General features: G+C 36.1%; 1 pseudogene; it reads right to left on the bottom strand.

Annotated features, from left to right (window-relative positions):
• Nucleotides 1–126,555: 126,555 nt before the first annotated feature.
• LOC137777392 (serine/threonine-protein kinase 35 pseudogene) lies at nucleotides 126,556–250,205 on the bottom strand (annotated as a pseudogene).
• Nucleotides 250,206–288,358: the final 38,153 nt, after the last annotated feature.

Below are 288,358 nucleotides of genomic sequence, written 5' to 3'. Positions count from 1 at the left end.
TATTGTAAGCTCTGTGAGGGTAAATATACTTTCACTTTTTATACTTTATGTGGCAACTAACACAACGCAGATACATCCGGTAAATTTCTCCTGAACTGCATTTTGTAACATAAATGTGGTTGTGTTCTTTGGGGAGAAATCTCTACGCAAATAAAAGCACTTTTATAAATACTTAGTACCTGTTTTCAATGTGAATGTCAGGCACTTCTTGTACTCCTTGATAATTGCAGGATGAAAGCAGACAACATAATCTTTGTTTTTTCTTCCTTTCTTTCTCTTACTGGGATTAAACACCAAATTCAATTTATAGAGAAGGCTTAATTTATTTTTAAACTCTTGTACCTATATCCATTCATTCAAAATATAGAATACAGGAAGCAACTGTTTTAATCACAGTAGCAAATAAATCAATGATGAAACATGGCTCAAGGTGAATTCCTAACTGTAGGTTTTTTTCTAAAATAAAAAAAGTATATCATGCTTCAACTAGAATGGTTTACCCACAGGTAAAAAAAGTATTGAATACATTATTTGAGAAAACTCACAAATAGGAGTATATATATTTCAAATTATTTAAAACTTCACAGGTAAATCTTTTCACTTCACGCTTCAAAAAATTTCTTTAAAAAATTCTTTAAAATTCTAGTATTTCCATAATTATGGATGAAAGTATGAGGCAGTACAGAAAATACAGAAAAACAACCACGCTTAATCAACTTTCAGTATTACCTAGGATCAGCTGAGATATCGGTGACAGGAATAAAAAGAAAGAAAATCTCTATTCTCCTGGATCAAAGTGGCTACTATATACTCATGGTAATAGTATTAATAATCTCAGGGACTTCCCTGGCAGTCCAGTGGTTAAGACTCAGGGCTTCACTGCAGGGGGCCCAAGGTCCACCCCTGGTCAGGGAAGTAAGATCCCACATGCCATGCAGTGTGGCCAAAAGTAAATAAATAAATAAATAAATAAATAATATTTAAAAAATAATAATATTCTCAAGTGACTGGGCATAAACCAATCTCCCAGTCGTCTTTTGGAAAATCACAAAACCTGTTTCTCAAACCTCTGTTACTATCCACACTCTCTTGCTTTTCTGACAATGCCAGAGTGTTAGAAGAGTTAAAGGAAACAACATTCTTTGTAACATGAGTTCTGAGTAATGGAAAAAACAACAAAACACTTTGTCTAATTCCTTAGCTAAATTTAATAAATTGGAAGGCAGTCTTTATTCGCCTGAGGGATGCTCCAGTTTTACTTGTTGCTGTTTGGTTATAACTTTGATTGTAATTAAAATTTAGGTATGTCATCTTCAATTTAAATAACCAGAGATGGGTGTTGTTTCAAGATTACCAGGCTTTTGCCTCCTCAGCCATTAGTAATTAGGCATATTCAATTGGTTATTATTCTTTGTATATTCCCTTTGAGTATATATTGACGGGTGCTATTCAGAGGACAATCACTTTCCCCTTGGTCTTAGGAATCTGTGAATCAACCCAATTAGAAAGCTGGTTAGTGTGTGAAATGAGTTTGACAGATTTGATCCAAGGAGCTATAAATTCTGCCATTTTCTTCACAGAATCAATATTGTTTTCTATACACTTGTCTCTAGTGGTCGTGGTGGGGCTATTAAAATGAGGCTTCACGTGGGACTTCTTAAAGTCTCAGAGAGTTAGAGAGTACAAGGTCCCAGTTCGTAAGAAAATTATTCCCAGAGAGGGCTTCCCTGGTGGCGCAGTGGTTAAGAATCCACCTGCCAATGCAGGGGACACAGGTTCGATCCCTGGTCCGGGAAGATCCCACATGCCGCAGAGCAACTAAGCCCATGCGCAACAACTACTGAGCCTGCGCTCCAGAGCCTGCGAGTCACAACTACTGAAGCCCACGTGCCACAACTACTGAAGCCCGTGCACCTAGAGCCTGTGCTCCCAAACAAGAGAAGCCATCGCAATGAGAGGTCCACGTACCACAACTAAGAGTAGCCTCCGCTCGCCACAACTAGAGAAAGCCTGCGCCCAGCAATGAAGACCCAATGCAGCCATAAATCAATCAATCTATCAAAAAGAAGTTAATTCTTAAAAAAAAAAAAAAAAAATTATTCCCAGAGAGAAAATAGATATTATTCCCCACATAAGAACCAAAGAGATGTTTCAAAACCTTAATTATACAATATTTATTCCCTTCATCTAATTTTTCATCAATTCCTATCATATTTAGAAAGAAACTGAAATACTAATCCTTTGTAAAAAACTTGAATCTACATTATCTGCTCCCTGGCTCTTTTTCTGACTTCATTTCCTACCCACTCTTCACCTTTCAAACTCAGTTTTAGCCACATTGGCTTTCTTGATAATCCTTGAATAAAATAAGTACAGTCCAGGCTTTGCAGGTTTTGCTTACTCTTTCTGATATCACATATTCTCTGCTACCATATCACCTCATATATTCTCATGGCTGGCTTCTGAAGGACCTGCTCTATGGAAAGTATCATCACTAACAACAACAACAAACAGCAAAATATTTCCTGTCAACATAGCCCACCTTGGAAGCAATCCTTGACTTGGGCTTGTGCATCCTCAAATGGCCTTCCTGAATACATACCATATCATCTAATGTAGTCCTATTTTTTCTTTGTCTTCTTACTCTGTCTTTTTCTTTTTAACAGTTATCTCTACCAATTACAAATAATAACACACACATTATTTATTTTAGGTGACCTGTCCTAGTATGGCACTTGAACATAGACACTTTCCAATGGATTTGTAATATAATTAAGAAATAAATCTTTGTAATTTTAAGACATTGAGGTTTTGGTCCTGTTTGTTACCAGTACATACCACGACCATCTCAACTTGATCAGGTTCAATTTTATTTTATTCTATATGGAACATTAATGGTTACAATTATTAAAAGGTGCATCTTTGCAGTGTCAGTTCTGAAGTAAACCCAGTCATCACATTTGTTTGCGTTTGGATGTATAATCTCCTCTGACCCTTATCTATCCCTAGAAGGTAATGATCCTCCCTGCAGTAGATGACAACACAGAAGTTAACATAGCTTGAACTTTTACTGAGGTTATCGTATAAGGAAGGAGTAGAACAAGGATGAAACAAAATTGAGATTGAGATCCAAACACTGTGCTCTTACGATTACATTATAATCTGTCAAACTTAAGTGTCTGAAGGGTTAGTAAAATGTTGTAAAGTATTGTTAGTAAAATGTTGTAAAATTAGTATGATGGAGTGGGCAAAACTTACTTGGTATGGATTTCACCTTGACATTGTGTCTTTAAGGCAGCATAATGTAGTCACACACAACTACCAATGAGTGTGCACTGTGAGGCTTCTCAATGCTTTTCACAGCAATTATTCTGTACTCGAATTGCTTGCTCTTGTCTATGTTTCTGAATTTATCCTTATTATAATATTTTTGGATCCACTTCTCATTTTCTACCCTGTTCCTTATCTAAACACTGCACTATATTTAAGTTGGATTTCCACAGGTTAACGCTGCTTTCCTGGGAAGACTCAGTTCAAACAAGTTGATTAGCTCCTTATGCAAAATTGTATAAAATAAATAAATAAAAATTCCCACTAACACCAACAGTACTAACTCAGGAAATATTTCTTGTCAAAGACATCCCGTGTGGAACCAATCTTGTGTCAGTCTTTTGCTGTAGGACCAGGCCTACAGCATGAAGCTGGGAGGTAAAAGTATGACCTACACCTCCCAATTCCTTAGAAAATTAGTTTTTAATTGACGCTCTGCTTTTTTTTCCCATAGCTAAAACGTGCTGTCACCACCAGCTATGTCAGTAGATTAAAATGTCTTCAATAGAATGACTTTCAAGAAAGTTGTAAGGCTGATGCTGAACATGGGCAAAATATAAGCTTGCATGAGAGGTAGGATCTGACAACATCTTTCCTCACCAACTTATCACTCACATTTAAAATCTTTTGAGGATAAATCATTATCTTTTCAGAAAGAGAGGAAGAAGAGATAAGCAGGAGTTCATTTATTTCTTTCAAGATTTTTAGCAACAAAGTTACCAGTGAACAGAGTGTTAGGGTATGTATGACTGCACTGGTGAGTTGTAATCAGAGAGGTCAGGGCTTTAGTAACTTTGTGGTTCCAGAAAAAATACTAAATTGTGACCTTCAGGAAGCAGCAATCAAGAGAGAGAAAAAATGTTAAGTGGCTGAAGAGACAGAATTTACATAATAGTTTCGATTATATAGCACCTTTTTGGACTATAAGACTGAAAATTCACAGCCAAATCATCTACCTTTATAGTAAACAATAACAGATATTAAATGACTACAGCTGGAGAAAAAGAGCTTAAATAAATCATGATCCTTAAATGATATATGTTTGAAAGGGTATTAATTATAAATCATATATATATATATATATATATATATATATACACACACACACATATATATATATATATACAATAGATTGAACATGATAGGGTATAACATGTTAAGGAATTTGAAAAAAAAAATACCTCAAGAAAGAGCAGGGTCAATTTAAAAAAAAAAAGAAAAGAAATAGGCTAGAAAGAAAACTTGATAAGGCAGCTGCATTTAATCAAGTACTAGAAAAGTAGATAGGGCTGTGATGTTCAGTCTTATTTGTCAGCCTGGCTGGTCTATTGTACTAGGTTTCCAGGGCTGCTGTAACAAAGTAATATAAGTGGTGTGGTTTAAAACAACATAGATGTATTATCTCACAGTTCTGGAAGTTAAATATTGAAAATCAAGGTGTCAGCAAATTCTTGATCCCTCTGAAACCTGAATTGGAAGATCTTTCATTGCCTCTTGCAGCTTCTGGTAGCCCCAGGCACTTCTTGGCTTGTGGCAACAAGCATAAATCTAATCACTGTCTCCTTCACATGGCAAACTTTATGTCTCTGTGTACCTCTACCTCTGTGTCCAAATTTCCCTCTTCTTATAAGGATAAGAGTCATATTGGATTTAGGGCCCACCCTAACCCATTATAATTTTATTGTAAATTGATGACATCTGTAAAGACCCTATTTCCAAATAAGGTCACATTCATAGATTCTGAGAGGAATTCAATTTTGGAGAGAGGCGAGCATATTTAAGAATGCTAGAGTACCCAGTGATCGGGTCAAATACTAATCTAGGTATTACATGAAGGTGCTTTGTAGATGGTTAACATTTACAATCAGAGGTTTTTCAGTAAAGAAGATTACCTTCCATATTGTATTGGTGTCATCAAATCAATTGAAACCCTATAAAAAAAAAACAGAAACTGAGCTTTCCTAGGGAAGAAAAATTCCGCCTCAATACTGCATCATCAAATCCTACCTGAGAGATAGAGAGAAGGGGATATTATATATATGTCATGTATTATATATAATTATATATATATCCTATTATAGCCAATAGAATATATAACCAATATGTATATAATAGAATATATAACCAATGTATATATATGTTATATACATTATATATATATATATATATATATGCATAGAAAATATATATAAGGAAACATCTATTTATCAATCTCCATTGTGTTTCTCTGGAAAACTCTGACTAATGCAAGGGCATAGACAAAAGGGAAGAAGCAGGACAGTATTTAAGATAAGAGAGAACAGGATCTTAAATTTAGATCACTGAGGATTTCTAACTAGGATTGTATTCTGGATTTTTTAAAAGGTGAAGTTTTTATTTTACCTTCACTTATGTCTTCTTTGATTCTTTTCCTTTTTTCATGTAGATCTGAGGTTTATCTTCCTTCTCTCTAAAGTACTCTTTTTAAACATTATTATTATTATTATTTGGCAGGGTAGGTCTACTGGTAACAAATTTCCTCAATTTTTGCTTATCTGAGAAAGTCTTAATTTCTCCTTAACATTTGAGGGGTAATTTCACATACAGAATTATGGGTTCGTGATTTTTTTTCTCTGAACACTAGGTATTTCACTCCACTCTCTTCTTGTTTGCATGGTTTCTGAGGAGAAGTCAGATGTAATTCTTATCTATTCCTATATAGATAAAGTGTTTCTCCCTGTGGCTTGTTTCAGGATTTTTTTCTTTATCTTTGATACTCTGTAGTTTAAAATTAACATGCCTAGCAGTAGTTTTTCCGTCATTTTCCTGGTTGGTGTTCCCTGAGCTTCCTGGATCTGTGGTTTCATGTATGATAGTAAATTGGAGAAATTCTCAGTCGTTATGATTTCAAATATTTTTTCTATTCTTTTCTCTCTTCTCCTTTTGGTATTCCCATTACACATATGTCACACCTTTTGTAGTTACACCATAATGTTTCGCTATTCTGTTCTGTTCTTTTTTTCCCATCTTTTTTAAAATTTCTGTTTGTTTTTCAGTTTTGGGAGTTTTTGCTGAGATATCCTCCAGCTCAGAGATTCTTTCCTCATTCCTGTCCAGTCTACTAATCAGCCCATCAAAGGTATTCTTCATTTCTGTCACAGTGCTTCTGATCTCTACCATTTCTTTTCAGTTCTTTCTTAGAATTTACATCTCTCTGCTTACATTGCCTATCTGTTTTTCCATGTTGTTTATTTTATAAAAGAGCCATTAACATATTAGTCAGAGGTTTTTTTGTTTTGTTTTGTTTTGTTTCGGAATCTTAGTTTCCTGACCAGGGATAGAACCCACATTCCCTGCATTGGAAGAGCAGAGTCTTAACCACTGGATCACCAGGGAAGTCTCTAGTCAGAGTTTTAAATTCTTGATTTGATGATGCCAATATCCCTGATGTGTCTGGTTCTGATACTTGCTCTGCCTCTTTACATTATGTTTGTTGTCTTATAGCATGCCTTGTAATTTTTCTCGATAGCCAGACATGTACTGGGTAAAAGAAATTGCTGTAAATAGGCCTTTAGTAATGTGGTGGTGAGATGTGCAGTGGGGTGGTCATGGGAAAGCATTCTGTAGTCCTATGACTAAGTTTCACTTTTTTAGTGAGCCTGTGCATCTGGACTATGAGCTTCTCAAGTATTTCTATTTTTCTGCCCCCTTAGGTGAGACAGGATGGCGAGAATTTGCTGGAGTTATCTATTTCTCTCCTCCCACATGGAAGGCTAGAGCTGACTGGAGCTGGATATTACCCTCACCCCCAGGTCAGTTAGGCTCAGATAATACTCCAGCAAGTTAGGCTCTGGTCAACTAGTTTCTTCTAAGGGCAGGACTTGTTAAGAAGAAGAGTGCTCTGGTGTATTTCAAAATTTCTCCTATCTGTTTTCAGAAACATGAAGGGATTTTTCTCTGATATTTACTGTGGGAACCTGATCAAGATCCTGGAAGTAAATCTAAAAACATTTTGGGGGCCCCCTAATGACGGGGTCCACCTGGAGTTTTTAATTTCTCAGAGTTTTTCACTTTGAGCCTCCAGCAATTTGTCAATTATAGTTCAGGTTTTCCTTCCCTGGCACTGGTTCCCAGGGCTATTTCTACTCCTGATTCTCTGCTCTGGAAATCCATTGCTCTCTGCATTCACCCACCTATCTCTCCAATCTAGGGGGCATGGGTTTGCCCTGTGTCCTCCCCTCTCTTGTGGATCCAAGAAGAGTCATTGATTTTTCAGTCTGTTCAGCTTTTTACTTATTGTTGTGGAGTGGCAACACCCAAGTTCCTTACAGGTAGAACCAAAATTTTATTTGGTTTTTTTTTTTCAATTTATTTTCTCTGTTTTCCAGTTTGGGTTAATTCTATATCCTTTCCTTAAGTTCTCTGAATCTCTCCTCTGTCATCTCCACTTTATTATTTAACCAGTCCAGAGAGATTTTGTTTTTATTTTAAATTTTATTATTATATTCTCCAGTTCTATCATTTTCAGTTGTTTTTTTTATAAGTTCTATTTATTTGCTGAGATTTTCTTTGTTACTTTAAATAAAATTTGTATTTAACTGTTGAAGATTTTTTATAACAGTTGCTTTACAATCCTTGTCATATAATTCCAATATCTGGTTCACCTTAGTGCTTATCAGTTGACTGCCATTTCCTTCAAGTTGTGATTCTCTTGGTATAGGTAGGATGGGTGATATTAGAATGCATCCTGTAGCATAAGAAGTATCCCAAGGCCAGGTGACTCTTGATGAAGAAGAAGTGTAGCACAGTCTCCTGACAAATGCTCTTTGGCTGCCCTAGTGTCTCTAAGTGGGGGAGAAAAGCCTAAGCCAGTGAGATTAGCTTCTCATGATCAGGAGTGTCCCATGATCTTGGAGAGACAGCAGTGAGCGTTGGTTTGAAGTGAGATCATAGTTCCCTGTCAGGAATTGAACCTGGGTAGCCTGGATGAAAACCACCAATCCTAGCTGCTAGTTTACCCAGGGGCTAGAGACTAGAAGAAAAGTTGCCCTGGCTCTTGCCCTGTTTGAAAGCAAGAAGGTTTCAAGGAGGCAAAAACCGTAAAAACAGGTACAAAGTTTATTATTAGAGACACAGCATAACAAGTGGGAGAGCACACAGAGAAACAGTTTGTTTATTTAACAGAAGCAAGGCAGAATTACACACCAGGAGAGAAAGGGTGTGGGCATCTTCACTAATGAGGTGGAGCACAGTAAAGAGGCAGTTAAATCATTTATATAGGGCAGTTCTTCCAGGTCTTTGTTTTACCTTTGGCCAATTACCTCCTTTCCTTTTTCACACCTGACCTGTCCTAGGACCCTCCCCAACATGCGGGCACAACTTTTTGCTAAGATGGATTTCAACACAGAGGACTGTGGGGGTATGTCCACACTTATTATGGGGTGGTGTCCCATAACTTTTTGACCCTCAGGGAGCCTTCCTGTGTATGTGCATACAGGGAAGTTTTCCTTGACCTCAGGAGTGGTCATCTTATCTCTTTACTTCAGCAGAGCTCAGCTCTGGCCACTAACTTTGGCCTTGGCATGTCTGGGAAAACAAAGCTTCAATTTTACTCCACTTGACAAACACTAGCTGTCCAGCCCAGGGGCCCATCTATCTCCTACCTGACCCTAACTGAGCCACTTTTGATGATGATGTCATTTTACTGATTCTACTAGTTGCCCAGCTTGCTGTGATTGAGTCCCTTCTTCTTCTTGCTTGTTCTGATTTTTCTGAGGACAGGAGAAGCATCTTAGACCCATAAGTATAAACAGGCTTCCTGCACCAAGCCACTTGTTATAGCTGCATCTTTCCTGGTAGTTCTGCCTAGCCATCTCAGTTCTTTTGGTGAAAAAGGGGGGGGAGGGTCTCATGCTTGGCAGAGACTGGAAGTGCTTCTCCTGTCTGCTTATTTTTGTAAGGTTCCCAATCTATTCCTCCTACCTGTTGTAAGGCTCATCTAATGTTTTCAGAGGGATTTCAGTTCAATCCATGGCAGGAATGAATGTACCTGTGCTGTTTTCTTTTGTTTGGTTCACAGTCAGGAAATGCTGAGTCTGAGTGGCCATCCTCTACTTGGTGAAGTGGATACAAGATACCTGTTATTGTTCCAGCCCTGAGGTCCCAAACTAATTCTCCTTCGAACTACATTTCAAGGTTCTTCTTCAGTTGTCACTTTCTTCATTTTCAGGGTTTATAGATGTATTTAATGGGAAGGAACAGGGAGAAATGGGTCTATGCCACCTTCTCTGGACTAATAGTGACTAGTGGAATTCTTTCTGAAGTGTAAATATGAAGGTTCTTAACAATTTTATTGAATCGCTATCTCCAGCCAGAGTTTGCAAATCTAAATATTTAAGAAAATACCCAAGTGATTCTGATCAGGAGATAAACTATGCAGATAAACTGCAACTTTTGACACATGTAGTTTCTAAACATGACATCATTATCTAACTTGAATTATGTTAACACTATTTTGCATTTTGATAAATTTGACTTGCACGTGTAGTTTTCAATACATGTTGCAGGTTTTAAAGAAAAGACATATGCCAATAGTAATTATGCTATTCCCAGGAATAGTAATTCCTTAGAGCTAGATATTTCTAAATGTATCCCTATAAATTTCAAAGCATTTAAGCTTTGGTGATAAGATATCCCACTGAGGTTAGTTTCATTAAATAATGGCTGAAAAGGGAAGAGAATGAACAAACTTTAGGTTTAAATTATCAAGTTAGCAGAACCAGACTTGAGATTTAACCATGTTCTTCATAGAATGCTATGAAGACATTTTCTCTTGATTATGAGTAGTAAATTAACAGAACTATGGTCCTGAGCTTAATAGAGATAACCAACAGCTCTGTAATTTGTCTCTTTAGGGAATTTCTATGGTCTGATATGGTGGGTTTTTAGCTAATTTTAAGATGCTAAAATTAACATGGAAACATATCTCAACACACTTTGTCCTTGATTAATAACAATTTTAGGGTATTATAGTTACTCTGAAAGAATTCAGGATTGTACTTATTATTACTGTGCTTTTCTTCTCCATGCCTCTATATTTCATTGGGAATAAAAGAAAAATCAGTTCCCTTCTTTTTCTAACAAAAGGATCATTTGTAGGAAGTAGCAATAATTGCTCTCTAAGAAAATGAAGGGAAAAAAGGCTTCAATTCAGATGAAGAAATAACAACCTACTTGTTATTTTTTATTCCATTCCTCAATGCGGTTTTCTTAATTGGAGAGGCATAGAATCACAGCATAAATATTCAGAGGCCAGCACCCCATTTCTCATCTCTTTTGATTTTCTGTTCTTTTCAAAGTTAAGTACTAACAGCTAGCATTTTTTACATTAATAAAACCTACTTCTTATAAAATAATAAATCATTCCTTCTCCATCAAAAATGTTTCAATGTAGATTATAGAGCAAAAATTTTGTATTTTTAAAAAAAGAAATATTAAGTAAGCAAAGCCTGGAAAGATAGTTTAAGACTATTTAAAAGTAAAACAGAGGAAAAGCAAAGCAAAACAAAAAAAAACTATGGTGTTTAGTTAATGACTGAGTATTTAAGTACAAAACAATACAAATCTCACGGTGAGCATGTAAACAATATTGAAACAGACTTCAAACATTGAGCATTCCTTTTGATCCAAAAATGCAAGCTAACTCTTTTCTGACTTAGGTAGGGCATCTTGAAAATGGTTGGCAAAAATTAACATACTCACACAATATTTGGTCAATCAAATTTACCTATGACTTACATGTGATGCTTCTCATCACTCTACCTTGACTGATGTTATTCTGGTTGACAATTCATAACCATATTCTTTCCATTTTTTTCCTCCCCAGCACACTTCAGGCTACATCACACATACACACTATTTCAATAATCCTTAAATGGGGAATGGGAGACCCAGAACTGGACAGTATGAGAAAGCCTTGACAGGACACTCACTCTGCCCCCCATTCATCCTACTTGTACACACACAGTAAAGCTCCTATTCACCCCAGGTTAAAGATTACAGATGTGAGCCAAAAGAAAACAAATCTCTCTCTTATTTGAAAATGTTAAATCTGTTAAAAAATTCTAGCTTAGATCTGATTCAAATAATTCACTTTGTGTTCTTTTATGTCAAAGGTAGGACTGTTTCCATTTCTTTTAACACCAAACACAAAGAGAGATGGAGAGAGAGAGAGAGAGAGAGCTTCTATGTTGGTTTGAATTTGGCTGTTAGGATTATAGAACTGGTTAAACAAATTTTGAAGGTAAATAACTACCTTATATGGCTAGTTCTAAACAACTGTGTCAGAGATTTGCTTCCTCCATTTTTTTCATTCACTCTTTCAATATATATTTACTAGGAGCTTTTAGACATGTTCTCTGTGTTAGTTGGTAGCATGATACCACTACCACCAACAACAAAATACATCAAAACTAAAACCAAGAGGACCAAAACTCCTTAGATCTTTTCTTTATGAAAATTTCAATTTAGTGGAGGATGAATATATTATGTAATAACAACAAAGAAAAATGAAAAATGATCACTGTCATAAATGATAAAAAGTACATGTACTAGCAATTGAAGCCATTCTGGGAAATCAGAAAAAATCTTCTGTGATGAAAGTAATTTGATTTTAAATTTAATGAATAACGAGAGTCAACCAGCATGGGATTATATAAAATTATTCTTATATTTCTGCACAGTTAGGGCTTTGTGAACTACTTTTAATGAAATTCGATCCCTAGGTTAAAGCAAGCACTGGAAGGTAATCCATTACTGATTGGATATTTAGTTCCAGAATATGGGGTATGAGGTGCTTTGTAGAATAGTTCTCAAGTGAAATAGTCATGACTGGTGAAAGAATATATATATATATTACAGAAAAACCAAATTATTGGAGAAAATCTACAAAAATATCAGTAAGAACAGCAAGAGTATGTGGCTCTTGACTACTACTTGCTCCTCCTCTCTCTTGCTCTCTGCAGTCCAGCCTGGCATATGCTCCACTCTAGGAAGATGGGGTCAAGAAGTTGCAGCTTCCTCTATTCTCAGGTCCTAGTCAAGGGCTACAGTATCTCTCAAGGAAGGCCAAACCAGCAGCATTCCTCATTCCCCCAGCTTCATGCTGCAGAGGCTAAATTCCAGGTGAGTATTGCTGAGGGTTAGAGGCTATAAATCTGGAAGAAGCAGGTCATGTCCATGTGCTAAGCCTTTGAGTAGTGACTCAGAAATTTTGTAAGGGAGAGGCAGGCTATAAAGAACAAAAAGCTCAAAAGCTCTATCCAAAGAAACTGATTTTATTTAGAAAAGAGTGTGAAAAAGTGTGAGGATAAAGTACCCACATAAACAAAGTAGAGTTTGATGATAAGTAATTAAGAGGATGCTGGAAGCTCCATGAAAGCAACAAGTTAGATGGCAGAGCAGCTAGTTTACAGAGAGGATGAGAGGAAATAACAGCTTAGAGGAGCGTTTCTGATGTCTGAATAAACCTCAAATGTAAGCCTTAAAACTATCCCTTTAAATTTTAGTTGGATTAGACTGTGGAGTAATTTGTGCCCCAGGTCATTGCCAAAAACAATAAGCAATCAGGCAGCAGTTAACAGAGCCTTAGAATTGGTGTGGTGCAACAGATCCAAACAGCTTAACAGAGAGACACTCAAAAAGATTCTTGCTAAAATCACTGTTATTCTAGGGTGCAAGTGGGCATGCCCAAGAATAGACCCTCTGAGGAGTGACAGGAGAGGCTTCACACTGCAAAGGGAATAGATTTCACTAAAATAATCCAGCCAAGTCACTAAATAAATTAAACACGCAGAATAAAATAACACACCTTGGGGATTAAGTGAAACAATAAGTAGAGTGGCTATAATATATTATCTAGAATGTCCAGTTTTCAACAAAATTATGAGAATTGAGACAGGAAATTTGACCTATACACAGGAGAGTAAGTAGGTAACTAAAACTGTCTGTGAGAAAGCTCAGATGTTAGACTTAAAAGATTTTAAAAAATTCATTGTAAATATGCTTAAAAAATGAAAGAAAATTATGATTAAAGAAATAAAGGAAGGCATGATGTCTCATCAAATAGATAATATTAATATAGAGATCAAAATTTAAAAAGAGCCAATGGAAATTGTAGAGTTGAAAAGTGTAATATTTAAAATGAAATGTAGAGAAGTAACACCTGAATTAACAAGGAGGGAAGATCTCTATTTAAGATGGTCAAATAAAACTACTGAAAAAAAGGGGAACTAAACCCAAGGTAACTAGAAGAAAGAAACTAATAAAGATTAGAAGAAAAAATAATAAAATAGAATAAAGAAAAACAGTAGAAAACATTAGTGAAACCAAAAGATGATTCCTTAAGAAGGTAAACAAAAGTGATAAATATTTAACTAAAGTGACCAATAAAAATTAAGAATACTTAAATTACTAAATTCAGGAACAAAAGAGAGGATATGACTACTGACTTCACAGAAATAAAAATAATTTTAAGGGAATGTTAGGAACTACTCTATGCCATTAATTTGCTAACTCAAATGAAATAAATACATTTTTAAAAAGATAAAAATTACCAAAACTAATTAAAGAAGAAATATAAATATGAATAGATAAAGTAAAAGTATTGAATTTGCAATTGAAATACTTGCAACGAAGACAGTCTAGTCTTCATGAGTATTCATGAATATTATCAAACATTAAGAATTAATGTCAAATTATCACAAACTTGTTACAACTTCTTCCAAACAAGAAAACAGTAGCAAACCCAAACCAGCAGCATACAAAAAGAATTGTACACAATGACCAAGTTGGATTTCTCCCAGAAATGTTAGTGTAGGTTCAACTTATAAAAATTATTTAGTATACCATATCAATAGAATAAAGGAGAAAAGCTTAAATGACCATTCCAATAGACAAAATAAAAGCATTTGTAGAGTAAAGGAGAAAAGCTTAAATGACCAGCTCAATAGACACAAAAAAAAACATTTGTCAAAATTTAACATCATTTCATGATAAAGAAAAAAAAAAAAAAAAAAAGCAGGTAACATGAGAGGAATAGAAGAGAACTTTTCACAAACTGATAGATGCATCTACAAAACCCCACAGCTAACATCACCCTTAATGGCGAAAGATATATGCCTTCCCTCAAAAATCAAGAAAAGGCTATGTCTTCTCTTTACATTTCTTTTGAACATTATATTAGAGGTTCTTTCCAGGACAATTAGGCAAGAAAAGAAAAGAATCCAAAAAGGCATCCAAATTGGAGAGAGTAAAACTATCTCTATTGTCAGATTACATGTTCCTGTACATGGAAAATACTAAGGTATCCATTAAAAAAAACTATGGCAACTAGTTAATAAGTTCAGCAGTGGTGTATGAAAAAAGTTCAATATACAAAAATAAATGTTTTTCTATTCACCAGTAATAAACAATCTCAAATGAAATTAGGAAAAAATCCTTTATAGTAGCCTTAAAAAAGTAAAATATTTAAGAATGAATTTAACAAAAGAAATATAAAACTCTAAAACATTGTATAAATAAATTAAAGAGCACCTAAATAAGCAGAAGGTCCATCCATTTTCATGGATCAGAAGACATTACTATTAAAATGGCATACTTCCTAAGGGATTTATTGATTAACGCAATCTCTATCAAAACTCCAGCTGGCTTCTTTGCAGAAATTGACAAACTGATTCTCGAGTTCCTATAGAAATACGAAAGATCCAAAATAGGCAAACAATCTTCAATAAGTAGAACAGAGTTAGAAGATTCACACTTTCTGATTTCAAAATTTAATTACAGTGCTACAGTAATCAAGCCTGCATGGTACTGGCCAAAGGATATACCTATAGATTAATAGAATAAAACTGAGACTCTAAAAACAAACCCTCACATGTGTAATCAGTTGATTTTTGATGCAGATTCCATGACAATTCAAAGAGGCCCCAAATCCTTAGCCATCAGGGAAATGTAAATCAAACTACAATGTTTATAGTACTTCACAACCATGAGGATGATTACAAAAAAAGACAGAAATAACATTGCTGGCAAGGGTGTGGAAATTTTCAGTGCTCATACATTGCTGGTGAAATGTACAATGGTGTAGACTGTTTTACTTTAGAAATCAGTCTGGTCATCCCTCATACTTTAAGAATTACCTCATGATCTAGCCATTCCAGTCCTAGATATATATTCAAGATAAGTAAAAGAACATATGTTTATACAAAAACGTATACATAAATGTTCACAGCAGTATTACTCATAGTAGCCAAAAGTGAAAGTGATTCAAATATCCATCATCCGATGAATGGATAAAGAAAATGCTGTATATCCACACCTTGGAACAATATTTGACCATAAAAAGGAGCGGGGTACCAATACATGCTTTGACATGGAAAAACCTTGAAAACATGCTACTTGAAAGAAGCCAACAAAGACCTCATATTGAATGATTTATTTATATGAAATGTCCAGAATAAGCTAATCTATAGAAGTGGAAAGTAAATTACTGATTGCCTAGTGCTTGGGAAGTTTGGGTGTAAATGGAGAGTGCAAATTGATAGGGGGTTTCCTATGGGGGTGATGATAAAAATATTCTATAATCTGTTTACTTAACTATGGAGATATGTGTTTAATTTTCAAAGGTAGGTCTGAAATCTAAGTCCTAGGGGATTATTTTTTCGCTAGGGTCACTCTAACGTTTCCATGTAGAGATTTACTTATATATCAAAGACCTAGAGTAAGGATCCTTCAAGTAGACCCCTTCATAAGAGGAGTGAGCAAATAGTCATTTTCCCTTTAATAATAGAGGAAATCCATGTTTCTTTCTTTCTTACCCAAGGAGTGAACCTGCCACTCACACACAGTATTTTTCTATCTGGCTTTCATTGTGTAATTCTGGGAGGCTGCAGGGCTTTTGGGGACCATTGCTATTCTGTATGTTGATTTTGCTGTGAGCATAAAATGAAATCTGGCTCTGATACAAAGAACCCATGTGTGCATTTAAGACAAAATTAATAAATATAAACATTAAAAACTTAACAATAAGTTGTAAGGAATGAGGGAAGAAGAGGAATCACAGTAGAGAAACAGAAACCAGGGGTTGCACTGTATTCGATTAGGCTATAAGGGAAGGAAGAAAACATCAGTCCTGACAAAGTTCATAAGCCATTTTAAAGACTTTTTACTTTCACCTAAGAATCAGAGGAATATGGTAAAAAGACTGTAAGTAGGCACCGATTTAATAAACTTGGTTTTCCACGAAAATATTTCTTTATTTAACTACCTTAATGAAGATAACCAAGGGTGGATACAGAGAGAATGATTAGCAGACTGTTGTGGTAGTAAAATGAAGAAGGAAGAAGAGAAAGAGGACGACATGGATTCAGATTATTAAAAGTTAAAAACAAAGAAGGTAACATTGCCAGACCTGATGTTGTACGGGATATGAGGGTTAAGTATAAGAAGGCCATTCAGTATGACTCAATTTTTTGCTTTGTGCAACTGGATTGAGAATTGCACCAGTCAGAAAGGAACAGTAGACAAAGACCAACTTTTTTTTTTTCAATTTTTTTTAAACAGTTTTATTTAGATTTAGTTCACATACAATTCACTCATTTAAAGTAGTCAATATAATGTTGAATTTTTTTTTTTGTATATACACAGGGTTGTGCAGCAGCCATCACCACAATCAGTTTAGGACATTTTCATCACTTCAAAAAAATCCCGTACTCATTAGGAGTCACTCCCCATTTCCACCCAGGTTTTTCTGCCTGTCTTTTGTTTTAATTTTTAAGGATCCCTAAGAGTGGTCTGCAGCTCAAAGGAGAGGTATATATTTGTGATTTATGTTTGTGAATCATCTTTTATTGTTTCTTGTAAGATAAATGGTAAATTGAAGAAAATACCTAAAATGAAATAATCATCCACTTATGAAATATGAAAGAATCAACTGACAAATCATTAGGACTAAAGAACAGTTCAGCAAGTTATCACATAAAAGATAAAGTTAAAAAATCCAGTAGCATTTATTGAAACTGATAGTAACAAAGTAAACATAAAATTAAATATAAGACTTCCAACAAGAAGCATAAAGTGTATAGTAGTGCAATAATAAGAAAATATAAGACCTCTTTGGAGAAAAAAATTTAAATTCTAGTTAAGGACATTGAAAATAATCTGAAAAATTGGAATATTCTCCAAGATTTTTCATGGATGACTATGTATTTTAACAAGATCAATTCTTCTTGGAAAAATTCAGTATATATGTATATATTTATATATATGAAGTAATATACAGTAAGTAGAGTTCTGTAATTTAATAGGTGTGAGGCAGAATATTTAATAAATTGTATATGAGAACTGGGTTATATATGTGGATAAATGAAGCTGTGTATCTGTCTAAAACCACCTATAAGAATGGATCTTAACAGGATTAAGACTACTAAAGGTATAGTGACCTAGCACTGGGGAAGGATTCGTTAAATAAAATTTCCCAATCAAGATGTATATGGCAAGATAAAGGTAAGCTTTATTACATAAATTTGAAGATTTCTATTGAAGAGATGAAGCCCTGAACAAAATGTACATGCAGTAGACTGACTGGGAGAATGTGTTTGTAAAGTTTAAAACTAATATGGAATTAATATCTAAAGAGAAACCACCAAAAAAAAAAAGACTGCAACTCCCCTAGAAAAATTATAACCCTAATTGAAAAAAAAGACAAAGTCAAGTCAGAATAATGACAGATCTAGATACCCCAAAGGCTAACCAATGTATGGAGAGATTATAATATTCACTAGTAATCAGATAAATACTAATTAAAGCAACAGTGTCGTACCACTTTACAACTACTATATTGGCAAATATTTGAAGCCCGGATAATGCCAAATTTGGGTAGAAATGTAAAAAAACAAAAACAAAAATAATCTTATATATGGGAGTAGAAGATAATGTACCTATTCTGGAGACCAATTTGGAGCAAATTAGTCATGTATAGGAAAACCTTATGACCAACACTTCTTCTAGTGCATATAAAAAATGTTCACACAGGTACATGGGTGGACTTGTGTGAAGACGCTCACTGTGGTGTCATCTCTGGTTTCCAGGAATTAGAGGCAATCTGGGGCTCACCACTGGGACAGTGCGTAAGGGTAATGTGGGGTGCTGTGAAATACATTGGAGGTTAGAGAATGATGGAGCACAATAAAAGAGTCAGAAGTAAAGGTCTAGATGTGCGTAGACAGTAATTGAAAGACAGAAACATCAATGTTAGCAAAAGAAAAAAATCATGAGACCTAGAACCCAATTATCAGGTAAAATAAAAGGCATGAACATAAATCAACAATACACATTTTACAACAACATACAAACAAAAAATACCCATTAAAATCATTAATGGATATATATGGGGTATGTAGGAAACAGAAGTATGAGATTAAGATAAAAGGAATAAATAAATTGATAAATCAAGAAAGGGGCTCTACAGGCACTTATGATGTGCCATGGAAGGAAGAGTGTGATTTAATCCAGTCTTCAGTGTGTGAAAGAAAGGGAGGAAGGAATATGTGAACCCCATACTCTGACCTTAATTGCACTTAACATTGCATATCTTTCATGTGCTGTCATGCCTGCAATTTTGAAAATTGTGAGAAAAGTGTTCTCCCATCAAGGAACAATGTGATGCTCAGAAAGATTGAGTGACTTGCCTAATAAATTCCCTCACCTTGCTGAGACTAAATCTAGGCCTTCTGCCTAGATCTTTGAGTTATATACCACAAGAAGAACGAGCATTGAGGTTTTAATGTATTATAGCTTCTACTTAACATCAGGCAAGGATCCCTGACACTTTACTGAAAGGAAGGAAAAAGCGGAAGAGTGGGGAGGAAATTCTGCCAATGTACTGAGATCAATGCAAAACTTTTTTTTTGTTTAATATCTTAATTTATTTGGTGTCAGCAGGATTTTGGAATCCTCAATGCTGCTTTATTCTACCTGTTGTTAGAGTTGGTCCTTCAAAGAGTCATCTGCTAAAGCAGGTCTCTGCACTGAACTTAGGCTATTTAATCAGGTTTTATTGTTTGTGTAAGACAAAGAATATTTAATGTTTAGAGAGGCAGGACCCTATGGTCCAAAGATGTAATGCTTACTATAATATAAAATAAATATTGACAAGAAAGAAGAGCCATTTTGGAATTCCTTCCCCAGGGTAAGACAAACGGAAACAACTGTTGGTTTATTTTCAACCAGTCACATTTGATGTGGCTTCTAATATAATGAGGAGAAGTAAGGCTGTTCCTCAGGACAGTGTTAAAGGCCATCATCCCACCAAGCTGTGAACAAGTGTTTTCAAATCTAAAAAATCACAGGACACCATCAAAAATTGTTGTGGTTATATTGACTTATTCATAAATGTATTCAAACAATGAATATCTGGTAAGCCCCCAAATTTTGCTAGTCATTGTGCTAATTGTTGTGGGTACATTGGTGAGCAAAATTAACATGGTTCTTTCTTCTATGGAACCTATAGTCTAGCATAAAAGATAGAAAACAGCAATAAAATGTGCTAAGTTTTTTCTTAAGAGTAAGAAGTATGAAGTATGAATAGGAGACAATAAATTGATGGATTTTTGTAGGTAATATTTTCCTTTTTTTATTATGAAGAATTTTGAGCATACTTAAAAATTAGAAATAATAGAGCACACCATCTACCTCTCTTTTGCCTTTATTATTTGAAGTATGTTGCATACTAGGAATCATGTAATTTCAAATAAATGTTGTAGTGTGTACTCATAAAAAGATAAGATCTAATTTTTAAAACAACTATTTGCATAAATTTAGAATGATTCTAAAAATGCCGATAATATCCAAACTCTCTTGGATACCTAGTGGCACTAATCAATACCCAGACTACATACATTTGCCTTGCATTTAATAAACTTTCTAAGACTATTCTGTATAATCAAATATCTGTAGCTAGATTTAAAAGCTCATATTTTTATTGGTGGTTTATTATTTTGTTTATAAATGCATTGGTTAGACATCACTTTCTCCATTTGAAATATGTTTCAAATTTTCAGTTGTACAAACAATAATAACATCTCTCCTGTAGGTGAAAAACTTCAGTTGAAAATGGAGGATGTATATGCAGAGCCCTATTCAATGAAGGGGATATAGAGTCAACTTAGTCTGTTTGGGCTGTAACAGCAAAAAATCTATAGACTGAGTGACTTAAACCACAAGCATTTATTTCTCACAGTTCTGAAGCCTGGGAAGTACAAGATCAATGTACCTGTAGATTTGGTGTCTGGTGAGGCCCTATTTCCTGATTCACAAACTGCCATCTTCTTGCTGTATTCTTACATAGTGGAGAGGGCAAGGTAGCTCTCTGGGGTCTTTTTATAAGGGGCACTAATCCCATTTATGAGGGTTCCACCCTCATGACCTAATCACCTCCCAAAGGCCCCGTCTCCAAACACCATCACATTAGACTGTGTCCCCCCCAGAGTGTGAATCTGGGGGGACACAAACAGTCTACAGCAAGAGTAATATGTTAATATGATACATGTGAACTATCCAGGATTAGACCTATTGCTGGCCTCTATCAACCTATATTTCTCTATCTATTAAAGAGTGCCATCTTTTTTTAAAATAGTTACAACTCACACCTAACTTTTATACAGAACTTGTCACTGCTCTTTGTTCCTTTGATGTATGGGCGGTGTTATTGGTGCTAACCATAGTGGAGGATGCAGTGCTCAGCTCCATCAAATATTTTCAAGTCTCATTGATAATGTTGGTCTACTATATGCTGCTGAAAATTTGCCAGAAGGCAAAAACTTCAAAAATAATTGTAAAGTTATTTTTTTCACTTTCTCCTGATAATGCTCCTGTTCTTTGACATGGCTTTACTGCTAAGAGTAGAAATTATAAAAGGATTGTAAAATATTACTCTGAGAAATGTGTTTTGTTACTTATATAACTTTTGGTCAAAATGCATCCCTTGGAGTATATTGAAGGCATTGTTAGCCTTATATGGCAGATATCATAATATTTGGAAAATCTCCCATGAGCCTGTGAATAAAATTGGCATCTGTATTCTATATTTCAGTACAAGACCTAAAGGCTCTGGCCATTGAAATAGTAGTCCCAGAATTGAGAACAGTAAAAATAATACAAGAAATAAAATAAAAAAGAAACAAAACAAAAACTGCATACATTGCTCCAATCCTAACAAATCCAAAGTCTCTCACACTGCTTGATATTTTTAATTTTATTTATTTTTATTTATTTATTTATTTATGGCTGTGTTGGATCTTCGTTTCTGTGTGAGGGCTTTCTCTAGTTGTTGCAAGTGGGGGCCACTCTTCATCGCGGTGCACGGGCCTCTCACTATCGCGGCCTCTCTTGTTGCGGAGCACAGGTTCCAGATGCGCAGGCTCAGTAATTGTGGCTCACGGGCCCAGTTGCTCCGCGGCATGTGGGATCTTCCCAGACCAGGGCTCGAACCCGTGTCCCCTGCATTGGCAGGCAGATTCTCAACCACTGCGCCACCAGGGAAGCCCCTTGATTTTTTATATACTACTAATAATTTTATTTATTAACATTATATTCTGCCATTTGTTACATGTTATGAAGTGGAAGAGAGTATTGCACCCTATAAATATTTGCAAATATAGTCACATTTTCATTAATTTTTGGTCACTAGAAACTTCTGACAAATATGGTAGTTAAACAATAATTATATCGCCATAACACACTGCAATGTGACTATCTCATAACTTTCTCTGGTGTTGTCTATCACCACTTGCAATAACTGATCTAATCTTACTGTTGCTCATTCTCTTTGTCGTAAGTTCCTTACCCAAACCTGTCATCCTTTTTATCAAAATCTTCCATCACTCCAACTCACATTGATAACTTGCTTTTCTTAAGTGGTTTTAATATGATTTTCTTTGATAATTGGCTGTATATCATGTACCTTTTCAATTGCTCATAAATTCTCACATCGATATGATTTACCTTCCTAAGTAGACTGCAAGCTCCATATGAATGCAGTTCATGGAGTAGAGTTTTTCGTTGTGACCTATTATGGCTTTGGTACTAAAAATGTCATTCTAGAACCAGCTAATAGGCATCACCTGATAGCTTGTTAGGAATGTGTGATCTCTGGACCTTTCTGTGATCCAGTGAAATAGCATCTGCAGATGATAAGATTTCCAGGTAATTCACATAAACGTTATTGTTTGAAGCACTGCCCTAAAATGTATCAGCCCTCTGTATACGTTAACTGAATGACTGCTAGTTTATTAGTTGTGATAAAAGTTTTCTCAGACTACTATAACAGATTACCACAAACTGGGTAGGTTGAAACAACAGAAGTTTATTCCCTCAGAGTATAGGTAGCCAGAAGTCAAAAATCAAGTTGCCTGCAGGGTTTGTTCCTTCTGGAGACTGGCGGAGAAACCGTCTCTTGCCTGTTTCATAGCTTCTGGTGTTTGTTGGCAATCTTTGACATTGCTTGACTTGCAAATGCATCATTCCAATCTTTACTTTCATCTTCCCATTGTGTTCTTCTCTATGTCTCTCTGTGTCCTCTCCTTTTTGTAAGGACACCAGTCATTGGATTTAGGACACACCCTAAATGCAAGATGATTTTATCTCAAGATACTGAACTAATTACATCTGTAAAGGCTCTATTTCCAAACAAGGCCACGTGCTGAGGTTCCAGGTGAACATGAATTTTTGGCGAGAGGGAGGGAACTGTATTCAACTCACTACAGCCATGTAAAAGAAAGGTGTAATTCATTACTATTAGTTCTTTTTTATTGCATACGGGATGATGACTACTCTTTCATCCCAGGACTCAGACAAAGTGAGAGATCATTATTAATAGAGGTAAAAGAGTGATCGTATTGGTAGAGGTAGAAGTATTAATTTTCATTGTGGCTACCACAAACCATTTAAACAAATCCAAAGCCTAAAATGATCTACCTCTCTCTCTCTCTCTCTCACACACACACACACACACACACACACATGTGCACACAACCATACACAACAGGCCTTTCTAACTCTAAAACTTGGCCTTTCTAACTCTAAAACTTGGTGTCTGAAATCACCATAAGACTCTCTCAAGGTTTATTCTTCCCATTAAATAGCTATGAAGTCAATCACTTTTTTATGTATAAAAAATGTATAAGCACCTGCTTATAGTCACTTTAAATAAACTTAATGCTATCACCTACATTCTCTGCACCTACTGTATTCATTTTTTCATGGCCTCCATAGCAGTAACTGAAAATTTATAGTGATTCTTTTTCTTACAGCTTATAGTTGAATGATCAGCCAATAGTATTTCCTGTGAGTTGTTTACAGATGTTTCTCCTTCATGTTGTGCAGTTAACATCTCTACAGCACGCTTTTTCCCTGGCAAAATGTTACTTCATGCTATATGTTAATGCATTCATACCCAGAAGCTTTTAATATAACAGGAACAAGGGTAAAAAAAAGGAAGAAAAAATAAACGTATGTAAATAACTATGCCTCCTTATAAGTGATTATCTAGGAATGTTTAATTGTTGCTTTCCTTCTCCATTTGCTAAAAATGTCTCATATGTAAACAGCTGACAATCATATTGCTGACTCTGCTCAAAATACATTAGATGGTAGTAAGAGATCTTATTAAAAATTAGGAGGGATTTATTTAATATCTGACTTGTTCAAAACACTGTTGGGTGTGACAATGCAGTTAGAAAAACTTTGGTTTAATCCTCAAAACAGAGCAAAAATTACTTTCAATCTTTTTTGTATGTTTGTGTTTCTTAAAATACTTCTTTTCAGATAAAAACATTTATTTGATCTCTGGTTAGTTAGCTAAAACCAGGACTGACTTGCCCATTTCAGTATTGTCAAATAAATAAAACTTGCCTTCAGACAAGCAGGTAGGTAGTCTTAGTATTTCCTTGCTGTCAAGGAGTTGTTATTTTGTTAACCAACTTGTAACTGTTTTATGCTTTTTATTCCAGGGAGGGAATAAATACTCTCCTCAGGTACAAAATTTAAGGGGTTGCAAAATTAAAGAGGTGCCAAAAATCTATATTCAAGACAAATAGTATTTCAGTTAGGGATGCCAGAAAAAATACAAGGTAAGCAGTTAAATTTGAATTATAGAAAAACAACAAATTTTTTCAAAAATTTTAAGTATACTTCATGTAGTAGTTAATCTGAAGGAGGGAAGGGGGCAGGGCACAACCTTTGAAAGAACGACATAGCCTGAGGACATGACATAAACTGATTAGAACCAAATGGGTCCAAGATGGTGGGCAAGTTGACTTCCACTGGACCTTGAGTCTCAGTATACTCTCACTGTAACACATCAGCAAGCTAAATGACAAACCCACAGGTGCCATGACAGTTCCAAGGCCGACCATAAGGATCAAAAAGTGGGCGGTGGCCCAGCTCCTGGAAATCCCTGCCCCTTCCTGAAATAGCTGGACTACTCCTCCCACTCATTAGCCTATGAAATTACCCACCCCTATAAAAACTGACTACCCCATTCCCTGGTGCCTTTCTTACCTTCTGAGATGGCCCACACTCTGTCTGTAGAGTGTGTTTCTCTCTAAATGAATCCACTTCTTACCTATCACTTTGTCTCTCACTGAATTCTTCCTGTGATGAGACATCAGGAACCTGAGCTCCATTAAGTCCTGAAACAAGGTGTGTGATCTCAGTTGGAAGACCATGAGTTTTGGCTGGGTTTGAGTCCTGGCTTCATGGGTTCCAGTTCCAATCAGGGTTTTGGCTGGGTTCGAGTCCCAGCACATGGGTTCAAGTCCCAATCTGAGTTTTACATGGTTTCACATCCAAAATTCAAATACTACCTATAAAATGTATATCAAATTTTTTCTTGCTGTATATATTAAAATTTAACTTTGTCCTATGTTTTTATTTGCTAAACATGGCATTTCTAACTTTAACGCACTATGTTTTAAAAGTGAAAATTAATACCAAAAAATCCAGAATGGAAGTAATATCAATTTTAAATAGGCCCAAGACAAGTCTTACTAATTTTTTTCTTTTTCCTCAGGCTGAGAACAACATGGTGATTGATTCTAAGTTTTAAAATATTACATTAAAATATTATGTATCTTGATTACTGAATAAGGAGTACCTGTTCAGTTTTGCTCCCACAGCAAATACCTCATTTGCCTCTTCATAATCTGAGCACTGCCTGGAGTCTTTCTTAGCTTCTTACAGTTTGGTTTCGCCATGGACCATGGTTTTGGTGAGGAATAATGTGATAATAACCAAGGAGCCAGAAAATGTATACTGAAAGGGTTCTTAAAGATTATTCTGTCTCATGATCACATTTAACTGACGAAGGACTCGAAGCCCTGAGGGTGATTTGATGTGAACTCTAGTCACATGGGAAATTATCAGCAAGTTTGGAAACAGCAAACAAATCTCCCATCAATCCAGTGCTATAGAGCTATTTACACACAAACACACACACACACATACACTGTTTTCAAGCAAATTGCAAAGGAGAATACAGAATAACTGTCCTGTCACTCAAGGACCTTGAATGGAATGACCTATAAAATGAGGCCACTATCAGTTTCTTCAATCCCACCTAAAGTTACAAGTAAGATACTGAGAGAGCAAAAGAATTGTATCATTTATTTATTCTTCCAGTATGTACTGAGCTCCTTTTATGTACTAGTCATTATTCTTGATACTAAGCATATGCCAATCAATATGAAAGATAAGGTCCCTTTTTTCTTGGATCTTTCACTACAGTGAAGCAAGCTAGGAAAAAACAAATAAAGCAAATAAACAAATAACATAATGCAGGTATTACAAAATGCTAAAAACAAAACAAAACAAGCCTGATAATAATAATTATGTTCCTGAGTCTGAAAAACTATAGTAGGTAGTATGGACAGGAAAGATTTCTTTGAGATGATGACAATTGAGGAAAGAGATGAATGTTGAAAGAAGTAATCAAGATCTGGCTGGAGAACATTCCAGGCAGATGAAAGAGCCAGGATAAAACCTAAAGGAAATATGGAACTTGGCTTAAGTAGGGAACAACATTAGTTTTTAAAGTCCAGCATTGCATAATACCATTCTGCCTTTATTTTAATAAGCATCTGGAAATGCTTTTTCAGAGCTATTTAACTTTATACCAGTGTTTGTAGAACCATACAGTAACCCTTAATTTGGAAGTTGCAAATAATGACAAAAGTGGTAACTAGCCACATATCGCTGTTAACATTTAAGTTAATAAAATTTTGAAAAATAAAAAATTTAGTCCCTCAGTGGCACTAACCAAGTTCAAGTGCTCTGTGTGGCCTGTGTCAACTATACTGGACAGTGCAGGTACAGCGTACTCGTATCATCAAAGAAAGTTCTCTTGTTCAGATCATGACTAGACTGGGGGAAAGAGCAGATTAGTTTTTTTTTAATTAAATTTTTTATTGGAATATAGTTGATTTACAATGTTGTGTTAGTTTCTGCTGTACAGCAAAGAAAATCAGTTATACATACACATATATCTACTCTTTTTTAGATTCTATTCCCATATAGGCCATTACAGAGTACTGAATAGTGTTCCCTGTGCTATTCAGTGGGTTCTTATTAGTTATCTATTCTGTATATAGTAGTGTATATATGTCAATCCCAATCTCCCAATTTATCTCTCCCCCCCGGTAACCACAAGTTTGTTTTCTACATCTGTGACTCAACTTCTGCTTTGTAAATAGGTTCATTTGTACCATTCTTTAGATTCCACATATAAGTGGTATATGATATTTGTCTTTCTCTGTATGACTTACTTCACTCAGTATGACAAGAACAGATTAGTTTTATATCTATATAGATATAGATATAGATATGCAGGTATACATATATATTTTTAGAAGAAATTCAATTATTTGTATGCATTCCTTTGTTCATAATATTGGTTGACTGCCTACTACATGACAGATAACAGGAACTATTATAAGCAATGGGAATTTAGTGATGAACCATAGAGGCAAAATCTTTATATTCATGGAGCTTATATTTTAGTGGTGCATAAATAGGAAAAATATAGTGAACTCAATATTAATAAAGGCTAGAGAGAAAAAATAAAGTAAGACAGGGGAGTTGAAATGTTGGGGTTTGTTTGGAAGAGTTGAAATAATAAATGTGGTGATTAAGGAAAGTCTCTCCAGGAAGATGACATTGGGGGAAAGACCTGAGGAAGCATAAGAGGAGGAAGGAGACACTTCTAGCCAGAAGGAAGAGCAGTACAAAGGCCCTGAGATGGGTGTTGGACAAGCCTGTTTGAGAAACAGAGAGATAAGCACAACTGACACAGAGCAAAAGGAGGATTAGGGAACAAGAGGGAGCGAAAGGCAAGGGGTTAGTGGGCCCAGACTAAATAAGAATTTAAAGATCTTTGGAAAAAAAATTTGTATTCTAGTATGTATAGGAAAAAAGCTTAACAATTTTCTTTTGAAAGATGCCTTTCAATAAATAAGAAACAAACTGTTAGCACAAATGCATTATTAAAATTGCTTGGGTAGGAGGATTCAAGATGACAGTGTAGGAAGATCCTAAACTCCCTCCCTCAAAGACAAAACAAATGTGCACCTACATGTGGAATAATTCCTTTGGAAGGAAATCTGACAACTGGGTGAACAGAGCCTCCACAACAAAGGGTAAAAGGATTACATCAAAACAGGTAGGAGGTGTTTTGCTAAGGAAAAGCCCACACCCCAGCCGTGGGGTGGGTGATCTGCAATTGGGAAGGCTCACAAGGGTATGAATTTTCTCTGAGTGAGAGATTTGAGCCCGACATCAGCTACCCCAACTCCTAGACCCTGCATAGGAGAAACAAACCCCCAAACAGCTGGCTTTGAAAAACAAGTGAGAAAACATCCAGTAAAACTATAAAACTGCAGGGACAAAACTTCACTCTTAAAGGGCTCACATGCAGACTCACTAGACCCTAAAACCAGCACACAGACACCAGATTGAAAAGCTTTGTAGACCAGAAGTAGAAAGGACCCATGTACTCATCTTGAAGCATCTGTCAGAGAGACAAGAACCAGTTGGGATGAATAACTGGTGGAGACCATTTATGTAATTTCAGGCTACCTTGTTAATACCAGCACTGGTGGGCACCATTTTGGAACTCTCCATTTAACCTGTTAGTACCAATAGGGATGCCCCACTGAGAGCCCACCCACCCTGGGCCTAGGCCAGACCTCATAACAAGTGGAGCAATAGCCCTTGCTACCAGTGCCCCACAGCAGCTGCGGCCCCACCGCAAGAGGAAGGTACATGCAGCCTCCATAGGGGACCCCACTTGAGTGCCTGGCTCTAGTGTCCAGGTGAGGTTTCACTCCTGAGACCCATAGGACATCTCCTAAATCAGGCCACTCCTTCAAAACTGGGAGAGATAACAGATATACCTAATACATAGAAACAACAACAACAAAAAAGGAATATGTTCCAATTGAAAGAACAAGACCAATCTTCAGAAAAAAAACTAAACAAAAAATAAGCTAGCAATCTACCAGATAAAGAGTTCAAAGTAATACTAATAAAGATGTGCTCTCAGGAGAAGAATGGATGAACACAGTAAGAACTTCACCAAAGGGACAGAAAATATAAGAAAGTCCTAAACAGAAGTTTTAGCTGAATTGAAAAAATAAAATAGAGAGTTTCAACAGCAGATGGATGAGGTAGAAGAATGAATCAGGGAGCTGAAAGACAAAACAGTGGAATTCATTTGGACAGCAGAAAAATGAAAACAATAACTTAAAAAGTTAATTAAAGGTTTTATGATGGTCCCAGAAGGAGAAGAGAGAGGAAAAAGAGCCAGAAAAATTATTTGAAGAAACAGTGTCTGACAGCTTCCCTAATCTGGGGAAGGAAACAGACACTCAGGTCCAGGAAGACCAGTGAGTTACAAATAAGATGAACGCAAACAGACACACACCAAGACACATAATAATTAAAAGAGTAAAATTTAAGGATAAAGAAAGACTCCTAAAATCAGCAAGAGAAAAACAACTTGCTATGTACAAGGGAAACTCTGTAAGGCTATCAGCAATTTTTTAGCAGAAAATTTGTAAGCCAGAGAGAGGCATGTGACATTTAAATTACCGAAAGAAAACAAACAAAGCAAAAAAAAAAAAAAAAAAAAACCCAAAAAACAAACTTCCAACCACAATTCTCTACAGACAATGTTATCATTCAGAATTAAAGGAGAAATTAAGAGATCGTCAAAAGCTAAAGGAGTTAATCACCACTAAAACAGCCTTACAAGTAATGTTAAAGGGACTTCTCTAAGATGAAAAGAAAGGCACTAACTAATAACAAGAAAACATAAAAAAGTACCTATTCACTGGAATAGGTAAATATGTAATAGAGATAGTGGGTCAATCACTTATAAAACATGAATGAAGGTAAAAGACGACAATAGCGCAAATAACTAAAATTATAATAACTGATTAAGGATGCATAAAATAAAAAAAGAATATAAAAATTGTCACCAAAAGTACAAAATGTGGGAAGGGGTATAAAAAGACAAAGCTTTGGAATGTGTTCAAATTTAAGTTGCTACCAATTTAAAAAGACATATTTACATACAGGATGTCAATGTGAGCCTCACCAACTAAGGAATAACAAAACCAATGGGAAAATAAAATAATATCCATAACCAAGTTATCTATATTTTATATCTTAAATTTTGATATAAATTTGGATTTTGAAAAAATAGATCGCCTACCTTAAGACTAAAGGGAGGAGCCTTTGTTATAGAGGACCATGATACAACACTAGATGTAAACTCCATTATGGTGAAAAAACACAGCTTATTATTTTTGCAGCCTCATAATTAGCATAGCACGTGAAACACAGAAATGATCAATAAGCATGTCCTTCTCTGAGTTCAATTAATCAACATCCCATATCAAAAGAAGCTATAGGGGGGAAAATGTACCAGATAAGACGTCTTGATGTATCGAAGTAAGAATTTGTTCCTTTTCGTTTACAAGGGTATAGACAAAATCAGAGTGACAGGATAAGTGAATGATAAAACATATATAACAATATAAGGATGGAATATGTCAGATGGAAACTGAGAGAAACTAAGAGTAGGTGCTCTAGGATGGTGGCTCTCACTTCCCATTAGCTATGACATTCACACATATGACATTCTAGGAATAGCAAGTCTCGACCCAACAGCCTGTAACAGAGAGAGCAACAGAGCCTGAGAGGAATGCATGATTCTTGATGGCCTTGCTGTAGCCTCAATCATTCTCTTTTTTGTTGGTTTATTTTATTAAAGAAGACTTTGGAATGAAAGTGACTGGGAGTGACATCATTACAGGTGAGGTGACTATGGAACTAGGCTGAGGAAAGTGAGTGGTTTAAGAAAGCAAATCCCAGGTGCTGACCTTATACTTATAAGAATTTGAGAGTAAAAACCTCCTTAATACCGTACCCTAGGAGCTTGGCTGGCTTCACATAATTCAGGCCCATTGTTCTGCTTGGCTCAGGACAGTTTGGAATTACAGTCTATTTTTCTGACTTAATTAATGATAGTGCCTCTTTTCACTTCCAACATTTTTCTGGTTTGGATGATAAACTGCATGTTCATCATAGCTACAGGAATCTTTTTTAATCCATATTAAAGTAAATAATTTGAAAACATTAGATCATTATTCTCATATTTTACAAATTACTTCTGTCCAAATTCAGAACTGATTGAAACACGTCTATGCTTTGAGATATCACAGTTGAAAACTGCTGCTCTAGGCATTTAACAGAATTGAAAAGCTCACTCTGGGCTAATGTAGACTTGAAAACCTTTACAGAAGACATGAGCACTAAGCTGATATATGATATGTAATGCTATATGATATATGATAAAAAATAAAATGTGTATACTTTCAGGTTGGAAAAACAGATAAATACTACTAAGTTGCACAGGAATCCACTTATGTGTGGGGTTATGTAGGACAAATATCTTATATTCTTATCCCTTCTTTTTCCCTCTTTTCACAGGACATGGACATAGGATAATAATCATTTAAAAAATGTATTACTTAGATTTGACCTACGTTTTAACATACTGCTGACAATAAAACAAATATTTTAACAGACAGCCTTCCTGACTGTCAGGTAATTCTTTCATTTGACCTCTGACCCACTCAATTGGTCACTGGGTCTTTTGTCAGAGTCTTTAAATGATTTATGCGTAATCAATTAAATCAATAGATTGTCTTTGCAGTGGGAGTGAAAACATTTGGTTCTGGGATTTCCCATGAATGGATCAATGCTTCAAACTTATGGAAAGCAGAACTTACTGTTGTTACCACATACTTCAGAGATTAAGGTAAAGAATGACAGCACAGACGGATCTTCCATGGCTCCGTGGGTCCTTCATTTCTTCCATAAGTCATGGAGGCTTGACTAGTGTTTGTATCAAACACTTGGGGTATTCCATTGGGTAGCATCATTATTTGTTGGTACAATAAACCAATACTAGTAGCTCTCTCTAGAAGAAACTAAAGCAAGAAGAAATCCATGTATTCCCTACAGTCAATGCTCACAGCTCAGTGGAGGTCAGTGTCAGTTGATCTCTAGCACACATCGCGCCTTGTGCACTGACTCTCCATCTAATTCTGGCTTTGTGGACCCTCATGGCAATATCCAAATAGGGTCCTTGTTAAATACCACATTCCCCCAACAAACACTTATCACTCAGTATTTAATCAGCTTTGTCTTTCCTTATCTTAGAGCCTAAGGGGAAGCATCTAGATTAATTGGCAAACTAACTTGTGTGATATTGTGAACAGGAGAGGAAGAGTAAGCCATTATTCTCCAAGTTCAGGTGTACATTTTCACTGTGGCTGTCTGGAGACATTGGGGGGATGCCAGTGAGTGCTCTAAGTTGTTACTGTTTTTGAAGGCAATAATAGGAGATTCTACATAAGGATGCATTGCTTTTATGTATATGATTTGTAAAGGATCCGAGGTGTAGAATACTTGACGTTCAATTGAAACATCTACTTTACCAAATGAACACTGTTCACTGCCAGAAATAACACAATTAATATCTCCAACAGAGGGAATTTTAAACAAGACAGAAAGCTATGGCAGCAAGCAGGAATGGATAAATGTATAGCATAGAAATTCAGTCGTATGGAGTCATTTCAGAAGTATGACACTGGCATTCATTCACTGTATGACTGTGTTCAGTCCATTTAGCCACTTCGAACATGTGTTTTCTCATCTGTAAAAGGAGGCAAATGTTATCCTACTGAAGTTCTTGATTAAGTGAGCTAATATCTATAGAAGTGTTTAGCTAGTGCCTTGCATATAATACTTCTATTATTATTATTTTTATTATAGAAAAATGAAAAGAGAGATATTTGAGGGCCAGATGAAGACTGGCACAGTCCTGCAGACCACTGTGTGTGATCAATCATCTCATCCACCAGGGTATTGCTAATTTGGGGTAAGAAGTACAGAGGGTTCCCTTGTTACTCAGGAATACTGTTTCACTGCCACTTGCTTTGCACTACACTTATTTAAATCATTGTTTAATGAAATCTGACTGTCAAGTCACTTGAGAATGAAATACATCCAGAATCAGGACCAGAACTCAAAGTACCATTCCTATACTATTTTTGTTACTCCACAGTTAAAATATTTGTCTAATGGGGCAAATTGCAGCAATTAGCAGTAAGAAGATTTTTGTTGTGAGGCATCAAGTCTCTGGCCACCCCCAAGGAATATAAATAAAAGATTCGTTTAAGCCCCTTGTCCTTGTATTTTAAGTATGTGAGCAGTTTTCCTGAAGAAAGTAAAGTAAGATCCATGCACATAATCCTCTGGCTTAAGTCTTGGAGGAAACTGTCTGCTTTATATTTTCCCCATATGTTGTGTGCTTCCCTAGACTCTAAGGGTGAAGAGATTTTTTTTTTTTTTTTTAATCTCAAGGGCATTCAAACCAGCAAATTATTTGCTGGCTTGTGAATTTCAGACACTTGATCTGTCCCTCCCGTCCCTAACTCCCCTCAATGCTAAAACTATTATGAAGTGAGATGCAATTCTTTGAAGGCCAAGACCTTTAATCAGCATTTAGATACTCCTTTACATATTGCATTTTATGTGTGGTTATCCTAAAATTTTTAGTGTACACTCCTCCCTCAACCAGCTTTGAAAAGTGGGGGGAAGTTGATTGGTTTGCTTGGTTATTTTTTACAATATTGTACCCCTGTCAGTGAAATTGACCATGAAAGTGCATTAAATGGTTGATCATAAAATAAAGCATTCTTGGCATGTGGAACAATGACAAAATAACATAGTGTTGAGCTTATTTTAATTAAAATCAACCCTTTCTGGCTGATTAACTAAACTGTTCTGAGTGCTAGCGAGAAATTGGTAAGCACTGTAAAAATTCTGAATAAGGAGCTAAAGGTATCCAATTTAATTAATTCCAACCATCTAACCACCTGTGTACAAGATCCTGAAATGTAAACGTTTAGTATGGCCTTCATGGTGACAGCACAGAGATAGTGTGACCATTGTGTAAAGTTTTCTAACAGAAGTGTTTAGATATGGGAAATCACAGTTCGGTGCCAATCACTAACCAGCATTGCTAGATCCTTTCTCTCCTTCCCTTGCCATGAGCCCAAGCGATAGAATTCAAAGCAGAGGTAGTCAGACAGGCAAGGACAAATCATCTGTACCAAAGAAGGAAGTATTTGCCTATATGGTTTTAGTGGAAACTGTCTGGATCTTGCCCTGATTTTCATTACCGGCCAGGCCTGTGCACCCACCCCAGCTGCCATGAGTGTGGGTTGATAATTCACAACTGTCTCTTCTCTGAAGAATTGTCTCTGGCCACATGCCAGAGAGACTAGCCCCAACAACACCCCAATATCCGTAGACCTCAGCCAATGGCTGCCGGCAAGAGAGCACTACAAAAGACCAGGTCTCAGATCTCAAGACTAACACTACGGAGAACACACACACAAACACACACACACACACGCACGCACACAGAGAGAGGAACACAAGAACATTTTTGGAGGTGATAGGTATGTTCAGTACTTTAGGTGTGATAATATATTATAAGTTGTTAACCTTTCACACTTGCACATGGACTTTATGAAGCCTCATATCATCCATATTGATATCACTGACAGATGACACTAAAATTGCTTCCTATGATAACATGAAAGAGAGATAATCAGTGTACATTCTAGTAAATGAGCACATTTTTTACAAGTAAGAGAAGTGTTTATTTTTAAAAATTCTTCTTTAATTTAACTGAAACTCTTTTAAATATTAAAAGAGTAAAGTAAAAACTAAAACCTATCAGCATTTTGTGATATCAATAATATAAGAACAGGATAGAAGTTCTAATCATTTTCATTATAATAATTCCGATATTCCAATTCTCATCCACACTCTGATTATGAAATATGTCCAATTTATTTGTAATGATAAAATTTCAACAGTTATTATTATCTCTAGAGGGATGGGATGGCTCTCCCTGCACTGGGAGGTAGAGGATGATGTGGAGTGAGTGAGCAGCTGGCAGGATTTCAGGCAAGAAAAATAAGTCAAAATTTTAAGTGTTAACCATAGAGATTTGATTTTTTTTGAAAGGTACTGAGAGCCACAGAAAACTTTAAAAGAGACTATCAACACGATCAGATCTGACAAGACGGGATCTTATCTAAAAACTAAAGCAACAGCTGATAAAGTTTAACACTTCTTGACAACACATGCCTTTAACCAAAGATTGGCTATGTGTTTGGTGGCATAATCAAAGGCATGATTTTGTTGAACAGGTTTTCTTATTAAATCTGTAGGATTCAGATTATTAATCCCTGCATGATAATGTTTTTAACTAAGAGAAGAGAGGGTGAATAGTTTTCTAATACGACTTCAGTGTACACAGACAAGTCTTCAACTACTTCATAGTGTTTCCAACCTTGAGATTCATCCCCAGGAGATTAGGTTGGCTTTCAATTCCTGAAATAAGGAAGAGAGGTGTCAGAGGCCACTCTCAGGGGAGAGGGTGTTGTCAAGATGCTATCTAGGTTGATACACTGCCGAATGAGCACACAGAAAAATATTAAAACTCCAGAAGCACACACTTTACTCTCATACTCTGGACAACTTAGAATGCTTTGGTCTAAAAGTGTTTGAAAACAAGCTACACCCATGTTAATAAATTCAATGGCTCTGAGTTCCAAGTTTGTTTCCATTAACACTATCTACAGGCTTTCTTTGATAAACCTGGTCAATCACTGCCAACTATCCTTTTCCAAACCTCTGTGTGTGTGTGTGTGTGTGTGTGTGTGTGTGTGTGTGTGTGTGTAATTACTCTGATCAGAATCTTTCAGTGACTTCACAGTGGAGTCTGGTCTGAAAATATGACCTAGGATGTGGAGCCCTCCACAATCTGAATCTATCTTTAATTTACAGTTCCTTATCCCACTATTATCTTTAAATATTAGGTTACATTCCAATTGGCCTTCAAATTACATTTTTAGGAATGAGTCAGAAGGCAGAAATAGTATCCATGCATATAAAAACTGTGAAATTCTGGGAGAATAGAAAATTGCACAGGCTTGCTTTAATCTTCATCATCTGGCTGTTTTCTCATAGTTGGTAGCCTTAGAATCTTCAAACAAGTGAGACCTGTGTGGTTGGTTTTAAATAGAACCAATATCCAAAACCTGAGTGCATGTTAAAATTATCTGGGAATATTTTCAAAAATATTGGTACTTGAATTCCACTTCCAGTGTCAATGGTCTAGGATGAAGACTGTCATCAGTATTATTTAACATCTTCAAGGGTGATTCTGTCATGCAGGAAATGTTGAAAATGATTGAAGCAGAGCAAGGAAGGGTCAGTAGTAGCTATGTGTTATGTGCCCTACTCCAAAGTAATTCTTCTGAGGATCTAAAGACAGGTAATTTATGAGAGAAAATTACCAATTAATTACATCAGAATCAACAATGTATTTTAGTTCAAAAATACCTACAGAGTACTTAATGTGTGCCAGGTAACATGTCTTCACTTGATGTATAGTTCTAAATAAGACAGGTACTCTGTTCTTGAGAAGCATACAATGAAAGCCATGGTTACTGACAATCTGGCATTCTGGGGATAGTGTTGTATTTCACTTTATGTAAATTATTCTTGAATTAAAATTATCAAGTGTCTAGGAATGAATCTAATGAAAGTTGTGAAATGTATTTACACAGAAATATGGATGTGAGTTACCTCTCTGGTGTGGCAGATAAAGTTGCCAGTAGACTGACTCTCCCACACATATGAAAACAAACTCAATATAAAATTTTAAAACACTGTGTAAAGGATCCAGAGAATAAGCAATTGCAGGCACATTTGGAAGGGAGTGGAGTTTTGTGAGAACAAACAAGACAGAGAGAAAAAAATTCAAAGTTGTTTTTTAATAAATTGAAACAATAAAGTCGTACCTACAGTGGAAAAGAAAAGAAGAAAGCACAGAAATCAATATCAAGAATGAGATTACTGTTGGCAGTATAGACCTAAAAAGACCACTTTTTTGCATTTGCACCACTTTTTCTCAGGTTCTCTCCTGAGAAATGTCTCAGTCTCTAACTAACTGGGTGAATATTTAAGGCTGATACTAATTGTATCTCCTAAGCTCTCTCATGCCATTTTCTTTTCTTTTCCTCATTTTCATGTTAAATTAAAGGCCAGATGATATGTAAAACCTGTCAACACGTGTATTGTAATCATGGTACTGTAAAAAATAATGCAAATACAATAGCACTTATTGACAGGTAATTTAAAAAGCAGTTTGCCTTCCAATTTCTGGAGAACGTTGGTCATTTTTGACCATTTAGCATCCATTCCCATTTTAATCATAATAATTTGCTTTTTCTTGGGAATTCACACCTCCATGTGATCAATTATGACCAATGCCATACCTAACTCACCTCTTGGGAAGGGAATAGCCACTTGATTAGTTCAAAGCCTGTGACCTACCCATGGATGTAGTCTTTTGAAAAGAGAAACTTTCTTACTATTCAGAAAGGACTCGAAAGAGAAAGCATGTAATTGTGTAACTCCCAGAAGTTGCTGACAAAGATCTCTCAAAGTGATCCAGACAGCCTTCTGGTGAAGCAACCACCACGGAAGTCAGGGAGAAGAACCCAGAAAAAGGAGGGAGAGAGGTTTGGGGAAAGAGGGAGGGAAAAGGGGGAAAGCAGAGGAGAGAAAGAAAGGGTGACATTTTGCACCTTGCCTCAACTCAGCATCAAATTTTACTTAAAATAATTTCTACAACTGGACTTTTAAGTTAAAGCCAACATTATTGCCTGAGCCAGTTTGAAAATGTTTTCTAGTATTTATATCCGAAAGATATCTCACTTACACATCATTAACTCTGCTAATGGTGTCTTTTGTTTTGTCTTTGTTAACTTTTGTTTTTGTAGTTGCAGGCAGAGGTAGAAGCGCTTTGCAATTGTAGTCCACAGACAACAGAAGTTCCAAAAACACTAGCATACACTGCACTCTACCCTACCTGACCAAATAAGACTTCAATTCTCTCATGCCCAGAATTATGGTCTGAAAGCTTGGGCATCAGGTAGGCTCATTAATTTTTACGGCTTTTCCATTTTACCCTAGTCTCACATAACCACTGGCTTAGGTGATTACTTTTGGGCAGAGAAAACTGATTTGCAATCCATGATCCCAGCAGGGGAAAAGAAAGTTCACTCTCTGGCTAGTTACGTTCTTGGAGAACAGGACAGGCATTTTTATTAAATCATGGGAGGGTCTAAATAGGATATCCTAGTCTCACCGAAGCTGAGCTAAGATAAAATACACTTTATTAGTTCAGTTAGTACATTGCTTATACAGTTATCTAATGCCCATACATATTTGCAATAAAGCTTTATTAGCATGACAGAGGAATTTTAATTAGACAAAGCATAACATCTTTCCATTTATTAATTCTTTCCCTTGGTTTGCCTTTTAAAAAGTCTGGATAATTAAAACCTGTTAAGAAATAACATTGTTTCCTAACGTGTTGCTCTAAGAAAAATATTTACTTCTCTCTCTCACAAAAGTAGAAAAATATATAAATCTATCTGATGAATACCAAAAAATATGTTGGCCAGTTGGGATCCCAACCTGAGTGACTGGGGTTAGGGAGTCCTATCAGAGGATGGTAGAAAAGTCATGATTTAGGAATAAATGCAGAAGCCCAGTGGTTACCCTTGAGGAATTGCAACCTAGTTTGCTTTGGAATGAAGTATATAAATGGTGGCTGCTTTTAGTGTTATTACCTGTTTATTTAATACATATTTTCATATTATCTACTTCTCTTTCATTGTAATTCATCTTACTTTTCATGATATGTATTCTATATTTAAATGGAATCATAGAATCAAAGTGTTTGAGACTTCGGTTAAGTTTTGCCTAAATGCGTAACTTTTCAGAAAGAAAATCTGGAAAAAATTCCAAGATCTCATTTTGAATGGGAATAGTGATCAAAAAGAGGAGATTCATATACCTAAAATTATCTTCTCAGATTCCTTTTATTTGGCCTTTGACACTGATAGGCAGGGCCACGCACAGCACCACTTACCAATGTCTCCACATTACAAGTCTTGGTGGAAGGTACAAAGAACTGAATAGATAAATGGAAAATTCATCAAAAAGTGGCAAATACAGATACACAAGACATAGTTCAGTAAGATTATTGACCTCTAATACTTTCTTTAAATATAAAGCTACTTCCTTACAGTACTATTGATGCACTTCAAATAAAGGGTTTAAGTGATTTGAGGACAAATTTTATGCAAAAATTATGAAGAACAGTAATCATCTAATAAATCAAGCTCTGCCATATGTCTTTATTAATATCAGAATAATAAATAAATTGATAAAAAATAAGTAAAAGTCTAGAAATAAATTTTTTAAGAGATGCTGACTATTTTGATACGTGTCTGACTTTCTAGGTTAGGGTCAAACTAGAGTAATGGACTTTGAAATTCCATTTATAATAAGAAAACCAAATTGTTTTAAGGGTGAATGCTTTTTGCTGAATTTTTAATTCTACAAAATTTTAATTTGGATTCTAAGCTTTAATTGTTAAAGTTTACAAGTTGATGTAATATTAGATACTTCCAAAAAAAATTATATATATATATATATATATATATATATATATATATATTTAATTTTGTGCATCAAAGTTTTATACGATATAGCAGCCTGGAAGGTGAAAATACTTCCTGGATAGACACTGATGATTACAAATGATCTGTCAAAACTGGTTTGTAGATAAGACAGGCAAAGAACCCCAAACACTGTCAATTCCAAAAAGTATATAATAATCTATAGCTAAGTAGGAAATAGAGACACATGTTGTTCATTTCTACTTGTTGGGAACACATGGAAGAGAAGTTGGAAAAAGGACACAGAAAAGTAAAAAAATGATTCTGCAGAAAAATGTTTTTAAACTTTCAAGATGATAAACAATAATTTAAAATATATAAAAATAAAAACACAAAGTTCAAACTTAAATGACAAATTAATCAATAATTTGGGTAAATAACTATTCAGATAAATACTTTCAGTTCACCTTCTAAGAGCTGAAATAATTTTCTAAAAGTAACTGCAAAGATCAAAAAAATTAAAACCTTTGGAGATCTGTGTATTGTGATGTTTAACAGCCTTTGTCATGCTGTAAAATGTCTTTTTAGAATTGGAAAGACAAAAGCTTAGAAACAGAAATAGAAAAGGAATGATGATGGTAGTCATCTCTGTGTACTTCTCAGTAGCAAAATGCGAACAATCTCACTATTATTTTATATCACTTATCCCCTTTATATTATTTTCCTTTGCACAATTAGAGAGGAAAGGCAATACCATTTTCGCTCAAAGTAATTCATCCTATCTCCCTCCTCAACCCCTTACCCAATGACACACAAGAAACAGCATCAATAGTGGCAGTCCTCAACCTCTAAAAGTCATGAAAACTGACATTTAAATGGCCTTTGACATTTCACTACTCAATTAGTCTGCCTTAATCAGTGTATTCCTGACTGTATGGTACGCTAGGAGCATTTCAGCAAAACAAGTTTGAAACAGCCAAAGCCAGATAGGATTAGGGCTGGAGAAAACTAATATTGCAGCCCCAAGTTTTGGTGCCAACTGTCAGAGGTTAATAGTTCAAATCATCAAACAAGGGGCCTTAGCATCTGAGCCTGCGCCTGCTCAAACTGAACTACTTACCCAAGGGTTTTGAATGAGGGGCTCACTAATACTTTCCATACGTAAAATGCATTTCCTCCTCTCTTGGTGTTCAATGCACTCTTTATTTTCTTCCTGAGAAAGTGTATTGCCTGACACATAAACTAATGAGAATGGAGTTAATACAGAGAAGACCTTAATGTATACTGAATTTACAAAAAAAGTGTTCTTTTTTATTCAGTGTTCCATTGCATATGACTTAAACTGCTCTAACTATTTTTGTAAAAAGAGATTCATATAGTATGACGGACTGGAATATGTCCTCAGCCATTCACTCCCTGCTTCCCAACGGGATTATGCAGTCTCACTTTCTGCCATGTTAACTACAGTAATTTCACACTCCTTGATGTTAGGCTCAGCATGTGACTTGCTTTGACCAATGGGATGTTATTAGATGTAACATAAGCATTGGCTAGAATTACAATTGTGTGATTAAAGTTGGTCTCTCACCCTTTTGCTGTTACCATGAGAAAAACATGCCTCAGCTACCCTGCCACTCAGACTGTGATTCACCTGGAGAAGAGCTGTCAGGCTAAGCCCAGCCCAAGTCAGCAGGATCCCTACTGACCCCCAGCAATGTGAAAATAAATGCTATTGTTGAATGTCGCTGAGGAGTTTTTGTTAGTTTTTATGCAGCATTATTTCAGCAAAGGTTGATTGAAAGTTATAGGGTATTAGGTACTGACGTGATTACTCAAAGGGCCAAAGGAGCTGACTCTAGACCAGACCTCTAAGAATGATTCCACAGAACCAAACTAGCTGGCCCCCATGGAAGCTGCTCTTTCTAGTACAATTGCTCAGTTGCTATAGGAACCAATTCCTATCGGTTCATATTCCTATATTAATAGGAATATGAACGGATAGTTCCTATTCCTATATGAACTGATTCATATATCACTTGTCCTAGATAACATGTGTGGGAGCAGTTGGTTAACACAATACATATTCATAATTGGATTCATGATTAGCAATAATATACTATCAAGCCTTCCTTTATTTGACTCAAAGATTAGAAACAATTAAGTTAGCAAATACATGGACACTTAGCCCTTCTTGGACAAGTCAGAAGACACCAGGGACTGTTGAAACCTGCCAATAATCCATATAAAAATATAGGAATATATACTCCTTGATAAGAAAAGAATATCCAAATGCCACAGTGTATCAATTAGCCTTTTTCTCACTTATTTTTTCGTACTTCTTCCAACCCTTTAATCAAGCAACAGCAAGCAGCAAAACAAAACAAAAAACAAAACTAAAAATAAAAGAGGAAAAGCAGCTGTGAAGAAAGAATGCAGCTTTTACACTCAGGGAACAACAGAGCAGAGGGAAATTACATCCCGTTCAAAGTTTCAGCATAGACATCAAAAACTGCTTTCATTGGCTTAAGCCATGTAATGTAATTTAGTAACATTAGTAGCATTCAAACTGTAATAGAGATTGAGACCATCTGCTGGATTTATGGGTGCTGACATCTGGGGGTAAATTGTGATCTACACTACTGACTTGATCTAATACAATTTTGTGGGAGACTTGAAGAATCACAACACTCCTATGTATTTCGTTGTCATAGTCATATAGAGACATTATTATTATAAAATATAAATACATATTTAAGTCAACTGCAATTTGCTTTAAGGTAATTTTATAATGTTCATAAAAACATGCCATGATAACCTATAACCTCAGCCTAAATATGAGAAAAAAATCAGACAAATCTCATTCATCTGATTAGGCATAACTACCTGTAATTATTTACAAATATCAGTAATTCTCAAAACTTTCAAGGTCATCAAAAACAAGGACAGTCTGAGAAAGTGTCACAGCTAAGGATAGCCTAAGGGGGCAGGAAGACTCAATGTAATGTGGTTTCCTGAATGGGATGCTGGAATAGAAAAAAGGATTTTAGATACCTAAAACTAAGGAAATCTGAATAAAATACAGAATTTAGTTAACAATGATGTATCAATATTGATTCATTAATTGGGACAAATACACCATACTAATGTAACTTGTTAGGACAGAAAACTTAATGTGGTGTATATAAGAACTTTCTATTGTATCTTCACAACGTTTTCATAAATCTAAAACTATTCTAAATTTTAAAAAGTTATTAGGAAAACAAAATAACAAAAATAATTTTGTCAGGAAGTCAAGCAGTAAACCACAAATGCCTTTCAATGCAAAGGAAATTTCCTACATAAAATTGTTACTTTCATTTTATGAAGAGGGCTTGAAGGTCATGTGATCCAAATATAAGCTTCAGGATCTCAAGCTAGGCTCACCTATGACAGGGAAAAAAGTGAAGCTATTCTTTCTCCTGGAGACAGGAACTACATACTTAAGCATAAATTCCAGTACCAAAATAGTTTTAAAGAACTACTGTCACCCTTATTCCTATGGGTTAGAGGGAAAAAAATCAACTCTAAAGTTTCTAGGTGAAAACCAACAGGTGAAAAATTCAAATATGAGCTATGATAGCAAATGTTGTGAAAAATCCAAATGTAGTCACATCTTAAGTAACTATTTCTCTAACTTTAATAATTTTCCTGAGATATGGCATTGCTTATAGGTAAAAATTAAATTAAATATTTAAATGTGCCTTTTAGGTGTTTTGGTTGTAATATAAAGAATGTCTTTCATTGCAATGAGTGAGAGAAAAGCATGAATTGTTAGATTGAAGTTTTTTTTTCCTTGCTTATTTTGACATTCTTGAAAAAAAGCACAATTAGAATTAAGAACTTGCTTTTTAAGGTGTGGCCCATGGATAGGCAAAGAGCTTGCTAGAAATGTGAAATTTCATACTTCATCCCAGAACTTCTGAGCAAATTACTCATTTTGACAAAATCTCCTAGTGATTTGTCTGCTCATTAAAATTTGCAAAACACTGAATTAAGCTACTTAATAACTACTTACTGGCAACTATCTAACACACACACACACACACACACACACATACAAAAGGATGTGCACAACCATTTTTATCCATTCATTTATATCATGAAGCAGAAATTTGAATTCTCATAAACTTATCTTCAATAGGACCACATGATTAATAGGGTCAGAACTAGATAAAAAGAGGAGGGATGGTATCGTTTCTGTCACTTATTATCTTTGTGGCTTGGATGTTGATTAAATATTCTGTGACTCATTTATTTCATCCGCAAAGTGGGGCTATAAAATCAATCCTTACTGCTTCACAGGTGTTTTTATGAGAATAACAATCAATAATTCATGTGTCCACTTTGCAGTCCATAAAGTACTAGAGTCATATGAAATTTGCCATGATGATTCCTATTAGCATCATTTGATGAAGGAAAATTTCGTAATTGTAAGTATGTCTAAGACTACAAAGCCAACAACAGACAGGTTAGATTCATTTGTTGCTATGGTAATGCATATCAGATAGATGAATTTGATATAGAATTTTTATCAGCTGATTTCCTCTTGCCTCGAATATTTTTCTTTTCATAATGCAGGCCTCATCATGGGATTCTATCTACGGTAAAGATTTTAATTAGCAATTTGGCAAAATTCATCAGGGAAAAAGAGGTTTACCAAAACATTGTTAGAGAGGGTGTCTGGGCAAGATGGTGGAAGAGTAAGAGCGCTGCCTAAACGAGCTCCAGAGACGTGCACGAGCTGCGGCTATCAGCGCAGACCCCAGAGACGGGCATGAGACGCTAAGGCTGCTGCTGCCGCCACCAAGAAGCCTGCGTGCGAGCACAGGTCACTATCCATACCGCCCCTCCTGGGAGCCTGTGCAGCCCGCCACTGCCAGGGTCCCGTGATCCAGGGAAAACTTCCCCGGGAGAACGCACGGTGCGCCTCAGGCAGGTGCAACGTCATGCCGGCCTCTGCCACCGCAGGCTCGCCCCGCAACCGTACCCTTCCCTCCCCCCTGCCTGAGTGAGCCACAGCCCCCGAAGCAGCTTCTCCTTTAACCCCGTCCTGTGTGAGCGAAGAACAGACATCCTCAGGCGACCTAGATGCAGAGGCATTTCCAAATCCAAAGCTGAACCCTGGGAGCTGTACGAACAAAGAAGAGTAAGGGAAATTTCTCCCAGCAGCCTCAGACGCAGCGGATTAAAGCTCCACAAACAACTTGATGTGCCTGCATCTGTTGAATACCTGAATAGACAACGAATCATCCCAAATACAGGAGGTGGACTTTGGGAGCAGGATATACTAATTCTTCCCCTTTTCCTTTTTTGTGAGTGTATATCTGTATACTTCTGGGTAAGATTTTGTCTGTATAGCTTTGCATTCACCATTTGTCATAGGGTTCAGTCTGTCCATTTTGTTTTTTTTTTTTCCTTAAATTTTTTTTTCTTAATAAATATTTTCTTAATAATTTTTTCCTTATTTTCTATTTTTAAAAATTAAAAAAAAAATTTTCTTCATAAGTTTTTTCATATTTTTTATTTTAAAATATTAAAATTTTTGTTTCTTAATAAATTTTTTTCTTATTTTTTATTGTAATAGCTTTATTTTATTTTATTTTATCCTCTTTATTTCTTTTTTTCTATTATTTCTCCCTTTTATTCTGAGCCGTGTGGATGAAAGGCTCTTGGTGCTCCAGATAGGCATCAGGGCTGTGCCTCTGAGGTGGGAGAGCTAACTTCAGGACACTGGTCCACAAGAGACCTTCCAGCTCCACGTAATACCAAACGGCGAAAATCTCTCAGAGATCTCCATCTCAACATCAAGACCCAGCTTCACTAAATGACCAGCAAGCTACAGTGCTGGACACCCTATGCCAAACAACTAGCAAGACAGGAACACAGCCCCATCCATTAGCAGAGAGGCTGCCTAAAATCATAAGGCCACAGACAACCCAAAACACACCACCAGACGTGGACGTGCCCACCAGAAAGACAAGAACCAGCCTCATCCACCAGAACACAGGCACTAGTCCCCTCCACCAGGAAGCCTACACAACCCACTGAACCAACCTTAGCCACTGGGGACAGATACCAAAGACAACGGGAACTACGAACCTGCAGCCTGTGAAAAGGAGACCCCAAACGCAGTAAGATAAGCAAAATGAGAAGACAGAAAAACACACAGCAGATGAAGGAGCAGGGTCAAAACACACCAGACCTAACAAATGAAGAGGAAATAGGCAGTCTACCTGAAAAAGAATTCAGAATAATGATAGTAAAGATGACCCAAAATCGTGGAAATAGAATAGACAAAATGCAAGAAACATTTAACAAGGACGTAGAAGAACTAAAGAGGAACCAAGCAACGATGAAAAACACAATAAATGAAATAAAAAATACTCTAGACGGGATCAATAGCAGAATAACTGAGGCAGAAGAATGTATAAGTGACCTGGAAGATAAAATAGTGGAAATAACTACTGCAGAGCAGAATAAAGAAAAAAGAATGAAAAGAACTGAGGACAGTCTCAGAGACTTCTGGGACAACATTAAATGCAACAACATTCGAATTATAGGGGTCCCAGAAGTAGATGAGAAAAAGAAAGGGACTGAGAAAATATTTGAAGAGATTATAGTTGAAACTTCCCTAATATGGGAAAGGAAATAGGTAATCAAGTCCTGGAAGCACAGAGAGTCCCATACAGGATAAATCCAAGGAGAAACACGCCAAGACACATATTAATCAAACTATCAAAAATTAAATATAAAGAAAACATATTAAAAGCAACAAGGGAAAAACAACAAATAACACACAAGGGAATCCCCATAAGATTAACAGCTGATCTTTCAGCAGAAACTCTGCAAGACAGAAGGGAGTGGCAGGATAGACTTAAACTGATGAAGGAGAAAAACCTACAACCAAGGTTTCTCTACCCAGCAAGGATCTCATTCAGATTTGATGGAGAAATTAAAACCTTTACAGACAACCAAAAGCTGAGAGAGTTCAGCACCACCAAACCAGCTTTACAACAAATGCTAAAGGAACTTCTCTAGGCAAGAAACACAAGAGAAGAAAAACACCTACAATAACAAACCCAAAACATTTAAGAAAATGGGAATAGGAACATACATATCGATAATTACCTTAAATGTAAATGGATTAAATGCTCCCACCAAAAGACACAGACTGGCTGAATGGATACAAAAACAAGACCTATATATATGCTTTCTACAAGAGACCCACTTCAGACCTAGGGACACATACAGACTGAAAGTGAGGGGATGGAAAAAGATATTCCATGCAAATGGAAATCAAAAGAAAGCTGAAGTAGCTATACTCATATCAGATAAAATAGACTTTAAAATAAAGAATGTTACAAGAGACAAGGAAGGACACTACATAATGATCAAGGGATCAATTCAAGAAGAAGATATAACAATTATAAATATATATCCACCCAACATAGGAGCACTTCAATACATAAGGCAACTGCTAACAGCTGTAAAAGAGGAAATCAACAGTAACACAATAATAGTGGGGGACTTTAACACCTCACGGAAACCAATGGACAGATCATCCAAAATTAAAATAAATAAGGAAGCAGAAGCTTTAAATGACACAATAAACCAGATAGATTTAATTGATATTTATACGACATTCCATTCAAAAACAGCAGATTACCCTTTCTTCTCAAGAGCACATGGAACATTCTCCAGGATAGATCACGTCTTGAGTCACAAATCAAGCCTCAGTAAATTTAAGAATATTGAAATCATATAAAGCATCTTTTCTGACCACAATGCTATGAGATTAGAAATGAATTACAGGGAAAAAAACGTAAAAAATACAAACACATGGAGGCTACACAATACACTACTTAATAACGAAGTGATCACTGAAGAAATCAAAGGGGAAATCAAAAAATACCTAGAAACAAATGACAATGAAAACATGATGACCCAAAACCTATGGGATGCAGAAAAAGCGCTTCTAAGAGGGAAGTTTATAGCAATACAAGCCTACATCAAGGAACAGGAAACGTCTCGAATAAACAACCTAACCTTTCACCTAAAGCAATTAGAGAAAGAAGAACAAAAAAACCCCAAAGTTAGCAGAAGGAAAGAAATCATAAAGATAAGGTCAGAAATAAATGAAAAAGAAATGAAGGAGACAATAGCAAAGATCAATAAAACTAAAAGCTGGTTCTTTGAGAAGATAAACAAAATTGATAAACCATTAGCCAGACTCATCAAGAGAAAAAGGGAGAAGACTCAAATCAATAGAATTAGAAATGAAAAAGAAGAAGTAACCACTGACACTGCAGAAATACAAACGATCATGAGAGATTACTACAAGCAACTCTATGCCAATAAAATGGACAACCTGGAGGAGATGGACAGATTCTTAGAAATGCACAACCTGCCGAGACTGAACCAGGAAGAAATAGAAAATATGAACAGACCAATCACAAGCACTGAAATTGAAACTGTGATTAAAAATCTTCCAACAAACAAAAGCCCAGGACCAGATGGCTTCACAGGTGTATTCTATCAAACATTTAGAGAAGAGCTAACACCTATCCTTTGCAAACTCTTCCAAAATATTGCAGAGGAAGGAACACACCCAAAGTCATTCTATGAGGCCACCATCACCCTGATACCAAAACCAGACAAAGATGTCACAAAGAAAGAAAACTACAGGCCAATATCACTGATGAACATAGATGCAAAAATCCTCAACAAAATACTAGCAAACAGAATCCAACAGCACATTAAAAGGATCATACACAATGATCAGGTGGGGTTTATTCCAGGAATGCAATGATTCTTCAGTATACGCGAATCAATCAACGTGATACATCATATTAACAAATTGAAGGAGAAAAACCATTTGATCATCTCAATAGATGCAGAGAAAGCTTTCAACAAAATTCAACACCCATTTATGATAAAAGCCCTGCAGAAAGTAGGCATAGAGGGAACTTTCCTCAACATAATAAAGGCCATATATGACAAACCCACAGCCAACATTGTCCTCAATGGTGAAAAACTGAAACCATTTCCACTAAGATCAGGAACAAGACAAGGTTGCCCACTCTCACCACTATTATTCAACATAGTTTTGGAAGTGTTAGCCACAGCAATCAGAGAAGACAAAGAAATAAAAGGAATCCAAATCGAAAAAGAAGAAGTAAAGCGTTCACTGTTTGCAGATGACATGATACTATACATAGAGAATCCTAAAGATGCTACCAGAAAACTACTAGCGCTAATCAATGAATTTGGTAAAGTAGCAGGATACAAAATTAATGCACAGAAATCTCTTGCATTCCTATACATAATGATGAAAAATCTGAAAGTGAAATTAAGAAAACACTCCCGTTTACCATTGCAACAAAAAGAATAAAATATCTAGGAATAAACCTACCTAAGGAGACAAAAGACCTGTATGCAGAAAATTATAAGGCACAGATGAAAGAAATTAAAGATGGTACAAATAGATGGAGAGATATACCATGTTCTTGGATTGGAAGAATCAACAATGTGAAAATGACTCTACTACCCAAAGCAATCTACAGATTCAATGCAATTCCTATCAAACTACCCCTGGCATTTTTCACAGACTAGAACAAAACATTTCACAATTTGTATGGAAACACAAAAGACCCAGAATAGCCAAAGCAATCTTGAGAACGAAAAATGGAACTGGAGGAATCAGGCTCCCTGACTTCAGACTATATTACAAAGCTACAGTAATCAAGACAGTTTGGTACTGGCACAAAAACAGAAACATAGATCAATGGAACACGATAGATATCCCAGAGATAAACCCACACACATATGGTCACCTTATCTTTGATAAAGGAGGCAAGCATATACAGTGGAGAAAAGACAGCCTCTTCAATAAGTGGTGCTGGGAAAACTGGACAGGTACATGTAAAAGTATGAAATTAGAACACTCCCTAACACCATACACAAAAATAAACTCAAAATGGATTAAAGACCTAAGTGTAAGACCAGACACTATCAAACTCTTAGAGGAAAACATTGGCAGAACACTCTATGACATAAATCACAGCAAGATCCTTTTTGACCCACCTCCTAGAGAAATGGAAATCAAAACACAAATAAACAAATGGGACCTAATGAAACTTAAAAGCTTTTGCACAGCAAAGGAAACCATAAACAAGACCAAAAGACAACCCTCAGAATGGGAGAAAATATTTGCAAATGAAGCAACTGACAAAGGATTAATCTCCAAGATTTACAAGCAGCTCATGCAGCTCAATAACAAAAAAACGAACAACACAATCCAAAAATGGGCAGAAGACCTAAATAGACATTTCTCCAAAGAAGATATACAGATGGCCAACAGACACATGAAAGAATGCTCAACATCATTAATCATTAGAGAAATGCTAATCAAAACTACAATGAGATATCATCTCACACTGGTCAGAATGGCCATCATCAAAAAATCTAGAAATAACAAATGCTGGAGAGGGTGTGGAGAAAAGGGAACACTCTTGCACTGTTGGTGGGAATGTATATTATACAGCCACTATGGAGAACAGTATGGAGCTTTCTTAAAAAACTAAAAATAGAACTACCATACGACACAGCAATCCCACTACTGGGCATATACCCTGAGTAAAACATAATTCAAAAAGAGTCATGTACCAAAATGTTCATGGCAGCTCTATTTACAATAGCCAGGACATGGAAGCAACCTAAATGTCCATCATCGGATGAATGAATAAAGAAGATGTGGCACATATATACAATGGAATATTACTCAGCCATAAAAAGAAACAAAATGGAGTTATTTGTAGTGAGGTGGATGGAGTTAGAGTCTGTCATACCGAGTGAAGTAAGTCAGAAAGAGAAAAACAAATACAGTATGCTAGCACATATATATGGAATCTAAGGGAAAAAAAAAAAAAAGGTCATGAAGAACCTAGTGGCAAGACGGGAATAAAGACACAGACCTACTAGAGAATGGACTTGAGGATATGGGGAGGGGGAAGGGTAAGATGTGACAAAGTGAGAGAGTGATATGGACATATATATACTACCAAACATAAAATAGATAGCTAGTGGGAAGCAACCGCATAGCACAGGGAGATCAGCTCTGTGCTTTGTGACCACCTAGATGGGTGGGATAGGGAGGGTGGGAGGGAGGAAGATGCAAGAGGGAAGAAATATGGTAACATATGTATATGTATAACTGCTTCACTTTGTTATAAACAGAAACTAACACACCATTGTAAAGCAATTATACTCCAATAAAGATGTTTTAATAAAAAATTGTTAGATCTCCAATTAAACAGCCCCTTTACAAAAAAGAAAAAAGAAAAAAAGAAGCCCCTTGACTAAATTTTACATAAAGACCAAAACAGTAAACTTTTTTCATTAATTTATGGGTAATACACAAGAACAATTTAATTCATGCCAAGTTTCACTACTAGTCCTGCATATGTATAAATGTATAAATTGTCTTCCTACCTTCACACTCTTTGTGAATGCAAGTTAGTTTTACTGTGACTTCTAAAAATTTAATTCAATACCCTTGCTTAGAGTATTCTCCATCAACGTCATTACTTTCCTCACTTATATAAAGATTTAATTTCTCATATATGTATCATCAACTGTTATCCAAGTCCTTCTACATCTAACATTTAGGTTGTTTCCTATTTTTATGTGTTAGAAATACAAATTGAATAAATGTTCATACATTACATAACATAAATGTCTTGTCGATTAGGTTAACATTCTTAAACCAAAATTCCTGGGTCAAAGTTATCCTTCTTATAAATATTTTCATATACATTTTCAAATGGCACCTTCCCCTGAAACTTTGAACCAATGGTCTCCCAAACAGGAGATGACTATAGGCATGGCTGCCTTTCATTCCAACACCAATGATTATCTTTAAAAATTGACTAAATTAAACAGGCAAAAATAGAATCTTATTTTTAAATGTATATTCATTAAATTTACGAGGGAAAATCAATTTTTAATTTTACTAGTAATTTTTGGTTATCTGCCTTCCTCTCTTCCTTTCGTCTTTCTTTCCTCCTCCCTTTTTGAAAAAAAAAATATTTTTATGTTGTTTTACATTGACTTGTGCCTTTTTGCTGAAATTTACCATAAAAATACACAAAAATAAAATCTCTCTTTATTATTGAAGATAACTTGTTGTCAAATGTGTGACAACACATTTAGTTTTAGTTATGTTCTTTTAAATGTCTTATTTTGATTGTATGGTATTTACTGTTTCCATGTAAGATATTTAAAGTGTTTTACTGTACTAATTTCATCCTTTATTTTTTGTTATTTAATGGCCAATTTACACTTGTCTAATTTTATATTTGCTTCTTATATTTTATCTTAATTTTTAACTCCTTAATTTACCTGTAACTAATGCTAGTCCATGCTCTGATATAAACATTTACATTTCCATGTATCTAAATTTAACTATTTGTCTCAACACCATGTGTCATATTTAGACTTTTACCCACCGTTTTCAAATGTCACCATCATGTGGCTCATTGTAATGTGTGCTAGATTGTTGTTCTGGTTGTTTTTATCTGTTCCACTCATGTGTTTGCTCTTGTACCAGCAACACAATTTTTTTACGTATACTATCACCTAAAACATTTTACTAACCAGTAGAGCATATTCACCTCAAAATTTTTTTGCATTTTTAAAATTTTCTTTATTGAAGGATAGTTGATTTACAATGTTGTGCCAATCTCTGCTGTACAGCAAAGTGGCTCAGTTATATACATAGAAACATTCTTTTTTATATTCTTTTCCATTATGGTTTATCCCAGGATATTGAATATAGTTCCCTGTGCTATACAGTAGGATCTTGTTTTTTAATCCATCCTATATATAATAGTTTTCTTCTATTAACCCCAAAGTCTCAGTCCATCCCTCCCCCACCCATCCTTCTCCTTGGCAACCACAAGTCTGTTCTCTATGTCTGTGAGTCTGTTTCTGTTTTGTAGATAGGTTCATTTGTGCCATATCTTAGATTCCACATATAAATGACATCATCTGGTATTTGTCTTTCTCTTTCTGACTTACTTCACTTAGTATGATAATTTCTAGTTGCATCCATGATGCTGCATATGACATTATTTCATTCTTTTTTATGGCTGAGTAGTATGCCATTGTATATATTATATGTACAACATCTTCTTTATCCACTCATCTGTCAATGGGCATTTAGGTTGTTTCCATGTTTTGGCTATTGTGAATAGTGCTGCTATGAACATAGGGGTGCATGTATCTTTTTGAAATATTTTTTACATTTTTGAAGGTATTTGTTTTTCCTAAAAATTAACTCATTTCCCTACTTAAAGGCTCACATGAAGTTTTTTATTGACAGAAAATTGAAATATTAACTTACTAATGAAATTCACCTGAGTATGATATATCTTTCTTTTTTATTTACCTGTTCTTTTTAGTCCTTCTAAGAAAAACATATCTTCATCGAAAACATTGTTATAATGGTAATCTCAATATCTGTGGGTGGTTGTTCTTAAAAAGGAAATTGAAACGTCAAACCTAACCTACTCTGAGTATAATTATACAGCATTTGTAATTGGCACATTTACAAGCTCCCATTAGTTAAGAGTGTGCTCTAAAAGAAGCCCTTTTATATAAAAAGAAAACAAAATAGTGATCTCACATGTTAATGCTCTCTGCTGAGCATTGTTCATCTGTCTTCATTTATTCTGTACCACTTTAGTTTACACCTAAATAAAACCTTCTATGCATGAATGAAAAACCCATACACACGAATCTATAGGAATAGTGGTTTAATTTTTATAACAACATTTTATGTAAATTATTTTTTTAATTGCAAAGTTAGATTCAGAAGACAAACTTGATGAGAAACTTGAGGCTCAGGAAGGTGGAGTTAAATGATTTAGGTTGCATTCCAAGAAGGAACAGAGCTGGGAACAGAGTCCAGGTGTGCAGAACTCTGTTGCCATTTACTCACAAAACTCAGCTCTCGTGTAACACAATACAAAGGATATTTTTAAATTATTATATGTTAACTACTTACTCATAATTAATCTTAAGAAGAATCATCATATATCAAGATTTGCCAGTTATACCCATACTATTAAGCAGTTGTTTTTAGTTATTGTATCATGCTCAGATTATATTTAAATATTTATTTAAAGCTGCATATGTTAGGTGGCATCAGTGACAAAATTGTTCTAATAAACCTAAAAATGAACTTTCTCTATAAACACATGCTCAGCACTTTCAATACCAAAGTTAATTTGAAAAAGAAAATAAAATATTTCCTGGCTTTTTCAATTAAATTTGGAGATAGAATATTTCTTAAATATTTTTCGGACAGCAGTCATGACAAGTAAGTTAAAAAGTTAAAACAAAGAAAATAGAAGTTCTTTTAAAATTCTTAGAATGGTCATCATAAAAAAATCTACAGACAATAAATGCTGGAGCGGGTATGGAGAAAAAGGAGCACTCCTACACTGTTGGTGGGAATGTAAATTGGTAAAACCACTAAGGAGAACAGTATGGAGGTTCCTTAAAGAACTAAAACTAGAACTACCATATGACCCAACAATCCCGGAGAAAACTATAATTCAAAAAGATACATGCACCCCAATGTTCACTGCAGGACTATTTACAATAGCCAGGGCATGGAAGCAACCTAAATGTCCGTCAACAGAGAAACGGATAAAGATGTGGTACATATATACAATGGAATATTACTCAGCTATTAAAAAGAACAACCAAATGCCATTTGCAGCAACATGGATGGACCTAGAGATTGTCACACTGAGTGAAGTAAGTCAGACACAGAAAGACAAATATCATATGATAGTGCTTATATGTGGAATCTTAAAAAACAAAAGGGTACAAATGAACTTATTTACAAAACAGAAGTAGGGTCACAGAGGTAGGAAACAAACTTATGGTTACCAGAGGATAAGCGAGGTGAGGGATAAATTGGGAGATTGGGATTGACATACATACACTACAATATATAAGATAGATAACTAATAAAAACATGCTGTATAGTGCAGGGAACTCTACTTAATACTCTGTAATGGCTTATATGGGAAAATAATCTTAAAAAAAAAAAGAGTGGATGTGTGTATATGTATAACTGATTACTTTGCTGTACACCTGAAACTAATGCAACATTGTAAATCAACTATAGTCCAATAAAAATTTAAAAAACAAAATAAAATAAAATGCTTAGTCCACATCTAGACAGGCATTTAAAATACAATTTGGGACATCTAGTTCAAGGCAGTAAATATGCAAATGCTCTGTTTGATAACTGAAAACGTACCACAGAATTAGATAATGGTAGAGGTCAGATTTGAACACACATCTGTTTGATACAGAGCCCTCCTCTAAATAAAGGGTAAAACACAAAAGAATATCAGAATATATATATATACATATATTGTATAAAGATATAAGCTAACTCAAAAATATTTGCAAAATGAAACAACAGATAACAGCAACAATAAAACTTCAGTTTTATATCAAGGTATTGATAAAGGTTTCATGGAGGCAATGGAAATTAATTGAGGCTGAAGCATTCCTGAATTCATAAATTCAAACAGTCTAGTCTCAGGTCACAACCAGTATCCTTTCAGTTTTGTCCTTCAGTCACTCCTACTGAAATTGTTCTCTGACCACATCAGTGTTTCCCTTATTTCAGGTTTGTATTTCTTTTATTTTCTCCTTTAGAACCTGCCATTCCAGATGTTCACAAGGGAAAGCACCAACCTTCTACCTTCTATCAGCATTTGAGGCTGTGCGTGGAACCTCTTTAAAATACTCCCTTTGAATAAATACTGAACAAGGTTTGAATTTATTATATTAAAAAGTAAACTCTCTTGGAGATAGAATCACTGCTTTTCCAACTTTAATTTTCTGGTAGAGTTATATGCGTGATATTTCAATAAGTCTTATTATAACATGGCTTCCATTTTAGTTCATCTGATTTATATTACTCTAGTTTGTCACTGTCATTCTTAGCTTATGACACAGAAGACTGTCAATGTGTGCTATGCAAATATTATATTCATATTTATTAAATTTAAATTGAACAAGACATTGATTGTATTATCATTGCATACACCTACAATTTTTTCTTCTTTGAGCCTTGTGTGTACACCAGAAGGCTTTAGTTTCTATTCATAAACCATCTTTCCCTAATTCTTTAATGAACACTCTCATTCCCAGAGTGCTAGAAAGTACTTCCCCCACTGAGATTTCAATTCAATAAATAGTGAGACAGATAAAAGTGTATTTCATATTCACATATCAGAATAAATAATGGAACATTTTGAATTTTTCTTCAACTTCTAGAAAATAAATGAATGCTACCTTAGAAAGACAATGCAGACTTCTGCATGAAATGAGGAAAAATTATCATGTAATTAATTTTAACCCACTTTATATATTTTTTCTAACAATGTATTACCATCTTGTAAGTAACTTAGAGAATTAAAATAGGAAGGTAGTCCTATAACTTTTACCTTTAAATGAAGCAGGATCATTTATAGATGGGAGGAGTAATCTTACAGTATTTAAATCAAAATAATATCTTTCTGGTGTCACACAATCCTCTCTTACTTCAAAGTTTTCCAATGATGATTAAGCAAAGAGGAATTAATAAAGTCCTTTTTTGGGCTCTCGCCCAGGGACAACGGATGTTTACTTTGATTAGATGATCACAAAAAGTATGTATATATGTCTTATTTTCATCTCCATGTTCTCTCTTTTTTGCATGCTAAAATTTTTGGCTGCATATATTTTATTCTTATAAACATCTTTAACTCTGGCAGTTATTGATATTCCAGTTTGGGGGCTCAGTGCAAAGAAGATAACGCTGCTTTTTAGGGTGGGTTTTGGGCTTCAAGGATAAGAATGGGGAAAGAGGGCTTTGGACGGCTGCATTATTTAACATTCACCAGGTTAAAAAGGTGGCAGGGATTCAGTGTAAGGGTCTGGTTTGCAGTCAAGGGAGTGCGTTCATGTGGGAAGTGCTTTTTTTAAATTTTTATCTTATATTGGACTTTAGTTGATTTACAATGGTGTGTTAGTTTCAGGTGTACAGCAAAGTGATTCAGCTATACATATACATATATCTATTCTTTTTCAAATTATTTTCCTATTTAGGTTATTACAGAATGTTGAGCAGAGTTCCTTGTGCTATACAGTTGGTCCTTGTTGGTTATCTGTTTTCAATATAGTGGTGTGTATATGTCAATCCCAAACTCCCAATTTATCCCCCTTTTCCTTATTGTTATTACTCACTATCCTATTTTATTAAAGAGACATTGTCAAAAAAGATAAAATCATGAGACACATAGATACAAAATAAACATGTTAAAGATTTTATTTAACTCACTATTAAGAGGAAACCAGTAAGGTATTGAAACCAGTTAAAAGAACAATCCAAGCAAAATCACATTTTTAGATCAGAAATATTGAAATGAATGTATAAATTGAAGCAAAACTGGATTCTCCCATATTGGAAAAATGGGAAGTCAATAGAGCCTCTATTGGAGTAATTTATCTGCATGTCTATAAAATTATTTTAAATTTCTATCAGCTACGTAAAGCTTGAAAATTACAAAATAGCTAAAAATGAAATACTTGAATTAAATGAATTATATGGAATTTTTTCTTTATTTCTCTTTCTGAGAACTTATTATAGTGTGTAGAAATGCAACAGGTTTCTGTACACTGATTGTGTATCCTGTAAATTTACCAAATTATTTATTAGTTCTGGTAGGTTTTTGGTGGCATATTTGGGATTTTCTCTATAAAGTATCATGTCATCTGCAAACAGTGACAGCTTTACTTCTTTTTCAATTTGCATTTTTTTCTTACCTAGTTGCTGGGGTCAGGACTTACAATACTATGTTGAATAAAAGTGGTGAGAGTGGACAACCTTGTCTTGTTCTTGATTCTATAGGAAAAGTTTTCAGCTTTTCACCATTAAGTGTGAAGTTAACGGTGGGTTTGTCATATATTGACTTTATTAGATTGAGGTATGTTTCCTGTATACTCACTTTGTTGAGAGATTTTATTATAAATGGTTGTTGAATTTTGCCAAATGCTTTTTCTGCCTCTATTGAGATGATCATGTGACTTTGATTCTTCATTTTGCAAACGTGATGTATCATATTGATTGATTTGCAGATGTTAAACCTCCCATGTATCTCTGGAATGAATCCCACTTGATCATGGTGTATGATTCTTTTAATGTATTGCTTAAGTTGGTTTGCTAATATTTTGTTGAGGTGTTGAGGATTTGGGGATCTATGTTTATCAGGGATATTGACCTGTAAATTATGTGTGTATTTGCTGCCTTGTCTGGTTTTGGTATGAGGGTGATGCTGGCCTCATAGAATGAGTTTGAAAGGGTTCTTTTCTCTTCATTTTTTTTTTTTTTTTTTGAATAATCTGAGAAGGATAGGTATTAGTTCTTTAAATGTTTGGTAGAATTTACCTATGAAGTCATTTGAAGCTGGACTTTTGTTTTTTGTGAGTTTTGATTACTGATTCAATTCTGTTACTAGTAATTGTTTTATTCAGGTTTTCTATTTCTTCATAATTCAGCCTTAGAAGCTTATATATTTCAAGGAATTTATCCATTTCTTTCAGGTGTTCTAATTTGTTGGTATATAATTTTTCATAGTGTTCTCTTATGATCCTTTATATTACTTGTGGTATTTGTTGTAATTTCTCCTGTTTCATTTTTGACTTTATTTATTTAGGCTCTGTCTCTTTTTTCTTGATGAGTCTGGCTAAAGGTTTGTGTATCTTATCAAAGAACCAGCTATTAGTTTCATTGATCCTTTTCATTGTTTTTTAAGTCTCTATTTCATTTATTTTTGTCTCTTTACTATTTCTTTTCACCTACTAACTCTGGGCTTTACTTGTTCTCCTCTTTCTTGTTCCTTTAAATGTAAATTTAGATTGTTTGAGATTTTTTTTGTTTGTTTGATTGTTTCTTGACATAGGCCTGTTTTGCTATATACTTCTATCTTAGAACTGCTTTTGCTGCATCCCACAGATTTTGGAAAGTTGTTTTTCCACTTTCATTTGTCTAAAGGTATTTTTAAAAAATTTCCTCTTTGATTTCTTCATTGACCCATTGGTTGTTTAGCAGCATCTTATTTAGCTTCCATGTGTTTGTAGTTTATCCAATTTTCTTCTTGTAATTACTACCTTTAAGAATCTCTCTTTAACTTTTGCCAGTTTATTTTTGCTGTTCTGATTGGATGATTGCTATCATTCTATTTGCTTATCTGTTCTTCTGTATCATCTAATCTGCTGTTGATTCCCTCTAGTGTAGTGTTTATTTCAAGTATTGTATTCTTCAGGTCTAATTGGTTCTTCTTTTATTTTCTCTTTGTTGAAGTTCCCTCTGAGTTCATCCATTCTCCTCCTGAGTTTGGTGAGCAGCTTACCACCATTGCTTTACATTCCATCAGGTAAATTTCTTATCTCCATTTCATTAGGGTTTTTTCCTGGGGTTTTATCTTCTTCTTTCATTTGGAACATATTACTCTGTCTCCTTATTTTGTTTGACTTTCTGTGCTTGTGTTGATGAATGAAGCAAAACAGCTACTTCTCCCAATCTTGAAGGAGTGGCCTTGTGTGAGAGGATACCCAGTGTAAACTACATATACCAGTCAGTTTTAGCAGGTAGGGTAGAGATGGAGCAGATATGGATGGAAATGGGATCCCAAGGGGACTTAAACAATGGTGCTCACCAGTGCCTCTGACCCCGGAGAGAGTTCTAGCAGTTCCCTGACCATTTGGCAGATGCTCTAAGGTAAAGTAATTGGATTTCCTTCCCTTATAGTATAGGCACCCTTTAAACTGATATATATATATATATATAAATATATATATATATATATTTATATATATATATATTTATATATATTTATGTATATATAATATAATATATTATATAATATATTAAAAAATATATTATATATATATATATATATATATATATATATATACACACACACACACACATACAGCTGTGTCCCTTGCCAGCTGTGTCCTTTGCCAGGCATGCCTGCAATGGACCCTCCAGTGATATTCCTCCCTACTATAGGTCACTGTGTCATGGGTGGGGTTTCCATGAATACTGTGTCTTCACTGTTGCTATCCATTTCTATGTGGTCCCTCTATGTGCAGAAGCTATCAATTAGCCCTCAGTTCTTCAGGAAAAATTGCTCTATACGTAGGTGTAGATTCAGTGTGTCCCTGAGAGGAGGTGGGTCTTCCTACACCACCATCTTGGACCCCTTTCAGAATTTCCTTCCTTTTAAACGTAGAAAAATAACCCATTGTGTTTTATCACATTTTGCTTATCTATTCATCCATAAGTGGATGCTTGTGTTGCTTTCTTCTTTTAGGTTTTGTGAATAATGCGGTTATGAACATGGTTGTAAAAATACCTCTTCTAGACCCTGCTTTCAATCCTTCTGGGTATATACCCAGGAGAGGAACTGCTGGATGATATGCTAATTTTAATTTTTAATATTTTTTAGGAACCACTGTACTGTCTTCCACAGTGGCTTTACCATTTTACATTCCCACCAACAGTGCCAAATGTAAAATGGCACTGTTGGTGGGAATGTAAAAAAAAAAAGTGGACCAATTTCTCCATATCCTCGCTAACATTTGTGAATAACATTTTCTTGATCCTAATTTTTCTGATTAAGCTTTCTGTTGACTTCTGTTTACTTCTACTGTATTTGAAGTGATTGCTACTGGTTGTCACAACATAATATAATGCTAACTCTCTTATTGATGTTCCTTATATTTGCCTCTTTTGTCCCCATTCTCTAAATATCAGTATCCCTCAAGTGTCTAAGTACAACTCTGTTAAATTATTTTTCTTAATTTTTCTTGCACTATGATTTAACCAAAAACTATGTCTATAAGTCTAACCATTAACAATAGCTCCCACATATTTGTGCAGATCCTTCTATGTGACAATTGAAATATTTTGAATTTTACAGTAGAATATCTTTGAAATGAAGTTTGCTGCAAAATTCAAACACATCCTAAAAATATTTATCTAGAGCTCAATCTTAAATTTACTGTTATTTGATTCCATGCAAAACTGCAGTAAAATAACTGACATTAGAGAGGCAGTCACTAGGGGATATGCTAATATTCCATTTATAAATGTGTTTATAGTTTATAATTATGCAAATAGATTACACAATATAGAATCTATGGATAAGTATAGCTGAGCTTTCATTCCAAAATGATTTTAATTAATTTCATATATTCTCTAGAGCATCAAGAGCAATTCTGTCTGTAATATAAATATCATGTAAATAAATGAAGCAATGTTAACTAATAATACTATTGACAGTAACAGAAATCATTTTTTGTGTTTGTATGATATAGAAAGTGCCGAAGAAACTTAATGGTTTTACAAGTATCAGATATAAGTCCAGGCAACAAAAACTAGAGATAGGTTTTATTATTTTATCTTACAAATATAAAGAAAGTATAAAACTAATTTCCCTGATTTGAACAAGTTCAAAGTGCTAATAAATGGCAAAACTGTGATTCAAACCTAGGCCTGTAGCACCTCAAAGCCCTGTAGTTAGACAATATCTTTTTTTTTTTTTTGTCCATGCCACATGGCTTGTGGGATGTTAGTTCCCTGACCAGGGATTTGAACCTGGGCCCTTGTCAGTAAAAGTGTGAAATCCTAACCACTGGACTGCCAGGGAATTCCCTAGCCAATATCTTATACTTTAACTCCACAGATATAAACTGGAAGAAATACAATTCAAATGAGATATTGTCTCATTATTCCATACTTTGACAGATCAACAATCAAACAAACATGAAAAGGCCAAACAATACAGTGAATAAAGATATATTAGCTGTTCCACCTTTCTTGTTTGGGTTGCTTCTCTCTGGTATCATGGATTCCTCTCATTTTAGAGAAGTAAATCTTGGTTCATGGTTTTATGTAGTTGTTTGTGGCATAATTTGATCACTATGTCTCACAGGCTAACTATGACTACAGATGTTTGTTTCATATTTATCATTTGCCTAAATCCTAATCCTAGATTTCTTGAATTCCTCTGTTCTGTGAATGAATGATTCTCAGTTATGCATTACCTTGGCTTTGATAACAGAAAGCATATAAGTTACTAACTCAAGAGAGAAGCCTTAAGTATAAGATTTTGAGGATAATAATGGAGAGAATTATTTGGTGGCCCACTCTTTCCCTTAATCTTCATTGCCTAATGTATGGTATTTCTCTGAATGTCTAACTGTTCTGGTTTTCAGGGTAGCTGACTATAGATTGGAAAGCACAGAACCCAGCTGTTTAATCTCCTCTAAGACTTCATCTGCTGTGACTCATATGACTCATACATCTGCTTTTGACTTACTTTTGTAATTCCCTTTTGGCAGGTATTTTCCAAATTGCTACCATGTAGGGTAAAGTGTTTTACCCATCAATTATTCTTGTCTTTTATTATTTAATTAAACAGTTTTCTTAAGGAAAAAAAAAATAGTGGTATTTATCTGAATGATGGGATCAGCAATAACTACCTTAGTAGACCCTGCAGAGGAAAGTCAAGATACCATAGAAATTCTGGGTTTCCATTATTTCTGGATCAAGAGCCAGCAATGGACTCAGATAGGTTATAAAGCCCAGACCCAACACTGAAGCCTAAAGAATGAACTTACTTGAAAAAGATGGAATGAACACCTGAGGTCTTTACATGAAAACATTATGGATGGTTTTGTTTGGGGGATACTGACTCAGCTCTTCTCTAAGAAAAACTGATCAGTCCAAACCAGAGTTTCTACAATTATATCATGGAGAGTTTATCATTCTGTGTCCAAATAAGAGAGGGAAACTACACAATTATAGGAATATAAGAAATTTATTATGAAGAATTATCAATTCCAACAGGAGGTTGGAGTAAGGAAGTATAGTTTGCTGGAAATCCACCCTCTAGTATGTTAAGAACATTGATCCCAAGGCAATGCCTCACTGAAAGCACCATACTACAAATTTGCCCAAAGGACAGTGTTGGCAAAAGCCACTGGCCACTGGGTGCTGTTGACTACCATGCAAGGAAAGAATCAGGTGCTGAGGAAGCTTTGAGCAGTGCAGCAGACTGGTGAGAGAGCACCAGAACCAAGAAGCAAAACCCTTCCTCCTGCAATGAGATCCCATCACTATCTATGGACAAACAAAGGGAAAAGTAAATAAAGGGCTCAGATCCATTTGCAAAGAGCAGGAGAAAATTTATGAATTAGAGGCACAAAGGCAGTAAATCAATAACCAGAACAAAGTGAGATAATTTGTGTTAATAAACTTATTGTTGGCTACTGAAATATGATCTCTTGGTTCATTTGTTAAGTTTTTCTTAACTGAAATAAGTTTACCTAAAATGCAAGGATTTTTAAAAATTTCAATTTCAACCTATGTATTTATGTCTTAATCAAACCATTACAATGTGAAAGAACATTTGCTTTACCTCACTCCATAGTTAACAAAATATTTTGTTGAACTTCATACCTATTTTAATTGCTAATGAACTTTTCTAATGAAATTAGAAATTCTGTTAGCATGTACATTGGAGGAAAGAGGAAAATACTCAGACAAATACAAAGTGGTCATAATTGTATAAGGAGAAGCTGAGAAGAGTCATACAGGAAAAGAGAGATGAAGTTATTCTATTTAAGAATGTATCCATTATTTTTTTCACTCATTTCTCCTAAACAAATTTAAACCATAAAAAAACACAGTTTGTAAGTAGTTGCTTTTATAGTTAGAAAGCATTAATATGCCTTGGATTGATTTCTTTTTTTTTAGTTTTTATTTATTTTATTTTATTTTTTAACATCTTTATTGGAGTATAATTGCTTTACAATGGTGTGTTAGTTTCTGCTTTATAACAAAGTGAATCAGCTATACATATACATATATCCCTATATCTCCTTCCTCTTGTGTCACCCTCCCACCCTCCCTATCCCACCCCTCTAGGTGGTCACAAAGCATCGAGCTGATCTCCCTGTGTTATGCGGCTGCTTCTTACTAGCTTTCTAATCCACCCAAATGAAACTCAGGAACATGACTACTGAGGTTTTAAATCTCCTTTCCACTGAAGTTGCATTTAAAACACTGTACTTCTATTGGGCAGAGGGCAATTGGGTTCACATGTGTGTCTAAGTGTGTATTTATACAACACAGATGGTCCCTGACTTACAATGAATTGACTTAATATTTTTATACTTTGCAAGGGCACAAAAGCAATACACATTCAGTAGAAACCATATTTCAAATTTTGAATTTTGATTTTTCTCAGCTTAGCTGTATGATAAACCATACTCTCTAGTGATGCTGGGCGATGGCAGCTAGCCACAACCCCCAGTCAGCCACATAATCACAAGGATAAACAACTGATACATGTACAACCATTCTGCTCTCTTAAAACCATACGGTTTTTCACTTTCAGTACAGCATTCAATAAAGTACATGAGATATTGAACACTTTATCATAAAATAGGCTTTGTGTTAGATGATTTTTCCAACTGTAGGCTAATGTAAGTGTTCTGAGCACATTTAATAGAGGCTAGGCTAAGCTATGATTTTTGATAAGTTAGTTTATCCAATGCATTTTCAACTTACAATGGGTTTAATGGGATGTAACTCCATCATAAGTTGATGAAGATCTGTAGTAGTAGATGAGTTTGGTGCCCCCACTAGATTGAGAGCCCTGACGGGTACTTTGACCATTTCTGTAACATCAGTGTGCACTCCATGCACAGAACAGAACAAGTGTTCCCTGTAAATGTTGATCAAAGGTCTATGGAGTGTATCTAACATAAGAAAGTTTGAGAACCATCCAGAGATTTGTAGTAGGGATATTGAACATGATCTGTCATGGTCATTTTTCCAAACAGATTCAGATGCTGGAGTTGGAAATTTTATGATTTTTTAAAAACATATTCTTCAGTGTTCTATGTTTCTTTGTCTCATATTACTGAAAAGATCGAAGGGCCACTGGTAGTTCAGAGGTTCCATTATTAATGAAGAACAATGTATCCATTCTTTAAGTATATACCATCAGAGGATGTAATTTTTTCTGATATAGCATTCTCACAATGTGTGATGATGAGATCAAATACACTCAAGAATGGAGGAAAATCAAAGACCTGTGATATGGCCCATTTATTTTAATACCAGCATCCAGAATAGGAAAAAGCATGAAGTTTTCTTGTTTCTATGACAACTACATATGGAAATTTCCCATTTCTAAAAAGGCTCAATGGATTTCATAAAATGAAATTCAGCACTTTTTAATTATAACTGAATTTTACTTTCAAAAATAATTGTTACCCAAACATATTTATATTTGTTTTCATGTGATCATATGAGAAACTAACCATCCGAGGTTTCTTTATATTCCTATAGAAATTCTTGAAGAGCAACTATATTTTTTCTTTTATCTCCTCTGTTGATAGGCCCTTGAATTTCTCATAAGATGTCAAAAGCTTCAGTGTAGAACAGACTCTATCAATTATGTTCATATGAGTTCCAAGAGCTTGTGGGTTGGTAGCAATCAGATTGATCCTGAACACAATGCATTTATTTATATTCCTATGTTTAGGTATATATAAGCGTACGTATGTGCATCATGCAGAGATGGAATGGATTTCTAGTCAAAACTTCTTTGCTGCTTATTATGAATCTGTCTTCCATTACCACCAAATTTTTTTTTCCCATACCTGTTATGATGACTTTTTCTGTCCCATGCAGTGACAATTTATGTCATGCTAAGATCTGCTTAGCATACTCTGCAGTACAAGTTCCTACAGTAGGAATATTTCTAGAACATTTGGCAGTTGTCAAGATCTTTATTTATTTGTTTAATTAATCACTCATATTTTGCATTCATTTGTAATAGATGGGTAATGCAAACTTGGTTTGGCTAAGGACTTATCATTATGTAAGTACATGTTACAGGTAGACACCTAAGGATCAGCCTTGCAACCCACATGGATACAGCAGAAACATTAAAAAGAGAATAGTGCAACTCCACAGATGTTGGGGATTACTGCTCTTCATATAATTGACATGGAGGAAACACTTTATATCAGTACCTCTTTTTGCCCTTAATTTTTAAGATTAAACATACAGAATGTTTAAAAATTTTTATTCTACAAAAATGGTAATTTCATGTGGTCTGACAGAATATTTTCCTTTGATTATACTCTGAATGCTCAGAACATATCACTGTGATGCTTTATAAAATTCACCATCTATGCTCATCCTATGTTCCAGAGCTTTTATTTCCCCTACTTTTTTTCTCAAATTTATTGTCCCTTCCTCATCCTCCTCTAATAGAATACTATCTCATCAGATCTCTCTTGGAGAATAGAAAACCACCCTGATTTCACCTCTGTGAAGCACAGCTCTCAGCCTCAGCTGAATTACACTTACCTCACAGCTGTAAATATCTATTTCAAAATCTCATTTTTTAAATGCCCCGAGGAAAACAGCTTAGGCTTTTGTAAGCCAGGTTGGGTGACTGTGCCTTTATAGTTGAGACTTTTTAACTTCACAAATGCCTGGCTCTCTGTGAAGTTCCTTACACCTTGGAGGAAACTGTGGAATAACATCTTCATTCACACCTGAGTTTTTGGCCCCCAGAAGGAGTTTTCCAAGTCCCTTGTATAAATTGATAGCAGCTTTCTTGCCTTCCAGTCAAGACAATATTAAACAGAGAAGTGTCAGATTATGTCATAGCTCAAGGTTTAGACTGGTGTTCATAATGTCCTACTCTAGTATACATTCCCAATAAGCTTTGTGAGTATGAAAAATGTCAAGAAGCTTGTGCTTTCCATAAGACTCCTTAGACCTATTTTATATGGCCACTTATAATCTGATTATCTCCTGAATATCTCTGATTTTTATTCATATCACATTTAAGCTGCCTGCACTGATTAGATCCTCTAAAAATTTCCAAATTCACAGCTACTTCTAGGTCTATCTCAGGAAATCTATGGTACTTATACAGAAAGGAAAGTGTATATGCAGTTAACTGTGTCACATTTGACTTGGTGCCGGAAGTCATATGCCTTCAGAATGCATACTGTACCTTTCAGAGCCCATGGCCAAGGCACTTGGCCAAGGTATAGATGTGGAGGTAGGTTGCTTTGGTCAATAGGACATTAGTAGGTGCGATACAGGCTGTGACTTACAAAACGCCTATGCATTGAACACTTGCTTACTTTGTGCTTAGAAATGGAAAACCAAAATGTGAATGAGCCTCTACTCTGAGATACCACTTTGAGTAGAATTGAAGCTTTCCCGTCAACAGCCTGCAAACTGCCAGACATATGAGTGAGGCCATCTGTTTTGGTCATTTCAGACTGCATTAAAAAACACCCCAAAAGTGGCTTAAAACATTTACTTTTTTCCAGAATATGGTGTTTGAGCATGGCTTGGCAGGGATAGCTCAACTATGCTTTACTTTTCAGCTAGGGCAGTTTAAAGGCTGCAGGCTAAAGTCATCTGAAGACTTACACTTCCCTGGTGGTTGATGCTGAATGAAGATTGGGTGTGTCAGTTCCTCTGCACAGGAGACTCTTAGAGTGCTTTCTCTGTATGGTCCATTTTGGACTTCTTCTCAGCATGTTTGGTTGGTTGAAGAACAGGCATATCAAGAAACAGACCTAGGTACAAACTGTATAGACTTTTTTAACCCAGCCTTGGAAATAATGCATCAGGGACAGGCCCATCCAGATTCAAAGGGAGGAACTATGGACTTCAGTTCAATGAAGGAGTGTCAGTATTGCGTGGTAAGGAAAACAGAAGAGATGGAATGTATATTAGTGTGGCTGTTTTTGGAAAATACACTCCACCAGATTATTCTAGACTATCTAGCCCTTGCTCACCTGCCAGTGAACTTCAGGCTCATGAATGAGTCCAGAAGAGACCTGTGTTAAAAATCACCCAAGTTTCCAACTCAATATATTTTAATCTGGTAAATAATAGTTGTTTCAAAATTTTATGTTTTGGGCACTTTGCTATGCACCAAAGGATGATATAGTTATTGATACCCAGAGAAACAGTGCTTCTCTAATAAATTCTGATGTGAAACAACAGAAACTTGCATACACTACTGGGCATGAAAATTGGTAGAACCACTTGGAAAGTAGTGTGACAATATTCAGTAAAGGCAAAGATGTTCACATCCTGTGACCCCAAAAATGCCGTTCCTAGTTATTTATCCTATAGAAATGAGTGCATATGTAATCGTGGCCCCTGTACAAGAATAATTGTGGTATGATTGCTCTTATAGTAGGTAGTAAAATTATTAAAAAAAAACAACAACAACCAATCATCAACATAGTTGTTACCATTAAGAGGAAGGAAGGGGGCTGTGACCACGAATGAACATACTGAAAGATTCTCAAGTATTGTACTAGCAATGTCCTCTTTCTTAATCTGGATGATTTGTTAAACTGGATATATATGTTTTATGCACTTTTATAAACTGTTCAATTTCAACATTGAAAAATGTTTTTAATCCCTTAAATAAAGAAAAGAAAAGAAAGGAAAGAGAAGAGAAGAGAAGAAGAGGAAAGGAAAGGAAATGAAAGCAAAGGAAAGACGTGATATTGGCTAGGGACTGGTCAGTGAGCAGATGATAGAAAAACAATGGAGAAACTGCTAAAGATAGCTAGAAAATCAGCAAAGAAACATTTAATATGACTGAAAAACTGTGAGCAAACTCAGAAGAGGTTGGAAAATGGGTGGTTTCTTTCAGGCGCTCCATATAAACAACAGCAGCTATGACTTTATCACCTTGCTAGGATTAGAAATGCTTCCGTATTTTTATTATCTTAAATTAGTTTTAATCTGACCTTTATGGAGCATATTTTCTAGGACTCTAAAATCTCTAATTTCCAAAAGATGACCTTACAGTTTTATCTATTTACTTTGGTATGGAAGCACTACAACACTCTCTCGCTTTTGTAGCAGTGTAGCTGTTTTCTAATGTACATCCATGAGCTGACATTGCTGTAGGTTCTAATCTAGGCAGCCATGGGTTTCCTCTTGTGCCCAAATCTCCAAAATTGTCTTATGAAATGCATATGTTGAATTCTAAATTTCACATGCTATTTTAGTTTATCTAGAGTGCTCAGAAGATGAAAAATGCGTACATCCACGGACATGGAACAAAAGTGAGTTCAAAACTAGTCTACAAAATGGCACAGATAACTGAAAGAATTTCGGTATGTCTGACTCCAGAAAACACTCCCTCTGTGTCTTATATGATTTTTTTCCTCTATCTTAGCTTTATTTCTCTTTGTGTACTGGCAGCAATTCCCTCCTGTCCCTTACTTACTTCTTCTTAGTTAAGTATACTTCTAGCATATTAACACCAGAAAGAAGGGGTCATGTTCCCTGTTGATGTTAACAGAAAATGTAGAGAGATAGGACTCTGATTGGATCTGCGTGGATCGCATAACAATCCTACGCCAGTGTCTATAGTCAAGAGGGTTAAAAGCTCAAGTTAGTCTGGGTCACTTATCTACTTATACCTGTAATAAGAAGGAAGGATCAGACCCATCAGAATATTCTAAATTATGAATAAGCAGGACTTGGCTCCTCAAAAAATGCTGGACAGATATGCAATCCAATTTCTATTCCAGCTTCAACATTTTGGTCTTTTCTGGTTTCCCAAGTTGGTCTCTTAGCTATATGATTAGGTTGCTTTCTCTTTTCACTATGTTTGGACTGAAAATTCACTGAGAGAGCTTGGCTTCACTTAAGATACTTCATGTCCCTGAGATATTGCGGCTCATTTTGGCTTTCAGTGCTGCAAACATGGCTAAACTACTGTATCTAATAGGCTTTAAGGATGGCAAATCTTGGCCCAGACCTCAGGCCACTTTTTCTGTGGGAGAGTTTGGGAGATTATGGTCTTCCAATCTCAAAAGTAAGAGAAACAAAGAAGAGTCTGAAATAAATGGAAAATGCATTGAGTTAAAACAACAGTTCAAATTCTAACCTCTCTCACAAACTTCACTTTTGTATATACTGTTTTAAAATTTGTATTGGGGTATAGTTGATTCACAATGTTGTGTTAGTTTCAGGTGTACAACAAAGTGAATCTGTTATACATATACATATATCCACTCTGTGATATACTTTTGAATTGCCACCTGAAAGTGCCTTCATTACTCATCAGAATTTGTCCTCTGAGATGCCATGTAAGAACTTGCTTTCCAGGTTAATCCACATGGATCATAACTATGTGTTTGAGGGACGACTGGCTAAAACTTCCATTAATAGATAACAGAAGCTATGATAGAAAAAATCTATTGTATTTAAACATAATTGGCCATGATTTCAGAGTTTTTTTGGTACCACGTGTAGCTGAATAGGTTTTAAAAATCTATTCATAAACTTTCTTAAACAAAGAATAATATTCTGAATCTCTAAACTCTAACTGGAACTTGGGCAAGATTAAGCTGAGTAGGTATGTATGCATGTGTGTGTGTTTGTGGCAAGTAGGGGAGAAAGAGAATACGAAGGAGAGAGGGAGAGAGAATATTAATTTATTTTATATATTTTTAAAAATATTTTAATTTTATTGGAACATAGTTGATTTACAATGTTGTGTTAGTTTCAGGTGTATGGCAAAGTGATTCAGTTATACATATACATATATTCATTCTTTTTTAGATTATTTTCTCATATAGGGTATCACAGAATATTGAATAGAGTTCCCTGTGCTATATAACAGGTCCCTGTTGGCTATCTATCTTATATATAGTAGTGTGTGTGTGTGTGTGTGTGTGTGTGTGTGTGTGTGTTCATCCCAATGAAAGTAATTTCTTTAGGTAGACAAGATAAAGTTGGGTGAAGAAAAAATATATTGCTCAAACATATTGGCTAATTATTGTGCACTATTACTATTATTCAGACATTAAAAGGGTCAAAGCAAGTCAACTATAAACATTAACATGGCTTAATTAAAATTGATCATTAATACTTACAGAAATATCAAGAGAGATACACAAAGACTCCTTTTATGTGCTTTCAACTAAAGCCAAAGTAAAGGAGATTCAAGTGATAAAAGGTAGTTAAAAGGGTAATATCTGCTTTTGCCCATTCTTATGCTTGATTTCTTCCAGTCATGATCTGGATTTTTATTGGGCTTTTTCTCCAAATCTCTCCATCAATGTACAAACACATTTTGATGACTATGCCCTTGATGTTTCATTTACATTGCTGTTCCTGATCTTCCTAATAGACAACAATTGCTACATATTCCAAAAACAAGTATACCATAAAACCATTTTTTTTCCTTATGCCAAATTCCATTACTTGGAGAAAGCAGTATATAAATCAAGACAGCATTCAAGCTTTGGAACTTATTTTAATTCCCTTGTAATGACTTCCACAGTGCTTTCAAAATAAAATCCAATTTCTCTGCAAGATATAAACTCATGAACAGTTTCAGGTACTTCCCTCATTTGTCTCCCACCCTTATGTACTATGAGTTTATGAAGACTATGAAGGAGTCTTGTTTTACTCATCTTCCAAACTATTCTATGGCTATAGCAAAAATGTTGGAGTGTATGTAGCCCCATATATATTTTTGTAAGTTTGCAAAAAGTTTATTGATTAATAAAACAAAACAGATGTTTGTCCAAGTCTATCACTAGTTAATGAAGAGACTGTGTTAAAGACAAGGTGTTTTTCCATCTGGTTAAGCTGCATTTAGCGTATACCAATGTTCTTCCTTTCTACTATGATTTTCAAGTCCATAAAACAGTCAGGCCTTGAGAAAAATTGTAAATCAAGAAAAGCTGTGGACGCCACCTCTAGTGTTCTCATCCATTGTGTTTTGGCGGAACAAATGCTTCTCTTTTTCTTTCCCGCTAAGAATGGCATGGTTAACATAAGCTCTTGCCTACCTAGTTTTCTCCATCAAAACTTTTTATTTCAAAAAAGACATATTGAACACCTTATGTTCCAAAGATAGGAGTAAGCACATGGGATAAAGATCTGACCTAATAAAATCTACCATCTACTAGGAAAGGTATACAATTATTGATGTACAATACTGGTTGGTTAATTTGGCTTCTGTTTTAAATCTCACATTTTATGATTTATTTTGAAAAGCAAAGTAAATTCTATCATGGTGATTGATATTTTGTTACTGTAGAAGCATGGAATCAGATGTGGTTCTTTAAATACTTCTTTTTCTCTAAGGTAACACCAGAAGAAATAAGTTTGAGAAGTCCTGCTTGGAGCAAGCTCTGAAAAAATTAAATTGAATAAATAATTTTTCTACTCCTTGTTTAATGTCATAAACTCTCATGTGGTATGGAATAAATTCCAATTCTGCACAAGAATTTCCCAGCCTGGAATACCTCAAGTAAGTTTTTATTTACCTTTTCCATTAGGGCTACCTTAATTTTACAAATTTCATACGATATAGTTAAATGAACAACTTTGCAAAGTTTTAATATTGGTGTCTAAAATCAGTATTATCATTCAGTGGACCAAGAAAATTAAAAATAGGAACACTTTCTTGCTCATAATACTTTTCCCAGGAAGCTCCTGAGTGTATATATGAATTTTAAGATTGCATTACTTTTTCACTCATTGATTTATTTGAACTGTACACAGTGGAAGGTGATTTATTTGAACTACATACTGAAGAGTACAAAGAATATTTGAGATCAGAGTTAAAATTAGTTCCAATTTTTAAAAAAATTAGTTCCAATTTACAGCATATTTCTGGTCATCTGAGTTAAAATAAACCAAAGCTCTAATGTTTCATTTAAAATTTAATTATTCTGATCATTGTAGACAGACAATTCAGGTCATTTAGGGCAACCTATGATTTTTTTCTGCAGAGTGAATTATTTTGTCTAAATTATTTGGCAAATTGGTTTTAACTCCATTATGTCAAAATGTATCCCATTAAAAAATTTCTCCGTTAGATATTTACGAAGAATCCAATTTACTCTGTAATGTAAGGTTTTCCAAATTTAATTTGGCACAAAAGCACAGATCAACATTTATTCTCAGCATATGTTTGTATATTTTTATTATTTAATGTATATTTATGTCTCTATCCTATGATATAATATTCATAGGTTTATTGCTATATATCTAATGTTGTCTAGAATGTTGCTTGCTATTAGTAAATGTTCATGATCTATTATGAAAGAAACATAAAAGAAGAAAGAAAGAAAGAAAGCTGAAAAGGAAGAAAGAAAGATTGCAGCACTATTTACAATAGCCAGGACATGGAAACAACCCGAAGGTCAATCAACAGAGGAATGGATAAAGAAGATGTGGTGTATATGTACAATGGACTATTACTCAGCCATAAAAAGGAATGAAACTGGGTCATTCGTAGAGACGTGGATGGACCTAGAGACTGTCATACACAGTAAAGTAAGTCAGAAAGAGAAAAACAAATATTGTATATTAATGCATATATGTAGAATCTGGGAAAAAAATGGTATAGACGATTTTATTTACAAAGCAGAAATAAAGACACAGGCTTAGAGAACAAACGTATGGGTACCAAGGGAAAAAGTGGGGGTGGGATGAATTGGGAGATTAGGATTGACATATATACACTATTGATACTATATATAAAATAGATAACTAATGAGAACGTACTGTATAGCACAGAGAACTCTACTCAGTGCTCTGTGGTGACCTAAATGGGAAGGAAATCCAAAAAAGATTGGATACATGTATACGTATAGCTGATTCACTTTGCTGTACAGTAGAAACTAATACAACATTGTAAAGCAAATATACTCCAACAAAAATTTAAAAAAAGGAATACAGTGAACTGAAAGAAAGAAAGAAGGAAAGAAAAGAAAAGAAAAGAAAAGAAAGAAATAAAGGAGGGAGGGAGAGAGGAAAGGAGGGGGAGGTAAGGTGAGGGAAGAAGGGAGGAAGGGAAGACGGAAAGAAAACAAATAAGAGATTGATAAGCCTCTTTTCAAGGATTAGGACTGAGAAAAGGTTTGTAAGTTCATTCAATTTCTACCCTGAGTACTCTACAAATTCTATATTCTTGGGCCCAACAGCTGAATGGTGGCAGTAAGGAAATGATTCTCAGAGCTGGGAATTCTCTGTGAAAGAGTCATGGCTTGTAGAGTATTGTTTTTCCAACTCCTTAATTGTCTTGTCTCTGTGAGTAGAACCTTGTGAGCAGATTATTCATAACCCCTGCTCTTGAATTCCCTTACCAAACAAATGTTCAAACAATAGTATTCACAAAGTATTCACACCCAGGAAGAGAAATCTTAGCAGTAAATATTCCAAAAATTTCAGAATTTGTAACAAACCTAGTGCCCCCCCACCACCTATCAAGAATTTCAATGACTTCTATAACATGTTGCATACTTGATACTACTTGAAGCAATCTGTTTTATTTGGGGGAAAATTATTAAAAATACCTTCTTTATAATGGGGAACAAGGAAAAAAGGCATCCTCATAACCTCCACTGAATTTGGTTCACTGGAACAATACTACAAAAATGGCATCTACATCTAAACATGACTTTGCTATTTGCTGCTTTCCACTTGCTACTGACTATGTGGCAATTCACAAGAATTAATTACAACTTTGTTTTTTTTTTAAACATCAGTTCTTTTTTCTTTTTTTGGCTTCGTTGGGTCTTCATTGCTGCACACGAGCTTTCTCTAGTTGTAGCGAGACTTTTTTTTTGTTGTGGTGTGCGGGCTTCTCATTATGGTGGCTTCTCTTGTTACGGAGTACAGGCTCTAGGCACGCAGGCTTCAGTAGTTGTGACACGCAGGCTCAGTAGTTGTGGCACGCGGGCTTTGTGGCTCCATGGCCTGTGGGATCTTCCCGGACCGGGGTTGATCCCGTGCCCCCTCCGTTGGCAGGCGGATTCTTAACCACTGCACCACCAGGGAAGTCCCAAAACTTTGTTTCTTGTTATAAAAAAAATTCCTCCAAGAAAATAAGTCACCTCAATGAGTAAGGCAACAAAATAAGCAGGAAGTGAAGAGGGAAGTCCAAAGCAATTTTTGACTACTGTTTCCTGGGAGTCCTGGATAACTCCATTTACCTATATCTGAAGAGTTCCAACTTGTAGTGGGTTTCCAGGAAACCACTCTTCTTGTTGGTGTCTAGAACTTTCAGATTCACAATCAATACAGGCTGCAGTTGTCTTGTTCAAGAGAGATCCTAGCCTTCATCAACCTCAAAAGACTTAAGAGATTTTTTTTCAGCTACCCTCAACATATCATGTAATATTATCATTCTAAGTCACAATAAAATAAATTCCTGTGGCTAGCCATCTATTCTCTCCTTATCTTTGTAGAATAACTACTGTGTCTATAACTTGCTTCAACTCAATCTCCCACAAAACTTTCAAATATATCCCAAGGAACTCTTAATTGTGGTTAAAATAATAAAATGTAATGAAAAGAAAATGGACAATAACAGCAATAATTCACACAGTGTAATTTCCTCTTCTAAAGAATCCATTTTATAAATTAAGGTAAATTATACAAGTTAGTTAACAACTCATTTGTACCCTCAGGTAGTTCACTAGATATTAAATCTTACTTTAATCTTAATTATTTTTCTTTGGGCAGTCAACCAAGATGGTGATATAAGTGGATCCTGAATGCCTCTCTTCCATAGATGCACTAAATGTACAGATACATATGAAGTAGTTCCCTATGAAAGAGATCCAGAAACTAGCTGAGTGACTCTTACACATTGGACAAATGAGAACATATTCACACTGAAACAGATAGGAAAGGCTGAAACATAGGAAAGGCTGAGACACTCTCTTACCATAAATCCCACCCTTGGCACAGTGCCATAAAATCAGTGAGAACCTCAATTCCCAGCTTCTCCATGGGGAGTAAAGGGTTTGGACCCACATCTAGTGCCACAGATTTTAAGACCCCCACCCAAGGGTTGGGCCCCAAAGCATCTAGTTCCAAAAGGCAACAGAGCTTGTGTCCAAGAGACCCACAAGACTATTTACAGCAAACAAAGAAGCTGTTCATATTGGGCTCACAGAGCACTTGTGTGACCATATTCCCAGGACTCAGCTCAGTGGGAATGGGCAAAATTGCACATTTCCAGTCTTTCCCTGAAAGGAGTGTATCTGCATACCTTAAAAGCTGCTGCCTAAGGGCCAGGCTTCTGTTTTACCTGGTATCTTATGGACTGGCTGCAGCCTTATACAGAGACTGAGGAAGCCAGAGAACACCTCTCCTACCTTTTTCCTCCAACTTGCTCCAATAATAAAACTAAGTCACCAGTATCTTCCTGGTAAGGACCTGTGCACACATCTTATGCCCAAGCTCTTGCAGCTGTCACAGAAGGGACAGGCACACAGATTGCTTAGCTCTGATAACCAATGAGGCTTGCGTTCACCAGTACCACAGGGTTAAAACAAACAAAGAAGCAGTTCTTGACAGGTACAGGAGCATCTCCCTGCACCTATGTAACTAGACCTAGCACAGAGGGAGCAGGCAAAAACACCTGTTTCTCCTTAGAATGGGCTTAACTACATACTTTTTAACCTTTTGCCAAAGGATCCAGCTTCAAATCAGGCTGCATCAAGGTGCTTATTGTGATCCTACCGTTTGGGACTCCCAAGGGTCTTGGCATACCTTCAGCTACTGGGAGCCACTAAGGACAAAGAAGCCTTGGACAATCACAAAAGCTTGAGAGATAACCAAGTGCTTGGGCTAGGCTAATTGATGAGATTCATCTCATACACAAGGCCATTTTGTCAAGACTGGGAAACATGGCTGTTTTATCTAATGTGTAAAAAGCAAAACAGAGAATTAAGAAAAATAAAGAAACAGAGGAATGTTTTCCAAACAAAACAGCAAGAAAAATCTCCAGATGCAGATCTTGGTGAAGCAGAGAAAAATGATTTACCTGATAGAAAGTTTAAAATCACAGTCCTAAATATGCTCATTAAAGGTCAGGAAAGTAATGCAGGAACAAAGTGAGAAATTCAACAGAGAGATAGAAAACATATATAAAAAAAGAATCAAACAGAAATTACAGAGGTGGTAATAAGTACCTGAACTAAAAATTCAATACAGTAGTTTGATATCAGACTATCAAGTGAAAGAAAGGATCGGCAAACAAATTCAGGGCAGTGTAATTCATCTAGTAAGAGGAGCAAATATTATAAAGAATTAAAAGAGTGAAGATAGCATAAGGGACTTATAGAACACCATTAAGCAGACTAAAGTTCACGTTATAGCGGTCTCAGAAGGCGTAGAGAGAGAGAAAGGGGCAGAAAACTATTCAAAGAAACAATGGCTGAAAACTTCCCTAACAGGGGAGAATAGACATCCAGATCCACGAAGTCCAGAGAGATTACTAAAAACTGGAATCCAAAGAGACCCACGTAGGGACACATCATAATTAAGCTGTCAAAAGTTAAAGAAAGGGAATGTTAAAGGCAGCAAGAGAAAAACAACTTGTTACATACAAGGGAACCCCCATAAGACTATGAGCAGATCTTCTGCAGAAAATTTGCAGGCCTAAAAAATAAAGGAGTGGGATGGTATGTTAAAATGCTGAAAGAAAAGAAAAGAAAAAAAAAGAAGGAAAAAAAAAAAACAACAACAAAAACTGCTAACCAAGATTCTCCTACTCAGAATTGAAGGAGAGATAAAGAGTTTTCCAGACCAAAGCTAAAGGATTGTATTACCTCTAGACCGGCCTTATGAGAAATGTTAAAGAGAATTCTTCAAGCTGAAATGAAAGAACACTAACTAGTAACAGGAAAACATATAAAAGTATAAAACTCACTGGTAAGAGTACATATACAGTTTGATTCAGAATATGATAATGTTGTAATGGTGGTAGTTACATCACTCCAGTATGCAGAATAGAAGTATTAAAATAACTACTACTATAATAATTTACTACTGGATTCATAATGTAAAATGATGTAAATTGTGACACCCAAAAAATAAAATGTGTTGGGGAAGTTTTTGTATGCATACAAACATTAGTTATTATCAGATTAAAATAGACTGTTAAAAATATAAGATGTTTTATGTAAACCTCATGGTAACCATAAGCAAAAGCCTTTAATAACTACACAAAAGAGCAAGAGAAAGGAATCAATGCCACTACAGAAAATCATCAAGTCACAAAGAAAGAGAGCAACAGAGGAAGAAAGGAACAAAGTTATTACAAAACAACCAGAAAACAATTAACTAAATGAAAATACTAGATTAATTGTTAATAATAATTTTACATGTAAATGGACTAAATTATCCAATTGAAAGACATAGAATGGCTGAATAGGTAAAAAATAAAAATAAAAAACAAAACCAGCTATAGTTTGCCTACAAGATACCCACTTCAGCTTTAAGAACACACAGAGACTAAAAGCAATAAGAAGGAAAAAGATACTCCATGCAAATGGAAGCGAAAATAAAGCAAGTGTAGCTATACTTATGTCAGATAAAATAAACTTTAGGTTAGAATGTTACAGAGACAAAGAAGGTCATTATACAATGATAAAGGGATCAATTCATCAAGAAGATATAATATTAGCATGCATTTATGCATCCAATATAGGAGCACCTAAATATATGAATCAAGTATTAACAGATCTAAAGGGAGATAGAGACAGCAACACAGTAAAAGTAGGGGGCTTCAACAATGGATAGGTCATCCAGACAGAAAATATAAAAGAAATCATTGGACTTAAACTACATGTTAGAAAAAAGAGAATAACAGATATATTCAGAACATTCCATCCAACAGCAGCAGAATACACATTCTTGCCAAGTGTACATGGAACATTCTCCAAGATAAGGCATAGTTAAGCTTGGCAATAAAACAAGTCAATAAATTTAAAAATATTAAAATCATATCAAACATCTTTTCCAATCACAAAGATATAAAACTAGAAATCAATTACAAGAAGAAAACTGAAAAATTCACAAATATGTAGAGATTAACCAACATAGTCCTGAACAACCTATGGGTCAAAGACAAAATCAAATGCTATCTTGAGACAAATGAAAATGGAAATACCAGATACCAAAACCAGTTCTATCAGGGAAATTTATAGTGATAAATGCCTATTTTGTTTAAAACTCTCAAATAAACAATCTAATCTTACACTTCTAGAAACGAGAAAAAGAAACATCTAAGCCAAAAGTTATTAGAAGGAAGAAAATAACAAAGATCAGATGGCAATAAATAAAATAAAGATGAAAAAGACAATATGAACAGTCAATGAAACTAAGAGCTGGTTTACTGAAAAGATAAACAAAATCAACACACTTTTAGCTGCACTTAACAAAGAACAAAAGAGAGAGAAATAAAATAAATAAAATTATAAATGAAAGAGAAGATAATAAAACTGATATCACAAAATTACAAAGAATGATGAGACTACCATGAGTAATTATCCACCAACAAATTGGACAAACCTAGAAGAAACAGACAAATTCCTAGAAACATAGACCCTATCAAAACAAATATAATAAATAGAAAATATGAACAGACCAATTACTAGTAAGGAGATTGAATCAGTAATCAAAAACCTCCCTGAAAATAAAAGTCCAGGACCAAGTAGCTTCACTGATGGATTCTGTCAAACGTTTAAAGAATTAATACCAAACATTATTAAACTCTTCCAAAAATAGAAGAGAAGGGAATACTTCCGAACTCATTTTATGAGGATAGTATTACCCTGATACCTATGCCAGATGAAGACTTTACAAGAAAAGAAAATTACAGAGCAATATGCCTGCATATATGCAAAAGTCCTCAACAAAATAATAGAAAACTGATTTCAACAATAGATAAAAGGATCATACACCATAATCAAGTGGGATTTATTACAGGAACTCAAGGATGGTTCAGCATTCACAAATCAATCAATATGATACATCCATTAACAAAATAAAATATAAAAATAATACAATTACCTTGATACATGCAGAAAAAGCACTAGACAAAATTCAACATCCATTCATAATAAAAACTCTCAACAAACTAGGTATAGAGGGAACATACCTCAAAATAATAAAAGCCATATATCATAAGCCCACAGCTAACATCATATTCAATGATGAAAGCTGAAAGCTTTTCCTCTAAAATCAGGAATTAGATCAGTTTGGAGATCCACTTGTATTCACCTTTTATTCAACATAGTACTGGAAGTCCTAGGCAAAGCAACTAGGGAAAAGGAAAAAAGAAAAAGAAAAAAAAATTAAAAGGTATCTAAATAGGAGAAGAAGAAATAAAATTCTCTCTGTTTGCAAATGATAAGATATTATATATAGAAAACCCTAAAAACTCCACCAAAAAAGTGTTAGAACTTATAATAATTTCAGTGAAGTTTCAAGTTACAAAATCAATATACAAAAAATCAGTTGGATTTCTATGCACCAACAATTTGAAAACAACCTCATTTACCATAGCATCAAAAACAATAGAATATTTAGAAATAGTTTAGCAATAAATTTAACCAAGAAGGTGAAAAAGTACACTGAAAACCATAAGATATTGATTAAATAAATTGAAGAAGACACAAATAAATGGAAATACACTCCATATCCATGTATTGGAAAAATTAAAAAATCATATTGTTAAAATGTGTATACTACCCAAAGCAATCTAACAGATTCAGTGCAATTCTTATCAAAATCTAAATGGTACTTTTCACAGAAATAGAAAAATAATCCACAAAAGACCATGAATATCTGAAAAAATCTAGAGAAAGATAACAAAGCTGGAGGCATCATGCTCTCTGATTTCAAACTCTACTACAAAGCTATAGTAATCAAAATTCCACGCTATTGGCATAAATACAGATACATAGATCAATGGAACAGAATTGACAGCTCAGAAGTAAATCCATGCATATATAGTCAATGAATTTTCAACAAAGGAGATAAGAATAAACATTGGAGAAAGAATAATCCCTTTAATAAAAGGTATTGGGGAAACACATGCAAAAGAATGAAATTAGACCCTTATCTTACAGCAGGCATGAAAGACTTAAATATAAGAACTGAACTCATAAAACTCCTAGAAGGAAAATACAGAGGGTAAATTCCTTGACATTGGCCTTTGCAATGATTTTTTTGTATTTGAATCCAAAAGTGAAAGCCACAAACTCAGAAATAAAGTGGGACTTCATCAAACTTAAAAGCTTCTGCACAGCAAAGAGTACCATCAACAAAATGAAAAGGCAGTTTCTCTTTTCTCCACACCCTCTCTGGCATTTATTGTCTGTAGATTTTTTGTTGATGGCCATTCTGACCAGTGTGAGGTGATACCTCATTGTAGTTCTTATTTTCATTTCTCTAATAATTAGTGGTGTTAAGTATCTTCTCATGTGCTTCAGTATAATTACGAAAAAAGCATCAGAAAAGGACCAATAGGGGGGCAGTGTACAAAATACCTGATGAGTACTCCTCAAATTGCCAACGTTATCAAAACAAAGAAAATCTGAAAAACTGTCCCAGCCTAGAGGAGCTTAAGGAGACAGAAGACTAAATGTAATGTGTATCTGAGATGGGATCCTGGAACAGAAAAAGGACATTAGGTAAAAATTAAGGAAATCTGAATAAAGTATGGAATTTAGTTAATAATAATGTATCTTTGGTTTATTAATTGTGACAAATATAGCATTCTAATGTAAGATATGTATAATAACTGTCTGCAGAGATTGGGTGGGCAGAGTATATGGGAACTCCCTTAACAATCGCTCAATTTTCTGTAAATTTAAAGCTGTTTTAAAAATAAAATTTATTATTAAAAAAACAGAAACCAAACCAGCAAAAACAAAATGAAAAGGCAAACTGTGGAATGAGAGAAAGTATTGCAAACTATGTACCTGATATGGGGTTAATACCTAAAATGCAAAAATAACTCAATAGAAAAAAATATAATTGAAAAATGGACAATGGACCTGAATAGACATTTTTCCAAAGAAGACATTCAAATGGCCAACAGTTTATGAAAAGGAGCTCAACATCACTAATTATCAGGGATATTCAAATCAAAATCACAGAGAGATATCACCTCACATCTGTTTGGTTGGCTGTTGTCAAAAAGACAAGACATAACAAATGTTTGCAAGGATGTGAAGAGAAGGGAAAATGTATACACTGTTGGTGGGAATGTAAAATGAGTATAGCCATTATGGGTACAGCACATTATGGAAAACAATATGGTGATTCCTTAAAAAATTAAGAATAGAACTACAATATATTCTCACAATTCCACTTCTAGGTATATATCCAAAGGATACAAAATCATTATCTCAAAGAAATATCTGTACTCCCTTGTTTATAGCATTCACAAGAGCCAAGGTATGGAAACAACCTAAGTGTCCCATGATAACAACAATGGATGAATTGATGAAGAAAATGTGATATATGTATACACACACACACACAAAATGGAATATTATTCAGAGTTTATAAAGAAGGAAATCATCTTATTTGTGACAAAATGGATAAACCTGAAGGGCATTAAGCTAAGTGCAATAAAGGCAAATACTAAAAAAAAAAAAGGTCAAACTCATAGAAACAGAGAGGAGAAAAGTGGTTGCCAGGGACTGGGGGGAGCAGAAAATAAAGAGAGATTGTTAAATGGGTAAACACTTTCAGTTATAAGATGAATAAATACTTTGTATCTAATATATAACATGGTGACTATAGTTGATAACAGTTTCCTATAACTGAGATTTACTAAGAGAGTAGAACTTAAATGTTCTCACCCCACCCCCGCCACCAAAATGTAAATATGTGAGGAGATGGATGTGTTAATTAACTCGAGGGGGGAAATCTTTTCATGATGTATAAAATATATGAAATCATCACATTGTACATTTTAAACATCTTACAAATTTATTTGTCAATTATAACTCAATAAGCTGAAAAATGAAATAAAATAAAAGGGAAAACACAGATAGATAGATAGATAGATAGATAGATAGATAGATAGATAGATAGATAGATAGACCTATACATACCTAGATACTTTTCCTGCAAGGATACTTCTTCCTCTGCAACCTTCTCGAAAAGATTCTACTTATTCTCCATACCACATGTCACATGTACCTCTGACCTCTTTCTGGCAGTAAAGTTATTTTTTTCTGTACTCCATTTCTTTAGTACTTTAATCTTTCACCTTTAGGTAAAAACCCTATCCCACTGAAGTCGATAATCATTCAATAAGGCTCTTCCTAAGTTTTATCTTATCAATCTGTCATCTAGTCAGGACGAGCATTCTTTGTACCTGGATAAATCCTTCCCTCCACTTCAAGTTTCACCATTATCCTATCTGAATTCACCAGTCATATGGCTACATATCCAGAACCATGGACCCTCAATGGACTCATGATACACATCTCCATTTTAATTTGGCCACTAGGACTTGTGGTCACAACTTAGGTCTTGGTGAGCAAAGTGTTTTACTGCTGAAATTCTAAATTTACACCTCCAACTATAATATCCTAAATTTCTATTCTGATTTCTTAATCTGTTGTTTCTATTACAAGTGGTAATGTTATCATCAAGACCTGTAGTTCTTTGACTTTTCCATTCCACAATTCATCTATATCTATCTATCTATCTATCTATCTATCTATCTATCTATCTATCTATCATCTGTCTATCTACCTATCTCTCTACAATCTATCCATCCATCCATTCATCCATCCATCTATTCATGCATCTAAGTATGACACTTCTTTCTTTTTTAAAAGTTTTTAATTTTTTAAGTTAATTTTTACTGGAGTATAGTTGCTTTACACTGTTGAGTTAATTTCTGCTGTACAGCAAAGTGAATCAGCCATACATATAAATATATCCCCTCTTTTGGATTTCCTTCCCATTTAGATCACCACAGAGTACTGAGTAGAGTTCCCTGTGCAATATAGTAAGTTCCCATTAGTTATTTATTTTATACATAGTAGTGTATATATATCAATCCAATCTCCCAATTCATCCCACTCTCCCCTTCCCCCTGGTATCCATACGTCCTTTCTGTACGTCTGTGTCTCTACTTCTGCTTCGCAAATAAGTTCATCTGTATCATTTTTCTAGATTCCACATATAAGTGATATTACACGATATTTGTTTTTCTCTTTCTGAGTTACTTCACTCTGTATGACAGTCTCGAGGTCCATCCACGTCTCTGCAAATTGCACAATTTTGTTCCTTTTTATGGCTAATATTCCATTGTATAGATGTACCAAAACTTTTTTATCCATTCTTCTGTTGATGGACATTTACATTGTTTCCATGTCCTGGCTATTGTAAATAGTGCTGCAATGAACATTGGGGTGCATGTGTGGTTTTCTCCAGGTATATGCCCAAGAGTGGGATTGCTGGGTCATATGTAGCTCTATTTTTAGTTTTTAAAGGAATCTCTATACTGTTCTCCATTACATTCCCACCAACTGTATAAGAGGGTTCCCTTCTCTCCACACCCTCTCCAGAATTCAGTGTTTGTAGATTTTTTGATGATGGCCATTCTGACCAGTATGAAGTGATACCTGATTGTAGTTTTGATTTGCATTTCTCTAATAATTAGTGATGTTGAGCATCTTTTCATGTGCCTTTGGCCATCTGTATGTCTCTTAGGAGAGATGTCTATTTAGGTCTTCCACCCATTTTTTGATTGGGTTGTTTTTTTTTTGATGTTTATCTGCATAAGCTGTTTGTATATTTCAGAGATTAATCCCTTGTCAGTTGCTTCATTTGTAAATATTTTCTCCCATTCTGAGGGCTGCCTTTTCATCTTGTTTATGGTTTCCTTTGCTGTCCAGTTGTCCCAGCACCACTTATTGAAGAGGCTGTCTTTTCTCCATTGTATATTCTTGTCTCCTTTGTCATAGATTAGGTGACCATAGGTGTGTGGGTTTATTTCTGGACTTTCCTGTTCCATTGATCTATATTTCTGTTTCTGAAGGTACTTCTTTCTAAACTTCCTGCCTTCCTTCCATGTTCCGCTAGATCCCTTAAACGTATCTTTTGTTTATAAGTTACCTAGTCTTTGGTACTTTGTTACAGCAGTTTAAACTGATTAAGAAAATTATTAAACTCTTTTCATTGATAATTGGGCAAAGGTATTATAAAAGAAAGTTTGGAAGAATAAAGCAGAAAGAGTACTTAAGAAAGAGTTAACATTTAATTATACCAGGGCAGCGATTTTATACTAAAATAATACGATAGTTCTTACAATCTTTTTGAAGAGCAATGGTGGATAAAATTGAACAGGTAGGATTTTGATTTTAATTGGTCAACCTTACAATGTACTTATTTAAAATTTATCCTGTTCTTGTATATGGTCATTTTCCAATTGGATTAGTTATTTTTCATTCATAATACTTGGAATTTATAACATGAATAAAATAGTCTTGATATCTTTTGAAAAATAAATGAGAAAAATAAATACTAATGATAAATAATTTTGAATATTATCTAAGTTAAACTAATTGGATAATAAATAAAAGCAAGGTGTCATTTATTTATTCAATCTATATTTGGAAAACATCAAATGAGTGACTTCAATGTGCTAGGCACTGTAAATTCCATGAATCAATTGACAGATATGGAAACCAACGTCACAGATTTCATGGAAATTATAATCTAGTGACTGGGAGAGAGAAAAATAAACTAATAATAGAAAATCAAGGCATTTTCATATACAGTTAACCCTTGAAGAGCATGGGGGAGGGGATAGGGGCATCAACCCTACTTGTAGTCAAAAATCCACATATGACTTTACAGTCTGCCCCCCCCGTAACTGATGTTCCATACCCTTGGATTCAACTAACTATGGATAGTATAGTCCACAGTATGCATTTAGTGAAAAAAATCCATGGACCTGTGCTGTTCAAACCTGTATTGTTCAAGGGTCAAATGTAGTTTTAAATTCTATGGAAAAGGAAAACAATGTGGCATCAATGTTTTCCTTTATTAATTTTGGATTTGGATGCATAGGTATGTATCATGTTGTAGTCTGTATGTTTGAAGTATATCATAAATAAAGAAAAACAAAAACTATAAAATGAATAGAAAATTTTATTGCAAAATTGTTATAGCATAATACAATATGACATTAGTCTCTTTGTCCTAATTGGTCTATTTAGACTGATATAATCTATATCTTATTATAGACGTGGATTCAAAGTGAGGAACTACAATTAAAATATCAAAGCATATTGGTGGCAATTATGAACAATAGAGGAAGGAAGAATGGCAGGTTTGGAGGATGAGGGAAATATATGATCTCAGTTTGTGGTGTATTGAACTTGATAAGGCTTTGAATCATCTAGCTAGAAATGTTTAGTTGAAATATGAATGTACAGCAACAGGGGTGTGGAGTACAAAGCAGAGAGATCCCTGCACAGAGGACCAATGCTGGCCAGCACTCACCAGGCCTAGAGGCTTGTCTGTTCATCTGCTGGAGGGGGTGGGGGGCGGGGCTGGGAGCTGACGCTCCAGCTTCGGAGGTCAGATCCCAGGGAGAGGACTGGGGTTGGCTGGGTGAACACAGCCTGAAGGGGGCTAGTGCACCACAGCTAGCTGGGAGTGTGTCCGGGAAAAGGTCTGGAGCTGCCAAAGAGGCATGAGACTTTTTCTTGCCTCTTTGTTTCACGGTGCATGAGGAGAGGGGATTCAGAGCACCACCTAAACGAGGTCCAGAGATGGGGGCGAGCTGCGGCTATCAGCACGGACCCCAGAGACGGGCATGAGAAGCTAAGGCTGCTGCTGCAACCACCAAGAAGCCTGTGTGCAAGCAAAGGTCACTATCCACACTTCCCCTCCAAGGAGCCTGTGCAGCCCTCCACTGCCTGGGTCCCGTGATCCAGGGACAACTTCCCTGGGAGAACACACTGCGTGCCTCAGGCTGGGGAAACGTGACACCCGTCTCTGCCGCCACAGGGTGCCCCGCATCCCGTAGCCCTCCCTGCCCCAGGCCTGAGTGAACCAGAGCCCCCTAATCAGCTGTTACTTTAACCCCATCCTGTCTGAGAAGGAACAGATGCCCTCAGGCGACCTACACACAGAGGCGAGGCCAAATCCAAAGCTGAACCCCAGGAACTGTGAGAGCAAAGAAGAGAAAGGGAAATCTCTTCCAGCAGCCTCAGGAGCAGCGGATTAAATCTCTACAATCAACTTGATGTACCCTGCATCTGTGGAATACCTGAATAGACAATAAATCATCCCAAATTGAGGCAGTGGACTTTGGGAGCAATGATATATATATTTTTGTCCCTTTTTCTCTTTCTGTGAGTGTGTATTTGTATGCTTCTGTGTGGGATTTTGTCTGTATAGCTTTGCTTTTACCATTTGTCCTAGGGTTCTGTCTGTCTGATTTTTTGTTTTGTTTCGTTTTGTTTTTTAGTATAGTTTTAGCACTTGTTATCATTAGTGGATTTGATTTTTGGTTTGATTGCTCTCTTCTTTCTTTCTTTCTTTTTTTTTTATACTTTTAATTTTTTTAAATTTTTTAATTTTTTATTTTAATAACTTATTTTATTTTATGTTTTCTTTCTTTTTTTCTCCCTTTTATTCTGAGCCATGTGGATGACATGGTCTTGGTGCTCTGGCCGGGTGTCAGGCCTGTGCCTCTGAGGTGGGAGAGCCGATTTCAGGACATTGGTCCACCAGAGACCTCCCAGCTCCACGTAATAGCAAATGCAAAAATCTCCCAGAGATCTCCATCTCAACGCCAAGACCCACCTTCACTCAACGACCAGCAAGCTACAGTGCTGGACACCCTATGCCAAACAACTAGCAAGACAGGAACACAACCCCACCCATTAGCAGAGAGGCTGCCTAAAATAATAATAAGGTCACAGACACCTCAAAACACACCACCAGATGTGGACCTGCTCACCAGAAAGACAAGATCCAGCCTCATCCACCAGAACACAGGCACTAGTCCCCTCCACCAAGAAGCCTACACAACCCACTGAACTTAGCCACTGAGGACAGACACCAAAAACAACAGGAACTACTAACCTGCAGCCTGTGAAAAGGAGACCCAAAACACAGTAAGTTAAGCAAAATGAGAAGACAGAGAAACACGCAGCAGATGAAGGAGCAAGGTAAAAACCCACCAGACCAAAAAATGAAGAGGAAATAGAAAGTGAACCTGAAAAAGAATTCAGAATAATGATAGTAAAGATGATCCAAAATCATGAAAATGGAATGGAGAAAGTACAAGAAACGTTTAACAAAGACCTAGAAGAACTAAAGAGCAAACAATGATGAACAACACAATAAATGAAATTTAAAATTCTCTAGAAGGAATCAATAGCAGAATAACTGAGGAAGAAGAACAGATAAGTGACCTGGAAGATAAAATAGTGGAAATAACTACTGCAGAGCAGAATAAAGAAAAAAGAATGAAAAGAATTGAGGAGTTTCAGAGACTTCTAGGACAACATTAAACACACCAACATTCAAATTATAGGGGTCCCAGAAGAAGAGAAAAGAAAGGGACTGGAGAAAATATTTGAAGAAATTATACTTGAAAATTTCCCTAATATGGGAAAGGAAATAGTTAATCAAGTCCTGGAAGTGCAGAGAGTCCCATACCAAGGAGAAACACGCCAATACACATATTAATCAAACTATCAAAAATTAAATACACAGAAAAAATATTAAAAGCAACAAGAGGAAAACAACAAATAACATACAAGGGAATCCCCATAAGTTTAACAGCTGATCTTTCAGCAGAAACTCTGCAAGCCAGAAGGGAGTGGCAGGACATATTAAAGTGATGACAGGGAAAAACCTAAAGCCAAGATTACTCTACCCAGCAAGGATCTCATTCAGATTTGACAGAGAAATTAAAACCTTTACAGACAAGCAAAAGCTAAGAGAATTCAGCACAACCAAACCAGCTTTACAACAAATGCTAAAGGAACTTCTCTAGGCAAGAAACACAAGAGAAGGAAAACACCTACAATAACAAACCCAAAACAATTAAGAAAATGGTAATAGGACCATACAAATCAATAATTACCTTAAATGTAAATGGATTAAATGCTCCAACAAAAAGGCATAGACTGGCTGAATGGATACAAAAACAAGACCCGTATATATGCTGTCTACAAGAGACACACTGCAGACCTCGGGACACATACAGACTGAAAGTAAGGGTACGGAAACAGATATTCCATGCAAATGGAAATCAAAAGATAGCTGAAGTAGCAATTCTCATATCAAACAAAATAGACTTTAAAACAAAGATTATTACAAGAGACAAAGAAGGACACTACATAATGATCAAGGGCTCAATCCAAGAAGAAGATATACAATTGTAAATATTTATGCACCCAACATAGGAGCACCTCAATACATAAGGCAAATGGTAACAGCCATAAAAGGGGAAATCGACAGTAACACAGTCATAGTAGGGGACTTTAACACCCCACTTTCACCAATGGACAGATCATCCAAAATGAAAATAAATGAGGAAAAACAAGCTTTAAATGATACATTAAACAAGATGGACTTAATTGATATTTATAGGACATTCCATCCCCAAACAACAGAATACACATTCTTCTCAAGTGCTCATGGAATATTCTCCAGGATAGATCATATCTTGGGTCACAAATCAAGCCTTGGTAAATTTAAGAAAATAAAAATCATATCAAGTATGTTTCTGACCACATCGCTATGAGACTAGATATAAATTACAGGAAAAAAATCTGTAAAAAATACAAGCACATGGAGGCTAAACTATACACCATGTAATAACCAAGAGATCACTGAAGAAATCAAAGAGGAAATCAAAAAATACCTAGATATAAATGACAATGAAAACACTATGACCCAAAATCTATGGGATTCAGCAAAGTCAGTTCTAAGAGGGAAGTTTATAGCAATACAAGCCTACCTTAAGAAACAAGAAACATCTCAAATAAACAACCTAACCTTAAACCTAAAGCAATTAGAGAAAGAAGAACAAAAAAACCCCAAAGTTAGCAAAAGGAAACAAATCATAAAGATCAGATCAGAAATAAATGAAAAAGAAATGAAGGAAACAATAGAAAAGATCACTAAACTAAAACTAAAAGTTGGTTCTTTGAGAAGATAAACAAAATTGATAAACCATTAGCCAGGCTCATCAAGAAAAAATGGGAGAAGACTCAAATCAGTAGAATTAGAAATGAAAAAGGAGAAGTAACAACTGACACTGCAGAAACACAAAGGATCATGAGAGATTACTACAAGCAACTATATGCCATTAAAATGGCCAACCTGGAAGAAATGGAGAAATTCTTAGAAAAGCACAACCTTCCAAGACTGAACCAGGAAGAAATAGAAAATATAAACAGACCATTCACAAGCACTGAAATTGAAACTGTGATTCAAATCTTCTAACAAACAAAAGGCCAGGACCAGATGGCTTCACAGGTGAATTCTATCAAACCTTTAGAGAAGAGCTAAAACCTATCCTTCTCAAACTCCTCCAAAATTTGGCAGAGGGAGGCACACTCCCAAACTCATTCTACAAGGCCACCATCATCCTGACACCAAAACCGGACAAAGATGTCACAAAGAAAGAAAACTACAGGCCAATATCACTGCTGAATATAGATGCAAAAATCCTCAACAAAATACTAGCAAACAGAATCCAACAGCATATTAAAAGGCTCATACACCATGATCAAGTGGGTTTTATCCCAGGAGTGCAAGGATTACTCAATATACACAATGTGATACACTATATTAAGAAACTAAAGAATAAAAACCATATGACCATCTCAATAGATGGAGAAAAAGCTTTCAACAAAATTCAACACCTATTTATGATAAAAAACCTCCAGAAAGTAGGCATAGAGGGAATTTACCTCAGCATAATAAAAGACATATATGGCAAACCCACAGCCAACATCATCCTCAATGCTGAAAAACTGAAACCATTTCCACTAAGATCAGGAACAAGGCAAGGCTGCCCAGTCTCACCACTATTATTCAACATTGTTTTGGAAGTTTTAGCCAGAGCAATCAGAGAAACAAAAGAAATAAAAGGAATCCAAATGGGAAAAGAAGTAAAGCTGTCACTGTTTGCAGATGACATGATACTATACATAGAGAATCCTAAAGATGCTACCAGAAAACTACTAGAGCTAATCAATGAATGTGGTAAAGTAGCAGGATTCAAAATTAATGCACAGAAATTTCTTGCATTCCTATACATTAATGATGAAAAATCTGAAAGTGAAATTAAGGAAACACTCCCATTTACCACTGCAACAAAAAGAATAAAATACCTAGGAATAAACCTACCTAAGGAGAAGAAAGACCTGTATGCAGAAAAGTTTAAGACACTGATGAAAGAAATTAAAGATGATACAAATCGATGGAGGGATATACCATGTTCTTTGACTGGAAAAATCAACATCGTGAAAATGAATATACTATACAAAGCAATCAACAGATTCAGTGCAATCCCTATCAAGGTACCACTGGCATTTTTCACAGAAATAGAACAATAAAATTCACAATTTGTATGCAAACACAAAAGACCCCGAATAGCCAAAGCTGTGTTGAGAAAGAAAAACGGAGCTGGAGTAATCAGGCTCCCTGACTTCAGACTATATTACAAAGCTACAGTAATCAAGACAGTTTGGTAGTGGCACAAAAACAGAAACATAGATCAATGGAACAGGATAGAAAGCCCAGAGATAAACCCACACACATATGCTCACCTTATTTTTGATAAAGTAGGCAAGAATATGGAGAAAAGACAGCCCCTTCAATAAGTGGTGCTGGAAAAACTGGACAGCTACATGTGAAAGAATGAAATTAGAACACTCCCTAACACCATACACAAAAATAAACTCAAAATGGATTAAAGACCTAAATGTAAGGCCAGACACTATAAAACTCTTAGAGGAAAACATAGGCAGAGCACTCTATGACATAAATCACAGCAAGATCCTTTTTGACCCACCTCCTAGAGAAATGGAAATAAAAACAAAAATAAACAAATGGGACCTAATGAAACTTCAAAGCTTTTGCACAGTAAAGGAAACCATAAACAAGGCAAAAAGACAACCCTAAGAATAGGAGAAAATATTTGCAAATGAAGCAACTTAGAAAGGATTAACCTCCAAAATTTACAAGCAGCTTATGCAGCTCAATATCAAAAAACAAACAACCCAATCCAAAAATGGACAGAAGACTTAAATAGGCATTTCTCCCAAGAAGATATACAGATTGCCACAGACACATAAAAGAATGCTCAACATCATTAATCATTAGAGAAATGCAAATCAAAACTACAATGAGATATCATCTCACACCTGTCAGAATGACGATCATCAAAAAATAAACGCTGGAGGGGGTGTGGAGAAAAGGGAACTTTCCTTCACTGTTGGTGGGAATGTAAATTGATACAGACACTATGGAGAACAGTATGGAGGTTCCTTAAAAAACTAAAAATAGACTACCATACGACCCAGCAATCCCACTACTGGTCATATACCCTGAGAAAACCGTAATTCAAAAAGAGTCATGTACCACAATGTTTATTGCAGCTCTTCTTACAATAGCCAGGACATGGAAGCCACTTAAGTGTTCATCAACAGATGAATGGGTAAAGAAGATGTGGCACATATATACAATGGAATATTACTCAGCCATAAAAAGACACGAAATTGAGTTGTTTGTAGTGAGGTGGATGGACCTAGAGTCTGTCATACAGAGTGAAGTCACAAAGAGAAAAACAAATACCATATGCTAACACATATACATGGAATCTTAAAAAAAAAAAAAAAAAGGTCAGGAAGAACCTAGGGGTAGGATGGGAATAAAGATGCAGACCTACTAGAGAATGGACTTGAGGACACGGAAAGGGGGAAGGGTAATCTGGGACAAAGTGAGAGAGTGGCATGGACATATATACACTACCAAATGTAAAACCAATAGCTAGTGGGAAGCAGCCGCATAACACAGGGAAATCAGCTTTGTGCTTTTTGACCACCTAGAGGGGTGGGATAGGGAGGGTGGGAGGGAGGGATATGCAAGAGGGAAGATATATGGGGATATATGTATATGTATAGCTGATTCCCTTTTTATAAAGCAGAAACTAACACAACATTGTAAAGCAATTATACTCCAATTAAGATGTAAATAAATAAATAAATAAACAAAGTCACTTCGAGCTAAAAACTAAGCTAGAAGAAGTACAAGAAAAACAAAAATATGGATATAATAGTAAGTGCTCCGGAGCGTATTTTATAAAGTTGTCTTTTCAAGCAGGTTACTTTATGTTGCAGTAACAAGCCACTCTCAGACTTTAGAAGCATGGTCAATATGGTTTGGCAAGAAGGCTCTGCTCACTAAAGACATGAACACTGGCTGACAGTCCACCAGTGTATGATTCCATTACCTCAGTAAGGCCCTTCAGGCAGAAAAAGAGAACACAGAGAACTCTTCACTTGCTCTTAATTGTTTCCACCCGGAATTGATGTGTATTACATTTCATGAAGCTAAGCAGAACAAAAGGACAGTCCTAATTTAAATAAGGCAGGAAGTATAATTGTCTTTTCGGCCTGTAATGTCAAGATAATTGAAAATATTAGTGAGCAGTATGAATATCTACCTAAAGAGAACTATGAGACACTTGTATATTGGAGGTATTGATAGTTTGTCATATATAGGTGTGAGATTATTTACACAGTGACATAAAGTGAAAAGTGCATATAGTGGAAAAAAATCTTAAAGAAGTCAATTTTAGCAGCCATTCTCTGGAAGAATAATTCACTCTTTATTATGGTAATTGAAACCTCCTTAGAAAATTAAGTTGATAAATAGTAATGCATATCTAGAAGCTAACTAGAAATGAAAATATATAAAAGAAGAAACAAACGACTAAAACAATCAAAATGCTCATTGAAGAATTTGAGTGATTTTATTTTCAAGTCTTATTTTAGTTTTTTAAATTATTATTTTGCTTAGTATGACATCTGTATTGAAATAATAATAACAATAATAATAATAAAGCTAAGCTAAAATTTTATATGGGTCAAGCATGAAGATATTTTGTATTTCAATATTCATGATAACTGCCTATTTGTTTTCAGTTAAAAACCCATAGATTTCATTAAAATATATAAAATAGCCTCTTTTCTTAATTCATGTTATTTTCTCTCCAAGCTTCAACAACTATAACAATTTAAGATCAACCTTCTAATCAGACAAAGCCACATTCAAATCCCCTATTATTTACTAGATGTTTGAGCAAGTAGCATAACATATATAAATCTTGATTGTTTTAAACAAATGTAAACAATGGTTGGTAATTTGTAAAATGAAGATAAAATTTTATTGTAAGGCTTAAGTGATATGCTATATGTACAGTGCTAGATATATAATAGATCAACAAATATGAAGTTAATTCCTTATATCCTTTCATGTAATAATTTGGTGAATATGTACTTTATTTCCTTGGTTGACCATTTTATTAATGATTCCATTAATCACGTCTGTTCCAAACAGACATGTTTTGGCATTCCAGAGAACATAGCTGTTGCTTTGGTTATTGTTGTATTCGTATTTTGAAATTTTAAATTTGTGGTTATATATACAAGCCTTTCTGTGAGCTGGATACAAGCTAAACTATATGTTCTTTCAGATAAAATTTACAATGATAAGACCAAGAACATGTAATTTAACAAGACATTGTGAAGTTTAAGTTTTCCATTGAAAGGAACCTGAGAATTTGACTTTGCCATTTAGTTATTCTGTGACTTTGAGCATGCTGCTTGCCTTTAGAGATTATTACCTTATTTGTAAAATAAGAGGGGATGGACTAAATGATCTTGAAATTTCAACCAGTTCTTTTATTCTTTGATTTCAGTGGACTACCCTAATAAAATGCTCTGGGTTTTTATATTTTATTTGATTAAATCTAAATGTATGAATTGTTTCTGCATTGTTTAGAATGAGTTTTTCTATTAGGTTAGACTGTACTGAAGCAGCTCTCTTTTAATGTACATTTATTATTTCAAGACAGCGAAAGCATAGAAACAGCACATTCCATTTGTTTACAACATATTTGAATGAGAAATGAAAAGAGAAGAGTGTGCTAATACAGCATATCATATTCACATAACTCTTTCTTCTTTGTACTAATAAGAATATCACAATGTCATAATCAGCCTCTGTACAAATATTGCTTTCTTCCCAGGGGGCTATGTAAGGTAATTTATCAGTAAAAATGATCTTCTTTTGTAATTATCTATTATTTTTTTAAAAAGTCGTTCATCTCATTAAAAAATTCTAAATAACACAAAGGAAATTTTAAACTTTGACTCTATGAAAATTAATGAAAACTAATCCAACATATTCCACAAGGTTTTATTTTCTTTGAAATTAACAAATACGATTAATTTTATATGTGACATTCTCATTATTACACTGCTTATAATTTTCTCACTGTAGTCTAATTTAGAAATGTTGAGCATGAGGTACCAATCTAAGTAAACAATGATATTAGTGTCCTCAGTAGATATTATCTCTTCACATTCTTTGGATCGAATAATACTGATGTCACATAAGAGCTTCAGGTCATTTTCTTCAAGCTAATGTTAATATCTAGTGAATTCCCTTTACCGATATATTATGTTGATTAACTGGAATAAATAATGTCAAAGCACTTTTTCAACTATACAGTACTATTTAAGATATTAAAGTGAGTTGAAACTAATTTAAATAAACTCTAATATCAGTTTTAGTGATTGAAGGTAAGCTCAGAGGACAAAAAGCTATGAGGTCTTCATGTAATGGTGAAAAAGGATGCATGGATAATTTTGCACAATTTGGATAATTTGGGGGCCTTTGAAATGAAGTTTGCTCAGTCTAATTTATTCAGCCAAGACCTTTCTCCCAACCTTCTCCAGAGACTTATGACCTTTTATGAAAGTAATTGTGTATTAGGGAAAAAGAAATAGAACTTTTGGGAACTACTGGACACAGGTCTGAACTGTCACTATCTCAGGAGACTCAAAATGTCACTAGGGTCCACAAGTCAGAATAGAAGCTTATGGAGGCCAGGTGATCAATCAAGTTTTAGCTTAGATCCCTGTCAAAATGGGCCCACTGGATTCCCAAACCCATTCTGTGGTTATTTCCCCAGTTCCAAAATGCATGATTAGAATAGATATTCTCAACATCTGTCAGAATCCTCACATTAGTTAACTGATCTGCACAGTGAAGGTTAAAAGGATGGAAAAAGTCAAGTGGAAACCACTAGAAATGCATTTACCTAGGAAAATAGTAAACCAAATGCAATAGAAAGTTTTTCAAGTGATTGCAAAATTAGTAGTATCACCATCAAGGACTTGAATGATGCAGGGGTTGTGATTCCTATCATGCCCCCATGCACCTCACCTATTTGTCCTGTGCAGAAGACAGTTGGGTCTTGGATAATGACAGTGGATTATCACAAGTTTAACCAGGTGGTAACTCCAATCACAGTTGCTATACCAGATGTGGTTTTAAAGCTTCGGCAAATTAACACATGCCTTAGAACCTGACATGCAGCCACTGATCTGGAAAACTACTTTCTTCTATACCTGTCAGTAAGGTACAACGAAGCAGGTAGCTTTCATCTGGCAAGACCAGAATCACACCTTCACTGTCCTACCTTAGGGGTATATCAACTCTCCAGCCCTATGTCATAATTTAGTCAGCAGGGATCTTTTGTATTTCCCTTACACAAGATTTCACACTGGTCCATTACATTGATGATATTATGTTGATTGGACTTAGCAAGCAAGAAACAGCAACTATGTTGATGTTTTAAAGACATTTAAGTATCAGAGGATGGGAAATAAATCTGACAAAAATTCAGTAGCCTTCTACCTCAGTGAAGTTTCTAGGGTTCCGGTGTGGGATAAGTCAAGATATCTCTTTTAAGGTGAAGGATAAATTGTTGCATATGGCCCCTCCTACAACCAAAAAAGAGACACAATGCCTGTTGGACCCCTTTGGATTTTGGAGGTAACATATTCCTCATTTGAGTGTGTTATTCCAGTCCATAGGGAGTTCCCTATGGTCAGTTGACAAAGGAAGAGAAAACTTGAGTCCAGTTTGCAGATATTCCTATAGATGCAGGCACCACCACAAAGTGGATAGGTACGGCACTATAGTCCATTTCTGGGACATCCCTGAAGGACAGTGGTGAAGGAAATCCTATGAATGGGCAGAACTTCAATGAGTGTACCTGGTTTTTCATTTTTCTTGGAGGAAAAAATGACCAGGTGTGTGACTATATACAAACTCATGGACTGTGTGTGATCAATAGTTTGGCTGGTTAGTCAGGGACTTGGAAGGAACATGATTGGGAAATTGGTGACAAGGAAGTTTAGTGAAAATCTATAAGAATTGACCCCTCTAACTTGGAAAATAACATGAGAATATTTGTGTTCCATGTGTATACCCATCAAAGTGTGACCTTAGCAGAGGAGTATTTTAATTATCAATTGCATAGGTTGACCCATTCTGTGAGTACAAGTCAGCCTCTTTTCCTGGTCACCACTGTCCTCGGTGAATGGGATTATAAACAAAGTGCCCATGGTGGCAGGAATGTAGGTTGTGGCAGGAATGCAGGTTTTGCCTGGGCTGGACAACATGGATTTCAACTCACCAAGGCTGACCTGGTAATAGCTGCTGCTTAAGGTACAGTCTGCCATCAATAGAGATCAACACTGCATCCTCAGTATACCACCACTCCTCAGGGTGATCACCCAGCTACCTGGGGGCAGGTAGACTACATTGAATTGCTTCCATTATGGAAGGAGCAGAATTTTGTTGTTATGAATAGATGTTTACTCTGCATACAAAAGTACCGTCCCTCCAGGCCAAAATGTCCATCTATGGATTTCCACAATACCTTATCTACCATCATGATATTCCACAGGGCATTGCTTCTGATCAAGAAACTCACTTCACAGCAAAGGCAGGACAGCAATAGTCACATTCTCATGGTATCCATTGGTCTTATCAAGTTCCCCATCATCGTGAAGCAGCTGGCTTGACAGAATAGTGGAATGGCCTTTTGAATACTCAGTTAAATTGCCAGCTGGGTGACACTGACTCAGTGTCTAATATATCATGCAATTTGTCCCATAGCCAGGATTTACAGGTCCAGGAATCAAGAGGTAAAAATGAGAGTGGTGACATTCACTATTATCCCTAGTGAACCATTAGCGAAAGCTTATCTTCCTGTCCCCATGACTTTATTCTCTGATGGCCTAGCCCATCTTAATTCCAAAGGAAAGGATGCTTCCATCAGAAGGCACAACAGTGAATCCACTGAACTGAAAGTTAAGACTGTCCCCCAGAACTTAGGGCTCCTTACGTCTCTGAGTTAACAAATAAGAGAGTTACTGTGCTGGTTGGGGTGAGTGATCCTGACTACCAAGGAGAAATTCAACTACTATTTCACAGTGGAATTAAGGAAGAGTATGTCTATAATAAAGAGATCCCTTAAAGCATCTCAGTATTGTCCTTTGACTGAAGTCAATGATAAACTACTTAACATCCAAGTGCAGGCAGAACTAGTAGTGGCCCAGACCCTTCATAAATAAAGGATTGGATAACCCCACAACATAAAGAACCACAAACAACTGAGATTCTTGATGAAATCAAAGGGAATATAGAAAGGATAGTGAAAGAAAGTAGTTATAAATACCAGCTATACCTCATGACCAGTAGAATTGCAGACTGTAATCATCATCATCATATATATTTACTCCTTATTTTATTATATGTTTGTGTATAAATGTATGTGTGTAGAATATCTTTGTTCTCTTCCTTGTCTTATCCCTTATCAAGTAACATAAGAAGTATTGATTTTGTATCATGATATTTAAATTATTGGATATCAAAGAGAAGAGCAAAGACCACTCAAGGACTTTGTATCCTCTTCTGTGGAAAATATTGGTATGTTTTTGGTTGTACACAGAGTAGTTTTTCCATGTTAGGTAGAAGTATGACCTTGTTTTATTATGTTATTGTTTTTAGTTGTAGATCAAGTATGGTTTAAGGAGATGTGTATGAGTGCTCACATGGCTGGGTCGCACGGTACCCAGATATTTGGTCAAACACTATTCTGGATGTTTCTGTGAGGGTGTTTTGGATGAGATTAACATTTAAATTGGTTCCACTTGAGTAAAGCAGTGCCCTCCATAATGTGGATGGGCCTCACACAATCAGTTGAAACCCTGAATAGAACAAAAAGACCCCATTCTCTCCCCTCACCCAAGCAGGAGGGAATTCTCCAGCACACTGCTTTCAACTTCATCTACAACACTGGCTCTTCCTAGTACTACAGTAGACAGCCTTCAGAGGGAAGACATTAATGTCAAGAGAATGAAGTTTTTCCTCATTCTTACGGCTAAAATTCTGAGTGCCCTTTTAGCTGAGACTTTACTTCAAAGTGAGAAATTAATTAAGGGATTTTCCTTGCCCTGAAATGTCAGAGACTGAAGACAAGAGGAAAGGCCCAAAGAGAAGTATTCCATGTGGGAAATAAGACTCCAGATTGATTGAGCCTGTTATCACCCTGAGTGGGCATCTAGACATAAAAATGTAAATTGCGTTCTCAAGACAAGAAGGTACCTCTTGCTTTGATTTATCTTTGGGATACTAACTAGAAATAAAAGATTAGGGGACATATTTTTTCCTCTGCCCTGCACCCTTCTTACCCCTGGAAAGTTGCCCTTTCTCATGCTATGTGGTGGCACTGCCAATCATGTGGCCTCATCTTTTTCCTGGCAATAGGCATCAGTATGGAATACAAAGGGGCTATTTAGAGTCCTTCCATTATACTGGATAATCATTCACTAAATCACAAATAAAAGGAAAAGGGCTTGGGTTTCCAGAGACCATCTTCCCTTCTGTATGGTGGACTAAGCCATCATTAAAAGAGATGTGAGTAAACAAGAGTAAATTGCAAGACCAAGCAGAGTCAAGATACTAAAGGGGCCAGGAAGAATCTCTATGGCATTTTTTGGGACCCTGGATCCATAATGCATATTAGCACCATTTAAACTTGTCTTAAGGTAGGTCACTCATTCTACCTTCAACAAATAAAATATAGCAAGTAATATACAGTAACATATAGTATATAGCCAGGGATTGCTCACAGTGATACTAGTGCATTAGAGAAAATATGGGAAATGTCCCTACTTATGTTAGGCTCACATTCTAACAGAGTGAGGAAACTAAGAGATAAGCTCGAGTTTCTGAGTTGAGTTTCTAATACTCCAAATGAAAAATCTTTGTGAATACCATAGTCTTCATGCCTTAATTCAAGTAAGGGATATATCGGCAAGGGGTCAGGGAGCCAGAGGGTCAGTTAGGGATTCCTTAAATACTTAGATACAATGTTTATGGTCACACTGTGAAGTGGTATTCATGTCATTGGCAAGTAGATTTTATTTCAGCAGTCAGATATATTCCAAGAAAAATAAGGGTTTTATATAAATCAAGTGGTGGTTCAGCTGTACTATTTTACCAGAGATAAAATTTCTATTCAGAATGCCCCATCTTCATTTTGGATGGATTATATATCATTATAGCTTAGATGTAATTATCTTAGCCTCTCAGCCCTTCACTGCAGCTCCTTTATCTGTGTGTGAATAAACAGTGACAGTAAAGGAAATCATTACATGATGAATCCCAGGTGAGACCTTTTGTAAAGTGAAGACTCATTTTATAATGCAATTTACCACCTCTTTATTTACTTATTTTGTAAAATAGGACTTTAATATATGACATTTTCATAAAAAATAAAATCAGGAGGCCTCACTTATAAGTTGTCAAGTAATACTGACCTGAGTCATAATGCTATAATACTAGCAATACATAATATGAGAAATTATTTTCCTGAGTTACAGAATGTAAAGGGGATTTAAAAACCAAAACCTCTTAGTACCCAGAGGATGTTTTATATGGACTTAAGCCTTTGAATTCTTAGTAGCAAAATTATTATAATTAATATTTGGTCATGAGTTAAGCTAACATTAAAAGGAGCACAGATTTTTTTTTTTCTTTTTCTGAGTGAATGAAAACTTTTAATTCTTTCTAAGTAAGAATAAAAGACTTAAGGACCTTTTATGTCTGAAGGTGTTTCCAGAGGTATTAGAAACACACAGATAATAAAGTCTCTTTATTGTCATAGCCATGCATGACATTTTGCCTGCTTTATTCTTTCTTTATTTTTAACGGGAGAAATACCTTTATTCTTCTGTTTCCAGAAATTACAACTGAAGACAAAGACTGCAAAGTGAACGCCCTGACTTTGCTGACAGTTTAATTGGATTAGAAGTGTCTTTGATACTGAGAAGATTTTGTGTTTAATCATTAGGCAGGATCCACTGTAGGTGAGACTGTGGACAAGGTCAAGGACTTCTTCAGCAACCATACTCTGGCCCTGCCTAGTGCCCAGGGCTCACAGACTCCTTTCCTGCAATTCAGCAGTGTTCAGGTTTGGGATCTGAGGTCAGAGTTATATAAGGACTTAATGTGAATGAACCTGCATTCAGTATCAAGATTTTCTTACTCAATGTGAGTGATTCTCCAACGTACCTTCTGGTCTGCCAGTCTTATGAGGTAACCCTCTAGTATTTGAAGCTAGATTCATTTTCCAATGACTGTCCCATTCCAGACATAAAGTCTATTTTTAGCCTTTGCAAACTCACAATTTGTCCTGTTCTTCCACAGCCAACTTCGTGTCTACCTGCTAACATCTAACATCTCTTTTCCATATTTCTCCAGGGTACAAGTGATCCACTTCCATTAGCCTACATTCATAGGACATGCTCTATGATCTAGACTCTACCCTTCCATCCCTCAACACACCCAATTCAGCCCCATTTAAAAGGATGGATAAATTACCATGTTTTCTGAAAATAGCTCACTTCCTTTCCTGTCCTATTAGTACTATTTATATGTTAAAGAGGTTGAGTTGGAAAAGCTTGTATCCATGTTTCCTTTGATTTAAACCAGAGATTTTGTTTTTCTTTTCACTCTAAGTTTTATGAATCATCTTCTTAGTTGAGATCAATTTAAGACAGGAATTCAAGTTTATCTACTATATGAGGGAGCCTATTTTGGGGGCATTAGGAATTTTGGCATCCCTCAGATCCATTCATATGAGTCAACTCTTAAATATTTTCTTTTAAAAAAAGAGAGTAGTTTAAGTTTCTTTAAAAAAAAACTTTTGAAAAAAATGCCAATCCTTGCTTTAATTAGGAAGTTGTTAATTGATAATGAAACATTAATATTATCTTGGTAAAATGTTAGTGAAATGTTAGCCTTAGAGTGTGAGCCAATTTAAAAAGTCACTCTGCCGATAAATTCACCCTTTCCTTTTTAATGAACATCCTTTCTTTTCCATCTTATCTTTTGGAAAATTCTCTGTTTTAGAATCTGATAAAGGAGTCTGGAATTCTGGTTTTGATACTTTCTTGTGCTCTCATTTATTTCTTAATTGGTCCACAACCTTTCCAAGCTTCAGGACCCTTTACTTTCTGTTACTTTGTGTTTGCTTCTTTCTTTTTGTTTGATTAATTATACTTGCCAAATGAGAAGAAAAAAAGGTATCATTCTGGGTTCAAATATAGTGTCCAGTTTTATATTTAACAAATAAATGTCCTAAATAAATGCTGTTTCCTACTTTCTTAACTTGCATAGCCTTTAAAAAAAAAATTACTGCCTTACATCCTTTACTGTACTTTTCTTTCTCTTCTATTTCCTCACACTTATTCTTTCAAATTATTATTATGTTATATCTTTACCATCACTCCCTTTCCCATTGTCAATATCCTTCCTTCCTCTCTTTTTCTTTCCATCTCTCTTAGAGGAACAGCTAACATTTCTGCCTGCAGTGAACTTTCTAGCTCTAAGCTAGTACTAAGGACAGGGCTGGAAACGCTGCCACGAGTAAAAAGCAACATGTCTGACCTCCCTGGTTAAATGGGAGAAAGCACAGGTGTGATCATCTTAAACTCGCTTCATAAATAACTTAAACTCCTCTTCATGTAGAGAAACTAAGGTGCTTGCTTTTGTAACAATAAATTGAGATAGTGATCAAGTCTGAAAGACTGAGGAAAAGACCAATATTTGGAGAAATGCAATTTAGAAGATTAATGGAAATGTTAACAGAAACTTTTGAGACACTGGCTGGCTTTCAACAGGACAGTGAAAGAAACTTTTCAGCTGCAGAGAGAATTGAGGAAGCCCAGAAGCCCACAGGTATCAGGCTGGTTCATTGACACTCTCAGGAAGGCATCAACTGATATTGAAAAGAAGGAAAAAGGTTTAAAATTACTTGAAAATCAGACTAACAGGAAGGGAACTAAATTTAAGCGCAGAAAATAGCAAAGTGCTTTGGAACAGATGAGTCTGGTTATTTACAAGGTTTGACTCTTATGTTTCCTTAAAGGCAGGAGTGGGATCGGGCTAGAAAAAGGACTGGGGAAAGATTTGCTCTCCTCTCTGCTCCAGGTGCCAGGTGCAGGATGGATATTTTAGGTGGTGACTCTTCCCTAGTGTGCAATAATATGATTCATATAAACATAACTTAGAGATATGGCAGGATTGGTTCTAGACCACTGCAATAATGTGAATAGCACAGTAAAGTGATTCACCCAAAGGTTTTGGTTTCCCGGTGTATATAAAAGTTATGTTTACACTATACTATAGTTTATTAAGTATGCAACAGCATTATGTTTAAAAAATGTACATACCTTAATTTAAAAATACTTTATTACCAAAAAATGCTAACTGAGCCTTCAGTGAGTTATAATTTTTTGCAATAGTAACAGCACAGATCACTGATCACAGATCACCATAACAGAATAATGAAAAAAGTTTAAAATATTGCAAGAATTACCAAAACGTGAGACAGCAACACAGATGTGAGCAAATGCTGTTGGAAAAATGGTGCCAATAGATTTGCTCAACACAGGGTTGCCACAAACCTTCAATTTGTTAAAAAAAAAAAAAAAAATCACAATATCTGTGAAGCACAATAAAAAATAAAGCACAATAAAAGGAGGTATGCTTGTATATGACTAGGTCTTTCTTGATGATGCTGTTGGTTTAATCCTTTTGATCTTGCAAAATATTCTCCTGATTGGCTTTACATTGTATGTTTTCCTTTTCATTACTCTCCAGATCTCCACTGGGCCAGTGACAAATGGTCAAGCTGGAGAATAATGGAGCCATTGCCTGCAAATGACTCATGTTACCATTAAAATGAGTGTCTTTATGGGAATAATCCTCTTGTGTTTTCTTACCTACCAATTTAGTAGATTATAGAAAGCAGTAGTTTTCAGTTTCTGTTTAATCAACACTTTTCTTCCTTTTAAACCCATGTAATATGGTATACACATCAAAAAGGAATTCAAGGGACATTGCAGAATGGTGGCCTTCTCAACTCCATTTTCCATCTTTCCCAAAATGGCTTCTATGCGGCATCAGTCCAATCTCTGAGGGTCTGTATATTGTCCGTATATACATATCTTATAAAGACTTAGGGTGGGGTGGGGATGGTGGTGTGCTGAATTGGGCGATTGGGATTGACAGGTATACAGTGATGTGTATAAAATTGATGACTGATTTAAAAAAAAAAGAAAATCAGCTACACCCCATTATAAAAATAAATTACCAAAAAAAAAAAAAAAAAAAGACTTAGGGATATTGGCTACCTCTGACTTAAATTTGGTCATTTTTCTGTAGACTATTTTTAAAGTACTAGCATAAGAGCTTAGGCAATGAGGGAATGCACAATATAGAACTATTACGTGATCTTAACAGGCCACGAGATCTGATTAGAGGCTGAGAAAGATGAAAGTAAAAAATGCAAAAGAAGATAAAATTGATAAGGCCTGTAAACATTCTGTTCAAGTTTGACCTCTCATGCATGTAGGAACAGAATGATGATGGCCAAATATGTGTGATTCTTTGAGAGAGCACAGAAGACTTTTACTGTTAATAAAGATAAGTCATAATGAGTCAATTAGAGATCATTTATTTTTCTATCAACGTCCTCTCTTTTGCCTTTCTAGCAAAACAAAAACAGTCAAAGAACAGGTCTAAGGTGAGAAAACAGCATGTTGATTTTGAAGAAATAGTCAACAAGTAGAACAGACAGAAGAAAGGCAAAGACTGAATTTCTATCAGCTTTCTTCTTAAGCCGCTCCAAATAAACACACTATCTGAGTAAAATTAGCATGCTTCCCTGAACAGAAAACTTTAAGAAAAACCCTCCACAGTTCGTTTCTCTTCATCTGCTACTCAGACTGTCATCTCTCTTTACATAAATATCTTCTGTCTGTTTATTCAACAAATGATCTTGGGTGCTATGGTAAGCCAGGCATTGCACTAGGTACCAAGCAGGATTTTGAAGTAAACAATTCAATTTGGCCACTGGTCAGTTTTTTCAGGGGTCTAGAATTATTATCTTATCCCAAAACTGATGGGAAATAATTTGTGTCATTTCTGTAGGAAAATGTAAATTTCTGCCTCTCACTGGCTGCCTTATCTAAGAGAACAAAGAAGGTACATATTCTATGAAATCTAGTACCAGTTTGTCAGAATCAAATATGAGAAAGATGATAGAGGAAGAGGACAGAAAGTATTTTTACCTTTTGCTTTAATGTGTCTTTCTATTCTTCCTCCATAGCTCCTCAGAGGTTAAAAGGAAAGAAAGAAAACTCTCATCACTCATCTGTTTCTGCTCAAGCAACCCTGAGGGCTACTTCCTGTTTTGCTGTTTGTGAATAATAGTCTGGCGCTGAGGGCAACTGGCTTGTGTTTTATTTTATTGTACTGCTGTAAAGCAATTTTGGTCTCCAATTGAACATTTCATCTCTTCTTTATTAAATTTCACTATTGTTCTTTCACCTCAGGTAGTTAGAGTAGTAGCACTTATATTTTTGGAGAGCACATTTTCTCCAATGTAAGTGCTTATCATAAAGAACCTGGTGCTTTTCAGTACAAGAATCCAGGCAAGATAAGCTGGAAATGGGTACTTAGACCTTGGAAGGGCAGAGTGCAGGCACTTGTACAATAGAGAGGGAGGAAGGAGGGTAGGCGGGTGAACAGAAATAATGCAGGGCAGATCAATGTGATGCCTAATCAATGTGGCAAAAGGGTCAAACCTTCACGGTTGCGATGTGATTGATAATGCTCTTCATATCTGTGAACATGAATGTGAACTCTGCTGAGGCTAGAGGCAAAGGACAAAAGCTACCAGTATAGTCGATTTAAGGCCGAGTTCAAGTGTCACCTTTTCTATTAAGTCCTCTCTGACTCCATCAGCCCTCACTGCTCTTTCTCTTCAATGAGCTTATATATTGCTTCCTTCACTGCTACACAATTTAACATTTAAGCATTTTTTGTATTATTTGTTCTTTTTTTCAACACTTTTGTATATGTAATGCTGTTGGTTTACATGATCATACCTTACTGCTTAAGTAGCCTGCAAGGCTTTAGGGGCAGCAGGTGTGTCCTCAAAGAGATAACCTGATGTGGCATTTAATATAACCATACTAATTGTATAAGGTAAACACAACAATTATAATATTTAAAACACAGAATATGCATTTTCACAGGTTTATATAATTTGCCTGTGTCGATATTAAAATTTAAACACAGATCTATAAACCCCTACAACTCACATTTACTCTATTATAAAGCAGCACTAGAATTCTACTCAAAAAATCAGAATTCTAGTCTGAACACGATTCCCTTCCAATTGTCCACTGTGGACTTTCACTGCCTTTTTCTGAGCCTCAATTTCATCATCTATAACATGAATATAATAGCACTTGTGAAACTTCTTAATATGCTTGAAATTTCAACAAAATCCTAACAAATACAAAGAGATGTCTAAATTAAAAAGTAATATTCAAATTAAAGAATGATGTCTATATCTTCTTTTATATCCCCTCAGTGCCAAACACAGTGTTGATATATGAAAGCCATTCAACTCTTTTAAAATGCCATAGATTTTAAAATGATGATGAAATGAGGAAAATAAAGTTCTGGGAGCAGTTCTATAAAAAATGCAGTCAATTCTAGTAGGCTTTTATGTTGTTTTTAAAATTTAATTCCAGGTGTGTGTGCGCGTTTATTGTGTTGAGCAAGATTAGGGTGTGGGGAGAGGAGAAATGGTTTGGTGTCTGGAAATATTCATATTAGCAGAGACTTTACACAGAAAACAAATTAGTTCTGCAAAATTCAGTTGTTAATACATCAGGGAAAAAAATTCAACTGAAGTTATTGATTTGGTGTATTCAAGTGGTAATTGGGCCCCAGAAGATAGTTGCTAAACCCAATATTTTTTGTTTAAAAAAATTCTGGAACATTGCCTGACCCCTATTTCCTATGTACCCTCTCCATTACCTAAGGCAAAATAATTTAAATTCAGTTTGTTGGAATCTGATGTTTATTTTGAAATTCTAATTATGAGAGGCTTTTAAATTGGTAGCCCCCACTAAACCATGCCTTCTTATACTCAGGTACTTATGTAATTCTTTCCTGCATTTACTCTGGGCTTGGCCACATAGTTTGCTTTGATGGTTGGGACATTAGCATGGCAATGAAAGAAGAGGCTTGAAGAGTAATTGCACATCTGGGCTTGTCATCTTAGAACCCCCTCTCCTGGAAGCCAGCCACCATTCTGTAAAGAAACTCAGACAAGACTACTAAATAATGAGAGGTGACACAGGATGAGGGAGACCTTGAAGGTTGAGAGACCACCTTGGAAATTCCAGCACCAATCGAGGTCACATTTGAATAAAGTTGCATGAGTGACTTCAAAGAAAAATGTGGAGCAGAACCGCCCACAGATTTATAATAATGTTACTTAAAGCCACTACGTTTTGCTTACTATGTTTTGCTTCAACAGATAGTTAAAACACTCATGAAGATTCAAACAGTATAGACAGAACACAAATTTCATCCTCCACTATCCTTTAATTGGCTGTCTTCCTCTCAATTATATTAGGATGAATGTAATCAGAAAGCTGAGCTTTAAGTTTCTCTTGAGTTCACTACAGTACCCTTTACCATCTAAAACTCAAGACTATTGTTTAGGAAGATTTATACTCCTTCTTTATATGCTTTCATAAGGAGACAGTGGAGAAAACTTTGATTTTGCTTCAACCCTGTTTCTCTTCAGCCTCTCAAGAACTATCACACCAGAATTTGCAAATAAGCACAAAGATATTTTTGAGGAATTGGGACTGCATAAAATGTGGAAAACCAACGCTGGAAAAATCTTGTGAAATGAGAGTCCAAAGTAATATCTCCGAAGGACTTTACCTTGCCTCAGCATTCTCTCTCATGTAGGGTACCCATTTCCTAGCTTAATATTTATGGCCCATTCCTCAAAAACCTCAAAACTCTTCTTCAAGTGTCTCTAACTTTCATTCACATTTGAATAATATCCGTTTCTATTTCAAACAGGACTCTTGCTCTCTGAATCTCTTCTCCTCCTCCTTCTGTCCCTTTCTCTAAATGTTCTCATGTCTCAATTACTCTCTCTAGATGGCACTTCAGGTCTTTGGCAAGATGGTCAATTTTCTTTATTACTTCACAAGTTTCAAAGAATCATGTTGGGGACCTAGAGTAGGAGAATAGAGAGGAAATGTAGAATGACAGACCTCAAGGGCTCCTCTGTAATATTCTCATTACATTAAGTTGCAGGCAAGTTTCTTTCTTGATAAGACTATTGAATCAAATATGTGAAATTTATTCCAGGGTTAGACATTTATTCTGGAGGCTGTTACAATCTAAACTCATATCAACAGGGAACTTATTACCTTACCTGACTCATATTCACTATTACCCCTCTGGAATTAGTAAGCACCATTGTTCTGCACAGTAGACTTAAATGAACTACATGACACTTCATAGACTCCTTTCTACATTATCTCAAATGAATATCTGAATTGACCATTTTAGTGTTAAAAAAAAACTGTGTATTTTTATTTCACTATTTCTTAAGTATATGGGGGACAGCAGAAAAAGGAAAAACAGGGGAAAAGGTAAATGGCCAATTCTTAAGTTACAGAAATATTTACTTTTTAAAGTAAACGAAAAAATAAAAATAGTCAATTAAACAATAACAGTTATTTATGGAGGAGTGGCTCATTTTTTCCCAATTTTTCATTTATTTGAAGACCGTACTGTTGGCCAAGCTTTTCATTAATGTAAAAAAAAATAAAATCTATCTTGAAAGTTTTTCTCTTCATAGCTGATGAAATGTTTTTAATGTAATGCATATGTTGAATGGAGAATCTAGAAAGTTTAAATTACTTAAGTAACAAATATTAATTTTATAATGCAATAAATTACACTGGCACTTTCCTCTGACTTTCTCTATCCTTAAGACTTGGGAATTAGGGGGACTCACATGGCAGAATTACCACTTAGAAACACATCATTAGCTAGTAGATATTAATAAACTTTTTATTTTAGAGTAGTTTTAGAATGATTTCAAAGATAATACATAAAATTCTCATATACCGCATACCACACTCTTATTATTAGCATCTTAAATAGTATATATGTCACAGTTAATGACCAAAGACTGATATATTATTGTTAACCAAGTCCACACTTCATCTGGATTTTCTTAGTTTATCCCTATTGTCCTTTTTTTTTTCTTTTTTTTTTTACTTCAGGATCCTATCCAGGATATTGCATTATATTTAATCATCATGCCTCCTTAGGCTTCTCTAGACTGTGATGGTTTCTTAGACTTTCCTTGTTTTTTGATGACCTTGAGAATTTTGAGGAATTCTGTTCCAGTATTTTATACAATGTCACTTAACTGAGATTTGTCTGATGTTTTTCTTATGGCTAAACTGTGGAATATGTTTTTGGGAAAAAGATCTCATTGGTGAAGTGCCATTCTTATTGCATCATATCAAGGATACATAATCAATAAGACTTATTACTGTTGATGTTAATCTTGATCACCTGACTTAAGACTATTTCTCCAGTTTCTATACCATAAAGTTACTCTTATTCCCCCTTTCTTCCACACTGTATTCTTTGGAAGAAAGTCAGTGTGCCCAGCCCACAGTTAAAGAATGGGGACTTATGCTCCACCACTTTGAAAGGTGAAGTGTCTAAAAAAATATTTGGAGTTCTGCAAGGGATATTTGCCTATATTCCCCCATTTGTTATTTATTAAATGTTTTATTTATGCCATTATAGACTTATGGATATTTGTTTTATACTTTATGTTAAAATCCAATACAACTTTACATTTTTTGGTCAAATTGTCCCTGTTTTTGCCAGCAGAGCTCTTTTGGTTGTCCCTCGTATCCATTTGACATACAAACATCATTGTGTCTCTTCTGTTTGGTTTATTAGCTTGATTGTTTGTTTTTTAGCACTTTTTTGTTTTTTGGCATTAGAAGATGCTTTAGGCTCTTGTATATTTATTTCCCAAGTCCTAGAATAAGCTATTTCTCTAAGGAATCCTGTTTTCTATTGGGGAATAGTATTTAAAACCAATAAAATGTGGTATGTATTTACAGTGGAATACTACTCAGCCATTAAAAAAAGAATGAAATTTTGCCATTTGCATCACCATGGATGGACTTGGAGGGCATTATGCTAAGTGAAATAAGTCAGACCAAGAAAGACAAATACTGTATGATATCACTTAGACGTGGAATCTAAAAAATACAACAAAGTAGTGAATATAACAAAAAAGAGGCAGACTCACAGATATAGAGAACAGACTAGTGTTACCAGTGTAGGGGGAGTGGAACAGTAGAGCAATGGGGGAGCAGGAGGTAGAAACTATCGGGTGTAAAACAGGTTCAAGGATGTGTTGTACAACATGGGGATAGAGCCAATATTTTGTAATAAATGCAAATGGAAAGTAACTTTTAAAAATTGTATACAAATTAAAAAAAAAATTAAAAACCAAATATCATGGCACTAGATGTGCTCATTGCTACTGGAGTGTCATTGCTTCTAGGCACTCACAGCTAACAGATCAAGGAGATATATATGTGTAATATTACCAAGGTACTTGCACACATATATATTTCTATTTGTAACCATCTTCACGTGTATTAAATTAAAAATGAATGCCTACTGAAGTCTCCTACTCTAATCCATTACTATATGGATCACTCTATCCTGCTTCTCTGTAACCTGCCATTCCATAAGTGTGATAACTGACTTCTACCACTTGATATTCACTTGCTCAATTGTTCAATTCCAATACACAGGCTTATGGTTTCAGAATTGTACACCTTTTATCCCCACGGAGCAGGGGAGAACAACCTTTTTAACTAGAGGACAGTGCTTTGTACAATTCTGTTTGTCTTTTGTCTTGCAGAACCCACTCATTTCCAAAGTTACTTAAGTCAGCACATTATCACATTGTCCCCTTCACATTGTCACACACATTTGCAGTATATTTAGATTATTTTTCACATTCTGCATTTCATGGTGGGACTGCTGACCTATAAAATATTTTTAATTTGCATGCATTAAGATTTATCCTTTGTGTTGTAAACTTCTACTGGTTTTGACTGATTTGCTCACTTTATGTCTCTGTGTCACATTTTGGTAATTCTCACAATATTTCAAACATTTTCATTATTATCATATAGTTATGGTGATCTGTGATCAGTGATCTTTGATGGTATTATTTTAATTGTTTTGGGGCTCCACAAATCGCACCCATGCGAGATAGTGAACATAATAGATAAGTGCTATGTGTGTTCTTACTGCTCCACCAACCAGCTGTTCTCCCATCTCTTTCCCTCTCCTCAGACTTCCCCAGTCCCTGAGAAACAACAATATTGTAATTAGGCCAATTAATAACCCTACAATTGTCTCTAAATGTTCAAATAAAAGGAACAGTTGCATGTCTCTTGCTTTAAAGCAAAAGCTAGAAATGATTAAGCTCAGTGAGGAAGGCATTTTGAAAGCCAAGATAAGATAGGCTGAATGCAATGTCTTTTGCACCAGTTAGTCAAGTTATGAATACAAAGGAAAAGTAATACTCCAGTGAACACATGAATGATAAGAAAGAAAAACAGCCTTATTGCTGATATGGAGAAAACTGATATGGAGTAAGTTTTAGTCTAGATGGAAGATCAAACCAGCCACAGCATTCCCTTAAGTCAAAGCTTGATCCAGAGCAAGGCCCTAAATCCCTTCAATTATTTGAAGGCTGAGAGAGGTGAGGAAGCTGCAGAAGAAAAGTTTGAAGCTAGCAGTGGTTGGTTCATGAGGTTTCAGGAAGGAATCCATCTCCATAACATAAAAGTGCAAGGTGAAGAAGCAAGTAATAATGCAGAAACTGTAGCAAGTTATCCAGAAGATCTAGCGAAGATAATTATTGAAGGTGGCTACACTGAATAACATATTTTCACTGCAGCCAAAGTAGCTTTCTATCGGAATAAGATGTCATCTAGAACTTTCATAGCTAGAGAGGAGAAATCAATGCCTGGCTTCAAAGCTTCAAAAGGCAGACACTCTTGTTAGGGCCTAATGCAGCTGGTGACTTTAAGTTGAAGCCAATTCTCATTTACCATTCCAAAAATCCTAGGGCCATTAACAATTATGCTAAATCTACTCTGCCTGTGCTCTATAAATGGAACAACAAAGCCTGGATGACAGTACATCTGTTTACAGCATTGCTTACTAAACATTTTAAGCCCACTGTTGAGACCTACTGCTCAGGGAAAAAAAAAAAAAAAAAAAAAGATTCCCTTCAAAATATCATTGCTTAGTGACAATGCACCTGTTGACCCAAGAGCTCTGAAGGAGATGTACAACGAGATTGATGTTGTCTTCATTCCTGTTAATACAACATCCACTTTGTAGACCATGGACCAAAGAGTAATTTTGACTTTCAAGTGCTGTTATTTAAGAAATACATTTCTAAGACCATAGCTGCCATAGACAGTGATTCCTCTGATGGATCTGTGAAAAGTCAATTGAAAATCTTTTGGAAAGGATTCACCATTCCAGATGTCATGAAGAACATTTATGATTCATGAGAAGAGATAACAATATAAACATTAATAGCTTAGAAGAAGTTGATTCCAACCCTAATTATGACTTTGAGGTGTTCAAGACTTCAGTGGAGGGAGTAATTAATATGTGGTGGAAATAACAAGAGAATTAGAATTAGAAGTGGGGTCTAAAAATGTGACTGAATCCCTGCAATTTCATGGTAAAATTTTAACAAAAGAGGAGTTACTTCTTATGGATGAGCAATTAAACTGATTTTTTGAGATGGAACCTACTTCTGGTGAAGATGCTATGAAGATTGCTGAAATGTCAACACAGAATTTAGAATGTTACTTAGTTGATACAGCAATGGTAGGGTTTGAAAGATTTGACTCTAACTGAAAGATAGTCTACTGTGGGTAAAATGTTATCAAACATTATTGCATACTCATTCATGAAAGAAAGAGTCAATTGATGGTGCAAACTGCGTTGTTGTCTTATTTAAAGAAATTTCCACATCTGCCCCAGCAACCTGATCAACATGGAGGCAAGAGCCTCCACCAGCAAAAAGATTACAACTTGCTGAAGCCTCAGATTATGGTTAACATTTTTAGCAAAAACGTATTCTATTTTTAAATTAAGATATGTTATTTTTTTAGACAAAATACAATTAAACACTGAGTAGATTACAATATAGTGTAAATGTAACTTTTATATGAACAGGAAAACTGAAAAAAAAATTGTGTGACTCAATTTACTAAGATATTTGCTTTATTGTGTTGGTCTGGAACCAAACCCACAATATCTGAGGTATGCTTGTAAATCCCCTGTGATATACTTATCCAACCCTCCACCTCCTCCAACCTCTGCCAAACCTGTTATCCACTGATTTATTTACTCTCTCTATGATTTTGCCTTTTCCAGAATGTCATATGGTTGGAATCATATGGAGGTTTTCATACTGGCTTCTTTCACTTAGCAATATGCATTTAAGTTCCTCCATAACTTTTTGTGGCTTACTAGCTCACATCTTTTTATTACTGAATAATACTTCATTGTAAGAATATACCACAGCTTGTGTCCATTCACCCATTGAAGGACATCTTGGTTGCTTTCAGCTATAGCAAGTATGAATGAAGTCACTATAAACATTAATGCACAGGTTTTTGCATGGGCATAACTTTTTAATTCAATTAGGTAAATACCTAGAAGCCTGACAGGTGAATCATATGATAAAACTACATTTAGCTTTGTAAGCAATTGCCAAACAATCTTCCAAAGTCGCTGTACCATTTTACATCTCAACAATAAATGAATAAATCCTTTAGCTCCACATCCATTTCAGCATTCAATAATTGTCAGTGTTTTAAATTTTAGTCATTTTGATAGGTATGTAGTGGTAGCTCATTGTTGTTTTAATTTCCAATTACCCAATGGCAAACGATGTTGGTAATATATTCATATGATTATTTGTCATTCAGCTATTTTACCATTTTCAATTGCCCTCTTCATTTTTCATTCTTGAATTTTAATTTTAAGTGTTGTTTTTAAGAGTCAAGTATTGTATATTTTGGATACAAGTTCCTTATCAAACATATGTTTTTTTGTTTTTTTTTTTTTAATTGTCTTATTGGTATCTTTCATAGAGTAGTTTTTTAATTTTAATAACATCCAAGTTATCATTTTTTTTTTCTTTTATGAGTCATGCTAGTGGTGTTTCACTTAAAATTTCATCACAAAATCCAATTTCATGTCAATTTTACCTCAAGGGTTTTCAATGTCTTATAGATTTGCATTATACTCTTAATTTCTATATTCCATTTTAATCTAATGTCTGTGTAAGATATAAATTCTGTATATAGGTTCATATTTTGCATATGGAAGTCCAATTTTGCCAACACAAATTTGTGGATAAGACTATGCTTTCTCCATTAATTTGTCTTCTTCTCTGTCATAGATCTGTTCACTGTATTTGTGTGAGTCAATTTGTGAGCTCTCTCACCAACACTCAATTGCCTTGAATACTGTAGTTTTATAATGTCTTCATATCAGTTACTGTGTGTCATCCAACTTTGTTTCACTTATTCAGTATTGGGTTAGCTATAATAGGTCTTTTTCATTTCTCCAAAAATTTTAGGATCAATTTGTCAATATATACAGATAGTTTTCTGGGATTCTGACTGGGGTTGCATTGAATCTATAAATCAGGTTGGGAATAATTATTACCTTAGCAATATTGGGTCTTCCAATTCATGAACATGTACTATCTCTTCATTTATTTAAAAGATAAAAAGCTATTTTTTCCAATCTAAAATAGTAACCGTTGGGTTATTTGGTGACTACATTAAATTAGTATTGCTGAACACATTGTTTAAATTACTTTGCTTTGAAAGAACATGTTTCTTCTTACTTTAAAAGAGCAATTTCTAGATACACGTTCATTGTAAAATGATTGGAGGACCATTGTGTCTCTCATATTTGGGAGATGGAGGATTACTAGTCTTTGATACTCTATTAGGCTGCTTCAATACATATGTAAACAAATTCAGAAACTATTTTAAATGCATTCATTCATATTCACTTCTTTTATTGTGGTTGGTAGTAGGAGCTGAGAAATGTTTGAAGTGTTACTATTTAACATCTAAAACTTGATAATCAAAGATCTGTGAAAAAAGCAGACAATATGTGAAAACAAATTACTTGGTTAATATCATCATCATAGTCAAAGCTATCTGTAAAGTCAACTCAACTCAAAGGATGCGACCATGCTGAATTCTGAGCAGTAGACAGTACCAATAATGGATGTTTGATTGATTTGGGGCTTCAATCTATTGCTTTTGGCAGAGTTGAAAAAGCTAAATCTAAGCTTATCCTTAGACATGTAAATGCAGTCTCTTCCTTTTTATTGTAACTGACACATTAGAACAGATTATTTTTCCTTAAGACAATACCATTAAAATTATACCTTTGCATTTCTTACAGACAGTAAATATTCTTAACATTAATTAATTTCTCTACTATCCTATAGCAGATCTTGGTGTCCCTAAAACATTAATTTAGAGTCTCCACAAAAAACTTATCCAGAGGAAAAGTATTTATAACAAGAAAACTTAGTTAGAATGGTTATCAGTAGCAAAGATAATATTTTAAGTTCCAATCAAAATTAAGTTCAAGGTGGAGTGTAATATAATGACATAGTACTGCCATGATTAATGTTGCTCCTGTGTCTTGCCAAATTATTTTTCCCACTTCTGTTAGTTGAAATTAGATACTGAATAATACAGAAATTTTTTTCCCTAGAGAAAATACTGGGAAAAATGTATGAGTTATGACAACTAGAAACAAGTGATAAAGATTTGAAAATTGCTAAAATCAATTAGATCTAAATAATTAAAATTTTTTTCCACAAGAAAACACTGGGGAATTAAATTCATTCCTTGAATTTTAAAGTAGAAACTCAAGTTTCCAAAGGGGAGAAAAAAAAAACTATACTGTTGAAACCTGATATCTTTTTAGGATACTGTAGTCTTAGATTAGAGAACGAGTTAATAAGAGAGAGAGTTTGAGATCCAAAGTTTATATTTATTTTTAATTTTAATATTTAAATTAAAAAAATACTCCATATATATTAAAATAAAACTTAAAGTATTTATTTGAGAGTCCCAAAATAGTCCTCAAAGAACTGCATTGAGTCTACTAGAAAAGAGACTTTATTTTCTCTTGTATTGACTCTGCTTCTATTTGATCTCCAGAGAAATACGTTTGATGAGTTTGTTATACCTTTATACACTGATATGTTTATTTCACTATACTGGTAAGAATAGGATAAATTCTATCTTACTTTGTGTCATGAGAACATAATGAAATATGTGTTAATTTTTCTATAATTTGGGGTGGATAATTGCAGAATTAAGGGATTCCACTCAAGAGTAACTCAATTTTCTCAAGGATGCAAAAGGCAAATCCTTGGTTAAGGGTGAAAGTGAATTTAAGGTCTAAGGGGAAAAAAAGACGTTTTGAAGAGTTGCTTGGGGAAGAATAATTAAAAACAAGAATTAGCATCACTAAGGATGAATGAAAAAGATTGGCCTAGAGCTTAGATTACAGGCAAGCGTTTTTAGTTTGAATTTCAAAATCCCTAATAAACATTCTTAAATATTTCCTTTGCAACAGATGAGTTTCCCAGAGGCTACTGAGGAACCAGGATCATAATGCAGACTCAGTGCTCTTTGTAAATGGTTGTTCATTCCTTTATTTACCCAGAGTAAAAACAACAGTAAACAAAAAATAATAATATAGGAAAGAAAGAAAAAGAGACAAAAACTCTTTTATTTTCTTTTCATTGTTCTTGGTTCCAAGATATGTCATATGACAAGTCTGAAGGGCTGTTTGAGTCTTAGAAGCAGAAGAGAAATTAAGTAAGAGATGATCTGCTCAGAGTGTCAAAGTGGAAAATAATCAATAAAGTTGCTCCATATTTGGATATTTGAAAGATTAACTCAAAGTTTAACCTCTCAGTTGTGTATGATCTGAAGCACGAAGAGATCTCAGAAAGCTGATGTCTATTCTCAAACCACAGGTCACTTGACCAGGGTGGGAAACCTATCATATCACCTCTGTCTTTGTGGACTCCCCCCCCATTTTCTTTTATACTAGATTCCCTCTTTTACAAAATATTTTTAAACTTAGTGTTAGTGGTATCTCCTACTACTGAAGGAGCCTGTATTTCAGTCCTAGCTTACACAACAAATACAGTTTTCATATACAAAATAACATTGTACAAAATGATACCTCTTCAGTACCCTTAGACAAAAAGTAGAGTTATTATCAAGGGTTATTAGAAGAAATCACTTCCTGTTACAAATTGCAATTTGATTTCCAAATTTCTCCACATCAAAGTTTAATACAATAAACATACTTTTATTATTTTAATGAAAAATATTATTTATATAAGGAATAGGACCGGAAAACTAGTGATTGCATTTTCTTGACTTAAATTCGTAAAGGAAATATAAGAATATGGTTAGAATCTCCATTGCTCAGGGAGGCAGTTGAAATTGGAAAGAATTAAATTCAGATTATATGAGGCAAAAATCTGAGTGAGGAAGAAGCTGATAGTGAACACAAAAATTGTCTTAAGCAGCACAGCTAATGCTGAAAAGAAAAATCATCTTTCATGACTTGAATATTAGTAGAGGTGAGTACGCAGAAAGTTGTAGCTAGGAAATTCAATATTATTCAGTATTATTGTTGAATAAATATTCAATAAATATTTATTAAGTGTCTCCTTTATGGTGCCAGGGATACAGTGGCAAACAAAGACAGCCCCTGAATTCATTGTGGTTAATTCTATCAGACTAAGTAGTTAATAATCAATAAACAAATCAATGCAAGAAGTGTTAAGTGATAATATATTCTGTGAAAATAAGTAAATACAGTCTTGGCTAGACAATGGTAGATTCTGTATTAGAAAGAGTGGTCTGAGACTTCTCTACGAGGGTAAATGACTGATGCAAGGTGGGAAGTTATGCAAAGGTCTGAGGAAGAAGATTCCAGAAAAAATGAAACACTGGATACAAGGCCCCTAACGCAGGAGATGCTTGGTGTGCTTGAGGAATACCACAAAAACCAAACGGCTGGAATGAAGTGATCAATGGGAAAAGAGGTAGTATATGAAATGAGAGAGGTTGCCAGGGCCAAATTAATGTAGATGTGGCAATAATTTTGGATTTTTTTAAGATACATGGAAAAATTGCAGGGACTTTAGAGAATAAGTGATATGAAATTTGGCATAGCTTTAATGATATCATTCTGTTCGGTGTGTAGAAAACTATACTGTTGAGTGCAAAGGTAGAATAAGGGAGACCTCTCAGGTGCTAGATAATAAAAGGCTTTCAAGACAGATACTTTAAGATAGAGATACATTAGGAAGAGGTGGTTGGACTGTGAGCATGTTTTAAAGAAAAAAATCAACAGAATTTGCTAATATGTATCAATAGGTGAGGAATATGAGATAAAGAGATATGTCTATAATATCTCCAAGGTTTTTAGCCTTGGCAATAAGGACGATAGAGTTACCGTCTAGTGGGTTAACAAAAAATAAGAAAAGGGAAAAGAAGACTTGAGGGGAAGATGAGGGTTTAAATTTCAGCGTCGTGGCTTTGATTTGTTGACATCTAGACTTTCACATGTAGATGTCAGATAGGAAAATTCATATACCTGGCATTCGAATACAAATGCCATTTAAACTCATAGTTCTGGATGCAAGCATTAAGAGAGATAAGATGATAGTTTCACGGAATGAGTCTGAAGGTTCTCCAAATTTAGATATTGGGAAGGTTCAGCAACAAATGTTTAGTAAAGTAGGGGAAAGAGAGTGGGAGGAAAGGACGTGTTTCAAGAAAGAGGGAGTGATCAGCCATGTCAAATGTAATAAGTTGAGTAAAGTGAGGCCAGAAAAAATAACACTGGTTGTAGCAACATGAGGGACATTGCTGTCCCAATGGGTTAATAGCTGTTTTGTTAAGGTTGAGAAGATATAATATGACTGTGGTAAATTCAGGAGAAAATGGAAGGAAGGGGAAACGAAACAACATTTTTTTTACAAAGAGAAACAGGGAAACCAGGTGGTTTCTTCAGAGGGGATTTGATGTCCAAAAAGATTTTATGAGTTTTTAGGATGGGAGATATTGTCGCATTGCGGTATGATGATGATGATGATGATAATCCAGCTGGTCTGGACATATTGATAATGTAGGGTTGAAATGGGTGCATTGCAGGGGTCACATCTTTGAATAGATGGGATTCAGCATATAAGTAGAGAGGCTTGCCTAAGAAAGCTGTATGGACCATTTCACCACCATAGCAGAAGAGAAGGCCAAGTAAGGCAGGGTTCCAGCTAAAATGGTAGATGTGGCTTTGGGGGTGCATGGAAGTTATTTTTGGTTTGCTACTGCTTGTTCAGTGAAACGAGAAGTATGGATATCAATAAAGAGTGAGGATTTGGAGAGTAGACTTGATAGTTTGAGAAGAGAGTGGAAATTACTGCTTCTGATACAGGAAAAAAGACTAGGGAGAAGGAGTAGCTTTCTGGGCAGCAATAAAGCTCATTTGAAGTTAATGTTTAAAAAGTTAAAATGATGTCTGCTATGGCTATTTTGTTTTTTTCAACTGCACTTAGAGGAAGTGGTTCTGGTGTTGTGTAAATAAAAGAAGATGTCTATCTGGGTTAAATCTATTTACAGTTAAATATTCAAATATAAATGTGTTTGGGATATATGAGGATTCCTGAAATACTGTGCTGAAGGTCTCTGAAGTATAAAAGCCATTCATATGGACCTTATTATTATCTGCTGCCAAGGGAGCTGACAGAGAAAACATCTAGAAGAAAACTGAAAGGCCCTTGTAAAATATCTTACAAAACAAAGGGAAATGACTTGAAGTTAGTCAGATGATGTTGAAAGAAAAGAGGAGTGGTTTAACCAGATGATGTGATGTTCAATAGGAAAAGTGACATTAAAATATGGCACTGGAGTATTTTTTTTTCTGAAGGAGTAGTGTCACCGACTCCAAGCTCGATCTGCTCGCCACCTGACAGGCCAATGAATCAGAGACGAGGTGTCGAGGCAAGGAATACGACTTTATTCGGAAAGCCGACAGACCGGGAAGATGGCAGACTAGTGTCTCTGAAAAACCATCTTATCAGGGGTCTGGATGCGTTTCTTTTACAGAATCAGAGAGGGAGAGGCGATGAGGAAGTAAAGTAAAAGGGCCATCAGTCTTGTAAAACATCTCCTGTAATGACCATCCTTGGTGAGGGGATGTGTTAATTTCTTCTTTCTTGCAGCAATTCACAGGTGGGCAGGGTCAGATTGTCTCCCTGTGAGCTGAACAGGAGAGGGGCTGGGTTCCCTGAGGCAGGCCATTATGTATGATTATAATAACAAAAGCAAAGAAAAGCAAAGATTAAAGTCAAAGAAACAGATCCAACGTGGAGTCTGATTTAGCTCTTCCTTGTTACATTAGTAATGTGAATGTTAATATCCCTCCTTTCCCTACTATATCAGAATCCATAGGAGCAAGAAAGTGTTTAAACTTATAGTGTCATGTAGAAAAAGAGAGTGACTAGGGAAAATGTGTGAAAAAGGTCAGTTGTTCATAAGTGAAGCTATTTTTGAAAATCGCTTTTGAAAGTGTTACAGAGAGTGGTAGGAATTAAACTGAGAACATTTTTTTACTCACTGAGCAAAATGTTCTCATAGAGTAAATAAGAAGTGGTGGGAAAGTAAGCAGAAACAATCGCTTTGAAGAGCAATTTTGTATTAGTTAATAGAGTTAAGCATGTGCATTCACCAAGATCCATCTATCCAACTTCACAGACTGCGCTCCTGAGAAACCCTCATATATGTGGAAGAGGAAAAGACAGTGAGACGCTCTGAATCTTTAGGTTGACAGAAAAATGAAAACAACCTAAATGGCAATTATAAATGGTCTGAATAAATAAATGATGTTATAGTATTATAGTTGATAGCAGGTAAAGAAAATAAACTATATTTACACACATCAACATGAATGAATCTAAAATCTCAGGTGGATAAAGACACCAGTTGCAGGCAGGCACACAGACAATGATACTAACATAGGTTAATTATAAACAGACACAAAATGATATCTAATTTCAAGATTGTTTATGTAGACACATGTGTTTTGAAAATATAACTGCTATATAGAAAGCATACAAAGCAACTTCAAGATGATGGTTATTTCTGAGTTAAGAATGAGTATGGGACCAGAACGAGGTTCAATGCTTTAATTATATCTCTTAGAATATGTTTTATTTCTTAGAATGAAAAAAAGAGAGAAAAAATATAGAAAAAAAGGAACAGAAGAATAGGCTGAATAAGGAGCCTGATATTTCCTACATAATACTGGGAGGGAGCCTTACCCAGGCTCTTTTAAGCTGATGATGAGTTGTCCAGCTTGAAGAGATTAGACTTGGATAAATCCTTCATGTCTGGCATTGATTTCTTATTTCCACTAGTCTTACTCCATTTGCTGTGTGCACCAACATGTTGAAAAAAATTTATATTGTTTTAAAATCATTTAATTTTGTCTTTATTTAAGAAGTATTTCACCTGAAAATGTCAAGATATTCTCACTCTAATGACAGCTACACTAAAAAGAAAAAAAAAAAAAAAATAGAAATAAAAGCTAGCACCAATTGGGGAATTTAATGCGATGAAGTTAGTTACTCTGTGCATTCAATAGAGAGCCAGTGCTAAACTCTGGATTTTTTTTTTTTTTTTTTTTTTTTAACCTTCCCTGTAGGCCTATAACCTCACATACTTTTCTACATAAGACAAGTACAAGATTTGGAGATGGCAGCTTCTTAATTAACTGCCATGGGAATGTTTAGGTGTGAAATTAGTCAACAGAGGGAGCCCATATTATTCCTCAAAAGCAATCTCAAAAGACTAAGGACAAAATGAAAATACATGTAGAGACTGGGGCATAGAAGTTCAAGGAGAGTACAGAATGTTCTTTTACAGTTTCTTAAATTGCAGTTTCCTCTCAATTTCAGGCTTCAGAATCAACTAACTTTGATAGATGCAAAGGCTTTTTTATAGCAAAGACACAGGAAGAAACAAAATACCTTTTTTTCCCCTCAGTGGCTATTTATCCATTAACCTTCACATTTACTTAACACGAAAACTACTTTTGTATATGCTCATTCAATTTACCCATGAATAAGACATTTTATTAAGTTTCTGGGCAGATTAACTGTGATAATTTCCAAACAATGCAAGTGTCAACAATTTGCCAGATTCTTTTCAAAATGAAATCAAGCTTGCCCATGTATATAGCAAATGAAATTGTCTACATTTTGGTCTTTTAATCAAGCATTAAAGAAAGCCGAGTTTGAAAGCAGAAAGAATTCCTCACTCCAAAGTACTTTCTATTGTGAAGTTTCATAATTTTATGATTCTATGAAATGGGTAAATGGAATCTATAAAAGATTGTTAATCAATCAATTCAAATGGCTGAGCAGTGTAGCCCTTTTTTTTACAGAAACTCGGGACAAAATTCAAGCAGGCATTTTGGTACTCTACAATTGAATCATTTGTATGCTTGAGTAGACTGAGATGGAACGAAATGCCATATGCAATATACTGTATGATCTCTGTTTGCTTTGTTTACCCAGATATTAAACTCAAAGAACTAGAGCAAGATCATGGATTATTCGGATTTTTTAAAATGTTAAACTCTCATATATCTATCATTGAAAATATGACTGAAACTCTACTGGAACCTGTATAACTTTTCATTCTGTAACGATGACTTAAGTTGACTGACTTGCCTTTACATGTTGAATTCTGCAAATACTGTCTTTTTTTATTGAAGTACAGTTGACTAACACACAATGTCATCTTAGTTTCAGGTGTACAGTACAGTGATTCAGTTATATCTATATCTGTATATCTCACTCTATATATATCTTCTTTTTCAAATTCTTTTCCCTTATAGGTTATTACAAAATATTGAGTATAGTTCCCTATGCTATACAGCAGGTCCTTGTTGGTTATCTATTTTACATACAGTAGTATGTATATGTTAATCTCATCCTCCAAATTTATCCCTCCTGCCCTTCCCCTTTAGAAACCATAAGTTTGTTTTCTATGTCTGTGGGTCTATTTCTGTTTTGTAAGTAAGTTCATTTGTATCTTTTTTTTTTTCAGATTCCACATATAAGCAATATCATATGATATTTGTCTTCCTCTGTCTGGCTTACTTCACTTAGTATGATAATCTCTAGGTCCATCCACGTTGCTGCAAATGGCATCATTTCATTCTTTTTTTATGGCTGAGTAATATTCTGGTGTGTGTGTTTGTGTGTGTATGTGTGTATTACATCTTCTTTATGCATCCATTTATCGATGGACATGGAAATTTAGGTTGCTCCCATGTCTTAACTATTGTAGATAGTGCTACAATGAACATTGGGGTGCATGTATCTGTTCAAAGGAAAGATTTATCCCAATATATGCTCAGGAGTGGGATTGCAGGATCATATGGTAACTCTATTTTTAGTTTTTTAAGGAACCTCCATACTGTTCTCCATAGTGGCTACACTCATTTACATTCCCACCAATAGTCTAAGAGGATTCACTTTTCTCCACACCCTTTCAAGCATTTGTTATTTGTAGACTTTTTGATGGTGGCCATTCTGACTGAGTGAGGTGACAACTCTGTCCTAAAATTCTCAGGCAAATGGAGTGAAGCCTGCAGCTACTGTGCAAACACTCAACTTTTGAATCCTAAATGTTCATTTATTTTACTCTACTGCTACCCACCCATTTAGCAACTCATTTCCCACTGCTGCCTTTCCTATCCCTATTTGGAAGAAAGCTGTAGCTAAAGTAGACCACGCATTTGGCCCCATTTCTGAATCTTTATGTAAAGTGTAGTGTAGTGGTTATTGGATATGTGTTCTGGAGAGAAAAAGTCTTGATTCCTGATCTTGGTTGCAATATTGTCTACCTGTGTGTTCTTGGGGAATTTACTTAAACTTTCTCTTATTTTCTGGTTTTAAAACTGGGTTACTAATAGTTCTTACCTCATACAGTCACTGGCAACATTAAATAAGCCACCCACTTGTTAAGAATATTGTCAGGAACATGGTAAATTCTCAGTAAATGTTATTTGTTGTTATCACTGATTATCTTTTCATTTTCTTTGGTAGTTTTGTTGTTATATTCAATGAAGAGTCCAATTATGACCATCCCATAGTCTCCACATTTCACTCTCCTCAAACATACATGCACACACAGACATACGCATAAACACACATATTCATTGTTGATAAAATATTAAATGGATGAGTGTGCAGCAGGAGGTTTGTGTAACTTCAAGCATTTGAAGCCATTATCTACAGAACTGCTGCTTTGGGAGTCATACAACACAACTGTGGTAAGAAGCTTAGATCTCAATCTCAGTCTGGTGAACACGGATCTGACCTACAATATGGTGGTTGTGGAGGAGGTGGGGAGAATGATGGAGGTAAAGGTCAATTGTAATGTGATAGGAAGAGATAGAGAGATCAAGAAGGATCTGGACATTTCAAACCATTTTTACTACGTGTCTACTAGAAGATGTCTGATTGACAAAACTAGCTCATAATGGAAATTTAAAACAACAACAACAAAATTACAGTGATAGCTTTCTCAATTCAATTTAGCAATAGAGCAAATATAAATAAATACAATTATATTTTCCTCTGCAATGCTATCCAAGGAATTTTCCCCTGATTTGTAGTTGTCATCTATGACCACAGATGTCACTTCAAAGTATAAAATTCTGTATTCTTCTAATCTTATAAAAATTAAAATTGAACCCCATTCGTGATGGGGATCAGGGATTGCAATTATTCCCCATGAACGAGGAATTCCCAGTAAGTGCGGGTCATAAGCTTGCGTTGATTAAGTCCCTGCCCTTTGTACACACCGCCCTTCGCTACTATCAATTGGATGGTTTAGTGAGGCCCTCGGATCGGCCCCGCCGGGGTCGGCCCAGGGCCCTGGCGGAGCACTCAGAAGACGGTCGAACTTGACTATCTAGAGGAAGTAAAAGTCATAACAAGGTTTCCCTAGGTGAACCTAAGGAAGGATCATTAAAGTGGTTCTGAAAGCGCGGCGGCGGACCCGCCCGCTCGCGAACGAGCCCTCTCCACCCGTGCGCCGCCGGATGGGAAAAGGAGAGGGAGGGAGGCGACCGGGAGTTGGCAACTGGTGCGCGCGCGGACTGACGTGCGCGCGGGGGCGCTGCCGTCCCGGGCGGCCCGTCAGGTTGGTGATCCTCCGCAGGGGATGGAGGAGAGCGAGAAAAGGGGGTGGCCCAAAAGGGGTTGGGTTGGGAGGGCAGCTCCTCGCCTCCCTCACCACACCCGCCCGTCTGCCCCTCCCGCGCCTCCCCCGGGGGGCAACACCGTCCCCCTGGTATGGCCGCCCAAGGCGACCCCGCCCGCCACCACGCCGCATCACCCGCGACCGTCGTGGTGATCTCCCGGCGCGTCTCTCCCGCCCGACCTCCCCGCCACGTCCCTCGATTTGGGTCCGAGGGTTCCGGGGGGGTGCCGAGCCCCCGCCCCACACGCGCCTCCGTCTCCGGCGCCGGTCACGCCCCCCCCCATTCACGACCGCCCCCAGCGCGGAGCCTCCGGTGCGTCTCGGGTTGGGTGGCGTGGCGGTGGTGGCTCCCCGTGGGGCCGCTCGCCTGCCCGTCGCCTTCCCGCCGCCGGCCCTGGACCGGTTCCCTCCCGGGCGTCGGTCCTCCGCTCCAGGCCCTCCGCCCCCTCGCCGGGCGCCTCTGTCTGTCCTCCGAGCCCGGGGCCTCTCCTCCCTCGTCCGTCCGGCTCTCTCTCGCTCTCTCTCTTTTCCGCCTTCCCCCGTGTGCCCCCTGCCCGCTCGCCCCCACGCTTCCCGTCGAAGCCTCCTTTACGCCGTCGGTGGCGAGAAGGGGGCCCGGGACGCGGGTGCGGGGCAAGGGCCCTGGAGGGGGGCGGTTGGGGTTAAGGAGAAAAGAGGGCCGCGTCCGGGCACGAGCGGGAGGTCTCCGCCCGGTTTCGGGGACATGGTGGGGGCGTCGTCGGGCGGTGGCCGTGGTGTCTCGTGTGGCGGTCGGCCCGGCGCACGGCCGGGGCCCCGCGTCACGGGCCGGTAGCGCCGAGGCCCGCGTGCTGCAGGCGGCCGCGGGCGGAGAGCGTGTTGGTCGGTGTCGGGGCGGCGGCGAGCGTGGGGCGCTCCGTCCCCCCGCCTCGCCCGCCTACCCCTCTCCAGGTACCTAGCGCGACCCGGCGCGGAGGTTTAAAAACCCATGGGGGGTCGCCCGTCCGCCTTGGGATCGGAGCGGTCGGGCCCGCGGGGAGTCGGGAGGCCCCTCCCTTCTCCCCCAAACTCCGCTTTCCCCCCGCCACGGGACCGGGGCGCCTCGCCAGGCGCCACTGGTCCTCCCCGCCGCGGCCGTCGGGAGGTGGCTACCCAGCGCCCGTGGTGCGGGCCGGGGCCGTGTGCAGCGCGAGTGCGCGCCCCGCGTCCCTGGGAGTGTGAGGTGGGAAATTCCCCGGGCGCCTGTGGGGTGTAAAAAAAAAAAAATTAAAATAATTACTAGTGGTTCATTGAGAAGACTATTGATACCTTCTGTTTAATTTTTGTGCTATAGCATAAAGTTTTTGTACACAAAAAAGAAGCTTTTGGGGTTCATCTCGTATTTATTTACCTTTCATGCTTTTGAGGGCTTGGGACGTGAGCTGTCTGAGTTTTTTTTTAAAGAATAAGGAGTCATGTATGACACTGAAAGAGTTTTTTTAATTTAATTTAATTTATTTTATTTTATTTTATTTATTTATTTATTTTTGGCTGCGTTAGGTCTTGTTGCTGCACGCGGGCTTTCTCTAGTTGCGGTGAGCGGGGGCTACTCTTTGTTGTGGTGCGTGGGCTTCTCATTGCAGTGGCTTCTCTTGTTGCGGAGCACAGTCTCTAGGCACACAGGCTTCAGCAGTTGTGGCTCACGGGCTCAGTAGTTGTGGCTCCTGGGCTCTAGAGCGCAGGCCCTGTAGTTATGGCTCACGGGCTTAGTTGCTTCACGGCAGGCATGTGGGATCTTCCTGCACCAAGGTTCGAAACTGTGTCCCCTGTATTGTCAGGCGGACTCTTAACCACTGAGCCACCAGGGAACCCTTAAAGAGTTATGATGGTAACTATATACACAGGCAGTTCTCACTTCTCTGGCAGTGCCAGATCATAAAATACATACGCAACTGAAATTGTGTAAAGTGAATTTAATCAATGGGAAAAACTATGATTATTCTGTGACCTTTAAAAATGTTTGCCAAAACATTATAAACTCTCTTACTGTCAGTTATAAATATATAAAGAAATTTTAAAAATGAATATTTATTTAGTACACTGCAATTTAAAAACAAGACATGTATAATATCTGATATGGAGTGAGTACCTTTCTAAGCCCTGGTGAATTGTCATACTCCTTTCTAAGTTTGGATTAGCTTCCAATATTTTATTATTTGTACTTTCAATGTCATGAAATATATCCAAGAAATTCTATAATGTGAAGGTTTTTTGCCAGTGTCATTTCTTCTGGGACATCTTCATCCTTTTTATCACAACTACTTCATTCAAGGAGATAACTTCACTAAGTACTCCTGGCTATATATCTGAAGTCTCTCCATTGGCAGCAGTGTCAACATTACCACGGTTAGTGGTTTATTGTATAACTGCATTTATATTAGAACTGAATTTCACTTATAATTCTATGACTCTGCTTCTTTACTGTACTTTCATTTTTGTTGGCTTATTCCCTCTTTTGATTATCCATTTTTGTAAAATGGCATGTAGGTATATAACTAGGAGACAAGGACACAACACAACTATATATTTTGCTGTCTGTGGGTGAACTGAGTAACAGATGCACAGTGCCCAATATCCAACAGCCTTTGAAAGAAGTTATAAGTCTTTGAACATGATGCTTATCTGTTTTTTATTAAGTTCTTTGTGGACTGAAGATCTAGAAGAAAACTTTGCCCTCTGTGTAATTACTTGCAGTTAGTATACTTGATAATTGAAGTTTGAACCGTGATGTGTTAAAAGACTGGTTTAATTTAACTAAACTTTGGTAACTAAAATGTGTGCATGTTTGGAATAAGAACTGCCTATAACAACATTGTAAAGCAACTGTACTCTAATAAAGATGTGAAAAAAAAAAAAAAGTTAACCAGCAAGGACCTACTGTATAGCACAGGGAACTATACTCAATATTATGTAATAACCGATAAGGGGGAAGAATATGAAAAAGAATATATGTATATGTATGTATAACTGGATCACTGTGCTGTACACCTGAAACTTACATGACATTGTAAATCAACTATACTTCAATAAATAATTTTTTTAAAAAAGAAAAAAAAAAAGAACTGCCTACAGGTATGTTGAGACTTATCTTAATCTGTTATCCATTTCCTTGCCACATCTATTGGCCCAGACAGAGTCTCTACAAGCACATCCAATGCTCATAAAATATCCATAATTTATCTCTAGTGTAGCTGAGTAATTATTATACCTGTCCTCAAGAACTTCACAGTACCTGTAGAGAGATATGAAAGATATAATATAAACCACCATAATTATTAAACAATCTACTAGGTGATAATTGCTACAAAAAAGAATAGATATTTAAATGAGGAAAAAATAAAAATAGCTGACTAGAATATGGTCAACTTTTAGACACTTTTTTCTGTCTGCTGTTTAGTAATGAGAAAAATTGCTTATGAGTAAATTCTAATGTTTGAAACCAATTGTATTTTGCTTATTTTTACCAATTCAGGATAACCATATCAGAACTTTAGGGAGGAAATAATTTCTCCTTTGCATTAAGATCTAGAGAAGATTTATTCAAGACAGGATTTGATGTCATCTCCCATGTTTCAGCCAGTTAGAACTGTCTCATTTTAATCTATCTGCTTTTGAAGGACTGCAGATGAATGATCTCAACATCCTGAAATCTTTTAAGTGCAAGCAAGTCACTGCTAAGAGAGCTAAATTTCTTCTTTAAGAAAAAAAATCTTGCATCTCTCTTCATCCTTTCATTGGAAGGCAATTAGTTTATTCACTGTTTTCAATACTGGTACTTGGAAAGAATCCTTTCTTATCTTCACCTTCTATTTTGGAGGTAGGGTGTGCTTATCCAGGCAGAACTTACTGGCTCTCCATCTACACTGCTATGCGTTCTAACTTGGCATGACTTTGTGTGTATTTTTCATACTGCCTGTAATAAAAAAATGTATCCATTCCTTAGTATATTCTGTGGATGCATCTCCTTCTGCCATGTGTTAAGGGTTTTCTTAGCATGATAAGCACAGAAATTAAGTAAAATGCTTTCATCTCCCAGAAGGACTGTATTTAATACCTCACATTTGATTTCAGATATAATCTGAAGCATTTTAAGAGACTCTGTTACTCAGTAAAAAGAAATGATCAGAAATAGTTTCAACATGCTAGTTAAAGTTGGCTAATGGAACACAAATGTTGGTACAAAAAATTGTTATATTTTATATACTCAGATTTCTGAGGATTTAATATACCATTCAGTTGAAATTGTCCTAGTGGATCGTATTAAATTCCCAAATGAGATTCTTTTATTTGCAGGGAAGAAAATGGAAACATAAGCTAATAAGCTGAAAAAAAGTACAATGTATATCTGTGGACATAAAGATATAAATTTGAGCTAATAGTTCTATTCATATGGGACACTAAATAATCATTTAATTATATTCTATTAAATGTGCTAACATTTCAAAAGACCTGCTTTTTACCTGATATTGTGTTAATTTTTTTAATATAATGATGAATAAACATAGACTCTAATTTCAAGAAGATTATACTTTTCTAGAAAAGAAATGTACATGCCAACAAACATTTGAAATGCACATTTGTATTTCAAGAAGTGGTGGGGGAAGTTAACTTTCTGAGTCATGAGATGTGGGCTGATGCAAGTGAGGGTTCTATCAAAAGTGACAAATTTGCAGAGTTTGGAATGGGGGAAAGATTATATGAATCTTTTACTTTATAGAAATTTAAATTTAAATTCTTTAGTATAGAATTTTACTTTACAGAATTTTCCTTTTAGTTTGTAGAATTTTTGTAATCAGTTTGGTTTACAATTGTGGATGTTCCACAAACTTTTATCTTCTCCCTCTCCTCAAACACTACTAAAAATATTCTACGTGAATTAATACAAAGAGAACAAAAAGGGAAATTTCAGCAAACAGTCATTTAAATAATTTTGGAAGACTGAAATCAGCTAAATTAGGACAACTGACTTAGTAGGGTAGAGGAAACTTCATACTAAAATTCTTGGAGATGTAGAAAACCTGAAGACTTGAGGACAAAAAGAATTAGGTACTGCAGACCTGATATACATGGCCTCAAACAAAAATATACTCTGAGCTTTAACTCCCAAAAATGAGGCAGGAGGAAAAATAAGTTTATTCTCAAGGGAATCCAAACTGGAAATGCTCTGAACTCAGGTGTCTCAGCCCAGCAATGAACAAAGATGAGCCTGAAAGCTAGAAGCATGTGGTGGGTACAGGAGAGTCTGAAAACTGACCAGGCTTCTTCCCATCATCTGCTTTTAGAATCAGGCAACCACGCAACCCCCCAGAAAGGAGACTGGGAGATTCTTCTGTGGAAGATTAAATTGCTCCAGAAAAAGACTTTGTAATACAAGTATTTAAGGGCTCTTTAATGCAAGCTATTTTTAACACGGGCTTTCCACAGGATGTCCACAATCAACAAGGTCTGCTTAAACATTTGGATCTCCCAAAACTGTTTTTAAGACAAAATATCCATGTTAGAGGAAAAAATCAAAATGTATTGTGTGGATGGGAGGGAAACTGTGGTTTATAGAGGTAGATATAGAGATAAGTCTCTTCTACTATAAAAGAAAGCAAATAGGGAAGTGTCTGTATTTGATAAAACAAGGAATAGCAATATATGTGTACTATAATATTTATAAACATGAAGGTACAAACCAGAAGAAACAGCTACATATGGTGGTCTGCTAATTTTTATTTTAGATCATATTTTAAATATATATGATATTAATTTGATAAAATAAAATTGTTTAAAGCATTTTCTACACTGTCTTATATAAGTAGGCTATTTTTTCAATGAATTAATTTCTCTCTCTTTGTTGTTCATTTATACTTTTAATCAATCTGGATTTCATTTTAGGATAAAAATAATAGCTTAAGGATCTAACTTTGTCTTTTTGGTTCCAAAGAGTAAGTTAGTCACATAAACTCCATTTTAAAACCATCACATTCTTTTCCCAACAATTTCAAGGCCTGCCTTCATCACATACTAAATTTTTTTACATGTTCTTGGTCTTGTTGTAGACTGTGAATTCTGTGCCAATTATCTTCTTGAATATTTCCATGCTAAACCCTCGTTATTTGAATCACTGTAGGAACATACTGCTTTTTGATATACCCATTTATTTGTTGTGCTGTAGTGGTCAGAAAATCCTCATGTAAAATAAAATGAATGCCAAAGGCCCTTGCCCTGGTTTGGAGTTAGGGTAGTTTAGAAAGGTGATCTGGTTAATACTTGAGCATGTGATGAATCTGGCAGCAGAAGTAAGAGACAAAATATCATTTAAACTGATCATCCTTGAGTTTCATGGGGAAAAAAGTGGCCTTTAGAAGGCTGCTACCTCCTTACTGTGATCACATTTATCCACTCCTTTACCTCTATCTACATCTTCCAGTCTTGAACTATGGATACTTTCAAGGGTTAACTTCTCCATCTGTTCATGACACCCTCTCCCCACTCACCTAACAAGGACATTGTTCCAATTTCCCTCATTTTCCTTTCCACTGGATCACACCCATCAGCATGCAAACTTTGTGTAATTTCTCCATCCTAAATAAATATTTAATTAAATAAATGAAGTAATAAAGAGCAAACAACTAAAATAAAAGCTCTTTGGACTCCCTGTCTCTTTCTACTTACTACCCCATCTCTCTTCACTGTAGCAAAATGATTTGCTTCTCATGATCTGTCTATCCTCACGGACCCTGGATGTTAGATTCTTATCTTCTATTAAACTCTCCCAGATAATACTGTTGCTTTAATCACTCTACTAAAGTGTACTTTGCCAAGATCACTGCTGACAACTCTGTTTCCACATCTACTTAGTCAATTCTCAAGTCTTTCATCTGGTTTGACTTATCAGCAGTGATCACTCTCATTGTCCTGAAATGATGTTTTCAGGTAGCTTCTTAAGGACACTACACTCTCCTGATTTTCCTACTTCCTCAATTGTTACTCACTTTCCTTACCTCCCAATCTCTATAAGTTGGCATGCTCAGAACTCTGCCTTTAAACCTCTTCTCTAATTCTGCTCACACCCATGTGATTTCATCTAGTTCCATTGATTTAAAAGTCATATACTCTCCAGTACTTCCCAAATGGCACACTCTTCCTTCCTAGATCTTCTTGAATTCATGAATCAAATTATCAATTGCCAAAATTACCTGTACTTTTAATAGACCTCTCCAATTTAAGCCTTGTTATTATGTCCTTGACTTATGATGCATTGCTGGACTTTCTCAAGTCTTTTTGCCCTGTAATTATTCTGTCCCTCCAACTTTCCCATTGTTTAAACCAAATATCTTGCAGTCACCTTTTATCCTTCTCTTTATCTTACAACCTTCATCCATTTTTTTAGTAAATCTTGTTGGTTGTTAGTGAAATATTCAGATTGGTACCACTTTTCATACATCCAGTGTTTTCTTCCTGGTCCAAGTAATCATAGTCTCTCACCCAGACAACCATGGTAGTCTACTAAATGGATTCTTTGTTTTTAACTTCTTTCTACTCTCAATAGAGCAACCTGAGTGAACTGATTGTGTTGATTATTTCACAATGTACACACACACATATATATATATATATATCAAAAAATCAAGTTGTATACCTTAAATATATACAATTTTAATTTATCGGTTATACTTCAATAAAGCTGGGGGAAAACAATCTCTTGGTTCAAGCTACTTCTCTTTTCAAGTATTGTAAATGGCTTCTGACCCCAGTCAAAGTGAAAGCCAATGCCTTCCCATCATGGCATAGCCTTCTGTTACCGCCTCTCCCCATTGTTTCACACTTTCCCTCAGTCACTACACTCTAGTCTTCACCTTATTCCTTAAACAAGGCAAACTCCCTCCAATATCAGGGCCTTTACACATGTTCTTTGTTTTGCCTGGAAATAACTTTCTCCACATTTCTAGTTCTCCCCTTTCAGGCTGCTACACTGCATCAAATAACTAATTAAATGTTACTTATCAATCAGGACTTTCCTGATTATTTTTTTCAAAAAGCAAACATCCCCAAGTTTTGTTTATAGAGGAAAAGTAGAAACAACTTGGAAGTATAGAAAGTAAAAAAGAGTAAAAGTCCACACCAGACACACAGAGTCTCCTTTTATAAGAAATGACCATATTAGTGCGTAAGCGGTCCCAAGTTTTCTCATGAGTAAAGCCTTTGCAAAATATTCTTTCCTAAAAATTCCATCTATTCCCCTTTATTTTTCTCCTATCTGAGAAAAATCATTTTAAAAGCATTGTGTCTTCCACATAACTGTCCTTCAGGTATTTGTAAGAAATTATTTTTGTCACCTCTTTATCTTCTCTTCTCCAAAATAAATACCCTGTTTTTGACTGCTTTCTATTTCTATAAACTTAGAAATAAAATATGTTGTCATATTTGACTTTTTTTCTCCATCACCTCTAAATAGAAATAGTATTCTCAGCTTCCCATCTTTAAATTCATTTAGCAATCTGTGAACTTTTGTCTGAATCAGTGTACAAAAATTAAGTTGGAATTTTCCTATAATATTCAAATTACCTAGAATTTAAATGTACTATTTATCATATTTTTCTACCGTTTTGAACTTTCAGTATATTCTTGCAAGAGAAGATTAAAACAAGGTTTGAGTTCACTCATTCTACCTTCTCACTTTATTCTATTTATGCTGTATTGCTGAAACTTTTTTCCAAACAATAGACCTATCTCTCCTACTTTTTATTAATCGAAACAAAACAAACAAAAGCAGACAAACAAATAAAACTTCTATGAATTATGTTTGTAATATTTTATAAACTTCAGTTCATTCTGGCTCTGGCTTTAATCCAGGCTCTGGCTTTCTTTATCTACACCTCCTCCCATGAATAAAATCCATCTCATAATTTTCAGGTATGCTGGGTGTTTGATGTGTGCTTTGGCCAATTTTTCCTGGGATAATTAGCTACTATATGGTTCAAACTTCTTTTTTTAATGTTTTTAATATCTCTTAGTCAATCTTCCACATGAGAACCTCATTCACTGTCACAATACAAATGTCAGGGCTTTCAATATGGATCTGGGTCCAATTCCCAGCTCTGATGTATGTAAACCTGGACATTCCCCACAATCATTGTGAATTTTATATTCTTGAACTACAAAATGATGAAAAAAACTTACATCCTGTGATTTTTAGTGTTTTTGTTTACATTAATATTTTAAAAATATCTTGTACAAACTAGATGTTCGATAAACAAATAGCATGATGATAGCCATGAGATTATATATTTTATGATTTTAATTCTTTATAATAAAGCACATGTGAACTATGTTTTAATTACCTCTGTTTATTTTTATTACTATGTTATTTTGTATTTTGCTGCTGAGAACTTCAAAGTGGCTATCTTAGTCAGTTCAGGTTGCTATAACAAACTACCATAGACTGGGTGGTTTAAACCACAGAAACTTTTTCTCACAGTTCTAGAGGCTGGAAAGTCCAAGATCAAGGTTCCAGCCAATCCAGTATCTGGTAAGAGCAAGTTTCCTGGTTTGCAGATGGCTGTCTTCTCTTATGTCCTCATGTGGTAAAGAGCAGAAAGCAATCACCTCTCTCCTGTTTCTTCTCATAAGGGCACTAATCCCATTCATGAGGGCTCTGCTTTCATGACCCAATTTCCTCCAAAAGGCCCCACCTCCAATACCATTACCATTAGGGATGGGGATTTGGGCTTCAATATATCAACTTGGTAGAGGGGCACATGTATTCTGTCCATAACATTGGCATGATAATCTTTCACCATTCCTGGTATTTATTCTCATTAACATAAATTAGATCCAAATTAGCAATCTCCCTATTCTCTTATTCTGAGAGGTGAATTTGCCAACAGTGTTAGCCAGGATGCTCTGACAAATGGGATTTCCAGTAGATTTCCAAACTTTTGGAGTTCTTTCACTACCACAAGTCTAGTTTCTATGTGGATGTTGTATTCCATTTTAGAAAAGCATGCCTAGGATGCCAGCTGACTTTTAAAATGCTTCCACATAAATACTGCCTTTGTTAGATTATATCATAAAGACATAGGCAAAACAAAGTCTTTCTTTTGGAAAAGAAAGACTCATGGCACTTCTGAGTCCCTCACCCATGTAATAGAGGAAAACAATTTCTATAATCATACTTAGAGATCTAAGTGGAAAATATTAAAACTTGAAACAAAAAGAAGTAAAAATACCACCTGTGCCCCAGTGTTCTGTAGTTCTCTATCTAGAATTTCAGAGTTGACTTGGAGTTCCTAGTTCTTTTAACTCTATAATTTCTCTATTCCAGTATCAACAGAAACAGTTTTTGTTCTTGTCAAAGGTGAGTCATCCTAAATGTGACACATAGGGCTAGTGAGCACAGAGGTGAGGCAGGAAGTAGGCTGTGTGACCTAACAGGTGTGATTCCAGGATTCTCTTTCACACATAGTAGCTCCCACTGGCTGCTGCTTGAAACTTCTCTATTGGATTTTTATACCATGACAATTAGCTATTTGTTAAAAATGCACAATTCTTCCAGAAAAATTTGTACTTGAATGTTGCCTGTCACTATAAATCACTTGGGTGGAAACCATCAGGAAAAATATTAAGATAACCTATTTTTGCATTTTTTCTGCCATGTACTGTCTGTATAAGGCGAGTAAACTTGCATTCTCCATTAACCTTATTTTTGTCATTTGTAAAGTGACATATTGTACTATAGATCACTTAGATTTCCTGCAGGAATCAACTAAGACAATTTTATAAAAATATTTTATAAATTATAGGTTGAATTACACATGCTTTTTGAGGGAAAAGTAAAGCATAGCCTGCTATTTTGAAAAGACTGGGGGCTTTTCATTTAAACAGACTTGCCCTAAGTGCTGGGTTCTGCTGCATGCTGGTCGTGTAATCTTGTCCAAGCAACTTTCCCTCTCTAAAGCTCAGTTTCCTCACCTGTGAAGGGTATGACATCAACCATATGTATGGAAATACTATAGTAATTACTTTTGAAAGTAATTACCATTGACCTAATATAAGGGCCTGCCACTTATGGTGCTGAAAAGTGCTAATTCTTTACTTGGTTTTCTCCCTTTAATGTGCAGAAGGACGTTAGAGAAAGTTTTCATGAGGAAAGGAAGAGAGCAAGAAATGAATCTAAATATCTGAGGGACAGAAATCGCCAGGATGGGCTGGGTGCACACTGAATAATAATAACTAATACATAAGGGTTTACTATATGCCTGACACCTTTCTAATCCCTTTACATATATTAACTCATTTCATCCTCACAACAATCCTAGGAGGTAGGTGCCATTGTCGACTCTAGTTTAAACATGAGGAAAATGAGGTACAGAGAGTTTAAATATCTTCCCAATTTTATACAGCTAGAAAGTGATGGAGCTGAGATTTGAACCCACACAGAATGTTTCCTATGCCTGTATGCTGGGCTATTACACTAAGACATATCACTGTCAAAAGGAACCAGACCTCAGATTTTCACTCTTATTAACTGAAAGCCTTCTCTGAAACTAGTACATCAACAGAAAGATAGACAAAATTGGAATAGTGGCCATTCCACACCCCTAAAATTGCCCTGCATTGATCTTTCTGTGCCAGAGAGAAATTACTGTGCCTGAAATTTGTTTCTCTGTTCTCAGCTCAGCAGTTTTATTTTGAATCCTCTCTATTTTGGCAAGTAGACAAGGTCACAAAATACACAATTGCCTGAAGTTTTTTAAGCTAGCCTCCTGACCACAGAGTCAGTGACATTTGCAGCTTTTTAATTATACACACATGCCCCTTTCATCTTATGTAATGCTGAGAAATAATCTCAAATGCACATTCTTTCCTCTGGGAGGGTATTTGAAACATAGAGCATTTGTATTATGTGTTAATCAGGACATCTATGTTTTGGTGGGGTATATATGGACACAAGTTGCAGGAGTTCACTTACTCCATTATAATGAATTTATAGTCTTACAGAACTCACAAAGCGTTAGAAAATGTTAGCTATTGTGCTCTTTTAGGAAAATATATTGCCTGAGGATGCAGAAGTGCTGACTATTGAGGAACCAAAGTGGATTTAAAGGAAGCATATAGCATGACATAAAGTTACCTTGAGAAAACCATAATTCAAAAAGAGTCATGTACCACAATGTTCATTGCAGCTCTATTTACAATAGCCAGGACATGGAAGCAACCTAAGTGTCCATCGACAGATGAATGAATAAAGCAGATGTGGCACATATATACAATGGAATATTACTCAGCCATAAAAAGAAATGAAATTGAGTTATTTGTAGTGAGGTGGATGGACCTAGAGACTGTCATACAGAGTGAATTAAGTCAGAAAGAGAAAAACAAATACCATATGCTAACACATATATATGGAATCTAAAAATAAAAAAAAGGTTCTGAAGAACCTAGGGGCAGGACAGGTATAAAGACGCAGATGTAGAGAAGGGACTTGAGGACTCGGGGAGGGGGAAGGGTAAGCTGCGACAAAGTGAGAGAGTAGCATTGACATATACATACTACCGAATGTAAAATAGATAGCTAGTGGGAAGCAGCTGCATAGCACAGGGAGATCAGCTCAGTGCCTTGTGACCACCTAGAGGGGTGGGGTAGGGAGGATGGGAGGGAGATGCAAGAGGGAGGAGATATGGGGATATACGTATTTGTATAGCTGATTTACTTTGTTATAAAGCAGAAACTAACACACCATTGTAAAGAAATTATACTCCAATAAAGATGCTAAAAAAAAAAAATAATGTAATCAGGAGACATGGAAGCCAAGAAACAAGGAAGATGAGGGCACCATTACTTGCAAATAAGTGCTTCTTGGCAAGATTCAGAGATAAGTTGGCTCTGGGAGGGAAACAAATTAAATAGAAATTCAATTTTCACTTGGTGTTAGAACACAACCAGCAAATGGAATTTAAGGAGCAGGTTTGCATGTCTGACATCATAATCTGAGAAGCATAATTATTGTGTCATTTGACTATCTACCTTTCCTTGTGTCTTCCTTTTTTGTTTCAGTATATTCTCTGACATCTTCCCAAAGAGACACTTCTTTAAGAAATTATTTTCAGATAAATAAACAAGTAATTCCTTTCCAGAAGACAAAAGCTTCTGAGAATTTAGAGTCTGTTTCATAAATTCTAAATTTACCTATGTTCCAAGCTATTTTAAATGCAAACACTTATTTCAAGCCAAACTGTTTTTAATTAGCTGAATGAGAAAGTTCACATATAGTACTATGCAAAAAACTCAGTTCATAGTATGTGCTCAATAAATACATCAGTGTTTTTAATTCAAACTCGTTTTGTCTACAGGGTAAGCTGTGTTTTGTTTTTTTTTTTTTACTTGAACTCTTTATTTTTTACTAATTTATATGAGAGTGCTTATGAAAACTTTTCTAGACCCTGTGATGGAAAATAAAGAGAAATGTAGGTTAGAAATACCTCTCCAAAACAAAAAGTTTGAAGTCTAGTTGAGGACATAAGCTTAAATAAATGAGAAAAAATAACAGATCCAGGCAATATGGAGTAAATTCCAAGTGACTAGCAAATAATAAAAGCTCTAGATGTTGAGAGAAGGGAAAATCAATGGAGTTATTATGAGCAATGAGCGTTTTATGATGAAGGGTCTATCATTAATTGAGTCTCAAAACAGGGTGGGCATTTGCATTGGTATAAAGAGAGACCTATTTTATAATCAATACATATATTAGACATTTTTATAAATGAAGATGAGGATAATCTACGTCTTTCAAGGTATTTAAAAAGTTAAAAATGGTGTGAATATACAAGGCATTTTGACCATTCTGTATCAGAAACTTTCTTTTCAAACTAGTGGAAATATAATAATTCAAAACAGGAACAGTTATTGCATCATCTTTAACATTAGACTAGAACTTATGACCTTGATCATCTTGGCACTGGGGAATTCATTTGAGAGTGGAGAGTAATATAACAAAAAAGAGGGTTTTGAGAGGATATTCGAGAAGTTATGCATGTGGATGTGATATAACAAATGTGGTACTAAGGAGATGCAGTTATAAGGCAATTCACTGCAATAGAACATTTCAAAAATTACCTAATGAGAATCGGGACTTCTGTAGTGGCTGAGTAGAAGATTTCTGTGTGTGTGTGTTTATATGAAAGACCACCATTTGTAACAGGCTACTCATGTATTTTGGCTTACAAATTAAGAGGTTTGAATAAGACAGTCTCTCTGTACAGTACATGACAACTTTTAAATGCTATACTCTTATGCCTACACAAAGGAAAATTATTCAGTAATGTTATACAGTAAATATTTCACATAGCAGCTGAATCTTAAATGTCATTTGAATAAATGTTTTGGAAGATTTTTTTAAATTTCAGTGAAGAAGTAGGAGAGCATTTAGAAACAGAGGGATTGATTCTTCAAAAGTTTGGGGCCATTAAATGTTATATTATTAATTCCATTTTTAAAGTGTAGATATTCTTTCCTTGAAGATACTGGTTGCATTTCAGTGTGAAAGTTGAGCATTAACTTGATATATGTTTTTTTTTCTTTATGTGATATTTCATACCTCCTTTAGCACTAAGGAGGAAATCACTGGCCATGCCTTAATATTCTTGCTTCTCTCTAGGGTGGATAGAAAAGTTCCATGAATGGCGATATTGCACTTACAATGGGGCAGATACCAGAAAATTCAAAGGAGCACAATAATAAATTTATAATATGGAAAAAAAAGAATGCAATGCCAAAGACAAAAATAACAACTGCCATAGCAATAATAATACTGTGATAACTTCATTCATCCAATATGTTAAGATGAAACAGATAATTTTAAAGCTTTGAGGTACATAAAATACTAGATAACACAGTGTAATATTTTGGCCATTTCTACAGCACATGTCAGAACCAGAAAGCTTAACAAGTTCAATATATTTGCTTCTCAGCAATTAAATAGACTGGAATATAGTCAATAAAAACTGTGAAGTCATTAACAGTAAAAACATCTATTTAAAAGTCCCAGTACAATCTTTAAAATGTGTTCAAATTAAATTTAAAAATTATAAGCTGCAAAGTTCAGCAGTAAAATCATTTATGCTTTTGTAAAAAAACATTGGTTGTCATATATCTGAATTAGGACATAACTTATATAGATTCTTGAATCAATAAAAGTTAGTTGAGAATAAGAGACCTGAGATCTGAGGTCAGGAGGGAGAAAGGAAGGATTTCCAGTCATCATCTGTGGTGAAACAGGTCTTGTCAACTCCATAGCTTAAACCATGATACTCAAACTTTGTGGTTCAGGCAGAGCTTCTCTGAGCAATTTTCAAAGAGGAAGCAGTGTGATTATATCAGATGAGTAAAATTAAAACTAAAGTTTTGGTGGTGAGGATGCTGTAGTGTACACAGAAGTAGAAATATAATGGTGTACACATGAATCTTATATAATGTTATAAACCAATGTTACTTCAATTAATAAACAAAAAAGAATATCAAGGTTAAGGCTCTAGAGCCCAGCCTCCTATTGGGCTTCTATTAGGTTTCAAAATATGGATTCTTGCCAGCCTGTAGGGAGGGGATAAGGCTGGGGAGGAGGTAAACTTTCTGCTCCACAATGTCTGTCCTTATAGCATCAGACCCTGCTGGCCACTGAGTGAGATGTTGGCGGGATCACTAAAAAAAAGAAAAGAAAAAAAAGTGTTTCAATGATCTATGCTGCATAACAAACTACACCAATATTCCAACATTTACTAACTTAAAGCAACAACCATTTTATTATTTCTCATAATTCCTCATAATTCTTTAATCTGAACTGTACTCAGCTGGGTAGTTCTTCTGTTTCTTGTGGTGTACGCCAGGGATAGAAGGTCTCTAGTGTTCTTCCTCACTCACATGTTTTTGTGTCTCACCTGGGGTAACTCAAACAGCTAAGAGTTGGCTGGGCATTTCTCTGTACCCATGTAGCCTCTAACATGGCTATTTGGGGCTGTCTAAAAGAATGATGTTTTCAGGGTAATAAGATTTCTTATATGACAACTAGCTTCCAAGAGGGAGCTTCAAAAAAATGCCAAAGTTGAAACTTGTGATTCTTTTAGACCTTGATATTAGACATGAGAGGGTCCCTTCTAGTGCACTGTCTTGCTTATGGGGAGCTATAGGGCCCACCTACACTCAAGGAGATGAGAAATAGACTCCAACTATTGATGGGAGAAGTGAGAATGTATTTGAGGCCTTTACTACAGAAACCAAGACTCTTTTAAACTTATGATTATCTGTATGATTGTTATCCATTTCTAACATAATCTCTTGGTCTAAGATAATCTGCATTTGCACCTAACCAGAAGGTGAAATGAAAAGGGAAAAGAGTAAACCATCTCCCTTTGGAGGCAAATACTGAAAATTACTCTCACTACTTCTGTTTTCATTTCCTTAGCAGAACTTAGTTTCATGACCACATCCAGCTCTAAGGGAGGCTGGAAAATGTAGTCTTCAGGCAGACATGTACCCAGCTGTCAAATCTGGGGCTCTTTTTCTACTGAAGGAGAGAAGATATTGTGAGGCAACTAGAAGTCTCTGGAGCAAAATTTAGTGTTTAAACTATATATTTTCCCTAACATTCACAGGTAGGAGCTGTGTCTACTTTATTCCTCTCTACCCTGTAGGATATTCTTCAGAAAGCACAATGTGGAACACTGCGAGATAGTTGTGGAAAGGAATGCAGCTTTACTGGAGGGTATTTTCCTGTAATGGCATTTCCTATGAGAACCTGTTTTTTTTCTTCCACCCTAGTTCTTGGATTGCAAACTCCCATCCCCCTCTCCTAGGAGCCGTAGGCATTTTCCTAATGATGCGGCATCCTTGGATAGATATGAATACAGCCAACTGGGTCTCTAAGTGCAAAATTCAGCTGAGCTACCAGGAAAAAAACTGTACCAAGTGTGTCTCTTCTCTGCTTAACTCTCATCTTAATAAATCTCAACAATTTTTGCTTCTTATTCAATACCCACTATCCCTCTTCCTCACACAGAAATGACTGGCTATAGGCATTTTATTTAGGGAGAACAGGATGGTGTCTGTCTGAATAAGAACAAAGTAATTTCTCTCAGAGCACTTGCCAAACGCATTAGGAACACACACTCCATCACTGCCCAATATGTACTTCAGTGCTCATTCCCTAAGCTCATCCAGATAGCTTACCTGTCTGATAAAAGGCAAAATCGTCCTGAATTCAGGTTGTTGTTGTTTTTTCAATAATGTAAAATAAAGATCAAAAGGGAAAAGCGAACCAGAAGTCACTAACTAAATCTTATAATTTACAATGTTATCCTAATGCTTAATATTTTCTATATCTACACTTTACCTTTAAAATATATTTGATACCCCCTCCTTTTTGGTAATATCTCACACAATTTTTACCACTTTACCTTCTTAATCTTACCTCTTAAAGTTCTCTCACAATATTGTACCCACGTGAACCACCTGCTTACGTGACTCCTTATCATCCAAGTGAATCCTCTGCCTACTTGCTTTGTTTCTGTGTACCTGGCTGGGCTTTTGTACCTTTGGTAGTTGAGCTATGTTGACTTGGTTTAGTTTAGTTTCCCAGAATCATATTCTCTGGAAGTTTCTGGGATAGAGTTTTCCAAAAGAAGAATTTGCAGGACATTTGGAGGATGGCACTCAGGCAGAAGCCTTTATTCTCTGATGGTCACCAAGGTCAGACACTGTGACAGGCAGATGCAGAGGTGCCAGTGGGTTCCAGCCCCAGCTCTCCTCTGCTCTGTGTCCAGACCTTCTTCCCAGATGCTGATCCTGTCAGCCAACAGCAGCTCCGGGTCTTCCAGGAGAAGCTTGGCAGTAGACCCACAGAGAAGGTAACACACAGAAATGGGATTTTCCATAGACCACCCCATGAGCTGCTTCTCTGCAGTACCATTTTAGCCACTTGACATGCCTGGCTTCTCAGATTGGTTGGTCAGAGATAAATTTTATCATCCCTCAACACTCTCCTGGACTTTTACTTCCCAGCTCTTTCCAAAATTATGTAATATCTAATTTCTATTATATATCCCTTGATAAAAACTGCTAGTGTTTCTGCTTCCCTGATTGAACCCTGATCAGTAAAAAGTCCCTAAAGTGGAAAAGAGTCATACCAGCCTTACCTCCAGATGACAAAAAAAGACTTTTTTTTTTTTTTTTTTTTTTAGTTAAACCACTGTTCATTTAGTGTTTTCTATTATTAACAGATAAATTAACCAGAACAAATACACAGGCTGTCTCTTCACTTGTCCCAAAGAATAGAACTGCCCTCAATACCAAAATTATCCCTGTCTTATCCAGGTTAATGGGATGAAAATCAGATTCATCTTCTCAGAACTGACTACAACTCTATATGCAAGAACAACATAATAGTATCTATTTTTCTTACTGCTATATCCTCAACATATAACAACAAAACAACAAAAAGATGTACAGACAAAAAATAAATACTTATTGAATAATGAAAGGAATACAAAGCCATTTATGGACAAAAAAATGGATAATTTAGGAAACTATGGTACATATTTTACACCCCTAGGGTAACATTTAGCTGCTGAAGGTAATTCATTCTATGAATCATTTAAGCATTAAAGTGCTAGTTTTCAATTGCACTTCCATAGTCCAGGGATTAAGAATTAATTCAGATAATAAGTCCCATTGAAATTCCAAATTGGAAATCATATTCCTTAAGTCATGGTTTCTACTCTAAAGTCCATAGTCTCCTGGGGAGAGTCATAAATTGCAAGGAGTTCATGAATCCATGCATGTATTAGACATTATCAGAACATTAACAATATGTATCTATTACATATTTGAATTGCTATTTTAAAATGCATATAAATTCTCTATTTTGATTATATTTCACACATATTTTAGTTACTAAAAGCATACTGTCATTTTTTTCTATATTTTCTATTAATCAGTAGACACTATTATCAGAAATATGTCATCCGTGTCTCTACAGATAAAATCATTGGAAAAAAAATGACATAGGTATCCAACCTAGTCTTCTGCCCTCAAAAATTCCCATTGAAATGTCAAAAGCAGTATAAAAATAAATAGAGGATTCTGTAACAGCACTGAGAAACCATCCACCAACCAAAAGCTGTAGACAAGCCTTATAAAAATATAGTGCGAATGAGACCAAATTAAAAGAAAGACAGAATGGCCTAATTGAACGATGGCAACACTGAATATGGTTGAAACATTATGTATCCCATAGATAATAACTAGGTGGATAATGCTTTAAAAATCCACCAAGATTTCCAACAGTGGCAGAGTGGAGGCGATGAAATTCCATACCTGTTGGCAATAAGCAAATTTCAACCTTAACAATGAATGTTGAAACCTCATTTCAGTACAACAGAGCAGGGAGATATTATGAGCCTTCTAACGTGATACAATGTGAAATATATAGAAAATACTGACAGGCATTTTCACCAAATATGTTGAACTTGAATCTCTTTTGGCCTTTAAATCTAGCTTGAGGTTTAAAGGAACTACAATGACTACCTCAAAATCATGAAACATTAGAACAAATCCATAAAGTGGGATTTTCTGCAGGAAGGTGGACTCAAAACTTTTTTAACAAATCAATTTCTTGAAAAAAAAAAAAAAGTGAGTGTAATAAATGCTTAAGTGACATTAGAACAACCAAATGCAGTGAGCAGACCTTGTTTGGATCCTGATTTTAAAAAAAGAAACAAACAAACAACAACACTTGTTGGGCATGATTCTGGTATTGTGGTTATATAACAAAATGTCCTTAGTCTTTAGAAATGAATCATTGATGGATGATTTCTAAGTGTGGTGGGTAGAATAATGGCCCCTCAAAGATGTCCACACCATAAACCCTGGAACCTGTAATATTGTATGTTATACTACAAAAGAGGAATTAAGGTAGTGGATAGAATTAAAGTTAATAAGTAGGTGACTTTAAAATAAGGAACTTTTCCTGTATTGTTTGGATGGGCCCAACATAATCACAAGGATGCTTTAAATGTAAAACATAGCAGTAGAACATTCAGTGTCAGTGATGTGATGTGAGAAAGATCCAGAAGTCATGGCTGGCTTTGAAAATGGAATGGGACCAGAAGCCAAGGAATGGGAGCAGCTTATAGAAACAGGAAAATGCAAGAAAATAAAATCTCTCTAGAGCATTCAGAAGTGCATAGAATTCTGCCAATACCTTGATTTTATCTCAGTGAGACTCAGTTTGGACTTCTGACCTCCAGAACTATAAGGTTATAAATCTGTGCTATTTCAAGCCTCTAAATTTCTGGTAATTTGTTACACCACCAAATGGAAATCACCATACTATGATTTAAATTAAATATATCAGCAAAATGATTAAAAAACAATTAAAGGGCTTCCCTGGTGGCGCAGTGGTTGAGAATCTGCCTGCCAATGCAGGGGACACGGGTTCGAGCCCTGGTCTGGGAAGATCCCACGTGCCGTGGAGCAACTACACCCATGAGCCACAATTACTGAGCCTGCGCATCTGGAGCCTGTGCTCCGCAACAAGAGAGTCCATGATAGTGAGAGGCCCGCGCACCGCGATGAAGAGTGGCCCCCACTTGCCACAACTAGAGAAAGCCCTCACACAGAAACGAAGACCCAACACAGCCATAAATAAATAAACAAATAAATAAAAATTAAAAAAAAAAGATATGCTGTTAAAAAAAAAAAAAACAAAACAAATGTAAATAACTATTAACTTAAGAGGGTCAATTTTACTCTTCTCTATTTTTAGGTATGTTTGAAATTCTTATAATGAATTTTTTGCTTATCATTTATACCAAATATTTAAAAAAATAAATACAGTAACCATGCAGTACATTACATACCCAGAAATCACTTACCTTATAACTGGAAATTTGTACCCTTTGACCCCTTCACCCATTCTCCCCACCGCCCCCCACCGCCGAACTCACCCTGGCAACTACCAATCCACTACTCTCCTTCTGAGTTTGTTTTTTAGGTTCCACATGTAAGTGAGATCATACAGTATTTGTCTTTCTCTGTCTGACTTAGTTCACTTAACATAATGCCCTCAGGGTACATCTATGTTATCACAAATGGGAGATTGCCTTTTTTAATGGCTGAATTATATATATATATATATATATATATATATATATATATATATGCATGTACAACATTACATACCACATTTTTACATGTATTACATGTAATTTTATTTTAGAATAAAATTCCCTTAATGCATATCTGTAGTATCTTATCCTTTTTAGTACTAATTCAGAGGAATTGAAATCTTTTCTTTTGCTTTTGTTTTACGTTGTTTAGGTTTCCATAAAATGTTTCCCATCATGAGGGTTTCATGAGAGCAGGGACTCTCTGTTTTTTATCAGGTACAGTTTAGGGCCTCCTGAAACATATGGTGAATGGATTTTTAAAATTATTTATGTATGTAAACCTCTGTTATTAAAATAAGTTTACTCAGAAAATTAAGACAATGTCATCTACCTTTGAGAGATGAATTAAGCAAAATTTAAGTAAGGATAAAAGGAATATAATACATATAATGAATATATAAATCTAACTTTATACATCACTGAAAATTCATACTGAAAATGCAAATTATTATCAAATTCCTCAGTTGTTTTCAAAAAAGGATCATATTTTTTTTTTGCAGGGTTATAAATTATCCACACCACATTTTCTGAATTCAGTGCAAAATATGTCAGATTAATAAAAAAAGAACAATAACAACAAAGAAATCAAACCATCTGAAGTAACCAGAAAGATAAAAGCTCTTCTAAATATCTCTTGGGTCAAAGAGGAAGTGATTATGGTAATTTTAGTCTATTTAGAAAATTACAAGTATGTGTTCCAAGAAAGAGGTGGAAGAGCACTTTAGCATATTTCACTATACTGAAATGAATAACTTGAACACAACTAAGTAAAAATTTAAAGGGGTGGGGGTACTTTCTCTAATTTGAAATCAGTAAATTTTAAAAAATCCAAACAATCATCCAGATACAGTATTATTTGGACCAAATCAAAAAGGTCATAAGAAATTAACAGACAGCAGATGTTTACAAACTTTTTTCTAAAAAGGATTGGTTTAAGATTTCAAGGCCATATGCTCTTCATCGGAGCAACTCAACTCTGCCATGTAATGCAGAAACATTCACAGACAGTAAGTAAACAAATGTATGAGGCTTTGTTCCAATAAAACTTTTTATGGATACTAAAATTTTAATTTTGTAAAATTTATAGATCAAAAATATATTTCTTATTTTGCCTTTTTTTCAACTGTTAAAAAATGTAAGCATGTAAAAACCCTTCATAGCTCTTCAACTATACAGAAAGGTAGAGGGAAATGCACTGCAGCTTGACAATCCATGATCAAACTTTCCATCTATCAAATATAAATAGTAAAGATAACAACCAGGGCCTGGGAGCCATGGGAAAAATAGGAAATAAATTGCAATTACATGTCAAGAAATAGTTGAATTTAGACATTCCTGTGTTTTATTTTTTTATCACTCATTGTGATATAATGGACATATATATATATATATATACACACACATACATATATAGCAAAAAGGTTACCACAATAAGGTTAGGTAACAGGTCCATCCCCTCACATGGTTAAAATTATGTGTGTGTGTATGTGTGTGTTGAGAATGTTTTGGATCTACTCTCTTAGCAATATTCAAATATACAATACAGTATTGCTAAATACAGTAACCATGCAGTACGTTACATACCCAGAAATCACTTACCTTATAACTGGAAATTTGTACCCTTTAACCCCTTCATCCATTCTCCCCACCGCCCCCCACTGCCACCCTCACCCTGGCAACTACCAATCCATTACTCTCCTTCTGGGTTTGTTTTTTCAGATTCCACATGTGAGATCATACAATATTTGTCTTTCTCTGTCTGACTTAGTTCACTTAGCATAATGCCCTCAGGGTACATCTATGTTATCACAAATGGGAGATCGCCTTTTTTAATGGCTGAATTATACATATATATATGTATGTATAACATTACATACCACATTTTTACATGTATTACATATATATACATATCACTTTCTCTTTATCCATTCATCTGTGGATAGACACTTAGGTTGTTTCCATGGCTTGGCTATTGTGAATAATGCTGCCGTGAAAATGGGAATGCAGATAGGCAGATATATCTTTGAGATCCTGTTTTAATTTCCATTGGATATATATCCAGAAATGGGATTATTTTATCATGTGGTCCTTCTATTTTTAATTTTTTAAGGAATCTCCACACTGTTTTCCACATTGGCTGTACCCATTTATATTCCCACCAATAGTGTATGAGTTCCCTTTTCTCTACAACCTCAGCACTTTTTATCTCTTGTCTTTCTGATAAAAGCCATTCTAACAGGTGTGAGTTGACATATCACTGTGGTTTTGAATTGCACTTCCCTGATGAAGAGTGATGTTGAGCACATTTTCATGTATCTGTTGGCCATCTGAATGGCAACCTTGGAAAAAATGTCTTTTCAGTTATTTTGCTTATTTTTTAAATTGGATTGTTTTACTGCTATTGAATTGGATGACTTCTATATATATTTTGGATACTAACTCCTTGTCAGATATGTGATTTGCAAATATATTCTCCCAGTACAACCATTTCCGTAGATTGCTTTTTCATATTGCTTATTCATCCTTTTTCTGTGTAGAAGGTTTTTAGTTTGATGTAGGCTGGCTTAATTTGTTGCTGGTGCCTTGGTGTCAATTAAAAAAAATCACTGTCAAGACCAATGTCAAGGAGGCTTTACTCTATGTTTTCTTCCAGAACTTCTATGGTTCCGTGTCTTATATTTGTCTTTAATCCATTTTGAGTTAATCTTTGTGAGTGGTGTAAGAGGTCTAAATTCATTCCGTTGCATTGAATATTCAACTTTTCCAGCACCATTCATTGAAGAGACTATCTTTTCCCCACTGGTTACTCTTGGTTCCCTTGTCTAATATTAGTTGACCATATATGCATGGGTTTACTTCTAGGCTATCTGTTCTGTTCCATGACTATGTCTGTAGTTATTGTAGTACCATATTATCTTGATTACTATAGCTTTGCAATAATGGTTGAAATAAGGAAGTGTGATGCCTCTAGTTTAGTTCTTCTGTCTCAGGATTGTTTTGGCTATTCAACATCTTTTGCAATTCCGTATAAATTTTAAGATTTTTTTCTACTTCTATAAAAATGCCATTGGTATCTTAATAGAGATTGCACTGAATCTACAGATGGCTTTGGGTAGCATAGAAATTATATCAATATTAATTCTTCCAATCCATGAGCACTGAATATCTTTCCATTTATTTTTGTCTTCTTCCATTTCTTTCATCAATATCATAAAGTTTTCAGTGTACAGATTTTTCACCTTTTTGGTTAGATATATTGTTAAGTATTTTATTGTTTTTGAAGTTATTGTAAATGAGATCATCTTCCATATTTCCTCTTCAGACAATTTGTTGTTAGTGTATAGAAATGCAGCTGATTATTACATACTGCATTTGTATCCTGAAACTTTACTTAATTTGTTTTCTTGTTCTAACCAATTTTTGGTGGCACCTGTAGGATTTTCTACATATAAAATCATGTAATCTGTAAACAGAGACAATTTTATTTCTTCTTTCCCAATCTGGGTGCCCTTTGCTTCTTCTTCTTGCCTGATTGCTCTGGCTAGGACTCCTAGTACCATCCTGAATAGGAGTGGTGAGAGTTAGTACTCATCTTGTTCCTGATCTTAGAAAAACAGTTTTCAACCTTTCACCATTTAGTATAATCTTAGCTCTGGGCTTGTCATATATGGCCTTTTTTATGAGGAGGTATGCTCCTTTTATACCCAATTTGTTAAAAGTTCTACCATGAATGGAAGTTGAATTTTGTCAAAATCTTTTTCCTGCATCCATTGAGATGATCATGTATTTTTTCCTCCATTCTATGAATGAGGTTTATCACAATTACTGATTTGTATTAGATGAACCATCCTTGCATGTGAAGGAAAAATCATGCTTGATCATTGTTTATGATCCTTTTAATTTGTTTAAACTGGTTTTGTTCTATTGAGTTTGGTTTTCTAGTATTTTGCCGACAATTTTTGCTTCTATATTCATCAGGGATATTGGCCTGTAGTTTTCTTTTCTCGTGTCCTTTTCTGGCTTTGTTATCCGAGTAATGATGACCTTGTAAAACAACTTTGGAAGTGTTTTCTCCTCTTCCATTTTTTGGAAGAGATATAAAAGGATTAGCATTCTTCTTTAGATTTTTTTTTTTTTTTTTAATAGAAATCACCAGTGAAACCATCCAGTCCTGGGCTTTTCTTTGTTGACAGGTTTGCAATTACTGTTTCAATCTCTTTATTCATTGTTGATCTGCTCAGATTTCTATTTCTTCATGAGTCAATGTTGGTTAGTTACATGTTTCTGGAAATTGGTCCATTTATTCCAGATTGTTTTTCAGATTGTCAAATTTGTTGGCATATATTTTTTCATAGTAGTCTCTTATTATTCTTTGTATTTCTGTGGTCTCCTTCGTTATATAGTCTCCTCTTTCATTTGTAATTTTATTTTTTTGGCCTTCTCTGTTTTTGCCCCAGCTAATCTAGCTAAAGGCTTAATTGTGTGTATTTTTTCAAAGAACAAATCCTCAGCTTTTTTAATCTTTCATTTTGCTAAACCTCTTTGGGATTCTTTGGGTCTCATGAATCTGGATGTCCATATGTCCTCCCATGTTGGAAAATTTTCAGCCATTATTATTTACATAGACTTTCCTTCTCTTTCTGTTTCCTTTCTTTGAATCTCAAAATAATACATTGTTTCTTTTGTTAGTGCACCATAGTGCCATAGGGTTCTTCTTTTTCATTTTTTTCCTTTTTGCTCTTCTGTTTGAATAATTTCAAATGTCCTACCTCCTAGATCATTGATTCTTTCTGCTGTCTTTTGGAGTCTGATACTGAAGCTCTCTATTGAATTCTTCAGTTTAGTCATCATACTCTTCAGCCCTTAAATTTATTTATTTATTTTTTCAGCCCTTAAATTTTACCTTTTATTATTTTTTTGAAGGTTTCTATTTCTTTGTTGAACTTCTCACTTTTTCATGCATTATTTTCTTAATTTTGTTTAGTTTTCTGTGTATTCTGAACTTCTTTAAGAGGATTCTTCTAAATTCTTTGGCAGTCAGTTCACAGATCTCCATATGTTTAGAGTCAGTTGTTGGACCTTTATTAGTTTCCTTGGGTTGTGTAATGTTTATCTTATTTTTCCTAATCCTTGATTCCTTGCATTGATTCCTTGCATTGATTCATTTGATTAAGTGGTTCATTTGCTTAAGTGGTCTCTTCTTCTGAACTTTACAGGTATGCTTCATCAGGGAAAGACATCCACCAGTCAGTTCAGCTTGGGGTACTGAACAGGTCAGCTGGTAGTGTCTGTGGCCAAGTGTGGCTTGCTATGGGGTCTCAAGTTGGTTGAGGCCATGGCCCATGCTCTGAGTTCAGGGTATGTGCCACTATCTGGGCTACACGACTAGGTGGACCTGGTGGATGGAATCCACATTCAAATGGGATTATTGAGTGAGATCTCTGGTCAAGCTGGGCTGCTGTCTCTACTCCACATTCTGGTGGGGCCACTAATTGGACTGTGCAATCACCTCTGGTCATTCAAGGCTGTAGCCTATTTTCCCTGGCAGGGTGGTGCCAGTGGTTGTTGCCAAATCTGCTGTTGGGGAGGGACAAAGCTTGGCTCTGACATTGCTCCTGGTCATATGGGTCTCAGGTGCTCCATTACCAACTGGTGTCACTACCTGGGCTCCATGTTCAGATGGGGCTAGAAGTTCTATCTTGAAGTTGGAAGTTGGAGTGCAAGAAGGGCTTTGTAAACAGAAAGGTCGCTGGCTTTCCTCTTCTGTTATGCAAGGTTGCTCTCTGTTTGGGAATGGCCTCTAATTATATACTGCAGTTGGGTGGGTATAGAGAGTGCTCTATGATTAGTTAAGGTCACTTGCTGGGATTCCTCTTGGATGAGGCCACAGGCTATGTTCAGCAATCAGTCAGGGTTGTACACGGGGCTTCACTGCTGTGTAAGATTGTAGTCTGGGCTGTGTGGCTGGGCAGAGCTATAGGGAGGGCTTCAAGTCTGCCCAGAGCCATTGTTCAGGCTCAGTGGTTATGTATGACCACAGCCAGTGCTCTACAGTTGGGCAAGTCTGCTGGTTTGGCTCCCTGCCTGAGTGAGGCTATAGGAGGGGCTCTGAAGCTGCCCAGGTTCTCTGGCCAGGCTTCCTGAATGGGTGGAAGTAAAAGCTATGCTCAGCAGTTTGCCAGGGCTGAAAATTGTCTTCCCTGTCCAGGTAGAATGGGCTCCAGCTGGTATAGCCCATTGACTAGGGCCCCAAATCAGATAGAACTGCAAAAAGAGCTCCCTGGCCAGACAGGGCCACCAGTTCAGATCTGGAAATGGGCCCAGCTGCTGGCTGGAATCTCTGCCTGTGCGACACTGCAAGCAGGTACACTATCTACCAATGTCTGAGCACTGGTTGCTGTAAGCCACACACCCTCTCTGTCTCTTGCTGATCCCCAGTGGTCAAGCCCCGCAGATTCCCCCAGTGATTTCCATAAGGCAAGACCTAAGTGGGTCTCCCAGGAAGCGTCCTGCAACACTGGAGGATCTGTATGTCTTAGTTAGGCTCTCTTTTCCCACTGGAGAAACCATAAGACCAAGAGGACCCTCTCCGTGCCACTCTGTGCTGACCTAGTGGAGGGGCGATGTGATCAGTGTGTAGCCACTCTTTTACCCTTCTAATGTGACCCTTCTTGATCCTTGTCATCCAGGGATATGCTTCAGCCTCACACCCCAGGTTCTGGTATTTTCACACTGGTTATTTGTCTATGGATAGTTGGTCTTCTTATGAGGGAGACTGAAGTCTGAATGACTTATGTTGCTATCTTGATAACTTCATTAGCAATTGATGTTCCTGTAATTTATTCAGATATATTCTCTGACCAAGCACAGCAAAAACACAATTTTCTTTTTATTTATTTTTTTGTTTGTGTGTTTTCTCTTTTTATGGACTAACTTTTCTAACTGGAAGAAGTAAATCCTGAAGATGAAAGTGGGCTGGAAGAAAAATATGATCTGTATTTCATTGATTTTAAGATGCACATTCTCTCACAAGAGGCACACACAAAATTGATTTTTATCTCATTATTGGTAGTGTTTTATAATCTCTGTCAGCCAGCTAGGAGTCTTGAAATAGTTGTCAGTTCCTGCACATACACAAGCTTGGTTATTCCTATTTTATTTTTCAGTGCAGTTGTTTAATGTGCTTCATTGTTACTACATGTGTTGAGTTTAATTGCCATTTAAAATGGCATTACAAAGATTACACTATGAGTCATTCTTAAAATGAAATGTCTCTGTGATTACGCAGAAGGGTTCAGAAAAAGGGCAGCCAAACATGCATTTTAAATGAATGAAACAAATCTTTGTTGTTGGAGGAATGATACTGATTCCACATTTTGTTGTAAAGCAACTTTCAAGTACTATGTAGAACCTAAGAAAAGGCAATACCCACAAGTAGATGAAACAGCATTAAATTCTATTTCTGAGATACATGCATAGAGTTGCTAACACACTATTACTATACACAAATAGCAATGCAACTAAATGTAGGTGAAATTGCCAACTCGCCTAGAATAGACTGAAGAAATTTCAGAGCAACAGGACACTTGTGTGATATATCTTTAAGGCATTGAGTTATGGTTAAACTTCTTTTCTTCATTCTTAATGAAGGGTCTTATAATCAATTGAGTAGTGGAGTTGATAAAACATGGTAATACATTGAAAGGCAACTTTGAAGTGGCTGGTTAATATTGACTTAGGGAAAATAAAACTTACAGCATAAACTTGAATGTGCAGATCGTCTTTTCCTTTTTCCCAGATATTACTCAAAAGCAACTACTTTGAAAAAAATGTCCCCATTGTTGGTTCCTTATCTCATCTATATTTATTCTAAACTGGTTAATGTTTCTCTAGCATTATATCCAATGTTGGATTCCATCACAGAATCCTTTTTCTTTTCTTATTTTTAGTTTTTGTATGAATTGGTAAATTCTTTCTATTTCATTTATCTACTTTAAAAAAAGTGATCTTTCTGAGAACTAACAATTGTTCATATTTACTAAGTTCATTTTCTTTTTTTCTCATCTTTATTTACTGTTTTGCCTTTATTATATCTTTACCTTACTTTTCCCATCAATAAATCTATCACCCTGTAAAGGGTGCCCTCACCAGTTTCTAATGGAAATATTTGCCAGAGTTTATATCCTAAGGCAACAACCAGACCTCTCCGGGAGATTCACATTGATTCGCTTACTTGTTCACTTTGGAAAGAACCAGCCGAGAAGTTCTCATTGTCTTATTGTCCAGTCCACAGTCAGCTATTATTCTAGCAAGGATTTGTGTATATACACATTCCTAATTGGATGATCTATATTAAAGAAATAATGTGTTATATAAGTTATGAATATACAAATTGTCATTCAATCAGGATGCCTTAGAGAGTAATAGAATGTATATTTTAAAACAAGTAAACAAAAAATTGCTTCATGAGGATACAGAAAATGGAGAAACCTAAGTAAATGTGATACAAGAAAAGAGGGCTGTTTATAGAGAAAATGGCAAATGTTGAGATTAATTTATATAGATGTACTATATTCATTTGTTAAAGAATATTTTATTAGCTGGAATATGAAGAACTTGTGAATGACTATGGCTGTGTATTTAAAGGAATATAATGCTGACTACCTGACCAATAAGAACAAATGAAGTTTAAAATGAGGAGCTAGATGAACGACAGAGAGACCAGCTTTCCTAGTGTCATGGAGATTGTCACTGTCCTGTCAAATGATTATACATGTGAAGGTTGCTGAGGAAATAGGCTGTGAAGGCTGGGTAAGCTTAATCTGATGTATGGAACTGTAAGATTCTAATATGAGTCAATCAAAAGATACTCTTTTTTCTTTTTCATTTATAAGATTTTGCCATACACTTCCCTGCATCCCAATACTGTGCCCCTAATTTGTCATTTTATCATAATGTTTGGAAAAGTTATTCCAATAGTTGGCATGATGTCAGCTGAGTTATTTTAACTAAATTGCCTTGGTCAAGTCACTTTGTCCCTCTGGGCCTTAGTGTATCTAATTGTAAAATGAGAGACGTCCAGAAAAGCACTAATGCTTATTGTTATTTATCATACTTGTGAGTCTTTATTCTGGATACAGTCTGGAAAAGGCTAGTTATTGCTTCTAAGACTTTTCTTGCCCCATCTGTGTCCATCATTGGATCTTCCCACTGTTCTATCATAATTACCGAGTACTGATAGAGTCTTTATAAGATAGCAAGCTCTTCAAGAAGTAAGCAAATATAGAAGAAGCTCAAATAAAAACAAAAATAGCCTTTTGGGATGGAATTATAAAGTGAGGTGGTAAAAATGCCTTCAGTAATTGGGTTTGATAAAATAGACTTAACATTTAGAAAATAAATTAAATTGGATTGTTTATTCCTTGAAACAATGTGAAATAACGTAAAAATGTATTGTAAGTACTTTGCAAAAATATTTTTATAATCTTAGAGTTACTATTTTTTTTTTTTAAGTATGTCATGAAAGCCAAAAAGCATCAAGGAAAATATCAAATTCACATGTCCAAAAGAGAAACAAAATCAAAAGACAAATAAAAAATCAAAGAATAGATATTTCCATTATATGAAAAAGGTTGCTCTAAAAATATATGAAGTGCTTTTACAAAACAAAGAATGGTTTGTATACATAGATAAATAAGCCAAGACAACATCTGGAAAAATTCAACTAAAGATATAAAATCTCCAATAATCATATGAAAATAGTGTAACTATCAAAATTAACAACAAAACTGTTGACTATCCGTTTAAGAATTAAAAATGTTAAAAAAATTCCATATTTGGTGAAATTATGTGAAAACAGACCTTTTACTACACTTTTGTCGAAAAAAATCAATCTAGTGTCTGCAATTATCACAGCTTCTACTCTTCTTTTAAGTGGGAATTGTAGGTTAAGCCAGGGTCCAACTCAGGCATAGATAGATGGCATACTATGTTCCTACCTCTCTCAAAGAACAAAGTTTTCTCTCTGACCTTTATTCAAGAAAAACAAAAAAAGAAAAATAAAAATTTTTATAATGTTTTATATAAGTTATGAAGGTTCTGTCCTCAAAAATCAGCAGGTTGGCCCTATGGGTTTGAATCTCATATTAAGTTCAAGGTTATTAAAGTTTCTTTTCTCCTATTAATGTGTTTCGTGTCAACTTTATTATTAGTCCAGCCACAGTAACTCAACAGAGGTGGGCGCGGGGATTTCCCCCTCCCAAACAGACCTCTGGGAGGTAATTAGGCTTAGATGAGGTCATGATGGAGGAGCCCCATGATGGGATTAGAGTTCTTACAAGAAGCGGGAGAGATACCAGACTTTCCTCTCTCTGCCATTTGAGGACAGAGTGAGAAGGGTGACCATTTGCAGGCTGAGAAGAGAATCCTCAACAAAAATTGAATCTGCCAGCCCCTTGATCTGTATTTCTTAACCTTCTGAACTGTGAGAAATAAAGTCTGTTAAGCCACGCAGCGCATGGTATTTTATTGCAGCAGCTGAACTAAGACAATTACCATTGTTTCCCTGAATTTTTTTCCTATTTTAATCTGTCTTCTACAGAATTGCTGGAATGATTTGTTAAATCGTAAGTACCATCTTTCACAGTTTTCTGCTTAAAACACTTCAGCAATTCACCATAGCCTTCAGGATAAACCCAAACCCTCCAAATTGACATACAAGATCTTTCCTGAACCCCAGACACCTCAGTCTCATCTCTGGCTTTCAGTCTAAATATACATATTTTTTTCTTCAGTCATTCAAAACTATATAGGATCACACAATCACTCCTTTGAGTCTCTGCCATTTTGTGTGTGTGTGTGTGTGTGTGTGTGCATGTATTTGAAGTGTCCTTCCTTATTTTTGCCTTTTAAGGCACCAAATCTATCCTTTGGTACTGAATTCAAATTCATCAGCATCAATCCCCTCTCTTACCACTAGATATTTTTTAATATTGAATTCTAGTTAATATGAGTTTATTGTACCCACTCTCTGCTAGGCATTGTGTATGCATTGATTATAGAAGGCTGAATAAAGAAGGCACTGATTCTTGCCTTCCTGGAGCTTAAAATGACCCCCAACTTTATTCTGGTAGCAATACGTTATCTCCTTTTTCACACTTCTTGTTAAGTTTCTCTCTTATACCGTTATGGCAGTCATAATGTTTTACTTCTCTTCTTGTCCACAGCATATAAGTGGTAGCTGGTACCTAATAAAAGGCTCAATGAAGCTTTTATTGAATGAATAACTTATGATTCTGTGTATTAAATTGTTAAGAAAATCTATATGAAAGATATTGAATTTCGGATGTGCTGAAATAGTTAATTTGGAGAGTTAGGAGAAGGAAAGACATTGCATAATGGGGACACTTATTTAAGGTTTGTGTGACATTTAGTAATAAATTAATCCTCTATATCTCAATTTCATCGACTGTAAAGTTAGGATAATAATATCTACCTTATAGGGTGTTTGTAAATATTAACTGTACAAGCTGAGGTAAAGGGCCTAGCATAATTCTAGGTGCATAGTGAATAAACAATAAAGAATCATCCTTATTGCTATTATATAAGGTATATCCGTTCTCTGGAATGTTTTAAAAGGAATGAGCTGAAGTTTTCAAATGATTGCTGTGCAAAATGGCACTGTTCCAGATATGGATAACTGCTACTGTTTTATCTCAACCTCTAAAATTTCACAAAGTAACAATTTTCTAACAAAATGTAGAAGTGAGCAATTGATATTTATGTCCATTTTAATTACTGTTTATAAGTTATACAGTTAATAGATCTTAAAATTGAGTACACTAAATTGAACAAAGCTTAAGTGTAAGAACATGCTACAGAAAGTTAAGTAATTTCTGATAAATTGTTAACTCTAAAGGCTTAAAAGACTCTTTGATTATTGAAGATAAATATCATAGTAAAAAACAGGAAAAATTACAGTAGATTTTTTTTTTTAATTCAAAGGCTATTATACACCAGACGCACATTGTCTCAAGTCCTTTATGTGTATTGTTGCATATATACTTAAGAACCTATTTACAAAACAGAAACAGACTCACAGAGTTAGAGAATGAACTTATGGTTACCAGGGGGAAGGATGGGGGGAAGGGATAGTCAGGGAGTTTGGGATCGACATGTACACACTGCTATATTTAAAATGGATAACCAATAAGACCTACTGTATAGCACAGGGAACTCTACTCAATATTATGTGGCAGCCTGTAAGGGAGGGGAGTTTGGGAGAGAATGGATACATGCATATGTATGGCAGAGTCCCTTTGGTGTGCACTTGAAACTATCACAACATTGTTAATTGGCTATACTCCAATATAAAAAAAAGTAAGTTATAATCTAAAGAAGACATACAAATGCTCAATAAATATGTGAAAAGGTGCTCAATAATATAATCCATTTTGGAAATGAGATAATACTTCACACACACTAGAATAACTACATTCAAATTTTGGCAAGAATATTGGAAAAACTGGAATCCTCTTACACTGCTAGTAGGGATACAAAATGGTATAGCTGTTTTGGAAAACAGTCTGGCAGTTCCAGACTGATTAAACAAAGAATTACCATATGAACTGGCAAACCTATACCTTATTATCTAACTAAGAGAATTGAAACTATATTTTCACACACTCACACACACACACATACACACACTCAAACCCTTGTATAGAAATGTTAATAATGGCATTATTCATAATAGCCAAAGAGTAGGTACAACCCAAATATCCATCAAGTGACAAACAGATGAAAAATAATGTGATATATTCATACAATGAGATATTGTTTATCCAAAATGGAATGAAGTACTGATACATGTTGTAACATGGATGAACCTTTAAAACATGCTAAGTGAAAGCAACTACTCAAAAAAGGTGACATATAATATAACACCATTTAGATGAAATGTCCAGAATATGCAAATCTTTAGCTATAGAAAGTAGATTATTGGTCACCTAAGGTTGAAGGGTTGGGGAAAAATAAGGAATGATTGCTAATGGGTAATGTGTTTCTTTTTGGGATAATCAAATGTTCTGCAAGATTGATTGTGATAAGGGTTACAGACGATTGTCAAAACTTAATGCAGATTCACGGCCTTCTTTCTCAGACCATGACTCTCAGTTTTGTCCTCATTCACAACCAAACACAAATCCTAAAAGAATTGTGATTGTCCAAAGTCCTGTAAATATTAGGAGAGCATAGGTTTCAAAGCCAACTAAACCCAGGTTTGAATTCAAGCCCTGCCCTTACTAGCTGAGTATATGTTTGCTCTTCAAAGTTCAGTTTCTCTCATCTTTGAAATGTTGATAATGATCATGATCTCAAAGGGCTTTTGTGAAGTAATGTGTGTGTGTATATATATACATATATAGTCTACAAGATGCCCCAGAAATGCTCATTCTTTTTTCCCATTTTAATTACCTTACTTCCACAACTGAAACACTGACTCCAATAATACTTTGATCTGTTCTCAAGCACTCAGCCATCTCCCTGATGGACTAACCTAGCTTTGACAAATGCAGAGCCCTTGTGTTGTGCTCATAACTCTGGAGCCCAAAGCAGGCCTCTAACAACTCTCATTCTAATTACAATGTGTGGAGGAGTTTTTCCCACATCACCCAATTCTCAGAAACCAACTGGATGTCCTATAATTCCATTCAATTCTGACACTGTCTGGACAGAGATAGTATGGGATTCCACAGGTTAAGGGCTCAGTTCCAGAAGATTGCTAATTGCAAGTCTAAATTGTCACCTGTGCTTCTGACTGATTGGCTACAAATTGGAGGTTCCAATGATCCTCTCACTGGGTTCAATTAAGTTGCTAGAGAGGATCACAACATTCAGAGAAATATTTTATTTACTAGTTTGCTAGTTTATTGTAAAAAGGTGTAACTCAGGAACAACCAGTTGGAAGAGATGCATAGGGCAAGGGTGTGGGAAAAAGGCTCAGATTTTCCCTGCCCTCTGTGAGCACACCATTCTCTAGGAATCTCAACGTTTTCACCAACCCAGCAGCTCTCCAAACCTGTCCTTTTGGATTTTTAATGGAGGCTTCATTACATAGGCATGCTTGATTAAGTAATTGGCTATTGATGATTTAACTGAACCTCTAGCCCCTCACCGCTTTCCAGAGGTCGGGGATGGGACTGAAAGTTCCGACCTTTTCATCATCACATGTTTAGTTCTCTTAATCAGTCCACACCCTCAGGTGCATCCCCCAGATCACCTGATTAATCTAACAAAAGACACATTTATTGCTCTCATCACTTAGGAAATTCCAAGAGTTTGAGCTCTGTGCCAGAAATGGGACAAAGACCAAATATTTATGTCTCATTATAAAATCAAAATATCACAACCTCACTAATCAATTGTTGTACTCCTTCCTGCTGAGTATAGATAGATGTGGCCCAATTTGGCATAAGAGTTAAAACATATTTGCAACCCTTTATTGGATTCTCATGAGAGAGGCTTGAATTCATACTAATGACATTGAAGATATGCTAGTTACATCTACAGTCACTTCAGGAGACAAAGCATATTCTTTTATTTTATAATGCATGTTTGATCTTTTTATTTTAGTCATCAGTAAGGAGTTCAAAATCTTAAAACAACAAAAAAGGCACACAAAAACAGAATGCGGTATTATAATATGTACATATATGTATGAATATGCTTATACACATTCACAAACACACACTAATTGTGTGGTAAATGCAACTTTATGCTAAGATGACAAAAGAGAGTAAAGTACTAATTGATTTTCATTTCCAAGTAAACTAAATATGAAAGGTTAATGTGAACTTTAATCAAGTTGGAAGGACTCAGAAAATGCAGGGCTTGAGTTAGATGGGCCTTTCATGGTTTTAATATTTGGATATATATTTTTTAAAAAGACGTTGATATTCTAAGTTATGATACTTGCATGAGCAACTAATAATCCTAATTAGGGTAAAGGTGAGACCACAATGAACTGAAACCCTAAGGAAATAATGGAGCTACCAAAGTCCTTGCTACATCCACAGATTTATTTATATATATATATCACATATATTTGCAGTACAAACCAAGAATAATACTGAAGATAAATCATGATTTATCTTCATTTAAATGGTGAATATAAAGTCCTGTTTATATGACTTATGGAGTCTGATAAATGCACATTTCCTTTTGGAGCATTAACAAATGAGTGAGCACTCAGATCAAGAGAACCATTAATTTAGGAAGAAGATACACTTGATCTTGTACTTAATCAAAAAACACATTTCCCTAGATTAAAAAAAGAATCCAAGGGAATTAGGAATGCAAGGGCATCTCGCATGCAGAAAGGTCAGAGCAAAACCAAGGCACTTTATAAAATTGGCAGAGCAATATGCAAGGCCTACTATTTACACAGCAGAGCTTGGGATGTCTTGGGGAAGACAGGGAGAGGAGGATCTTATCACATGACTCTCTTGTTTTAAAGTCTGCAATGATAATTGTTATCTAAAGCAAAGTTTTTAAATATTTTCAAGCATCTAAGACAGATTTTCTCAACCTTGGCACTATAAGTATCCTGGGCTGGATAGATCCGTGCGGTGATGGCCTGTCCTGTGTATTGTAGGATGGTTAACAGCATTCTTGGCCTCTACCCACTAAATGCCAAAAGCATCCCTAACCCTAGTCATGAAATGTCTCCAAATATTGGCATTTTTCCTCGGTCCAGAGGTGGGAGTGTGCAAAATCACCAACAGTTGAGAATCACTGCTCTAAGACCTATTGTCACCCTCCCCTCATATTTTATGTACAGCAGAATAAAAGTAGATCAGATCTTAGGTCATTGCCACACACACTCTCCTTTCACCACCTAAATGCCTTAAGAAAAGTATACTCTCTACTTCTTCACCTTTATGAGTCCATTATAACTCAGCTCAGATCCTAATTCCTCCTGAAGCCTTTCCTGACGATACTAGTTTCAATTAGCTGCCTCTGTTCTTTTTTCTCACTCATAATTTTACCAATCATAGAATTTGCCATGCTGCATTGCAATTCTTTGTTAACTTGCCTGTCTCTTTTCCTAGCAGAGTTTAAGGTCAAAGAACCTTTCTTATCCATCTCTTAATACATGAAGCCTTACATAAAAGTGTTGTTAAAAAAAAAAAAAGCAAAACTACTGCATGAAGGAATGGATGAATGTGAGATTTTATCTCTGCTATGATGTATAACTTAAAGAAATTGGAAGATGAGATACGGACATCGAATAATCAAAGATCCAAAGTAAATCATCTGATATTCAGAAGGAAAAGGAAATAAAGACTTCAGGAGGGAGAAACATAAAGTTTGGACAGATTTGTGCTGTGAGCAGTGCACCGAAATATAATCACCACCTCTGGGTCTCTTCTTTGGAAAGTGGATTACTTTGCATGAATCTCTCTAATAGTGGGAAGCCAGGGACCTAGGCAAAGTCATCATGTTGTCAAAGCTTAGGAATGGAAACTATTAAAGTTGGAATGAGCCACCACACATTTCTAGTCTCTTCTTAAGAAAATTGTTTTTCAATCTCTTTATCAAATTATTATTTTAGTAGCTTAGGATTGTGTCTATTTTATGTTGCAAAAGATGATCATTCAGATACCTGAAGATACTTTGCCCATGCCAAAGATTCTCTTTTCTATGTTAAACATTTCTAGTACCTTTAACTATTCTTCCTGTGCCCTGGTTTCTGGACTCCTCATCAAGCTATATTCAAATGAGGAAAACTTGGAGTAAATTGTTGCAGTTTTAGATTCAGTTCAATTATTCATTGTAGGAAATAGTAAATTTCACATAGGCTTTATAATATTCTCCTTCCTCATCCATAAATTTGGAGTAATTTTTTCTTCCTTAGACTCTTGTGAGGAAAACTCAAAATAATCTAAAAGGTTTTTCAACTTTTGATTGGCACTTAGCAACTGCTTCATAAATGTCAGTCTCTGCGTTTCATATCCATCCCGTGTTCCTCTTTCTCTTACACTCTCCTTTGATCTATTATGGCAAGTTACCTATGAATAATACCCTTAAGAGAATTACTGCCTACTCTTTTTTATCATTTTGCCTTCTTTTCAGAATTATCCTCACCACTCTTACATCAAAACGATCAGAGAGATTTCTTTAAGTACTACTATCACTAATTAATTAATAATAATAGAGACCCTTAAGTGCTTTTTCCAACTCTGTCTTTTGAGGAAATGGTCTATGTTCAAGGCCATCTCCACTTCAAAGCATGCTTGTTTGACTATGCCATAATATCAGGAAACTCATTCACACTGCTGCATACATATGCCTACACACAGGGATATAGGGGACATATACTGGGTAAAATTAGGTAAAAAGAGAAGTAAAAGAAATCAGAACTCCGTACAAAGACTATGATACAGTGAGTATAAAATTATAATTGTTTCTAAATACAATCTGCTGGAGAACAAGGATGACAGCTATGTCATCTTGGTGTTAGGGAGTCAAATGGTAAAAATTAACAGATAGAAATAAGAGTTGAGATGTTGCAATGTGTAGAGTAGAAACTTGAATAATATTTATAGAGCATTATGTAAATAGCTATAATATAATGGCTAGATATGTTTTAGAACAAATGATTAAGCCATATGGAAAAATATTTAAAAGGTCACATCTAGTTTCCTTAGAAATCACTTTGCTTACTGAGCAAGTAGTAAACAGACATACATGCAAACATGCAAAGATAAATGCTTTTCTCAGACTCCTGTTTTATTTACTTTTTTAACCATGAAAAATGGGAAAGTTGAATTATTTATTGGTACATAACAGATTATCCCAAAATGTAGTGGCTTAAAACAACATGCATTTATTATCTTACAGTTTCTTGGGGTCAGCAGTTTGAGAGTGGTTTAGATGGGAGTTTCTGGCTTGGGGTCTCTCATAGGGTTTCAGACAAGCTGTCTGCTGAGCTGCAGTCATCTGAAGACTTGATTGGGGTTTGAGGTTCCACTTCCCAAAGGGCTTATTCACCTGGCTGCTGGCTGGGGGTATCTCAGTTCCTAGTTATATAGGTCTCTCCTCAGGGCTGACTTAGTGCCCTCAAGGCATGGAAGCTGGTTTTCCCGAGGGAGAGGGAGGGAGAGAGAGAGAGAGAGAGAGAGAGAGAGAGAGAGAGAGAGAGAGGAGAAATCAAGACAGATGACACAGTACTTCTTTATAGCCTAGTTTCTGTGTCATACACTGTCAATTACCATATTCATTAGAAATGAGTCACTAAGTCCAGCCCACACTCAAGGGGAAGGGAAAAACATTCATATGTTATAATAGACATAAATACAAACAAACAAAAAGATGATGGAGAGGAAGAGAGGGAGGGAGGAAAGAAGGAAGGAAGGGAGGGGGAGAGGAAGCAAAGAAGGAGAAAGAAAAGGTAAGGGAGAAAGAGATTGCAACTAAGTTTATAGCAATAGGGTCTGGGGATAGTTCACTGTGCATGTGGTTGGGGAGGGAATCACATTCGTATTCTTGGACTAAGATTGGAGGCAGAAGATCTAGATTAATATCAAACTTTTGGGACTCCCTTTGGTAAGATCCATTTAAGTCATTTTTTTCCTAAAATCCTCAGTTTCCTCATCTGTAAAACAAGGTAGAATACAATGATGGTATTTTTCCTACTCTACTATTCTCAGAGTGGAGGTGTGAGAAAGCAAGGGGACAATTTAGGATGAGTATACTTAGATCAAAACATTATTTCTTCAAGGACCTTAATAATATCTATTAGGCTTATGTGTTTGAGCCATCTAATGCTGCAGAACAAAATACATCCAAAATGTAATGTCTCAAAAATATATCTTATTCTCTTTCATGGCTCTATTTGGTACTGGGTTCAGCTGAGGTCTGTAATGTGATTGGAGTCAAATGGCAGCTGTGTCCAGAGTGAGCTGAAGGTTTGCCTGTGCAGCACATACAACACGGCTGACTCACAGCTGATGTCGCTGTCGCTGGTTGGAACTCAGGAGCAGCTGGCAACAGAGCACCTGCACATGGCCTTTCCATGTGGTCTGGGGTTTTCACAGCATTGCTGCTAGTTTTTCAAAAGACAAGAAACAGAAATTTCCAGACCAGTTAAGGGCTGGCTATATGTTGGAGTGCCAAAGCATCACTTCCTCCCTATTCTATTGTTCAAAACACTTAGATTCTAGGGAGTAAAGTTATAAGCTTCACCTCCTGATACTGGGGAAGTTATAAGGTCACAACCGCAAAAGGAAGAGGAGGAGGGGAAATGTTTCTGCAACCATTTTTAGAAAATACAGTGTGCCACAATGTGATTATGTGACAGATATAAGGACATTGAATGCAGAGAGTCTGAAAATATTTGCATTTATAAAAAGTCCTGAGTCAGTTGTGAATTCTACAGATGTCTGCAATTATTCATTGCTGGCTGCTGATTCGTGGTCACAAGAGCTGCCTTACTTAGCAGGGCATGCTCATCTCTCAGGTTGCACATTTAACAGTTAAAATGTGGTCAACACAATTAGGATAACAATGTGGCTGATTAAAGAGATATTTGGGGTTCATATCATCATTTACTTTTGAAATTTCCTGTGAATGTGTATATGTGCTTTTGTTTCTGTGAACATGTCCATTTAGTTTTGGAATATTTAATTGCTTGTCACATACAGATTTAGCAAAGTGAATGAAATACACAAATTGACTTTTGATTTCTTGATATTGTTATTTAAATCAACATTCACAGTCGTCAGTCCACCAACAGTATAGACATAATGTTACACTGTGTTTATAGAGGATGTTAATTACCCACCAGGTTTCCATAACTTCCCCTTATATCTTGGCCATCTAACAAGTAATAATTATAGATTTATAATTATAGATTTTTATTTGATATGATAAATTAGAACCAACCTCACCATTTCACCATAGTTCTGTTTAAAACATTCTGTATTATTAAGTTTAAAATGTTTTAAGAAATGTGATGGCTTTGTCAAAAGTCAGTTTTTAGCTTCTAGGAGAAAAGAACTAAATTTATAAGAAGACCATGCAAAGTGATAGTTCTCTAACTTGAAAAAAATTAACAGTAGAACAATTTTAAAAAATGACGCTTTGGAAAATTTATTCTTTCTTTTTTATATTGTTATGCTTTTGCCACGCTTTGAAATGGAAGATTTAAAATCATATTTGACTAACACTACAGATGCAGACAAATCAGCTCTTTACATGATATAGAGGAGCTTCCATTTCTGGCAGGAGCAGACTTAGGTTGGTTTGCCCAAAATTCCCTGTTAGAACAACTAGAAAAATAAGAGAAAAATTAAAACACACTTTTGAAAGCACTGGAGAGCTACCCAGAACATTGAAGAACTATGGTGTCAAACAAGAGAGAGGGAAACTTATATAGATGATCCCAAATTTTCCTTTCTCCTGGAGGCAGTTGTTAATACTAAATGTAGTGGCTGAAAAGTTGAGCAGAACGTTCAGTAGATTTTTGGAGCAGGTGGTACAGACATTGCAGTTTAGGGATGACTATGGCATCTAAGACAAGACCCACAGCAGATCCAGATAACAGGATTATGGACACACACAAAAAATAAATGACGGTTACATTCTAGGAAATAAAAGACAAGATGGAGAATCGCACCAGAAAATGGGATAACTATAGAAAAGAATCAAATAGAATGTCTGGAATTTTAAAATGTAATTACAAATTAAAGATTCAAATAACAACTAAAGATAAAATTAAGAAACCAGGAAATATATCATAAGACAATATCCTGCCTACTGGTGTTCTGGATTTCCTTCCAGTTTTATCTTAGATTCTTTTACTTCTTTATCCCTTGTGATGGTTAATTTTATGTGTCAACTTGACAGAGGGTGCCCAGACATTTGGTCAAACATTATTCTCAGTGTGTCAGTGAGGGTGTTTCTGGAGGAGATTAATATTTGAATTGGTAGACTGAATAAAGCAGACTGCCCTACTTAAGGTGGATGGGCCCCACCCAATCAACTGTAGATAGAACAAAAAGGCTGAATAAGTGGGAACTCCTTCTACCTGTCTGCTGAACTGGAACACTGATCTTCCATCCTCAGACTCAAACTAAAACATTGGCTTTTCTTGGGTCTTAGGGCTATTGGCTTTTGGACTGGAACTTATACCACTGGCTTTCTTGGTTCTTAGGCCTTTGGACTACAACCTGAACTACACATTGTCTCTCTTGGGGGTCCAGCTTGTTGACTGCAGATCTTGGTACTTCTCAGCCTCGGTAATCACATGAGCCAATTCCTTACAATAAATTATCTATCATTTATCTATGTATGTACACACACACACACACACCCTATTGATTCTGTTTGTCTGGAGAATCCTCATACATCTTCTTTCTGTATCACTGCACCCTTCCCTACTCACCCATTCCCATTGGCACATAAATAAGCTCTAGTATCACTGCCCTTAACCTCAGTTTTCTCTTCTGTTTACTGCTCATTTGTTACTTAGTCTTTGGGCACACTTTTTCACTCCCATTTTTCTCTTTCGGATAGTGTGATACTGAGGGAGTGAGGTAAGCGGAGGGGAGGTGGAGATGGCCAATAACCCAAAGCTCTGAATGGAGATTCCAGGTGAAGGTTAAACATATCTCTTATTAAGCTCCTAAAATTCAAAAAATACAGGAAAAAATTGTATTTGCTGTCTTTTGGCCTATAAATTTGATAAATTGACTAAAGGCAAAACTGTATTGCCCTACCTTGATCTTACAGATATTTTTTAAGGGAAAAGCATATTTAGTTTACTTTATTTTAATTTATTTTTTAAGAAAATATTCTTTGTCCAAATAGGAAATATTGGTGCTTGGTTTAAAAACTGCCAGAGTCATAGGACCTTGATCTAGCATGGCAGCAAGACCAAAAAATATATGTCAGCTCATGCACTAAGCCACCAATAACATAGCCAAAAGCAGAAGGTGTGTAAACACACTGACATTTGGATTCAAACAAGGTGAAAAATTTATTTCCAGATGACATTTTTGCCTTAGTGCAGAGATTTCATTGAAATTCATGATCAGAAGATGACACTGCTCAAAGTACCAGGCCCTGTGTTTTGTTGGTAGCTGTCTGATGAGTGCTTAGCTGTCAGTCTTTGTAATCAAAAGATTTTTCCAGTTTTTCTCCTGGAGAATGGCAATAGTTTTCCCATGTTTTCTGTTGCTTCTTCTTGGGTAGCTGATGATGCTGTTTTTGACTCTGAATATTACCCATTATCTCTCTCGCTTCTTCTCCATGAAGTGTTGTCTTTGTTTTAGGTGGTAGCATGATGTAGGCAAAGGAGGGGAGATAATGACTAACTTTGTGGCAGTTGAATAGCTTGGTTTACAATTGAACCTCATTTCTATTTGTAAGTGAATCTTAGGGACATCTTGCATCCTTCTATGCTTTTTAAGCGTTATGATCTTTGGTGACTTACTCTTCCTATTCCCATTTCTTTTATCTGCCAAATTAAACAGTAATTATTTCCTCTTAATGTCAGGAATATAGACTATATGTATATAGAATATAGAATATGTATAGATATGGAATGTAATATAATCTTATATAACATAGTATTTTAATATAGAATATTAACTTAGGAAAAAAACTAATAAAATAGAGCTATAATGAATTTTAAATATCCCTGTGCATTGAATAATTTTTTCTCAGTAAATATATACATTTTTAAATTTAAAAATTCATGGGTAAAAATACATATAACATAAAATTTACCATCTTAACCATTTTAAAATGTACAGTTCAGTGGCATTAAGTACATTCATATTGTTGTGCAACCGTTATCACCATCCATCTGTAGAAGTCTTTTCATCTTACAAAAATGAAACTCTGTACCCATTGAACAGTTCCCCCTCCCTGGAGCCCCTGGCAACTGCCATTCTACTTTCTGCCTCTATGAAAGTGACTGCTCTAAGGACCTCACACCAGTGGAATCATACAGCATTCTTTTTGATAAATTGACTAAGAATAATGTCCTCATGTACATCCAAGTTGAAGCACATTTCAGAATGCACTGCCTCTTTAAGGCTGAATAATATTCTATTGCATGCATACACCAAGTTTTATTTACCCATTCATCCACTGATGGACACTTGGGTTGTTAACACCTTTTGGCTATTATAAGTAATGGCAATGGCACTGAAGTTAAAACAATGGCTGCCCACCTATGTAGGTGCACCTCTGTGTCTTCAATCAGAATTAGCAATTAGTAATCAGAGCACAGATCCCTTATATTTGAAGGACAGGGTCCTTATTGCCCACCCTGGCCCCTGCGAGCTGCTTCAGGAACATGTATACAGCCACCTGCCACAGTGCTAAGTTTGAGGGATGAATAACTGCTACCAAGCTAAGAGCTAAAATTGACCAAAGAAACCCACAACTTACCATCCAAGCCTTCCCGTTGAAGTAACAAGACTTCAAATAGACTCCTGTGTTTCAAAATATTTACATCAGATAGATTCTGCCATGGTAATTGTTGTCTAGGTGCAGAGACAGGTTCCTGGGGTGCGTCCTACTCTGCCATGTTCCTCGAATCTTTGGTTCAGTAAATATTTTGAGAAAAACGGATGGCCAAAAAACACATGACAAAATGCTCAACATAACTGATTATTAGAGAAATGCAAATCAAAACTATAATGAGGTATCACGTCACACTGGTCAGAATGGTCATGATCAAAAACATCTACAAACAATAAATGCTGGAGAGGGTGTGGAGAAAAGGGAACCCTCCTACACTGTTGGTGCGAATGTAAATTGGTACAGCCACTATGGAGAACAGTATGGAGGTTCCTTAAAAAACAAAAATAGAGCTACCATATGACCCAGCAACCCCACTACTGAGAATACCATAATTCAAAAAGATACATGCACCCCAATGTTCATTGCAGCACTATTTACAATAGCCAGGACATGGAAGCAACCTAAATGTCCATCAACAGAGGAATGGATAAAGATGTGGAATATAATTCAGCAATAAAAAAAGAACAAAATAATGTCATTTGCAGCAACATGGATGGACCTAAAGATTGTCATACTGAGGGAAATAAGTCAGACACAGAAAGACAAATATCGTATGATATCGCTTATATGTGAAACAAAAAAGGGTACAAATGAACTTATTTACAAAACAGAAGTAGATACACAAATGTAGAAAACAAACTTATGGTTACCAGGGGATAAGAGGAAGGGAGGAATAAATTGGGAGATTGGGACTGACATATGCACACTACTATATATAAAATAGATAACTAATAAGAACCTGCTGTATAGCACAGGGAACTCTTACTCAATACTCTGTAATGGCCTATATGGTAAAAGAATCTAAAAATGAAAGAAGAGTGGATATATGTATATGTATAACTGATTCACTTTGCTGTATACCTAAGCTAACACAACACTGTAAATCCACTAGACTCCAATAAAAATTAAAGAAAAACTATTTTGAGAAAAATGTATTTGAGAAAAATTAACAAAGAAGTGCGTACTTTGTTGTTCTTTATATTTCTTCACTTATTCAATTCATTCATTCATTCATGGATTGACTGTCTGCCATTGATAGACCTCTAAGATTCCAAGGCAAATATGTAATTACAGCCTCCTAGCTTCTAAAAGTGTGAAATCAAATAGGAGAGACAAACATAAGTAAACAACTGCAGTACTATGTGACTTGTGCTCTAATTGAACACTATACATGATTCAGGGTATCATCCCTTCTGCTTGGGTGATTTCCTTTAACTCACAGCTAGCTCCTTCACGCGAATAATTGGTGAAACCTGGAGACCTTTTCTGCTCCCTCTTCACCTTGGCTGCTTCACCACGTCCAAGGTTCTCTAAAGAAGGCAATCCTGTAACAAATGTGAGCAACTGGGTGAACTCTTGTTTTTTACCCACAGCCTCCCTTTGTAACCTCCTTTCCTCTCTCTTTCAGTAGTTCACTGATTTCATAAGGATGAGTACTTTCTCTTTAATCCTAGTCTTTCCTTTTCCTCATGCATTTATTCATCAATTTATTCATTCATTCAGTAAACATTTTTTGAACACCTACTGTGTTCCAGGGACGATGCTAGGCATTTTGTTACTACCTGAAAAGAAGAGCAGCAATCAAGACAAGTTACGGCCTCTGCATTGTGTAACGTTGTCTAGTGAGGAATATAGACAATAAATAAATATATCAAATTAGATGAAATAATTTACTTTGTCTCTGTCTCCATGTCTCTGTATATGACTGTCTGTCTCTCCCTCACACACACACTTTTATACAATACGTTTTTAAATAACTTTCATAAGGTTTATGTTCTAATGGACTTACAAAACCCTCTTTAGCAGTTCCATTTAATGCTGCTTCTTTAATGCCATCAGCCCACATAAACGGATATTTCTTTCTTCTTCTCTTTGTCTAGTCTCCATATCTATCCTGAGGTGGGTCCTTTTATTGAGAAGGCTCTTTGCAGCTCAGTTTGTTTTATTCTTCAGTCTTCCACAGGAGATGGACACGCAATCAGTTCCAAGTCCTATTGGCTCCTATTCCTGTTACCCTGTCATACCAGGTCCACAGTAATTCAGGCCTTCTGTGGAAGCGGCTTTGGAGAGCACCTGCTATTTCTGTCTGACAGTGTGCCACAACTGCTCTGCCTTTTTCCACTCACCAGGGACAGAAGCAGAACATGGTGAGACATCATGTACTGTATTATTTAGCAACGAGTGGGGAGGACACCCCTAGAGAAGAATGTAATTTTAAACTGGAAAAAAAATGATTAAGAATCATGGGCATGAAAGAAACAGCAGCAAGCAGATGTTGTAAAACATGGGTAAGGAGGAAAGAAAGGCGACAGCTGAGAGTGAATTAATTTTACTCCTAAATCTTGCATCCTTACTCAATCATGCCAGATGGGGAAGCAATCACGAAGACATAAGGTCCTGTTGGTCTCACTGCTCTTCCCACAAGAGAACTGGTTGAAAGTACCTTCCCATAGCAGCAGAATGATAAAAGCAAATGCACTGTTTCATTTATTAATCAAGATTCAATTTATCTCACTCATTTGAGATGGCAAGCTGTGGTAGAAAAGAACAGTCTTTGGGTGAGAGACATGGCTTTGAATCTTAATTCTTTTCCTTGCTACCTGTATGACCTTGACTAAATGTCTTTTCCTTTTTGAGCCTTAGGATTCTCACTTACAAAAGATTAAGAGCTAACATTTATTGAGACCTTACTTTGTGCTGGGCATTATGCTAATTGTTTTATTTTATTGCCTCATTCAATCCTTCCAAAAAGGTTTTGAGGTACATATTATTAGCTGGTTTCTACAAGAGGAAAAGAAAAAAAAGAAGCTAATTTAAGGAGTTTAATTAACTTATAAAGGTAGCAATCTAACGTAGACATCAGGTGCATGGGGGAAAAGTCAGGAGTGCATGGGTTCAAATCCCAGATTCATCATGTAAACTTCGACATCTATTTTAACCTCTTTTTGCCACATTTTCTTATCACATTTATCACATTTCATAGATAAATGTGGGTATTGAGAATAGCTGCATCGTATAATAGCTATGGAATTAGATGAGACAGTGTGTTTTTAGCATGATTCCAGGAATATGATAACTGTTCAACATACATATTAATCAATACTATGTATAATATAGTATGTATATATTAATATATTATTATCATCATTGCTATTTTTAGATTTTTATCCTGGATTTCTCAGTGTCTAAGTCACAGATCTAAATTTAAACCCAGGTTTATCTGACTCCAAAGCCCTCACTCTACTCACAGCAATAATAAGTGCTCTTGTGAGAGTTAATTGCTGTAGCCCATGGAAATCTCAACACATATTAGGTGCTAAATACTTTCTGATTCCTCCTAGACCCTCCTCTTTTCCTTATAGCTGTCAAGAGAATCAAACCTTGCATTTGACAAGGCCTACACACCTCTCTCTTTCAGTTTTGCATATAGATGTCTCTAATTATCATTATCTTCCTCAAATGGTTCTTTTTCAAACTATTTCCTCGAGTCCTTTTCCTTGTTCTACCCTATAAATATTGATGCTATTCAGCTAAACATCATCAATACTTGGCAAAATTCTCTCCTTCTTCATGTTCTCTTATACCAATTATATGTCAATTACTCTAATAATAAACACTTGCTGAGAAAAGACTAAAATGATTATTGCAAGGAGTGGGGGAAAGGGGACTATTGTGATAGGACAATGGGTTCTATTACAATAGAAAGAACACTGAGATAAATAGCATTGGTATAATTAAACAGTAGATAACATTTTATCCTGAGGCTACCCTATTTTCAGATGAAGCTCTTATATATAGGTTGTACACTGGCTCCAGCCGAGGGTGATCCAACAACCAGGGACCTGGGGGAAGGGAAGAATCTTGACCAAAGTTTGGTTAACAAGTATTTTGTTCTGATTGATCAATAAGGGCAAGTGGCTTAATCATTTATCAGGAAAATAATGGAAATTTGGAAGGTCTTCCTCCAGTTTTCTCCTAGGTAAATAAGGGTGGGGGCTCATTTGGGGAAGGTAAGACATTTCCTGAACCACCAAAGGGTGGGAAGATTTTAGAACCTCCTCCGCTTTTCAAGATCACAGGGCCTGGGTAAAGTTCAACAATGTTAAATCTCAAAGTTATATCTAGATATGCCTAAGTATGCTGGTTAGATATTACCACCCTGAAACAACATAAACTTTTCAACACAATATTTCCAAAACTAAACTCATCCTTCCTGAAAAAATTGAAATTCCGTTTGCCTTTGCTTCTTTTATTGGTGGCACCACCAGAAAAGGCATAGTCACCTAAAATAGAAACCTGGTGATTGAAAGGAAGGAAAAAGGAAAATGATTATCATTAATCCAACTTCCTCTGAGTGTCACATATTTAACGTGTATAAATATATACAAATAGGAGAAGGCAATAGACATGTAAAAATAATGTTTTAAAAATTGAGCAAGATATATGTGGAAATAAGTAAATGACTAGAATACTAATAAGAGCAGGGAGTTTTTTAATAAACAGAATTATATAGAAGCAGATGTTGAGCTGAACATTTAGTTACATTAATAAAATGTCAGCTGAAAAAAATGCACAACCTAAAAATTGAGAACTATGTTTTATTGGGCAGACTTACTGAGAACTATTGCTCTGAGGGACTGTTACAAAGAGGTAAGGGAGGAGCCAGGATATATAGGAGATATTTTGCTGTAAAAAAAAAATGTAATCTGACATCAAAAGATTATTGCTAATCACAAAAATAGATATCTCAACTTTACGATTTTGGTATTTTCCTATGTATGAGAAGATGCAAGAGTCTGTGCTTATTAAAATTATTCCTTAGATATGCACCTTAAATATCTAGAGCAGTATCCTGTTTTTCTCCATCCATAATTACCCTCAGGGTGCATGGGGCGTGGGCTGGGGGCGGGGAGGGCATGCTGAAGTGACTGATGGCTTTATGGCATCAATGTCCTTTGTTTACTGGAATGGCAAGTGACATTCTTTGTCTGCAAAAACGATATTGTTTTTCTCTTGTTAAAGGTACTATAAGATCAGACCAGAAATAAATGAAATAGAAACAAAGAAAATAATAGCAAAGATCAATAAAACTAAAAGTTTGTTCTTTGATAAACCTTTAACCAGATTCATAAAGAAAAAGGACAGGAATCAAATCAATAAAATTAGAAACAATAAAGGAGAAATTACAACAGACACTGCAGAAATAAAAAAGACCATAAGAGACTACTACAAGTAACTATATGCCAATAAAATGGACAACTTGGAAGAAATGGACAAATTCTTGGAAAGGTACAATTTTCCAAGACTGAACCAGGAAGAATTAGAAAATATAAACAGACAAATCACAAGTAATGAAATTGAAACTATGATTAAAAATCTTCTAACAAACAAAAGTTCAGGACCAGATGGCTTCACAGGCAAATTCTATCAAACATTAAGATAAGACTTAACACCTATCCTTCTCAAACTCTTCCAAAAAATGGCAGAGGGAGGAACACTCCCAAATTCGTTTTACTAGGCCATCATCACCCTGATACCAAAACCAGACAAAAATGTCAGAGAAAGAAAATTACAGAGCAATATCACTAATGAACATAGATGCAGAAATCCTCAACAAGATGCTAGCAAACAGAATCCAACAACATATTAAAAAGATCATACACAATGACCAAGTGGGATTTAACCCAGAAATGCAAGGATTCTTCAATATACGCAAATCAATCAATGTGATACACCATATTAACAAATTAAAGAATAAAAACCATATGATCATATCAATAGATGCAGAAAAAGGTTTTGACGAAATTCAACATGCATTTATGATAAAAGCTCTCCAGAAAGTGGGCATGGGGGAACCTACCTTAACATAATAAAGCCCATATATGACAAACCCACAGCAAACATCATTCTTAATGGTGAAAAATTGAAAGCATTTCCTCTAAGATCTGGAACAAGACAAGGGTGCCCACTCTCACCACTATTATTCAACATAGTTGTGGAAGTCCTAGCCATGGCAATCAGAGAAGAAAAAGAAATAAAAGGAATACAAATTGGAAAAGAAGAAGTAAAACTGTCACTGTTTGCAGATGACATGGTACTATACATAGAAAATCCTAAAGATGCCACCAGAAAACTACTAGAGCTAATCAACGAATTTGGTAAAGTAGCACAATAGAAAATTAATGCACAGAAATCTCTTGCATTCCTATACACCAGCAACAAAATATCAGAAAGAGAAATTAAGGAAACAATCCCACATACCATCACAACAAAAAGAATAAAATACCCAGGAATAAACCTACCTAAGGAGGCAGAAATCTGTATTCAGAAAACTATAAAACACTGATAAAAGAAATCAAAGATAATACAAACAGATGGAGAAATATACCATGCTCCTGGATTGGAAGATTCAATATTGTGAAAATAACTATACTACTTAAAGCAATCTACAGATTCAATGCAATCCCTATCAAAACACCAATGGCATTTTTCACAGAACTAGAACAAAAGAATTTCCAATTTAATTGGAAACACAAAAGACCCCAAAAAAGCCAAGCAATCTTGAGAAAGAAAAGCAGAACTGGAGGAATCAGGCTCCCCGACTTCAAACTATACTACAAAGCTACCGTAATCAAAACAGTATGGTACTGGCACAAAAACAGAAATATAGATCAATGGTACAGGATGGAAAGCCCAGAGATAAGCCCATGCATCTATGGTCACCTAATCTGTGACAAAGGAGGCAAGAATATAAAATGGAGAAAAGACAGCTTCTTCAATAAGTGGTGCTGGGAAACTGGACAGCTACATGTAAAAGAAAGAAATTAGAACACTCCATAACACATACACAAAAATAAGCTCGAAAGGATGAAAGAACTAAATGTAAAACCAGATACTATAAAACTCTTGGAGGAAAACATAGGAAAAACACTCTTTGACATAAACTACAGCAAGATCTTTTTTGACCCATCTCCTAATGTAATGGAAATAAAAACAAAAATAAACAAATGGGGTCTAATGAAACTTAAAAGCTTTTGCACAGCAAAGGAAACCATAAACAAGACGAAAATACGACCCTCAGAATAGGAGAAAATATTTGAAAACAAATCAACAGATAACAGATTAATCTCCAAAATATGCAAACAGCCCATGCAGTTCAATATCAAAAAACAAACAACCCAATCCAAAAATGGGCAGACGACCTAAATAGACATCTCTCCAAAGAAGACATACAGATTGCCAAGAGACACATGAAAAGATGCTCAACATCACTAATTATTAGAGAAATGCAAATCAAAACTACAATGAGATATCACCTCACACTGGTCAGAATGGCCATGATCAAAAATCTACAAACAATAAATGCTGGAGAGGGTGTGGAGAAAAGGGAACCCCCTAGCACTGTTGGTGGGAATATAAATTGACACAGAAACTGTGGTGAACAATTTGGAGGTTCCTTAAAAAACTAAAAATAGAACTACCATAGGACCTAGCAATCCCACTACTGGCATATACCCTGAGAAAACCATAATCCAAAAGGACACAGGTACCCTAATGTTCATTGAAGCACTATTTACAATAACCAAGACATGGAAACAACCTAAACGTCCAATGACAGATGAATGGATAAAGAAGATGTGGTATATTTATACAATGGAATATCACTCAGCCATAAAAAGGAATGAAAGTGGGTCATTTGTTGAGATGTGGATCGACCTAGAGTCTGTCATACAGAGTGAAGTAAGTCAGAAAGAGAAAAACAAATTTTGTATATTAATGCATATATGTGGGTCTAGAAAAATGGTACAGATGAACCTATTTCCAGGGCAGGAATAGAGATGCAGATGTATAGAACGGACATGTAGACACAGGGGGGAAAGGGGAAAGTGGGACGCATTAAGAGATTAGGATTGACATGTATACCCTACTATGTGTAAAATAGATAGTTAGTGGGAACCTGCTATAAAGCACAGGAAGCTCAGCTCGGTGTTCTGTGGTGACCTAGATGGGTGGGATGCGGCGGATGGGAGGGAGGGGATATTTATATATACACCCATATAGCTGATTCACTTTACTGTGCAGCAGAAAATGGCACAGCATTGTAAATCAACTGTACTCCAATAAAAACAAAATGAAGAGTAAGAGAAAAAAAAGAAAAGGTACTATAAAACTCCTAGAGTAAAATATAGGCTGAACACTCTTTGACATAAACTGCAGCAATAGTTTTTGGGTCCCTTTCCTGATGTTAAGGAAATAAAAGCACAAATAAACAAGTGGAACCTAATTAAACTTAAAAGCTTTTGCACAGCAAACTAAACCATCAACAAAACAAAAAGACAGCCTACTGAATGGGAGAAAATATTTGCAAATGATATGACCAATAAGCAATTAGTATCCAATGTATATAAATAGTTCATACAACTCAACATCAAAAAGACTAACAACCCAATTAAAAAATGGGCAGAAGAACTGAATAGAAATCTTTTCAAAGAGGAATTGCAGATGGCCAATAGGCACAGGAAAAAATGCTCAGTACTGCTAATAATCAGAGAAATGCAAATCAAAACCAGCATGAGATATCACCTCACACCTGTCAGAGGCTACCACCCAAAAGAACACAAATAACAAATGTTGGTGAAAATGTGGAGAAAAGGGAACTTTCACACACTATTTTTGGGAATATAAATTGATGCAGCCACTGTGGAACACAGTATGGAGGTTTCTTGAAAAAACTAAAAATAGAACTACCATATGACCCAGCGATTCCCCTCCTGTATATCAAAAAACAAACAAACAAAAAAACTAATTCAAAAGACACATGCACCCTAATGTTCATAGCAGTATTATTTACAATTGCCAAGATATGGAAGTAATCTAAGTGTCCATCAACAGATAAATGTATATAGAATATGTGGTATACACATACACACACACAGAATGGAATACTACTCAGCCATCAAAAGGAACAAAAGTTTGCCATTTACAGCAACATGGATGCACTTGGAGGGCATTATGCTAAGTGAAATAAGTCAGAAAGAGAAAGACAGATACTGTATGATGTCACTTATATGCAGAATCTAAAAATTATAACACACTAATAAATAAAACAAAAAAAGAAGCAGAATCAGAGATATAGAGATCCAACTAGTGGTTACCAGTGTGGGGGCAATATAGGGGTAGGGAATTGGGTGGTACAAACAATTGGGTATAAAATAGGTTACAAGGATATATTGTACAACATGAGAAACATAGCCAATATTTTGTAATAGCTATAAATAGAGTGTAACCTTTAAAATTTAAATAAAACATTTCAAAAGATACAATATATGTTCTTATAAAATACTGGAAGAAAAGCACATACATATGAACATATAAGTGTGTAATAAAATGGGATCATATTGCACATGAATATTTGTAACTGCTATTCTACCACTTAAGATTAATGCTGTCTATTTTCCAGTGCCACAAAAAATTACTCCATGGCATCAGTTTTGGATTCTATGCTTTGTTGGAATACAGCTATTTAATCAATCAATATTTCCTTTCATTGTATTTTCATGTCATTTCTAATTATATAAATATTTGTATGAATATATATATATTTCTCGGGTTACATTTTTAAAAGTGAAGATGGAGAGTTAAAAAGAAATGGACATTTAAAAAAATTAATTGATTATTTTTTATTGAAGTATAGTTGATTTACAATGTTGTGTTAGTCTTAGGTGTATCGCAAAGTGATTCAGTTATAATATACACAAATATATGTATATACATATGTATAATTTTTCAGAGTATTTTCCATTATAGATTATAAGATACTGAATATAGGTCACTGTGTTATAGAGTTGGTCTTTCTTGTTTATCTATTTTATATACAGTAGTGTGTATCTTTTAATCCCAAACTCCTAATTTATTCCTCACCTCCCCTCTCCCCTTTGGTAAGTTTGTTTTCTACGTCTTTGAGTCTATTTCTGTTTTGTAAATAAATTCATTTGTATCACATTTTAGATTCCACATATAAATGATATCATATGGTATTTGTTTTTCTAACTTTCTGTCTTTATTCACTTGGAATGATAACCTCTAGGTCCATCCATGTTGTGGCAAATGGCATTATTTCATTATTTTATGGCTAAATAATATTCCATTGTATATATATACCACATCTTCTCTATCCATTCATCTGTCAGTGGACACTTAGGTTGCTTTCATTTCTTGGCTATTATAAATAAGGCTGCTAGGAACATTGGGGTGCATATATCTTCTTGAATTAGAGTTTTCATTTTTCTGGATATATACCCAGGAGTGGTATTGCTGGATCATATGGTAGCTCTATTTTTACTTTTTTAAAGGAACCTCCATATTGTTTTCCATAGTGGCTGTACCAATTTACATTCCCACCAACAGTGTAGGAGGACTGACTTTTCTCCATACCCTCTCCAGCATTTATTATTTGTGGACTTTTTGATTATGGCCATTCTGTGTGATGTAAGGTGATACCTCACTGTGGTTTTGATTTACATTTCTCTAATAATTAGTGATGTTGAGCATCTTTTAATGTGTCTGTTTGTCCTCTGTATGTCTTTGGGGAAATGTCTATTTAAATCTTCTGCGCATTTTTAGGATTGGGTTGTTTGTTTCTTTGTTGTTGTTTTTTATGTTTGTTTACTTTTTGATATAGACCTGTATGAGCTGTTTGTATATTTTGGAAATAATCCCTTGTCATTTGCATAGTTTGAAAATATTTTCTACTATTCTGCAGGTTGTCTTAAAGGAAATGGATATTTTGCAAGCTCTCAGTAGAGTCAAATTAACTTATAGGAAGCTACTATAGCATTGCACTGCCCAGGAAGGAAAGGAAATTATCAATTTCCTAAACACTTACTGATAAGTATCGTATTTATAAATATAAAATCCATTTTGTGGTTAATTTGCATTTATTTGATTACTAATATATTTGAACTTTTTCTCACATGTGTATTGGCTATTCATATTTCAGAGTTTTGACTTGATCCTTATTCTGAATTGAAAGCACATTAAATAGATGGCTACATATACAAATACTTTCCTTCTAAACCCCAATTTTAAATCTTAATTCTAGAGAAACAGTCAACTACACTTTATGAGTTGAACTAGAAAGAAAGAAAACTCATTCTCTCAAAGGACATTTATTGAAATAATATCTACTAAGTCAATGATATTACAATTACATTTCAATCAATTATTACCTCAATCTGCAAAACAAATCTTTACAATAGAGATTCCTATTTTATAAAGAAGAAAATTCAGGATTAAAGAATGTCAAGTCACTTTCCACAGGTTATATATATGACAAAGCCAGAATTTTCAACTTTGAATAGTCAAATTCCTTAGTGCATCTATCTTAAAATGGTGAAATCTGACTTCATACCTACTTGAAAAACCTGAAAGTTTTCTAATGTTTCTTGATGTTTTTCTTATAAAGTGACATACTTCAGACTAGTAGATTTGCAATACAGTGAGAGGGGAAGTTGGAAAAAGCAGGACTCCAGGGGGAGAGTCATATGACCAGAGGAAAGAGGTGTCAAATGTATTACTGAATGTCTTAGTGTCACTGGCAAGGAGCGGAAGGAAGGTTTTTGTAGGTTCAAGCTGCTCAGATTTAAGCAATAAACTAATGACTGAATCACTGATTACTTTAGATACGGTGATATATATGAACATATAAATATGTAATAAAATGGGATCATATTGCACATGAATATTTGTAACTGGCAATTCAATTCAAATGGCAACATTCTACAGTTTTCATAAAACATTTACAGAGTGATTTGCATAAATATTTGATTTTCTGTCATGATAGCTGACTGCCCTTTGTGTTGGTACCACCCTAGGTCTGTTACATTACGTTGGTTGAGTGAGCTGACTTTACAGTGGTGACTGTATTATTTTTGAAAACATTTATCAGATAATCAGATTCCCTAAGAAATAATCTCCATCAGGATTATCAACAATCTCTATCCTCTGTTGGACAAATTTAAAGGGTGCCATCTGAGCCTTTGTGATTCGCTAGTTATAAATTATATCAGAAAGAGAAAAATAAATATTGTATATTAACACATATATGTGGAATCTGAAAAATTGGTATAGACCATCTTATTTACAAGGCAGAAATAGAGACACAGATGTAGAGAACAAAAGTATGGATACCAAGGAGGAAAGTGGGGGTGGGATGAATTGGGAGATTGGGATTGACATATGTATACTATTGATACTATGTATAAAATAGATAACTAATGAGAACCTACTGTATAGCACAGGGGACTCTACTCAGTGTGCTGTGGTGACTTAAATGGGAAGGAAATCCAAAAAAGAGGGGATATATGTATATGTATAGCTGATTCACTTTGCTGTACAGTAGAAACTAACACAACATTGTAAAGCAACTATACTCCAATAAAAATTAAATATAAATTGAGATATAGCACAATGGTTCTTACAAATATTCATGGTGCAAAATTAATTTTTCTGATGGAATGGATATATAGAATTATGAACTATCTGGATATAAAAGTAGCTGCTGTTATTGAAGTCCTTGCATTTCCTTTCTGGCCTGACAGTTGTAGGCTGTGAGTAACGACAGACATAATCACCTTCACTTCTATCTTCATGCTATGGAATCAGTTATTATCTCTACTCCAGGGAGAGAAGAACTCTAACCATCCTCTGTCATCCTGTGTAGTTAAGAACAGAATGAGAGAAAGGAAGAAAAGAAGAAAGGAAGGAAGGAAGGGAGGAAGGGACGGAGAGAGGGAAGGAAAGAAAGAAGAGAAAAAAAGTCTTTTAACCTATATATTTGACTCTTGTAGAACTAATTGTTCTCTGGCACACTGACTTAGGCAAGAGTCACCTTCTATGCTGAGGTAGAAGGAAGAATTGCTAATCATCATGTCTTTTGAAACATAAATCAGGAAGCCCCTGAGAGATCCCAGATCATTACCTGACTACATGCATAGCTGTAATTAATGACTGTTTGTAAAAGACTCTGAAGATGAAAAGCACCTTAATTGGAGTAACTCTCAATCATGAAGAAGGAGAAAATCTAAAGTAAATGGAAATATTAGGATGGATGGATGATTTTACTAGAGTAATAGGATTTTAAATGTGATTTTTTTTCTCTTGGTATTTCAGTTAATGTTTCAAAGCTAAAAACAATATGTTATGCATTCTAAATAGAGCTATGCTCATGTCCCATGGAACATAATAAGAAAATGTAATTGGTGGTTTGGCTATCACTTCCCCTGAAATACCTCCAGTCTAAGAAAATGAAAACTACTTTGAAAGGAATTTGTAGGAGTAAATATCCATTTGCCTTTTTGCCTCTCCCAAGAGAAGAGGGAAAGAGGAACATGCTTCCCCATTCTCAAATGAAGGAGAATGAATCAGAGGGAATTTCCTGGCAGTCCAGTGATTAGGACTCCGTGTTGATCCCTGGTTGGGGAACTAAGATCCTGCAAACTGTGTGGTCAAGGCTGAAAAAAAAAGAAAAAGAATGAATCAGACGACAAAGACTGAGGGTTTCTTACAAAATAAGAGACATTAGCATCTTACTTACTGGATGAAAAAAAAAAAAAAAAAAGTACCATCTCTCTGTTGTCATCAGGATTGGAAAAATGATAGGAGGTTGTCAAATATAAATACGTACACATATATGTGCTCTGTTCCCCCTCCCACAAACACACCCTCAGGGATTTAGTGGATTTTGTGACAATAGAAAGTATTACCTCTTTACCTCCTGCACTCTGAAGTCAGGAGTCTGACTAGAGCAGACAGAAATGGTAGGAAAAGAAAAGAAAAGAGCAAATACTAGACAAGCTGTAGTTTGAATCATTTATCAGGGCAAATATCTCCCAAATTAACTGGCCCTGGTATGTGTTTTTCATATAACTTACCAATAGAACTAGATTAGTTTTATTTTTATTTTGGGGAAGACACTTTAGGATGCGTCCGTATTCTTTCATAATCCTTAGTGTTAACTTAATCAATAATATAAGCTTCATCTCATTACTCCTGCTTGAGGAGTTAGTTCCTGAAGTAAGTGCCCTGTTTCCTCCTTTCCAGGCAATGAACACTCATATTTTAAATAGTTTGTCAAAAGCAAAGTAACAATCTCAATGTGTCTTTGCATAGACAAGTGGAGATTTATTACTAATAACTGAAAGGATACTTTCACAACGGCAATGGACCTGTTGTTTCAACAAGTAGAATGTTCTTCTGTCAGCCTGGCCGACGTTTTCATGCTCACTAAGGTCACTGCTTTCTGCCAATGCACAGTAGAAGGCAGACACAGTAGAAGGCATTTCAGAGGCTGGCTTTGTGATGTACTTAAGACCCCATGATTCCACTGTTGGCTTCCTGTTGCTTGGCTAGTGTCAATTTTTCAGTTTCTGTAGTATTGAAAAGCTGTCATTCGACCATTAGGTTAAGTATGTGATGCATTTTCTCCTCCAATAGCCAGGGAGCAAAGATGAGGCAGTGAAATCACATCGTGGTAGAACTACATACAAAATGCAAATTCTGGCCTTGTTTACTGCCCCTGTGCCATTACCCTGTGTTTCAGGTTAGCATGGGAAGGACTAGGGGTACGTTGCCATGAAATCTGTACAATGTTTTTTTTTTTTTTTATATTTATTATTTATTTATTTATTTATTTCACTGTGTCGGGTCTTAGATGCAGCACGCGGGATCTTTGTTGAGGCATGTGGGCTTCTCTCTATGCGTGATCTACATTGAGGCATGCGGGCTTCTATCTAGTTGTGACACGCGGGCGTGGACTCAGTAGCCCCGGGGCGTGTGGGATCTTAGTTCTCTGACCAGGGACTGAACTCACGTCCGCCTGCATTGAAAGGTGGATTCTTAACCACTGGACCACCAGGGAAGTCCCTGTACAATATTTCTTCTAAATGAGAGAGTTTCTTGCCCACAAGAAACCTTGTCACTTTATCACTTAAAGACATATGTGCCTTTCCAGAAGTTTTTAAATGGCAAAGTATTAGGCTTCTGTGAACTTATACTCATGTGCGTGTGTGTATATAAAATCTTTAAAACAGGCTTTGAAAATTATAACAACAGTACCTCTAAATTTGTCATGTACTGGAAGAAAGAGCTTGACTTAACTCCACTGATAAATTATGTATGTCCTTAGGCAAAATTCTAATATGATTTTGTAATTATTAACCAGCTTCTCATCATGTTCTATGGTTTCCTATATGTTTGAATGGTATAGGAGTAATACAAGACTGCTTTCTGTCCTAGATTCCAGGAAGGCCAATCCTGTGATGCTATTTTAAAACAGTGAAAATAGTATAAATGTTTTATCCAAAGAAATATGGGTTCATATTTGGACTTGGCTACCTTCCAATCTCTTTTAGCTTCAATTTATTCATCAATGATGAAAAGAAAATTTGACACTCGCTACAGATTTGTTGTGAAAATTAAATTAAAATTGTGTATAAAATAGGTAATCAAATATTAAATCTGTTAATATTATTCTTATTTTGTAGCTTTATTTTTACTGTACCCAGCATGAAACCAGATACTTTGATTTCTTTAAAGGAAAATGTTAATGAGCTATGTATGACCTTCTTTTTCTATTTGACCTCTTCAGATAGATTAAATTGTTTTTTTCAGCAAATGTTTATTGAGTGACTGTAATGCTCAGCACAGTGATCCTTGCTGCTGTAGGCATTAAAACAATGAATTAGAAATTGATCTGGATTAAAAAATGTCAAAATTCAGTATAACATATGTCTATACATAATTTTAATACAAAGTAAAATACTATAAAAAGCAAAAAAAAAATAGGATATGGAATTACAGAAAAGCAAAAGGAGATTAATTTCAAACAGGATAGGATATAGAAGTTAGAATGGTCTCTCTCGAAGAATTTGCACTGAGTCTTTAAATATGAGAGTGTGTAGTCCTTGATAAAAAAGTGTATGCACAGGAAATTCTAAGTGTAGAGGAGGGCACAGAAACAGGTTTAGAGGAGTGAAAACATTGACAGCAAATGGGAAACAGCACAATATCCGATTTTTCTGAAGGAAATTCATAGAAGAGTATATTAGTAGAAACAAACATTGGAAGATAAGCTTGAGGCAAGGATAGAGAGTCTCTCAAACACAAATATAGTGGGTGTTTTTTGTTGTTTTGTTTCAAATCTTAGGCATGAGGTAGTTGTTCTCCAAGATGGCCTCCAAGGATCCTCCCATGCTGTATTCACTCCTTTACATAGTTCCCTTCCACATGAAATCTAGGCTAGCTTGTGTGACCCACTGTAACAGTGAATGATACCATGTGACTTCTGATTTTAGGTCATAAAAGGCATTGCAACTTTGTCTTTGGTCTCTTGGACTGCTTGCTCTGGGGAAGCCTGCCACCATGCCATGAGAATCTTTAAGGAATGCTATGGAGAAGCCCTTGTGGAGAGGACCTAAGGCCCATAGCCATCATTCACAATATCCTTAAGTACTTGAGTGAGGTCCCTGGGAGTCAAGCCTTCAGATGACTGCAGTCCCAGCCAACCTCTGACTACAGCCTCATGAAAAATCCTGATTCTATGTCACCCTGCTGAACCATACCTGAATCCTGAAGCAGAAATCTGTGAAAGGTAATGAATGATCATTGCTGTTGTAAGCCATTAACCTTGAAGTGATTTGATAGGCAGCATAAGACAGTGAAAGGCAGTTATGATTTTCCTAAGATATATATATATATATATATATATATTTATATATTTATATGTATATGTATGTATGTATAAATTTTTGGTTTGAATTCTTTCCTTACCAAATAAAATGTTTGACATTAGATAAACTACAAAATCTCTCTAAGCTATAATTTCATTTATAAAATGAGTGGATAATAGTAATATGTATTATTAATATGGGAATATTGGGAAGTTCACCTAAAATAATATACATATACAATGTTTAACTCTTGCTCAGTGCATTGTAAGTGTTCAATGAATGTATCAGTTTATTTTGTAATTGTTCTCAGATTAAACATTTCACATTTACAAGCATATTGCCTTGATCTGGTTGAAATGATTTTACATGAATTAAAATACTGAAAAAATATATACTATAGTTCATTTAATTTAAAATAAAAAATAGAGAGGGGAGTTAAGATGGCAGATGACTAGGAGGATGTGGAGTTCATCTCTCTCCACAGATGCATCAGGAACACATCTATAGATGCAACAGTTCTCACAGAACACCAGCCGAACACTAGCAGAAGATTTTGGACACCAGAAAGGACTATAAAAATCCCTGCATAACTGGGTAGGATGATAAAAAGAAGGGAGAAGGAGGAGGAGAGGAAGCAGGATGGGACCTTCACCCTGTGGCGGGGGAGCTGAAGCAGAGGAGAGATTCCTGAATTTGGGGAAACCTGATCTCTGATGGGGAAAACCCCTCTTTGATGGCAAAATAGATTGGGACAGAAGGGAAGCATTTGAGGCTGTCAGAAGAGGGTGAAGTGGCGGATCTGTGGCAGACAGGACAGAGTGAGAAATACACAGACGGTCCATACCATGACTCTACGTGCCCTGGATTGGGATGTGTGTTCATAGGTGTGCAAGGGGGCTGGGTTCTGGAGCGTGGGGATTGGAGAACAGGCCTGGACTGAGAACGGCTGTTGGTTGTGGGGACACGGACTGAAGGGATGGGAGGAGGAAATCCACAGCAGGGAATGCCGACGAAGGAAGACTGGACTGCCATGGAAGCGGAGCACTACTGCTGAGCCACATGCAGGGGAAGGAGCCACCTCTCTCTCCACACACCGGCGCCTGCCAATGGACAATAAATGAAGCCCCCTCAGGGCTGACCCTCACGCGCCAGCTGCAGGGCAATAAAAAAAGCCCCCTAGGGACTTCCCTGGTGGCGCAGTGGTTAAGAATCCGCCTGCCAATGCAAGGGACACGGGTTTGAGCCCTGGTCTGGGAAGATCCCACATGCCGAATGGCAACTAAGCTCGTGTGCCACAACTACTGAGCCTGCACTCTAGAGCCTGCAAACCACAACTACTGAGCCCACGTGCCACAAATACTGAAGCCCGTGTGCCTAGCGCCAATGCTCTGAAACAAGAGAAGCCACCGCAATGAGAAGCCTGTGCATTGCAATGAAGAGTAACCCCCGCTCATTGCAACTAGACAAAGCCTACACACAGCAACAAAGACCCAATGCAGCCAAAAATAAATTAAAAAAAAAAAAAAAAGGCACCGCAGGGCTGGCCCTCGTGCACCTGCTGCTGGGCACCAGAAGAGGCCCTCACTAGGGCCATATCTCTTGTGTCCTTGGCCAATGGCTTCCCTACATATTTGGTGCTGCTGGGGCTCCCATAATCCAAGCATTCAGACCACATCCATGTCCTGTCCTCATTGGGCCAGACCCAAGAGCTCCAAGGCAGGCTCAGCACCAGACTCCTGTGGGTGGACCATATGCAGAGGCGGGGATAAAACCAAAGCTAAGCCCCAGGGAAAGGGTGACTAAGGAAGAAGATTGAGAATCTTTTCATTGGCTGTACAAGCTGCAGATTAAATTCCCATGAACAGCTAAGTAGACCTTGCATATATGGTATATCTGAGTAGACAATGATTGTTCCGATAAATGAAAACAGTCTAGCTCTGGCAGCTGTGGGCTTTGGGGGCAAGCAAACACAGGAATTAGGCCAGATCAGAGTCTGAGTGGTCCCCACAGGGCCCACAGCATGTCCAGAGACCAGCCCAGAGGCAGAGGAGGGTGGCATGGGGAGGCGGAGGTGGGCTGTGGCTCATGGTGTGTGCAAGGACACTTACAGCTGAGACCCCAGGAAAACATAGTTATCACTATTAATTTTATCATGTTTAGATTCATTCTGTTGCTGCTTCTGGCTTTTTTTCTTTCTTTCTTTCTTTTTTGTTTGTTTGTTTGCTTGTTGTTGTTTTAGTAATTTTTTTTTTTTTATTTAGTCTTTTGGGATCTTTGTGTTTTATAACATAATTTTTATTTTATTTTATTTTTTATATTTCTATTTTTACTTTGGTTTTCTGTTGTTCTGTGTTCTTTTCCCTTATTATTTTCTTCTTTTTCTTTAATTGTTTCTTTATATTTCCATTTCTACTTTGCTTTTCTGTTGTCCTGTGCTTTTTTTACATTTTATTTTATTATTATTTAAATCATTTTTATAGGTTCGGTTTCCTTGCTTTATTCTTCAGTTGGCACACTGCTTTGGTTTTGTTTTTAGGTTTAGACATTTTTGTTGGTTTGTATCCTAATTCTTTGATTTCGTTTCTGATTTCTTCTATTTGTCGGTTGTTCTCTTGCTTTTTGTTTTATTTGGTTCTGTTTTTGTTTCTTTTGCATGTGAGTGTGTTTCCTTGCTTCTGCTTTTGATGTTTGATTTTGTTTTTACCATTTCTCTGAGGTTTTGTTTGCTTTTTTTAAATTTAATATATTTTTAATTTTTTTTTAATATTTCTATTTCCATGCTGCTTTTCTTTTCTTCTGTCTTCTTTCCCCTTTCTCTTTTTCTCTTTCTTTTAAAATCATCTTTGTCAGTTTGTTTTGTTTCTTTGCTTCATTCTTCACTTGGCACTCTGCATTGGTTTTGTTTTTTAGTTCTATGTTTTTGTCAGTTTTCTTTTTAATTGTTGGATTTTGTTCTTGGGTTCTTTTGTTTGTCAGGTTGTTCTCTTGCTTTTTGTTTTATTTGGATCTGTTTTTGTTTCTTTTGTGTGTGTGCATGTTTCCTTTTTTCTGTTTTTGTTTGTTTGATTTTACTTTTTACCATTTGTCTGGGGATTTGTTAGTCTTATTATTATTTTTTAATCCCCTTTATTGATAGGATGAGTGACTTGTGGGGTCTTGGTTCCTTGACTGGAAGTCAGGCCTGAAGCTCTGCGGTGGGAGTATCGAGTCCAGGACGCTGGACCACTATAGAATTCCTGGCCCCAGGGAAGATTAACCACTGAGAGCTCTCACGGAGGCCTCTATCTGAATACAAGATCCAGCTCCACCCAACTGCCAGCAGCTCCCAGCGATGGACACCTCACACTGAACAATAAACAAGCCAGGGACACAAACCCACCCATTAGCACTCAGATTACCTAAAGTCATACTTAACTCACAGACACCCCAAAACACACCATCTGAAACAACCATGGTCAGCAGAGGGAAAAGACTCAGCTCCACCCACCAGAACACAGGCACCAGTCCCTCCCATCAGGAAGCCTATGCAACCCACTGGACCAACCTCACCACTGGGGGGAGAGAATAGAAGCAACAGCAACTACGACCCTGCAGCCTAGGGAAAGGAGACCTCAAATACTGTAAATTAGACAAAAATGAGAAGACAGAGAAATATCTTGCAGGCAAAGGAGCAAGATAAAAACACACAAAACCAAATAAATGAAGACGAAATAGGCACATTACCTGAAAAAGAAATCAGAGTAATGATATTCAAGATGATCCAAAATCTTGGAAACAGAATAGAGAAAATACAAGAAACGTTTAACAAGGACCTAGAAGAACTAAAGGACAAACAAACAGTAATGAACAACACAATAATTGAAATTAAAAATACTCTAGGAAGAATCAATAGCAGAAACACTGTGGCAGAAGAATGGATAAGTGAGCTGGAAGATAGAATGGTGGAAATAACTGCTGTAGAGCAGAATAAAGAAAAAAGAATGAAAAGAATGGAGGACAGTCTCAGAGACCTCTGGGACAACATTAAGCACACCAACATTCTAACTATAGACATCGCAGAAGAAGAAGAAAAAAAGAAAGGGTCTGTGAAAATATTTGAAGAGATTATAGTCTAAAATTTTCCAACATGGGAAAGAAAGTAGTCAATCAAATCCAGTAAGCACAGAGAATCCCATACAAGATAAACCCAAGGAGAAACATGCTGAGACACATAGTAATCAAGCTAACAAAAATTAAATGGAAAGAAAAAATATTAAAAGCAACAAGGGAAAAGCAACAAATTACATAAAAAGGAATCCCTGTAAAGTTATCAGCTGATTTTTCAGCAGAAACTCTGCAGGACAGAAGGGAGTGGCAAGATATATTTAAAGTGATGAAAGGGAAAAACCTGCAACCAAGATTACACTACCCAGCAAGGATCTCATTCAGATTCGATGGAGAAATTAAAACCTTTAAAGGAAAGCACAAGTTAAGAGAATTCAGCACCACCAAACCAGCTTTACAACAAATGCTAAAGGAACTTCTCTAGCCAGGAAACACAAGAGAAGGAAAAAAACTACAAAAACAAACCCAAAACAATTAAGAAAATTGTAATAGGAACATACATATGTTAATAATTACCTTAAATGTAAATGGATTAAATGCTCCGATGAAAAGGCGTAGACTGGCTGAATGGATACAAAAACAAGACCCATGTACATGCTGTTTACAGAGGCCCACTTCAGACCTAGAGATACATACAGACTGAAAGTGAGGGGATGCAAAAAGATATTCCATGTAAATGGAAATCAAAAGAAAGCTGGTGTAACAATATTCATATCAGACAAAATAGACTTTATTTATTTTTTTGAATTTTATTTTATCTATTTTTTTATACAGCAGGTTCTTATTAGTTATCCATTTTAGACATATTAGTGTATATATGTCAATCCCAATATCCCAATTCATCAAACCAGCACCCCCTACCACTTTCCCACCTTGCTGTTCATATGTTTGTTCTCTACATCTGTATCTCAATTTCTGCCCTGCAAACCAGTTCATCTGTACAATTTTTCTAGGTTCCACATATATATGTTAATATATGATATTTGTTTTGCTCTTTCTGGCTTACTTCACTCTGTATGACAGTCTCTAGATCCATCCACATCTCTACAAATGACCCAATTCTGTTCCTTTTTATGTCTGAGTAATATTCCATTGCATATATGTACCACATCTTCTTTATCCATTCATCTGTTAATGGGCATTTAGGTTGCTTTCATGACCTAGCTATTGTAAATAGTGCTGCAATGAATATTGTGGTGCATGTGTATTTTTGAATTATGGTTTTCTCAGGGTATATGCCCAGGAGTGGGATTACTGGGTCATATGGTAATTCTATTTTTATATTTTTAAGGAACCTCCATACTGTTCTCCTTAGTGGCTGTATCAATTTACATTCCCACCAACACTGCAAGAGGGTTGGCTTTTCTCCACACCCTCTCCAGCATTTGTTGTTTTTAGATTTTCTGATGAAGCCCATTCTAACTGGTGTGAGGTGATACCTCATTGCAGCTTTGATTTTCATTTCTCTAATAATTAGTGATGTTGAGCAGTTTTCATGTGCTTCTTGGCCATCTGTATGTCTTCTTTGGAGAAATGTCTATTTAGGGCTTCTGCCCATTTTTTTATTGGGTTGTTTGTTTTTTTAATTTTGAGCTTCATGAGCTGCTTATATATTTTGGAGGTTAATCCTTTGTCCATTGATTCATTAGCAAATATTTTCTCCCATTCTGAGGGTTGTCTTTTCATATTGTTTATGGTTTCCTTTGCTGTGCAAAAGCTTTGAAGTTTCATTAGGTACCATTTGTATATTTTTGTTTTTATTTCCATTACTGTAAGAGGTGGATCAAAAAAGATCTTGCTGTGATTTATGCCAAAGAGTGTCCTTCCTATGTTTTCCTGTAAGAGTTTTATAGTGTCCAGTCTTACATTTTGGTCTCTAATCTATTTTGAGTTTATTTTTGTGCATGGTGTCAGGGAGTGTTCTAATTTCATTCTTTTCCATGTAGCTGTCCAGTTTTCCCAGCGCCACTTATTGAAGAGACTGTCTTTTCTCCATTGTACATCCTTGCCTCCTTTGTCATAGATTAGTTGACCATATGTGCGTGGGTTTATCTCTGGGCTTTCTATCATGTTCCATTGATCTATATTTCTGTTTTTGTGCCAATACCATATTGTCTTGATTACTGTATATTTGTAGTATAGTCTGAAGTCAGGGAGGCTGATTCCTTCAGCTCCGTTTTTTTCCCCTCAAGGCTGCTTTGGATATTTGGGGTCTTTTGTGCCTCCATACAAATTTTAAGATATTTTGTTCTAGTTTTGTGAAAAATGCCATTGGTAATTTGATAGGGATTGCACTGAATCTGTAGATTGCTTTGGGTAGTATAGCCATTTTCACTATATTGATTCTTCCAATCCAAGAACATGGTATATCTCTCCATCTGTTTGTATCATCTTTAATTTCTTTCATCAGTGTCTTATAGGTTTCTACATACAGGTCTTTTGTCTCCCTACATAGGTTTATACCTATGTATTTTATTCTTTTTGTTGCAATGGTAAATGGGAGTGTTTCTTTCATTTCTCTTTTGGACTTTTCAAAGTTAGTGTATAAGAATGCAAGAGATTTCTGTGCATTAATTTTGTGTTGTGCTACATTACCAAATTCATTGTTTAGCTCTAGTAGTTTTCTGGTGGCATTTTTAGGATTCTCTATGTATAGTATCATGTCAACGACAAACAGTGACAGTTTTACTTATTTTCCAATTTGTATTCCTCTTATTTCTTTTTCTACTCTGATTGCTGTGGCTAAGACTTCCAAAGCTATGTTGAATAATAGTGCTGAGAGCGGACATCCTTGTCTTGTTCCAGATCTTAGAGGACATGATTTCAGTTTTTCACCATTGAGAATGATGGTTGCTGTGGGTTTGTCATATATGGCCTTTATTATGTTGAGGTAGGTTCCCTCTGTGCCCACTTTCTGGAGAGCTTTTATCGTAAATGGGTGTTGAATTTTGTCAAAAGTTTTTCTGCATTTATTGAGATGATCATATGGTTATTCTTCTTCAATTTGTTAATATGGTGTATCACACTGATTGATTTGCGTATATTGAAGAATCCTTGCATCCGTGGGATAAATCCCACTTGATCATGATGTATAATCCTTTTAATGCGTTGTTGGATTCTGTTTGCTAGCATTTTGTTGAGGATTTTTGCAGCTATATTCATCAGTGATGTTGGTCTGTAATTTTCTTTTTTTTTGTAGTATCTTTGTCTGGTTTTGGTTTCAGGGTGACTTTAGCCTTGTAAAATGAGTTTGGAAGTGTTCCTTCCTCTGCAATTTTTTGGAAGATTTTGAGAGGGATGGGTGTTAGTTTTTCTCTAAATGTTTGATAGAATTCACCTGTGAAGCCATCTGGTCCTGGACTTTTGTTTGTTGGAAGATTTTTAATCACAGTTCAATTTCATTACTTGTGATTGGTCTGTTCATATTTTCTCTTTCTTCCTGGTTCAGTCTGGGAAGGCTATACCTTTCTAAGAATTTGTCCATTTCTTCTAGGTTGTCCATTTTATTAGCATAGAGTTGCTTGTAGTAGTCTCTTAGGATGTTTTGTATTTCTCCAGTGTCTGTTGTAAATTCCCCTTTTTAAGTCCTAATTTTATTGATTTGAGTCCTCTCCCTCTTTTTCTTGATGAGTTTGACTAATGGTTTATCAATTTTTTTATCTTCTCAAAGAAACACCTTTTAGTTTTATTGATCTTTGCTATTATTTTTTTGTTTCTATTTCGTTTATTTCTGCTCTGATCTTTATGATTTCTTTGCTTCTACTAACTTTGGTTTTTGTTCATTCTTCTTTCTCTAGTTACTTTAGGTGTAAGGTTAGATTATTTATTTGAGATTTTTCTTGTTTCTTGAGGTAGGATTGTATTGCTATAAACTTCCCTCTTAAAACTGCTTTTGCTACATCCCATAGGTTTTGGATCATTGTGTTTTCATTGTCATTTGCCTCTAGGTATTTTTTGATTTCCTCTTTGATTTCTTCAGTGATCTCTTGGTTATTTAGTAATGTATTGTTTAACCTTCATGTGTTTGTGTTTTTTACATTTTCTTCCCTGTAATTGATTTCTAATCTCATAGCATTGGGTCAGGAAAGAAGCTTGATATGATTTCAATTTTCTTAAATTTACTAAGGCTTGATTTGTGACCTAAGATGTGACCTATCCTGGAGAATGTTCTATGTGCACTTGAGAAGAAAGTGTAATCTGCTATTTTTGGATAGAATGTCCTATAAATATCAATTCAATCTATGTGGTGTATTGTGTCATTTAAACCTTGTGTTTCCTTATTAATTTTCTGTTTGGATGATCTGTTGATTGGTGTAAGTGAGGTGTTAAAGCCCCCCACTATTACTCTGTTACTGTTGATTTCCTCTTTTATAGATGTTAGCTGTTGCCTTATGTATTGAGGTGCTCCTATGTTGGGTGCATAAACATTTATAACTGTTATAGCTTCTTCTTGGATTGATCCCTTGATCATTATGTAGTGTCCTTCTTTGTCTCTTATAATATTCTTTATTTTAAAGTGTATTTTATCTGATATGAGTATTGCTACTCCAGCTCTTTTTGATTTCCATTTGCATGGAATAACTTTTTCCATCCCACCACTTTCAGTCTGTATGTGTCACTAGGTCTGAAGTAGGACTCTTGTAGACAGCATATATACGGGTCTTGTTTTTGTATCCATTCAGCCAGTCTATGTCTTTTGGTTGGAGCACTAAATTCATTTACATTTAAGGTAGTTATCGATATATATGTTCCTATTAAAATTTTATTAATTGTTTAAAATTAATTGATTTTAAAATTAAGACTATTACAAGAGAAAAGGAAGGACATTACATAATGATCAAGTGATCAATCTAAGAAGAAGATATAACAATTGTAAATATCTATGCAGCCAACATAGGAGCACTTCAATACATAAGGTAAATGCTAACAACCATAAAAGTGGAAATTGACAGTAACACAATATTAGTAGGGGACTTTAGCACCCCACTTTCACCAATGGACAGATCATCCAAAATGGAAATAAATAAGGAAACACAAGCTTTAAATGACACAGTAGACCAGATAGATTTAATTGATATTTATAGGACATTCCATCCAAAAACAACAGAAAACACTTTCTTCTCAAGTGCACGTGAAACATTCTCCATGATAGATCATATCTTGTGTCACGATTGAAGCCTTGGTAAATTTAAGAAAATTGAAATCGTGTCAAGCACCTTTTCTGACCACAACGCTATGAGATTAGAAATCAACTGCAAGAAAAAAACTGTAAAAAACAGAGAAACATGGAGGCTTAACAGTATGCTACTAAATTACCAAGAGATCACTGAAGAAATCAAGGAAGAAATCAAAAACTATCTAGAGACGTATAAAAATGGAAGCGTGATGATCCAACCCCTACAGGATGCAGTAAAAGCAGTTCTAAGAGGGAAGTTTATAGCAATACATTCCTACCCCAGGAAACAAGAAAAATCTCAAATAAACAACCTAACCTCACACCTAAAGAAATTAGAGGAAGAAGAAGAAGAACAACAAAAAACCCCAAAGTTAGCAGAAGGAAAGACATCATAAAGATCAGGTCAGAAATAAATGAAAAAGAAATGAAGGAAAGAATAACAAAGATCAATAAAACTAAAAGCTGGTTCTTTGAGAATATAAACAAAATTGATAAATCATTAGCCAGACTCATCAGGAAAAAAGGGAGAAGACTCAGATCAATAGAATTAGAAATGAAAAAGGAGAAATAACAACTGACACTGCAGAAATACAAAGGATCATGAGGGATAACTACAAGCCACTCTATGCCAATAAAATGGACAACCTGGAAGAAATGGACAAATTCTTAGAAAAGCACAGTCTTCCAAGACTGAACCAGGAAGAAATAGAAAATATAAACCTACAAATCACAAGTAATGAAATTGAAACTATGATTAAAAATCTTCCTGTAAAAAAAAGCCCAGTGCCAGAGGGCTTCACAGATGAATTTTATTAAACATTTAGAGAACAGCTAACACCTATCCTTCTCAAATTCTTCCAAAATATAACAGAGGGAGGAACACTCCCAAACTCATTATATGGGGCCACCATCACCCTGATGCCAAAACCAGACAAAGATATCAGAAAAAAGAAAACTATAGGCCAATATCACTGATGAACATAGATGCAAACATCCTCAACAAAATACTAGCAAACAGATTCCAAAAGCACATTAAAGGATCATACATCATGATCAAGTGGGGTTTATCCCAGGAATGCAAGGATTTTTCAGTATACACAAATCAGTCAAGGTGATACACCATATTAACAAATTGATAGATAAAAACCATATGATCATCTGAATAGATGCAGAAAAATCTTTTGACAAAATTCAACACCAGTTTATGATAAAAACTCTCCAGAAAGTGGGTATAGAGGGAACTACCTAAATATAATAAAAACCATAAATGGCAAACCCACAGCCAACATCACTCTCAATGGTGAAAAACTGAAAGCATTTCCATTAAGATCAGGAACAAGTCAAGGGTTCCCATTCTCACCAGTATTATTCAATGTAGTTTTGGAATTTTTAGCCATGATTACCAGAGAAGAAAAAGAAAACCAAAAAAGGAATCCAAATCGGAAAAAAAAGAAGTAAAACTGTCAGTTTGCAAAAGACATGATAATCTACATAAAAATCCTAAAGATTCCACCAGAAAACTACTAGAGCTAATCAATGAATTTGGTAAAGTCGCACAATACAAAATTAATGTGCAGAAATCTCTTGCATTCCTATACACTAACGATGAAAGATCAGAAAGAGAAATTAAGGAAACACTCCCATTTACCTTTGCAACAAAAATAACAAAATACCTAGGAATAAACCTACCTAAGGAGGCAAAAGACCTGTATGTAGAAAACTATAAAACACTGATGAAAGAAATCAAAGACAATACAAACAGATGTAGAGATATACCATATTCTTGGATTGGAAGAATCAACACTGTGAAAACGACTATACTACCCAAAGCAATCTACAGATTCAATGTAATCCCTATCAAATTACCAATGGCATTTTTCACAGAAGTAGAACAAAAAAACTTCCAATTCATTTGGAAACACAAAAGACCCTGAATAGCCAAAGAAATCTTGAGAAAGAAAAATGGAACTGGAGGAATCAGGCTACCTGGCTTCAGATTATACCACAAAGCTACAGTAATCAAGACAGTATGGTACTGGCACAAAAACAGAAAGAGAGATCAATGGAACAGGATAGAGAGCCCAGAGATAAACCCACACACATATGGTCACCTAATCTTTGCCAAAAGAGGCAAGACTATATAATGGAGAAAAGACAGCCTCTTCAATAAGTGGTGCTGGGAAAACTGGACAGCTACATGTAAAAGAATGAAATTAGAACACTTCCTAACACCCTACACAAAAATAAACTCAAAATGGATTAAAGACCTAAATGTAACGCCAGAGACTCTCAAACTCTTAGAGGAAAACATAGGCAAAACACTCTATGACATAAATCATAGCAAGATCCTTTTTTACCCACCTCCTAGAGTAATGGAAATAAGAACAAAAATAAAGAAATGTGACCTAAATGAAACTTAAAAGCTTTTGCACCACAAAAGAAGCTGTAAACAAGATGAAAAGACAATCCTCAGAATGGGAGAAAATATTTTCAAACAAAGCAACTGACAAAGGATTAATCTCCAAAATATACAAGCAGCTCATGCAGCTCAATGTCAAAAAAACAAACAACCTAATCTAAAAATGGGCAGAAGACCAAAACAGACATTTCTCCAAAGAAGACATACAGATGGCCAAGAGGCACATGAAAAGATGCTCAACATCACTAATTATTAGAGAAATGCATATCAAAACTACAGTGAGGTATCACCTCACACCAGTCAAAATGACCATCATTAAAAATCTACAAACAATAAATGCTGGAGAGGGTGTGGAGAAAAGGGAACCCTCTTGCACTGTTGGTGGCAATGTAACTTGATACAGCCACTGTGGAGAACAATATGGAGGTTCCTTAAAAAACTAAAAATAGAACTAGCATATGGCCCATCAATCGCACCCCTGGGCACATATACCCTGAGAAAACCATAATTCAAAAAGAGACATGTACCACAGTGTTCATTGAAAGTCTATTTACAATAGCCAGGACGTGGAAGCAACCTAAGTGTCCCTTGACAGATCAATGGATAAAGAAGATGTGGCACATATATACAATGGAATATTACTCAGCCATAAAAAGGAACAAACTTGAGTTATTTGTAGTGAGGTGGATGGGCCTAGGGTCTGTCATACAGAGTGATGTAAGTCAGGAAAAGAAAAACAATTACCGTATGCTAATGCATATATATGGAATCTAAAAAAAAAGGTACTGATGAACCTAGTGGCAGGGCAGGATTAAAGATTTAGACGTTGAGAACAGACTTGAGGACACAAGGAGGGAAAGGGGAAGGTTGGACAAAGTGAGAGAGTAGCATTGACATCTCTACACTACCAAATGTAAAATAGATAGCTAGTGGGAAGCAGCTGCATAGCACAGGGAGATCAGCTCGGTGCTTTGTGACGATCTAGAGGGGTGGGATAGGGAGGATGGGAGGGAGGCTCAGGAAGAAGTGGATATGGTGGTATATGTATACATGTAGCTGATTCTCTTTGTTATACAGTAGAAACTAACACAACATTGTAAAGCAATTATATTCCAATAAAGATTTTTTAAAAATATAAAAAATTAGAACACAAAAATAAAAAAGTAATTTCAAAACAATACACTTACAACTACTGAATTTGATAAAATATTTCAGCCACATCTCACATTAGATATAATGTAATAATGTATAATCATAGTTCCAAGCGTGTTTGTTCTTAATTCTGTAGATATTACTGGTGAGAAATTGAGAATGGAGTATCAGGTAAAATCCCTCTCAGGGCTCCTTTTCCTTTATTTTGCGTCAGTCATACCCAGAAAACTATAATTTTTCACTTGTTTATTTTTTTTTTAAATCTTTTGTGCTAGTTTCGATTAGTTGGCAACATCTGCCTAGAAGGGTAAGTGTTGGAAAATGTTGAAGCCACACTAGTATTCAGAGGAAAATAAAATATGATGATCAATTAGAGATATAATCAGTGAGTGTGGAGAGGGGTGGCTCTCAGCCTGCCATGACTTTGCCAGTGTTGTCATCAAGTGCCACCAATAACTAGGTGAAAACATCTAAGTTCAGCAAGACAGCAGGAAAGCAGAGAGCACTTATTGCTTAACTACAGATCTCCAGGTTATCCAGATCCTGTTGAACTTTGTTACATATGGTTAGATTAACACTACATCTAGTTCTGATTCTGGGAATGTAAGAAAATGATGCATGGTGAAGTTACACTATGACAGCAGTAAAGCACGTTGTTGAGTAACCATTCTGAGGCAGATCTCTAGAGAGAGACATTTGTGTGTCCTTCTACCACCTGTGTATACCCTAGTATCACATAGTTAATGTACAGGCATGAATCTCCAACACCAGGTTTGTTTTATTCAAAATCTTGATATTCTCATGACTCCAGATTATGTCCTGACTCTATGTCCTGATTATTATGTCCTATTATGTCCTGATTATGTCCTTTGTTTCCTAGACTCTAGTTATTTTCCAAGACCAATTTGATCTTCTGTTTTCTGATTTCTGCATCTCAGACTTCTGACTCAGCCTCTTCCGCAAGACTGGGCAACTTCACTGCAGACTCCTGTATTTATCTTACCAAATATTTGACAAACATAATGCAAGGTCTCATTCAAATGCATTTGTAAGAGCCTTTTAAAATTACAAGATAGCCATACTTCTCGTATTCGACATGAAGGCACAATTTCAGATTTTCCTGACTTTCACACATTTAATTGTGGCATGCAGGAATATTTCTAGCGCACACAGAGCTCAGGGGGAAAAGTCTAAGGATGTTAAAATCCAGTGCAGCTGGCATGTTGATGCCTCTCCAGCTGTGAGTAGGACAGAAAAGGTGGGGCAGGAATAGTCTCACCACTTGGAGTTCCCAGCTGTTTGACAGCAAGAAATCTGTGCTGAGTCCTGGGGGCAAAGGAGAGGAGGTGGCTAGGTAGCTGCCTAAAAACATTTCACTTGAGCCATCTGGTTGAAGAATGTGACATGTTACATGTGAGAAGTACAGAGTGGCTAAGAGAGCTGAGGGTCTCTTTACAGCAAAAAGAAAAATATTTTAATTTGAAAACACCCCAAGTCACTGCAGTCATCTTTCCTAGGTCCTCTTTAAGTCATCTATATTATTATAAGAAAATGTAGTATTTTTATTGTAAACATCTTACTCAATACTGAAAATAATGATCCTAGTAACAGCAGTAGAATTGGACAAGTCATTTGTAATTAGAGGTTTGGTGATATTGGAAGAAAACCTTTGTGTTTTGAAAAAAATAAGGACTTCTGTGAGGTCCTGTTTGCAGATCTTTAGTTCTGTCCTCATTCCAGTCCTGGGAGGGGCCCTGATTTAGTCCCCTTCAGTTTAATCAAACAACCCTTAATGGAATGGAACTTACTCACTGGATAATGCAGTTTCCCATTCCAAAGGGTAATGGTCTAAGACTACATGCATTGTTGCCTATGGCATTTCAGTTAACAATAATGGGAGTCCCTTTACCTTCCCCTTTTCCTTCCCCTTCCTCTTCCCCCCTGCTTTCCCCTCCCTTCTCTTATTTTCCTTCCCTTCCCTTCCCTTCCCCCATCCCCCAAGAAAGAATGCCAAATATATTGAGGGGAAAGAGTGCCAAATATATTGGCTGAAATTTCAGACATTTTCACAATAAATATATTTCCAGATTATTTTGACTATTATTTTGAGAATTTATCTTTGAGTATTGCTAATAAAGAACCTATTACTCAAACATCCACTTTCAATGATTCCCTAACCTAGGGTTTGTGGGAGTAAACAAGAAGGATCCAGGATCCCAGAGAGCTAAATGCTCTTTTGTTGGCTGAGAACAACCCGCAAATGTATTGCATGCATGCAGGGAACCTAAGAGATAGAGGAGGTATCCAGTAAGGAATTGTGTGTCAGATGTGAGCATGAAGATGTGTATGTGTGGGGGGGATGTGAGTGTGTGTGTGTGCATACATGTGGGTGGAGGGGAGAGGCAAACATGTAAGTGTACGTGTGTGTGTGTGCTTATGTGTTTGGGGACTAAGGAGTTTTAGGAAAATAGAGGGACATAAATTAGGCACTGACTAATAAAAATCCCATCATTATTACAGTCTGTGTTGGAATTCCAAAATTGTGCAATCTTGTTGAAATCATAGATATTGGGACTCATTTTTTTTCTTTAAAACAGGTGGCACAAGTACACAGTAAAAGTACATTGGATAAAAATGTCCATGTGAGAGTGCATGTTAGGAATGTTTTGCTATTACTCTTTTTTCTGTCACCCTCAAGTATAGATGCATCTCCTATAATATGCAAATCAAATGCAATAAAACAAAGTACCATGAAAGCACTCACTTTGGAAATCCTCTTGAATTTGGCCCTGTCTTAACCTCTCTTTCACTTCCTGCCAGACAAACTTATTAATTCACTATAAAACAACTTAACTTTAGGCTTACCAAATTCTGGTTTAAGACTGAATGTATACTCTATGTGTTGGAAATATCATTACAATTGTGCAATTAGGATGTTGGAGGTTAAGGATGTGCCGCAACCTCCACTCCATCCTAACGCAGAAACACCGCCTGAATTTGAATCCCATCCCCACCACTTATTAACTCCTGTACAAATTACATAATATCCTCTTGCCTAATTTTTATCATCTGTATTTGAGGAATTATAATTATTTTCTAGAATTTTTGAAAGGATGAAAGATTTAATACATGCAACTGTTAGAACAGTGTATGGTAAATAGTCCATTTTCAGTAATATTTATATTTATTATCATTACAAGCATAATAAACATACAGTACAATAGCTGGCTCTATAAATGTTATATGATGATAAAGATAATCCCATAGTATATATAAATTTTATTCTTAAGAGTTAAATATAGAAATTATAAGAAAAAGAGAGGAGAAAGCCACTTGGATGAAGAGAAAAACTTTGCAAAAATCATTGAATATAATAAAATAATGTGTGTGTAAAAAATCGCTGGTTAGAATGACACAAACAGAGTACAGGGCATGGACTGAACACAGGCGCAAATTAAAATCAAGTTGAGAGAGGAGAGAAGATGGCGGAAGAGTAAGACGCGGAGATCACCTTCCTTCCCACAGATACAGTAGAAATACATCTACACGTGGAACTGCTCCTACAGAACACCCACTGAACGCTGGCAGAAAACGTCCGACCTCCAAAAAGGCAAGAAACTCCCCCCGTACTTGGGTAGGGCAAAAGAGAAAAAAGAAATAACAGAGACAAAAGAATAGGGACGGCACCTGCGCCAGTGGGAGGGAGCTGTGAAGGAGGAAAGATTTCCACGCACTAGGAAGCCCCTTCGCGGGCAGAGACTGCGGGTGGCAGAAGGGGGAAGCTTCGGAGCCACGGAGGAGAGCGCAGCCACAGGGGTGCGGAGGGCAAAGCGGAGAGGCTCCCGCACGGAGGAGCGGTGCCGACCAGCACTCACCAGCCCAAGAGGCTTGTCTGCTCCCCCGCCGGGGCGGGCGGGGGCTGGGAGCTGAGGCTCGGGCTTCAGTCGGATCGCAGGGAGAGGACTGGGATTGGCGGCGTGAACACAGCCTGAAGGGGTTAGCGCACCACAGCTAGCCGGGAGGGAGTCCGAGAAAAAGTCTGCAGCTGCCGAAGAGGCAAGAGACTTTTTCTTCCCTCTTTGTTTCCTGGTGCGCGAGGAGAGGGGATTCAGAGCGCCGCCTAAACGAACTTCAGAGACGGGCGCGAGCCGCAGCTAACAGCGCGGAGCCCACAGAAACAGGGGCGCAGAGGAAAAAGCGGAGAGACTCCCGCACAGAGGCTCGGCGCCGAGCAGCGCTCACCAGCCCGAGAGGCTTGTCTGCTCACCCGCCGGGGCGGGCGGGGCTGGGAGCTGAGGCTCGGGCTTCGGTCGGATCGCAGGGAGAGGACTGGGGTTGGCGGCGTGAACACAGCCTGAAGGGTTTAGCGCACCACAGCTGGCTGGGAGGGAGACCGGGAAAAAGTCTGCAGCTGCCGAAGAGGCAAGAGGCTTTTTCTTGCCTCTTTGTTTCGCTGCGCGCAAGGAGAGGGGATTCAGAGCGCCGCCTAAACGAACTCCAGAGAAAGGCGCGAGCCGCGGCGATCAGCGCGGACCCCAGAGACAGGCGTGAGACGCTGGGGCTGCTGCTGCCGCCTCCAAAAAGCCTGTGTGTGAGCACAGGTCACTCTCCACACCGCCCCTCCCGGGAGCCGGTGCAGCCCGCCACTGCCAGGGTCCCGTGATCCCCGGACAAATTCCCCGGGAGAACGCACTGCGCGCCTCAGGCTGGTGCAACGTCACGCCGGCCTCTGACGCCGCAGGCTCGCCCCGCCTCCTCCGTACCCCTCCCTCCCCGCGGCCTGAGTGAGCCAGCGCCCCCGAAGCAGCTGCTCCTTTAACCCCGTTCTGTCTGGGCGGGGAATAGACGCCCTCAGGTGACCTACACGCAGAGGCGGGTCCAAATCCAAAGCTGAACCCCAGGAGCTGTGTGAACAGGGAAGAGAAGGGGAAATCTCTCCCAGCAGCCTCAGAAGTAGCGGATTAAAACTCCACAAACAACTTGATGTGCCTGCATCTGCTGAATACCTGAATAGACAACGAATCATCCCAAATTCAGGAGGTGGACTTTGGGAGCAGGATATATTAATTTTTCCCCTGTTCCTTTTTTTTGTGTGTGTGTGAGTGTATATGTATATGCTTCTGGGTGAGATTTTGTCTGTATAGCTTTGCTTTACAATAGCTTTATTTTGCTTCACTATATTATAGCCTCTTTCTTTCTTTCTTTCTTTCTTTCTTTCTTTCTTTCTTTCTTTCTTTCTTTCTTTCTTTCTTTCTTTCTTTCTTTCTTTCCTCCCTCCCTCCCTCCCTCCCTCCCTCCCTCCTTTCTTTCTTTCTTTCTTTCTTTCTTTCTTTCTTTCTTTCTTTCTTTCTTTCTTTCCTTCCTCCCTCCCTCCCTCCCTCCCTCCCTCCTTTCTTTCTTTCTTTCTTTCTTTCTTTCTTTCTTTCTTTCTTTCTTTCTTTCTTTCTTTCTTTCTTTCTTTCTTTCTTTCTTTCTATTTTTTCTCCCTTTTACTCTGAGCCGTGTGGACGAAAGGCTCTTGGTGCTCCAGCCAGGCATCAGGGTCGTGCCTCTGAGGTGGGAGAGCCAACTTCAGGACACTGGTCCACAAGAGACCTCCCAGCTCCACGTAATACCAAACGGTAAAAATCTCTCAGAGATCTCCATCTCAACATCAAGACCCAGCATCACTCAATGACCAGCAAGCTACAGTGCTGAACACCCTATGCCAAACAACTAGCAAGACAGGAACACAGCCCCATCCATTAGCAGAGAGGCTGCCTAAAATCATAATAAGGCCACAGACACCCCCAAAATACACCACCAGACGTGGATGTGCCCACCAGAAAGACAAGATCCAGCCTCATCCACCAGAGCTCAGGCACTAGTTCCCTACACCAGGAAGCCTACACAACCCACTGAACCAAACTTAGCCACTGGGGACAGATACCAAAAACAACGGGAACTACAAACCTGCAGTCTGTGAAAAGGAGACCCCAAACACAGTAAGATAAGCAAAATGAGACGACAAAAAAACACACAGCAGATGAAGGAGCAGGGTCAAAGCACACTAGACTTAACAAATGAAGAGGAAATAGGTAGTCTACCTGAAAAAGAATTCAGAATAATGATAGTAAGGATGATCCAAAATCTTGGAAATAGAATAGACAGAATGCAAGAAACATTTAACAAGGACGTAGAAGAACTAAAGAGGAACCAAGCAATGATGAAAAACACAATAAATGAAATTAAAAATACTCTAGATGGGATCAATAGCAGAATAACTGAGGCAGAAGAAAGGATAAGTGACCTGGAAGATAAAATGGTGGAAATAACTACTACAGAGCAGGATAAAGAAAAAAGAATGAAAAGAACTGAGGACAGTCTCAGAGACCTCTGGGACAACATTAAACGCACCAACATTCGAATTATAGGGGTCCCAGAAGAAGAAGAGAAAAAGAAAGGGACTGAGAAAATATTTGAAGAGATTATAGTTGAAAACTTCCCTAATATGGGAAAGGAAATAGTTAATCAAGTCCTGGAAGCACAGAGAGTCCCATACAGGATAAACCCGAGGAGAAACACGCCAAGACACATATTAATCAAACTGTCAAAAATTAAATATAAGGAAAACATATTAAAGGCAGCAAGGGAAAAAAAACAAATAACACACAAGGGACTCCCCATAAGGTTAACATCTGATCTTTCAGCAGAAACTCTGCAAGCCAGAAGGGAGTGGCAGGATATACTTAAAGTGATGAAGGAGAAAAACCTACAACCAAGATTACTCTACCCAGCAAGGATCTCATTCAGATTCGATGGAGAAATTAAAACCTTTACAGACAAGCATAAGCTGAGAGAGTTCAGCACCACCAAACCAGCTTTACAACAAATGCTAAAGGAACTTCTCTAGGCAAGAAACACAAGAGAAGGAAAACACCTACAATAACAAACCAAAAACATTTAAGAAAATGGGAATAGGAACATACATATCGATAATTACCTTGAATGTAAATGGATTAAATGCTCCCACCAAAAGACACAGGCTGGCTGAATGGATACAAAAACAAGACCCATATATATGCTGTCTACAAGAGACCCACTTCAGACCTAGAGACACATACAGACTGAAAGTGAGGGGATGGAAAAAGATATTCCATGCAAATGGAAATCAAAAGAAAGCTGGAGTAGCAATTCTCATATCAGACAAAATAGACTTTAAAATAAAGACTATTACAAGAGACAAAGAAGGACACTATATAATGATCAAGGGATTGATCCAAGAGGAAGCTATAACAATTGTAAATATTTATGCACCCAACATAGGAGCACCTCAATACATAAGGCAAATACTAACAGCCATAAAAGGGGAAATCGACAGCAACACAATCATAGTAGGGGACTTTAACACCCCACTTTCACCAATGGACAGATCATCCAAAATGAAAATAAATAAGGAAACACAAGCTTTAAATGATACATTAAACAAGATGGACTTAATTGATATTTATAGGACATTCTACCCAAAAACAACAGAATACACATTTTTCTCAAGTGCTCATGGAACATTCTCCAGGATAGATCATATCTTGGGTCACAAATCAAGCCTTGGTAAATTTAAGAAAATTGAAATTGTATCAAGTATCTTTTCCGACCACAACGCTATGAGACTAGATATCAATTACAGGAAAAGATCTGTAAAAAATACAAACACATGGAGGCTACACAATACACTACTTAATAACGAAATGATTACTGAAGTAATCAAAGGGGAAATCAAAAAATACCTAGAAACAAATGACAATGGAGATACGACGACCCAAAACCTATGGGACGCAGCAAAAGCAGTGCTAAGAGGGAAGTTTATAGCAATACAAGCCTACCTCAAGAAACAGGAAACATCGCGAATAAACAACCTAACCTTGCACCTGAAGCAATTAGAGAAAGAAGAACAAAAAAACCCCAAAGCCAGCAGAAGGAAAGAAATTATAAAGATCAGGTCAGAAATAAATGAAAAAGAAATGAAGGAAACAATAGCAAAAATCAATGAAACTAAAAGCTGGTTCTTTGAGAAGATAAACAAAATTGATAAACCATTAGCCAGACTCATCAAGAGAAAAAGGGAGAAGACTCAAATCAATAGAATTAGAAATGAAAAAGGAGAAGTAACCACTGACAATGCAGAAATACAAAAGATCATGAGAGATTACTACAAGCAACTCTATGCCAATAAAATGGACAACCTGGAAGAAATGGACAGATTCTTAGAAATGCACAAACTGCCGAGACTGAACCAGGAAGAAATAGAAAATATGAACAGACCAATCACAAGCACTGAAATTGAAACTGTGATTAAAAACCTTCCAACAAACAAAAGCCCAGGACCAGATGGCTTCACAGGTGAATTCTATCAAACATTTAGAGACGAGCTAACACCTATCCTTCTCAAACTCTTCCAAAATATTGCAGAGGGAGGAACACTCCCAAACTCATTCTACGAGGCCACCATCACCCTGATACCAAAACCAGACAAAGATGTCACAAAGAAAGAAAACTACAGGCCAATATCACTGATGAACATAGATGGAAAAATCCTCAACAAAATACTAGCAAACAGAATCCAACAGCACATTAAAAGGATCATACACCATGATCAAGTGGGGTTTATCCCAGGAATGCAAGGATTCTTCAATATACGCAAATCAATCAATGTGATACACCATATTAACAAATTGAAGGAGAAAAACCATATGATCATCTCAATAGATGCAGAGAAAGCTTTCGACAAAATTCAACATCCATTTATGATAAAAGCCCTGCAGAAAGCAGGCATAGAGGGAACTTTCCTCAACATAATAAAGGCCATATATGACAAACCCACAGCCAACATTGTCCTCAGTGGTGAAAAACTGAAACCATTTCCACTAAGATCAGGAACAAGACAAGGTTGCCCACTCTCACCACTATTATTCAACATAGTTTTGGAAGTGCTAGCCACAGCAATCAGAGAAGACAAAGAAATAAAAGGAATCCAAATCGGAAAAGAAGAAGTAAAGCTGTCACTATTTGCAGATGACATGATACTATACATAGAGAATCCTAAAGATGCTACCAGAAAACTCCTAGAGCTAATCAATGAATTTGGTAAAGTAGCAGGATACAAAATAAATGCACAGAAATCTCTTGCATTTCTATACACTAATGACGAAAAATCTGAAAGTGAAATTAAGAAAACACTCCCATTTACCATTGCAACAAAAAGAATAAAATATCTAGGAATAAACCTACCTAAGGAGACAAAAGACCTGTATGCAGAAAATTATAAGACACTGATGAAAGAAATTAAAGATGATACAAATAGATGGAGAGATATACCATGTTCCTGGATTGGAAGAATCAACATTGTGAAAATGACTCTACTACCCAAAGCAATCTACAGATTCAATGCAGTCCCTATCAAACTACCACTGGCATTTTTCACAGAACTAGAACAAAAAATTTCACAATTTGTATGGAAACACAAAAGACCCCGAATAGCCAAAGCAATCTTGAGAACGAAAAATGGAGCTGGGGGAATCAGGCTCCCTGACTTCAGCCTATATTACAAAGCTTCAGTAATCAAGACAGTTTGGTACTGGCACAAAAACAGAAATATAGATCAATGGAACAGGATAGAAAGCCCAGAGATAAACCCACACACATATGGTCACCTTATCTTTGATAAAGGTGGCAAGAATATACAGTGGAGAAAAGACAGCCTCTTCAATAAGTGGTGCTGGGAAAATTGGACAGGTACATGTAAAAGTATGAAATTAGAACACTCCCTGACACCATGCACAAAAATAAACTCAAAATGGATTAAAGACCTAAGTGTAAGGGCAGACACTATCAAACTCTTAGAGGAAAACATAGGCAGAACACTCTATGACATACATCACAGCAAGATTCTTTTTGACCCAGCTCCCAGAGAAATGGAAATAAGAACACAAATAAACAAATGGGACCTAATGAAACTTAAAAGCTTTTGCACAGCAAAGGAAACCATAAACAAGACCAAAAGACAACCATCAGAATGGGAGAAAATATTTGCAAATGAAGCAACTGACAAAGGATTAATCTCCAAGATTTACAAGCAGCTCATGCAGCTCAATAACAAAAAAACCAACAACCCAATCCAAAAATGGGCAGAAGACCTAAATAGACATTTCTCCAAAGAAGATATACAGATGGCCTACAGACACATGAAAGAATGCTCAACATCATTAATCATTAGAGAAATGCAAATCAAAACTACAATGAGATATCATCTCACGCCGGTCAGAATGGCCATCATCAAAAAATCTAGAAACAATAAATGCTGGAGAGGGTGTGGAGGAAAGGGAACACTCTTGCACTGTTGGTGGGAATGTAAATTGATACAGCCACTATGGAGAACAGTATGGAGGTTCCTGAAAAAACTACAAATAGAACTACCATACGACCCAGCAATCCCAATACTGGGCATATACCCTGAGAAAACCATAGGTCAAAAAGAGTCATGTACCAAAATGTTCATTGCAGCTCTATTTACAATAGCCAGGACATGGAAGCAACCTAAATGTCCATCGACAGATGAATGGATAAAGAAGATGTGGCACATATATACAATGGAATATTACTCAGCCATAAAAAGAAATGAAATGGAGGTATTTGTAATGAGGTGGATGGAGTTAGAGTCTGTCATACAGAGTGAAGTAAGTCAGAAAGAGAAAAACAAATACAGTATGCTAACACATATATACGGAATCTAAGGAAAAAAAAAAAAAAAAAAAGGCCATGAAGAACCTAGTGGCAAGACGGGAATAAAGACACAGACCTACTAGAGAATGGACTTGAGGATATGGGGAGGGGGTGGGGTGAGATGTGACAGGGTAAGAGAGTGTCATGGACATATATACACTACCAAATGTAAAATAGATAACTAGTGGGAAGCAGCCGCATAGCACAGGGAGATCAGCTCGGTGCTTTTTGACCACCTAGAGGGGTGGGATGGGGAGGGTGGGAGGGAGGGAGATGCAAGAGGGAAGAGAAATGGGAACATATTGTATATGTATAACTGATTCACTTTGTTATAAAGCAGAAGCTAACACACCATTGTAAGGCAATTATACTTCAATAAAGATGTTTAAAAAAATAAAATAAAATAAAATAAAAAAAAAAAAAAAAAAAAAAAAAATCAAGTTGATATGTAGCCCCGATTATGAAAATTAAAAGCCAAATATCTGTCATACTCTCTGGACTATAAACTTTTCAATGGTAAAAACTGTTTTCTATAATTGTTAACTCTTCCCAAACTTTCCATTTTATGATCAATATTCCTAAAATAGTAACACCAATTTAAGAACAAGCCCCAAGTCCTTAAATTATTAAAGCTCTAATGGGGGAATAAAGGTTCTGGTTTCCAGATGTTGGTTTGGGCCTTCTAGGACACATCTGTCAAATGTATCTGTCTAATGGCAGATGCATCTGGAGATTCTCTGCATCAGTTTCTTTGGTCGTGCCCATTTAAGATGTCTGCAGATTTTCCAAGCTGGTTCAACGTCTGAATATTTATAGATAGGTAGGTAGATAGATAGATAGATATAGATAGATAGATAGATAGATAGATAGATAGATAGATAGATAGATAGATAGTTAGTTGTGCTCATCTTCTTTTTTTCTCCCCTGAATTTTTAGCTTCACAATTTGCAGGCATGCTAAATCTATAAGAAATTGATGGGGAAATTAGGAGGGTGGCCAGAACTTAATATGGTGCTGAGCATGAGAGAGTGCAAGGAAAACAGGATGAGCTGATTATTAAAATAAATAAAATACCTCATAGAGTGTTTATGGAGGCAGTCAGAAGAGTGTTTAATGAGCTCCAGGAAAACAATCTGATACAGAGGAAGGAGCAAAGCAAGTCTCCAAACGTGACATGTATACCAAAGGATTAGCAAAGACATCTTATCTTCACCTTCCTTAGGAAAAGTCTCAGTGATTTAACATGTCAGAGAGATTTTTAATGACACACTATTGCAGTTTTAATTAATTTTTTTCATCTATATGCAAGCGCTCAATTAAACGTTTACCTCCTCCCCATATGATCTAAGATTAGCTAGTTACATTTCAATTTAATGCATTGTTGCAGTGGTAGACTGTTAGGAGGGTTTTTATTTACAAATAAGGTCAAGAAAATATAGTACTATTTTAGAAGTCTGACTTGCTTAACAGAGGGGGGATGGACACGATACCTTTTGGGTCACTGCTTCTCAAACAGAGATCATTTTGCGCCTCTTCCTCCAGGGATATTTGGCAATGTCTAGGGATATTTTTGGTGTTACAACTGGGATGATGCTACTGACATCAAGTGAGAAGAAGGCAGGGATGTTGCTAAATATCCTACAATGCACAGGACAGCCTCCCACAAGCAGTTAGCTGGAACCAAATGTGAGTAGTGCTGAGATCGAGAAACCCTGTATTAAGTGAAAGATGTGTGATGTTTCACTATATGAAGCATTTGCTTTGTACTGAATAGACCCCATTTTTCCTGATTATGTATAAATGATAACTACCTTTTAAAAAATCCCTGTTTCAATGGAAATTGAATGATCTAGTTAAGTTGAACACAACTCTGATATATAGCGTGTGCTCTCTCTCTCTATATATGTATATATTGTAATAATACAATATAGGTAATATAGATATGCCCTTTTTGTGCATAAACCTCCTTGTTTTTATCAAATTCAAGAGATAATTTAACAATAATAAATTTCATTTACCTTGTAAGGTGAAATCCACAAGAAATATAAAAATAATCTTAAATATTTATTATATAATTTATCAGTCAGTACATTGTAATCTTACTCAGACTCAGAGAGAGTTGGAGTTCCTTCAAGTTATCTTCCACAAGAATGAGCAGTTGTTTTAGCACCTCTGAAGTTGAATAAATTGCATATACCTCACTCTAAAGAGTCTAAATAAATACATACAGATTAACACAGTATTGGTCCTAAGTTTCTACAAGTGACAGACCTTAGAGTCACCCAAAGAAAAATGATGCTCTTTGAAACCAGTTTAGTCTAAACCTATCTATGTTTTTATCACCAAAGACCACAAAAGAGACTCCTTGATGACTGATAAAAGAATAGACTAAAAGCTTTTCTTTAGTTCAGACTTGCCAGAATATGCATCTACATCAGTTTTCTGAAACATGACCTGTAAACTCGTAATAAATTGGGAGAAATCATTCATTAAGAGGTTAATCATTGTACTAAGAATGAAACAAGCCTGTTGGGGAATAAAATATTTTTGCAGGGTGATCAATGCTGATGTTTTACATTTATTTTTGGTTTTCCCTTCTGGACACATGTTAAGATCCCACTTCCTGGAGCCATAAAACTAGTCATGGCCTATAATTTTTGAGCAGAAATAATGTTCATCACTTCTGAGACCTTTATTTCCAGCCTAAAATTTCCTAGAGCTCTATTTTTCTCTGCCAAGGTCATTGGTACTATTCCAGATAGCATGTGCTCCATCAGCCTGAGTCCCAGAGTAAGGGCAGTGAACAAGGAAATGGATTTTGAAGGCTAGAATATTTTTTTCCATTTTATGAAGAGGCAGATCATTTGGTAAAACTATTGATTGTGCTTATGTGGAAGGCAGATAAGGTACTGTGGTCAATAGAATAATAGTTCCCTAAATGTGTCCATGTTCTGATCCCCAGGAGCCATGTATATATTATCTTGCATGTCAAAAAAGGATTTTGCAGATGTGATCAAGTTAAGGTTATTGAGATGACGAGATTATCTAGGTAATCTCAAGGTAATCACAAGGGTCCTTATAGGAGGAAGACAGGCAGCCCAGAATTAGAACACATGATGAGGGATACAGAGGTCAGAGTGATGTTCTTTGAAGATGTAGGTAGGCACTACAAGCCAAGGAATGCAGGTAGCCCCTAGAAATTGGAAAAGTCAGGATAAAGATTTTCTCTTAGCGCATCCAGAGGAACACAACTCTGATTTTAGCCCCATACAACCAATTTTGGATTTCTGACTTCCAGAAATGTGAGGTAATAAGTTTGTGTAATCTAGCACGTAGGTAATTTATTTTTTCCTCTATAAGATTCTAAGAGTGATGTCACATGATCCAGAGACATGGATCCAGAAAATACTTTCCAGGACCATGATGTATATAAATCAAGGAAAGCAGATCAAGATGAAAACATATCAAAGCCCACAGAAAATAAAATTTCTTTATTGAGCTTTGTAATAAAAACAGTTGGGATAAGTGAGGGGCTAAGGAAATAGATGGAATAAGCTACCATTGTTAAGCACACACCCATGCTACCAAGATATCCTGGGACCTTAGTAAGGGCGTGTATATATATATATATATATATATATATATATATATATATATATATATATAATATATGGCACAAATCCTGATTATTTTGTTTACTAGAGATGGAGAACAGAGTTAATAGTCCTTCAGTAGTCATCTTGGTCTGGCTTTGATATAGTCTTAAACTCAATTTGTTTAGAATAGTCCTGTGTAGCATGCCACGCCTATAAAGAACATGGCTAAAAATGTCTAGTGTTTCCAGTAGGATGCAGTAATGCACCAGGGGTATGCTTGTGTTGAGATACAGCACTCATGCAAGTTTCATCTTCCAAAGTGTATAATTACCTGGTTCATTGTAGGTGCTTAACACATTTTAGAGGACCAGATGTATGACTTGTTTGACTAGAGAGGTGCACATAATCACTCAGGTTCAGCATTTGCTTTCCCCTACAGACCATTTCTAATTTCAGGTTGAAAGCTGTATTTTTTAAAAACCAGATAGATTAAATTCTATTTGACTTCTTTGCTATGGTGTCCAATTGGTGGTTCCTTCTGCTTAGCATATGGTATGGTCTGACGTTGTGATTTGAATGTTTGTGTTCCCCCAGAATTCATATTTTGAAATCCTACCTCCAAATGTGGTAGTGTTAGTAGGTGGGGCATTTGTGAGGTGCTTAAGTTATGAGAGTAGAACCCTCATGAATGTAATGGTGCTTTTTCAAAAGAGGCTCCTGAGAGCTCCCTAATGCTCTTCTACCGTGTGAGGACACAGCAAGAATGTGGCCTCTAAGAAGCAAAAAGGAGTCCCTCACAAGATACTGAATCTGCTTGCACCCTGATTTTGGACTTCCAGCCTCCAGAACTGTGAGAAATAAATTTCTGTTGTTTATAATCTGTGGTATTTTGTTATAGCAGCCCAAATGAATTAAGACAGCATACATTGAGAACAAAATTCAAGTTGTTGAGTAGATAAGACAAGATCCTCTGATTTTCTACATTTCTCTTATTAAAGGTGGGTTATTTTGTTGTCACTGAGTGTAAGGCCAGAATTGTGTTTTAGTTTGCAGTAATGTTAGCAACTACGCTCTTGAGTACAAGTCACTGGGTAGAGTCATTTTTGCCAGGAATTTTTAATTGATAGGATGGCCACTGCTAGTTTTTAGAAGGATTATTTTCCATGGTGCAGTCATGACTTATGTCAGGATAGATAAAGATTTTAATGGAAATGATCATTGTTCTTTTTGGTATGGAAATTGTGCAGCCACAGCCAGAATCCAGTGTTATCTAGTACTAGAATGCTTCTTATAAGCAACCTCCTTTATTTTACTTTGTTAAATCTTATTTACTATTTATATGTCAGGTTAAAATTAACCTCCTCAGTCAAGCTTTCTTTACATCTCTGAGAAGTGGTCAGGAACTGAGCTAAATAGTTTAATGGTACTTATCACTTGTGTGTGTGTGTGTGTGTGTGTGTGTGTGTGTGTGAACATAAAGAGCTGGAGCTTGGTCTCTTTTTACTCACTGTATAACATAGGTTAAGAACCAGCCTCCTTCATTTTCAGTCATTACGGACTATGCATGTGTGTATTCCATTCCTATGCTAATATATCATGAGTAAACTCATGAACCAGATCAGAACCATCAAAACATTAGGTCATCTTATCCCTAGCCAATGGTTGAGAGATGAGCATGTGAATCAAGACAGAGAAGTAATCATAAGATTAAAGAACACCTTATGATACTTTCTCAAATGATCATGAAGGAAACCAATTGAGATTATGAGTAATAATAGCCTAGGGACCAAGAAATGCTGTGATCATTTTGTCTACATACTGGAGAGGGAAAAAAAAGCCAGGAGATGGAGAAAAGAATATAAACTTTGGAAGTTCTAAGTATCTGGATCTATTTAACGTACTTATGCATTTTCCAGGGAAGTGAGTGAATAAGTTACTTCCCAACTTTTTTATCTTAAATAAATTGAGTTAGATTTCTGTCACTCACTATCAAAATAATCATAATATTCCATTTTGGTATCCTCAGCACATAACTAAATGCTAATCTAGAAATCATTTAATACAGGTTGTTTAGTGAGTGTTTTAGTCAGCTTTGGCTGCTACAACAAAATACCATACACTGGGTTGCTTAAACAACAGAAATTTATTTCTCATGGTTGTGGAGGCTGGAAGTCTAAAATCAGGTTGCCAGTATGGTTGGATTGCAGCAAGAGCTCTCTTTCCAGCTTGTTGATAGCCATCTTCTCACTGAGTCCTCACTTGTAGGGAGAGACTAAGAGCAGACACTCTGGTGCCTTCTCTTATGCCAATCCCATTATGAGGGTCCCACCCTAATGACCTCATCTGAACCTAATTACTTCTCAAAGTCCCCATCTCAAATACCATCATATTAGGGGTTAGGACATCAATATATGAATTTTGGAGGCATACAATGAGGTCCATCCTAGTGAGTAACTGATTAAATTAGTGAATCAGAAGATGTATAATATCCGTGGTAGTTGTTTGAGAATGGGAGTTATTATGCTGGCCATATTTCTGAAATAAACTTTATAATGGTGATTACAGGGACTTCCCTGGTGGTGCAGTGGTAAAGAATCCACCTGCCAATGCAGGGAACATGGGTTTGAGCCCTGGTCCAGGAAGATCCCACATGCCGTGGAGCAACTAAGCCTGTGTGCCACAACTACTGAGCCTGTACTCTAGAGACTGCAAGCCACAACTACTGAGCCCACATGCCACAACTACTGAAGCCTGTGTACCTAGAGCCCGTGCTCCACAACAAGAGAAGCCACCACAATGAGAAGCCTGCAGACCACAACGAAGAGTAGCCCCCACTTGCCTCAACTAGAAAAAGCCCGCGTGCACCAACCAAGACCCAATACAGTCAAAAATAAATAAATAAATAAATAAATAAAATAAGAATATTATAAAAAGTGGTGATTACAGTCACTTTAATATGGGGTCATATTATTATATTATTATTATATCCTACCCTTTGCTCAAAAGCACAATTATTAGGGCCATGGTTGGAGGATGGAGACTAATAAAGGATTCAAGGCCCAAAATGACAGGTTAAAATATGAAACAAGGAAATCTCTGAGTTCTGGTGAGTAGTTGTCAGATATTCATCAGATTTCCTGAGCATAGATGAACAAATAGTTTCCACATGCCATAATTTGGGAATATTAACATATTCCATCTCTTTTGGACCTTTGTATCAAGTAGAAAAATAACTTTCAGCAAGGATTATTTCTACAGAGAATGTAAACAATATAATATTCCAATGCTGCTATGCGGGTACCATCTATTGAAACTTTGTAATGCTTAATGGCTTATGTAAAAGATATTTGTGTGGATGAAAGAACTGTCTGAAGAACAGCACTCTAAAGAATGCCTAATGTCTTCATCACTTGCAGCAAATGATAAAAGTATTTGCAGAAGCAAATATGAGAGGGAAAGGGAGGTGGATTCCTGGTGAAAGGAATCAGAATTTTTGATCATTACAAACTCCTCATGGTCCTGTAACACCAGCAAATTGCATATCAACCTCAGTGTCATTGAGATTGCCAGTCACTGAAATTTCTACTGTGATGTAGAAAAGAAAAGAATCTCTTTCAAGTGTTTCTGCTCTCTAACTAACGGAATCTATATAGAAAATAAACTAAGATCATCTATATTGTTCCATTCCTCGGTTTATTTCTATTTCTATTCAACCAAAATAATTCCAATGGCAGATAGAGATATGAAAGACATTTTATATAGGCTAATATATTTCCTTTGTAAACTGGCCAAGCAAGACAAAATATTAAGGAAGCAAATCCCCAAGTAAATCTCAATTCATCCACCCCTTTCAAAAGAGTTTTCACTGCAGAACAGAGCCTGAGTTTACAGAGAAACAAGTTAATGTTTTATTATTCTGATCTATTTTCTGAAGCTAAGAATGCTGAAGAGTTTTGAAGAGAAAACCCTAAGTTCTCCCTTACTACCCTAAATGCACTATCACACTGATTCTGCAGGTGCCTGCTGGTACAATTTTTTGACAGATTTTCTGGGTTCCCAGACAAAACGAACTGATCTACACAAAGTTCAAAGCTGTGAGTTTAGCTTTAGAAACTCTCATAGGAATAAATACAAGCAACTGTTCTCAAATAAAGATGAATCACCCACCTTATCATTCAAGCTGGTTGTCATTGTGTGGTTGGTGGAATATTAATCCAATTCTACTTATTTAGAAAATGTTATTTATTATGTTAGACATTAAGCTGAATGTACTTTGAAGCCCTACAGAATCAGATTCTGGTTCTAACATTAAATACCAGTCATCCATAGACATATATGACTTAGACAAGTTTCTTTGAGGTTCAATTTCCTCAAATGCATGAAAGATGTGTTCACCATTACCACATTTAAACTTCCATTTCTTGCATTATGGTAGATTATGTATACAGAAAAATTATATCAAATACAAATAGAATAAAGTGACACATAATATTCAAAAATCTTGCATTACTGAGCAATGATTTTCATTGAAAAACCTTCTAGATATCCCTAATGTTAAGCAATGGTGGTCTATCTGAATAAATTATAGCACAATCATATCACAAAGTAGTAGGTAAATGAACAAAAAAAGAGTGGACTATCTCTGTATATTGCAGTGTAGTATATTCAGAATACACTGACGGATAAAAAAGCTAAGCATATAAAATATGTATGAAAGGCTAAAATTTACCAAAAAGGGAAGTATTTCTGTATTTAAATTTATTAAAAAGAATTTTTATTATATTTTAATTTTATTTTTATTATACAAGAATTTTATACATAAAACAAAACAAATATTACCAATAAGAAAGAGAATGGACAGGATAGATGAAGATCATATATTTAGAAGCTAGATTTGTTAGAATATACCTTGTTTTGTAGATTTGTCTTTGTAACCATATAAATAATTCGCAAAATTTTAGAACAAAATTAAATTCAAAATCGTACTATCTAAAAACAATGAGTGATTTTGATCTCAGAGAGGCAGCAGTGAGTGATAGCATGAAGCAAGATCTAAATTCCCTGCCCAGGAATTGAACCTGGGTATCCTGGATGAAAATCAGGAATCCTAGCATCTACACCCCCTGGCTCATGCCCCCAGTAAAAAATGCATTTCTCACAGAGGCAAAAAATGTAAAAGCAGGTACAAAGTTTATTATTAGAGACATGGCACAGCAACAAGTGGGAGAGCACACAGAGAAACAGTTTGTTTAGTTAAGATAGAAGCAAGGCAGAGATACACACCTGGAGAGGAAAAGTGTGGGCATCCTCCCTAATGAGGAGTGCAGTAAAGAGGCAGTTAAGTCATTTACATATGGCAGTTCTTCCGGGTCTTTGTTTACCTTTGGCCAATTATCTGGTTTCTTTTTCCACACCTGACCTGCCCTAGGACACTCCCCAACATGCATGAGCAACTTTTTTCTAAGATGGATTTCAGCCCAGAGGCCTATGTGATGGCCTTAGCCGTCACGTATTATGGGGTGGTGCCCCCTCCTTTTTGACCCCCGAGGAGCCTTCCTGCACATGTGCAGTGTCTCCCTTGCCCCAAGGATGGGAAATATGTGACCTCTTGATCCTTTACTCAAACAGGGTTTAGCCCCTCTCTGTTCCTGCCATGACTGTTATCTTAAGGTGTCCACAGGAGACAGAACTTGGCTATTTACCCTGTTTCTGTTGTTACTTCCATTTCAGAGAGCAAACAGGAGGCTGATTTAAATGTCTAAGTTGGAGCCCATCTATCTCCTGTCTCAGGAAATGTAAACAGGAGACTTGTAAGTGTCCAGCCTGAAGCCCACTTTTTCCTGCCCCATGAAATGTAAACGTGAGGACAGTTGTAAATGCCTAGCTTGGGGCCCATCTATCTCCTGCCTCAATTTGATGGCAATGGGTACTGCTAGTTTCTACATGATAATTCATGTGTTCGTTGGAGAAATGGCTGATTCTTGTTTGTGGAAGAAAATACATAAAATAAGCTGAGAATCTCTTGTGGTAACAGAAGGAAAAAAATTATCAAAGACTAACTATTAGGGTCACGTTTAACATTCAGGTGCTACCATAAAGAAATATCTACTGGCCAACTATGGGATAATTAGACATCAGTCAGGACAATGGTAACAATGAATTGAATCACATAAGTTATGCTCACTTCCATAGACATATAGTGATATTGATAGCTCACATACAATTACACAAACCACTGATCACTGTAAGACACTAGTGAATCAATTCATCATTGTGAAAATTACAAATAAAGAATCAAGTATTTATAATGTAATCCAAAGCAAGCTTTTAACCTTGTGGATTTCTGCTGAATACAGGAGACTCGAGTTTCTATCTTGATAGTATGTTGCACAAAGAATAAGAGATAAATTCTGACACCTGGACAAGAAGGAAACTGTAAAAGAAAAGTTGGGGGACTAAAACTTCCCACTGAGAACTAAAAACTCATAACAACAAGCCAGCCTAAGGACACGTTTTTAGTAAGATTTTTATGCTATTCATGTCACTGGAGAAACCGCATATTTATAAAGTAGAGTTCCAGGTTAGCAGGAGAAGCTGGCAAAAAAAAAAAAAAAAAAAAAAAATCTCCAGAGAGCCTGATTTCAAATCAGGCCATAAAATAACCCATACAAATAAAATTCTAAGAAAAAGTAGCACCTCACAGTCAAAAATTTAAAAACAAAAGAGGAAAGCAGGAACTGAATTGAGAGATAGTTAAAATAAAGTAAAATAGGCAAAATCAGCTATGCAAGAGTTCAGAGGTTAAAATTTTCACAGCATGTGAGATTAGTAAGCCCACACTTCAGCTGCTAGAAGAATTAAGCACTGTCTTTACAACTCCACTGGTAGAAGACAACTGCAAAATTGAACTTGGTTTTTCCTGGACCCTGCCCTATGCAACTTTTAACTTTACTGAGTTTAATCTTTATCCTTTCACTGTGATAAACCGTAACAATGAATATAACAGCTCTTCTGAGTTCTTCTAGCAAATCATGGAACCTGAGGGTGGTGTTGGGGACCACCAACACACTGACTGAGGAAAGAAAACATAAAAGTGGCGTCAAGAGAAAATGGAATGGTTAAACTCCGATCTACAATTTCCCTAAATGGGAAAGGGGACCAAGTTGCTCTGCAGAACCTAAGACTGATTTAGTGTCCAACACTCAAAATGCACAAGCCTGGGAGGAACTAAGGATACGTACATAAAGCAGTATAAGTCAAGTAGGAGACGGAGAAGGTGGGAGCCAAAGCAGCATTAACAGAGTTCTTTACATCTTTGTTTCTGTAATAGCTCCTTTTATTTATCAGACACATCTTTATCCCCACTAGGATATTTTCTGATGTGGAAGAACAAAAAATAAGTAAGTAAATAAATAAATACAATGAGATCTTCAACTTTGGTACTTAGCAAGATCCACAGAAGGTTTTACGAAGGAGACTTGCTGCATCCCTCTTTAGCACCTGCTCTACCAACCTTGTGCTCAAAAGTATGGCTTCAGATCCATTAAGACTTGGGTCCATATACTTTCTCCACCAACTCCATTATTAACTATACGAGCTTTATACAGAATTTTTAGCTTTTACTTAGTTTCAAATTCCCCAAACTTATAATGGGGATAATAATATTACATTAGGGTGCGTTATGATTCTATTTTAATACATAATGTTATGTGATGATTTTACGGGGTTTTGGTAAATTTCAAGTGAGATGATGCTTGTAAATCATTTAGCATGGTGACTAAACAGGTGCACATACAGATTATTTAATAAATATACTCCTAAGTATTACAAGTAGTAATAGTAGTAATAGTAGCAGGAGTGAGTGCTTTGTAATCACTAAATCATCTTAGACCTATAAGGCATTATGTAAGAGATAGTTGTTCACAGTACAATATTCATATGATGGAAGTTCATAGGGTCTTCCATGCTAGCTAGCAAGCCACTTATTATCATTCTCTCAGTACTAAGCATACAGGCAACTTACATTATATAGTAGTTAACTGACTACTTTCCAATTTAGTTATGGGGATAAGCAGAGAAATACAAGGACCCAGCTACACTTTATTCACAGATATGAAGTTTTGAGTCAGTAAAAAGTAAATGAAGTTCAAGACACACAGGAGCAAAACAAATTCCCAAGCCAGCTGAAGGCTAATCTGCTCAAGACTTTTGCCACCCATTCCCAATAAGGTACACTGCCCTGACCCCTGAATGAGGAATTAAACTGAGAAAATGTCACTCCAGACAGAGACCTGGAGATCCACTGCTCCCAAGGGCCTCAGAATTGAACAAAAAGGCCATGGACAGAAATAAGTTTAGTCTGGCCAGTGAATCAGCTCCACAAAAGGTGTTAAAGTATTGAATACTTCTGGAGTTAGCAGAAACTTTCACTGACGAAACCAGTGATCCCAAATCCAAAACAAATTCTGCTAATTTGCTGAACCCTAAACCACAAGCATTTTTATTATTTTTTGTTATCATTGCTTTTAACAGAACCATGGATAAAGTAAAAGGTTAAAAAACAAAGAAATTATTAAGTACCATTACTGCCTTCATCCATCCAGAGGTGGTTTAGTTTATAAGTTATTAAAAAAGAACAATATTAGAATAGATCCTTTAAGATGCACTAATATGAAGGAAAAGAAATAGCTTACGGTGCTGGTAAACAGGCAAATAAGCTAACAATATGCAAATGCTTCTAGGAATCCTCCATAAATAGGTGGACACCCAGAGTGAACAGGAGCAGAATCAGTCTGCAGAATCAGCCAAATATACCCTTAACTTTATGATGTGAGGATTTCTACCCAGGGACCATTTACCAAGCCTACCCATAATTTACTTCTGAATTTAATTTAGTTTTTAATGCTTAAGGGAATTTTAAGTCTTTTCCTGGTTTAATGATTCTTAAATAATATAGAAATCTTGTTAAGAGTGGGGAAAAGGGTAGCAATTAAGTTTTTATTGGGTAAAACTCGAGCAGTGATTACTTTTTCGATAGTGACCATGTGCCAAAAGCTGATTGCAGGAGCAACAGATATATTCTGGGAGAATAACAGGAAAAACAGGAAAGAGGAAAGGAATATTGAAATAGAAGTTTGGAAATTGATCATGGTAATCTTTAATTCCAAAATGTTTCCTAAGACAAGTTAAAAATCAGTTGATATATCAAATCATTATGTTGTACACCTGAAACTTACACAATGTTCTATGTCAATTACGTCTCAATGTTTTAACTCAATACAGCTGAAAAAACTCAGTTGAAAAGCAGAACTTTTAACCATTGTGTGTAGATGTAGGCGGCTATACAGCAAATAAACAAACAGGCCAGAGCATCCCACCATTGTTTGGATCGAGGTATGGTGGTCAGGCAAAGAAATAAGAATGTATATCAGGAGAGTCAAAGAGTGTGACGACAATGAATATGAAGCTGAAAATGCCCTCTCCAGTAATGACAGGCTCAGGAAAATGTAAAGAATTGATGTTGTAACACTGATAGTTGAGTTACTGCCTCAAAATTATTAGGAGATGATCATGACAATTGATGATGATGATGACGATGATGTTATTTTTTCAAAATAGCCAATATTTGTGTCATATTAGTAGGTACTAATAAATATTTGTTATATTTATTTATGTTGAATCTAATAAGAGAAGTAACTGTAACAGAATTTTAGAGTATATGGAATCTGAGAGGTGTAAAGAAGTCTTCAATTTTATACCAGTTTTACTATGGATTTGCTCAGTAACCTTGCAAAAGACACTCTTTTTTTCCCCATTTTAAGGTAATGGTTTTGGATCCCAAGATATATAACAAATTTTTGTCTTTCTTATTCTGGCATTGAGGTAGTTTCCAAATTTGGAGTGGCCAAGTAGAGATAAAGAATAGTTCAGAGGTTGTGTGTGTGTGTGTGTGTGTGTGTGTGTGTGTGCATGTGCACACACATGTACACATGTTTTACCCTTGAGATGTTAATCTCATATATAAAAAAATGTTTAATTCCAGATTTTGAAAGAAAGATTTAAAAGTTCATTTTACAATAAGATAATTAACTCTAAAAAAAAACGTACTGGAAGAGAATCTGCAACAAAGGAGCTAAACCCGATCCCTGAATCCCTGATGGCTTCCTTTTATCCAGCCATGCTTATAACACACAATATAATCAGAGGAAAATGAGTAAACAATCAAGAAAAACAAGCAGTTATCTAATTTGTCTTAATAATTCCTTACAATGATATATTTAAATCAAATACGTTGACATCATGTAATCTGGTGTTAGACTGCTTTTGTTCAAATCTGAGATCTGCTAATTACTATGTGAAATTAGGCTAGTTACTTAATCTATTAACTACTCAGTTCTCATTCTTAAATGAAGTGGACACCTACTATTCAACCCAGCAATCCCATTCCTAGGTAATAACTCAAGAGAAATGAAAACATATGTCTCAATAAGTATACACCCATACAAAATAATCTGACACGAATATTTATTGTGGTTTTATTTGTAATCACTAAAAAACAACCCAAAAAGTCTATTAATTTGTGAATGGAAAAACTGTGGTACATCCATTCCATGTAGTACTACTCAAGAATAAAAACAAATGAATATTTGCAATAGTGTGGATGAATCTGGAATGCATTCTACAAAATGAAAAAAGACAAAATAAAAGGCTGTATGTTATATATGATCTTATTTACGTGGTATTATGGAAAGACAAAAGCATGAGGACATAATACAAATCAGTGATTATCATGGGCTGTGAGTGAGGAGAGGGTATTGACTCCAAAAGGGCAGGAGGGAACATTTGGGAGGGAATGAAAGTGTTGGTGAGAGTGTGATCACATAATTTTATGCATTTATCTAAGTTCATAGGACTGCACATTAACAAAGGGTGACTTTGTAGGTTATACCTCAAAACACCTAAAAAAAGGGACATGATAGAAATACCTACTTCATCACGTGGTTCTGAATATTAAGTAAGACGATGTATATAAAATGTTGTAGGGTTTGACATATTAAGCACTCAACAAATGCTACCTATCATTATTGCCATAAACCTAATTCTTCAGAATAGTAAGGTGAATATTTTATTAGGTGAAAATTATTTCTAAATTAAAAAGTCACTCTTTAATAGCCTTTTATGAAAATTGAGGTTGCTTTGGTTTAATAATAGTCTGGTTTATAGTAAGACCCACCTGTTCTTATCACATTAAAAAATAACTGCCACACTCTCAGGGCTGTGTTTTCAAGACAGATTCACGTACTGAGGCTGCCCATGAGTTTTCGTGCCAGATGAGATCTAGTTATGAACTGAACTAAAATGAGAGGGAAATGTGCTTGCTTTTCAGAGCCGTCCAGTTTTTCTTCCAGTCCAGAGACCAGGGTCAGGACATGTTTTCCATTTCCCCAGGGCCTTGCTCTCTTCTGTCTCTACCTTCTCAGCACCTTCTCTTGACTCCCTTCTTCCATATCCCAGTCTTCACATCCACCCAGTTCTGCACGAATTTTGATTTGCTAAGCCAGTCAAGTCATTCCATCTCCTTTACCCAGTGCCTGGTTCAGAGGTGGGTGTAACCTGATATTCCCCAGCCATAGGTAGGGATCAGAGCAGAGTAGAGCGTAGCACAGTAGTTGTTCAGTAGTTGTGGGAAGAGCTCTCTCTCTCTGTCTCTGGGCATGGCAATGTGCACAGACAGATCCTGCAAGTACCACCATGTGGGAAGCCAGCTATGAGATGAAAGCCAGCCTAACTCCAATCTTTATCATTTCAGTGACTAATAAATTTTCTTTGTTGCTTAAGCCATTTGGAGTTATAATCTCTTTTACTGGCAGCTAAAAGCATTTCAACTAATATATTTCCCTTTCCCATTAACAGTTCAGTTTTCCAAGTCCATTAAGGTTAACAATGGTTTGGAGCCCAACTAATCTGATAATATATATATTAAGCCCTTAGTGACATGTAATACACAGATTCTCACAGATACACATGCACATTTTAATAGACCATTTAGAAATCTTAGGGGTTTTTTGTCAATGAAAATTGCACAAAAGGAGGTAGATCTTATAAACATGTTTTTTAAAAATCATGGAAATTTTCTGAAAACTCCCCACAAATATTGTTTTGTAAAAATTTTCTTTGGTTTCTTGTCCCAATTACAAAGTAGTAAAATACATCTGTAATTCTCTAACTCTGCTTCTTAACAACAAATGGATGTTGGATAGATTTTTAAAAGTGTACAATTTCTTTGGCTTATAAAAATAAATAAAATTACCTAGAATTTGGACAAGGATGTCTGAATTGAATGTAGAGATTGTGAGCTAATTTCACTTAATATTTCTTTAAAAACTCTAAAAACAGAATGACTTCTCTTAAAACTTCAAAAATAGTACATCAGACACCTAGCACAAACTCCAGTACTTTTCAGAGTGGAAAAACAAAAATTGAGAGAAGTTATTTCCATGGATGAAAATAAAATAATTTATTTACTATAAAGTGTTGCCCTAGAATTTTCCAGAACAAGTGTTTGGTTTTTTGTGTTTGTTTTCATTATAACTGTGGATTGCAGAAAACTGTACGATCTAACAGTTGTGAGTTAAGTTTTATCTGGGGACCTTACTGAGGACTGTAGCCCAGCCTCTCTGCTCTGAGGAACGGCTCTGAAGGGATGAGGGAGGAACCAGGATATATTGGAGTTTTTGCAACAAAAACCAGGTGGTTGGAACATCAAAAGATTACTGCTACTCACAAAAACCAGAAATCTCAACTTAATGATTTTAGTGCTTTTGTGTGTATGGGAAGATGCAGGAGTTAGGGCTCATTGAAATTATTCCTTAATGTGCATTTTAACTATCTAAGAATAATATCCAGAGTGCAGAATGTTTCCTGTTTTTCTGCATCCTGAATTACCATCAGGGTGCACTGTTGAGGGGTGGGGTGGGTGGTGACTGCAGTGGCTGATGGGTTGATGGCAGGCAACATTCCTTTTCCATATAACTATTTTATGCCCAAAGTCATTACATTCTGTCATTCTTGGATTTTCAGCAAGATCACTATATGTACAAAGCTTTCTTCCCCTTTACCTTACTTATACTTGAAATCTCATAACTGGAAATTTTTCCCAATTTTTGTGAATGATTTTTTCATTAGGAAGTGAAAATACCCTATGAAATAATTACCACTTTACTTTCTTACTAGTTTTTAAAAACTGGCTCTAAGAAATTTAAACAACCATTTCTTTAAATCAAGTTTTAAGAGGAGTAATTGAGGATAAGTGAAGACAATGAACAAAATAAATATCACTACTAGAATATATCAAATCAAACTGGCTCTTCATTTCCACCATACACACTGGTGATTCCCATGTAACAAGTCTTCTATTACAGGACATTCTCTCCTCTCCCAGTTTCAAAATAACCAGTAAGAGTCTAATATGACTCTTTCAATTTAAAGGAAAGAAAAAGACAAATTGTACCCCTATTGTATTATAGTAAAAGATATGCTCAAGGCTACCTACTTAGTAAGAAACACAACAGGAAATGAATCCTGTTTGCCTATTGACATATAATCTACTCCTAGATTGTGAGGTATAGACAGAACCATAAAAACATTCTAAGAAGGAAAAGATAAACTGTCTAGCAGTGTCCCCAGGGTCTGACTGCCTGGGTTCACAGCAGGGGTCATCCATGTGCTGTCCTGGGACATTAGGTATGTAATGAATGCCTCTGCCTGTCTGTTTCCACATCTGAAAACAGAAAGAGTACATGGCTGTGAGGAAAACTAGATGATGTACATAAAGGACATGACATAGTACCAGGACATAGAAAGCACACAATACATATTAACTATTATTATTATTATTAAAAGACTTCAAAGTGGAAATGTGAGCTGAACTGGATGTGCCCTGTCTCACCCCCCCCTTCCTGTTATGAACTGAATACCCCCCCAAAATGTATATACTCAAACTCGAACACCAGCCTGACTCTATTTGTAGACAAGGCCTCTATGGAGCTAATTAAGGTGAAATGAGGTCATAAGAAGAGGGAGAGACTACAGAGCTCTCTCTTTCTTTCTGAGCACACAAAGAAAAGGCCCTGTGAAGGCACAGTGAGAAAATATCTCTCAGCCAACCAGGAAGAGAGGTTTCACCAGAAAGCAACCCTGCCAGCACCTTGATCTTGGCTCCAGGTTCCAAAACGATGAGAAAATAAATTTCTGTCATTTAAGTGGTCCAGTCTGTGTATTTTGTTATGGCAGCCCAAGCAGACTAAGGCACTACCCATTCTTGCTCTATCACTTCAGAGACTGGAATTTTTAACAGCTTCTTCCCCACCATTGTGAGGCCAAAGTCGCTGACAAAATGCTGCCATAAATTGATATCTTACACGATGGCTGGCAAACTCTTTCTGTAAAGGGCCAGATAGTATTTTAAACTTTTGTAGGCCACATGGTGTCTGTCATCACGACTCAACTCTGCCATTACAGTGTGAAAGCCACCACAGATGATACATAAACTCTGAATGGGATTGTTCTGAAAAAATTTTATTTATAGACACTGACATTTAAATTTCACATAAGGGACCTCCCTGGAGGTCCAGGGGTTAGGACTCTGTGCTTTTACTGCTGAGGGCCCGAGTTCAATGCCTGGTCGGGGAACTAAGATCCCACAAGCTGCTTGGTGTGGTATAAATAAATAAATAAATAAATAAATAAATAAATAAATAAATAAATTTCACATAAGTTTAATGTGTCACAAAATATTATTCTTCCTTTGATTTTTCCAATCATTTAAAAGTGGGGAAAAGAAAATCTTAGCTTGTCATCCCCTGTCTTAGAGCATTGTTTAGTTACACATATGTTTTATTGGTTAGAGAAAAGTCTGGAAATTTTCCAAATGTTTCCCAAAGACCCTGGTTCCTAGACTACACCACCTTGCCTCAGATCTCAGGAGTGTCCTCTGTTAGACCATTCCTTTGTCAGAACCCTTTTCCCAAACTGGTTTGGCAATTACTGTTCTTTTTACATGTCTTTAATGACATTAAAGGAGATGATATATGCAAAAGAGTTCTGAAAAACTAAAGGGCTATTTAAATATAAATAATGCACTAAACTGCCTTCAACATGATTTTTCACTTTGATAAGGATTTATTTAGCTAGTCAAGTCTCCTTGATACAATGAAAAATTCTTTAAGGCTAGGCACTATGTCTCTTTATTTCTGAGAGACTAGTAAAATGCCAAACAGGTAGTAAACTCATCAATAACAATTTATGATATTAAATTAAGCAATGATGAAATAGATGATGATAACTATCTTTCACACCTAAATGGACCATTGACTAATTTTTGTTAGTATTTTTCCCTCAAAACCAGAGGATACCCTTGACACCCTTGGACAGAGCTGTCAGCACTTTCCATGTGGTTATCTATATACCATACTGTAATTAGCTCCAATTATTTGAAAGAACATGACTCAAAATTATAAAGTAAAAAAAGCACAGATATTTGTTTTCCTTTCTTTCCAATTCATCCACATCTGTTCAGTTAGAGTCATCATTATAGCTCTTTATCACCTGTCCCACTTTTTCTAGGATGTCCATCCTCGGTCTGATCTTCATTACTTCCTATGTGAATGAATGCAATATCCTCCTAGTTGCTTGCCTTTCTTCCTACCTACCTATTTATTTTCCTTCTCAAATTCATCCTCCTCAGTACAAATTACTTGGAAAAACCTTTCACCTAGGTATTTAACACTCTCTATCTTTATGCTTTGACTCAGGATCTCCCTCCCACCTGGAAGTTTTACTTATCACTTCTGCCCACATATCAGAATTCTATCCACCCTTGAAAGTTCATCTCAAATATCAACCTTTCACTGAAACCATTTCCAATGCCCCTAATCCACATGACTACCCTCTTCTTTGCATCTCCATGGTAGTTTGTTTCTTGCCTGTGCCATTTATAAGGTCCTATGGCCTTGGATATATTTTTAATCTGTCCCTTGGTAGATTCTATATTTCTGGAGGCAAACACTTTATTTCTTAATTTTCACATTCTGTCTCACATAATAAATGATCAAGAATAAATGTTTTTTTCATCAGTATGTTCTCCCAATTCAAAGTTGATCTTTCTTTGTTAGCTCAGACATTAAGCAAGATCCTTTTTGTGTGAGAAATCACTGTAGTTGACTCATGGATGGAATACCTTTGAGATAAAATGGTAAAGCTATTGAATAAGTTTTACAAAAGCTGTCTGGGCAATAGAGGGAAATGGAAGAGTGACACATAAATAGGGGGCTTAACAGGGGGCAGAGCAAAGCAATGATCAGAGATTGATCAGGGATTGATCTGAGAAGTCTTCTTTAAGGACATAAGTCAGGGTCTCATATTCATTTCATTACTTAATATAACTAGAGGCACAATTCAGCTGGAGTCACAATAAATAATTTATAGTTAAAATGTTGAAAGTAAAGAATTTGGTGTTAATGGAGTTTTTATTCAGTCTTACAATTATTAAGTTTGAAGTTTTTTTTTTTTTTTTTTTTTCTGAAAAGCTAAGATCCTATTAAATTAAGGACCACAAAAAGTCAAAAATGAACATTACAGGTATTACTAGTTACTGTTAATTCTTTTGGACTTCATTTGGAACAGGGCCTGTTATTTATGGACACTGTCTCTCTGCTGAACTCATTCATCCATTATCACTTGTCATTTGCACCATCCTACCATAGACTGGGCAGGCATTGTTGTCAGACTTAATCCAGTAGATGAAGTGGTGCCACTAAAAGCAACCAAAAATGTATGTGTGCTAATTGCAGACTTTTAGTTAGAGAAAGGAAAGGTGTTAGTTGAAAGAACATGTAGAATGGGATAATGCATTTGAATAGAAACTTCATTCTTTTTAAAGATCTTTTATTTGTCTGAGTTATCCTTTTGTTTTGGCTTGGAAATTTTCAAAGTATTTAACAAAAGACTGATTATATGCCTGACTATATGGAGCCCCATGACTGAAGAAAGCAAGCTAGTGTGAGTTTCTGCTCTCCAGAGGCTGGAGATGGGTTTGATTAGCTACGACATTTTGAAGGGTGTGAATGGATTTAGAAGAATAACATAATGGACACAGATTACATTTTGAATTAACTGCCAAATGATTATAAATTCAAGCACCGTTGATCAATTTATCTCTCATTGTTTTAGAGGCCAAATGAGTAGAAATATTGCACTAATTTGTTTAAGTGTAATTTACATTAGGTTTTTCAAAAGCATATGATCAAAGATATTAACTATAACTTTACACATATGTAGACACAGCAACTAAATGAGAAACTGATATTTTATCTGTCATATAGATATTTTTCCTGTTTCTCGAGATTTGGAATGGTGAATGTCATGTGGATCCTGAATAAAATTGACTGACTAGATGCTTGGATGTATTAAAGATCAGATGTTTCCCACACTACTACATGTAAAATAGACAACCAACAGCACAGGGAACTATACTCAATATTTTGTAATAATCTATAAGGGAAAATAATCTGAAAAATATGTATATGTATGTATAATTGAATCACTTTGCTGTACAACTGAAACTAACACAACTTTGTATGTCAATTATATTTCAAAAAAAAAAAAAATCAGATGTTTCCTCCACCTCATAGTCTGACTTTTTGTTTATGTATCACAGAATAAGAATGTTGTTTGACAACTCCATTACTAAAGGTAGCGCTGGCCCATTAAAAAGATCTAGAAATAAACCCCAGAAGATCTACTCTTAATTATTTACAAAACTGAAGAAGTTTGAGAACAGTGAGTTACTTATTGAATTTGCCTGGACATCTGGAAATTTCCCAAGATGTGTTCATGTATCTTGTTTTGGTCTACATGGCTGCCTTAGCATCCTCCTGAATTTCAGTTCCCTGGGTGAGTATTGTGGCTTCTCCCTCTAATTTGGCCAATTCACAGAGCTGCCAGCTGGTAGCTGGCCTGGCCCTCAGAGTTTGGCTGTGGTGCTCATTACTCAACAGAACATTCACAGAACACAAACTTCAGACAAGGTGACTCTGTGCTGTGATAGGGTAAGACCAAATAGGACAACCATGATCACATGTGAGCACAGCCCAAACAAGCATAGCACAAACACATAATGACCAAAACCCCCCTCTTCCAACTAAAGTAAGTGACTGTTGCTCCTTTACCAATTATGGCCTTAGTTCTCCACCTCTCCTCCTGTTCCATGGTACAAACTACTGATGTACCCAATCATAGAATGTCCCCCTCTTTCTAACAGCATCCAAATCAGAGGAAAAAAAAAAAAAAGTGCTTCCTTAATACCTTATTAAAATTACCTATTACAGGCCCAAATTTTGTCACTAATCCCTCCTGACACCCTTGAGACAGCCCTCAGTTCTGCAGGGTGTACAGTCTTCTTTTTGAAACAAGGAATAAACTCAGCTATGTTTACTTATGAGTGTGTTTTTTGGTGGTCAATGGCAGGCAGGCATTGACAATTTATTCATTGAGCATTTCCTACATGAGTTCTATAATCATAGTGCTCTGGTAGACACCATGTAAATAAAAAACATGAAGATGTCCTTGTTTGTATGCTGTAAAAAGACATACAGCATTTTAGAAAAAAGAATGTTCTCAATGATTCCTCTGTGTTAAGCAGTATACTAATCATTTTATGGACATTAACTCAGCGATCCTTACTACAGTCTCAGAAGGATGGCAGTGCTGCTATCTTTATTGTGCCCACTATAAAGTTGGTCTTACAAGAGTTATAATTTCCACAGTCTCTGTGGCAGAGATGAAAATTCACCATTCAGATCACCTGCTGAGGGGACATAGTGGACTGACAGCCCCATCTGCCACTCCCATGATTCACCACTGTGCTGCCATCAACAACAGTGGTGATGTTGTTGGTGATGCTGAAACGCTTTTCCCAGCTGCCCCCTCGCATGCAAATTAGAGGGCAGTGGGAGTATGAGTGTTGGACCATTCCTATAGGACAGAATTCCTCTAATGGACAGCTGTGGCTCAAAGACTCCCCATTGGCCTAGCCAAACCTTTCTCAGAACGGATCAACAGACTGAGGCTCTTCCTACCTAATCTTTTCTTCCTGCCCTTCTATTTACAGGCGTCAGATCTGCATCGTGGTCTAAAATACCTTGCTGTCTCTCCCTTGTCTGTCACAGGTGTTTCCCCAATACATCTCTTACACATCTAATCTCTTCTTGACATCTACTTCTTGGAGAACCAGAACTCACAATCACTCAACGTGTAAGCAGAGGAGTTAAATTTTAGTATTGGATAGTCTATTCCTGTTCCTAATGTTTTTAAAAATCAGTGAAAAAAAGGGGCCATTTTAACTGCCAAATATTGAAGGATGACTTTTAAGGTGTCAAAAGAGGAAATTTAACTAAGATAGTGCCCAAATATTTTGTAAAATTTGTCTGAGATGTGCCATGCTTAATTTCATTTGTGAGACAGGGATTTCCTTCTTTAATCTCTCTCTCATTTATTCCCGGGACTTGGGCTTGCTTCTTGCGTCTGATACCTATATTTAGGTTGTGGATTTCCATATTCCATTAGCTCTGACCAGAACTTTCTTCCAGTCTGTAAAAAATCTTTTATCCTTCAAGACACACTTAGCTTCTTGAAGGAGCAGTATTGATGTATCTGAAGGGTTAGTCTTGGTTCCTCTTTTCAATTCACTCACAGCATTTTGTGTTCATCACACATGATGAAGTTCAAAAGTTCTCCTACTTTTATCTCTCTTAGTGTCAACAAGAAACGATATGTTTTTAATGATCGCAGCTCCTAACAGAGTTTCTGGTGTAGCATTGTTGATAAACATATTATTATTAAATGAATGCATAAGTGAAAGAATGAATAACCATTGATTAATTACTCTGATTCACCTCTGAATTTCATATTTCTGCATGTACTATATATATGGTCTTGGTTCCAACCCATGTGAATGTCTGGTATTTCCTCTGCTGCTTGCTCACTGTACTGGCTCATAAAACTTAACTGTCATACTCTCTATTATGTCATATCTTGACCAGTCCTGTATATCTTGACAGTTTTTCTGAAAAATTAAGGTATTCCTGGATATTACATTATGCATATATGATAACATGGGATGTAAGTCCCATGATGGCAAGTGTTTACTTCATCTGTCCTGCCCATGTTCTATATCCAGCACCTGACATGTTTCAGGAATTCAGTTAGTGAACACGATACCAGAGTACATAGAATGCTATAAAACACAACAGAAGGTCAGGTTAAGAAGATGAGAGCTTATATAGATTACTCGAAGGGATAGAGGTTTGACCTTTAGAGAAGGAACAGGTGAACTTAACTACATAATTATAGATTATTGGAAACTCTTGAGCACTGGAGAGCTCTAACAATCACACAAAGGTCCATTAATGCCCAAATATTCATATACAAGCCTCAGGGATGACAGAGCATAACATACGTGACCTCATCAAATTTCATCCACTCATGAGTGTGCTGTGAATTACTGAAGCAGCCATGTTTAGCTCAAGCAGTGAGATTTTTTAAATCCAGAATCTGGATGGGAAGGCAGTAAAGTAAATGAAATTTGAAACTGTTCTGTGATTAAACTCCTATATAGCAATGCATCCAGTATAGTATGTGGCTGAAGTCCTGGTAAGCACTACTTCATTGCACATTATCCATTTTATGACCCACACAAAAAATGCAAAACAGCTATCTAAGTGAGGTAAATGGAACACACTGGTTTTTATGTTTAGTAAAGAATGGAGTAGATGTGGTTAATAGATTTAAATATAAATAACAACCTCTTTCATGTCAAGGGGATTCTATGCAGAGAATTAACTCTTTATTTATAGGACAATAAATCTTGAGATGTACTGAAAGTTGGGAGTATCTCTTTTACGTGGTAACATTTCCTGTGATAGTCATGGGTCTGTAGATTAAAATTGAATACAGTTGAAATAAACATGTAGCTCTTTGGCCAAGACAAACCAAACATGACTGTGAAATCTTGTTGCTGAAAAATAATACAGGCTTCCTCATGGCAGGAGAAAACTGATGAGAAGGATTTTGAATAAAATCCTTATTAACATTTCTACTCAGGAACAATGGGCTTTCTTTATGGAGCCCATAGGTAAGTAGAAACATGCTAATACTTTTGATGATCCTGATGGTAAATTGTTCTGACTAGCCTGCTTTATAGGCAAAGTCAACAATATTTCAGTTATTTATTTGCTGCTCCAAAAGAGGAGGCTCATGTTGATCTAAATAAACAACAAAAAAGTATAATAAAAATTCAAAAGCAGTTCTTGCCCCAGGCCTACTCCTTGATCAGAAATGATCTTTGTGCTGCCCCAAATCTCTGACTTACATTTAGTCATTCAATCACACGTCTGTCAAATCCTTCCTGATGGCCCAATAGGTGCCTAGTAACTGGGAGGTTACAAACTTCAATCTGGAAGGGAAGTTAGATAAGACTCCTCAAATTGTGAACATGCTTCTTCGCTTACACAGGCTATCTCACCTTCCTCATAAACAAGTGTCCTGTTGAAACCCCACTGCAGGACCAACTGAGGTAAGAGCGGTCACATAGTAGGGAAGGAAAAGGATCAACAGTTCAAATTAGAAGCCATCTGGACTCAAATTCTCAACACCACCTTGGACAAACAAGTCCTGAACTGTTGTACTCAGGGCATTTGCTTCTGGGGGTACAGATCAAGAGGTCCAATGATAACTTGAAGACTCTCAGCTTCAGTTGAGGAATAAAAAACAGGATTGTTTTTACAAATTAGCTATCAAATTAGAGTTATTAAAATAAAACTTTACCAAAACAACAACAATACCACAAAACACTTCTGATTATCAATCTGAAGCAGAGATTGGGGCTCAATAAACAGACTAATCCAGAAAAATTACCTACATTATACCTTTTAATCACCACAATAACTTGGAAACTGAGGAAGAGTAAAGTTCAATAGCTTGCCCCAGGTCACAATACTAGGAAACGGCTGACCTGGGATCTGAGCCAGGGTCCACCCCAGCTGTATCTTGTGATATTCCAAGGGAATATGAGTAAGACTCATGAATAAAATTTATACAGAGATGAATTTCAACTCAAAATTTAAAAAAACACATTTGTAGTAATTATGGTGCTGCATTAATTGAACACACAGATTCTTGATGTAGTGGCTTCATATCTTTAGATTTTAGGTCCTGGAAGTATTGAAGAAGAAATTAGCTAGTCATCTATCACAAATAGTATATGTGGCCTGAACTGTGTTTCTAAAGACTGTAAATTATTAAATCATTTAAATTTAAAACATTCTTGTCTTATTCTAAAATTTTAGCTCCAAGTAACAAAATTCAGTCCAGGTAGCTTACATAAAGTTTAATTTATCATAAAAAATTATAAGAATAAAAGAAAGTCTCATGGAAGCGAAAAGGTAAAAATACAGAATGGTCCCAAGGTGAATGAGGATGATGTCCAATTCCACTCTTGATAGACAGACATATATTATATATATACATATATATGTCTGTCTATATTACATATATATAGTAAAATAAATACAAATATTTCAAATTTATTTAGCATATGTATGTCAATTTTATCTGAATAAATGTTTAAAAAGGTGAATTTTATCTACCCTAGAAATAGTAATACAAATTTGTTTTTCTAGATCTGCATACATAGACAGATCTATCTCTATCTCTAGCTCTATCTCCTTCTCTATCTCTATCTGTCACTCTATCTGTCTGAAGAACTCCATGTATTGGCCACAGGTTACCAAATGGGGTCCCTGACAGGGTCTTATTCTCATCTCCTGAAACATAAACCTACAGTTACATTTGTGTTGCTGGATGGCAGCTCAGGCACCATGACCATAGAGTAACAAGGAGTCAGGGAAATACACATCCCTTCCTCAGTTGGAGTCATGTATCTACCACTGGCACAACCATTGGTGGTTGGAGAGTAGGGTCACCTAATATTAACTTGGCTTTCCAAAATCAGTACGACAACCAGGAATGAGCTGGGTGTGGGGAGTCCTTACAAAGTAGCATATGTGTGCTGGAGAGATTCCTAACTGAAGCTCGGCTTAGTCGGTACTCACACCTCTTTATCTCCCTGTTCTTTCAAGTCTCCTCAATAATCTATTCCCAGTCCAATTAAACCTCTAAATTCTAACACTCTAAATTCCTATTGCAGAAAAGTAATTCAAGTGAGGTAAGATATCTTTTTTTTTAAATTAATTAATTTATTTTAACATCTGTATTGGAGTATAGTTGTTTTACAATAGTGTATTAGTTTCTGCTTTATAACAAAGTGAATCAGCCATTATTTGATTAGAAGTTATCATAAATTCCTATCATTGTTTCTTTCTATCCCTATTCAATGATATCAGCTTTGCCTCAGGATTAAACCAAATTGCCTTAGGATTTAAAAATAGATCTTACTATTTAACCCCTATGAACCTGAGTTGGGTAGAGAAAGCATTTTCATTTTATGTAGCAATAATGTGGTATTAAACCTTCTCTGCATATGCATGATGTTACTATTCACTTTTTAATCTTTTGGTCACCAGCATTCCTCCAAATGGAGACTTTCATGTGAATCTGCCAGACCCGCAGGTTTTTTTTGTTTTTTTTTAGTAAGTGACAAATTTACACTGTCATCCCAGCATGACAGATGAGTCATATGATTTGAGTTCTTGTCCACCAATGGTCAGTGACAGATGTCATAAGTAAGTGATGGAGCTGGAAAAGACGTACATCAGTGCATATGTTCTGATCAGACCCAGAACATCAAACAGATTGTCTTTCCTCCCACTCAGACACTTAGATTATTATACTTACCCTCTCTGCCATAGGCCTTTGTGTGTGTGTGTATCCATGTGATTCTCTACATCCCCTAGCACTTTTTCTTCTTCATAAGTTGCTATTTTGCTTTCATTTTAAAAGATATGTTTGCTGGATATAGAATATAGGTTTAAAGTGATTTTTATTTGTTTTTTCCCCCTAAAGTGTTGTTCCATACCTTTTTCAATTGCCTTGTTTTTTTTGAGAGTTTTCTTTTTGTATATTAAAAACTGAACTTGTAATTTCCAGCCTGACATACAAAGAACTTGGATCCTAACAGAAACAACAACAAAAAAGCTGAAAAACTAAAAATCAACAACTCTTCTTAGATCCAACAGAGAATTAGGGTCATAGAACAAGTGACTGAAAACTGGAGAGATAGGCAGATATAGAGAATCACATCTTACCAAGAGCAGAACCACTGCTGGAGGAATACTTAAAGGGTAGTTGACTAACTGCTGGAGACTGAATATTGACTAGCTTGAGAGAGAAAATTTTATGGAGGCCTGACTTTGTAGACATCCCCACACGTTTGTGAGTTTTACCTCCAAGAGTTCCACCAGATTCTGTAAAGATTGGAGAAAAACTCCCTCCTGCTTCCAGATAGAAGAAGGGAAAAGTAGCTATTGTGAAATAAGCCTACACCTTTCTATATTCCTTGATAAATGCTTGCCCTGAAGGGAAACTATTTTATAAAATCTAATCAATGTGTGGGAATGGAAATATCCAAGTCCAGCCCCTTCTAGTGTTCCTGTCTTATCTAAAGAGTACAGTAGACAGCTGACAAGTACTTAGAAAGGTCACAGCACAGGTGATAAGATAATAGAATATTTCCTTTTCCCCTACATGTTATTATCACAACAATAGGGCTCCTGCATAATAACTGGAGATTACAGCTGAAAAAAATTTCAAGACTCAGATCCTATTTATGAAGCCCTTAGAAAAACACAAAGATGGCAGGGGAAACAAAAACTAGGTTACCAGAGAAAACTTTAGCCTCTGACACTTATGGCTACAGCAAACAATAAACAGAGCCTATCTCCCAGCCAGATATATATAAAAACATACAATAAAGACCTAGTTACCTTGTTTCTTTTTACCTGCTATATCATGTATGGCTTTCAACAAAAAATTACAAGTCAAGCTAAAAGGCAAAAATACAGTCTGAAGATATAGGGCATACATTAGAACCAGAGCCAGATATGACAGAGATTTTGAAATTATCAGACCAAGAACTTGAAATAACTATGATTAATATGCTGAAGACTCTAAAACATGGATAATATGCAAGAATCGATGGGTAATATGCATAGAGAGATGCAAATTTTAACAGAGTATCATAAAAAAAAAACTGCTAGAAATCAAAAACACTCTGACAGAAATAAAGAATGCCTTTGATGGGCTCATCATTAGATTGGATACAGGCAGGGAAAGAAACAGTGAAGTTGAGGATATAACAACAGAAACTTCCCAAAGTGAAATGCAAAGAGAAAAAAAAAGAATGGAAAAGATGGAAAAGAATATCTAAGAAGGCTGGAACAATTTCAAATGGTGAAATATACGTACAATGGAATTACCAGAAGAAGAAAGATAAAAGGAGGCAGAAGAAAAATTTGAAGTAATACTGGCTAAGAACTTTCTTTTTAAAAATTTTTATTACTTATTTATTTATTTGGCTGCTTTGGGTCTTAGTTGCAGCACGTGGGATCTTTGTTGAGGTATGTGGGATCTTTTGTTGCGGTGTGCGGTCTCTTTGTTGAGGCACTTGGGCTTCTCTCTAGTTGTAGTGCTCGAGCTTCTCTCTAGTTGTGGCATACAGGTTTTCTCTCTCTAGTTGTGGTGTGTGGGCTCTAGGGAACCTGGGCTCTGTAGCTGTGGCTCATGGGCTCCAGAGCACGTGGGCTCTGTAGTTTGCGGCACGTGGGCTCTCTCATTGAGGTGCATGAGCTCAGTAGTTGTGGTGTGCGGGCTTAGTTGCCTCACAGCATGTGGGATCTTAGTTTCCCGACCAGGGATGGAACCTGCCTCCCCTGAATTGGAAGGTGGATTCTTTATCACTGGACCACCAGGGAAGTCCCAGAACTTTCTAATATTTTTGACAGACACAAAGACAAGAAGCTTCAAGAACACCAAGTAAGATAAATACTAAAAAAAATCTACACCTAGGCATTTTAAAGTTAAACTTCAGAACATTAAAGACAAAGAAAATATTTAAAGAGGCCAGGATGAAGGCAGGGGCAATAAATGCCTTACCTATGGAGAAACAAGAATAAAAATTATTCCAGGCTTCTCTTCAGGCACTATTCAAGCAAGAAGAGAGTGGAGTGAAATATTAAAATGTGAAAAGAAGGAAAATCCTAGAAATCTAGATTCAGCAAAATTAACCTTTCAAAATTGAGAAGAAATAAAGGTAAAATGAAACTTTTAAAATTTTCTTATCCATAAATGTTCTATCAGATAATAGTTCGTTCCAAATAATAATTTCAATAATATTTTAGATGATTATGGTTAAGTGAAACATATGTCACCAATATTATAAGAGGTGGGATGAAAAAATTTGAAATAAGGTCCCTGAACTAATGATGATGTGGTATAGTTTTATTTGAAAGTAGACTTAAATTAGCTGTAAATGTATATTGCAAACTCTAGGACAACCGGTAATAACATTTTGAGAAATATAATTAATATGCTAAGAGAAGTGAGAAATTTGAATCACATAAAATGTTCAATTAAAAACAGAGAATGCAGAACAAAATGAAAAAGAAACAAAAAATCAGACAGGACAACAAATAGAAAATACAGTGGTAACAAATGTGATAAATATTAAAGCAACTTTATCCATAATCATTTTAAAAATAAATGGTTTTAATATACATATAGAGACTATCAGAATGGATTAACAAAACAAAACAAAAATTGTATATGTTGTCTACAAGAAACCTACTTTAACTTTAAACACAGGGATGGAAAATATATTGTACTAACACTAATCAAAAGAAATCAGGAATAGCTACATTAATTTTAGACAAAGCAGATTTTAGTGTAAGAAAAATTATCAGATATAAAGAGAGCATCACATAAGGATAAAGGGGTCAATTCTTCAAGTAGGCATACAATTCTTAATGTGCGTGCACTCAGCAACTGTACATCAAAATGAGTGAGGAAAAACCTTATAGAACTGAAAGGAGAAATAGACAAATCCACTATTATAGTTGGAGACTTTAAGCCCTAATATTTGTAACTGACAGATCCAGGAGCAGAAAATCATTAACTATATAGTTGAAACGAAAAGTACCATCAATCAAATGAATCTAATTGACATTTATAAAATACTTCATTCAACAACATCAAAATACATGTTCTTGTTAAGCTCACATGAAACATTCTCCAAAATAGATTACCTCCTGAATCATAAAACAAATCTTAGCATATTTAAAATAGTAGAAATCATATAAAGTATATTCTCAGATGACAATAGAATTAAACTAAAAATTATAACAGAATGAAGCTAGAAAATCTCAAAATATTTAGATATGAAACAGCATACTTTGAAGTAATACATGGGTAAAGGAGGAAGTATCAGGGAAACTTTAAAAAGTATTTTGAACTAAATGAAAATGAAAATACAACTTTTCAAATTTTGTGTGATACAGAAAAAGTAGACAGAGATAAATTTATAATATTAAGTACATATATCTTAAAAGATGAAAATCTAAAACCAATAATCTAAACTTCAACATTAAGAAATTTGAAAATGTAGAGGAAATTGAATCCAAAATAAGCAAAAAAATAATAAAAATCAGAATAGAAATCGAGGAAATTGCAAACAGAAAATTAACAGAGAAAATCAATGAAACAAAAGCTGGTTGTAGAAAAGAGAAATAGAATTCATAAAACTTTAGCCAAGCTAAAAAGGAAAAAAAAAAAGCAGAAGATACAAATTACTAGAAATGATAATTCTGGGGCCAACACAAATCATCTCCTGGTCATTAAAATGATAATAAAGGAAGATTATGAACAACTCCTTACCCCAAATTTGATAAGTTAGATGAAATGGACCAGTTCCTTGAAAGTTATTATCATGAATAAGTATTTGACTTTAGCAAGCCAGGGATGGAAGGAACTTCTTCAACTGGATAAAGACCATCTACAAAAAAACCTAGAGCTAACATCATACTTAATGGTAAGACACTAGTTGTTTTCCCCCTATAATCCTAACTAATTCAAAAAAAACAAGAAAAGGAAATAAAAGACATACAGACTGGGAAGAAGAAATAAATCTGTCTTTTTTCACAGATGATATGACTGTTTATGTAAAAAAATCCCAAAGAATTGACACACACACACACAGACTCACACACAAACAACAATATCCCCTGGAACTAATAAGCAGTTATAGCATAGTTGCAGGATATGAGGTCAATATATAAAAGTTGATTTGTTTCTTATATGGCAGCAATGAACAATTGAATTTGGAATTAAAAACACAGCATTGTTTTCATTAGCAATAACAAAAAATTGAAATAGATATAACTCTAACAATATATGTACAAATCACAGAGCTGTATGAGGAAAACTACAAAACTAATGAAATAAATCAAAGATCTAAATAAATGGAGAAATATTCCATGATCATGGATACAGATACACTGTTAGGAGTTTATTCTTTCTAAATTGATCTATAGATCCAATACAATCCCAATCAAAATCCTAGCAATTTATTTTGTGGTTATCAATAAACTAATTCTGAAGTTTATATGGAAAAGCAAAAACCCAGAAAAGCCAAGACAATACAGATTGTATGAATTCAAGACTTACTATAAAACTACAGTGATCAAGACTTTGTGGCAATGATGAAAGACTAGACAAATACATCAATTGAACAGAATGGGGGCCCAGAAATAGAATCACACAAATATAGTCAACTTATATTTGATGAAAGAGCAAAGGCAATTCCATGGAAAAAGGAAAGTAATTTTAATACCAGTAACCCTGTAAGACTAAACAAAATATTATAAATTATCCATTCAACATTTGTTAACAAGATACCAAAGAAAAATATTTAAATATTGATTTGCCTCTTCTAGTAAGAAAAAATACATATTTTGAATATACTTTCAATGCAACATTTATGCTTGAGATATGGTGATGTCACTTCACCATATCTTGTGAAGGGACTTAATGTCTAAATTTTATGATAGCAAAATTGGCCTGGTCTGGCATTTTTGCTGCTATGCAAATAAATTGAACTTGCTAGAAGTGGCCCTTTAAGGCATATTAATCCCTCCTGGGTCTTAATCTTGCAAATGAAATACCTACTGGTTGATGTATATTTGCTGACAAATGGCTCACTTAATAGATAGGTAACTGAGAGCTCAGAGAATTTGGTGAGGAGTGTAGTGCTGTATTAAAAGAAATACATTTTAATTCCATATGCTTATACACTCAGTATAAGTAATCAAAATGATAAGAATGACTACTATGTATTGCATCCCATGTTTCAGATATTTTGTTCACAGTTGACATATGTTGTCATATTTAATATAGAAAAACACCATGGGATAGGTATCACTATCAGAATTTTGTGAATTAGAATTCTAGCCTAATGTAGGTTAAGCTCCAAAGTCCCACAGGAACTAATAAGCAGAGGAGCAAAATCTGAACATAGATTATTATTTGACTCTAGTTGATGCTCATAATCACTATTATAATCAGTTAGAGAAAATTCTATTGGAAGAAGGATGTTAAAAATAAAGCAATGTTCATCATATTAGCTATTTTCACAATAATTCTGCATAATTAGAACTCTATAAAATTTAGTGATATACAACAATAAACATTTCACTCATGTTTCTGTCGGTCAACTGGAATATGACTAATTAAGCAGAGCTCAACTTTGCTTGGTTCCAAGTTGCATGTTAGATCATAATCTGCTTTATGTAACTCTTATCCTCATTAGGATGGTGAAATGCAGATAGCTGGAAAAATTAAGCACTGCTGCACAGCTATTTGGAGTTTCTCTTTGTTGTCCATCCATTGGCTAAAGTAAGTTACTGGCAAAGCCCAAGATCAAAAGCAAAGGAAAGTATACTTTCCATTGCGGTCAATCAGAAGGAAATGAATATTTGCTATATAATAATCTAAGCACACACACACACACACACACACACACACACACACTACCATCACCCAATCCCCTAGGTACATATTGCCTATGGGTGCCATTTTCTTTCTAATCAAAGAGTCATTGCTCAACTAAATCACCCAATCTTCTTCCACTGTCTCCCTGGCATTTAATTAGCTTCTTTGAGTTTGAAAATCCAGATTCAACAATCATCATATTTATAATTTATTTTCAAAAAAAGAATAAATGTGTCCTGCTGGGCTTAATTACCCATATTATAGTTGAAGAAGAAAAAATTTGATACCACTGTGGAGATATTAAAGACACTAATGACTTAATTTTATAACTAAAAAAAATTTTTTAAAGGAGTGGGGGTGAAGATAGATTCACCCAGAAGTTGGAGTAATTATTTAAAGCCAGAGATATAGGATGTAATATTTTTGGCTATTTAGATGTCAAAACTGTCTCCTCATAAGCACAGATAAGCTTTGCCATATTTGCTAATCTGATACAGTCTATGTAATTTGATAATGTGGTCATTTTCTTTGCAGGATATTGGCTTTTTGGTGCCAGACTAAAAGATATATAGGTATGGGGTCATTCAAACCAAGAGGTAGGGGTAGGGATTTATCTATTTAAGACCTTTAAGAACTGACTTCTAAATTAATATATAATGCCTGTGTGTGTTCCTTACACCTAAATCCAGAAGGGGAATAGTAATTTTAGGAGATTACACACTCAGGATCACAGCATGATGGGCAATCCTTTCTCGGTAATAGAAATATTTGCTTTATAAAATCACTGAATGGTTTTAAAAGTCACGTGGCAAACCAGTTTGTCTTATGTGAGTGAGAGTCAATTTAGAAAAGCTGCCTGTGCCTTCCACTACCACATGTCCTGCCTTAAAACTTATTTCTTAGTACTCAAAACAAACACTTGGGAAGATTCTGAGATGATCAGATAAGTTCTCATTTTTCATTGCCATCTGTATACAGAATCCAAAACAGCACTATTTCTTCAAAAAAGCTATTCCTGGAAAACAGAGAGTTGAGGTTGAATTGAGGAATGCTCTGATTTAATGCTTACTCTGATCTCATCATAATTCCAACCAATCTAAGGCGGGGAAGAGAAAGGAATCCTTTTTCAACCTCAGAATTCAGTCCAAGCTTAGTCATCAACCATATGATATGGTATAGATTCAATTGATGAATTTTTAAAATTTTGTTATTCAAAACAAGGAAGTTGCTAAGGACACTTGTCACTGAGTCTGTCATTCTCAGGCTCTATGCAAGACTATAGTAAAAAGCATATGAAAATGAAGAATTTTGTTGTGAGGTTATTGTAATGATGAAGACAGGACAGGATGTTGCTTAGAACAGACTGAAACTTTGTTACTATCCACTCTGGAAAGAGGAAAAATCAAAGTTTATAAAATTATGAAGGAGATGAAGAGTATGGACATGGTATCATGGAAGTCTGAAAGACGTGATAGGGAGCCAGAGAAAGAGATGCATAGCTATTAATTCTTAAAGGATATAAGTTTTACCTAAATTATATGCTCTACCAAACAGCAGTTACACACATAAAATTTATCATACAGGGAGTTCAGGCTGACATTATAAATTATTAAGAATAACTTGCCTAGGTTTGTAGCTATTTTAGAATTTCTTTTGAGCAATTGTTTTCATCAAGTCAAAGATTCATGCTTCAGTATTTATTCCCTGTTGACCCTCCTCGTCTCCCCAACACCACCACACTTGTACTTTATAAGTAGTGTCATGTAGTGATAATCTGAAATCCCTATTGAACATTATACATTAACCTTTTACTAACTGATATTATGATCAACTTAATACAGTGTTTTCTGCTCTATAGATGCAGGACATGGGGGAGAGCCATAAATGTTAAAATGTGTATCTAAGTATGTAAGATGATTCCAGCATCAAAGGAAACAGGAAGGGGTAAGGACAATGTGAATGAGTTCATGACTTGGTTGGCAAAAAACAAACAAACAACAACAAAAAATCCCCGCAAAAAACACGTTTCTGGAGTCAGCAAGATAGGGATATAGGAATTTCTAGTACTCGTCTCCTCCCAGAGATATCACTGAAGAAATATCTGCCCATGAAAATGCCTTCACAGGCACTAAGGATTCCAGGAGTTAGGGATTACATCACTTGGGTGGAGCACAGATAACAGACACATTAAAGAAAGCAGCAAAGATAAGTTCACATTACCTCTGTGACCCCCACTCCAGACCCAGTCAGCCCAGCATGGAGAGAGACACCTTCCACTTGACCTCACTGCAAGGAGCCCAGCATCAGGCCTGCACCAGCAGCACCAGCTCCTGTGATGCCAGGCTCCTAGCCCACCCCAGCACCAGTCAGGCCCCCATAGTTCCAGGCCCCAGGTGGTCTCTTGCGGTCCTAAGCTCACAGCCTGCCACAGTACCAGGTTGACCTCCATGGACCCAGCCTCCAGACTAGCTCCCAGAGACCTAGAATCCTCCTCTGTCTCAGTGCTAGGCCAGTCCTCATGGACCCAGCCTCCAGCCTTGCAGATGCAGGTTTCAGACACACCCTAGAGCTAGGCTGGCTCTCAAGAACCCAGGCTCCCAGCCTACACCAACATCTCCCAGTCTGCCTTGCAGACCCAAATGCCATGGAGACCTAGAGTAATCAAAACAGTATGGTACTAGCATAAAAACAGACACATAGACCAGTGCAAAAGATTGAGATCCTAGAAATAAACCCATGCATATGTGGTCAATTAATTTTTGACAAAGGAGCCAAGAATATATAGTAGGGAAAGGCTAGTCCCTTCAATAAATAGTATTGGCAAAACTGGATAATCACATGTAGAAGAATGAAACTGGACCACTATTTACTCAAAATAGTGGGTGCGTGAGCACCTATTTACTGAAGACTTACATATAAAATCTAAAACTATAAAACTCCTAGAAAAAAAGCATAGGAAAAAGTTCTCAGCCTTGGTGTTAGCAATGATTGTTTTAGATATGACAAAGGTGCATGCATCAAAAGCAAAAATAAACAAGGATACTATATCAAACTAAAATGCTTCTGCAAAGCAAAACAAACAATAGAGTTAAGAGGCAACCTACTGAATGGGGGAAAATATTTACAACCTATATATCTGAAATATAAAGAACTCATACAACTCAATATCAAATAAATAAATACATACATAAATAAATAAAGTAATGGAATTTAAAAATGGGCAGGGGACTTGAATAGGTATTTTTCCAAAGAAAACATATGAATGGCAAACTGGTACAGGAAAAGGTTCTCAGCATCACTAATAATCAAGGAAATGCAAATCAAACCACCAGATACTACCTTACACCTGTTAACATGGCTATTATCAAAAAGACAAGAGATAACAAGTATTGGCAAGGATGAGGAGAAAAGACAACATTTATGCACTGTTGGTGGAGATATAAATTAGTATGGCCACTCTAGAAAGCAGTATGAAGGTTCCTCAAAAAACTAAACATACAAAAAAAAAAAACAAAAAACTAAACATACATCCAAACATCACATTCTGGTTATATATACAAAGGAAATGAATCAGGATCTAGAAGAGATATCTGCACCTCCAAGTTCAGTGCAGCATTAGTCACAATAGTTAATACATGGAAATAACCTAAGTGCCCATGGACAGATGGATGAGTAAAGAAAATGTGAAATATTTATCTCTCTTTATCTACATAGATATAGATAGATATAGGTATAAATACATACAATAGCTTGTTCTGCCCTAAAATAGAAGGAAATCCTGCCTTTTTGTGACCATGTGGATGGACCTTTAGGGCATTATGCTAAATCAAGTAAGTCAGATAGAAAAGACAAATACTGTATGACCACACTTATACATGGAATCTAAAAAAGCTGAACTCATAAGTAGAATTGTGGTTGTTAGAGTCTGAGAGGTGGAGGAAATGAGGAGATACTGATCAAAGAGCAGAAACTTCCAGTTACATGATGAAAAAGCAGTAAGACTCCAAGTTCCAGATAAGAGCTCTCAGTCTTTACAATTATAACACCTGGGAACCTCCTATATTCCTTCACATGTATTCCTCCCATAATTATTTCCACAGCTGCAAAATGGGTCTTTGGCCAATAAATGCTTCCTCCCTATGGAATGAATTTCCTTTTCCTGGTGTTTCTTATCAAGATCAAGTCTATTTTTTTCTTTTTTCTTTTCTTTCCTTTTTTTTCAGATACCACTGAAATAATGGGTTAATATAGAATGTTTTGTGTATACAATAAAAAGAGGTAGTAGAAAGCTCCCTGAAATTTGAAGGAAAGATCTTGGAGTACACTTTACATGCTATGTAATTAAGGAAGACAATGTCCTCTTCTGTTTAAAGAGGACAATAATACCGGATCATTTAAACTTCCAATTTGTTCTTCAGGTCAAATAAACTAACCAATCTTTTTATTTTTTTTTGCATTTTCTACAGTAAGCGTTCATTAATTGATTATAAAAAAGCATTTCTAAAAAATACTCAACTCAAATGTAACCTCCACTCAGAAGGCTTCTTTAGACTTTCCAACTCATACTCAAATATTCCCACATATCCCCTCATTCAGATTTGGGGCACCATTGATGACAAGCACATTTTCTCTTCAACCCTGCATTTCCTCCCAAATCCACAGGGCCCAGGATGAAGAATCCAGTCTCAAGTGTACATGCCAAACAAAAAGTACACTCACCTACTTTAAAAACACCCAGGAAGTTTTGCCCTGAATTTGAAGTAGCACACATGGCCTGGTCCATTCTGGTTTCAAGTTCAAAGGCATCAGGCAGGTCCCTGATTTAGCAGCTAACTTCCTTCAAGAGCTCCTTGGTCCCCTCAGACATGGAAATCCTGCATTTCTGGGGAATATGCTACTCCATCTTTGCGTTATCTAGCAGCACCTCACCAACAGGGAGATCTTGGTCAGGACCTCAGGAGTTCCTTCTTGATCCCAGAGTCAATGAAAGTGATTCTTTCTATCATTGCCCAGATGATAATGCCCAGGGCAAAGATGTTGGACTTGGCTGTGTAGCATCCCTCCTAGAGTTCAGGGGGTTATTTAGAAATCTGAGCTGCAGGCTTAGGGAAGCCATTTAGGTGCAGGCTTAGGGAAGCCACATTCACATTTGTGTTGTCTTGATTTCCCTCTTTGATTTGGGGAGGTAGAGGAGAGGGGGCAGCCCACCACAGACTTTGCTTAGTTCAAAGTCTGCCACCTTGAGGATGGGGGTGCCAGACCTCTCCGTGTTGAGCTTGTCCTCCGGCTTTGGTCCCTGTGCACAATGTAGTCTGAAGGCACTGGTGGTCCTGAGCTGTAGCATGAAGCTTTGTTGGTGGCTGGGTCCAGCCTCCAGGACAGGACAGACTGATTCAGGCCTCCACGTTCACATAAGTCCATGACAAAGCAGAGGTAGCAAGGCTCCTCAGCATAACCCAGGAACCCTTCTTCTTTGACGGAGGTCTCCAACAGGTGCAGATAAAGCTGTGCGCTCTTGTAGCTACTCTGCTCACGCATGTACTCGTCAGTCACACTGTGTGACACACTCCTCAAACTGCATGAGGTTCTGGTGGTGCCGCTTGAGGCAGGTCAGGGCCCAGAATTCTGCCAGCACCTGCTCCAAGTTCTCCAGGCTGTCACAGCAGATGTTCTTGACCTCTGTGAGGGCCTCGCTGTCTCCCAATCCACACAGTAGCTGCTGCACCTGATCTCTGCCAACAGGCTGTAGTGCCCACCAGCTGCTGCCCTCCACCACCATTGTGCCAGCTAGGCTCGCCTGGGGCCTCGGCCTCCACTGGATGCAAAATGTCATGAAAAGGTATGTTAAATTAAAGAAAAAGATTTTTTTAAAAGTTCATTCTTTATTAGTCATAGCTTTCATGACAGTGTGAGTGTAATTTTAATATGAATTAAAAAATATGAGTTATAGCTCTGCAAAGATGATTAAAATCATTGTTTCCGTTTGCTTCTATCTAAGCCCTATTGTAGCATGAAGAATCCCACCTGCCTCATTCCTTCCTACTTGAACAGATGGATCATAAACATATGGGCTTACTGAGGAACATTTAGTCTCATCCCATTACACCTGCTGGCCAAGGGAGAGATACAAAACAGCCACTATCCAGTTCATAGATTTATAACCATCCAAGAGAATGTTTCTGCAGGCCTTGCTGGCTAGTTGGGTTTGTCCTTGGCTTGTTCCCAATAATATAAAAGTCAATTATAGTAATTGCTGACCATTAGGTATCACATGTATGCAGGCCTGAAGAACTATATTATGCCTATGAGTAGATAAAGAAAATGGATCCCTAATATGCAAAATGTGAGGAATATATATATTTTTTAAAATTCTTAGTTTGAAAAAATGGTCAAGAAATGGGTTTTGTTCAAAAGGACCATAAATTAATAGGGTATGTGAGATAGGCAAGCCCATTTTCAGGGATTCTGTGTAATTTACCCCCAGGAACATCATTTGCATGTGAAAACATGTATTCATAAGTATGTTTATGGAAGTTTACCATCTGTCATGGATGACAAATGGTTGGAAATAACCAAAATCTGTATCAACAAGGGACTGGATAAATAAACTATGGTATATGTATATGATAAAAAACTATGTTTATGTCAATAATGATGAGTAAAATTGAAGTTTGTGACAGGTAAATTTGTCCATGATATATATTTGACTGAAAAGGCATATTGCATAAATTGTCTACTATAGTACAATTAAGTTAATACTTGAAAGGCTGTACGTGTGTGTGTGTGTGTGTGTGTGTGTGTGTTGATTTCTTTCTGCCTTTGTTTTTCTATCTGTGCTTCCTGGTATGCTATTTACATTATTTGAGTATATATCACATTTACCAGAAATGATAAATCTCATTTTAGATCATGCTAAACTATATCTCTGTATATGAGGAACACGGGCATTTTAATTCATTCATTCAACAGTTCCAAATGTCTGATACGTAATAGAGGCCAGTTTCCTTATTATTCCTTAAACCTGTCATGGACCAATACAATAGAATGAACCATAACAAACATGTGAAATACAATATAAATGAGTAGCTGAAACCATGATCACACATATTTAGGTGTCATGGAAATATTCAGTTGCTATAAAAAATGTCTACAGTCTTACACTCAGCTTCTATATTTATCTAATTGCTAACTGGTAACACACAGTTTTTGATTCAACCTAAGTCTGCAGATCACACTTAGAGAGCCACTGCTGTAGAAAATATGGTAGTGATTAAGGGAATCAAAGAATGACATTAAAAAAAGACCATTTAATTAATGAGGATAGGCCAGTCTATGCTGAGCTTAAAAATAAGCCATAAAATCCCAATGGCTTAAACTAATTTCGAATGATGATTTCTCAATCATTCATAGCCCATTGTGGTTCAAGTCATGGTCCCCTATCTTAGAGCTCATACCACCTGAAACATTTGGCTTCTGGATCCTCATGACAGAGGGAAAGAGAAATGAAGGAGGAACAGCAGTTCTTTATTACCTCTGATGGTAAGGAATGCATGCCATTGCTGTTCTCAGTCCATTAACCAGAATTAGTCATATGACTGCAAACTAGGTACAGTTTAGGCTGAAATATATGAGAAAAAGTAAATATTTAGTGAGCATTAACTTCATTGAGAAGTTGTTCACCTGAGTTACCTGGCACTGTGAAGATCATAAAGATTATAAGGGAGTTGAGACTCAAACTCAGGTTTTTTTATTCCAAATTTAACATATATTTGTGTCAATCTAGATAAACGAGGTTATGCTGAGTAAAAAATTAACACCCCAATCTCAGGAGCTCAGCACATGATGTTTATTTCATGCACCATTCAGGGTCTTGCAGTCTCACTGAGTGTGTTTCCAGGGTGACAAGAGGAAGAGAAGAAATTGCCTAGAGAAATCACACCTATTCTCTATGTTCTGGTCTAGGATAAATACTTGTCGTTTTTTCCTGAGTCAGTTGGCAAGAACTGGACACATGAACACACCAGTGCAAGAATACTGGGCTTTGAGGGAAAGCACACGTATGTTTGGCAAGCAGTGTATGAATATATGCATATTCTGTAACATTCAACTAAATCAAACCAGCTTTCAATCGTTACTTACAGTTTGGATATTTCTTTTCAATTGCAGGTATTTTAGAATGGTTAAATAAAATCTGCAAAGTTCCTATGTTCTTCTTTATCTTTCACCCTTGCAAATTTATGTATCTACCAAAAACCAGTTCAGCCATTTTTCCCTAAATTGTTCAATCCTGTTGGGGGGAAAAATCAGTCAAAACTGTAAATAGTTATTTGAAAGGGAAATAATAGTCAAATTTGTCAACCTAAAACTGTGTATAGTTTTATCCTCATACTACCTTCTTTAGGTTTCCAATGATAAAAATGGAAACAGTGACATGCCTAACTATTGTTCTCCTTTTTCATCAACAAAGATATTTATCATTCTGTTTCCTCTAAAGTGGACTAGAAAATATATGTGGGTACTCACTTATCAGAAAATACCTTTATCTGAGTCAGGTTGTATATGACATTCATTCTTGGAGAACCCTCCAAAAGAATACTCAAAGAATGTATATTTTAATTAACTGTTCCAGCTGACATAGACTTTCACCAGTGTGAAGCCAGGAGGAAGGACTGGTGATGTCTTCAGACAACCATTAGCCCACGAGTATCAAAGAATCAAAGCCATGTGTTTGAGTTAGACTGAAGTCATCACACAGGCCTGTTCTTTACTTAAAATATCCATATTTCATCGAAAATATGAGTTCAAAAATAAAGGTAAGCTGTAGGAAAATGGCACCTGAAGTTGTAACTATGACAACAGATCACATAGAACTTGTCAAGACCTTAAAAAAGAGGGTTTTGGCTTTCAGTCCTCCTTATCAAAATTCTGTCTGAGGTGACTTCCATCTGTCTTGGTAGGTATGTGGATAAAATTACCAGTTCTCTATTAGCATATGTTTTAATTCTCAGATGTTTGTTTATGGGGGAAATTAATGTGGCATGAAACTTGCAATTAGTTTTTTATACTGTTAATGACAGGTTCCCATAAAATGCCTTGCATTGAAATACGGAAACTAATGGCATTAATAAGGTATACAGATGCTCAGACTCAGATCTGAAAAAATAAAGAAAGCCAAATCAGTAGAGTTTACTGGTTAAATAAAGCCATATGACAGGATCAGTAGGAATTTTTCAATTGGCTATCCATTTAGTAACTTGAGTATTAAGGAGTTATTTCTGGCCAAAGTCTTTGGTATAAATTGGCCCTCCTGATCAAATAATGGGAAGGTTACTTTTACCTGTCCATGTGTATATTAAGTTATGGTGAGAACTTTGGCTTATATTCTATTGAAAACCTTCTATGGACTTGGTTTGAAAGATAAACATATAAGTACAGCCTGGTTCCTGCCCTCTAGAAGACAGGTTATAGGAGTGGTTCCTATAGGTCATTGCACATTAGACATACCTGAGAAGCATTTTCACAAATAGAGAACCCAAGGACCCTCCCATCATAAATTCTTACATAGGTTGTAATTCATTAACTCTTTTTTTTTTTAACATCTTTATTGGAGTGTAATTGCTTTACAATGGTGTGTTAGATTCTGCTTTATAACAAAGTGCATCAGCTATACATGTACATATATCCCCATATCTCCTCCCTCTTGTGTCTCCCTCCCACCCTCCCTATCCCACCCCTCTAGGTGATCACAAAGCACTGATCTGATCTCCCTGTGCTATGCAACTGCTTCCCACTAGCTACCTATTTTACATTTGGTAGTATATATTAGTCCATGCCACTCTCACTTCGTCCCAGCTTACCCTTCCCCCTCCCTGTGTCCTCAAGTCCATTCTCTACATCTGCGTCTTTATTCCTGTCCTGCCCCTAGGTTCTTCATAACCATTTTTTTTTTTTTTTTAGATTCCATATATATGTGTTAACATATGGTATTTATTTTTCTCTTTCTGACTTACTTCACTCTGTATGAGTTAAGTCTAGACACCTACATTTTTTAAACTTCCAGTATCTGAGGTAACTAGTCAATTAACTAAAAATTGAGAATCCCCACTAATCTAGTTCCTTTTGTGTTCTTTGAATGTACTATCATCTTCATCTGAAAGATTTCCCATTTCCTCTTCAATTTTCCGCAACACAGACAACTTAAAAAAAAATAAGTAAAACACCTTATTTGACATGTCTCCATGAGAATTCTGAGTTCAAAACCTCTAATAGTGACTATTCCTGATCATTGCTCATTTTATAATGATAGAAAGACAATAAACAGATAATTATTAGCTCTTTCTATGCGTTTTCCTATATTATACATTTCATATAATTGGAATCACACAATATGTGGCCATTTTTGTTGGGCTTCTTTCGCTGTGCATAATTCTTTAAAGGTCCATCCACATTCTAGCATTCTAGTATTTTATTCACCTTTGTATAGCTGAGTAATATTCCACACATTCATTTAGCCATTCGGCAGTTGAACATCTGAGTTGTTTCCACATTTTGGCTATTAAGAGTAATGCTCTTATGAACATTCAAGTAATTTTTTTTTTTACATCTTTATTGGGGTATAATTGCTTTACAATGTTGTGTTAGTTTCTTCTGTATAACAAAGTGAATCAGCTATATGTATACATATATCACCATAGCCCCTCCCTCTTGAGCAACCAGCCCATATGGTATTTGTTTTTCTCTTTCTGACTTACTTCACGCTGTATGACACTCTAGGTCCATCCGTCTCACTACAAATAACTCAATTTCATTTCTTTTTATGGCTGAGTAATATTCCACTGTATATATGTGCCACATCTTCTTTATCCATTCATCTGTCGATGGACACTTGGGTTGCTTCCATGTCCTGGCTACTGTAGACAGAGCTGCAATGAACATTGTGGTACATGTATCTTTTTGAATTATGGTTTTCTCAGGGTATATGCCCAGTAGTGGGATTGCTGGGTCTTATGGTAGTTCTATTTTTAGTTTTTTAAGGAACCTCCATACTGTTCTCCATAGTGGCTGTATCAATTTACATTCCCACCAACAGTGCAAGACGGTTCCCTTTTCTCCACACCCTCTCCAGCATTTATTGCTTATAGATTTTTTGATGATGGCCATTCTGACTGGTGTGAGGTGATACTTCATTGTGGTTTTGATTTGCATTTCTCTAACAATTAGTGATATTGAGCACCTTTTCATGTGTTTGTTGGCCATCTGTATGTCTTCTTTGGAGAAATGTCTATTTAGGTCTTCTGTCCAATTGTGGATTGGGTTGTTTGTTTTTTTTGATATTGAGCTGCATGAGCTGCTTGTAAATTTTGGAGATTTACCTTCCTCCTTCATCTTCTGTGTATTTCTCTGTCTTCTCATTTTGTTTAACTTACTGTGCTTGGGGTTTCCTTTTTGCAGCCTACAGGTTCATAGTTCCTCTTATTTCTGGTGTCTGTCCCCAGTGGGTGAGGTTGGATCAGTGGCTTGTGTAGGCTTCCTGGTGGGGAGGACTGATGCCTGTGTTCTGGTGGGTGGGGCTGTATCTTGCCCTTCTGGTGGGCAGAGCTGCATCCGGTGGTGTGTTTTGGGGTGTCTGTGAACTTAGTATGATTTTAGGCAGCCTCTCTGCTAAAGTTTGGGGTTGTGTTCCTGTCTTGCTAGTTGTTTGGCATGGGGTGTCCATCACTTGAGCTTGCTGGCCATTGGGTGGAGCTGGGTCTTAGTGTTGAGATGGAGATCTCTGGGAGAGCTCCCGCCAATTAATATTACATGGGGCTGGGAGGTCTCTGGTGGTGCAATGTCCTGGACTTGGCTCTCCTACCTCGGAGGCTCAGGCCTAACACCCAGCCAGAGCACAAAGACTCTGCCAGCCACATGGCTCAGAAGAAAAGGAAGAAAAGAAAAAAAACAAAAAAAATGAACAGACAGAACCCCCCAAAAATTGGTTAAAGCAAAGCTAAACAGACAAAAGAGAAAAAGAGAAAAAGGAAAAGAGCAACCCAACCAGTAAACAAACCCACAAATGAAAACAAGCACTAAAAACTAAACTAAGATAAACATAAAACTAAAAACAAATCAAACGCTGAACGCAAACCCCAAGTCCACAGTTGCTCCCCAAATCCCCCACCTCAATTTTGGGAATACTTGTTGTCTGTTCAGGTATTCCACAGATGCAGGGTTTACCAAGCCAATTGCGGGGATTTAGTCTGCTGCTCCTAAGGCTGCACAGAGAAATTTCCCTTTCTCTTATTTGTTTGCACAGCTCCTGGGGTTCAGCTTTGGTTTTGGCCCCGCCTCCGCGTGTAGGCTGCCCTCAGACATCTGTTCCCCTCCCAGACACGAGGAGGTTAAAACAGCAGCTGATTAGGGTTCTCTTGCTCACTCTGGCTAAGGAGAGGGAGGGGTATGGTAGTCACAGTTGGAATGCGGGGTGTGCCTGTGGTGGCAGAGGCTGGCGTGAATTTGCAACAGCCTGAGGCACACCGTGTGTTCTCCAGGGGAAGTTGGCCCTGGATCATGGGACCCTGGCAGTGGTGTGTTGCACAGGCTCCCGGGAGGTTGTGGATAGTGACCTGCACTTGCACACAGCATCCTTGGTGGACGTGGCGGCAGCAATAGCGGTCCATGCCTGCCTCTGGGGTCCAAGATGATAGCCACAGCTCATGTCCATCTCTGGAGCTTGCTTAGGCGGTGCTCTGTCATCTGTGGGCACATGGAGCAGGAAGCCACACTCCTCATGCACCCTAAGACAATTGTCTCTTGCCTTTTCAGCAGGTCCAGACTTTTTCCCATACTCCCTCCTGGCTAGCTGTGGCACACTAGCCCCCTCAGGCTGTCTTCATGCAGCCAACCCCAGTCCTCTCCCTGGGTCTGATCTCTGAAGCCCAAGCTTCAGCTCCCAGCCCCCTCCTGCCCTGGTGGGTGAGCAGACAGGCATATCAGGCTGGTGAGTGCTGGTCAGCACCAATCCTCTGTGTGGGAATCTCTCTGCTTTGCCCTCTGCACCCCTGTTGCTGCGCTCTCCTCTGTGGCTCCAAAGCTCCACCCCGTCCCTGCCAGTGAAGGGACTTCCTAGTGGGTGGAAACTTTTCCTCCTTCATAGCTCCCTATCAGAGGCGCAGGTCCTGTCCCTATTCTTTTGTCTTTTTTTTTTTCTTTTTTCTTTTGCCCTACCCAGGTACATGGGGATTTTCTTGCCTTTTCGGAAGTTTGTGGTCTTCTGCCAGCATTCAGTAGGTGTTCTGTAGGAGTTGTTCCACGTGTAGATGCATTTTTGATCTATTTGTAGGGAGGAAGGTGATCTCCATTTCTTACTCCTCCACCATCTTGAAAGTCTCTCCAAGTAAATTTTTTGTATGTGCATGTGCTTTCATATCTCATGTATGTACCTAGGAATAAAATTGCTGGGTCATATGGTAACTCGGTTTAATCTTCTGAGGAATTATCAGACTGTTTTCCAAAATGGATGCATCATTTTACAGGCCCACCAACAGTATGTTAAGGTCCCAATTTATCTACAACCAAGACTTCTAATTTTGTTTGCCTTTTGTAATAGCCATCCCAGTGTATGTGAAGTGGTATAACATTGCACTTTTGATTTATAGTTCCCTATTGACTAATGATATTGAGCATCTTTTAATGTACTTATTTGCCATCTGTGTATCTTCGTTGGAAAAATGGCTATTCAAATCCATTTTGCATTGGGTTATTTGTCTTTTTATTATTGTATTGTAACACTTCTTTATATACTATGGACGCCAGATCCTTATCAGATATGTGATTTGCAAATATTTCTTCAATTCCTGAAGTTGTCTTTTCACTCTCTTTATACTGTCTTTTGAAGGACAAAAGATTTTCAATGTGATTAAGTCTAATTTATCTATTTTTTTCTTTGTTTGCTTTTTTTTATGTTATATATAAGAGACTACTGCATAATCCAAATTCATGAAGATATATATGTATTCTTCTAAGAGTTTCATAGTTTTATCTCTTAAATGTAACTCTTTGATTCGTCTTTATTTGAACTGTGTGGGTTGTGAGAAAGGAGTCCAACTTCATTCCTTTGCACATTGATATCCAGGTGTCCTCACATACATTTGTTAAAAAGACTATTTTTGCCATTAAATTTGGTCTTAGTCTGTTTGGACTGCTATGACAGTATGCCATAGACTGGGTGGCATAATAACAAGAGAAATGTATTACTCACAATGCTGGAGGCTGGGAAGTCTAAAGTTAGGGTGTAGCAGATTCAGTGTCTGGTGAGAGACAGCTTCCTTGTTCATAGATGGCCATTGTCTCCTGTAACATCATACGGTGGAAGGGGCAAGAGAGCTCTCTGGGGTCTCTTTAATAAGTGCACTGATCCCATTCATGAGGGTTCCATCCTCAGGATTTAATCACTTCCCAAAGGCCACACTGCCAAATGCCATCACATTGGGCATTAAGTTTCAACATATAAATTTTTTAGGAGACACAAACATTCAATGGATAGTAAATTTTCTTGACAACAATGTTAAACAAAAATGTATATGTTTACTTCTGGACTTTCAACTCTATTCCATTGTTCTATATGTCTATCCTTATGCCAGTACTACATTGTTTTGATTACTATAACTTTTTAGTAAGTTTTGGAATTGAGAAGTGAGAGTCATCCAGCTTTGTTTTTTCCAAGATTGTTTAGGCTCTTCCAGGTCCCCTATACAAATTTTAGAATCAGCTTATAAATTTCTGGGAAAAAAAGGTAGCTGGGATTTTGATAGAATTGAACTGAGTCTATAAATCAATTAAGGGAATATTTCATCCTAAAAGTTAAGGCTTTCAGTTCCTGAATACAGGGTGTTTTTTTCCATTTATTTAGATCTTATTCAGTTTCTTTTAATAATGTTTTGTGGTTTTCAATGCATAAGTTTTGCACTTTTTTTGTTGTTGTTAAATTTATACCTAAGTGCATTATTCTTTCTGATGCTCTTATACAAGGTTTATTTTCTTAATTCTATTATTGGATTGTTCATTGCCAGTGTATAGAAAAAAAACCTTAAGAAGGAAGAGAGTCTCTTTAAAGTCTCTATCTACAAATACAGTTGCACTCTGAGGTGCTGAGGTTTAATACTTCAACATATGAATTTGGAGGGGACACAGCACAGCTCATAACACTACCTTTAGGCAAACCCATTTACTGACTCATCATGGACAGGTAGTGTGAACAAAACTTTAGTACACTTTTGTGCATGTTGAGTGACTAAGATTTGAGAGTTTTAGTTACTGTAGCATAACCTAGGGAATTCTGAATGACATATCTCACTCATTAACAGTATTTTATATATCAGTCTGTACAAAAGAAAAAACAGTGAGTAAAACCCACAATGTTCCTGCTCTAATGGACCATAAATTTTAGTGTGTGGGAATAAGTGATAAACAGAAAAAGAACTCAGAGAAGTGAATGACAAGTTAAATGTTTTTATGAACTAATCTGGGAAATCAATTCATATAATTCATGTAATTTAATAACGTATATAATATTACAATAATGCAATCTATATAAAGGTATTTTAAAACTAACTGAAAACATATTAAATAGGTATTTACATTGTTTCCTTTTGTTATAGTAAAAAATATATTTTATACATTTAGAACTTCATCCATGGCAAAGCTGAGAGCCAGAGAGCTTAATTAAATTGTCCAAAGTCACACAGCTAGTAGGCAGAAAATAATAGCCTTGTAGAAGTACCTCTGTTACCAGAACTTGCATGTTTTTTTGGAAGTTCACCATTACATTTTTGTTTGATTGACTCAAATTTCAATTTTTAAAAAATAGGATTTCTTTGATTCATGCCTTAAAATCTCAGAAGGTAGGTGAACTATTCTGTCCATGGGGAACAACTGTTTTCTTATACCTTGCTTGATTAAGCATATAACTGAGTCTTTTATTTCTTATCCTTCAAATATTCATTTTCTGGTGTGAGCTAAAGAACATAATGTGTCTAATCTATATATATATCTTGTAATAGGTGGATCTTAACTTCTTAAAGTATAATTCAAAAAAATCTCAATTGAGGGGAATTTCTTTTAAATCCTGAAAAGTTAAGGCATTTATAGAATTCAGCATTTTATAATTATAATTAACCTGATTTATTTAAAAATATGCAAAGTAAACCAGATATTGGCCTTTTTCTGTTTGTGTCTCTGGAATTGACTGTTTTTCTTTGCTTCTACCAAAAGATTTAATTATGGAATAGTGATAATTCTATTAATATATGTAGACACCCTTTATGAGATTAACAGGTTCCTTCTCTGTAGTATTCAATTACATGTTTTCCAAAGAAGATTTTGCTCTTACCTGCGAACATCTTGTATACGATAAATATCAGATGATAGGACAACAACCTGGCAGAATATTGATTCAAAGAGGTCAGTACAATATAAAGAATAAACAGTCAATAGTATTTCATGGAAGAGATAAAAAGTAAATTAAAAGGTATGTTTTCTGGATATTTGACCTTGCATTAAGAATTCTATATAGAATATGATAGTATTACTGTAGAGGTCAAGAAACAAAAATCATAATGGACTAATACAGAAATTCCAAATTGCTAACATTGAGATTACCCCCTACTCCTCCCCCCCCAAAAAAAGTAAAATTTGTATTGAATTAATATAAATTGGTATTTCCTGGGGTTGAAAGATTAAATCTAAGTCTGAAGAGATAGAGTAGAAGAACTTAATAAAGACTTTAACGTTTTGCTACCTGAAATAATTTGTAAATTAAAGTATAATATTTCCCTTTAAATTTGATTATCTTTTACTATTCTGGAGTAGGTTTATTTTCCTCCCAAAATTTTCTCTGTTTTTAAAGAAACTAAGCTGTGATCATCATCACCTTATCATATTTTCTACTTCTAATTTCTTCCAGCAAGTTTTCAGAGAAGTTGGTTGGCCATGGGTTCCCTCTTCCAGTATCTCTGGAACTTTCCCTTAGAAGTAACCATAAACATCTGAGGTCTTTGAAAAACCTGTTAGCCTAGAGGTTTTGGAGCTACATTTGAAGGCTGATTGATGAGTTCTATCATTTTATTCCCCTGTCATTTTCTTGGGCATTAGAACACACACACACACACACACACACACACATTTTTTAACATGAAGAATCTTTTCAGAAATTGACACAGTATTAGTTCGATATATATATTCACTTATATACCTCAGATAGATTGAACCATCTAAAACTCAATTTCTTTTGATATATGAATATAAATGTATATTATACATAATCAAATGTATATTGATTATTTTGGTTGGTGTGGCTACTCCCCAGAAACAGAGACTTAGAGAAGCTCGTGAGATTTATACTGTCAAATGTTCTGCAATTGTCTTAGGCAGTCAAATAAGTCAAGCCTCTGATAGGTGGTACTGATAACATTGTTTAACCTCTTTGAACTCAGTTTCCTCCTATGTATTGATAATATAGTAATGATAATCTAATTACTTAAAATACATGCTAACTATCTATTTCATAGAAATGATGTCGTGAGTCTTATCCCTTTTATCCTTCCCTGATTAAACTATCTTAGTTTGTGGAACCAGTTAGGTCTTTTGAAATCTCCAGAGTCTTTCAAAATGACTATATCAAGCTCATGTGCTTCCTTTGAGTTACTAGAACCTACCACATTCTTTTATTTATTTCTAGATCTGATCTTCTCTTCCTTGTGAACCCTATCCCACAGACTAGCTGAGAAAGTTATATTTCCCAATCTAAACATATCATTCCTTCCAGTTTAAAAAGAAAATCTCTTTCAGTTTAAGTATTTACCTTCTAAATATTCTAAATATTTAATAATATTCTAAATATTGAAATGTCCCTTATCATACATAGTTTAAATAATCTCTTACAGATGATTTAGTGCATTTAGAAAAATTATTCACCCCTGAGTTCTGTCTTCTTTGAATCCCCTTTGTGGAAGCATGGAATCTGAGTATACACAGGGATTTAATATATTTTGTAGTTGTGAGAATGGGCTCTTACAAGAATGCAAAGTTTTCTGGGTCTTCACTGTTCTCTGTTGCATACTGACTAAGTGAAGGCCCTCTTTCAGAAGTGATAGCTGAGGTAACATTGCAAGGTGGCATGCTGGAACCTAATGCTGTAGTACTTGGTCCAAGCAGTTTCTCATGCTTGCTAAGCCACTGAAGGTGTTCAGAATATGTCACCCCAAAACGTCACTTTGGCATATTGATTATTTTGAAATAACGGCACTTAAGAAACAGTAGGTGTAAGAAGGACATTCTGACCCTCCTTTGTCTTTCTGAAAGCAGGAGATAAAACTCCAGTGTGAAATGTATGCTGCTTGTACCAGGAGGTAGAAGACATTCTTATCACCAGAGACAGGGAATTTGGGGCCAAGAAATCTGTACAAAGTTTGCTAAGCTAACCTTTGTCTTCCTATTTACAGTTTCCACCATTTACTACCCCAGCCCAAACCTCTTTGTTTTGTCAGTTCTTAACAAATTTATTGTTTCTTTGCCTAAAAGGTGTAAAAGCTTCCTGCTCTGGTCACTTCCCTGGATCTTCATTCTCTTGTGAAGGCTCCCACGTGTATGTAAAGATTTGATATAATTTGTATGCTTTTTTTCCTGTTAATTTATCTTACATCATTTTAATTCTTGGGAACAGCCAAGAGACCTAAAGAAGGTAGAGGAGATTTTGTTTCTCCCCTACACCACGGACACCCTGGTTCCTGGGACCAGAAACTGAACCTCAGACTGGCACTCACCAAAGCACGTAGGAACACCTGGGGCCCAGCACTACCTAGGCAGCTGAGGAAAAGCCAGGAAAAAGGCATCAGACTCATCTATACAGGCATTTCACATCTAGAGCCTAGGCCACTGCTCCTCACCTCCTTGGAAGTAATCACTAGCAGGCTTTCTCTTAAGACTTGGGTGGTTTGGCCTCAGACTTCCCCCAGCCATGTGGATCTTCCTCTCCCCTTTCCCAAGGGGAAAGGGGGACATGCTCTCCTTCTGCTTCGCTCAAATCTCCAACCTAGAAAAAGCAGATTCTTCATATATTCCATGTCATCTCCTGGGTCTTGTCTTTTCTGGCAGGTGTAAACTCCAGGGCTTAATGTGGCCTGGGTTTTGTGGCATTAAGTAGATTTCAAATTTAGTATACTTTCTCTTACTGTAAAATGCTGGCATTTAAAAACAAAACCAAAACTATAATTTTCCTAAAATCAGACAAATAAATCAGCTGCTTAGTAACCTCTTTGTTCTCGAGGAAACTTCCATCTCCTTCCTAGGGTGATAGCTCAGTCTTGGAGCATAAGGCTCTGAGAGAACATGACTCATTTATTAAATGAAGAGGGTGAGCAATATTTAGAGTCAAAGTGTTATTGTTAAGACACTAAACAAGTTTGCACATATAAAAATGATCTTGAATAATTCACTAATTTAGATTTTTGTGGATATAATTCAATGGAGGATGAATAATGTTTGAAATTATTCTTATACCAAATAGGTACATACATGTGTTAGTTGTGTATGATTTTTATGATGGCTTGTTTAATGGAAAAAATACAGACTGGGAATTGTATGACCTGCTTTGCAGTTATGTATAAGGCCAAATCTCTGCTAACTCTTAATAGCTGATGATTCCATAAAACACTTTTTAAACAAGTTTTAATATGAGCTTATGTGAATAAAGTTGTTTTTCTTCCATTTAACAGTAGGTCTTTTTCCCCTCATTCCAGTCTTGCATCAGGTATGTTTCATGTAACAGGTCAACTGCATTTGGCAATGAATTGGCTGCTGTGTCAGACTTAATTGCATTTTACCTTTTACGATATGACCATGCACACACTGCATCATATTACTTTGTTCCCAAAAATTGATATCTGTCAGCAGATATCTTGGAAGGTTGGGTTACAAAGGAACTAAATAGTGAATTCTGAGTAATTGTGATGCTGGGAACAGAATAATGCATGCAGTTTGTCTGCTCCATGATGAGCCAGCAAATTTGTTTGTCCCCACTCATGTTCCATTAACTTTTTTCATAAAATGATTGAAACACAGGGATATATCCTTAGCCAATGTGAAAGTAGATGGTAAAAAAGCAAAAGGATATGCTGAGTGACATTGGTCATTAGCTGGAAAGACAGCACAATTTTGTAGCAAATTTTTGTAAGTGATTAAATTGATATCTTCATCCAACAACACACCATATTTCTGGAATAGATTCAATTGTATTGGTACGTGTCACAAAAAAGGGCAAACACATTTCTCTGACCTCTGAAACTGCAGGGCACAGTTGTACCGTTTCAAGAAGGAAAAGCACTATGGTGGTTATGTGGAACGTCATCTGTCAAAAGCTGTTGAGACTTGAGCAAATCACTTGATCTTGAGCTTTAATTTATTTTCCATCACTCTTCCCCTTGAGTTATTACTCTGTTCCAGTCACTTCCATGTTTAACATGGATTATTTTCATAAGAAACTTAAAATACAGGTGCATGGTGTTTTCTCATTCTGCAGACAGGAAAACTGAAGCAAGAGAACATATGTCTGCTGGTCAAGGGCATATAATAAATAGAAAAGCTGGATATAAATCAGGCAGTCTAGCTTTCAAATTCATGTTTTCACAATCAATACTTTAGCCTCAATGACTTCTGCTTATTTCAATATTCATTTGTAGAATGGACACCAATATTTTGATAATAAGTCTTGCTACACTGTCAGAACAGCTCAGGTACAGAGGCAAAAAAGACTTTGTCTATCCCTGGAGGCAGGCAAATTACAGCCCTGGGGCTAAGTCTGCCCCAGTGTCTGTCTTTGTAAATAAAGTTTTATTGGGACACAACCATATCTATTTGTTTATATATTATCTGTGGCTGCTTTTGTGCTACAATTGCAGAATCGAGTATTTGCAACAGAGATTGTATGGACTGCAAATACTGAAATATTTACTATCTGTCTCTTTGGAGAAATATGATGACCATTGGCAGTCTGTAGACTTTATTGCTCTCTCTTGAATAACTTGAAGATAACTGAACACCTAATACTTTAGAATGAACAACCTGTCTCATTCTAGCTTTCAGATGCAGCAGCAAAATTTCTAGCCCCGGGTGATGTAATGGGTCATCAGAAGTATCCAGCAGGCAATACACACATCACAGTGATGTTGTGGATATTAGGTAGAATACCAGGGCTAGGAGGAGATGGAGATGGGAATCTGTGAAAGTGGATTCATTCATATATTGCCACAAATCATTTAGGAGGGCCTAATTTGTGACAAATTTTTGCAGTGACCATTTAGGGCAAAGTGATGAAGGAGAAAAAAATGTCTCCTGTATTCTTGTGGCTTAAAGAAGATCGCTAATGAGGTCATACCTAAGCCTGAAACCGTTATTGATTTTAGGGCCAACATGTTAATTTATATGTATCCAACATTTTTTAAAATGTGTGCATATATTAAACTATTTAAAATGGAACATATTAGAAAATATACACCAACCTATTGTACCAAAAATCAATGTATGTACATTTCATATGTGCATTTATTAACGATTTTAATACATATATTAAAGGAAGGAAAAATGGCTAGGGCAGTGACTCACTGATCATTAAGAACTTTGATACAATTGCATATTTTTCTTGTTAATATAAATAAATAGGCTTGTCTACTAAGAAACTAAAAAAAGAAAAAAAAAAGAGATCACTGAAAACAAGAGTCTACCTTTCCATTATAATCCCCGGGGCTGACCATAGAAACAAACGTACTCCTTATGTATTCATTCACTTTGTGGAAGCTGTGCTAGATCCTTTCCTCCCTTCTCCACTCTGCATACCCATTCATTAGCATATTTCCTTGTATAGCTACTCTGGATTCTCCTGTGTTGCCCTGTTGTTCGCCCTAATCACTGTTCCAGCTCCTTTTGCCTGCTCCCCATTCTACTGCCCTACTGTTTGTGAGGCTAGGATTTCACAGGGAGTATAAATGAAACTGGAGGAGAGAGCACACCATGCCAGTCAAACTCAGTGAGATAGAATTATAAGATTAGTGGCTGAGAGTATGCAGTGGAGTCTATATATCTGGGCTGAAGCAAAGAATTTGATGAAGTGTCTCATGAAGTTTCACATATAAAGTTGGTTCAAATTGCTTGGAAAAAGAACACTGTCAAAATGAGAACTGGCAAGGGCCTAAGAGGCAGAAACGAAGAGCTTCAGTCTGAAGTATGTGGAGTTCACAAATATCTGGGCTTGAATAAATTGGTAGATCATGGGATTAAAAAAATTTTTAGCAGTGATGTAGGAAAGAGAATGGAAATTGGGTTTATTATGTACCAAGATTTCAGAGAATATAATATAGTTCCACAAATTTCTCTCCAGCTCTGGCCCTTCCCTACTAAAAATTATAATCATTATTTTCATACAGACTAATACCAAAACCATTGAAGTTCATGAGAAATGTAGATAAAATTAAACCAAATCCAAGATATAGACAAAGCTGTTTTTCTCTTTTATATCCAAATGACTGCAATAGGTACTTTTTTCTGCAAGATTTCAAGATTCTGACTGTAATACTTTACTACTTCAGGCCTCTAAATCTCCTTTCCCCCTCTGAATTGCCCCATTGCTTCATTCCATATTCCTTATCACTTTTTAGTCTTTATAGACTTGATTGCCCAACCAGATTCATTCTCAGCATCTCCCTCTCGCCAACTGGTGTCACCTGGTCACTCAATTGTAGCCCACTTAATTTATTTATTTGTTCTTATTTTGCCTGTGCCACACAGCTTGTGGGATCTTAGTTCCCCGACTAGGGATCAAACCCTGGGGCTCGGCAGTGAGAGCGTGGATTCCTAACCACTGGACCGCCAGAGAATTCCCAATTATAGCCCACTTTAAACTCAGGACTACTTCCCAAGCTCTATTTTTGCTGTCTCTGCTGATAGGAAACAGCACATAACTCTCCCTGAAGGAAGACAACAGATTCATCTGGAACCATAGTTCTCAAATGCTCGTGAATGCCTGAATTACCCGGAGAGCTTGTTCAAAAACCAATGACTGGGCTCCGTCCTAGAGTTTCTGATTCAGCATTTCTGAGGCGGAGACTGAGAATTTGCATTTCTAACAAGTTTCCAGGTAATGCTCATACTTCTGGTCCGGGGACCACATTGGGAGAACAGCTGCTCTAGAACTCCAGGCTCTGTTCTCTTCTGTCACCCACACTCCTCATACTTATCTGACAGAAGTAACTTGTGAACTCTGAGAATATCAGCCCCTTTCTTGAAATTCTCAGGCAGAATTAAGAACAAACTTCTTCCCATATAAGATCTCTTATAATAAAGCCCAGTTTCTAGTTTCAGTCTCTTCTCCTGCTAAAGCCCTTGGATTCCAACCACCCTATACCATATACTATATATTAGCTAAACCAAACTATTTTTGAATCTCTAGAGATCTCTTGCCTTTCTTCCTGTTTTCTCTGCACATACTGATTCCTTTTGTTTGCCTGACAAAATGACTCTCAAGCATGGATTTATATAGACAATGTCACCTTCCCTGCAAATCATTCTCACTTTCCCTGAAAATATCAGGCGTTCATTTTCTACAGAACTTGCATTTACATGTTTCAGAGCACTTGTGCAATTGCTTTCTTGCTTGTCTTTCTCTAGGAGGGAGATATATGTTCCTTGAGTATGCTAAGGTGGATAGTTTAATAGTGAATACACAATCTCACAGCATCTTGCATAAAACCTGGCACATTTTTGGTTCTCCCTCTCTCTTTCCATATATATATATATATATATATATATATATATATATATATATATATATATATATATATATATATATATTTATTTATTTATTTAAATAAATGATTTAAATAAATGATTCCTCCCTTATGACACTTCACCCTACATCTTCTCTGTGAGCCAGATCTTTCCTTTCTTTCTGATGCTTCCTCTGTACAACTTAAACTAACCAATGCATTATACTAGCACTAGTTATAGAAGGCAGAGGTTTTTTTTCCTATCCTTAAAAATTCTGTTAGAAGTGTCTTAGCCTCACTCACTCTGTGTAGAGTCACGCTTAGAATAATAACATGGTAATACTTTTTAATAATAACAAAAACAAACTAAACATATGATGTTTATTCTATTGCCTTCTTTTTATGCATTTGGAGATATTGCTTCCAATTAATTTCTCGTGAATCTTGAAAACAATTTTATCACGTGAGTGCTGTTATTAGTTCCAAATTATAGATGGAGGAACAGAGAGATTAAATATGTTTTTCAATATCATACACATTGTAAATGGTAGTTGATGATTTTAGCTGAAGCAGTCTAGTTTCAGTACCCTGGATTTAAGCGCTATGCAAATATGTTCACAGACCCATGCTTGCAGATTAATATTATTTCGACATTTGCAAGATTCCTAGAACATTCATGCATTCTTGAATATAAAGTAGATTTCCCTTAAGAAATAATTTGTCCTACACTTTGTATGAGAGAAATAAGTTATCCAGATTGTACATTATGGGGTTTCTCAGCCTCCAGAAATTTTACTGGTGGCACAGTGTGATAAATCTGTGAAACAGGACTATGTTCATGATCCTTGTTCTTCAGTTAGAATTTCTAGTTTTGTTAGAGGAAAGGGATAAGACAATTCCTCCTTTACTGCCAGAATCCAAAAAATAGAAAAGATTCTGGAAGACCTAAAATAGATTTTCTGATTTAGAAGATCCTAGAAGTCATAACCTAGACTGAATGAGTGCAGTGGGACATAGGCTAGAATGAGAAGGTGCTAGAAGATAGGGTATTCAAATGGAGAAAATCCTGCTCAAATGATGATCTTGATTAGGACACAGGAGATCATTAAGTTATCCAACAAACTATATTCCTTCACAGCAAAATTAAAGATTGACCTTACTTTATGTCTTTGTGACCATTTTACTGCATCATATTTGTTATTTGTATTCTTCTCTTACACCATATAACAAAGAGCTTGATACTCTTATCTCATTAATGCCATCAGTATTCAAAAAGTGGCAACATTAGCCTCTTTTATGTAATCAAAATTATATTTAAAAGAAAATGCTCACCTCTATTCAGTTAAGCTCATTCCTGTGAATATTTGTAGAGTACTGTGTGTAAAACTATGAACGAGGTACTTATCACAGATGTGTGGATCAATAAGACTCAGTCTTAACCTTAAAGAGCTTAAAATCCAGCAAAGAGGATGTTAGTGGTTTTGATGTACTTTAACAAAATTTCAAACCCAGTCAGCTGCTAGAGCCCAGAATCTAAATCACTGCAGTAAACGGGAAGAATCCTTGCAAAGGAGACTGTCATGAATAAAGCATATTACGAAGATTAAATCAGGTGGCAATATTGAGGAAAATTTAAACTAGGAAGTGTCTGCAGAAGGTGTGAACTAGAAAGAGGAAGTGTGGAGCAGTACTCAAAAGCTCAGGGTTTTCTTGATTCAAATCTGAATCTATTTTCTTGCTATGTGATTTGGAGCAATTTGTTTATTCTGAGCTTCATTTTTCTTACTAGTAAAATGCAGAAGAGACCAACGTTACTGTGATGATTCATTGAGACAACGCATGTGAATTACTTAACAATGTGCCTGGCATTAAACAAGTGCTCAGTAATTAATTGTTATATGATTTTATTATTATTTCTGTTATTTGCTGTGGAGAGAAAGGGGGACAATTTATGAGAGAGATTATTGAAGGAGAATAAAAAATACAACATGCTGGCATGTGGAGAGAGGAGAAAGAAAGAGATATCAAGATGACTCTAAAATATTGATTCTGGGTAAATGGAGAAAAGCCTCATTAGTAGAAATAAGAACTACAGTGATTACTACTCCCTAAACCATCTCCTGACAACAGAACTAACAATAACAAAATGCAAAGAAGATTATTTAGATTCAGCCTTTCATTATCTCCTTTTCAGTTCCACCTGTGAAGCACTGGACTCGCAATTTTGGAAGAGCATAGCAGAGTTGACAACAGAGCAACAAATTTATGCTTATAAGTGACTCTGCTTTGGAGTGAAAGTCATGGTTACCAAGGAAGCCAACAAAAAATTATTTATTTATTTACTTTTTCAAAATAAATTTCATCTAAAATGTTTCTATTTTTCTTTCTTTCTTGTCCATTTCTAACCAGTTATATTCCCAGATTTTGCAATTCCAGTCTCAAAATATTCTTCCCCAAATGTGTTATGTTGATTTATATATCCTGAAAAATTAAGGATTATAGGCTTCTGATCACAACTTATTTTGAATAGGTGGTAGTTTAGATAATGCTTAAAAAATTAAAAAGATAACCATGGCAACATTTTTTATGTCTTGAGAAAAAAAGTCAAAATCAATGTTTCAGTGATTTTGTGACTAAATAAAAACTGAATGATCCTTAACTATTGAGTAGTTTCAACTTCCCTGAGTCAAAGGAAGGGAAGAAATGTTGGCCAATAGAAATTTTATTCTTTCCAGTTTATAAACCTGGTGAACACATAGGAAGGCTTACTGACAAAGCTTAAGCTTTCTTCCCTATGAAATTACATTGGGTTGATTGTATAAGCTACAAATTAAAAGGTTAATTAAAACTATAGTTGCTCTCATTACACAGAGCAGAGATATACTTTATAATAATATATATGTAAAGAAAATAAGTTTATAAGGATTGCGAAAAAACTTCTCTATAAAGTAGCACAAAGAGAACATAAATTCTTTCCTCAGTATACACCCATCCTGAGCCTTTCCAAGGAGCACCCAGGCCCTGCAGACTAACCTTCCACTCTGGGAACCAGGAGTGGTGATTAGCCCACATGGTGACAGTATTTGATTAGAAAATCTTTCTGGACATCTCCTTTGAGTACTTTAAGAAATGTCTGCTGGAGGTCTTCCCCGAGTATCCCATGCTGAAGACAGATCTTATCACCTGTACTTTTTAAGCCGTGCCTCTTAGAAATCCAGGTTATTTTGTCTGTTCCCTCATTCTGTAAACTGGTATTGTGAAGAAGCTCTTCTCTACACATGGCCAAATGTCTATGTGCTCTATTTTCACCTATTTATTCAAGATCTTTTCTATGGATTAGGTTCTTTATTTATTATATGTACTTTGTTTTTTTGCTAATGGTTTTCTTCTGTTGGACCTTGATTGTCCCATCAACTTTTACATTCCCAAACCTGTATTTTTTCTTGCCCTTAGATTACATCTCTACTGGATTTGTATCTTTCCCTGGGTTCAAGTTGTCTAGGCTCTTATTTGGACATGAGATTTTTTAAAGTATGTAAAAGCTATCTTACTCAGTCTCTTTCCCACAAATCCACATTAGCTCCCCCTTCAGCTAAATTTGGTTCCTTAACACTTTCAGGATGTTATTCTGAAACCTATTAAGCAAAAGTATATTGTCAGTATTTAACATCGGAAAATAGATTTAGATACAGATGGCTCAAAACTGCTTCGTATAAATGAACTAGTTTTCTAGTTTTCCAATACTAGATTTCCTGGAAACAAAATCGCATTAAGGGGCAAATCACCACAGAGCCAAAGGATACCAAAGATTAGATATAAGGCTCTTCAGAAGCAACAATATTTCAATATTAATAACGGATCTTAAATTTGGATACAGTGAAGGTTCTGACATGACTCAAACCTTTCTATTTGAGAGATGTGGACTAATAGTATATACTGATCCCTTAAGAACCCCTGAAATTGAAGAATTTAAATAGGCAGTTGTGGCCCAGATATTATTTTTCATTCCTTGGTAACTATATATTAGACACAAAGCACAGAATTTCTGTGAGAATGGGGTGTGAATGTGTGTGTGTGTCCTCATGTATGTGCTAAGGAGGGAGTGTGCAAACATGCCCTAATGAGGACAAATACAATTTCATGTAGGATAAATTTGTTAAAATTTAGAACTGTACTTCCATTATTAATATGCTCTAAGCTTTGCTTCTGGGTTTGGGTTATTTTAATAAGTCTAATCTCAATGAACAATGCCAGAAATTTCAACATTACATTATCTTAATTTCATGTGAAACTTCCATCTTGGTTAAAATGAAATTATTTTTAAAGAACTTTGTGTATTTAATTTCAGATTATTTTATGAGTATGGGATTAACTGAGAGGAGAAGGGAGAATGGAGTGGAGGACGCTAGGTATCTTATATTTTGAAGAAACAACAGGAGGAGAAGTAAAGAAAATGGAGATCCTGGCATTATATGTGATTTTCAACAAGACTCAATTTCTCCTACCTCTTTAACTCTAAAAAAAAAAGGCTGCACTTTGGAAAATGAAATTACCAAGTATCTGTTTTTGTTTCTTTTCCAATCACCATTTTCTTCTCCTTTCCATGTCCTAGTGCTGAGATCCCAGGGTCAGCTTAATTTTTGTAACAGACTCTGTGTCGTTTGAGTGAGTCTGTTGCATCATTGAGTGACTCCAGCTTTAGAATATCATTTATTAAATTAAACTAAAATTTGACTGTCTGTATCTAGTTCTTTCCTCTGAGGCAATTCAGAACAATCAAATTCCTGTACTTGAGAATTTTTCAAATAATTGATGGAACTGTCATGTTATCATCTAGATACTTACTATTAATATTTTCCTGGGTTTAACATGACACTAAAATCCTGGTTGACAGACTCTTCATCAGTATTTTAAAAATAAGTCTATTATATTGGCACCATGTGGATATGACCCTATTGGTTCCTGAGATGAGAATATTTCCTTCTTCAGAACTTCTGCCTAAAAGAAACATAACATTGAAAAGATTTAAAATTTGAGTAGAGCCTTACATGTCATGGAGTCATCAAGGGAAGTGCTAAATTACATTTTTCAAATATTTTGGAGATTACTGAATTGGAAAAAATAACATATATATGGTCAGAAAGTCCAAAGGGATAATTTTGTTTATTGGCCACTTGAAAGCAAAATTCAAGGCTAAAACTTAAAACTATTTAACAATATCCTGCCTTATAAAGATGAATTTATCAACCAAATTTTGTGGGAAAAATATTTTTTTAGAAATAAGATGACTTTGTTTTGGCTTAGGTTATTGTTTCATATATCTTCTCATGACATCCCATGTTATTTTTATAGATCTTATTAAGTTTCAGCTCTGTTTATTTTATAATTATTTTATGGGTTTTGGCATAGTTATTGAAGAAGTAGAAACTATAACAATCACTACACTGATAGAAAATCAGTATCATAGATTAGACAATGGGTGTGGACATGTTAAGAAATCTAGCAATCAGCTATTAAAACAAACAAATTTTATCTGTTCATTCTTTTAAGAAGAGCCTAGCTCTGTGTTTTCAATATTTAAGGATCATGTTTGAATCAAGAATATGAAGAATGTTTATACCCTTTTTTGCCAAAAAAAACTTTGAAAATATTATCTGCCATTTTGTTTAAATACCTAGATAAATATTCATGTGAAGTTAAGATTTCTCTTTGACAAATGACAAACAAAATTACAGACAACTGATAGAGTAAATGAACATATTTGTGTCTAAAACCAATAACAATTAACATCTATAATTTACAGTAAACTCTTAAAATCAACAAGAAAGAAATACAAAACATCCAATATGAAAAGAGTGGAAGAGTTTAAGTGGGAAATTTACAGAAGGGAAAATAAACAGCCCTCATAGTGTTAGTCACCTTGGTTAAACAATAGTCTGTTGATGGGCACTTGGGTTGTTTCCATGTCTTAACTATTGTAAATAGTGCTGCTATGAACATTGGAAAGATATTTATAAAGGAATATTACTTAGCCTTGAAAGGATGAAATACTGCCATTTGAAGGAAAAGGGATGGATGTAGAGAATATTATACTTAGTGAAGTAAGTCAGAGAAATACAACTACTATATGATATCAATTATATGTGGAATCTAAAAATAATACAAATGAATCTATGTACAAAACAGAAATAGACACCCAGACATAGAAATCAAACTTATGGTTACCAAAGGGGTAATTTGTCATCCCTTAATTTGTTCCAAATTAGAGTAAGGGATTAACAGATACAAACTACTATACATAAAATAGATAAGAAACAAGGATTTATTGTATAGCACAAGGAATTACATTAAATATCTTGTAATAACCTATAATGGAATATGATCTGAAAAAATAACTGAATCACTTTGTTGTACATCTGAAACTAACACAATATTTTAAATCAACTATACTTCAAAAAAAGGTACAAAAATGTAGTCTACCATAAAAGGTGTGTGTGTACGTACACACTATATATATATATATATATATATATATATATATATATATATATATATATGGAAGGAAGACATAAACCTGTCTTTGTTCATAGATGACATGTTCATCAAATAGAAAATTCAAAATAATTTACAAAAAAAAAAAAAAAACCCTCATGGAACTAATAAGTAATTATAGGAAGGTTGCAAGATAGAAAGTTGATGTACAAAAGTCAGTTGCTTTTCCGTCTACCAACCATGGACATAAGGAATTTGAAATTAAAAACACAGTAACATTTATATTAGCACTCCCCCCAAAAACTAAATATTTAGGTGCAAATATGACAAAATCATATAAGATCTATATGAAGAAAACTACAAAATTCTGATGAATGAAATCAAGGAAGAAATAAATAAATGGGGGGATATTCCATGTCCATGGATAGGAAGACTCAATATTGTCAAGAAGTCAGTTCTTTTCAACTTGATCTGTAGATTCAATGAAATCCCAATGAAAATCTCAGCAAGTTATTTTGTGGATGGATACTGACAAACTGATTCTAAAGTTTATATGGAGAAGCAAAATACCCAGAATAGTCAATACAATGTTAAATGACAAGAACAAAGTAAGAGGATTAATCCTACCAAGCTTCAAGACTTACTATAAAGCTGCAGTAATCGAGACAGTGTGGTATTCCAGATAATGGAATATTATTCAGCACTAAAAACAAATGAGATATGAAACCATGAAGACGTGGAAACACCTTAAATGCATAATAATAAGTGAAAGGAGTCAATTTGAAAAGGCTCCATGTCAAATAGTATGATTCCAACTATTTGACACTCTGGAAAAGACTAAAATATGGAGACAATGAAAAGATCAGTGGGTGGGGAAGGGGGAAATGAATAGGTAGAACACAGAGAATTTTTAGGACAGTGAAAATAGCTTATTTGATACTATAATGATGGATATATGTCATTATACATTCGTCCAAGCCCTTAAATTGTACAAAACCAAAAGTGAACCATAATGTATACATGGACTTTGGATGATAATGATGTGTCAGTGTAGGCTTATCAATTATAACAAACATACCACTCTGGTGGGAGATGTTGATAAGGGGAGAGGCTATGAATGTGTGGGGGCAGGGAGTATATAGGAAATTCCTTTAGGTTTACCTCAATTTTATTGTAAATTGAAAACTCTAAAATATAGTCTTTAAAAAAATTAGTTTTGGGCATGAGGAATATAAAATGTAAAATAGGAATATAAAATATTCAACTTAATTTATCATTAGATAACTGTAAGTTAAAATGATCATGAGCTATTACTATATACCCGTTAAAGACAAACATTAGAAAGTTCAATATACCCAACTGTTGGCAAGAATTTGGAGCAACAGGAATACCTGTGTATCGCTAATGGTAGTGATATCCGGTGACATTTTGTCATATGAAGAGTATGTATACACCATGATAGAGCAGTCTCAACCTTAGGTGTGTTCCAGGAAATACTTTCACATAGTAATTTGTGATGGATATATGCAGGGAAGGATGTGGCACCTAATATAGCAAGGAAATAAAGACAATCTAGATGTCTATCACCTGTGGAATAGCAAATAGGTTTCAGGAATGCATGGAATGGAATCTTGTGGAAGAGTGCAAAGAAATGAGCCTGATAGACGTAGGGCAACATAGATACATTTTTGTAAACTGTATTGACTAAAGTAAGAAGAAAAGATTTATAGTACAATATTCTTCCTGTAAATTAAGCAAAAATATTAATGCCATATATTTTACAAATATCCAGTGGAATGAATTGGTGCTTATATAGGTATGTGTCAGGTATGAATGGGGGTGGGGTTCTGAGAGGTAGATCAAAAAGTAGACAAAGATAGAGATAAGATAGAGAGAGAAATACAGATACAGATAGAGACAGACAGATAAAGATATAGAGATGGAGTTAGTAGATAGAGATAAAGACTGAACTAGCATCAGGTACTTATGAGCATAGTGTACCACATACTGAAAATTATGATTAAATCAATGCTGTGTACATGAAGAGGAAATCAAAAAATCCTCTTAGAATTAGGAGCCAAGAAAACTACTTTTCCCTTCCTGAAGTATTGGGTTGGCCAAAAAGTGCCTTTGGTTTTTAAGTAAAAATAAAAGACACATTTTTCATTTTCACCAAGAACTTTATTGAACAATGTATTCACCCTTTTGTTCCACTACATTCAGCCATTTTTTCAGGTAACTTCATAATTCCATCTTCCCAAAACTTTTTATCATTTTGAGCAAAGAACTGTTCCAGCTGCCTTTTACAGTCTTCCAGGGAAATGAATTTTTTTCCATGAAGAGAATTTTCTAAAGACTGAAATAAATGGAAATCCAAAGGTTAATGTCTAGTGAATCTGACAGATGAATCAGAACTTCTCAGTCAATCTGTAACAGTTTTTGCCTGGTCATCAAAGAAACATGTGGTCTTGCATTATGCAGACGAAAGATTATGCCTTTTCTGTTGACTAATTCTGGAATCTTTGCACCAAGTGCTGCTTTCAGTTGGTCTACTTGGGAGCAGTACTTGTTGGAATTAATTGTTTGGTTTTCCGGAAGGAGCTCATCGTAGAGAACTCCCTTCCAATCTCAACATGTACACAATGTCATCTTCTTTGGATGAAGCCCAGGCTTTGGTGTGGTTGGTGGTGGTTCATTTCACTTACCCCACAAACTCTTCCATTCTACATTATTGTCCAGTATCCACTTTTCATCGCCTGTCGCAATTTGTTTTAAAAACGGAAATTTTGAGACCTTCAAGATGGTGGAGGAGTAAGACGCGGAGATCACGTTCCTCCCCACAAATACATCAGAAATACATCCACATGTGGAACAACTCCTACAGAACACCTACTGAACGCTGGCAGAAAACCTCAGACTTCCCAAAAGGCAAGAAACTCCCCCACGTACCTGGGTAGGGTAAAAGGAAAAAAAGAAAAAACAGAGACAAAAGAATAGGGATGGGACCTGCACCAGTGGGAGGGAGCTGTGAAGGAGGAAAAGTTTCCACACACTAGGAAGCCCCTTCACTGGCGGAGACAGGGGGTTGGTGGGGGGAATCTTCAGAGCCACGGAGGAGAACACAGCAACAGGGGTGTAGAAGGCAAAATGGAGAGATTCCCGCACAGAGGATCGGTGCCAACCAGCACTCACCAGCCTGAGAGGCTTGTCTGCTCACCGGCCGGGGTGGGTGGGGTCTGGGAGCTGAGGCTCCAGCTTCGGAGGTCAGATCCCAGGGAGAGGACTGGGGTTGGCTGCATTAACACAGCCTGAAGGGGGCTAGTGCACCACAGCTAGCAAGGAGGGAGTCCAGGAAAAAGTCTGGACCTGCCTAAGAGGCAAGAGACAATTGTTTCAGGGTGCATAAGGAGAGGGGATTTGGAGCACCATCTAAATGAGCTCCAGAGACAGGCGTGAGCCGCGGCTATCAGAGTGGATACCAGAGACAGACATGAAATGTTGAGGCTGCTGCTGCAGCCATCAAGAAGCTTGTGTGCAAGCACAGGTCATTCTCCACACCTCTCCTCCTGGGACCCTGTACAGCTCACCATGGCCAGGGTCCCGTGACCAGGGACAACTTTCCCGGGAGAATACACGGCACATCTTAGGCTGTTGCAACATCACACAGGCCTCTGCCACCACAGGCTCATCCCGCATTCTGTACCCCTCCCTCCCCCTGGCCTAAGTGAACCAGAGCCCACTAATCAGCTGCTACTTTAACCCCATCCTGTCTGAGCAAAGAACAGAGGCCCTCAGGTGACCTACACACAAAGGCAGGGCCAGATCCAAAGCTGAACCCCAGGAGTTGTGCGAACAAAGAAGAGAAAGGGAAATTTCTCCCAGCAGCCACAGGAGGAGCGGATTAAATCTCCACAATCCACTTGATGTACCCTGCATCTCTAAAATACCTGAATAAACAATGAATCATCCCAAAATTGAGGCAGTGGACTTTGGGAGCAACTGTAGACTTGGGGTTTGCTTTCTGCCTCTAATTTCTTTCTGGTCTTATGGTTATCTTAGTTTAGTATTTAGAGTTTATTATCATTTGTAGATTTGTTTATTGATTTGGTTGATCTCTTCCTTTTTTTATATGTATATAGATATATAGATATATAGATATATTTTTCTTTTTCGCTTTTTTGTGAGTGTGTACGTGTATGCTTCTTTGTGTGATTTTGTCTGTATAGCTTTGTTTTTACCATTTTTCCTAGGGTTCTGTCTGTCCAATATTTTGTTGTTGTTGTTTTTTAGTAGAGTTTTTCGTGATTGTTATTATTGGTGGTTTTGTTTTTTGGTTTGGTTCCCCTCTTCTTTCCTGCTTTCATTTTTTAATTACTTTTTAATTTTTTTATTTTTAATATTTTTTATGTTAATAACTTTATTTTTTTCTTTCTTTCTTTTGTTTTTTCTCCCTTTTCTTCTGAGCCGTGCAGTGGACAGGGTCTTCATGCTCCAGCCCTGTGTCAGGCTTGTGTCTCTGATGGGGGAGAGCTGAGTTCAGGACATTGGTCTACCAGAGTCCTCCCGGGTCCATGTAATATCAAATGGTGAAAGATCTCCTAGAAATCTCCATCTCAATGCAAACACCCAGCTCCACTCAGTGACCAGCAAGCTACAGTGCTGGACACCCTGTGCCAAACAACTAGCAAAACAGGAACACAACCCCACCCATTAGCAGAGAGGCTGAATAAAATCATAATAAGGTCACAGACACCCCAAAACACAACACCAGACATGGTACTGCCCACAAGAAAGACAAGATCCAGCCTCATCCACCAGAACACAGGTACCAGTCCCCTCCACCAGGAATCCTACACAACACGCTGAACCAACTTTAGCCACTGGGGGCAGACACCAAAAAAAGGGGAACTACGAACCTGCAGCCTGTGAAAAGGAGACCCCAAGTACAGTAAGTTAAGCAAAATGAGAAGACAAAGAAACACACAGCAGATGAAGGAGCAAGGCAAAAAGCCACCAGACCAAATAAATGAAGAGGAAATATGCAGTCTACCTGAAAAAGTATTCAGAGTAATGATAGAAAAGATGATCAAAAATCTCGGAAATAGAATGGAGAAAATACAAGAAACGTTTAACAAGGACCTAGAAGAACTAAAGACCAAACAAAAAATGATGAACAACACAATAAATGAACTTAAAAATTCTCTAGAAGGAATCAATAGCAGAATAACTGAGGCAGAAGAATGGATGAGTGGCCTGGAAGATAAAATAGTGGAAATAACTATCGCAGAGAAGAATAAAGAAAAAAGAGTGAAAATAATTGAGGACAGTCTCATAGACCTCTGGGACAACATTAAGCACACCAACATTCGAATGATAGGGGTCCCAGAAGAAGAAGAGAAAAAGAAAGGGACTGAGAAAATATTTGAAGAGATTATAGTTGAAAACTTCCCTAATATGGGAAAGGAAATTGTTAATTAAGTCCAGGAAGAACCGAGAGTCCCATACAGGATAAATCCAAGGAGAAACACGCCAAGACACATATTAATCAAACTATCAAAAATTAAATACACAGAAAAACTATTAAAAGCAGCAAGGTAAAGTAATAAATAACATAAAGGGAACCACCATAAGGTCAACAGCTGATATTTCAGCAGAAACTCTGCAAGCCAGAAGGGCGTGGCAGGACATGTTTAAAGTGATGAAAGGGAAAAACCTACAACCAAGATTACTCTACCCAGCAAGGATCTCATTCAGATTTGACATAGAAATTAAAACCTTTACAGACAAGCAAAAGCTAAGAGAATTCAGCACCACCAAACCAGCTTTACAACAAATGCTAAAGGAACTTCTCTAGGCACGAAACACAAGAGAAGAAAAAGACCTACAATAACAAACCCAAAACAATTAAGAAAATGGTAAAAGGAATATACATATCAATAACTACCTTAAATGAAAATGGATTAAATGCTCCAATGAAAAGACATAGACTGGCTGTACAGATACAAAAACAAAACCCTTATATATGCTGTCTACAAGAGACTGACTGCAGACCTAGGGACACATACAGACTGAAAGTGAGGGGATGGAAAAAGATATTCCATGCAAATGGAAATCAAAAGGAAGATGGAGTAGCAATTCTCATATCCCACAAAATAGACTTTAAAATAAAGACTATTACAAGAGACAAAGAAGGACACTACATAATGATCAAGGGATCAATCCAAGAAGAAGATATAACAATTGTAAATATTTATACACCCAACATAGGAGCACTTCAATACATAAGGCAAATGTTAAGAGCCATAAGAGGGGAAATCAGCATAACAAAATCATAGTAGGGGACGTTAACACCCCACTTTCACCAATGGAGAGATCATACAAAATGAAAATAAATAACGAACACAAGCTTTAAATGATACATTAAGCAAGATGTACTTAATTGATATTTATAGGACATTCTTTCCAAAAACAGCAGAACACACTTTCTTCTCAAGTGCTCATGGAATATTCTCCTGGATAGATCATATTTTGGGTCACAAATCAAGCCTTGGTAAATTTCAGATAATTGAAATCATATCAAGTATCTTATGTGACCACAACGCTATGAGACTAGATATCAATTACAGAAAAAAATCTGTAAAAAATAAAAACACATGGAGGCTAAACAGTACACTCATAAATAACCAAGAGATCACTGAAGAAGTCAAAGAGGAAATCAAAAAATAACTAGAAACAAAGGACAATGTAAACAGGATGACCCAAAACCTATGGGATGCAGCAAAAGCAGTTCTAAGAGGGAAGTTTATAGCAATACATACCTACCTCAAGAAACAAGAAACATTTCAAATAAACTACCTAACCTTACACCTAAAACAATTAGAGAAAGAAGAAGAAGAAAAAAAAAATCCCAAAGTCAACAGAAGGAAGGGACTCATAAGGATCAGATCAGAAATAAATGAAAAAGAAATGAAGGCAATGACAGCAAAGATCAATAAAACTAAAAGCTGATTCTTTGAGAAGATAAACAAAATTGATAAACCATTAGCCATACTCATCAAGAAAAAAAGGGAGAAGCCTCATATCAATAGAATTAGAAATGAAAAAAGAGAAGTAACAACTGACAGTGCAGAAATACAAAAGATCATGAGAGATTACTACAAGCAACTCTATGCCAATAAAATGGACAACCTGGAAGAAATGGACAAATTCTTAGAAAAGCACAACCTTCAAGAATGAACCAGGAAGAAATAGAAAATATAAACAGACCAATCACAAGCACTGAAATTGAGACTGTGATTAAAACTCTTCCAACAAACAGAAGTCCAGGACCAGATGGCTTCACAGGCGAATTCTATCAAGCATTTAGAGAAGAGCTGACACCTATCCTCCTCAAACTCTTCCAAAAAATTGCAGAGGAAAGAAAACTCCCCAACTCATTCTACGAGTCCACCATCACCCTGATACCAAAACCAGACAAAGATGTCACAAAGAAAGAAAACTACAGGCCAATATCACTGATGAACATAGATGCAAAATTCCTCAACAAAATACTAGCAAACAGAATCCAACAGCACATTAAAAGGATCATACACTATGATCAAGTGGGGTTTATCTGAGGAATGGAAGGATTCTTATATATGCAAATCAATCAGTGTGATACACCATATTAACAAACTGAAGGATAAAAACCATATGATCATCTCAATAGATGTAGAAAAAGCTTTTGACAAAATTCAACACCTATTTATGATACAAACTCTCCAGAAAGTAGGCATAGAGGGAAATTACCTCAACCTAATAAAGGCCATATATGACAAAACCACAGCCAACATCGTTCTCAATGGTGAATAACTGAAACCATTTCCTCTAAGATAAGGAACAAGATAAGGTTGTCCACACTCAGCTCTATTATTGAAAATAGTTTTGGAAGTTTTAGACAAAACAATCAGAGAAGAAAAAGAAATAAAAGGAATTCAAATTGGAAAAGAAGTAGTAAAGCTGTCACTCTTTGTGTATGACATGATACTATACATAGAGAATCCTAAAAATGCTACCAGAAAACTACTAGAGCTAATCAATGAATATGGTAAAGTAGCAGCATACAAAATTAATGGACAGAAATCTCTTGCATTCCTATACACTAATGATGAAATATCTGAAAGAGAAATTAAGGAAACACTCCCATTTACCGTTGCAACAAAAAGAATAAAATACCTAGGTATAAACCTACCTAATGAGACAAAAGACCTGTATGCAGAAACCTATAAGACACTGATGAAAGAAATTAAACATGATACAAACAGATGAAGATACAATGTTCTTGGATTGGAAGAATCAACATTGTGAAAATGACTATACTACACAAAGCATTCTACAGATTCAATGCAATCCCTGTCAAACTACCAATGGCATTTTCCACAGAACTAGAACAAAAAATTTCACAATTTGTATGGAAATTCAAAAGACTCCGAATAGCCAAATCAATCTTGAGAAAGAAAAATGGAACTGGAAGAGTCTATACTACAGTCTATACTACAAAGCTGCAGTAATCAAGACAGAATGGTTCTTCCACAAAAATGGAAATATAGATCAATGGAACAGGATAGAAGGCCCAGAGATAAACCCATGCACTTATGGTCACCTTATTTTTGATAAAGATGGCAAGAACATACAATGGAGAAAAGACATCCTCTTCAATAAGTGGTGCTGGGAAAACTGGATAGCTACATGTAAAAGAATGAAATTAGAACACTCCCTAACACCATACACAAAAATAAACTCCAAATGGATTAAAGACCTAAATGTAAGGCCAGACACTAAAAAACTCTTAGAGAAAAACATAGGCAAAATACTCTATGGCATAAATCACAGCATGGTCCTTTTTGACCCACCTCCTAAAGCAATGGAAATAAAAACACAAATAAACAAATGGGACCTAATGAAACTTAAAAGCTTTTGCACAGCAAAGGAAACCATAAAGAAGACGAAAAGACAACCCTCAGAATGGTAGAAAATATTTGCAAATGAAGCAACTGACAAAGGACTAATCTCCAAAATTTACAAGCAGCTCTTGCAGCTCAGTATCAAAAAAACAAACAACCCAATCCAAAAATGGGCAGAAGACCTAAATAGAGTTTTCTCCAAAGAAGATATACAGAGTGCCAACAAACACATGAAAGGATGCTCAACATCACTAATCATTAGAGAAATGCAAATCAAAACTACAATAAGGTATCACCTCACACCAGTCAGAATAGCCATCGTCAAAAAATCTACAAACAACAAATGTTTGAGAGGGTGTGGAGAAAAGGGAACCCTCCTGCACTGTTGGTGGGAATGTAAATTCATACAGCCACTATGGAGAAGAGTATGGAGGTTCCTTAAAAAACTATAAATAGAACCTCCATACGACCCAGCATTCCCACTACTGGGCATATACCCTGAGAAAACCATGATTTAAAAAGAGTCATGTACCACAAAGTTCATTTCAGCTCTATTTACAATAGCCAGGATCTGGAAGCAAACTAAGTGTCCATCGACCAATGAATGGATAAAGAAGATGCGACACATATATACAATGGAATATTACTCAGGCATAAAAAGAAACAAAATTGAGTTATTTGTAGTGAGGTGGATGGACCTAGAGTCTGTCATACAGAGTGAAGTAAGTCAGAAAGAGAAAAACTAATACAGTATGCTAACACATATATATGGAATCAAAGGGGAAAAAAAAAAAAAAGGTCATGAAGAACCTAGTGGTAGGACGGGAATAAAGACACAGACCTACTAGAGAGTGGACTTGAGGATATGGAGAGGGGGAGGGGTAGCCTGTGACGGAGTGGGAGAGTGGCATGGACATATATACACTGCCAAACATGAAGTGGATAGCTAGTGGGAAGCAGCCGCGTAGCACTGGGAGATCAGCTCGGTGCTTTGTGATCACCTAGTGGGGTGGGATAGGGAGGGTGGGAGGGAGGGAGATGCAAGAGGGAAGAGATATGGGAACATATGTATATGTATAACTGATTCACTTTGTTATAAAGCAGAAACTAACAAACCATTGTAAAGCAATTATACTCCAATAAAGATGTTAAAAAAAAAAAGAAAGAGAAAAAAGAATACCGTATGCTAACACATATATATGGAATCTAAAAAAAAAAAAAAAAAAAAAAAAGGTCTGTAGAACCTAGAAGCAGGACAGGGATAAAGATGCAGACATAGAGAATGGGCTTGAGAACACGGCTCAGGGGAAGGTTTAGCTGGGACGAAGTGAGAGTGGCATGGCCATATCTTCGCTACCAAATGTAAAATAGATAGCTAGTGGGAAGCAGCTACGTAGCACAGGGAGATCAGCTCAGTGCTTTGTGACCACCTAGAGGGGTGGGATAGGGAGGATTGGAGGGAGATGCAGGAAGGAGGAGATATGGGGATATATATATATATATATATATATGTATAACTGATTCACTTTTTTATAAAGTAGAAACTAACACACTATCGTAAAGCAATTATACTCCAATAAAGATGTTAAAAAATAATAAAAATAAATAAATAAATAATTAATTAAACCAGAACTTTTCATTACGTTTCAGTAGAGAATTGCCTGTGGAAATACGGTGAAGAAGGTGTTTTCTGCTTTGCCTTATGTGGAACCTAAACGTCAAAGCTGTTAACATAACCAAGCAAGTGCAAATGATTTTCAACGCTTTATTTGGATATCTTGAGTATGTTGGCTACCTGCCACATGGTATAACGTTGACTGTTCTTAATTAATGTCTTGATTTGATCGCTATCAACTTCAAGTGGTCTACCTGACCATGGAGCATTGTCCAGATAGAAATATCCAACACAAAACTTCGCCAACCACTTTTGACAAGTTCAATCAGTCCCAGCCCCTTCTCCATACACTGCACACATCTTTTTGTGCATTTCAGTTGTGTCTTTACCTTCCTTGGAATTACAACTCATAACATTCTGAAAATGTTGCTTTTTTTTCCATCTTCAATATTAAAATGGGTACACAAAAATTTACCAATTTTGATGTCTTTTTTTAAAATGCACGCTGATGTGATAGCTGTCACACACAATCTAACAAAATTGTTCCAGATGAAGTTAAAGACAACTAGGTATTATTAGAACAATCTTACAGAAAAAAACAAACATTTTAGCCAACCCAGTATATGACTCCTCTCATTGTTTCATTGATTTTCTTTCTTTCTTTTTTTTTACTGGTTGGACATTATAGAGAACCTATTTTAAAAGGAGTTATCTAGATGATAAAACAACAGCATTGAGTAACACTGGTCCTTTCTCCAAGGTCTCTCCTATCTACTGGGTGCACTTGCATATCTTTCCACTTTATTAATACCTGGTGTTCCTCCTCTAACTATGTGCAGGAGGGGGGAAAGTTATCACTAGCGATACAGCAAAACTGGACAGAAAAGTTTTAGTAAAATAAGACATTAAACTTATCTAAAAAAGAAGTGACCAATATTATCTGAAAGACCAGAGTTCATTGATTCATTGATTCATTGATTGTTTGTTTCTTTTTAACAATGGGCACCAGGCTCTATGGAAGTTTTCCACTTGCCAGCAGTGCAAAGGGATAGAGTTTCAAGAGGGGAGGTGACTAAAGAAGGTCAGAAGATGAAGGAATTCCATCCCACTATCTGAAGTCAATGGCACATTGGCTGGAAAGAAACCCAGGGGAATGAGATGTGTTTTCAACCATTTTTATGGCTGGCTATAAATGCAATTGTTTTCTTTTTTATAATGATCTATACTAGCATTCCTTCATAGAAATAAAAAAGTGATAAAATTTAAATTTATGCTAACTTGGAGATGCCTATCTTCAGAATCATTCTTGAGGGAAGAGATGGGAAGGGGAAGTTAAAAAATAGGGGAACAATTATAAGGCTGCACTAGGCAGAGTTGAATACAAATCATCTAGCTTCAAGCCTAGAGCTCTTTCTAATATATTTCAGCTGTGTTTCCAAAAGTGATAATATATTCCAAAGCACTCTGTAAACTGTAAAATACTAAACAAATGGACAGAATTAGTTTGTTGATATACCAGCTATCCAAAAATTATTCCTCAACTCCAAATACTGCATAATGCATTCAGTTTGGTCACTCGGTAGGCGATATATCAAATTCCAATTTATAGTTGAATGTTTTATAAGAAAACACAAACCCAGCGGCAAACTGGACAAATGTTCTGCAAAACATGTGGCTTGACTTAGTTATATTTAATGAATTCTACCATGCTTATATGACAGATATCCCCCAACAGAAAAAAACTTAGGGAAATAAATTTATAGACTCACTATCCCTGATCTAACTTGTTGAAGGCAAATTTTAGCCTTCAGTGTGAGGGATAGGTCTAGGAAAACTCTGAAAATATTCATCAGACTCATAACTTGTCACAATTTTCCCTGATGCCCAGGCTACCAAGACTGCACAGTTGAATTTATGTTCAATTACAGTAATTTTACTAGCTGAAGTATTTGGCATATTTATAACAAATTCCCTCCATATAATATTTGAATTTAACATTTAAATTTAAGTGGTCTTATTTTAAATGTCTTTTATTATAAACAAACTCAAAAAACTTTTAAAGGAGATATAAATTAAAGCCTCAATAAACAAAAAATTAAAGGAATAAACATGGTTTTGGTGAGAGAGTTTGGGATGAGAACAGAGACTGTCCTGTCTGTATTACAGATATAGTAGTCAGAAAAAGCTCTGGTTCAAAGAATAGTTGCAAAAGGAAGAAGAAGGTAGGAAGGGAGGAAGGCAGGTAAATGGAATAAAAACAAAAAGAGTTGCATTTCTAAAATACAAGTATAGACATCATATCATTGAACTTTTATTGTATTTGAGCAGCTCATCTAAGAGTTTCATATATTTTATGGCATTTAATGCTTACACTAACATACTAGTCATTATTTTTTTGTTCTTTATACTAAAAATGAAGAAATTGTGGAGTATTTCTCCCATAGTCATACCCTCAGCAAGGGGCAGAGTCAGGAGTGGCCATAATGCTGTTTGACCACAAAGCTCTTTTATAAAGACAAAATTGGTCTCAGAAAAAAAATGAAGATAATTACACATCAGTGTAATTGGAGATATTTTTTTGGAGAAAATGAATCCAACTGTGAGGGGGAACAGGGGAGTGTTTTAGGAAGGAGAGCAGCATGATTGACAGAGCAAGGCAAGGATTGGTAGGCAGGGAAGCCACGTGACAATATGAAGATAACCTGCACACTGTTCATTGCATAGTCCCAAGTTTAAGTCATTTTTTTTCAGAGATTTTATGTCAATGCATGAACTGAAATATGATTTATTTAACATTTCTTTATACTGACTTTCTTTTTTCCTTGAATAAACATTCATAAAGAAAACACTGTAGCACATCTACAAACAGAAAACATGCTTTAGTAGTAGGAAACCATAACATAAGGTGAGAGCAAAGCAAGTTTCTGAATTCTAGCAAGAAATTGATGCCTGAACGCCTGCCTAAGATTCTGAGTCTGGAGTCTGCTTTTTTTTTATTTTAACAGAATATAATAATGATGTTAATAATGACTAGTTGAATCTGAGCATATATCATGTGAGCCATTCTGTTTTCTAAATACTTTATGTGGGT

This window comes from Eschrichtius robustus, chromosome 15, assembly GCF_028021215.1.
Source record: "Eschrichtius robustus isolate mEscRob2 chromosome 15, mEscRob2.pri, whole genome shotgun sequence".
Lineage (NCBI taxonomy): Eukaryota > Metazoa > Chordata > Mammalia > Artiodactyla > Eschrichtiidae > Eschrichtius > Eschrichtius robustus.
This window is presented reverse-complemented; position numbering and strand designations above follow the sequence as displayed.